Source organism: Hyaena hyaena, unplaced genomic scaffold (assembly GCF_003009895.1).
Source record: "Hyaena hyaena isolate Hyena2069 unplaced genomic scaffold, ASM300989v1 scaffold_215, whole genome shotgun sequence".
Lineage (NCBI taxonomy): Eukaryota > Metazoa > Chordata > Mammalia > Carnivora > Hyaenidae > Hyaena > Hyaena hyaena.
Window position 1 is genome coordinate 620,305 of NW_024080846.1, and position 288,358 is coordinate 908,662.

The 288,358-nt window shown below is 43.4% G+C and overlaps 3 protein-coding genes, 1 non-coding gene and 2 pseudogenes across 14 annotated transcripts in view; 2 read left to right on the plus strand and 4 right to left on the minus strand.

The window, feature by feature from the left end:
• The window catches only part of PLEKHA2 (pleckstrin homology domain containing A2), a 74,720-nt gene extending 53,423 nt beyond the window's left edge, over positions 1 to 21,297 (minus strand). Inside the window, exons 1-2 of one of the 6 annotated variants that reach the window (XM_039242509.1) lie at positions 21,181 to 21,297; positions 5,097 to 5,191 (exon numbers count right to left, since the gene is read on the minus strand). The gene's annotated coding sequence lies outside the window, so the exon portion shown is untranslated. Of the gene's footprint in view, positions 1 to 5,096; positions 5,192 to 5,541; positions 5,805 to 9,558; positions 9,607 to 21,123 lie in introns of those variants that run through there. The other 5 variants (XM_039242507.1, XM_039242508.1, XM_039242511.1 and 2 more) reach the window with 5 other exon arrangements.
• Positions 21,298 to 54,541: 33,244 nt separating this feature from the next.
• On the minus strand, positions 54,542 to 178,951 carry TACC1 (transforming acidic coiled-coil containing protein 1). Of its 6 annotated transcripts, none has more exons than XM_039242561.1 (15): positions 178,852 to 178,951; positions 114,319 to 114,505; positions 113,247 to 113,362; positions 85,669 to 86,770; positions 82,080 to 82,140; positions 79,982 to 80,189; positions 77,421 to 77,473; positions 68,994 to 69,119; positions 67,219 to 67,295; positions 66,076 to 66,119; positions 64,526 to 64,686; positions 63,593 to 63,699; positions 60,381 to 60,501; positions 59,243 to 59,335; positions 54,542 to 54,904 (listed from the first exon to the last, which is right to left on the minus strand). In XM_039242561.1, exons 2-14 carry the CDS (start codon positions 114,477 to 114,479, stop codon positions 59,267 to 59,269), a joined length of 2,406 nt encoding a protein of 801 aa, XP_039098492.1. In that variant the 5' UTR covers positions 114,480 to 114,505; positions 178,852 to 178,951; the 3' UTR covers positions 54,542 to 54,904; positions 59,243 to 59,266. The 6 variants fall into 6 exon arrangements, with proteins under 6 accessions (XP_039098492.1, XP_039098494.1, XP_039098495.1 ...); XM_039242563.1 differs by lacking the exon at positions 178,852 to 178,951 and adding an exon at positions 147,849 to 148,023; XM_039242564.1 differs by lacking the exon at positions 178,852 to 178,951 and adding an exon at positions 147,849 to 148,022 and having other exon boundaries at positions 80,069 to 80,189.
• On the plus strand, positions 120,639 to 120,745 carry LOC120238689. Its single transcript, XR_005530289.1, has one exon. It is a non-coding gene; the product is annotated as a U6 spliceosomal RNA (small nuclear RNA).
• LOC120238674 lies at positions 135,696 to 136,153 on the plus strand (annotated as a pseudogene).
• Positions 178,952 to 284,010: 105,059 nt separating the features above from the next.
• On the minus strand, positions 284,011 to 284,542 carry LOC120238649 (annotated as a pseudogene).
• A 1,255-nt stretch (positions 284,543 to 285,797) lies between these two features.
• LOC120238654 (40S ribosomal protein S28-like) lies at positions 285,798 to 285,989 on the minus strand. Its single transcript, XM_039242506.1, has one exon. The coding sequence runs from the start codon at positions 285,987 to 285,989 to the stop codon at positions 285,798 to 285,800; it is 192 nt and encodes a 63-aa protein (XP_039098437.1).
• Positions 285,990 to 288,358: the final 2,369 nt, after the last annotated feature.

The following is a 288,358-nucleotide window of genomic DNA, read 5'->3' on the forward strand; positions in this document are numbered from 1 at the left end:
ACATTAAATATGAAAACAAAATTCGTTTTTAAATTCGGAGATTTTTCGTTCACGTTACTTTGCGTGGTAGAACAGCGAAATTTCAGGGATTTTCTTCCCGAAACGTCAGGACGGTGTTTCTCGACATGTGGAGGAGCATATGCAGGAGAACATCTCTTGTCTGGTTACCCTGTGCGGGCGGAAGCTGGAGACGGCAGCGTCCGAGGTGAGTGAGAGGGATACCAACAGGAAATTGCTAAACTTGGACAGGAGAAAGTTTATCAGGAAATGACATCAGAGGCCTCAGAGGACTGTAATACGGCAGACAGGAACCAGGATGTGGAGGTTAAGAGCAGTCACTCCGCTATCGCTAGAGTGGGCATGGGCCGTCAGAACAGAGCTCACCTACGTTCAAATCTGCAGCACACACGAGCATGTCCTGCACAGCTGCACCAATGCCAAGGGCTGGGTAAAAACCACGATAACAGCAAGGCACAAGCAGGCCTATTTCAAAACCCCTCTTTGGGAAAGGACCAAAGATTATAACTTAGGAAGTGTGGGAGCATCTATGTGCTCTTGTTATACTATTGCTGCATTTTAACATGTCCTCGGAACAAATTCCAAATAGTCTGAAGGCAGGAGAGTAATGTGAGAGAGAAGGGAATGTACTGAGAGCATGTTCCCAGCGGAAGTGCTGAGTGAGAAATGCAAACATCCACAGCAACAGCGGGGGCTAAGAAAATGTGCCCATGTGACACAGTCAGCCCAAACCCTCCTGGACCCTTTAACTTTGAGAGCCAAAGACACTCAAGAAGGAATTTTTAAGGGAGAAATTTTCAGAGAAAAGGCCAGAGAAACTGAACATTGATACATGGTGATCAAGATGCCAAAAGCAACAAAAGTATTTTAAACAGCCATGATGCCTTTTAACAGCAGCTTCATCTATGGTCAGAGAAAATGTGGCTGTTGTAGCCCGTAGAAAGTCAAGGCCTTCCTGTGGCCCAAGGCTACACCAGAGATCACAGGCACAGGTAGGTGAGCAGCCACACCTGGTTGATACATTAGCCAATAAAAAACGGAGATCTCCAAATTTCAGAACTGTGGCAGTTCCCTCCACCACCCCCCCTTAAAAAACAAAATTAATTCAGTTTTCACTGCAGGGTTTCCTAACAGGAATCCAGAGCTAAAATCTTCATTTAAAACTTGACCCACTAGGGGCACCTGGGTGGCTCAATGGATTGAGCGTCCAACTTCAGCTCAGGTCATGATCTCACGGGTCGTGGGTACAAGCCCCATGTGGGGCTTTGTGCTAACAGCTCAGAGCCTGTAGCCTGCTTCATGAAGATCCTGCCTCTCCCCCCCCCCTCTCTCTCTCCTCCTCCTCCTCCCCAGCTCATGCTCTGTCTCTGTCTCTCAAAAATAAATAAATGTCAAAAAATTTTTAACAAAAAACAACTTGACCCGCTAAAACACGGGCAGTAGAAAAATGAAAAGCTATCATTACTTCTATCTAGTAGCCTTTTTGCAAAGTGCCAGGGGAAACCATATGGCCTCAGCCTGTCCGTCTAAAGAGAAGGTGGGGAGAAGGAGGGGCTGGGTGTGGCAAAGAGGATGTGCAGGTGACAGCCACCAGTACAAGTGCATTTGACTAAACTCTTGCATGAAGGTGACCATTAAAAAGGGCGTGCTGATTTCAGGTACTCACCGATGTGGGAGAGTCAAGTGAAATAGCATATATTTTAGAGTCAGACAGACTCTGCTGAACTCCTCTGCAAAATGGAGAGAATCACATTACCTACTTCAAAGGTGGCCGTGAAGATTAAATAAAATAACGTGTGAAAAGTGCTTAACAGGAATTCTGGTAAAGAGTAAGCACTACATAAATGTTATGATGCGCGCGCACGTGTGTATGTGTGTGTGTGTGTGTATGTGTGTGTGTGAAGTGCCTAACAAGTAGTATATGGTTACCATTACTACCGCAAAGCTGCTCATTACAGGGCAGGCAGCTGCATGGGCTGTCTCTATCCCTCCAATATCAACAAGCAAATGTCAAGAGAAAGGCTGTAACACTGGGAACCCCCACAGAGAAAGGCATAAACCTCCCTTACTTTTCCCTTTACTCCGAAAACCACTGTATTTTACGTCTCTCAAATTCTCCAGGAGAATTTGAAAAACAATCCAAGAGACCCACAGACTCCATCTTGGCCAGGCTACCCTGGGAGTTAACAGAACCCAAGCACGAAGATCAGGTTCCAGGGAAGGGACTCGGGCCTGTCTCCCGCTCCGCCCACAGAAGCACCACAATGGGGGAGAGAGAGCCCCTTTGCAAGTGGATGGCCAATTTTAAGTCCTAGCTGAGGGGACAGCAAATCCTGGCCTTCGCCCTTTAACTAGTGTTTCTCAAGAGCGTGAGGACAAGAGGACCTAGCTTCCCACCCTCTGTATCTCAGCTGCCAGCCTCTGTGGGCAGAAAGGCACACCACAGGCCCAACGCTGAAAGCCTTTTGCCCACACTGGGCAGTGTTAGAGGAGCTCCTGCCTCAGCAGGCTTTGACCTCCACAGTGAAAGAGCTCGATTCAGCTTTTAATCCTCTGCAAGTCACTTCAGTCAACAGAGAAGAGGCTTTCACAAAGCAGATAAATTATAAAGCCTAAAAGGTTGGATGGGCTTCACGGCAGGGGCCAGGGGAGGGGAAAGCAGAGCAACCCAAGATTCGGAATAAAGGCCAACGGAAGTCTTCCAGTTATAGTCCCGCTGCACCAACCACAGGCCTCCTGAGAACAGGAAGGAAGGGACTCCATCCCTCCCACCTCTCAGCTGCCCTATCTCCCCACCCTGTCCAATTCCCGGGCTCAGTGATGGGCTTCTACTGGGCAGGGCTAGAATTCTTCTCTCCCCATAGGCTGTCACACTATAATATTTGCTCTGCTTCCTTCCTTTCCAACGCCTAACAGATTAGATTGCAGGCGTCCTATCCAGCTCACTAAGACAGATGGAAAACTGAAAGCCAGGCAACCCGGACTGCTCACGGTAGGAAGACAGAAGAGGTGAGGAAGTCCAGTGTGCCAGCACCCAGGCCCTCTTTTCCAAGCGCTGGGACTATACGGGCCAGAGTAAGCCACAGTAACTTCAGTGAATCAGGAGTATCTACTGTGAGTATCTCTGTGGCGCACAGCAAGATCTAACTTGAGACACTCCAGCCTTTTGACTGGGGCATCCCCCACCTGTCCACCGGCCTCCTGAAGACAGGAAATCAATGAAGTGCCAGCTGGATGCACACAATGAAGACCATGCTCCTGCTGTTCGGAGCTACTTCACAGCGTTCCAGCACTTTCAGCAAACACCCAGCAGGCAAGCAGGAGGGCTGGCTGTTCGGGAGGATATGACTGATAGGACTAATACTTCTCCCGTCCCACTTTTGCAGAATCTCTCTATAGGTAGGCACCAACCAAAACCTGCATGCCTCCAGGATTTTTTTTAATGTTGCTAAAATACCAAGCGCAATATGGTTCAGCTCACGAGGATGACATGATGGGACACGCAGGCCCTACTTCCTTATACAAAAGAGAGAAGAAAGCACCGACAAGGGAAAAGACAGGCTTGCAAACTCTACCAAGGAGCAGCTGGTTTACAAATCAATACCTAGGTGATTACCCCCATCTGTGAGGTAAGCAAGGCTCCCATCGTTAACTGGCTGGAACACCACCTGGGGCGCGACAGGCACCCTGTAGAAAGTGAGGCTCACAAACAGGAGACAAGTTCGAAAGGCAACATCCAGAGGAAACCCTCACGCACTAGCTTGGTGAACCAAATCTCTACAGGATTGAGGTACTACCACACTGTTCTTTTCCCTTCCAACTGGACAGGGGCAAGCAATTCATGTACCTGCAGCCATTCATTCATTCATTCATTCATTCAACAAACACTTTGCTTAGCACCTAGGAGATGTTATACATAGTGTCTAGATTACAAACTAGACTTTGCTGTGGCAAAAGTCATTGTGCGTTCAACGGGCACACATGGAGAGGACTAGTATCTGAAATGAGGAGGCTTTTTGAAAAGCCTCGTTCCTTAAAGCACGACGGATCTCTATTTTAGGAACTCATGTACAGCGAGGGCCTCCGTCAGACTGTAAGCTCCCTGAAGACAGAGGCTGTGTTTAGTTCCTCACTGCCTTTCATATCCTTACTATCCATTAAATGTCAATGGAATGCAACCGTGAAACAGAACACAAACACTTCTATTCTTTCAAGACTTTTGGCTTTACGGTTTCTGAAGGCTTTGACACCGAACAAAGAAAAACGATGAAGCTCCAAAAAGGAGGTTTAAAGGGGGCTGACTTAGATATATTAAGAACATGAGTACAATTTTGGAGCTTCAGCTCCAGTGCAAACCACCTCTCAGCGGGCCGAGGTGCCTTCAAGAGCCGCAGCTGGCGACCCCATAAAATGCTTTCTCTCCCCTCCCTCTTTTCTGCTGTTCACTCTTCTCTGAAAAACCCCATTTGGAGTCCGAAAGAAAGAAAGAGGAGGAACAGGAGACGGAGTTAGAAGGGGAAGATTCGGCTTGAACCCAAACTCACTAAGAAGGAAGGAAACTCTCTGGCAAAAGGCTGGGGGTGTGGGGGAGGACCGGCCTGGGGGAGGAGACGCCTAAGGCCCAAGTGGAGGTGGCCCTGGCGCGCCACTTCTATGTCTGGAGATGCCTGTACAATTTTCCTTCCTGCACCGCTTTTTCCCCCCTCCTTTTTCTGTTATTGGGGAGGGGGGAGGGGTATGTATGTATTTTTTGTTGTTGTTGTTAATTTGATGAAGTAACAGTCTTCAGAACTAGAGCAGAAAAGGGAAGCGTGTAAGGTGAGGAAGAAGTTAGTGGGAGCCAGAGACAGCTCTCTGGAGGGTGCTTTCCCAATCTGGCACCGAACTTGTATCTTAGGACAGTTTTCCTTCAAGTCTCCCCCACAGCCTGGAGTTCCAGAAGCCCGAGGGCCCGAGCTGGACCCGGTGGAAAGGAAGGGATCTCCTTAGGGGAGCACCCTAGGCCTGTCACGTAATAAGGTAATAGGGGAAGAGAAAAAATGAGGCTCCTTGGCCCAGTCCGAGCCCACGGGACTTGCCTGGGACGTTCTCCGCTCTCCTCCCCTACCCGCAGCCCGGGTAGTCGTTGCGAGGCCGGTGCTCCAGCGCCAGAACCCGCAGAGAAGTTTCGCCGCTGCAAACGTGAGAAAATGCAGCTCAGCAGAACACCCGCCCCCCCTTCCCGCGGCCCCACCCCCGCAGCCCGACCCCTGGTGGTGGCGACCTTGGCCACCCCGGACGCTCCAGAAAAATGGAGGAGGGGCCGCCATCCGGGATTTCCCGGGGGCTACCGGAGGTGCCCACGGGCCACGGCGACCTTTCCCTTCGCCGTCAGCCACCAGGGCAGGCGCACCCAGCCCCCGCCTGCGCGCCCTCTGCGCCCCCGCCCGCGTTCCCCTGCGCCCCCTGCCTCCCAGCCTCGCCGGCCCCCGCGCGCCCCTCTGCGCCTCTCTGCTCCCCGGCCCGCCAGGGCGCCGCACTTACCCCGCCGTGCGGCGGCCGGGGCTCGGGCAGGGTGGGTTACATCGGGTGGAACGCGTCTCTCCGGCCGGCCCGGCCGTCGCTCTCGGGGGATTTCTTTATCTCGCTGCCAAACTCTCGGTGCTTTTCGCTCCTCTCGCTCTTCTACCCCCCACCCCCACCCCTCCTTCTCTCTTGTCTCTCGCGTCTCTTTTTTCCGGGTTAATTACGTTTCGCATTAAAGCAAAACCCAGCCCCGGATGTGAGTACAATGCTCCGCCGAGCCCGCCGGGGGAGGAGAGGGGTGCCGGGGCGCCGTGGGGTGGGAGGGGGCGCGGCCGCGCGCCGCGGGCTGCGCGGAGGAGGCGGGGGCGGGGCGTCCCGGAGACGGCCCCGGTGGCGGCGGGCCAGGCGCGGGCCGGGACCCCCTCGCCGGGGTCGGCTGCCGCGCAGGTGGGACGCGGGCCGCGGAGACTGCCGCGCGGAGGAGGCCTGCCTCGGAAGCCAAGCCCGGGGCAGCAGGTGTCCGGAGCCGGAAAGGGGCCCCGGAGCTGAGGGCATCCTTGAAGCAGGGAGGCGAGGCGGAACGCGGGCTCTCTCTGGAACCCCATTTCTTCTTCCTAGAGCCCCACCCCTCGACTTCAGCCGGGTCTCCCTCGGATGGGGAGCCCTTAGCCTTTCTGGGGCCTCAGGGTGAAAGTTTAGGGTTGGGACCAGGAGAAGCAGCGATTCTCCTGGGTTGTCATGAATGTGCCAGAAGAGCCCACTGGCACCGGACGTTGTAACGAGGGGTATGGGGACTTTCTTTGAGTGTGACGACGCAAAGACGCCTTTCCTGCCCTCAGAGCGGGAGGGTGCTCTGGAAAGAAAAAAAAAAAAAAAAGGGAAACAGACAAGCATGCATTAAGTAAATAATGCCAAAGGGAACCTAAGAAAATTACTGTGTGCCGGTGCAGCCCCTGCATTATCTCATTTAATCCACACGGCAACCCTACGGATAGCAATCCCGTTCACGATGAGGAAACCGAGACTCAGTTAAGTAATCTGCCCTGGGTCCCACAGTTAATCAATGGCAGGTCTGTCAGGTTCTGACGCCGGCCTCCCACGTGGGGAAGTCATTTACATACACAGAAAGTGAGGCGCAAAACGCCGGAAAGACGGACACCTAGTGGATTCACCCTCGGGATGGAGGACGGAGAGATGCTGTCTCTGGCGTGTTGAGGCTTTGAGGGAGAAGCGGACAACGGAAGAGCCTCAGGAGGCTTGGGCGCAGGGGACTGGCTGTGCGGGAGGAACGGAAAGGCTGGTCCACACCCCCCTGTTCTGGGGGAAAGTCATGCTAAAAGGTCTCCAGGAGCTGAGGCAACAAAGCCTGGGAGCAGGGGACCTGGAGCCGGAGGCAGGTAGCAGCACACACCCCGAAAGCACCAGTGATGAAACCACACAAGTTTCCTCTTCCATTTTGATTGCCAAAGCAAAAATGAGCCACCCGCTCTCTCAGGTGTGAAAAAAAAAAAAAAAAAAGCTTGATGCTTTAGAGCATTTTGCTTCGAATGAGGAAGGAAAGGGGGACACAAGAAAAAAAAAACATTTCCTTTGAAATAAATACATCAACGTCAAATTTTTTCTGCTCCTGAAAGTTTTTGCTAGTCATAAGTTTCAGGCAGCATAACGTCTTAAGGAGCATGTTCTCTGGAACCAGATGGACTGGGTTTGAATCCCAGCTCTGCCTGCCATTTATTAGCTTTGATCCCTGGGCAAATGACATTTCTGTACCCCAGTTCCTGTCTGGGTCGTTACGAAAAGTAAACAGAGTTAACTTTTACACTGTTTAGATCACTGAGGTACGTGAAGTAGGTGCTATGTAAATGTTTTTTTATTATTTAAAAATTAGATTATGGTTTTCATTGTGAAAAGGAATAAAATCCCACCCGGCTCCAAGCAAATCTGACTGGAACTGACAGTTTCCAGTATGAGCAATGAGGTAAAAGTCTCAGATTCCATGGTATGGTTCATATTAAAACCCATAAAACTCTACTCCCCATGGAGCCTGCCTGAGTCACTCAATCACAGAGCCACAAATATTTTCTGCGCACTACTGTGTTGGATGCCTGGGAAGCAAAGGGAGCCAAAGGCCTTGGGTCTCATTAGGAGGAGACAAGTGTCACTGGAAAGCTGAGGTAGCCTTGTACCCCTCCTGGAAGCGCCATGAAAATGGCACAGAGAATAAGGACCGTGTCTTTAGAGGAACAAGACATCTAGGGGGAAAGGTAAGAAGGGGACTTGTATCAAAAAGGAGATGGACTTGGGGCGCCTGGGTGGCTTAGTCGGTTACACGTCCGACTTTCGCTTAGGTCGTGATCTCGCGGTTTGTGGGTTCGAGCCCTGCGTCGGGCTCTGTGCTGACTGCCAGCTCAGAGCCTGGAGCCTGTTTCAGAGTCTGTGACTCCCTCTCTCTCTGACCCTCCCCTGCTCACGCTGTCTCTCTCTCTCTCCTAGAAATAAATAAAACATTAAAAAAAAAAAGAAAAGAAAAGGAGATCGACTTTGAAATGAGCCTGGAAAGATGGGTACAATTTTCCTGGATGGGAGCAAGAATACACTGACCTAGAACGAGGGTCATCGGTGCACTTTGGGTGATGCTCATGTTTCACTGGGAGCCCCATTTACCACATTTGCCCCTGGCCAGGACCTAGCCCCAGTTAGGCTACAATTTCTGCCCTGATTCCACTCCCTTATACCTAGGTGTCTGGGTGCTTCCTCAGCGGACTCCCTCCACCTCCTCCGTAGTGGGCACCACAAAGCAGGTGTCAGTTGAATCTGTGCCCTCCTGTAGCCCCTTTGCCATCTCTTGACCTGGACATTTAAAAAATACTTCCATTACCTGATTTTATTCTTTTTTATTTTTTTTTCAGTGCAATAAATAGTCCTGATGTCTAAAATATAACTGCCTGTGGGGAAAGGAATGTCAAGAAAGGACCTTTCACATCAGCTGTTTCAGTCCCCTCATGGTGTTTGCAAGATGAGAGTCAACAATTTGCTCAAGGTTTTTCAGCTAATTAGTAGCACAGTTGGTTCTAGAACCCAGGGTTGACCACCACCAGAATCTTCTATTATTAGTATAGGAACCTTTCCATGAAGATGGAGACTTCTGGCCCAGAACCCAAGAATCTGTAAACAGTACCCTTATACTCTAGCCATTTATTTATGTATTTTCTATTTATTTTCAATCTTAATGTCTGGGTAACTAGACGGCCTAATAACCTTCAGTGGTGCACCAGTACACCCCCTGGGCAAATGCACTATTCTCTGTCCTTAAAGATACACATCATATAAGGTACCAGACTGCAGCCAGGGCCCATTAGTTCCTTTGGGGAATGTGTGAGACTCAAAGAGCCAAGGACATTGGTTGATCCTGGTTCAGGCCAGTTAATTTTGCACGGAGATAAATTTCTTCAAGGCCATAACACCTCTAATGCTAGTTGGTCATTTCATAAATAGTTACTATTTGTTTCCATAGAGAAGTATCACCCATTTCCGGAAAGATTACTCAAACTAACTGTTGTTCTATTCAGTCCTAATCATTCAACAAACAATTATCTGAACCTATTACCATTTTTACTCCCACCGTGTATATTGCATTTACTTATTATCCAGGTACTTGCTAAATGCTAATTGTTTCACCTGGATTATCTCACTTGAGTCTTAACTGGGAGCAAGGTTCTATTATGTTCTCATAGATAAGATGACTAAGGCATAGAGACCCAGCCTAGATACAAACCTGTGCAGCCTGAACCCAGAGCCGGCCCTCTTAATCACAGAGTTTGTGAAGGACAGAAAGACATAACACAAAACTCTTTCCTATCCACATTGTCGATAACTGGCATCATTTAGAACCTCCGTTCCATTTCACCTAGTAATTTCGTATCCAAGGATATGCGGTACAGAAAGTCATCTGGAGATATATACAGTATATATGGAGTATATGTGTATGTGTACATATGTCATGTATCCATATGAAATATATACATAAATACTCACTGCAATATTGTTCATAATGTTGAAAATTGGAAATCACCCTCATGCACATCAACATGGATTGAACAGGTAAATACTGGTACATCCATACGATCCAATGCTATGTAGCTGTTAAAAAAGAATGAGATGTGGGGTACCTGGATGGCTCAGTCGGTTAAGTGACTGACTTTGGCTCAGGTCATGATCTCACAGTTTGTGAGTTCGAGCCCTGCATTGGGCTTTGTGCTGACAGCTCAGAGCCTGGAGCCTCCTTCAGGCTCTGTGTCTCTCCCCCTCTCTGCCCCTCCCATGCTCATGCTCTGTCTCTCCCTGTCTCTCAATAATAAAAATGTTTAAAAAAAATTTTTTTAAATAATGAGACGTAACTCTTTATTAAAAAAATTAAAAATACTAAATATTTCAAGTGGAAAAAAGGTACAGAGCTGTCTGTATGATATAGTCCTATTTCTGTAAATAAAAATTACATATTTATTATATGAAAAATGTGTAGAAGACTACATTCCAAACTGTTAACCACAGTTCTCTTAGGGTGGGAGAGGAGGGATTATAATAGTTTATTTCACTTTCTAAAAGATATATTTCTGTAATGGTTAATTTTTTGCAATAAGCATGCATACATTTATTTGGTTGTCCAAAAAACAACCAAATAGTGATTTAAGTTTTTAATAAAAAAAATTTTTAAGCTCTATGAGAAAGCATATTGTAGCACTCAAGGAACCCATCCTTGAGGTTGGGAGGAAATATAGAGAAATCTTTATTTCTAAGGAGGGGATGAATATACAGGGAGACAGTATAACATGTACAGAAATAACTATTATAAAAGCCAGAAACTCATAGGCAGAGATTGATGAGGAGAGAGAAAATTCTGTGGGAAAAATCACTGCCAGCTGGGGTTGAGAGATGCAGGAGGAAATGTGTAGAGGAGATGGCACTATGGAAGGACCTTGAAAGAAAAGCAAGATGTAGAAGGCGGAGAGGGGGTGAGAACAGGTGGACCCTAGATAAAGAATGCATCAAGGGCAAGGCCCAGAGGCCAGAATGCATGGGATCCATTTGGGGAAATACGGGCAGTCTAGTTCAGCTGGAACACAGTAGGGAGATGAAGGATTTTCATGGGGAACAAAGTGGGAAATAAAGGTGTCTGGAGGGTCTTTATTGATAAACTAATGAGTTGTATTTATTATTTTAGGCTTCAAGAGCCCCTGAAGGTTTTTGAGCCAGGACGTGACAGAATTAGCAGTGAATAAGCAGCAATTTCATAGTGACTGCGTAGTAACTGGACTCTAGCGCCAGGATTTGCCTCCTGTCACTAATTAGCTGCAAAGGCATGGGCAGGTTATTTTACTTCTCTCTGTTTCCATAAAATGGGGAAGGTGGTCATAATAGATAACCTATCTCCTACCATTGTTGTTGAGATTGAGTGAGTTAATGTTTCTAAGGAACATGGCAAGCCCTGAGTTTGTATGTTAAACTTAAAAAATCAGTATGGTACCTTTGGATTAAGATCTTTGCATTTCATTTTGAAGCTTTTATTACAAAGAGCTAACATTACATGGTGAATTATTAACTATTCCTTCTTTTCCCTTTCACAGGGTTGGAGATTATTAATGTCATTTTACAGATGGAAAAATTTAGGTTTTAAGGAGAGAGATGAAATGGCCCGGCCCAGCACCCAGGGTTATTTCTAAGCTCAAACTCTCAGAACCTGGAGAATAGGAAAAATGGGGAGTGGAAGAAACTTTGGCAATTTCTCTTTATAGGTTAAGGGAAACAGCAGTGAAGGGCAGTAATAAAGTAAATTCAAAAAAGATAAAACTTTGGTGGGACACTTGAAAGTTTGTATATAAAATTAAACTTGTAATATATATATGTATATACTTGTAATATATATAAATATAAACATATATGTATATACTTGTAATATATATATAAATATAAACATATATATGTATATACTTGTAATATATATATAAATATAAACATATATATGTATATACTTGTAATATATATATATATATATAAACTTGTAATATATGTATATACATCCTGGATTATGGGCCCCCCACCAAAAAAAACATATGTTGAAGACCTGACAATGTGACTTCATTTGGAGACAGGGCTTCTAGGAGGTAATTAAGGTTAAATGAGGTCATTAGGACAAGGTCACCTTATAAGAAGAGGAAGAGGTCTCTCCCTCTCTCTGTGTGCACCAAGGAAAGACCATGTGAACACACAGCATGATAAGGACCATCTTCAAGCCAGGAGGAGAGCTCTCCCCAGAACCCAACCATGCTGGCCAGCTGACTCAGACTTCAGCCTCCAGAGCTAGGAGAAAATACATTTCTGTTGAGTAAGCTGCCCAGTCTGTAGTATTTTGGATTCACATATGTACACATACATATAAACATGCAATGCATACATACACAGGCCAAAAGGGTTATTTCCTAGTAATAAAGTTTGGAAAATATTGCTATATAGATAAATCTGACACTAATAAACCTCAAAACTGAGTGCACATCCTCTCCCCAGAAATAACAGCCTGCTGGCCAAATGCACCATTCCTATTGATTCATGCTGATGGCATTGTTTTCCCGTCAGTTTGAATAAGGGCAGTGCTCTGCTAGAATTTCTGCATCCCCAGCAATGCCCTGTGATTATATGGGAAGAAATGGGCCCATAGAATCAGAGAGAGAGAATGAATAGATGTGTTAGCTTTGTATCTTAACACTACAGTTAAGTTTTTTTTATATAACTTTATATTTGCGTAGACTAGTTACATAATTCATTTTCTTGACAATGAACCTACAGAGGGGCTGCTATTAGCGAAGTCTTATGGGTGAATATAGTCAAAATCGTTAAGTGGAATAAACTCTGTCCAGTTTAATCCAGGAGATCCCTATGGTAGTCAGTGAAGCGGGTGGACTTTTATATCAGTGCTTCTTAACACAAGCTCACAAGCTGATTATTACAACACAACAAAAAAAGCACAAAGTATATTTGAACATGAATTTATGTCCTTCCATTATTTTGATAGGAAATACATACACACAGTACAAAGTTCAGAAGGTGCAAAAGAGTAAGAATGAACAAATATTTCTTCCGCTCATGTCCCCCAAACACTGTTCTCCTCTCCAGAGATAACTAATGTGTGTGTGTGTGTGTTTAACAAATAAATAAATAAATAAATAAATAAAACATTCAGTTTTGTGAGGGTATACTAAAAGTGTTAAAAGTAATTATCTGAGTTAGATTTACAGGTGATTTTTAAAAATTTTTGTATTTGTGAATTTCCAAGTATTCTTTAATAAACCCATAGTATTTTGTTGTCAGAAAAAAATTATTAGTTTTAAAGGTAAATAAATACATTTTAATTTAAAAGTACCTTAGAGGGGTGCCTTGGTGGCTCAGTTGGTTAAGTGTCCATCTCTCGATTTTGCTCAGGTCATGATCTCAAGGTTCTTGAGTTCAAGCCCCACATCAGGCTCTGCGCTAACAGCACAGAGCCTGCTTGCTTGCTCTCTCTCAAATATTTTCAAAAAACGAATAAATAAATGTATCTCAGAGATTTCATAGCTGCTTTGTGATTTGAAAACCACATAACTGAGGTGCCTGGGTAGCTTAGTTTGTTGAGCATCTGACTTTTGATTTCAGATCAGATCATAATCTCACTGTTGGTGAGATTGAGATCGAGCCCAAGTCCAGCTCCACACTGATAGCACGCAGCCCGCTTGGGAGTCTCTCTCTCCCTCTTTCTCTGCCTCACCCCTCCTTGCACTCTCTCATTTTCTCTCAAAATAAATGAATAAACTTAAAAAAATAGTAAATTACAAATAAAACATACATAGAACTAACTTTATCCTCAAATTAAAAATACTTGTCAGTCTGTGGATACATTTTTCAAAAAAATTTAGCCAATTTTGTTCCATTCACATTAAAATTCCTGCCACTGGAAAAGATATACAGAACCTGATTTACCAATCTGAACCCTGAGACCTAGTGAAACTCATTATGATTCACTGGAAACAGGTAATTTGCTCAGGGATATTCTTTGAAATTTCATCATAGTTTCTATGATGACTCCACATGTCTATCAAACTATATTAAAACTAAGTATAACACTAGGCTGGAGAATTAAGCCCAGTCCAGCCTAACTTCTTTATTTAGTAATTAAACAATAACAAGCTAAATTTATCCTTACACTTAATACTTAATGATGCTGTGAATGTTCTAATTGGATAAACAGCCAAATGCACCCTCCAGCAACTGATGTCAAAAGATGTCATAGTCTTGCTGAAAAGACATATAGGGAATGTGGCACTGATCTGGAGGTCACCCTTCTGGCAACTTGAGTCTCCAGAATGGAATTCCAAACACAGAAAGCAAGAGGGAAAGGGCGTCTTTGTAGCCAAAGTCCCTGCATTAAGGAGAGCCTTTCTTAGCCTTGCTTACTAAAGGTCCAGTTATGTGGTTTCACAGTCCTCAGAAGATTAGAAACAGCAGGAGAATGGAGACAATATTAGAGATGAAGGAGGGGCAGGATGGAGGAGGAAATTATTTTATTTGGTTCATTCCTATGTCTGTAAATGGATTAGCTGACAACAAAGGACGGGAAAGAAAAGTTAAGAATTCTCAGAAGCTGGGGTGACTGGGTGGCTCAGTCAGTTAAGCGTCTGACTTCAGCTCACGTCATGATTTCACAGTTCGTGAGTTTGAGCCCATGTGGGGCTCTGTGCTGACAGCTCAGAGCTTGGAGTCTGCTTCGGATTCTGTATCTCCCTCTCTCTCGGATTCTGTGTCTCCCTCTCTCTCTGCCCCTCCCCCGCTCATTCTCTCTCTCTCTCTCTCTCTCTCTCTCTCTCTCTCTCTCTCCCTCTCAAAAATGAATAGACATTAAAAAAAAAAAAAAAAGAACTCCCAGAAGTTATATGTGCTCAAGACAATCTTTGTCATTCCTGGTGATGACCTTGGGTTAGGAAAAGGTGGTTGAACTGTGATTAGTGCCTTTATTTTAGGTGGAGAGTTTGGAGAGTTCCATGTAGTTTTGCTGGTAGGAGTGGTGGCCTGTGGGAAGCAGACCATCTCTGAGGGAGGTGGTTAAGAGAAAGCAGAATTCACTCATGCTCTTTTACTTTTTTAAAATGTTGTTTCATGTGCATTATGTATCTTTTGCTTAATAATACAAAAATTTTAAAAATATTCAATGCCCATACAAATGACTTTACAAATAAACAGTTGGTGAAAATGAAATTGCAAAAATTAAAAATATTGAAGACTTTAAACTATAAAACTCCTAGAAGAAAACATAATAGGTAAGCTCTTTGGCACTACTCTTGGCAATGATGTTTTCAGATTTGACACCAAAAGAAAAAAAAAGCGGACTACATCAAACTAAAAAGCTTCTGCACAGCAAAAAATACAATCAACAAAATGAAAAACCAACCTACTGAATGTGAGAACATATTTGCTAATCATGCATTTTTTAAATGTTTATTTATTTTGAGAGAAAGAGAGAGAGAGCGTGGGCATGAGCAACATGAGCAGGGGAGGGGCAGAGAGAAAGGGAGAGTGAGAATCCCAAGCAGGCTCCACGTTGTCAGGGCAGAGCCCGATGCAGGGTTCAATGCCATGAACCTGACCTAAAATCAAGAATCAGAAGACTCTTAACCAATTAAGTCACCCACAGGCCACAACTAATCATGTATTTGATAAGGAGTTAATATCCAAAATATAAAAAGAACTCACACAACTCAATAATAAAACCAAAAGTCTGATTAAAACTTAGACATTTTGGGGGCACCGGGGTGGCTCAGTCAGTTGAAGGTCTGACTTCAGCTCAGGTCATGATTTCACGGTTTATGAGTTCAAGCCCCCCACATTGGGCTCTCTGCTAATAGCCTGCCAGGATCTGAGCCCACTTCAGATCCTCTGTCCCCCTTTCTCTGCCCCTCCCCCACTTGTGCTCTCCTAAAACTAAATAAAAATTTTTTAAATTAGACATTTTTATAAAAACAACATACCAAAAAAACAAGAGGTATATGAAAAGATGCTCAATATCATTCATCAGCAGGGAAATGCAAATCAAAACCACAATGAGATACCACCTCACATCTGTCAGAATGGCTATTATCAAAAAGACAAAAGATAACAACTGCTGGTAAGGATGTGGAGAAAAGGGAAACTTGGTGCACTCTTAGTGGAAATGTAAATTAGGGCAGCCACTATGTAAAACAGTATGGAGGTTCCTCAAAAAATTAAAAATAGAAGTACCATATGATCCAGTAATTCCATTTCTGGGTATATATTCAAAGGAAGCAAAATCACTACCTCAGAGAGTTATCTTCATGAGCTAGCCCATGTTCATTGTAACACTGTTCACAATAGCCAAGACATGGAAATAACCTGAGTGTCCAATGGTGAATAAATAGATGAAAAAAATGTGATATATATAGATACACTTAAATATTATAATACATATATGTATACATACACACACACACACACACACATATGTGTATGGTGGTTGCCAGAGGCAGAGTAGTTGGGGTGGGAGGAAATAGGTGAAGATGGTCATAAGGTATAGAAACTTCCAGTTATAAGATAAATAAGTTCTGGGAATATAATGTATAGCATGGTGACTAGAGCTAACTAACAACACTGTATTGTATATTTGAAACTCACCAAAAGAGTAGATCTTAAAAGTTCTCATCACAGAAAAATTTGTAGCTATACGAGGTGATAAATGTTAACTAAATTTAATGTGGTGGCCATTTTGATATATATCAAATCATCATAGTGTATACCTTACTATCATGTTATATGTCAGTCATATCTCAATAAAAATGGAAACAATCTCAAAAGATACAAAAAAACTGAACCACAACAAGATAACACTACACACCTACAAGAATGGCTAAAATAAAAAATAGGGGCAATGCCATATGCTGCTGAGGACAAAGAGAAACTGGATCACAATACATTACTGGTAGGAAAGTAAAATGGTACAGATCCTCTGGAAAACAGTCTGGCAGTTTCTTAAAACAGTAAACATGCAACTCTCATATGACCCAGTAATTGCACTCCCAGGCATTTGCCCTAGAGAAATGAAGACATGTTTACACAAAAACCTGTACATGAATGATTATAGCCACTTTAATTAATAATAGCCAAAACCTGGAAGCAACCTGGATGGCCTTCAACTGGTGAAGAGTTAATTGTGGTAGATCCCTACAATGGAATACTATTCAGCAATAAAATGGAACAAGCTGCTGACCTACACAGCAAAAGGGTGAATATTCAGAAAAGTACGCTGAGAGAAGAAAAGCCAGTCCCCCAAAGATTACATACTGTGTATTGATTCCATTTATATCACATTTTAAAAATGACATGATAGAAATGGGAAACGGACAACTGATTGCAAGGTCAAGAAAGGCGTGGAGTACGAGGGGCGTGGGTGGGGCTATAAAAGGGTAACTAGGGGCCCCTTGTGCTTATGGAAAGGTTCTTTCTCTTGGCTGTATCGGTGTCAATATTCTCGTTGTATTGTATCGTGGTTTACAAGATGCCACCCCTGGGGGAAACTGGATAAAGGGTACATAGGCTCTCTCTGAACTATTCCTTACAACTGCATGTGAATCTACAATTATCTCAAAATAAAACATTTAATTAAAGAGAAAAATCATAAGCTAAAAACAGGAGAGTTTTGTGCTTAAATAGATATTATCTATTTTTAAAAATCGCTTGTGATGCAACATATCCCCCTTGACCCTAGATTAACAAGGCACCACGACTCACAGAGCCCACACCCTGGTTAAGCACACTTTCACGTATTGTGGCTGGCAGTACTTCATTTGTGGTGAACTAACATTTAGTTTTTAGTTCTGATATGAAAAGCTGGGCTCCATTGCCCTCCTACTTCAACTGCTGCCATTCTTATCACACAGCTTCCCACATGTGCATTTCCTCTGCCATCGGGGCACATGGCTGCTCCCATTCAGTTTTCTGTCTTCCTTCTAAAAAGCAAGGTTTTATTACTTGGAGGAACTCTAGAACCTCAGCTCGTGTTGGAGAAAGTCACTCTCCTATGACAGAGTGCACAGAAGGTTTGGTTAGATCATTTCAATTAGTCACCATAAAATGCTGCTGTGGCTCCCCTATATCCAGAAGGTGAGAAGCAAGAAGTGCAGATGTCTGTGGAAGGCAACTTGTAATTATATGTTAGTGAGTACGCCGTGAGTCAAATCATGGCCACTGAAATGTAACTGCGTATTCTTGAAATAGTTCAGCCATGAGGTCGAGGGGCTGATTTATTTCTGGTTTCTCCAATTTAAGCCCGTGTGCATGACCCTGTGACTACCGCTCCGTTCAGGGTTAGATGAGCAGCATAGTCAGGTACACAGAACTTGGGACAAGGGTACCCCTAAAACAGCAGGTAGAATGGTGCCTATGATTTCTGTTCAAAGCTGTAAAGGATCTAGAAATGTAACTACTATATTTTGAGCGGAAGTGTTAGTAACAGAGTGATATAAAGCAGATGCCCTCAAACTTTTCTTCCCTTACACCCCTTAAAAAATGCTGATAACTACCTATCCCTTCACACATTTTAAGTTGATATCTATAGCTTTCCACTGGCAGAGGATGTAGTCTGTAGACTGTTTTCATCGAATGTTTTAAAATAAAACTGTTATATCACTCTTTTTAATGCACCCAATAGAATCTAAGTATGATAGTAATTTGACATCATCATTATTTTTTCAAAATGAACACAAAGTCCTTTAACAGAAATGTTAAATCATTCCCTTTCCTCCACAAACTGTATCTTCATTCCACTTCCCTTAAAGATTTGCATCCAAATGTCATATTTTTGTGACATCTTTTATTACTTGAACATCTATCCTTTGGACATCTTTTACTGATTGCCCTATCATCTTTTTTGAAACACGTATGCATGTGTAAATTGATTTTACAACTTCAGAAAATACCCTGTGATCATAAGGTATTAAAACATTTCCTGAGACTAAGCCATTGTTACAATTATTAGTAACATGATAAATATGTACTTTATTGTTCATGAAACATAAAATAGTAAAATATTGAAAATTATTTTCCTAGTGAGAATTATTTCTCCTAATGAATGAGGATGGATTTTTATATATACGCATTTGTATATATTTACATATATATGTAATTAGTTCAATATCCATCAATTAATGTTACTTATTGCAAGAATGAACAGGTTTAGCATCAATATTATCCTACATCTCATTTTTATGAATGTAAACATTGAGAAACCTTGCTCACTTTACTAAGGAGATGGGGCCACAAGGAGCTTTGTTATGACAATGTCCAGGGCTGACAAGAAGGAAGGAAAACAGGGACATATTTCTAGGCTTATGGCTTCAGAGATAACACCTGGAATGATCCACTTGCTCATGAATACAAACCCTGTAGGAAGAATCGTGGCCAGTTCACCTTTGCCAGAGAACTTGAGATTTGTTGTTCAGCAGGGCCAAATTTGGCAATGTCATTCAATTCTTTGGACTCCTTCACATTATAGGTCAGATATCACTTAGAGACTTTCCTTCAATAATTATCCTATGGGGGGAGGTTGTGCCTGTGTGGGGCAAGGGCTATGTGGGAGCTCTCTGTACTTTCTGCTTAATTTTGCTGTGAACCCAAAACCTGCTTTAAAAATTGAAGACAGTTTAAAAAAAACTATTCTAGGGGCGTCTGGGTGGCTCAGTCGGTTAAGTGTCTGACTTCGTCTCAGGTCATGATCTCACATTTCGTGGGCTGGAGTCAGGCTCCGTGCTGACGGCTAGCCTGGAGCCTGGAGCCTGGAGCCAGTTTTGGATTCTGTGTTTCCCTCACTCTCTGATCCTCCCCTCCTCATGCTGTCTCTATCTCTCTCTCAAAAAATAAATAAAACATTAAAAAGAATTTAAAAAAAATAAAAAAATTATTCTAATGATCTATCAGTGGTCAACTCTAGTAGGTTTTTCTCCAAGTTTTATGGAAAACAATACATTGGAAACCACCTAATTTGTGAAATGATTGGTATCTCAGTGATAAAGCCTTTTGCTTTCTCAACACAAACACAAATATTTCTAATTGTTCCTTGTCTGGGCCCTGGAGGTTTTTACAATCTAGGGCAAATGCCTTCCTTTCCTTTTTTAGAAGTGAGGAAGGGCTAGTGTTCCAGGGTGTGGGAGCAAAGAAGACCCAGTGTGACACCACCCCCCTCACTTCACCTCAGCCTGATCCGGAAACTGATTCCCTTAAAACCTTCTATCCTGGGGGCACCCACCATTTAAACGCCAGTGGAGTAAGGTGGTTTAAGAACCTCTTCAAATACATAGAACTGTAAAGTCGGCTTTTGGGGGTATTTATCTGCTGGCTCTCTGAAATTCAAATTTCACTGGGTGTCCCGTACCTCTTTCTCTGGCAATCCTGTCTCATTCAAATCATTCTCTTTAAGACATGGCAAAACCCGGGGCGCCTGGGTGGCTTAGTCGGTTAAGCATCCGACTTTCGCTTAGGTCATGATCTCGCGGTTCGCGGGTTCGAGCCCCGCGTCGGGCTCTGTGCTGACTGCCAGCTCAGAGCCTGGAGCCTGTTTCAGTCTGTGACTCCCTCTCTCTCTGACCCTCCCCTGCTCATGCTGTCTCTCTCTCTCCTAGAAATAAATAAAAACATTTAAAAAAAATGGCAAAACCCAAGGCCAGGCAAGACTGAAGTCCTCGACCAGGGAGTAGGGTCTTTTATTTCTCCCGCCACCCAGTTCTCAAATGTAATTTCTGTTTTCTCACTTCTCATCAGTGGTATCCATCTTTCTCCCCAACATTGTTTCCACGCTTCTAACCCAAAGCAAGGGAGTAGGAAGAAACCAGAGCACGACAACATTCATGAGAGAAGGGAAGCTTCTGGAGGAAAACAGGGCAGTGAAACGCATTTGAGAGGAACAGAGCGCGTGTGGGTACAGTGTGGGCAAAACATCTCTGTCCTGTCATCTCAAAAACAGAGGCTAAAAAAAGGAGAGGCGGGAGCAGCCGTTTCTTTCAGGGCAGAAACCACATGTATCAAATTTGTGCCTATTCTCCTTTACAGTCTAAAAATAATTGAAAAAATAATTAAAAAAATATTACTCAAGTCCAGCTACATTTCCTCTAATATTTGGTGCTCTCCTGAGCTGTTTCTTAGGAAAGATCCTGACAAGAACTTCCCGTTTTTTCCGCCCTCCTCTGTTCCTATTTACTACCATTGCCTTCTCTCACTCCTCTCTCATCTCCCAAGCACCAAAAATAATTTGAATTTCAAGCTTTTTTTTTTTTTTTTTTTTTTTTGGCCTTCCTGTGGGTGTGGGAGGACCTCCTTTGGGAATTGTTCTGGATCTAGTCGGCTCCATCTGTATTTTGGCAAAATCTGTCTGCACCCCACCCCCACTTCCTTTTCTCAATACATGGGAGTCCGGGTGCCCCCACCCCACAAAGAACCTCCTTTATCTAATCCTTAGGTAGCCAAGCTGAGAGGAGACCCCCAGGGGGGCCCTAGGGGTCTGCAGCCTCCACTTACCCCGACCCTGGTTTCCGAAGAACAAGAACTCTCTGCACAAAGGAGTCAGCTTCTTACCAGTCAGAGGAAGCCACCTCCTGCAAGCAAAGGCTCCAAAGGACAAGGTGACTTCCAGGAGGAAGGCAAGAGCTGTGCTTTTCGGTTTCAGGAGACCCAAGGCAAGTTCCTGTTTCAAAGATGGAGTTTTAAAAACTGATTAAGTTCAGAGGTGTGTGTGTGTGTGTGTGTGTGTGTGTGTGTGTGTGTGTGTGTCTAGACCTCCCCTCCCCTCCCCTCCTCCTCCCCCTTCCCCGCGGGCTGTCACCATGGCCATTCCTTAGCTAGTGTCTCAATGCTCTGGTACATTTTTGTTATTGACAAAAAAAGAAAAGGGGAAAAAAATGAGAAAAACAAAAAGGACTGCACATCTAAGAATTTCCTGTGGTTTGGGACAGTTTTAGTTCAAGGCTTTCATGACTTATTTTCCCCTCGTTTTTTCCACACTGAAGACAGTGCTCAGAAACACTGCTGCCGACCTGTGGACCTTGTTTTCTTCCTCAGGTCCTGGAGAAGCCACTCTCCTTAGATCTGGAGTGGGAAGGGGTGATGCCCAAGGCTGAAGAGCTAACTTCAGGCAGACGTTCTGTGCTTACCAGAGTCTCTGTCTTCAGTTCTGGGGTCGGTGGGCTGCAGAGCTGAGGGAGAACGTACCCCTGGGTGCCTGGCCAGAGAGGCACCAAAGAGCGGTCTCACATCTCTGTTTTCATAATATTTGTATATTCCCCTATTTTAGCAGTTTCCTTATAGTAAAATAGGTATTAGAATGCCTAACACAACGGTATGAGGAGGAATTAATAAAATGAAAGTGCTTGTATAGTACCTGGCATACAGTAGACACAAAACTAACGTTTGCTAAGCAGGAAGTGCACTTAATCACATTATGTTCTCTGTGCTCTCCTGTCTGTCTCACCACTAGACTCTGAAAGTCTTACTCATTGGTATATCCCCTCTACCTACGACAGTGCCTGTAATAAAGTAGACACCCAAAACATACTTTTAATGTGTTTAATCAAATAATTAATACCTGTTTCCACCCTCATCCTGGCTCCATTTTCCTTGCTGGTCAAGAGTATGCTCTTTGCCCTCTCCTGTGTTCCCTGGACAAGGTTCTAGAACTCAAACTATGAATAAAACTGCCAGACTTGAAATGGATAAAATGATCGTTCTCCACTTCCTAGAAATACCAGAAGGAATTTTCTCAGCAAGCACACAGAAAGGAAGAGATTAGGAAGCACAAAGTCTGTGGGATGTTGTTATTTCTAAGTCTGTTGCAGAAATGTGATGTGTTCAAACTAAAGCCAGAGTCCAGGGTGATATTTATAGTCAAAGTATTTCAAGGAGCAGAAAGCATGAGACTCCCCAAGGCCCTTCAAGGAGGGAAGGCCAACATTCTAAAAGAAATAAGAAGAGGAAGGAAGGTAGGAATGAAGGAAGGGAGAGAAGGAGAGAGGGAAGTAAGAGGGAAGGAAGGGAAGGAAAGGGAAGGAGGAAGGAAGAGAGGAGAAGAGAAAGAGGGAGAGAAAATGGAACAGGGAGAAAAGAAAGAAAGCTAGAAGAGTGGATTTAAACATAGTCACATAAGGGGCACCTGGGTGGCTGAGTCGATTAAGCGTCTAACTTCAGCTCAGGCCATGATCTCACAGTTCCTGAGTTCAAACCCCACACTGGGGTCTGTGCTGACAATTCAGAGCCTGGATCCTGCTTTGGATCTGTGTCTCCCTCTCTCTCTGCCCCTCCCCCACTCATAGTCTCTCTCTGTCTCTCAAAAGTAAATAAACATTAAAACAATAATAATAAATAAAAGGAGGCACATGAAAATCACAGTTAGGCATGGTCTACTGAACACATCATTTCATTAAACTTTCACTAAATTGACAATAAATGGAGTAAAGGAGTATAAACCCCTCAAGGACAAAGGGAACATGAAAGCATCCACAACCCACTCTAAATTTTACAATTGACAGAAGCACAAAACCATAAGTGGAAACTCAGCTACCAAACCAGGAAAACCTAGACCTGCAAGAGTTGGAAGCCAACAAGAAACCAGCTCTTTGACATGTCCAGGCCCTAGAGAGGCTGAGGGAAATTAGAGGATCAGAAACCTCTGAAAGGGGTAGGTTTGGGTGGGGCTGACAACAGAAAGGTTGATTGAAAGCTTGTATGAGGAAGAAGACGGAGAGGTTGAACAAGATAGACTCAAGGCTTAAGAGCTAGGATCCATCAAGGACAGAAAGAAGACAATTTACTAATGGAGGTGGGTTCATTGAAAGCTTGTACCGAACAGTAATGCCACCACTCATGCCCCATCTCCCTTACCCAACTTGGCTGGAGGAATGCTGAAAAAGGCTTCCACCTCCTCAATTCCCACCTCCACCCCCAGGCAGAAGTGTGGAGGAGTCATCTCATTGGGAAACTGTCCAGCTCAAGAGAAAAACTCTACAGAATCAGTTTTTTCCCAGTGTAATGGTTTTGGTGCAGCCCCCCTGTCTTCAAACCTCCCACACATGCCCAACGCTTTCAAAGAGATTTTTTTCACTTATAACTGTGAACCAATCATCAAGGACCATCAAATATTTGAGGGAAACCTCCAACATCAAAGATAGACTAAAATAAACGCATGAGGGGAAAATGGAGGAAAACTTGGAAGAAACAGAGACAATGCAGGGAGAGAAAAAAAAAATACTTCCATATTGAAGTAAAAAGAGATACTATGTTCATTCTTAAAATAATGATATTTATTTTAAAATACTAGGATGATTAAAGAGAGAGAGGGCAGTCAGAGAATAAGAAACACTGATGAAGATTACAAACATGACAGAAAAAAATTCAATAAGAGAGTTGAAAGATAAAGTTGAGGAAATCTACTGAGGAAAGTAAAACAGAAAGACAAATTAGAAAGTAGGAAAGATGAAAACAGGTACTAATCCAGGAAGCTCAATATCTGCTTATTAAGAATTACAAAAAGAAAAAACAGCCTGGGTGGCTCAGTCGGTTAAGCGTCCGACTTCGGCTCAGGTCATGATCTCACGGTTTGTGGGTTCGAGCCCCATGTCGGGCTCTGTGCTGACAGCTCAGAGCCTGGAGCTGCTTCAGATTCTGTGTCTCCCTCTCTCTCTGACCCTCCCCTGCTCACGCTGTCTCTCTTTCTCTCTCTCTCAGAAATAAATAAAACATTAAAAAAAAACTTTAAAAAAAAAAGAAATAAAAAAACAGAGAAATGAATTCATGATAGAATCCCAGAACTGAAGTACATTCGTTTCCAAATTAAAAGGGCCAATGGGTACTCAACACAGTGAATGAAAACAGACCTACACCAAGACACGTCACTGTGAACTCTCAGAAACTTCAGGGATAAAGAGAACCCAAAAACTTCCAGAGAGAAAGAAACAGGTCATACTCAGAAAAGTCAAGGAATCAGAATGTTACCAGACTTCTGAATAGCAGTCCTGGACAGTAAGGGACAAAGACATCAGGGCCTTCAAAATGCCTTAAAAAGGAAAAATGATTTTTGACTGTGACTTCTATATTCAACCAAAGTGTAAACTAATCATGAGGATAGAATAAAGGTATTTTTCAGGCATACACTGTTTCAAAAATTCACTTCCCATTCACCCATTTTCTAGAAGATACAAACTAAGATCCCTTGAAAAAGGGAGGTCTAACACATGAGGGAGGTAGGGGTAATTCCTAGGATGAAGATGAAGGGAAGTTTCAGAATAATCATTATGCACCAATCCTAAGGAAAATATAGTCCACATCAGAGCTGGCAGACAAAGAAATGCAAGATTCTGGATACTGGAGACCTCCGAAAGAAAGAAAGAAAGAAAGAAAGAAAGAAAGAAAGAAAGAAAGAAAGAAAGAAAGAAAGAAAGAGGAAGGAAGGAAGGAAGGAAGGAAGGAAGGAAGGAAGGAAGGAAGGAAGGAAGGAAAAAAGAAAAGAAACTGGGATATCATCTGATGTGTTTGAATGGATTTGGAAAAATTTTATAATTCTATCAGAAAATTAGAAGATGAGTTAATGACAGAAACATAGAATAACAAACAATAACAACAATGAAAGTCAATTACTAATTCCATGAAAAACAAAAAGTTATACAGGAAAGAAAAAGTAATCATAATGTACAATGTGGCTCTTCTTTGAAAAAAGTTTACATAAATACTAATGTAAACATTAATATTCAAGTGACAAAAATTGTTATATAACTAGAAGGGAGAGGCATAAGAAAGCTAAAATCTCATATTCCATAGTAAGATGTCCATAGAAGGAAAAATCAAGAACTAGCCACTTAAGCATGATAAATGAAACTAAGATGGTAAAAAAGCATAAGAAATGGTTAAAAGTTTAAGTGATTGCCTCCCAGGAAAGGGCAAAAAGTGAAGGAAGGAGCTGTTTTTTGTTATAAGCCTTGTAGTACTCTGATTTTTTAAAAAATGTTTTTAATGTTTTATTTATTTCTGAGAGAGAGAGACAGCGTGAGCAGGGGAGGGTCAGAGAGAGAGATAGACACAGAATCCAAAGAAGGCTCCAGGCTCTGAGCTAATGGTCAGCACAGAGCCCGACATGGGGCTCGAACTCATAAGCTTTGAGATCATGACCTGAGCCGAAGTCAGCCGCTTAACCGACTGAGCCACCCAGGCGCCCCCTCTTTGATTTTTTAAATGGTGGCATCTCTTACTTTCATATTGGTGATTTGAAAGTTGACAAATCAGGCATTCTGAGTTCTGGTTCTCATTCCCTCCCATGCTATAGGATCTCAGTTTCTTGTATGTCAAATGAGGGGCTGATGATGTCTGTCTCCTCCTTTCTCAAAATGGGGGAATAATCATAGCCCATTCATTGGAGTCTCCCCAAACAGTCTTATCGTCTGAACTCTTGGCACTTGATGTCCATTCCTTTTTCACAATAATTATAATAGTTACCCGCTAGAGTAAACTGGAGATTTAGGGGCACCTTTATGGAGCTTGGAGGAACTTTTTAATATATTTTCTTTTATACAAGATGATCGTAAGATGCAAAGAGTAAGGGCAGTATTGGGAGCCTTGCCTCTTTTCTTTCATGACATCATGTTCTGCTCTCTGACAGTCCTTGTATCCTAAATCCGATCAAATATTTTTGGCCCGGGGCGTGTGGGTGGCTCAGCCAGTTAAGCATCCGACTTCAACCTGGGTCATGATCTCACAGTTCCTGAGTTTGAGCCCCACCTTGGGCTCTGTGCCTACAGCTCAGAGCCTGGAGCCTGCTTCAGGTTCTGTGTCTCCCTCTCTCTCTGCGCCTCCCCCACTCACACTCTGTCTCTCTCCCTCTTCAAAAATAAATAAACATTGAAAAAGTTTTTTTAATAAAAAAATATATTTTTGGTCTTTCCAAACCAGTTGAAAACTTTCAGATGGTATGGACCATAATTAATGGGCTTTTTGTTTATTTGGTTGGTTGGTTGGGATTTGTTCTGTTTTTTGTTTTTGAATTTCACATTGAACATAATAGTGGTTTGATAACTATCTGCTGAGCAAGCAGGGGGAGGCCTGTCCTGTCTTGGTGAGAGGTCCTGCAGTGCACATGACTGTAAAGGGACATATTTGTTTTAAAAGAGAATAAGTAGAGCAGGATGATGGTGGGGGACTGTGGTCAAAGAGCCTGAGACACTGCTTGAGTGGTTTTTCTGTACTACCCCTGTTTCTATGTTTTGCTGGTTGCTTTGTCCAATTCCTGGATGCATCACTGGGTTAGGAACCAGAAAACACCAAAACTTTAGCTATGCTTTGCCACTAATATATTGGGTGACCTTGAGAAAGTCAGATATGGTCATTCAGCCTCATTTCTTCTTCCATAGGATAAAAGGATTGGGCCAGATGCCACAGGCCCTACTCATGCTAACATTGTAGAAATCATGATTGTTTACAAATAAGTGGACACACTGATGGGTTGCTGGGGGGGGGGGGGGGGGGGGGGGGGGGGGGGGGGGGGGGGGGGGGGGGGGGCATGAGGCCCTGCAGAAAGAGAATGGCCTGAATGGCAATAGCATTGTTAAATATATAGAAAGAAGGAATAATAGCACCAGGTGGCAGAGGGCTGAGCCAGGCAACAGATGTGAAAAGGGAAGTAAAATGCTGTGAGAGTAAACTGCAGGTGGAAAAATTCATGAAGCGAAGAGCATCTCCACCCATTTCACTTCAGGTGACTTTGGAAGGAAGGTGTCATTCACCTGTACAGTCTGTGCCCACCTTGGAGCTCAGTAATTCCAGAAAATAATGGTGATATTATTTCCATCAAAGTCACTGAGTTTCAAGAGGCTCACTGGTAACTATGTGGGGGGAAAAAGCTAGGGAGCATTTGATGTGCGGGTTGGGAGGGGCTGAGGTGGGGGGAGGGGAAATCTGGAAAGCAGCTGTATAATCACAAGTCATGGAGAACTAGTTACAGCGCTGAGTCGGCCCGGGACACTTGTACACACCTCACCTTTGGAGAAGGCCCCCTCCCCATACCACAGCTCTCCTGAGAAACTTCTCCCCAACTCTGGTGTCAAAGGGGAGTTCCCATGTTCTTCCATAACTCTGCCTCCCTGGTATGGTCATTTGGTTGCCAATGGATACTTATGCTCGCTTGAACTCATCATGGTTTTCCACCCACCTGGCTCAGTTGATTGGGCCAGGGAATAAATCTGTGACCCAAGTCTGACCCATTAGTCAACTTAATTAGGATATTTCAAGTTGCAGCTGGGTAAAAAAAATCCAGACCCTCTTGTGCGTGTCAAAGCTTGGTGTGAGCCAACATATGGCTGGTGGAGAAAGTTTCTCTGAGCAAATGAAGCTCTCAGGCAGAAAAAACAGAATAGTAAGAGTTCTAGGAGCTACTGAGCAATTGGCTCCCTGTAGCCCTATGGTAGCTAACATCTGAAAAAGTAAAGCCCCCATCTGAGGTTCTGGAAACCTCTCATGGAATTCCCCTTTCCCTTAAGCTATGTTGAGTTGTTTGTTACTTTAAACCAAGAGTCCCACCTAATACTCCAAATATAATTGAATATTTAAAAAGCCAGGATTTCTCATGTATTGGACTGCTGCAATTTTCAATTTTGAATCAACTCCTAGAGTTGGTAAAAAAAAAAAAAATCATGATTTGAAATTGATTTCTACCAATTTTGGATCCAATCAAATAATTTTGCTTAAAAATAAATTAATACTTAAGATTTTTCTGAACATTTGATCTAGACTCTTCAACAATGAACCTTCTAGTGATAAAATAACACTTTTTCAAGTTCATTCTTCAAAGTGAACACTTGACTCAGAATGCTTTTGCTATGGCTGTTGGGTTTTTTTTATTATTTATTTATTTTTAAGAGAATAAAGAGTGAGGGAGGGCCAGAGAGAGAGGGAGAGAGAATCCCAAGCAGGGTGACACGGGGCCCAAACCCACGAACCACAGGATTATGACCTGAGCCAAAATCAAGAAGAGCCAGACATTTAACTGATCGAGCCATCCAGAAGCCCCTACTGTTTCTTTAGCTAAGGCTGCCAGATAACCAAGTTGCTGTTGTAGGACATATGTGCCATTATAGCCCTCCTGTGCCCATGGTGGACACTGCAAAGAGACCACAGGGCTCTCATCACCTGAGGTAGAGTCTCCGAGCTGTCTCAATACAGCTTTCCAAGCATCTCCATGAGTTGACCAGAAGTGGTAAATGAATGAAACCTATTTGCCTTTCCTGAACTAGGAAGCTTCAATGCTAGCTTGCAGTCAGCTCCTCAATGGAATTCACTCATGTACTTATTAATTCACTCAGAAAATATTCACTTAGTGTTTTTATTGTTGTTGTTTTTTGTTTTTGTTTTTGTTTTTTTGTGGCAAGCCTATTCTAGGTGCTCAGGACACAATGGTAAAGAAAGCAGGGACTGTTTGGGGGGAGCTTATATGAACATGGAAACACATAAGTGACATAAGCATGGCAAGCACTGTGAGTAAAAACCGAACGAGAAGAGCAGAGAACAAGAAAGATCCAAGGTGCATTTAAAATACAGGAGGTGAGGGGCGCCGGGGTGGCTCAGTCGGTTAAGCATCCAACTTCAGCTCAGGTCATGATCCCGCAGTTTGTGAGTTCGAGCCCTGTGTCGGGCTCTGTGCTGACAGCTCAGAGGCTGGAGCCTGCTTTGGAATCTGTGTCTCCCCCTTTCTCTCTCTCTGCCCCTCCCCTGCTCATGGTCTATCTCTCTGTCTCTCAAAAATAAATAAACATTTAAAAACATTAAAAAAATAAAATATAGGAGGTGACATTTGAGCAAACACCTGAATGAGGTTGAGGCATGAGCCATGCAAAGATTCTAGGGCAGAGGCATCCAGGTCAAGGGAACACAAGTCAAAGGCCCTGTGTAGCACTGAGTTCTGCAGAGAGTACAGGTGAGATGTGTAGGAGACAAGGTCAGAAAGTTGGGCGGGGCTGCATCATGTGGGGCCGTGGTAGGGTGTAGGATTGGTACACCGCACATCTGAGACAATGAGTGGTTCATACTCGGGGCAATGCATCGACATTAAGAGTTTGTTTCTTCTGTTGATTTTATCTTTTTTGCAACCATTTTCAAAAGTACAATTGGGTTTCATGGAGACTCGTCACCTTCCACTTCTGCCCCCAGCCCCTTATTTCTCCTCCCTACAATCACCCTTGATATCTTGTGTGTCCTTCTAGGGATATGTTGCACATCTGCAAGAACATTCCAATACATTTTTTAAAACCTCCTGTGGTTACATCAGTGTTAACATACTATGCATATCATCCTTTACCTTATAAGGAATTTTAGGAGAGTTGGCTCAGGATTAGTCAGGAATTGAATAAAGGTGGCAGAACAAACACATACTTTAGTCTCTCCCTTCTATCTCTCTACAAATGTCAGAAAATATACTAAAGGATTTGGAAATATTATACTGCTGACTTTAAGAGATGGCCTAGTCAGCCACGTTCTGTTTCAACAGCTTTGTGAAATCTAAAGTCAACCAGCAATCTGTATGTATTAACCTATCAGTCATATTTTTCACAGTCGATGACATTCTTGAGGAATGATGGAAAGAGCAGAAAGCCCAAGAAACTAGGGTTTAGTTGGCTCCATTGCCATCTTCCTGGATGACCTTGGGTAAGCCATTACAGAAGCTGAAAGAAGGAAGGGAGGGAGGAAGAGAGAGGGGAAAAAAAGAAGGAAGGAGTGTTGGTTTGGGCTAAGTCTTTCCCTGAGAACAGAACTGTGTGTACGTGTGTGTGTGTGTGTGTGTGTGTAAAGAACAAAAGAGACAAACTCCATGCCCGTAGGGAGTTTATATTCTAGTGGATAAAAAGGAGACAACATAAATAATTGAAATATGTAATATATTAAATAACAGTAAATGCTAAGAAAGAAAAATAAAGCAGGAAACGGGGCAGGGAAGTAGAGGGGAGGTTAGATAAGAGTGTCCAGCCAGTGTCTGGTTGAGAAGGTGATGCTGGAATGAGAATCTGAAGGGAGTGAAGGAGCCCGCATGGGAGATTTGGGTTAAGAGGCAGGCAGGGCAGTAAGAACAAAGGCCACAGATGCGAAAGCTGCATGGCAAAGACAGGAGAGAACGGAAGTGCAGAAACAAAGAAGGTATCCAGGACATTGGTGGTATCGTAGAGCTGCTCCTAGACTTCTCTTTCAGTCACAAAAGAAACACGTATAGGGGCACCTGGGTGCCTCAGTCAGTTAAGCATCTGACTCTTGATTTTGTTTCAGGTCATGATCTCACAGTTCATGGGTTCAAGCCCCACATCGGGCTCTGTGCTGTCATCACAGAGCCCACTTTGGATCCTCTGTTCCCCCCGCCCCCGCTCCTCTCCCATTCTCTCTCTTTCTCTCTCAAAAGTAAACATTAAAAAAAAATAAAAGAAAAAGCAAGATACAATTATATATACACACATACATATATATCTTTCTCTGAAGGAGGTGAATACGTACACACACACATATACGTGACAAATACATATATTTTAACTATGCTTTGTAAAGCCTGTGGAGAAAAGAAACTAGAAAAAGAAAAGCTAATTGTGGCATAACATTTGGAAGATTATAATTTATATTTTCCTTTCTTTGTTAATGAGTTTTAAACTATGGTTATTTGAGGGGCACCTGGGCGGCTCAGTCGGTTGAGTGCCTGACTTCAGCTCAGGTTACGATCTCACAGTTCGTGGGTTTGAACCCTACATCAGGCTCTGTGTTGACAGCTCAGAGCCTGGAGCCTGCTTCCATTTCTGTATCTCCCTCTGTCTCTGCCCCTCCCTCACTCATGCTCTGTCTCTCTCTCTCTCTCTCTCTCTCTCAAAAACAAATAAACATTAAAGAAAATTTTTAGGTATGATTCTTGAAACATACCTTATTCAAATAAACAATAAAATAGGGAATGGGGTAAGTGAGCCTACACGCACTCATAGAATGTACCCCCGCAGAGAATTCAGAAAGAAGGTATAGTGTTTAGACTGAGGAATTGGTTCTTCATCTCAGCTGCACTTACTGTATTGATAAAATTCCTGCTCAAATGTTCAGAATAGCAGGTTAAACACCTTTTTGTCCTTCATTCCTTGGCTGGACCCCTGGGTGACTGAATCCTTTGTTGTTAGAAAGCCTGTGCATGGATGCCTCTCGTGTGGGCCTTTGCAAACTCCTCCTTGAGTTCTGGCATCATGGGCACCTGCCTAGCCAGCAGTGGGGACAGCTATCCCATAAAAGTTTGGAGAAGGCCCTTCCCTTGTATCCACAGGGGGGATCTGTTCTCAGAAAGAACCAGTCATCATCTTCTATTTCTGCCATCCACAGCCAGAGTCTTTCCTTCCCCAGTTTAACCGATGTCTTTCCTTTGACTTCAAGTACTTCTGTGTTGCCAGCTCTTAAATATGTATCTCTGGTTTGGACTTTTCTCCTTAATTCGAAATTCCTGTATCAATTGCTTTGAGACCCTGAATGTCCCAAAGTTCATACCCCTAAGACTGAGCTCACAGATTGCCTCATAAATATTTCTCTTCTACATTCCCTGTCTCTGTCAAGGATGGCACAAGCCAGAGATCTCAATATCATTCTTACCCCTCCTCTCTCTCCACCACATCCATTTAGTCACCACGCTGTATCAGTTCTCATGCCTTACATCTCTTTATTCCACTGCCCTTCCCTAATCCTTGGCAGAGTTCAGGTCCTTATCATCTCTTGTTTGACATGTCATTCATTCATTCAGGACCTAGGACATGTTGGTGAACAGGACAAGGAGGACTCCTTCCCTCATGAAGGATATTTGAGAGGGTGAAAGACAAGAATTAAAAAACCACAAGAATCACACTAAAGTAAAAGAAGGTGGGGGGCGCCTGGGCGGCTCAGTCGGTTAAGCGTCCGACTTTCGCTCGGGTCATGATCTCGCGGTTCATGGGTTCGAGCCCCGCGTCGGGCTCTGTGCTGACTGCCAGCTCAGAGCCTGGAGCCTGTTTCGGAATCTGTGTCTCCCTCTCTCTCTGACCCTCCCCTGCTCACGCTGTCTCTCTCTCTCGTAGAAATAAATAAAAATATTAAAAAAAAAAAACACACAACAATAAAGTAAAAGAAGGTGAGACTAAAACTGAGACTTCATGGTTGAGAAGGTAGCGTTATGGGGAGACCCACAGGACAAGGACAAGAGCTTACGAGAGAAACAGGAAATAAATGCAAAGGTCCTGAGGTAGAAAGAGCTTGCCACCTCTGAGAAGGATACTGATAAAAGGCCCTGAAGCTGTAGTTTCCTTGAGAAGGAAGTGGTTCAAGATAGCATGGAGAAGTAGACAGGCCCTTCTGGGCACTAAGGAGAAGACTGGCTTTTTAATCTTTCTGAAAATTTTAAGCAGGAGAGTACGATGTCTTCCTGGCTCTACTTCGCTAATTCTTCCTCAATAAGGCTTCCAAGTTGCTCTTTCCGTAACAAAACTCTGTGTATCTCCGTGGTTTCACATCTTTCAATGGCTTGGGGTGCCCGGGTGGCCCAGTTAGGTAAGCGTCAGACCCTTGATTTTGACTCAGGTCGTGATCTCACGTTTTGTGAGTTCAAGCCCCAAGTCAGGCTCCCCACTGTCAGTGGGGATTCTCTCTCAGAGCTTCGGATTCTCTCTCTCTCTGCCCCTCCCCCACCGTGTGTGTGCATGCGTGCTCTTTTTGTCTTTCTCTCCCTCAAAAACAAATAATAAACTTTAAAAAAAGAAAAAGAACTTCAAATCTTTCAAAGGCTTTCATTTGTCTACAGTTCAAACTCCTGAGCCAGGCCCACGAGCCCTTCCATGATCGTGCCCATGTTTCTCCCATTCTTACTGCTATGGCCATGCAGTGTGACTACCAGATCCCCTGATGGGTTCTGTATTTCACCACTGTATCTTCACTCATGACTCATCTCTTCTGAGCACAGGGTTCCTTACCACATTATCTGCTCATCTTTTAAGGCAAAGCTCAAATGTCACTTTATTTGTGTAATCTCTCTTGATTACCACCTCTAAGCAGAAGGTACCATTCCCTCCCTTGGGTCCTCAGTGTGCCCTGGATGAACTTCTAGCATAAACCCTGTATCACTTAATGGCACTTCTTAGTTTGTACTCATCTTTCTCCGTTTACACATGAGCCTCTTTTACTTCTGTTCATTTCCTACTACTTAGCCTAGATCTTGGAATACTTTATTGTAGAAAGAGAATGAGTTTCCCTCCGTTGTGCATATTTAGGGTACACATGACAGTTCTGCCAAAGTAGGAACAGCCCAGATGCATGGGGCTCAGTAAGAATTTTAACGATAACGTCAGATGAGACTTACAGCAGACCTTCCTGTCTTTGAGTTGTGAGTGTCCCCACCATTAGCTTCAGCATGTTGATTCACTGGCAAGGATGGAACTGGGAAGAGGTTTGAGCAGGTAAAAATACCTAGGTTTTGAAACCTATTTCCTTGCTGAGCACCTCTCAGTGTACTGCAGCGGCCACATCATCAAACATGTCTGCAGTGCTCACTCAGTAACAGGTGGCGCGAGGGATCCATTAGCTGGTGGGTGTGAGACTGTTGGAGACGAAGCTCATCATTTTGTACTTTCCTGCTATGTGGTCAGCACTGTGGGGTGTGGGTCACAGAGAATAGAGGCAAATAACTTTGTCCCTATACTTGGGGAAGGGAGAACATGGTTCTATCTATAGAAGACATTAATTGATATTCATCAATTGATGCATTAGAGTCGCAACCAGAAAATAACCTAGGACCGCGTCACCGAGAGCTGGATGAAGTGTCCTAGGAGGTAACCGCTGCGGATTTTTCCAGGGTCTCTCGACCTTGATGTTGAAGGCCAATATGTAGCTTCTACCAGCTTATCTGCTTCTCGTGGGCTGGGCCACAAAGAGAATCAGGAAATGACTGTGCCAAGTGCTCGGAGCAGTTTCTCAGATTCAGAATGCTTTCCGTGTACTGAGAAACACATCTGGGATGTATGCCTGTCCTCCTTTGCAGCAGCTGCATCTCAGAAGGTGATTCAAAATTGACCCGGGGAAGTGATGAGGTGGCAAGGTTTGCTGAGCCCTGGAAAATATATATGGGACGAGTGTGGTCTGTATATGCTGCTGTCCGGGGTCAAAAGAACTGTTGTCACGGATTCCTTTTTTTATGAGTTCTCACTGAAAAAACTCATAATTGGACCCCAAAAGCAAATGCGCTCCTTGTGAAGAGGATCAGTGGTAATAAATTCTCTTGCTCCCCAAACAGCAGTAGCTGTAGGAGCTTATCCAGAGGCTTTGCCAAGAAGACTTCATTGCCTGAGCTGGGATCACAAGTAGCCATACTTGGGAGAGAGCAGCTGGCTGGATCTCAGATGAGATGCAATCATTACCAATTTCTGAAGAAAGATTTGAAAACTTAAATCCAACTACAAATTATGATGGCTCATCCTTCCATAAATCCTAATTGTGGTGACTTCATTCTTTTTTTAAAGTTTTTTATTTATTTTTGAGAGGGACAGAGAGAGCACGAGCAGGGGAGGGACAGAGAGAGAGGGAGACACAGAATTCAAAGCAGGATCCAGGCTCTGAGCTGTCAGCACAGAGGCCAACATGGGGCTCAAACCCACGAACCGTGAGATCGTGACTTGAGTGGAAGTCAGACCCTTAATCAACTGAGCTACCCAAACAGCATGCAGCTTCTTGGTGAAGTGTTAAGTCAGTGTATCTCCTCACTTAATGGTACAAAATTTCAGTTGACTTAAAAAAATTTTTGTTTAAGCTTTCCATACATTTATTTCTAAACTCACCAATCTAATTTGATACATAAGAAGACATGGTGTCTTCAGAGCAGGGGCCCACACTCTGGGCAGTTCATGGCACATAAAAAACTGATACTGAATATCTATTGCTTGGTTGACATACTGAGTCTTTGCCTTTTAGATCACTGCAAGACATTTCATACGGGCTAAATAACACCTAACATCGAGTCCACATTCACAAAACTTCCGTTGCACACAAAAGATCCTTTCCAGATACTGTCAGCTAGCTTTTGCCCTCTGAACCTCTTAAGACAAGAGTTTTTTTATATTCCCATTTGCTTGATCATAATCTTCTTTATTTTCTGCACAGGTAGAGCCTGCGCCCTCAGAGGGGGAATTTAACCCTGTCTCTCTCTCTCGTCTGCAGAGAACGGGCACAATATATGAAACCTATGTGTACTCAGGGCAACACCCTGTCTCCCCAGGCTCCAAGTGCAGTGTGGAGAGGGGCACCCTGCATTCCTAAGCTCTCCTCTCCTACAGAATATCAGCTGTAAACGCAAACTCACTGGGGAACGAAGGACCTAAAGCTTGGTTTGAAAAAGGAAAACAAAAAAAGTGCATAGCATTTGATGTTGATAAAATGTGTGACCACGTCCCAGTTAGTTAATCTGTCTTTTGATTAGCGGCTTATATTAACCACGTCACCCTGCGTAACGTGGGTCTTTGCCTTCTATCGTAAGCTTACCAGTAGTCTGTCTTTAGGTCAGTCACTCAAAAGGTTCACCTGAGGGGCGTCTGGGTGGCTCAGTCGGTTGGGCGTCTGACTTCGGCTCAGGTCATGATCTCATGGTTCATGGGTTCGAGCCCCGCATCGGGCTCTGTGCTGACAGCTAGCTCAGAGCCTGGATCCTGCTTCAGATTCTGTGTCTCCCTCTCTCTCTGACCCTCCCCTGCTCATGCTGTCTCTCTCTCTCTCTCAGAAATAAATAGAAAACATTTTCAAAAAAAAGAAAAAAAAGGTTCACTTGATAAGGGACCAAAGCCTCATTAACTGAAGAAAGAATTCGACACACCTGGTATAAAAATCATGTACCCAAATTTCATCTCTTCTTCGTTAGCATCTCCCCACCCCCATCGTCCAGATTTAAAAATGTTGAGTGTGCGTGTGCACCAGATGATTCCTGCAAGCTGCTCTGGAAGTTGTCTCTGCTGGTGACAGTATAGCTGATCCACCCTCTGCCCTCCCCTCTATCTGGTGAAAATGCAGAACGTCGATCTGTGGGACTACTACCTGTGCACTGTGGCCCTTCTTTATTTAGCTATGATGCAATTGAGGCAACTTGCTCACACACGGAGCTCTCCGTCTCCCGATCGCACTTCCCCCTGGCTCCCACCTGCCTGTGCCACCCAGAACTGTAGTGTAGGAGCCCTAAAAGAGGGGAAGGACCCACAGATCCCTAGGTCCTCCGAACCCTCAGCCTTGTGCGATGGCTGCATATCCATGGAGACTAGATCCTAACCTATTTCCCAGCTTTATCAGCGTAGGAGTCTTGTTCTGTCTTCCTGCATCTCTGAGATTCTCCGCGGCAAAGGTGCCAAAACACGATTTTCTTTAAACTTTCAGTAATTGTGACGCGCCGACTCTATTAATGGAGATTCCGAAATCTCTGGTAGCACCAGCTCTTGGGGTTCTTTTTACAATATTTGGGGGACAGATCTGTGTTCCGAGGTTCAGGCTCACCATCCTAAAACCATGAGTACTTTGTGGGAACTGCCCTTTCCCCCTCCCTGCTCTACGCCCTCTATAGATTCTCACATTCTGGAGGAAAGCCAGGCTTTTTTTAAACTGTAGATTTTCAAGCTAGCCTTAGCAGGTTTCCAGCTCTCTCTCCCTCCTCCCTCTTCTTTCTTTCCCCTCCTGGCCCTTATTCAATGACTAATGCTCTCCAGGAGTATTTATGGACCAGGGTATCTATTGTGACCTTGTGATTGCACTAATCCTTTGGCTTGAGGCTGCCCTGCTCTGACAGTCACAAGGGTGATTGCGGGTGGGAGCAGGGAGGAGGACCGTGCATCATCCAGGAGCGGCATTTATTTATAGAACAGGCCTTTGCCTTTCCCTCTTTGAATTGTCTGCAAAGGCAGCAGTTGACACAGCCTAAAAAACTCCCTCCGGGAGATAGGTGATGGGGGCCCGCGCCAAGGTAAAGGCCAGAGTTCTTGGAGTCAGCACCACCTCCATGGGTCAAATCCAAGGAGGCCCGAGTTCCTAGGAATGGCTGACCACCGAGCATTATAACTTTCTCACAGCCCCAGAGTGGGGGGCAGCCAGATGCTCCTGGCTGGGCCACCTGACCCAGGGCCTCAGGGAGCGTGAGTCAAAATTCCTGAAAACCTCCGGTCTCATTCTCGTGGTATTTGAGGGGCGGTAGGCCTGACGATCCCTTTGGGGTCTTTGAGGAGCAGGCTGGGAAGTTGCTGTTAGAGTAAGGGAGACGATAAAAAGGGACTGACTTTGTATGTCTGGTGGAATGGAATCGCTCCTATCTGGATTAAGGGAAAAGAGGAAAACCAGGACTCTGGGAAAAGAGTGAGAATGAAGGCTACCTGCCTAAACAGGCAAGGCCTACCTAGCCTCACCCCAATTTAGCGCGTGATTGTATGCTACCGTGGGTGACTGTGATCGCTCCTTGAGTTCAAGTTCTAACTCAACTGGACAGCAAAGCATTTGAGGGCAGGAACCTTAGGGCACAGAGCTGGGTGCAAAACTAGTGCTAAGTAAGCCTTGTGGATTCTCATACATCGATTCTAATCAGTGACTCTTACTAGCACTAAGAAAGTGCTTATTGTTACTGCTGTTGTTTTTAGGGAGCCAAATGTGAGGCTTGAACTCACAACCCTGAGAGCAAGACCTGAGCTGAGATTAAGAGTTGAACACTTAACCAACTGAGCCACCCAGGCGCCCCTCAGAAAGGGTTTTTGACGATGAGGAGGAGGATGGAAGAATTGTACTGTGGGCAGGACCCCTGCACCTTTTCTATTTCTCTCTTCCCTCTATCCAGAGAATACAGTGCACATAGTAGGCTTTCAAAGCTATTTGCTAAATTTTTATTAATAAATGATGATTATAAGAGTTCCATGTCTGTCACCTAGAACTTCTAACCTGCTTGGTAGTGAGTGAACTAGGCTTGAAAGCATTTCTCTCTCTGAAAAAACCAAACAGGGGGGCACCTGGGTGGCTCAGTCGGTTAAGCCTCTGACTTCGGCTCAGGTCATGATCTCACGGTTCGTGGGTTTGAGCCCTGCATCCGGCTCTGTGCTGACTGCCAGCTCATAGCCTGGAGCCTGTTTCAGATTCTGTGTCTCCCTCTCTCTCTGACCCTCCCCTGCTCACGCTCTCTCTCTCTCTCTCAGAAATAAATAAAACATTTTAAAAAATTAAAAAAAAAAAAAAAAAACAGGGACACCTAGGTGGCTCAGTCAGTTAAGTGTCTGACTCTGGATGTTGGATGGGGTCATGATCTCACAGTTCATGCTTCCGAGCCCACATCCGGCTCTATGCTGACAGCACAGAGCCTGCCTGGGATTCTCTCTCTCTCTCTGCCCCTCCCATGTGTGTGCACGTACATGCTTGCTGTCTTGCACTCTCTCTCTCTCTCTCAAAATAAATAAATAAACATTAAAAAACAAACACACAGAGAATTTGCTGAGTCTGGTGGTCGGGTGTCCCACATAGCCCCTTGAAGGGTGTGATACCATATGGTAGTGGTTAGCATTAGCCTTGCCTCAGCCACTCGGAGAGCTTATACCACACGGAAGCTGGGCCCCACGGTTTCTGATTTGGTAGCTGATTCAGTAGCTATGGGGTGGGGCTCAGGAATGCACATTCCACAATTCTCACGCGCCCGTGATGCTGGTGTGGGGAGCACACTCTGAGAAACGCTGCCATCAGGGTGTGTAAGAAATGTCTCAGGTTCTCTCACCTGGAGCTTGAGGATTTAAGAAAAGGCCTAGGAGTCTGTGGAGAGAATTGTGGAGAGGCCCTCAGCAGATTTCTCAGCACAGCATTCTCTAGAATTTAGAAATTGCCAACATGGGACGAAAGGTTGACGGGAAACCATTTGGGGATCCCAATTGAACTTGCCTCCGGCCTCACCTCTCCCCCAGTCTGTCATCCTCCCTCCAGCCCAGGTGATTTTTCTAAATCAGAAATCAGTCATCTCTGTCTCCTGCTTGAACGCCTTCAACGGCTCCCTAATTCCTCCAGCAAAAAGTCCAAGCTCAGGGGTGCCTCAGCCTGGTTGACAAAGCCTTCATGTTTTTAACCCCAGCATATCTCTTCCCCGACTACCTCTCTCACCCCACTCCTCTGCACAAGCTTTCCCCTGGGCTTTCCCTGTCTCCTCTCAGCTGCATCCGACTACCCACGGGGCTCACCCCTGCTAGACCTCGAAGCAAAGCACGCCTCCCTTGTTCTTCCTCCCTTGTTCTTGCTCCTGTGTAGGCACCCCTCCCTACAGGGCCCTCAGGGCCAGGACTGCGGTCCTAGTGCCCTGCTCTCTGACTCACCCCACCAGGCTGTGGAGGGCCCCGGACTGGCCTTTGAATCCCTAACATAGAGCATACAGCCCGGGATCGCTGGAGTTTGCAGCGGCTTTGTTGAATGAATGGAAATTGCTAAGGACTCAGCAGCAGCAGACCACACCCTGTAGGGTAATCCCTTTACCTTGGACACTTTTTGATACAATATGGGGTGGGGGGTGTTTACAGGTAAAAAGGAGGGGAGGGAATGGAGATGGGGCGGGCACAATTACCAGCGGTCCCTTTAAGTCACCCACAGTAAGGTGAACTCCTCCAGCCTTTGCTTTCCTAAAGCACAGTGAGGAAGGTGTGTTCAGAAGCAAACAAAGGAAGTTTTAGAGGTAGAACTGCAGGCACTGGCCCCCCCAGGGGGAGGAAGTCGGAGGTTTTGCAGAAAGGGAAGTAGGAGCCTGCTGTGATTACAGTGGCCGGTGAGAGGGGCCTACCCTCCTTGAGCGCCCCTTTCTCTCAGGCTGGGAGGCAACTTCTTTCTCATCCCGTTTAGTTGGGTGGCCTTAGATGGTGACAAGTCGCTTCGAGAGGTCTGGATTCTGTGTGGCTTCTGAGGACATTAGGCTTTTCTTAGTGCACTTAGCGTATCAGTCAACTCCATTTTTGAAGCAGTTGTTATACTTACAAGGTTGGCTTATATGCCGTCGGGTCACATCTGTAATAAAAGAGGTAGTCTGGGAGCCAGAAAGCCTGGATCCGCCTTCTCCTTCCGTGACCAGTTAGCTGCCTGCATTTGGGCAATTGTATCTGCAGGCTCCATCACTGTCAGGCGGTGCTCATTCAGACTGCCCACTCGGGTTTATTTATGACCCTTTCGGGCTGACCACATAGCTGTTTTCCATTCCGAAGACTGTGCCTTAGAAAACTTGGACCCACTTTGCAAGTCCTCCCAGCGACATTATTCTTTGTGAACTCTGATGGCCAGGGAAGTATGATAAACAAAAGCAACCCCAGAGGGATTTTCTCAAGTTCCAAATGTTTGATCTCAAAATCTGGTGGAATTTATCGGCTGAAACCACCATTGACAGAATATTTCTGGCTGACCTTTCTGCCCTCCGCGCCAGCCACCCCCATTCTGAACGCTGAGCTTCTCAGCCCTTCTATTAGCATCCGCACAGATACCTCCCTTGGGATCAGAGCCTATGTTCTTCCTGGAACCAATTTAAACCCAACAGAGACTTTAAAAAATACATTTAATAGTTGGAGAGGCTCCCTTCTCCTTTTAACTTCTGAGCTCATTCCCTCTGGGAACCAAGTGACATTTAGATTCCGGTGTGTAAGTTGTTTTTTCTTTAGATCAGTTATTGTGTAAACATTCCTCTGCAAATTATTTTCACATTTTAAGGCAACTTCTTTCAAGCGTCCAGTCAGACTGATTCCTACTCTGTTCCCTTCGCTACCCTCAACTCGACTCTCTCACCAACTTCCCTATTTCTCAACAGCTCAGATTCAAACCAATTCTACTGTTCGTTAAAATATCTCCCCAACTTTCTGGAATTTCCATTTCTCAAGGTTATCTCCCATGGGCTGCAGCCAAGGCTAGGCCCACTAAGACAGACGAAGGCAGCATGGGTCGGGAAGGGCGAGCCATCACTGTTCTGCCCACGGGCGGTCAGCGGGAGGCCAGAGCTGCCCTGAGAAGGCCACCCAGAACCAACAAGAGAGGCTTAGAGTGACATAGAGCACTAGCACTGAGACCAAGCAAATGGAGGAGCAGCTAATTGTGACACTTAGGGCAGCCTAGCATTCAGAAACAGAAAAGCAGGCAAATGGCATCCTCTTCTGTTAAGAACCCACCCAATTGCTCCTTGTAACAGGCCCACAAGAGTATCTTCTCATGCATTTGCTTCTAAACATTGCCATTGAAAGTTTTGTCTAATTTGGTGCAGTTTTCCTTATACCCATTCTTCCTCTCTCAGTTTTATTTATTTTTTTTTCAGGTTTGTTTATTTTGGGGGCACCTGGGGGGCTCAGTCGGTTAAGTGTCTAACTTCGGCTCAGGTCATGGTCTTATGGTTCGTGGGTTCGAGCCCCGCGTCGGGCTCTGTGCTGACAGCTTCTGTGTCTCCCTCTCTCTCTGACCCTCCCCTGCTCACACTGCCTCTCTCTCTCTCTCTTTCTCTCTCTCTCTCTCAGAAATAAATAAAACATTAAAAATAAATAAATAAAGTTTATTTATTTTTAAGAGAGAGAGACACACACAAGAGTGTGATTGAGGGAGGGGCAGAGAGAGAGAGGGAGACACAGAATCCCAGGCAGGCTCCAGGCTCTGAGCTGTCAGCACACAGCCCAAGGTGGGGCTCGAACCCACGGACTGTGAGATCATGACCTGAGCAGAAATCAGATGCTTAACTGACTGAGCCCCCCAGGTGCCCCCATCTCTGAGTTTTAAAACATGTCCACTCATCGGGGGGCGGGCAGCCGCATGGGCTGGTCACGACTCCAGCGAACACCAGTCACATATACTACAATATAATTTTCAATAGAACAAGCCACATCTCCTCTTTGAAGCTTAGAGATATCTTTTATCTTTCTTCTATACATTAAGAAAGGTGAAGTGGTTGCGTGGAAGGAATCCCTAAGTAGTCCTACCAGTGGCACAAAGTTACTGCATGGCCTTGGACACGTCACTGTGCTAACCACACCTCTCAGCTGTAAAATAAGGGAGGGGGATGGGATCATCTCTAAGGTCTTGCCCTCAGGCACTAATCTTTTCGGATCAGCAGAAAGTGACATTGTTCTGATCAGCAAGGTACAGGACGGGGAGCTTTGGAATAATCATTTTCTTGTGTTGCCACTCTGACATTTCAAGTTGCTCTGCTTGACTCTGACATGAGCACTCTCCTTGTAACGCCGAGGAGTCTGAAGTCCAATGAATGTGGACTCACTGTGCCAATCCCCTTCCTTGATTTTCTGAACTTGGATCTTTTCTGCACCATTAAAACCAGAGGCACTAATTTGAGGAATTAACTGAGCCGGTCACTTGAGGTCATATAGCAGCTGTGGCCCTTCAGGGTCTCACTTTTGCAAAGAAGTCAAAACAAAAGAGGCAAGAAGGTTGACCAGATAACTTCGGAAGTTTAGGAAACAAAGCATTCCATTCTAAGTTTTTTGCTGCGGGGGCTGAATCACAGCTCCTCCTGGGTTTTGTTTCCTATCAAATCATAACTTGGCCAACATTTTCTGGCAAAGGTCAGAATCCAGTGCCTTGGAGAACAGTGGAGAAACACTCGACCAATCCCGGAGTAGGTCTGCGATGCAAGTCCCAGAAAGGAGGTTCAGAAGAGAAGGCTCTTTTCAGTTGACTGCATCCAACCAACAAGGCTTTGTCAGGGGCTCTGGTTGTGAGGAGACAGGAGTGGAACAGTACTCCTGAACCTTGAAGTCAATTTGTAATTTAACACTTGTGAAAAATTAGAAAATGAGACCAGTGCTTCTCAGTCACTCGGGGCTCTATTGCAAGTAATTCACTATTAATACATAGGCCACTGAAGTTTGAAACTGATTGTCCTGAAAATATAACTTAGAGTGGATTCAAGGTCATCTTTCAATACTGAACGTCTTAAAAAAAAAAAAAAGGGGGTGCCTGGGTGGCTTAGTCGGTTAAGCGTCCGACTTTCGCTTAGGTCATGATCTCGCGGTTCGTGGGTTCGGGCCCCGCGTCGGGCTCTGTGCTGACTGCCAGCTCAGAGCCTGGAGCCTGTTTCAGTCTGTGACTCCTTCTCTCTCTGACCCTCCCCTGCTCACGCTGTCTCTCTCTCTCTCTCCTAGAAATAAAATTAAAAAAACATTTAAAAAAATCTTAAAAAAAAAAAAAGCCTCTGCAGGACTGCTAATTCCCCTCTGAAAGAGAGAATTATTTTTGTTTAGGAAAATACCCTGTAGGGACATTTAGATTTTATTTTATTTATTTATTTATTTAATGAATATAATTTATTGTTAAATTGCCTTGCATACAACACCCAGTGCTCATCCTGACAAGTGCCCTCCTCAGACATTTAGATTTTAAAAGATGGGATGGGGCACCTGGGAGCCTCAATCAGTTAAGTGTCCTACTCTTTTATTTCAGTTCAGGTCATGATCTCATGGTTGGTGAGACTGAGCCCCGCATCAGGCTCTGTGCTGACAGTGCAGAACCTGCTTGGGATTCTCTCTCTCTCTGTCTCTGTCTCTGTCTCTCTCTCTTTCTCTTTCAAAATAAATAAATAAACATAAAAAAAAAAAAAAAAGATGGGACACAGAGCAGAGCCTGAACAGACAGATCCAATGGAGGAATTTATTGAATTGTTCTGTATAATAAAGAGGATGCACTTGCTGTTCTTGAAAATAGGTAAACCAAGAGGCGGAATGGTAATGTGGTCTAGATAATGTGACTGGAAATGGGAACTCCAGAGTTAGGTCACTTAGGTTCACATCTATGAGACCCACCATGGTGCACCTTGCAACAAAGCAAATTTAGAGAGAAGAGATTGGCTTTTACCCTCTGCCCATCTCCCATTCTCAGCCAGGATTGGGTTAAGGCTCTTTTTTTTTTTTAATTGTGGTAAAATACACATAACACAGAATTTACGACTTTAATCATTTTTAAGTGCACAGTTCAGTGGAATTGAGAACATTCACATGATTGTGGTGGCCTAAGGTTCTTATTTTTTCTGGGGGAGGGGAGTGTGTGAAGGAAGGGTGACCCAACCCCAAAAGACAGAAAGGAATGTGTGGCATCCCTGGTGTTCACCCAGCCCATCTCCCTGGCACCATCTAACCAGGAGATTCCTGAAATTGCCATTCTGGAAGTCCAGCTAACCACAGGACCAGAGACTGACCCTATCGGTATTTAATCCAGAGTGGTCAGTCACCAGTAGGTGGTTGGTGCCAGCCTCCAGGATGGAATCCGAAAGCACAGCTGGACGTCTGGAATGCCAGGCCAGCAACTAGCACAGGCTCACCCCAATCCTACCATTAAACCTCCCAAGAATGCAATCCTGCCTTTTTGGGATTGCAAAATTTGGGCCCCAAGTATTTCTTATGGAGGGGTTTACTGTGTATGTAAACATATAGGTATACCTAGCACATAACAAGCACTCCATAAGTACTAGGTATTACTGGGCATGTCTAATAAAAATGTAAGTTGCTGCATTTCTGTGACGTTAACTTGTTGTTTTGCAGTAGTTCTATGTCCACAAGATTTCTTTATTATCGTTGTCATTGTTTTTACTTTGGTGAAGATTAAAAAAGATGCTAAGTGGGGACGCCTGGGTGGCTCAGTCGGTTAAGTGTCTGACTTCAGCTCTGGTCATGATCTCGCAGTTGGTGGACTGGCGCTCCATATTGTGCTGTCTGCTGTCAGATCAGAGCCCCCTTCAGATCCTCTCTTTCCCTCTCTCTGCCCCTCCTCCACTTGTGCTCTCTTTTCTCTCTGTCCCTCAAAACATAAAAAACATTAAAAATAAATAAATAAGGTGCTAAGGTACATTTTTGAGCCAACGCAAGTATAAAGAAATAGAAATAGCCATTAGATTCAAGATGAAGAATAAGAATTCACTGGAGAAAGGAGGCTAGATCCAAAGTTCAGCCTCTAGAATTCTCAGCAATTTGGGGAAGAGCATTGGATTTTGGACATAAGGCAGGGAATGCAGATTCAAATCCATCCTAGCTATATTACCAAGGAGACCCCTCGTAGTAATGAAGTCACTCCCATTAAATCTTTAATGGAAGAGAAGGGAGTGCCCAGTGGGGACTGTGCAGATTCTAGGTGTCCTGCACAAGGGAGTATATGTACAGATGAGCATCACTCATGACATGCATAGAATGTAGACATGCTAAGCCGGCCTGTCTGAATTTTAACTCTGATTCTGCCACATGCTACCTTGGGTCATTGGACAAGTTTACTTGCTCTAGATTCCTCATCTACAAAAATGGGGATAATACAAGGTGTCCATGAAGTCTGGAAACAGAGGAAATATACATGACATCATGAAGGACATCTTCCATCTATAAAAAATATATTTTATGGACACTGTAATACTGAATTCTGTTGAAAAAAACTGCCACTTTGAAATAGGCAAAGGAAAGCTTAGGGATCTGTCTGTTACCTCCATCTTTTGTCCTTGAGCTTCTTTTCAAATCTATAAATTGTAGGAAACTGATACCAATGAGGAGCACCTGGGTGGCTCAGTCGGTTAAACGTCTGACTTTGGCTCAGGTCATGATCTCACAGCTCAGCTCAGGAGTTCGAGGCCTGCGTCGGGCTCTGTGCTGACAGCCAGCTCAGAGCCTGGAGCCTGCTTCAGATTCTGTGTCTCCCTCTCTCTCTCTCCTTCTCTCTCTCTCTCTTTCTCTCTTTCGGCCTCTCCCCCTGCTCATGCTCTGTCTCTCTCTCTCTCAACAATGAATAAGCATTAAAAAAAGAAAGGAAACTGATACCAATGAAAACAATTTTTGTCAATTGAAATGCAAATGAACTCTGTCAGATAGAATGCAATTGGTTATTGCCTTGAGGATAGACCCCTTTTTGTATCTATACATTTATTTCAGAATTCCCTGTGGTCTTTATATGTTTAGGCTCTTTGGCTTCCCTTCTGAGCCACTTAAAACATTTTATAGGTTCCCTCATTAATTCATGAGTTTAATAAAATCTCTGATGTGTGTTCATTTTTTATATCTGAACAAAAGTCATGATTATACACTCTTCTAAAACTTTTAACACTTCATAGGGCTACTATGAAGACCAAGTGGGTTAACGCCTGTACAGTCTTGAGAGTTGGTGCTTGGCATGCAGAAGCACGAAGTGTTCATGAGGATTGTTACTATCTATAATATGCACGCAGATCACTGTGATGTCACTATTAAGGACATCACTGCGTTAGACTCCACTTCTTTTTAAAGTGTGAGGCCTGCTAGGACAGGCTCTTTGTAACTCCAGCGCGGAGAACAACAGAACCAAATAAACACCAAGAAAGAACAGAGTAGGGGCGCCTGGGTGGCTCCATTAGTTAAGCATCCGACTTTGGCTCAGGTTGTGATTTCGAGATCAGTGAGTTCGAGTCCCGCATCAGGTTCTGTGCTGACAGCTCAGAGCCTGGAGCCTGCTTGGGATTCTGTGTCTCCCTTTCTCACTGCCCCTTCCTGCCTCACGCTCTTTCTCTCTCAAAACTAAGTAAACATTAAAAAATTTAAAAAAGAAAAAGAAGGAACACAGTAGACAGTCAATAGATTAGTTGAATATAACAGGGGCTGGCTTTTTTTTTTTTTTTTTGTAAAGGAGTAGATGTTAATATCGTAGACTCTACGGGTCAGTCTCTGTCACACCTCCTCCACAACTCTGCTGCTGTGACGTGAAAGCGCCACAGACATTACCTAAACAAATGAATGTGGCTGTGCTACAATCAAACTTTATCCACAGACACTGAAATTTGAATTTAATAGAATTTTCACATTACATGAAATATTCTTCTTCTGATTTTTTTGACCGTTTAGAAACGTAAAAAGCATTCTTAGCTTGAGGGCCATACAAAAGCAGGCAGGGGGCCAGGTTTGGCCTTGGGCCATTGTTTGCGGACCACTGGATTAGACAACAGGTACATGAAGGGCAAGAATTATGCCTTATTCATATCACCTTTAATCTGGTCCTTCTCATGTAATAGATGTCCAAAAAATGTTGAATTAAGTAGCAAATGGTTAAAGGCAAAAGGGAGACATTTTAGGAGAGTAACTTGCTAAATCGTTTCAGAAATATTCAATCTGTAGTGATGACAAGCTGATGGCTGGCTTGGCCAAGCCTGTCTTGTGGGTGGGGTGGCAGTGACTAGTCCCAACTGCACTAACCAAGTCCTTTATCATAATCAGTCTTAACTGAAATCTTAAGTGACGCCAATGGTTTTATACCCTGCCTGTAAACTGCCTTAAATCCTTCTTTAGAACAAAATAGAAATAGAAACGTCTAAATAATATCTACTGATCAAAAAAAATGGGACCAGAATCACATTACAGGATGCCTTCTCCAGAGAAGCTAGAAAAACTGTCAGATGATCTTACACGGGCAGTGGTCAATTCCATAGACCAGAATTAGGAATTTTCCAGAATTAGGAAAATGGCAGATCGGGGGCCCAAAGCACAGATAGGCCCAGAGTTTGATCCACCTACAGAACTGAAATGGACCCAGCTGGAATCTACGCATGCTGCCTGGTTTGCCTCCCAGTGCACACGCCTTCCTCCCCCTCACTCATATCATCTCCCACACAGAACAAAAGCATTTGCCTCCAGCCAAGTGAACCCTGTCCTCCCTGAAGACCATGAGTCCATGAACACCGAGGTACTAAAGGTATACACACATAGGCACAGCTCTATTTCTGTTTATGATTTGATCTCCTCTAGGGCTCAGGCAAATGTTAATTTGGATGGTGGACTTTCAAACGAGAATTCCATAAAAAGCATTTTTCAATGCAGAACTGTGACCAAATGAATTAAGAGAAGTGCTGTGTCAGGAGAACAGATCTGCAATAGGAAGGAAATCTGAACAGAAATTGGAAAAGAGCTCAAGTTTAAACGGCACATTTAAAGTGTTAGTATCCCTACACATATACGCAGTTTTAAAAAAGAACACAGAGTCACAGAGTGAGTCTGAACTCCTGGTATCTTACAGGTGAGAAAAGGGGTCCGCGACATTGCAGCGACTGTCAGAGCCCCAGCACGGAGGCCAGGTCTGACACCCAGCTCTCTTCTCAACCAGATTCGGGTGCTTTGCAAAGAAGATGCAGGGAAGAAAAGGAAAGCGGCCTTTCTTTCATCTATGGCAAATCATCATACATCAATTTGTGGCTTTAAAAAATGTATTAAAGTAATATATCTTATTGGAAAAGAGGGGGCCCACGATGCTACCACTCAGCTATAACCACAGGAGTGCTTGTTTCTAAGACGGGGTGAAGAGCTCATAGTGCCTCCTCGTCCCTTTGTGGAACATACCACAAAAATCCAATAATGCTTGAAAAAAGAAAGGGGAAGCCCTGGGGAAGAAAAGGGAGAAAGAAATGGATAAAGAAAAGAAAGAAAGAAAGAAAGAAAGAAAGAAAGAAAGAAAGAAAGAAGGAAGGAAGGAAGGAAGGAAGGAAGGAAGGAAGGAAGGAAGGAAGGAAGGAAAGAAAGAAAGAAAGAAAGGAAGGAAGGAAGGAAAGAAGGAAAAGAAGGAAGGAAGGAAGGAAAGAAAGAAAGAAAGAAAGAAAAGAAAGAAAGAAAGAAAGAAAGAAAGAAAGAAAGAAAGAAAAGAAAGAAAGAAAGAAAGAAACGAATAAAGCTTCCCCCATCAGCACCTACCCAGGACTTGGCACATAGTAAATGCTCAGTAAACACTCAGACCCTCTTGGAACAGTGGGATAAGAAATAGGGAAGGGTAGAAGCAGAGAGCTAACCACACGAGAAGGAAGAAAAGTCTAGAGAATCCTTGCAACTTGCCTGTGAATCTAAAATTATTCCAAACTGGGTTTAAAATGTCTAGAGAAGCTGGTGGTTATTTCAATAAATATTCCAGCGGATCCATTATTTCACCAGACCTCTGGAATTCTCTGATTTCCACCTGTGACATTGTGCTGAGACTTCTTGGTTTTTTCTTTAGGTCTCTTTCACTAACTCAGACTCCCAGATTCAACTTCCAATTTTATCACACTTCTAAAAAAACCTGTGGTAACCTCATTAGTCACTTATTCGCTTAGGTGCAATTAGGATGCTTGTGTTATTTACTTGAAGAATGGTGTTCAAGGTAACAGAAAATCACCCAAATCTGATTAAGATTTTAGTCACTTACTACGTATGCACACATTTATAACTTAGAATTAGGGTGCCTGGGTGGCTCAGTCAGTCAAGTGACTCAGGTCATGATCTCATGGTTCCTGAGTTCAAGCCCAGCATCCGGCTCTCTGCTGACAGCTCAGAGCCTGGAGCCTGCTTGGGATTCTGTATCTCTCTCTCTCTCTCCCCCTCCCCTCTCCTCTCTCTCTCTCTCTCAAAAGTAAACATTTAAAAAAATTTTAAGTATAATTTAGAATTGAACTGTGCAAATGGAGTTTAGGATAAGAACTTGTAATCAGGGAGAGGTCTTGTTTCTAACAGAAGAGGTTCGTTTTTTAGGATGTGAGTCAGGTTAGCTTTTAGTACTGGTAGCAAAACAGAAATGGAGCTTTGAACCTAAGGAGCCCGCCCTCTGCTGCCACAGAGGAGGGAGCGTTCAGGATGGTGGGGATTGGGGAAAGGAGAGAATTTTGCTTTCATTCTTTTTCAAAATAGATTTTACTTTTTAGAGCACTTTTGAGCTCGCAGGCTTTTATTCTTTATCTGCTCTCCCCCAACTTCCTCTTTTCTTTCCCTCTCAACTGAGCATTAGGAAGGAATTTTTATTATGTCCTCTTTTCTGAACGCAGCTTTGTGTTCCTGTTCTAAAGTTTTGATTTCAAGTTACTATAAACCATGGCTGTTGGTTACTAAGTGTTCTAACCCCGTAGCTTGCTTTTAAGAGATGGACATTGCAACTATAAGCTCTTTTTGGCTCCCACAAAACACATGACTGATTCCACAGCCCCCTTCCCCATAACCTGCAGTTAGTTAGTGGCTTTCAAAATTCCAAGTTGTCTTTGTTTTTTGTTTTGTTTCAACTTTTCAGACCGTCTAACTCATTAAAAATCGCAACCTAGTACACACACGTATGTGTAGGTGAAATTCAAGTTCCACAGCTCGGTGCTTCCCTTCACTGTTAATTCTTACAGCGAGCATTCTTTTCTGGCTTCTATTTCACACCCTCCCAAATGGGTTTTGACTCGCAGTTTGAGTGGAGCCCCCCAGTGGCCATTCACACACATTTGCACTCGAAGCTGCTGCAGGAAATATATTTCAGACCTCTGTTTTTTGCCGAAAGCTGGTAATGTTACAAAGATCAATTGAAGGGGCGAAAGAAAAAAAGTATCTGGAAAAACCAGAACTTCATAAATGACAAATTACAGTAACCACCACCCTTTTCGGAGGAATCTCGGGTACGTTCTTCACTGCACGACACCTCGACAACTCTAAGATTTTAGTAAAATATGGTGATTTTTGTCTGAATGCACCAAACTAGCCAACTGCGCTGTCATTTTTGATGTCTGGGACAAAAAAAATCCTGTTTATAGAGTGTCTTACGGTTGAATACTTGTGATTATGAGTGTGCACATCTTGAGAACTCAACACATTTTGGCAATGGACTTTATTTCCAGAAAGGCATGGCGATCCGGGCTGGCTGTCTCCGCAGGGTGCGCAAACGAACGCCTGAGTGTGTGGGCATAGTGCCCGGGGACTGTTCAGCACGGGTCCGCTTGAGTCATGGGCGTGTTGGGGACAGGGGCTATGACACTCTTGGGAGAGGCTTGGAGGATAAAGCCTGACTTCATCCTGCGGACAAAACCGAGGCCTAGATTGGAGCAGGTGGCCCGAGAAAATGAGCACAAACCTGGATGTTGGCTTGGGGCTTGGGCCCAGGCCTTTTCCCTTCCTGGGTGGCGTGGGGCTGGCGCTTACCTCTCTGAACGCTGCGGCCATAGTGGACGCTGCAAACAGCCCCTGGGACCCACCACCTTGTGGCAAGTCAGCTATTGTCAGTACATCTGAAGATAGGCCTTTCTAGAATGGTTTTGAAAGGGAAACCGGGAGCCCTTTTGCCTTACAGTCAGCACTCTGGGCAGACCTGTGAAATCAGAAATCAGAGGAAGGGACCTTCTAGCATTCTCAGTCCACAAGAAGGGGTTGAGGCCTGACTAAACGCAGCTGACAAAAGCTGGGACTAGGACCCGGGGCTCCGTCTCCCGTGCCAAGCTCTTTCTGCAAAGCCAGGAAGCCAAAGGTAGACCTGGAGTTTTGTTCTCCCTTAACTGCGCCATTCCGATATGGGAACTGATAATGCATCCCTGAGGTTTCCTGGTCTTACATGCCTGAACTGTGGGGACGCTCTGCAATGGCTTCTCTGATTTCCACTGAAATAGTCCCACTGGGGATGAGGAAGGAGGGAGAAAATTCGTTGGCTGAATAAAAAAATCATCCTCTGCCTTCTTGAAGGGTATGTTCCAAACTGTCCCTCAACATGGAGTTGGCTTTAAGGAGGATGGGATTTGAGATCAGAGACCTGGGTTCTATGCCGGCTCCACCTTTCAGTTAACCCCTTCATGGTGTTTTTCAACCTTATTTTCCCCATCAGTTAAAAAAAAAATTCCAACCACATGGAATTGTTGATGTGATGTATTTGTAAAGGCACCTATCTCGTGTACAGAGGACACAAACATCATTTACCTTTTCCTTTAAATTAGCTAAAAAGTGAAGTTGTGTTAACTGAATTATATCTTCGGTCTGTTCTTGCATAATATATATTCCCATGAGACCTACATATTCTGGTGAAGGAAAACTAGATCAGAGATCTGTGATTTCACAGCTAGTACAGGTGTGTGTGGGCGGGGGCGGGGGGGGAGGGCTTAGAACAGTCTGTGGCACAAACAGGGCCTCCCATTTCCATTTAACTGCTCAATCACCCTAACTCTGGGACGTGTCTTCGGCAAATCCTCCACACTTCCGCTTCCTATTAATCTCTAATAAAAGAACAAAGTTAGGGAACGCTGAAGTTTCTGAAGCTCTGTTAGACATGTCTCCTAGCAAAATCAATTGGCTCTAAGGGAGAGTCTCCATTTGAAACTTTCAATTCCAAGCGTTAGGTGATGATAATCACTACCCCTTAAGGACCCAAGGGTCAGGCACTATGCATCCATTCCTGCAGAGCCCTCACCTCCACTTGGGGAGGTGGGAACTATTATCCCTAGTTGGGAAAACTGACGCTCAGGCAGGTGACATCACAGAGACGCTGGATCTAAAGCCAGTCTGAGCCAAGTGTTGGTATACATGGCCTGGTGCTCTACTCGATTTGTGTGTCCTTCCCAATACATGGTCTCTCCTCCCAGACTCATTCAGCACTGGGCCCTTGCCACAGCACATAACAACAGTTCCAAGCCCTCCTGTCCTGTTTTGGGGGGTTAGATTTATCTGTAAGCGCCACTGTGTCCCCATCCTCAGGCACAATAACTTGGATAAAATAACCTACAAATCACAACCGGGCAAAGAAGTGTAGGCTAGGAATGGCCTTCTGCTGGGAAAGAAGTTGTAATTAACGTTCTCACTTATATTTCAATTACATTTCAGTCAAACGTGAAAACAACTTCTCTTCTGCTAACCAGCCTTGGAAACTTGGCATGGTTCACTGTGAACTCTGTAGAGGCAGGAAGTATTTATTTGATAAATGAACAAATGCATGCAGAAAAAAAGGCATTCTGTTTGGTCCTCAAATGCCTACAAACTTAGAAAATGCCTACTTTATCCAAACAGGAGAGGTCTTGGATTTGAAGAGCTTGAAAAGGACGAAGTGACCATTTTGTTGCCCGCTTTGAGTGCTGCACAATCTTGGCCACATTTCTCCCCAGGCCTCAGTTTCTATCAGTGCAGAAGGCCTTGAGTTGTTGACTGTTTTTTCACACTTTGACCACCAGCCGTAGCAAGAAATGAGTTTTTCATCATGCCCTAGTCCAAACACACTTCTACCTAAAAGAGCTTTCATGAAACACTGCTTATCCTTGTGTGATACCTGACTTCCTGTCATGGGTTCTCTTACAAAACAAGGGCTGCCACTAACTAAAATGATCCCATGATCCCCTATTCGCAAAAGTGTGAAAAACACTTTTGGTCTCATATTGTCTAAGAATAAAATTCTGTGATAGTAGAAAGGTACTTTCCATCTTCTCAAGAATTCTTAGAAGATGAGATTTCTCCTGTCGTCAGCGCTTAGTGAAAGGCTGTGTCCCCTCCTGCTGGTTCAGGAGCACACGAGTGAGAGACCTTCCTTTTAGGACGGAACTTTCTAGGCTGTGATGTGTTACGATGTGGCCAGTGGTAAGAAAGCGAAAGTGCTCTGACCCTCCTCAGGGGTTCCCCACCAGGTTGTGAAGTGGAGCCCTGAGCAGCCTTTTCATTGACCTTTTCCTACAATCAAACTCATGAAATGTCCTGCCCTGTCCCCTAACCCTGTAAGCAGAAAGTCAGTCTAGCCGGGACTGAAAATGTTTTTCCTGGTGTTAACCTAGAAGAAACCTAAATCGCCCACTATTTTCTGTGGGCCCTCCTGCAATGTTTGCACAGTTCTGGCTTTATCCTGTGTCCTCCGAGGAGCCAGAGAGCTGGAGCTGACTTAGGTTCGTAGGGCTTGAAAAATGCCAGGGCCGACAGGCAGTCTCTAAGCAAAACCAAGAAGCACTCAATTAAAAACTTTGTTTGCACAGATGCGAAGGCATGGAAATTTATGCGGCAAGGTCTGAATTCCGAAATTTGTTTGTTTTAATTACGCACCCAACCAAATACATAAAATTTCACGAAAATGAGTGCAGTGAAAATGTCATCTTCTCTATTTTTAGGCTGAAATACGGAGTTCTCAAAAAAGCGAGGCTGACAAAAATTTTCACACTCGGGGAGAAGATGACTTATAACCAGGGGAAAAACATTCACACACCCAGCTCTAACAGTGGTAAACAGTTTTTATTCAGGCAATGAAACATGGAAAAAATATATTAGTAATCATTATAATCATTTCATTTGTGTGAGTATAACTTTTACAAATATTTACCTGACATATAAAAGGGGAAGTACTGTGCATATAAAATTTATGTAGATGATTATTCCACACGACACGATCCTGACAGCGGTAGTCAGTGGAGTGTTCACGCCTCCTGACGAGAGGTTCCTCACACACTTCCCGGCACCCGCGGGGACGCAGCGGAAGCAGATGGGCAGCTGACGTTTACTTGTTGGCACGTGAGTACAAATGGGCATCTACTGGCAAACACGCTTGCTAATGGCGACACCGACAAGCTGACTGCTACCTGTGAGGTTTAAAAGGAACGCCTGGATCCTGTCCACTGGTGTGAGAGGGGGCTGGGCAGAGGCTGTGGGTGTGGCTGGGAACTTGCAGGCTGCCCTGTATCCGGACGGAGGGTGGGGTCTGGGGTTCAAATGTTCACATGTCCACGTGGAAGTTCTTCACAGAGCATCGGCTTAACAATGTGACTGGGGCAGACTTTTGTGTATTTCAGATACCACTAAAAGGCAGAGGGGGACAAAGTGACACCTTCAGGGCTCTAGAGTGAAGAATGGATACAGGGAAGGTTCAAGCCACACTTCAGCTCTGTGCCTGGCCGCCTCCAGATGGGTTAAAGCGTTATTCAGACTGCCACAGGCCGGCGTCAAGTGCGCCGTCTCCATATTAGAACTATAACCAGGATCTATATATCTATGTATCTATAGGTAACAGCTGTAACCATATTATAGTTAATAAAGTCATTCCTTAGGAATCTTGTTTGTCCAAATCTAACTGCATGCTAAGAGGCACAGAAATGGGATTGCATTTGGACAAAGAACTACGGAAAGTGCAATCTTTAGTCTCCAGAATGCTAGCTCTGGGCACGAGGGAGTGGGTCTTCCCTGGAAGTGCTGCCGTTTACAGTATCTTCCAGAGGAGACCCTCAGAGAGAAGTTGCCTAGTGTATCAGTCCTTTTTTACGTTTACTATGCGGGAGACTCAAGGTTTGAGAGACACCCTGCTTTTCCAAAACCACTGGAATCTGGAGGCCAGTCAAACCTTTTTGGACAGAAGTCTCCTCGCAATACTACTTTATTAAAATCTTTAAAGAAGATGACTTCTTAGACCTTTGGCTTGGCATTCTGGGATTCCCAGACTATATTTACTCTTCAATAAGCAAAGAATAATCTATCTTTTAAAATCTTCAGAATATATACATCTTTACTTTAAAATCCTTTGCCTGAAACATTTAATCTTTCAACATCTAGTTTCTCTCTTCCCAACAAGAGGCTAAAGTAAGAAACCCAAGTCCGAGAGCAAGCTCGTACGGTCACACCACGACGACAGGGACGGCAGTCACGCACAGGTCAGGACGTGGCTGCCAGTCGGAGTGAAGAACCACAGGAAATTAAAACGGAGCATCAGAGCTTTTATCCACTAAAAAAGGATGTGCGGAATCACCTCCAACCACAGCACACAAGACTTACTGACGCTTGCTCTTTAAAACTCCATTCTGAGCCAGGAGAGCCACCAATGGGCCTCCTGTTACCTTTATTTAAAACGAGCGCTTTGGTCTGGCTGCTCAGTCAGCCCAGGAACGTTCGGGGCACTTTATGGTCCCCGTTTATAAACAGTGCTGATTCGGGGCTGTCTCATAAATATCTAAGTATCTGTGTGAGTATCGCACACGGTGTGGGACAGGTAGAAAGGGTGACTGGCTGCACAGAGAATTCAACTTGAGCTAGTCTCCAAGACGTACCACGAATCTCCCCTTGGATTCCATATCATTCTGGAAGGCCGCCAGATCCTCAGAGGTTTTCACCATCATGTGCTTCTGCACTTCCTAATTTGGGGTGGGTCTGAAGAAGCTAGAAACCACGTGAGAAAACTGGGCTTCTCAGTATTTCCAGAACAACTTTTACAGAACAAAAGGTTTGGGCAGGTCACTGGCTTCCAGGAGCTTCTCCAAATAAAGTAAATCTCAGGAAGTCTGACTCTGACTAGCCAACCAAGTGACAAACTGTTCAGTCTGTCTTACACTAAATCTCGCCGTTAAAACACTCTTAGGTGAAGACCATCTATCCACATTTTGCCAGAATCAAAAACTTAAGAATTGGCTCTGGGTCCACAGTCTCAACAAAGTCGATCACCTACTGCTCCCAAAGCTATCTGGGACCGCGGCTTCCCTTCACTTCTGCTTCTCACTCTGCTGACAGAATTTACTACTTCCTACCCCACAAGTAATGGCCCTCACATGCTTTGAAGCAAAGCTGTAGGCTAAACTCTTACTCTCCAAAATTTTGAAAGTTTTTGTTTGTTTGTTTTGCTTTTGCTTATTTTTTCAAGAGAAACAAACATAACTTCTTTCTGCCCTGGATATTCTCTTGATTTGCCAGTTAAACAAGCTCCATTTTTATTCTTGTCAGAGAATATCCATCTATTAGATGAGGAGGAAGGACACGCCCTTGTACTGCCTGTGGTCGAGAGGCCAGAGGCCCACGTTCCTCGACCAGGGCCCTTCGTAATCCTTGTGCAGCAACTTCATTTGCTGGGGTTTCTTTAGGAGGTCTCTCCCACCAGCACGCTAGGGAAGGATTGTCATCACCTTGGTTTTAACACACAGCTACTTTTTTAATATACACACGAAGCCTGAATGGAGGACCGTGGATTTAGAATGGAGACCACTATAAGCCTTCTGTGCTTAAAACAGATCAATATAAAACAAACAAAACATAGATATCTCACCAAAACACAGCAGCAGAAAGGCTGAGCAACGTTTCTTCCTGCAAAACGCACAGTTAATTCCCCTCGGGGCGGAGGGCCGGCAACAGAAACCAGCTCCAGCAACTGGAGACACATGCAGTCCACGGGCACTCTGACTGCGTGCAGCGACCACGCAGGACTGTGGCAGCTGCTTTCAGAGCCAACATGATTGTCAGGTCACTTCTCCAACCACAGATCATTTCTGTTCTTTTTTTGTACAAAATATTAAGACAATAGGCTTTAAAATACAGCCTAAGCACCAATTACGATAAATGCATATCGGTAAGACATGACTTCTAGCTTCAAAGGACACTACTGACCTCCCTGGGGCTGAAGATTGCACCCCTGTGAACAGTACACGGCTACAGGAAAAAAAAACCCATGTTTACAGATCTACAGAGGTTCTCCACGAGGCACAATTCATTGCGGAAGTTGGATCATGCAAGAGTTTTACAAGAAAGGTACGAAAACTTACTTGTATGGAATAGAGTGCATATCACCGTGAAGAGGGTGTAAGATTAAGACAACGGGAGTGCTTTAAAACACTGCATGGATTTGGTTTTGTCTACCACACGGAGGGGAGTTTACTGGCATTACATGGAAAATTTCCATCTTGGGGTTAAAGGCCCCCACCCTGTGACTCCTCACGCAGCACGAGCGTGAGGAGTTAGGCTTTGAGGGCGGCTCTGCTCCTGCACTCCTCTGCTCTGGGACTCGGCGCTCTTTGTTCAACAATATTCCAAATGCGCTGATTTTTGGAGCGGTTCACATGATTTTTTTTATGGCCCATTTTGTTAAAAATTCTACCATCTAAGTTTGAAAGGAATTTTTTGCCTTAATAAAGTTTTTGAAGAACGACACGTCACACTTGTAAAACACTGCTTCTTCACCTTCTAACTGCTACCACGGCCACAGTTGCCTTTTCACTAAAGGAGATCACCTAAGCCTTTTACAAGCAGATTTTCATTGCATATTTCAAATAGCAAGATGATAAATAAAGAGTAAATGGTGATTTTGTAGCAACAAACAGAAGCAGAGGAGACTGAACTGCTCTGGGACCGACTTGCCGCACCCCGGCTTTGAGGGGGTCCTGCCTGCCAGGGCCGCTCGGCATGCGGTCTGAGGACTGACCCCAAGGGGACCACACCTGTCAAGGCCGAGGAGGGTCTCAATACAGGACAATGAAACACTGTGGCAAAAAGTCTCCCCCAGATGTAAAACCTGAGTCTGGGGTCTTCACACCTTCCATTCCCTAAATTCTGAGCCACATTTCTACTTCAAGATAGGGGTATACACTTATGGAAGTATGGTCTTCCGTGGAGAAGCTCTTAGTTGACTATACTTCAGAGAAAAAACAGCAGCAAATAGAAACGTGCACGCGCATGTGTATAAACGGGTACTCAGAGTCCCTTCTGTTTACAAACCAGAAGTAACAAGAGGCCAAATAATTTCTCCCAAATAAAACCACTAATGTTGAACACTAAATTTAAAAGATGGAATAAACCGGTCACCAAAAAACTCAGGTGGTGGACAGAGATGAGCCCAAATAGTAGGCACAAAATCCCAAATTTAACGTGTTTGGAAAAGGAAAGAGGACTTTTAAACGGACTGAAGACTGAGAAATCATGACCCCAAACGTAGCAGCCCGTCTGACCGGACCCGTCAGTGGATGGTAGCCCGACACCGCTCCTTCTGGGCCTGTGCGATGCTCCAGGGGTACTTCCAGGGCTGTTGTGTCAGCAGCAAAGCGGGACAGGCAGCAGTAGGCATGTGCTTTTTTAAAGTTTTTTGTTGTTGTTGTTTTTTCTCTGCAAAGGGGCAATTTTTCCTGGATAAGGCAAGATAATTGTGGTTAAGAGAGAAGCAGCCAAATGCAGACCTGCTGAGCTAACGAGGGGGAGACTCAGTCGGTCTTTCCCAGCTTCGCAATCAACTCATCGCAGATTTTCGTTAGTTCTTCAATTTCTTGGTTCTGAAAGACAAATGACATGGTGATTCAGGCCACTCTGCATCCTGAGATCCAGGTCATTCACCCAAGTGGTCCCGAGACTGGCCACTCTCTGCCTAGACATCCTGACTCAGTGGTTCGTAACTTTTCTATGTCACCCTTTAAAGAAAGGGAATCTTGTCCCCTGAAAAATGTTCCTGTGTCCATAAAGTCATGCTTCAGTTGAGTAGGGCATGAGAGTGACCACGGGCCCTCTGCAGCTTGTCCCTGAACATCTCAGTTCCCAAATTCTCTCACTATCACGAGAATGACCTGCAATACTTGTTAAAAACACAGGTATTCTGGAATCTGAGTATCCCAGAGACCACTGTCTAGGGGTTAGCAGGCCTCGAGATAGAATCCCTTCCCCTAGTGAAGGGATGCCACCGGTGCGAGCACACAGCTGGGGACACACAAAGCAAACCACTAAAGGCACACACAAAAATGAAATCTAAGAATCACTGGGTAGCAAGAAATAGGGGCCTGATTTCTATTTACCTACAGCAGAATTTCTCAACCGCAGCACCACTGGCATTTTGGGCCGGGTCAGTCTTTGTTGCAGGGACTGTCCTGTGCATGGTTAGATGTTTAGTAGCACTTCTGGCTTCTACCCACGAGACGCCAATAGCGTCTCCCAGTCGTGACAACTAAATGCACCTCCAGATGTTGCCAAGGTCCCTGGGAGGGCAAAGCTGCAATCAAGGGGGAAGATGGCTTCATATATTACATAAAAACCAAAAAGAAAGAAAAAAAAAGGTAGCCTCGGAGCCTAAGAAGCGTCTGGTCCCCTGAACTGGTTAATGCAATTTCCTCTCTGCGTCTGCCTGGGGATGGTTCCCACTCAGAGGCTTGGGAGTTCACGGTCTGCCTTGTTTGTGTCCACCTGAGTCACTTCCCAGGGCAGCTGGATCCAAGTGCCCAGGAAAAAACATGACACTTCTCTTTCATCCCAATCCATGACAAGCTAGCCATGGCCACAGAGGAAAACCACGTGTCTCGCAGGTCGTCAGCCCACGTCCCCTCTGTGTACCTTCTGCTGAAGGGCTCTTTCCAAGGACTCCACCTTCATCTGCTCCTTCCGGAGTCCAGCATGGAGAGCCGCGCTCTCGGCCTTCGCTTTTGTTCGAACCTGAGCAATCTCTTCATTGGCTCTGTTTGTGGTGTTTTGTTTGTGGAGTAAAGGGACAAAAAGCACATAGTTAGTTCAAGGTCACAGCTAAGGAGTCAAGACACTAACTGCTGACATCTGTGAGATGAAGAATAACAGTGCAGACTTCATGATAAAACTGGTGACCCAGATCATTCCATTTAAATTTATAAAACTTCAGTGGATACACAACTGCTAACGAAATTTCCAAGGTGCAAACCAGCGGTAGAATTAATCTCATAGGCCACTTCAAAATTCCTATGTCACTAGAAAATGGAATCATGTGACACTTTCTACAGCAATCTTGGATTTTTTTTTTTAACCCAATACAATAGCAGGCAGGGTCATCTGTGGGATTATCACAGCTAAAGAGTCAGGATGCTAACCACTGGCACCTAGGAAGCTAGAACTAAAAGTGACTTCATTAATGAGATACAAAAGAAAATTCTAAAACTATAAATGTCAATTGATAAATGACCAATTAATTGATGAAAGGAGGCTAAAAGCTCATTAGTAGTCAGAGGCATGCAAATTTAAATGATAAACTTTAGAACTTTATCAGATTGGCAAATATGAACCAAAACGATCTTAGCCCATTATGGCCGAGATGTAAGGAAACAGGCTTACAAGCTGATGGGGGAAGTGAAAGCTGGCACCGTCTTCGTGGAGGGCGATAGACAGGGTTGTAACGATCAGGATTTAAAATGCATACACCTGGGGCCCCTGGGGGCTCAGTCAGTTGAGCATCCAATTCCAGCCAAAAGCTCAGGTCATGATCTCACAGTTTGTGAGTTTGAGACCCACACTGGGGTCAGCACTGAGAGTGTAGAGCCTGTTTGGGATTCTCTCTCTCCTTCCCTCTCTCTCTCAAAATAAATAAATGTTTTTAAAATAAACAAATAAAATAAAATGCATACATCTTCTGACCTAGCAACTCTGTTAAGTAACCTTAAGTATCCATGGCAATACTTCCACTTTGTACAATCACTGTGCACAAGGATGTTCACTGCAGCAGTGTTTACAACTGAAAAGCTGCGAAACTATCTAAGTGCCCATCAGTAAAGGGATGGAATAGTCCTATAACCTAATACAAATAATTAGACTGAGCTATGTGTTTGACATCAAGAAGGGCCATGATATACTATTAAGTAAAAAAGTAAATTTGTATTCCATGACAAATATATTTTTATATTTTTAAATATATATATATATTTTATATATATATATATTTAAAGCGGCTACCAAAGCCGCTTTAGGTAGTATTTGTAAAGGTGTCAAGAAAAAACTGGAAGGATACACAACAAAATTTTTTCTTTTTTCTGAGAGAGCATCCACACATACACCAGCCGAGGAGGGGGGCAGAAGGAGAGAGAATCTTTCATTTATTTGAGAGAGACAGAAACAGCCAAGCGGAAAAGGGGCAGAGAGAGAGGGAGACAGAAAATTCTAAGCAGGCTCCGTGATGCCAGCGCAGAGCCTGACATGGAGCTTGAACCCACAAACCATGAGATCATGACCTGAAATGCAAACCAAGAGTCAGACACCTAAGCAACTGAGCCACCTAATGCCCCGAGGGAGTGAGAATCTTAAGCAGGCTCCTGATATGGGGCTCAATCCCACAACCATGGGACCATGACCTGAGCCAAAATCAAGAGTCAGATGCTCAACCAACTGAGTCACCCAGGTGCCCCTGTTAATAAACCTTTAATAGTAGTACCTCTGGGGGTGGGGATGAGACAGGGGAACTTAAAACGTTTTATAAATATGAAGAGAGACAGAAAAACGTACAAGTATTACTTTTTAGTTAAAAAATAAAGTTGGACGCATTCTTCAGACCGTTCCCCAGGATAAATTCCAAACATGTTGGATTTAAGGATTAAAAATAAAGCCATAAAAGTACTAGAATGAAAACATGGGAGAATATTTTATATACAGCGCAGAGAAGATCTTTGTTACCATGACAGAAGATCCTGAAGCCCTAAAACAAAGGACTGATAAATTTCACTACATAAAAACAAATTTCTGCATATCAAAAAACACTAGAAGCCAAAAGACAAACTAGGAAAATTATACAGGGCTCCTATCACAAATGGCCGGCATCCTTAGTACATAAATATAATAACGTATTTATAATGTATAATATATAAACTGACAATAGAAAACCAGGCAAAGAAGAGTCATTCAAGGCAAAGAAAGCGTATATACAGACAGCTGCTAAAATAGGTTCAATTTCGTAAGATAAACGCAATAAAAACTACATTGAATAAAATAAATGCTCTATTTGCTTGTCAAAAAAAGAAAACTCTAACCAAAATACCATCTTTTATCTATTGGGTTTACAGAAAACCAAAAATCTGATCCATGGGCAAAGCTGTAGGGAGAAGAGATGTTCGCACACCTAGTGCAGGGATAAACTGACGAACGTCAGGTGAGGGCAATTTGACAATGGTTATTACAAAGGATTCTTTGGCCCAGCAATCCTTCTTCTAGCATATAGATAACTCACATGTGCACCAAATGAGAACCATACCAGGTCACCTTCCGCAGCAGCACTGTGTACAGTACCCCGAGTGCCTAGGAGGAGGGGGCTGGTTAAATACATGACATTTCAACACTGGAACTACCGTATGGAGGCTAAGAAAAACACGGACCCCCTTCATGGATTGACATGGAAAGGTCTCCAAAATATAGCACTAAATGAACAATGCAAAGTATGGTGTTATCTCCATAAAAAAGAAGGTTCTCATCACATTAAAAAAAAGGTGATCCTGTGGTGTGATGGAGCTGTTCTCTGGGACAGGGGAGAAGGGAAAAAGTGTCTGCAGGGATGGAAGAAAGCAAACAAGTGATGACCTGGGGTGAGGAAAGCAGGGGAGCAAGGGACACGGGAAAGGGTGGGAGAGAGATCCTGTAGATCTTTCTATGCTTTTTAATGTTTAATGTGAAGATACTACCTATTCAAAAAATTAATAAAACACACACACACGCACCAATGCAAGCTAGGATTGCAAAACAACCTTGGGTGGTTTTTTGGCCTTTCTCAATCTCCCCACAACATCACGAAACATGAAACAGATCTTATTGTGAGCTCTCACTTGTCTAGTTTTTCCTCCGCGTGGATTTTCAGGGCCTGATATCGCTGTTCCTCTTGTTTAACTCTGGCTAAATAATCCTGAGCACACTTTTTCAAGGCTTCTTCATTCTGTTCCAAAATGACAATTAAAAACAACAATAACAACCTTGTCATTTCATTTTTCTTCAACTAGTGACATCCCATGTATCAGAATTTTCATTTAAAAAAAAAAAATGAGAAAACCTCACTACTTCAGATGCCTTTAAATTCTACTCTTTAACGGCACAATAAGTCTTACTGAAGAAATTCTAGATACTTTCTTCATGTATACATTTTCAAAACACAGTAAGGGTCAGTGACACTGATAAACCTGGTTTAGGGAGACCATCCTTCAAAAGTGAATGGGATTCTGAGTCTCCCTGTAGGGAAACTAGCCAGTCTCATTTTCGTTTTACTATGGAAACAAAAAGAATGTTCACTGCTATAAATGGGTCTTATTGATGATGTGCAACTAAGTTGAACCAATATGCCCACTTACCATCTGAATCTGAAACATTATACTTATTTTCTTCTAGAATATGTAGCCTGAATTTTTCAATGCTAAATTTACCTTTTACTAATATTAAATTGGGGAATTATCAAAAACAATTTCTAGAATTCTCCTTTGGTCTGAAGATTCGACACTTCTTCTACTCCATACCACAGTCTGGCTGTAGCCTGACCCAGGAGAGGAGTGACCAAGACATGCTACCCGGTGGGCCAGACGCCTGAACGGCCACGGAAAGAAAAAAGGGGAAAGAAAATCTCCACCTTCACCGGAACAGAAGATATAAGACCAATGATATATGGGCCCCGAAATCTTTAGAAGGCTACCCACACCTCTGGCATATATGTTTAAAAATTCATTACCAAGGAAACACACTACTAAGCAGACAAAAGGAAAAGGACATGCTACCTTCTTGAACCCTTCCAGAACACCCTTCAGGTTCTCGTATCTCCTGAAGAGATCAGAAAGGGACCTTTCCACAGAATTAAGGTCGGCCAGGGCCTGCTCCTTCTCCATGGTCAGCTGCTGGAAGCTTTTCTGAGAGGTCATATTTGTCCTCTGTTCATCCTCTGTGAACCACAATCAAAAGTAATGGCATATTCACTCAACAGATAGTTAGCGGCTGCCCTCTTGGTGGGGGGGCGGGGGGGGGGGGGGGGGCCAGCAGCAGACATAGCAGTGTTCCTCTCAAGGACTTGCATCAGTGGGAGAGACAGCTGCCGATGAGCGATGAGGGAAAAACAAAGCAGAGCAAAAGGGGTCAGGGTTCCATTTCATATAGAGTGAGTGACCCCTCTCAGAGGAAAGATTTGACAGGGACCCAAAATGGCTGAAGGATGGAGGGAGCCATGCAGCTACCCAGGAGGAGAATATTCTAGCAGAGGAATAGTGTTGGCAAAGGTCCTATACTGGGAAGGCAGGAGGTGATGTGGACCATAAAATGTATTATTTTAGTACTTACGAAGTGCTTTAAGTAGAGAAAGACCCAGGCAGTCAATCCTGATGATATTGGCTACCAAGTTATTCCAAACTCAGTGCAAGAGAACCAACCACTGTCGTTTTGTAAAAGGTACCAGTGGTTCTAAGAGGGAAATATGACTTGCAGCAGAGTTAAGGACACAGTGCCGAAACAAAGACCCCACCTGGGGGCACAAATGATGTGACCAAGCCATCAAGGCTCTGGGGGCCAGGTAGAGGGCTGTTCACACAATCCAAGCATTTGCTGGGCTCTAAAATGAACCTGACAACAGCTGATCTTCATTATTTGTGGATTGTGAATTCATCCACTTGCTAAAATTTATTTGCAACCCCAAAATCAATACTTGTGGCACATTCCTGGTCACGTGCAGAGTGGCAAAAGATTTGAGTCACCTGACACGCACATTCCCAGCTGAGGCTGATCAGGGCGACACTCTGCCTTCTTGTTTCCTACTGCAAACAAGTGTCCTTTTCAGTCTACTCTAGTACCATGATATTTTTTTTGCATTTTTGTGCTTTCTGTTGGCAGTTTTTGCTGTTTAAAATGGCCCCTGGGTGGGGGGCTGAAGTGCCGTCTAGTGCTTCTAAGGCTGTAAAGTGCCTTATGAAGAAAATGCCTTCATCCTACAATCTTCATTCAGGCATGAACAACAGTACTGGGGCCAGGAGTTCAATGGTAATGAGTCAACGTTAAATGAGATGTCTTTAAACAGACAAAAACGTAAGACAAGGTTACGTACTGACAAAAATGTTGTGACCAGAGGCCCGCAGCAACCTCACCCTGTACTTTCCCTAAAGCAACGGTTCAGCATTCAATATTCGGCATTTACTGTGTTTGTGGCAACCCTGTAGAACACAACCACTGCCAACAGTGAGCATCATCTGGATCTAGGTGACAGACAAACGCGGGCTTGTGTTCGGATCTGAAAACCATCCATGAAACCTATGGCTCACACCAGAAAAAAAAAAAAAGTCCTTACCAATCATTTGGGCAATGGTCTTTTCATATTCAGCCACAATTTTCCTTGAAAAAAAAAATTATCAGAAGAGATTTTGCAACAGACATTGCAGAAATGCTGCCCCCAAACAATTAAACGCGCTAACAAATGGAACATTTGAACAAAGAAATATTTGAACGATGTTCAAGTGAACAAATCTACCCGTTTGGGCAGTCTGTCCTCTCCAATTTAGTCATAAACTTTATTTTACCGTCCTAGCTCCAAAAGCATTTCAGTTTTTCAAAGACTTTAAAGACTACCCTGTCATGTTGACCTTTCTTTTCAGGGAAGTGCCATCAAGTTTCCCTGACCCCGCCGACCCTGTCCAGGGACGGGCAGTCTTCCCTGTGTGCTTCCCTGCAGCCACTGGCAGTGCCCATCACTGCGACCCTGCATCCAAGTCCTCTATCGTGGCTACCGTAAACTCCCTAGGGGCAGGGGCCGTCCCTTCCTCCCCACCACACCTGGCACGGGACCTCACACCCAGGAAATGGCCAAAACACAAGTAATACAAGAGCGATAAGTTAGAGGGGGCATATTTAAAATACGTCTTAATCATTCGAGTGCTGACTGTACAAATGCATAAATTATGCTTTTCTCTTCTTTGATCCTATCTTCAGTTATTTCACAGCCTCTAACTCTCCATTCTAGGGAATGAGCCGCAAAGATAAAAAAGATTTGAATGTGAGGTCAATCAATTTTGTTTCCTGTTAATATGCTTTTTATAACCTACTTGATGGTTATGAAAGTTGAAGCCATCATGCATAATTAATTTGAGAAAAGTATTACGGATTATAATGCCTCCAGAATCGAATGTCAATAAATCTTACTCTTTAGTTGAACTGGGTATTTTTGCACAAATTGATGTCTTTTCAAAAGACAAGAATCATGTGGGTTCTGCTTACTTCTCAGCATCCCACAAGAAGCTACTGTATGTGAATAACTGGTCAGCAATCCTCATGGAAAGATGCTGTCACAGTCACAAATTAAGGTGCAAATATCAATGCCCCCAAGTTCTCAACAGTAGGTTCTGTGATAAGCAAATACTTTCATCACTTCATTTATATGAAATCTAATAATAATGCATAAGGGTCTCCAATCCCTCCCCCAAACTTCCAGTCTAACCTCATCTCCAACACTTCTTGTCGGGTTTCTTCGTATTTTTTCTTCCATTCATTTGCTTCGATTTCCTTAGTGATTATCTAAATTATAATAAAGATAGAGCTTATTTTACCTACTGAATCTATTACAGTTTGAATTTAAGATTGGAAACTGAAAATGACACACAACCAGGTGCACCCCAAGACGTTCGAGCCGCAGGAGGAATATAAAGCCTCAACATCTGTGTATAATGCTCACAAGCATCTGGAAAAATGTCCTCTCTGCCACACAGGATGGCAGAAATGGAGCCACCAAGGTAGAAGTGAACAGAACATCCCCTGGGGAAGATTCCAAGTGATAATCACAATATCTGTGAATTTTACCCGGGCCCAGGGTCTGGCTCTCAGCTCTGCAGGGCCAGAACCGTGACAGGGACAGGACTCCAAAAGAGCCACCTGCCTGGCAGAGACACATCTTAACCAAAGCACTAATTTTACTTAGGATAAGAAAAATGAGAGCATTAGCAGGACCAGCACATTCTCTTCCTCTGGACATCTCTGCTTGATAAGAATGGACTCACAACTTGGGGCTCAGAAGTTCAAATCCTCTAGCCAGATGTACCGATTCACCAGATGCACCCATTCGCCGTAGGCAGGATCTTGCTTGTCAGAGTGGAACCCATCTCCCCATTTGGTGTGCTCTTGCTAACTGGGAAGAAATACTCTAAACTCATTACCTCAAACTCTGTGTGCCTGGGCAGAGCTTATAAGGGCACCACTGCCCTCCTTTTACTATACTTCTCTAGGCTGCTCTCTATTTGGTACATTCTTTATTCTGGTGCCTTTAATCAGGATCTCAAGAACCCTGCAGCCAGCCCATCTGCCTGAGGTGATGAGGCACATTCTTATTCTGTTCCACTAGGGCATCACCGCATCCTTTCGCTCTCAGGAGGAAGATGAGGTCATTTTTCTCATTGACAAGACTTTGGGGAGGCCTCCTTATCATTGCTCCCGAGTTCTGACAACGGGACCAGCTGACATCCCTCATTATCAACTTAATGCTATTTTCTGAAGCTTTAAAAGAACTTGATATCAATGGTTCTTAACTACTCTCATTATTATGAAAACAAAATTGCTACACGAAGGGAATTCCCTTCTTTAAAAAAAAAAAAAAAGTGGAATCATCAAGAGATGCACAACCAAACCCAAAAAATACAGCCTTGAAACACAATGGGACAGAAAGAGTGGTAACTGGGGAACAGTACCACCAGGTAACCCTGGGTAACAGTACCACTGGGTAACAGCATCTTTCATATTTTTCAGACTACCCAGGAAAGGCCTAGCAGTAATCTATTTGAACAGAGGCTGTTCAAGAGACACAGCAGATGGATTTAAGAATTGAACTGTTTAGTTAAAGAAGGGATGAAAGAAACAATTTTATATTATTGCAAGTCTAGAATTTAAGAAATTTTTAAGCATGAACATACATCTTCTGTTAAAGGAAGGCACTGATTCAGTTACAAATGTGGGTAGAGTTGGCAGAATTCGCTATTTAAAAACTTCAAGGCTGAAAGATAAAGAAGTGTTGTCAGCTTTGTTCCCAGGAAACCAGGATGTGAGGACTCCAGCACCAAGGCGGAGTTTTACAGGGAGCCCTTTATATGAGCTCAACAAGCTGCAGGAAATAGGAACTTCCAGCCAGGGATGACTCAGGCCGCACAGAGATGGAATCTACCTGCTGGCACACGGGCTTGACAAAGACACGGGGGTGATAAGTGGACAGAACACGACGGCCTTTACCTCTTCTCTTATGAGGGTGAGCACGGCTGTTTTATCAGATTCGCTGAGGCAGATGCCATCCAAGGGGCTCTCCCCGCCACAGGCCACAGACACGGGGGCCTTCTCCACAGAAGACTCCAACAGTCCCTAAGGGGGGAAGAAGTTACATTTAATGTGTTCAGCCTTCAGCTTCTTAACCCCAAATATCCTTCAAGAGTTTCCTCATTAGCAAAAAAATTACAATCTTTAAAAACATGTTTGAAGAAAAAAAAAACACGGCAGGGGAAACTTAACAAAAAAAAAAAAAAAAGTCAGGGGTGCCTGGGTGGTTGGTTAAGCGTCCGACTTTGGCTCAGGTCATGATCTCACGGTTCATGGGTTTAAGCCCCACGTCGGGCTCTGTGCTGACAGCTAGCTCAGAGCATGGGGCCTGTTTCAGAGTCTGTATCTCCCTCTCTCTCTGACCCTCCCCTGCTCACGCTGTGTCTTTCTCTCTCAGAAATAAATTTAAAAAACATTAAAAATAATTTCAAAAAGATCAAATCTCGTTAAAGTAGTTATTTAAAGGAAAAACTGGGGGCGCCTGGGTGGCTCAGTCAGTTGAGTGTCCGACTTTGGTTCGGCTCATGATCTCACAGTTCATGGGTTTGAGCTCCATGTCGAGCTCTGTGCTGACAGCTCAGAGCCTGCAGTCTGCTTCGGATTCTGTATCTCCCTCTCTCTCTACCCCTCTTCCAGTCTCTCTCTCTGTCTCTCAAAATTAAATATTAAAAAAATGTTTTTAAATAAAGAAAAAAACTGAATATGGGGTGGGGGGGGGGCATGGGTTTCCATTTAACAGAGAGCCTAGTGAAGTTTTCTTATCCAAAAAGGAGAAACTCTTATGATAATCAGTGACCAGTGACCAGTCACCAATGATCACATGCACCAAAGAGTGTCTTTATATAAAGTGGAAAATGTCTCATTTTTTCAGGGGGTTTCTGGTTTGGGGGGATGATGTGTTCCATGTAACTTTTCCAAAAAAAGGTATCAACTCTTTAACATAGTGATATTCTGTGTACCACTTTAGCCACTTTGGGTAGAAATGTTTCCAAATTGGACTACTAAGTTTGAAGCCTAAGGAAGTAGAAATGGCAAACACATCGTGGACTCCCCCCCAGAATGAGTCAGGGTCATCAGGAACTGCAGCTGCTCTGCAGTGGCATCCAGGCCCTGCCCGGGTGGGGTGTCAGGTGTACAGCACTAATGGTCCCTGTACAAAGTGGCTGTGTGTAAAGTCAAGGTCTGTGCCTGTGCTTTCATTTTTTTGCTTCTTCCTTGCTATTAAGTTTCCAGTTCCCTTCTGATGTGACCAACTTATGCTTTTATCAGACACTCAGGTTCCAGAAAGCCGCAGTGGTTAGTATTTTTTCACAAGAACATGGACGTCATCCTATTATCCTTCCTAAAAGGCATTTTGGGGGCTATTTCATCCCACCATATGTAAGTAAACTTTGTGTAAATAGGAAAAAAGCCAATCTAATGACATGACATTGAAATGCCAGCCCAAGTGATCTGGCAATAATCTTAACAATCCTAAGTATCTGTATAATCAATCAGGTGGTTAGTGATCATAATCAATCAGTTCTCTGGTATCTTGTTTGAACCAAGACTGAACACAAAGTCCAAAGTCAACTTAGACCAGTGGTTTTTAAACTTTTCATGGTCATTATAACTTGCTCTTTCTCTAAAAAATGTTCAAAAACACACACACCATTTTCACATTTAGCTTCACAAAGAAGGGCCTGACACAGAAAGCCCTGGTTGAGGCCACAGAAAAGGGAAATGGAAAAACCACAAGCTGGCAGTGCTCACTTCAAGCAGCCTTTGGGGGAAGGTGCCCACCATGTTGACAGGAGTCTGAGGTCCCCCTAGAAACACTATCTTGGGATAGATCTATCACTAGGAGCCAGAAGCACCTGTGGTGGGCAGTCTCAAAAATGGCGCCCAATGACCCCTATCCTCCTGGTACCTCCTGGTATCCTCTCGTGTAATCTCTCCTGGGGTACAGGCTGGCCCTGGTGACTCACTTTTTTTTTTTTTTTTTTAATTTTTTAAATGTTTTTATTTATTTCTGAGAGAGACAGACAGACAGCATGAGCAGGGGAGGGTCGTAGAGAGAGGGAGACACAGAATCTGAAACAGGCTCCAGGATCTGAGCTGTCAGCACAGAGCCCAACGCAGGACTCGAACCTACAAACCATGAGATCATGACCTGAGCCGAAGTGGGACGTTCCCCCGACTGAGCCACCCAGGTGCCCCAGGTGACTCACTTCTAAAGAGACTCTGGTAAAAGGCATGGGATATCACTTTTGATACTAGTTTACAAAAAGACTCTGGCTTCTGCACTGTGAGAAACTCTCTATGGAGAAGTCCACGTGGCAAGGAATCAAGGTCTCTGCCAACAGCTAGTGAGGACCTGAGACGTGCCAACAGCTACGTGAGTGAGCTTGGAAATGCATCCACCCCTGATTGACCCTATAGATGGCCACAGCTCTGGTCAATACATAGATCACAGCCTGTGAGAGGTCAGAGGCACCCAGCAAAGCTGTTCCAGGATTCCAGAGCCAGAAATGATAAGTGTTTCTTGTGGATAATGAATAAACCTCTGGACATCTGAGTCATCCCATTAACTTCCTGTGCCCTGCTTCTTCTCAAGAGACTTTCTCATAATCTTGCTTCCTGTGTAACTTGCCTAGAGGGAGAACACCCTAGGTCAAGCTGACACACTTAGTTCACTTTGTTGTTGGATTTGATTCTAAATTAATACACTTTAAAATCAGCCTTTTGTGTTTTTATTATTTGAAGCCAGAATCCCCAAACTAATTCTAGGAAACAGCTTCTCTGTGCCTCCCCTGACCCTTAAGTTAGCAAGAATTTGGGAAATAAGCCAAAAGAGTTTTCCTAGTAAGGAAAATATCAATGTCTATTCTCAAGCTCAGCATCTCAATCATTTGCTGAGGGGACGAATGAGCTGTCTGCCACTTGTTCAACAGCTTAATGTGTCTGGAAGAGGCAGCGTTCTGTTGGAGGTGGGAGATCAGACCTCAGATGGTGGCAGAAACATCCAGATGACTAGGCTCTGTGGCCTGCAGCCTGCCTCCCCTGGCCATTCCGCTCCACCGGGCTGCATGCCTCTCGGATCACGGCTCAAACCTCAACAGCTCTTAGTAATTTATGGCTATGGCCTATTTTAACTGCTTTTTCAAGACCCCCAGGATTTAGCTTCTCACATTCTTCCATCCTTTATGCTTATCAAACAGCACAGAAAGCCTACAGAATCTACCAGAACTGACGTGGATCTCTTCCTAGCCTGGGCAATCTAATGTGTTTAACAAAGATGCTAACCCAATCGATCAATTGTGGCCTTCCAAAAGGGTCCTTTCTCATGTCCCCTAATACTTTTCCCTGTCCCCAAAGCATTTACAGTTAGGGGCCAAGAAACATCCTTCTACAGATAGTGGAACCCAACACAGTCCTGGTCGCAGATTTGCAGTGAGCATAGATGCCACAATGGAAACCTCTTTGCCCAGCTCCCTGCAGTGGGAGAATCAGCATCATTAATCTCTCACAGCATGCTGGGTTCATCTCATCTTTTGACCTTGAACCCACTGGACTATACCACCCCAGGTACTTCACTCTAACTGAGACATGCCTATAAAATCCAAATGAACTCAACTTTTAAGAAGTTTAAGACTTCCTTAAAAATAGCAATAAGTTATTATTATTATTGACTCCTAATTGAAAAATGCTGAAGACCAATGGCTGATAAACAAGATGAGACTGGCTGCCCACCGCTGACTGTCCTCTGGCTTCAGGTATTTTGCCCTGGCCGCCACCATCCACTGGCAACGAGATTGCAATGGGAGTGCACTTGCAAGCAGCACAGAGAGGCTTAAAACAGTGAATGCTAAACCAACCAGATTTCTTCACTGAGCCTTCTGAATACTGCAATTACTTTATGCAATGCCTATTCCACATTCTAGAAGTGGAAATACATCCACTTTAGGAAGTTCAACTGGGGTTACTTTTTTTTTTTTTTTTAATATTTTATTTATTTCTAGGAGAGAGAGAGAGAGAGAGAGACAGCGTGAGCAGGGGAGGGCCAGAGAGAGAGGGAGTCACAGACAGAAACAGGCTCCAGGCTCTGAGCTGGCAGCCAGCACAGAGCCCGACGCGGGGCTCGAACCCACAAACCGCGAGATCATGACCTAAGCGAAAGTCGGACGCTTAACCGACTAAGCCACCCAGGCGCCCCATGGGGTTACTTTTTAACAGATCGCAACATAGGATATGTTCAGCCGCTGGCTCCGAAGATAATTATGCCCCATTTTTATTTCTCGCTCACTTTCCCACCCTTTTCCTTCCCACCTCATAGTGGCCCAGCTCTTTGCAGCTGCCGTCTTTTATGCTACCACTTCCCTCATCTGTGCCACTGACGGGGCAGACAGGTGCTCTTGTCCTATGGCTGAGGAAGATGGGAATCCAGACGTGGAACCAGTCTGTAGTTGAACCAGTCTGTTTCAAAAACTGGATAAGCCAACGAAATCTGCAGCTGCGCAGACCAATGCTTGGTCCCCTCGACATGACCTTCTTCAGTCATCCCTTTGCTATTATCACACACTGAAAATACAAGGACGCGCCCCCGCAGTACTTGGACAACTTCAAAGGAACTAGCTTCCCCAAGTGCACAAGCAGGCTCTTCTGCTGGAGCGTGTAGTTTCACCCTCTCACGGGTGCAGATGGCAGGCATCCCTCCCTCTCACAGATGACAAATGACGGGCCGAAGCCCAGGAGTGGCTGTGCTGCAATTAGGTGGCCCGGCTCCCCAAACAGTGATTTTGCCCAGATGTCACTAATGCATGAGGCCCTTGTGAGGGGACAACGCTTATGCGACCCTGTGCGCTCTGTGCACATCCTCCTTTTGTTCGGGCTTCCACAGGCTCCTCCTCCACCCATCTACCTTCACACCTACTGTTCACTGTGTCCTCTAGGGAACACCACGGGTGATGGCCCAAGAGTGAGTCCTGAAAACAATTTACTGGGACACACAGTCTGCATTAAAAAAATGAAACAGAGTATCAGAGTGAATCACATAAAGAAAGGTAGATATTGGTTTATCTGTGTGTTTTAATTTGAGAGAGAGCATGTGCAAGCAGGGGAGAGGGAAAGAAGGAGAGGGTGAAAGAATCCCAAGCAGGCTCCACGCTCAGCATGGAGCCCAATAGGGGGCTTGAGCCCACAACCCTGGGATCATGACCTGAGCTGAAGTCAAGAGTCAGATGCCAATCAATTGAGTCACCCAGGTGCCCTGACAGATACAATTCTGTGCAACTTTTTTTTTCTAAATTTTCTTTCTCTTTTTTAAGGTTTACTTATTTTTGAGAGAGAGAGAGAGAGAAGAGAGGGTATGAGTGGGGGAGAGAGCATGAGCAGACAGAAGGCTGCAGGGGTGGGGGAGAGTAGGGGGGACAGAGGATCCAAAGCAGGCTCTGTGCCAACAGCAGACAGCCTGACGTGGGGCTCAAACTCACGAACTGTGAGATCAAGACCTGAGCCAAAGTCAGGTGCTTAACGAACTGAGCCACCCAGGTGCCTCTTGTACAATTTGTTTTATAAATATACAAATGCATATGCTGTGATGTGTCATCCGCACATATATGTTAGTGAAGATACAAAATGTTTTTTTTTTTTTCCAACTATCCTGTGTCCCAAAGGCCCTCAAATCTATTAAAGCCAACCCAGAATTTTCCTAAACTCATGCTATATACTTATTAGAACTGTTTCCTGGAACTATGAACTTAGAAACTGGTCCCACAGATGTCTCAGAGCCACAGATCTAAAAATTCCTACAATTCTGCTTTTCTTTCTGTATTCTTTTTTTTAAATATTTTTTATTTTTTTAATCTCTATACCCAACATGGGACTCAAACTTACAACCACAAGATCAAGAGTCGTGTGCTTCATGAACTGAGCCGGGCAGTGGCCAGCTGTATTCTTAATTTACTGATTCCTGTGTTTAGCAGTATTTATTGTGGTAGGTGCTAAGGTACCAGCAAACAATCATGGTCCCTACCTGCACCAAGCTTAAAGGGTCAGAAGGAAAGAAGGGAAAACAGGAAGTGACTCAAAGGGGTAGGTTCACAGAACTAAAAGAAATTCCATATGTTAAGGCAAGTCAGATGTGCGAGGGAGAGGGGCGGCAGCAGATGCTGGAGAGAGAGAGGCAGAATCCCACTGCAGAAAGCCACATCGGCCACAGGAAGAGTCTGAACTTATTCTAAAGACAAGGGAAGCCAACCTAGAGGTTTAGGCAAAGAGTAACAAGATCAGTTCTGAGTTTCAAACATCACCCTGGCTTACGTAAAGGGATAAGAGAATGAGCCTGGGAATAGAGAGATTGGTTAGAAAATTACTCCTTCCTCCATTTCTTTTTTTTAATTTTAGAGAGACAAAGCGAGCACATGAGCAAGGGAGAGAGGTAGAGGGGAAGAGAGAGAGAGAATCTTAAGGAGGCTCTATGTTTAGTACGTAGCCCAACATGGTGCTCAATCTCACACCTGGGATCATGACCTGAGCCGAAATCAAATCAGACGCTCAACTGACTGAACCACCCAGGCGCCCCTTACCATCATACTGAAGAAGACTGGTGGTGGCCACGGGTTGGAGAAAAGTAGATTTGCAATATATGGTTTCTGGACATAGAAACCACAGATCTTGCTTGTGGGAATAAGAGGGAGGGAGGAGACCAAGGTGATATCAGGTTTGTGGGGTGGATTATCAGTAACACTGACCACTCGGACGTTCAAGGAAGAAACCCTGGGTGGCTTTTGCTAACCTTCCCTCACCGCCACCTCCACTCTATAGCTGCAATGCATGCCTCCCAAGTCTCTCACCAAGCAGTCATGGTTCTAGCTGATAAATCTCTCAGCCGCCACCCCATCCTTTGAACTATTACTGATCATGATGCTCCTTACTTAAAATCCCCCAATAGTTCCCAACTGCTTCTGCCATGAATTCTAAGCCTCCTGGCAGCATGTCGATGGCCCCTAGTGACCTGGCCCTCACCTACCTATGTAGCGTACCCTATGATCACATGAGATTACCAACACTTCCACTTGCTTATAAAGGCCATGCTTCTCACTCCCTCCCTTTGTGCAGACCACCTCTGCTGCCCGGAACGCCCTTCACTGTCTTACCAGCCTCACAAACCCTATTCTTTCTTTACAACTAAGTTCAAATGGAGGAACCTCAAACACCACCACCTTGACCATGTGATCAAAGTTAATTCCACCATTAACGGGACACATTGAGATCCACAGCGTCACTTCTGATGGATTCATGCCCAAAATGCATAAACTGCATTTAATCACAAAGAAACACTGGACAAACCCAAATTGAAAGATATCATACAAAATTGACCTGTATTCTTCAAAAGTGTCAAGGTCAGGAAAGATAAAATACTAACATGCAAGATTTGGGCTCGCTTCGGCAGCACATATGCTAAAAAAAAAATTCAAGATTTATAGGAATTCTTTGTACTACTTTTGTAAGTCTAAAAAGTTTTAAATAATTTTCTTTTAATGAGCTCAAATTCAACCTCCCAGATACCTGCTCCACAGGCAGTCAGCCCTGGCTCCCACAGGCCTGGGAACACGTTCTATTATAACATTCACATATCATTAATTTCCACTTTCTATCTACTACCAGTACTGTTCAAAAAAAAAAAAAAGTACAATGAAAAGCATACATAATTTAAAATTTTTCAGTAGCCATTTAAAAAGTAAAAAGATATAAGTGAAATTAATTTTAATAATATAGTTCCGTTAACCCAATATATCTATGATCACCTCAACATGTAATTAATATAAAAAGTTCGAGACATTTTTTCTTTTTGTTTTTTTGTACTAAGTCTTCAAAGACTAGTTGTATTTTACACTAACAAGACACTGCAAATCAGGCTAGCTACAGGTCAGGTGCTCAGTGGCCACTGGATAGGAGATCTCAGGATAGTCTTATGAGCTCTTCAAGCAAACAAACTTATATTTACATTTCACCCCCACCACCAAACAATGACTAGAGTTTATTTAATGAATTAACATTAACATGGGCTTTAAAATGAATACTGAGGGGCACCTGGGTAGCTCAGCTGAGCGTCCAACTTCAACTCAGGTCTTGATCTCACAGTTCAGGAGTTCAAGCCCCTTGTCCGGCTCAGTGCTGACAGCTCAGAGCCTGGAGCCTGCTTTGGATTCTGTCTCTCCCTCCCTCCCTGCTCCTCCCCCACTTGTGCTCTCTCAAAAATAAACAAACATTAAAAAATAATAATAAATAAAATAAATACTGAAGAAAAAAACTGATGTGTACTTCTCTACACCTCTCCCTCCCTCCAGAAATTTAGGAACTTACAGTCATGGTAGATCCATCTTTTTCCATCTTCTGGCACATCTCTTTCTCTATGCCTAAAACACAGAGAGTCATTTTTATAGTTATCCTAAGAAGTCAGTTCCTTTCTTTCCTAGTGAAAGACTCTGGAAACCTCAGCGCAGGCCCAGACTGACATATATGAACACATGAACAGCATTTCAAGATTTTCAAAGGAGCACTGGCATTTTGTTGATGGCTGTGCTGTCTGTGTTAAATGTCCAAAATATTCAGAAGAAAGGGGAGTGTATGGTTAGGCAGGCAAACAGGATCACCGTCTTCAGGTGGAAAGAACAGCAAGGCTGCCACCTTGTGTCCATGGAAAGTTCTGTAAGTTGTGCCAACCACGGGACTATTTCACAAAGAGGAAGCAACAAGAATGCTATTTTATTACTACCAAGTCGGAGTCCATTCAAATTCCAGCCCAGAAGAGTATCCTCAGACTAGTTAACAGAGCAGATAAAACAATAAACTCTAAATGTCAATGCCTGAAAATCTAAATTCATTCTCCTCCCCACACCCTTCAAACTTGTCTCCAGTCTACCTTACACCCTACCACCACCAAAGGCAATATTAAAATAAAAAACACTATGCTTTTTCTAATTAAAGGAATGTATACTCATTGAAGAAATTTTTTAAATTATGAAACAGCACATAATTTTCGAGCTACAATCCTCCACGTGGCAACAACACATTACCATCTTAGTGCACTGTCTGTTAATAGTGGATTACTGAAAACACAAATGTGACCATCGCTGTTCTGCTTAGACCTTCAATGACTCCCCTACACCTGAAGGGCCAGGTCCAGATTCCTCAGTACAACCTCGTTTTCCCACTTGTCCTAGACTCACAGAGAACTACTGGGCATTCAACATGGCAGGTTCCTTCCCATTCCTGCGAGAGATCCTTGTTCCCTGGCGCACACCTATGTACGCCTCTATCAATACCTAGCGCAAAGGTGACTCTCCCCAGGAAATAGACTCTGCCTGATTCACCTGACAGAGCCCGTATTCACTTCCCACCTCCACACGCCTACCGCCCCCACCTGATCCCAGTCTCTGCCTGCTCCCAGGACATGGCTGATCAGTTACACACAGCATAGCACTAGCTATTCACTACCTCTGAGGACAGCACTGTAGCTAACAGAACCCCTGCTCTAGAAATTTCTGTTGAGGGAACTGCCTCCTAATGAGGAAGAATAGAATTCAAATTATCTACATGCTTCTCTACGGGAGGAAGTTCAAAGAGGAATCACCCATAGTCCTTAACCTCAACAAGTTTATTGAAGACAACTTTTATAATAAATACACGGGGAACAGGAACAGAAAGAAGAAATGTGAGGGGAACATAAAGTGTACTGGAAGCCAAGAGATAGTTTTGAGAGAAACCAGAAAGAATGGGCAGAATTTTTACAGGAGATGGCAAAGAAAGGTATTTCAAATGTAAGAAATAAGCACAGGTGCAGGAGTACTCAGGGTTATCCTGCGTAACTGGGGTAAAGGGGTACAGATGGGAAAGCGGCCTGGGAAGAAAGCTGGAACAGTGCCCGGCATGTGTCCTTTACAGATGGGAAGCTGCGACCTGGGCAGCGGGGAGAGGCCAAGGGGGTAACTCCTGCGAAGTCTGGACTTCCACCTACTTCCCTGGTTTGATTGTGATCTTTAAAGTTCTATGTATAAAAGTCCCCAAATCCAATTACATTGCTGAAAACATAAGATGTTTATAACATTTAAGGTGGTCAGGGACATGGCTCTAAACATTGCACAAGTCAGGTTTAAGGCCACAGAAATAATGTGGGGCCTGGAAAGAGGCCTCAGCTCTACAATGTTCTAATGAGTTCAACAGTAAGAAGCTTCAGCATAGGTTAGTCTAGTTAGTTCTTATTAGAACATTAAGGATTCTTTAGGATATTGGTCATTTTCAATCTACCACATCCCTAAAAAGGAAAATGTGTAGCATTCTAGTAACAAAAGCAATCTCTCTCACATCAATACTGTGGCTAAAATACCATGAACCAGACGGTCAAGGTTCGAACCCTACTTCTTTCCATTTCCTAGTCAAGTGACCTTGGCTGACTTACTTAACTTCTATGTCTCACCTTCCTTCTCTGAAAATTGGGGGGGGGGGGGGGGGGGGGGGGCAATACCCACCAAGGAATAACTGGCTAAGACATGTAAAGCACTTAGAACTATGCCTGCACATGGTAAGGTACTATACATGTTAAAGATTATTTCTGTAAGTTGAACAATCACAACATGGCTACAGTCCACTGTATTTGGAGATATGGCTTCCTTAAAATAAATTATTACAAAATTCAAGTCGTCTCATACGTCAGTGTCTCTTGTGCCTTGTGCCACACTCATCCCTATGTCTCTGGTTCTTTGATAAGACTCCCTTCTGTGCCTCTTTTCTAGGCAGAAAAGAAAAGCATAGATCAGCATCCTACCTCTATCCTCCAAGTGACCCAATTCTCTAATCTCTTTACAGCGGCTTTCAGGCATTTCTAGGCTTATGTATATTATAAAGATGAACATATGCTTCCATACCTGCTTCTGAGGATGAAAACGCATGATTTATGGCAGACACGGGAACATTGGAACATTCAAAGTACTCCAGGTCTTCCTCTGGCTCACCTTTCACCTCGGCCCCAGCTGGTTTCTGACCAGATGAAGTGGACGCCAGTTTCTCCTCATCAGTAGCATGGCCATCCCTATTAGAAATGTCTGAGATCTGGGAGATCACTGCTCCTTCATCCTGGGAAATGCAACACACCAGATGCTATCGTTTAGGAAAACCGACAGTGGGGAAAGCGACATCTCAGGTATGGGGCAAGCCAGCTACCATTCCACATGGATATCCAACAAGGACTCAGTGACAAATTATGGTGCTAATCAAAAAGGAAGCTGGGGTCTCTCAATCAGAGAATGTTATGTTTTCTAGAACTTACCTTCACATCTGAGGTTTGAAAAATTAATCTTTTCTAGCCTAGGTTTATAAGCATGAAGTTGAAGTGGTCCAAGGCAATGGTTTTCAAATATTTTGCTCATCTACACCCTGAACTGTTTTTGGAAAACCTAGGGACCCCACTATATTTTCAGGTGACATCCAAAAACATCTCAGTATAAATACAAATAAGTGCAAAGGATACAATATCTGGTACCCTTTAAAAATTGACCTTGCCTAATTCAATCTAGTTACCCTAGTGATGTGATGATACTCTATCGTCTATTTAAAATCAAGCACAAACACATTCCTCAATAGTTTTAATAGTCAGAAATTTGCATCATTCCCTTTCTCCTCTGAGTTTGTACTTCCACCAAGAAATTATCCTTTAAAAAAGCATCTGTATGCTTGGAAGTCTTTTAAAGTTCTCTCTACCATCTTTCTCAGTTAAAAAAAGATAAAAATGAAAAAAAAATTCTATGACCATAAGTCTTGGAAGTATTAACATTTTTGCTTCTGGAGAACTAATCAGTATAACTAACTAATGCACAATTTATCCCCAAAATATTACAACTTTTGATGTACTATCAAATGCAAAAGTTTTGACTTTTGTATTGATTGCATTTTGTTGAGTCAATTATTTGACCCTTTTGCAGTATGATACACGCAACTTTTCTGAATCAGATCAAAAGGTACATTTTTCATGGTTCTTGTTGCCTGCTTTAGCAGCATTTGAAAGTGGATAATTTACACACTTGTAAGAGATGAAAAATAAATCAGAGGACAAATCATTTTTTGTTTATTTTTAATCTTAAGCCATGTACCCAAGTTTTTGGTCCAAACTGTGTAAAATAAGTTAAACCTAAGATGCATTCTGTTAACCAATGAATACATGTTTCTGTAATCATGGTTATGCTGAAATAGTTTTAAAAAGCATCTCATCACAACCAGAGGGGTCTGGGTGCTTGGTTTTCTGTTTCTCAATTCATACGGTCAGGGATAAATATTTATTGCTAGAAGGAAATAAGGGTCTGCATGAATTTTATTCCTGCTTTTCATTTTTAAATTATAAATCAATGCAGAGATTTATATATTTAAGCCTATTTATATAAATAAGTGAAACAGAAAAAAGTTTTGTAATGGAAATGTCTCTTAATTCTTTGAAACTCTTTCCAAGTTATATACCAAAGAAATCTATAATCAAATATTAGTTTTTAAATTGATATGTAAGTGACATATAACATGGTGTCGAAGGTAATTTTCAATAATCTATCAGGTGACATCTCAGGTTCTCCTACCTTGTTGAAAGCAAGGAACTGGAAAACCATTTGACTTTTAAAAGAAGTTCTTATACTCCTTCACTTTCTTAAAATATACACCAATATTTCAAATCTGCCCTTTGGTGTCCCAGACATTTCACACCCAGTGAAAATGCACCTTAGTAAGGTTTAGAATGAGAGAAAACTTTACCCAAAAGAAGTGGGAAAAGGGTAATATGAGGGAGGTTCCTCTGTTCTCAGAAGCTTTCTCAGGTCACTGTGGGAAGTTAAGGTTCTGGCAATTGGTTTCCTCAAAGCTAGATACTCAGACACCCACTGGAAACTCTTCATCAACCTGCCCCCCACTCCCCCTGAAGGATACAAACAACCACTTTGGGGACCACTGGTCTAAGAGACATCCTGGTGATAGGCACGGACTCACCTGAGAACACCCATCCAAAGCAAGAGTCTGTGTTTCATATTTCTTCACCTTACAGCCACTCCTGGAAAGGAGAAACAAAAACAAAAAACAAAAACAGGCCATTTTGGAATCACATTGGCAACTTCCAAGCTATGAGATGGAGCAAAGACAGCAATGTGTGCGGAGAGAAGCGAAAGCATACAGCACCACACGAGTTCTACATCTACACATGTGAGAGGAGGACCCCTTTTTATGTCTCTGAATTTTTCTCCCAAGAGACAAGGCAAGCAATGAAGTATAGCTCAGCTCACTCTCTGAAAAGACCTCCTCACGTGCTTCTGTGGATGTTAAACACCAGGACTCTAACCCCTACAGGTTCTGATTACATGCTACCAAGCCTTTCGGAGGTAGCCTTAGCACTAGAGATATTCAATTCATCTGATCCCTACTCACTCGGCTTTGACATTCATTAGAAAAATTACCACGCTGGACCAGATTCTTTAAAAAAGTTCTTTATTGCACTAGAAGCCACATAGGTCTGATATGACAGTTCCACACCTGTGAGCTGACAGAGAAGAACTGTGGTCAACAGAAAGTACAAAAATAAAACTATTTGCGTGCATTGTTACCATTCCTATGAAGCAGTAAGAGGGAAAGCAAATGTCAAGTATTTGTGCTAAGACAGGAACTGGGGAAAACTCAAACCACCTGTTAGTTTTTAACTAGCACATAATTTATGATCCAAAGATTAGTTCAGATTCTGTTCTGTTTTAATCAACTTAAAATTTCCAGTAAAAATGCCACTCTGACAAAGTAAAGTTACAACTTTTTCTTCTTCTGCAGAGGGGACAGGGCTGGGGGGGAGGAGGGGAAGACGAGCATATGAAGTTCCCAGAATGTGCACGACCATTATTTAGTTTCTGGTTTTCTTTCCTAATGCTCTTACTAAACGCCACCCCCTGCCACCAAAGCACCAAATTTGAGTTGCCTCTGAAATTTACCCCCTGCTCCGAGCCAGCAACCTTATCCGAGCAAAGAAGTCCATTATTTCCAACAATAGCAGAGCAGTCAGTCCCTGCGACCACTGTCGGGATGACGTGGGGGCCAAGCCAGCACGCATTACCAAAGCGCCACATGAGGCGTGCCGAGCCAGGGAGCGCAAGCTCTCGCACCTAAGGTGGAAGGCTGGTCTCCACTCCGTTAGGTACAGACGTTTGCAAGGCTAAGCTGACTCATGAAGTGGCAAATGAAATGCAAAAAAAAAAGTCATCAGAAGGTCAAACTCAGAAACAGAAGCCAACATGCTATGGAGAGATGGTCCAGGGAGGGGACGTGCCAACGGTCCTAGGGACGAACAGAAACGGCAGGGGTACTTACAACAGAAAACAGAGAAATTTCACTTGTTCAGTAGTCCTGATGCACCAACAAAATTAGAGACAGGAAAGAGACAGACAGATGGAGAAAAAAATCATGTAAAGCCTGGAATATTTATCTGTAGTCTGACAGATGTAAAGGCTGCAAAATTCTTTCTATGAGGTGAGACACAAATAAAAATGTCATATTCATGAATGTTACCGCTGGTGAGCAAATGATTATCAGGAACCTCTCTCTCTAAAGCAGTAAGAGTGGTAGAAACACTCAGAAATGCCTCATATTCAAATTTATAGAGGAAAAGTAAATTTTCAAATATTTGTGACTATATAAAACCAACATTTCACTACTGAGAACATTTAAATGTCTCGTCACCCAGATTAAAGGCAATGCATGAATACAATAATAGGGGACACTGTATCCACTCGTAACCACTGTAGGTATGTATCACCAAAGAAGCCTAAAATGGTTTTATGTTAACTTATCTTATTTGATTCACAAAGTACCAATCGTAGATAGTATGATATCTCCACTTCACAAGAGGAGAATCTGAGATGCCAATTACACGCATCTTTTAAAAAAATCACACAAAGGGACCTGTTAACAGAACTTCTAACTCCCCACTCGCTTCTCCTTCCAGTCCTTCCTCACCAAGGAAGGCATTTTCTAAACAAAGCCCGAGTTACAGAAGAGGTCATGCACCCTCTCGTTTGGAAAGAACAAGGAGAGAAGAGGTTTGGCTGTGTAAGAGTCAAAAAAAAAATCCATAAGGTATATTAAATCAGGAAGTTGACTCACTAAGAACAACAGGAAGAAAATGCTACTGGGTGAAGGCGGAAGGACTGAGAGAGTACTTTCTGCTACTGAAAATTAGGTGTATGATAAACTTGCCTCCCTCTGGTCCAGATTTAGTCTTCTCTAACATGAATGTGCTGGCTACACAGCTTCAACATGCAACTGAAAGGCTCCCAGGACGCCTTACTAATTTTGCTAGCCAGAAGCACCCCACAGGAAGCACCAAGGCAACAAGGTGGCCAACGCATACCCCGAGCACTGTCTAGACAGGCAACTAACCTTAGCCACAGAAGAGCACTTGGAGGGCCCCCGACCAATAGTATTTTTCAGCAACCATTTAACTGCTCATATATAACCAAAGAACAAAGCAAGAGCTACTGATGACATTTCATTCACCTTAGGCATTCTAGGGTTGCTGAAGAAAGGATTTCTCATGGTTTGAGCTTCTTGGTCCTGATACTTTCTGCTCTTTAAACGTTTCTCTCTAGTATAATTCATCACGCCACACTAGCATACTCCCTTAGGTCACAGTAAAGCTGAACATTATTTCCCTGACTCATCTATGGTGACAACTGAAAATAATAGTACTTCTTCTCATCCTCCCTTTTCACATTGCATCCTCCATGTCATTGGTCCTACTTATTTTTGGTAAAATGTCACAGGGTCACAAAAGGATGTATTGTCATCAACTCAAGGACTATGAAAAAGTAACCCTGTAACAAATTTAAACTGAAACTTTACATGGAATACGGCTCAATCACTCTGGGAACTCCAAGGATCTTGCAAAAGTGGTTATGGAGTTCCCAGGAAAAAAGGGGGCAGGGGGAGACAACACACAACCAAAGACTAATTTAGTGAGATTTACAAGAATGTTTGAAATATTCTTGCTTCTTACTGGAAATTTACCTCCTTACTGATGGGGGCCAGAAGCTAAACATGGAGGCATAAGAATTCTTAGCAACTTTTCGTGGTATGTTTGTTTCCAACAAAAGTCACAGCTTTCTGTTTTAAGTGAAAGACTTCATTTTCCTTTTATCCACAGAGAATCTGAAGATGGTGGCTAGCACTGACACTTGAATTCTGTATATAAAGCCATTCCTGACAGCCCGGATAGGATTCTGAAAACCATCAAATCTCTGTGTGTTGTACACTTTTTTCTTTTTAATAGGAAAAATGTACCCAAGGTGTGGAGGTGGAAGAGGTCAGCTTAATAAGCTGAGGATTCAGAAACAAAGCAGACACCTGCAGAGGGAAAACTCTGGCACGTCTAATTGTACCCCAGAGTTAAGCAAAACAGTGAGGGCTACAGCATAAGGCTATATATAAGCTGTGTGTCTGCCCTGATGCACCTCAAAGGTCACTTCAGTTCACCAAAACCAAAAGCAGCCAGCTGTCAAACTCAGAGAGTACACAGAACACAACACCCACACCCGTCATCACTCACGTTATTAAACGCGACTTTGCCTTCTTGGGTGATTCTAAGATTTCATTAATATGATTACCGGCGGGAGAACAAAAGTCACTGCTCACTAAAGCTGTAGTTGGTTTAAAGGGATCCATGGATTCGTCAAGGTGGTAGGAGCCCTTAGAGGAGAGAGGGGGGGCGTTCTGCAGAGCGGAGTGGCCCCCAAAGGGACTGAAGTTGGGGTTATCCCACTGGCTGGGAGCCAGCTTAGTGGATGCCTGGGAGGGAGGAGTGGTGTCTGCAGCTGGGTCAGCAGGCTGGTCCCCACCTTTGGCGCCTACTGGCTTACTGACGCTATCTTTCTGTACCTTGGGAGGCAGTTTGCTACCCAGTTTCCTGCCAAGTTTCCTCGGAAGGCCTTTCCTGGACTCTACATTGTCTACATCTTCTGTGAAATCAAACTCGAGTTTCAGAGGTGAGTTTCTGGACTCCTCCAGCAGCTCAACTCCTGAGTCGTTGGTGTCACTGCCCAGAGCGCTCGAGGTCTCCTTAGTGTCAGGGGGAGGTTTCTGGATCCTGGCGCCTCCTAGCAAAGGATTTGTGTTCCCATCCATGTCATCAGCGCAGAACTGACAGGATGCCTGGGAGAGAGGGGAGACCTCCGGGACAGTATCGGCTTCTAAGAATTCGCCAATTGTCTTCTTCCTCAGAGAGACAGGTTTGGGCTTTGGTAGCTTGCTTCTGCTGGGAACGGGCTCTGGACAGGAGGTGCCAGCCTGCAGGTCAGCTTCTGTGGAGGCCTCCAGGGTCACCCCCATGGTGCCTTCTGTCATTGCCTTGTCCGGGATGGCTTCCGGTGTGCTGGAGGGCAAAGCCTCGCCCGAGACCACAGTTAGACAGCCATAAGCTACCTTTGTTCCTCGAGCTGCCAGGGCGTCCGGGGAATTCTTGGTTTCTATCGAAAATGGCCTCACTACTGAAATTTTGCTACTCTCGTGTTCAGGTTCTTCTTTGAAATCCTTGACCGAGTGCGAAGCAATAGCCTGCTTTGATACTTCATTTTCTGGGGGTCTAGAACAAGTCTCAGATGAACATTTTTCAACCACTTCTGCTACTAGCTGTTCATCAAGTTCTTGTGATTCTAAAACAAAACACAAAAGCCATCTATTAAAGACTTATCTTTTTAGCACTGGTAATTACTCTCTACTAGCTGAATCCATCCAGACAAGCAGCAAATTCCTCCCTCTTTAAGAGCTTCTCTTAAGAATCTCTAAGGGTCAGCAAGGTCACCAGAGCAGCCTGGACAGTTGGTATTATACTCTAAAATCAATCTCCCTACCCCAAAACATATACGTGTTTTACCCAAGTTATACACATAATAATTATACCGAATAGAGCTATTGAGGAAAAGGTTAAATAGAATGTGAGACTATTGCAAAGCGTGGTAATATGATGTCAACATTCTACAGGTTAAAGTAACAGGTCTGGAAAAAGCTTGAGACCCTGCCAGCTAGAAAGAGGGGTCAGGTCTGGCATCCACACAGTTCCCAGGGCCTGCCTGACAGCTTCAGGGTCTAAATGCTACACAGTTCGCAGATTTTAATCTTTGGATGTTAAAAACAAGTATTCTTTCTTCCCCAGATTACAGTTTAAATACTTGAACTGTTTCAAAGTTAAATGAAAAACCCGTCATGGCCTGCTCAGAGTAACTTCTCTGTAGACTTAAAAAACTGAAAGAACCAAATAAAAAACCTAATTTGAAAAAGCAGATACAGGGGCACCTGGGTGGCTCAGTCATTATCGATCTGACTTCGGCTCAGGTCATTATCTCACGGTTTGTGAGTTTGAGACCCACATTGGGCTTTGTGCTGACAGCTCAGAACCTGCTTCAGCTCTTCTGTCTCCCTCTCTCTCTGTACCTGCTGGCTCACGCTCTCAATCTCTTTCAAAAATAAATAAACGTTAACCAAAAAAAAAAAAAAAGAAAAAAAGAAAGAAAGAAAAAGCAGATACGGAAATGGCTTTAAAAAAAAAAAACAGCCCTAGGGTGGCTGGCTGGTTCAATCTATAGAGCATGCAAATACTGATCTTGGGGTCATGAGTTCAAGCCCCACGTTAGGTACAGAGATTACTTGAAAAAAGAAAAACCAACTGGATTTAATAAAACTTAAAAAAAAATTGATGTTATTTAAAAGCAACAACAACCACCAAATAGTCCTTACTTTACTAAGACATAAGTCATACAATAATAAAGTTATTTTTTCTTTAGAAGCTCTGTCTGTAAGCTGGGCCAGGTATTTTCTCCAAGCACCTGTGAAAACTAAAGGTCCCTTATAATCTGGGTCTTAATAGAAGAAATGTTACAATTAGGAAGGTGTAAGTGAGGGTACTAAGACAGTACTTTCCTCACTAGTTATCTGAAATAGCAATCAAATAGCAGCAGCAAAAATCAAATAAATTGGTATTATCACAGTATCATGGTGATTTTAAAGGAAACTCAGAGGGGCACCAGGTTGGCTCAGCTGGTCAAGATGGTTAACCAACCTTGGCTCAGGTCATGATCTCATGGGTTCCTGAGTTCAAGCCCTATAGCAGGCTCCCCATTGACAGTGCAGAACATGCTTGGGATTCTCTCTCTCCCTCTCTCCCTCTCTGGCCCTCCCCTGCTAGAACTCTCAAGGTCACTCTCTCTCTCTCTCTCTCTCTCTCTCAAAAGAAACAAACTCAGAGACAACCCTCTAATCCTACTTCCTAACCCTAATTCTAATCCAGTATCAAAAAAGTGAGCACCACAGCAAGAATTTTTTTAAACCACTCACACATATTTTCCCACGACTCCTTTATGACTAGAATTAGGTAGGCAGTGGCTTACAAACTGTATTCTGCACAGATGCTTCAGATATTCTACCAACATCCAATGTAAGTTTTGTTTTCAAGTACACATTTAACTATTATTAATACTGTAATTTTGAAAAAGCTCTCAACATATGGTATCTGGGATTTGCTTTAACATATTTCAAAAGAGTTTCTTTTTAAAAACAGTAAATGTGGCAGAATTGTGATAACTGTTGAATCTGGGGATGGGTATATGGGAGTTTTCACTGTGCTACTTTCTCTGCTGTACAGTCATGAAAAGCTTCAAAATGAAAAGATTTTAAACTCAACTGCATTACACACAAAATTTTAACAAGAATGTTTTAAAGTGTACCAAAAATGTAACGTGCATGTGTGTGCAGATTTTTCTATTTATATATCTGAACTGTTATATATTACAGTTATATGTTATTATATAAATACAGATATTTAGATATCTGAACTGTTATGAATTCTGTGCTGATGGGGAAAGGGTAGATGAGCAGCAATGAAAACATACCACCAGAAACCCAGGGCTGAAGAGATTTACGTGTGTCCAGATGCTGTGGGGTCAGGGAGAAGCCAGGCCAGGTCTGAACACTGCTGCTCATACCCTAGCATCCAGTCAGTTATAGAAAATGGAATCCTGACTCTTATCTAAGTACAGACAGTTATCACTTAAGTTTTGGTGCTTACTGTGAGCTTTTTAGATTCAACATGTATGGTACAATAAAAATATGCATTTGTTCTTTGTCCTTGGTTCCTAACACAGATCTAAACTCTTAGAATCTTGGGAGTGATTTTGTATGTTCCTGAGCTGACTAGTGGCCCCTAGGTAGCTTCAGGATGGGGGCTTTCACCAGAAAGGCCAAGTGGTGGACAGTGTTAGAACTTTCAGCCCCACCCCACCCTCACCTCAGGGGAGCAGGGAAGCAGGAAGTGAAGTCAAATCACCAATAGCCAGTGGTTTAATCAACCATGCCAACGTATGGGTAAAATCCCCTAAACTATGGTGTTCGGGAGCTTACAGGTTGATGACCTTCTCAAAGTGCTGGAAAGGTGTATACCCAGGGAGAAGAGGGCATGGACTCTCTGCACCTTCACCTCACTTTGTCCTTCGTACCCTGAGTTCTATGAGTTGTTAAAGCAAATTATCAAGCCTGAAGGAGGGCTGTGGGAGCTCCCAAAATTAGAGCCAGTTGGTCAGCAGTACTGAACTATCTATACTTGCAGCTGGCATCTGAATGAAGGGGAGGGGCAGTGTTCGGGGAACAAGCACTTAATTTGTGGGGTCTGCAGAAACCATGGATAGTTAGTGTCAGAATTAACTGAATTACTGATGCCAAGTTGGTGTGAGAGAATCTATCTGAGAACACATGAAACAAGAAATTTGCCTTAAATCAATGAATATTCAATTGAGACAGCCACAAAGGCGTCTGAGAGTTTTTAAAATATTATTACACACTGCAATATACTTTCCACCAAGAAAATTTAAACTCATGAGGAACAGCTTCACTTACTCTCTAAATTTTACATCAGCAAAATTAAGAAGTTAGACAAATTGTTGGATGTTGTTAGTAACTCAACTTTGAAACACAAATTTCCTCCTGCTCCTCTTTCTGGCTTCTGGGACAGTTTAACAAAAGCATATTTTCAGGTACTAAGTATTTCAAATTATCATTTGTCACTACTGACTTGCGTAAATCAAGGTTTCCTCAATAACACAGAATCCAGACACTACTGAAATGCAAGGAGTTAGACTCCAATTTAGTTATTTTGTATGTTTCCATTTCATAAATTGGGAGGGGAAGGGGAGTGATGGGCATGGAGGAAGGCACTTGTGGGGATGAGTACTGGGTGTTATATGGAAACCAACTTGACAATCAACTATTTAAAAAATAAAAAAATAAAAACAAAGTTTTTTTTAAATATTTTTTACTATTTATTTCTAGGAGAGAGAGAGAGAGAGACAGCGTGAGCAGGGGAGGGTCAGAGAGAGGGAGTCACAGACTGAAACAGCCTCCAGGCTCTGAGCTGGCAGTTAGCACAGAGCCCGACGCGGGGCTCGAACCCACGAACCGCGAGATCATGACCTAAGTGAAAGTCGGATGCTTAACCGACTAAGCCACCCAGGCGCCCCAATAAAAACAAAGTTTATGGAAAAAAAAAGTTCTCATCAGGGGCGCCTGGGTGTCTCAGACGGTTAAGCGACCAACTTCGGCTCAGGTCATGATCTCACGGTTTGTGGGTTCGAGCCCCACATCGGGCTCTGTGCTGACAGCTAGCTCAGAGCCCGGAGACTGCTTCAGATTATGTATCTCCCTCTCTCTCTGACCCTCCCCTGCTCACACTGTCTCTCTCTCTCTCTTTCAGAAATAAAAGCATTTAAAAATATTTTTAAAAAGTTCTCATCATAAGAAAAAAAACTTGAGGGGTGCCTGGGTGGCTCAGTTGGTTGAACGTCCGGCTCTTGATTTCAGCTCAGTTCATGATTCCAGGGTCAAGGGGTTGAGCCCTGAGACAGGCGCTGTGAGCTGAGTGTGGAGCCTGCTTGGGATTCTCTCTCTCTCTCTCTGTCTCTCTCTCTCTCTCTCTCTCAAGAAGAAAAAAAAAACCCGAAAGCACGAATAACAAAATCTTGAAACTATGTGTGGTGACAGATGTTAACTGGACTTACTGTGGTGATCATTTTGCAAAATATACAGATACTGAATTGTTACATTATACACCTGAAGCTAATGTATCAGTTATACCTCAATTAAAAGAAACCTGAATTTTAACCATCTCTGTAAATGAGATATTATTAATAATGACATCATAGTTATATATAAGTGTCCAAATATTTTAGGGATGCATATCGATGCATTTATGACACGATACCTGGAATTTGCTTCTTTTAAGCAACAAAAGAAAAAAAGGGGGAATGTTGGTAATTGTTTAATCTCAGCAGTGGGCATATGGAGGTTTACTTTCCTGTGTGGTGTTGGGAGCAGATCACAATAAAAATCTGTTACCTAATTTCTCTCCCGATGTCTTCTCCTTGCCACTGACTTAGCAGCCACCTCCAGTCTCCCTTCTGGGATCCCTGAGCCCCACACCCCAGTCCTCTGTCCTTTCCCACAAACTTGAGAGAATGTGAGGGTGTGAGGGGAGGGCGAGATTATATACAGGAGAGTACAGTGTGACCCCCACCTACCCACTTCTTGGAACCTCTTCTCGCTGTTTCACAGATGCCTCACCATCAACCCCACGCCTCCCAAAGGCCAAGGCAAAAGCTTTAAGAGTCACCTTTCACTGACTTCTGTCCTCACTCTTGGTTTCAGCCCTAATCTTCTCTGTGAGAAAAGGGCAGGCAGGGCCTTCCCCTGTTCCCCCACACCCGTGTGCTCCTTTTAGATCCTCCCCCCTCACCCCCATCTCCAGGTTGAGAACTAGAGAGAGGGAGAGCACCTCACAGTGTGCAGGGACAGGGCAGGCAGCCTGCAACCAGGGAGGGAAGAACAAAGAAGCAGCATATCAGTGTTCACACAGAAGTTCTATGGCTGCCCAGCCCAGCCCACAGCTCTGAGGATTAAGGACTTTCATCAGCTGCATCCTGAAGCCAGCCAGCCACCCATTGGTGGAATGAGGAAGGAGGACGTTAGCCTGAGCAGACAGCTGATGGAGCCCCGCCTGGGAGACACCACCCGGGTGCAGGCGAATCAACATGCCCAGGGGTGCACCTAGTCCCTGAGGACCCCACCTGGGGCCAGTATCTTCAGTCACCACTAGAGACCACTGCCGGGTGGAACAGAGTGGGTGGGAGAGGACTGCTCATTGTCTTAAACCAGTTTTGGGAGCTGTCAGGATGTGAAACAAGAAAAACAAACCACGAAACTCAAAAAGGTAGGTTTGGGTAAGATCTGATTTGCATTTACACTGAATCAGCCCAGTCTCCCAGTGCCCGCTGAGCCTGCACAGCCAGTGCGGCCCTAGGAGAGAAGGCACACTCCCGGTGCCACAGAGCGAAAGTTCACCGCCCTTCCCGGCAGGCTCTGCTTCTCAATCTTCCATCAGTTAAGAGCTCAAGCCACAGCAGCCAGTGCTGGCTTTTCATCTGCAAACACTGTTATGTAACTGCCCTACCTCTATTCGTCCCTCTATTTTTACAAATTTCCTGTATTCCTCTAAAAGCCTTCCTCCAGGGTGTGCTGAGATGCTCTCTCCCTGAAACGAGTTTGAGGAGTCGGGATGAGTCTGACAAGCACTGCGTCCGCCTGGCGGCTTCGATAAGAGATTAGATCAGTAGGATGAATTCAAAGCAAACACAGAGGAAATCCAAAAATAGACCAACATTTCCACTTCTGCCACATTTGTTGCTGTTAACAAACCTCTTCCTTTCAATTATCAGCCTCCCCTAAATCTAGAAGGTTGTGTAAACTGCCCAGGGGTGCTTTAAAACATAGATGCTTTTTATGCTTACTTAGGATATAGGCTATTCTCATGTAAAATGGTTTTCCCTCCACTATATCATGTTTTCAGAAGAAAAGGCACAGAATACCAACATTCTGAAGACTGGGGAAGCAGCCTAACATTGCGTGTGTGTATGTGTAATAAACCGTCAACATACTCTAGTATGCTGATGGTATATTAAGTTGGAAGACAGGTTTACAAAAAAGCTTAAAAACCTCAGTTGGGGTGGGGGTAATGCTATTAACCCACAATATTTTTGAGGCTGAGAATCGTATTCCACTAACATACATGGAGAACCTGCTTGGCTAGCTGCTTTCATACGTACAATCTCATTTAAGAGGAGACAAGACAGAACCACTTGGAAAACAACGTATATGAACGCTTCAGATGTGGCATTACAAACATGCTTGTCTTTTCCCTCTCAGATTTTAATTTACAGGCGAAACACTGTCTGGAAGCTCCTTTTAGGTCTGTCCATCAGCCCCTCTCCTTTAGCTACAGAAGGTCCCTTTAGTGGATTCCTAAATACCTGACATGTAATGTAAGAAAGCTGCCCAAGTTGGAACAGGCCTCCTGCACCACACAGACACACACACTGGCCTCTTCCTAACCTCAAACCCAGTCTTCCAGATCCAAGTCCAAGACACAGGTCTGACTCTAAGGCCTTACAACAGAATCTGAGAACCAACACATGAAAATGAATGACCTTTATAGTAATTCAGGAAGGGTTTGCAGATAAATTTTCAGAGGGTCCACAAAGCCCCTGAAACTCAAAGAACATGTCTCCCCAACAGAGAAAATCCAAAGGCCTTCTTTATAGCCTGGCATTTAGGAATCACTGCTCTTGAAGACTGTATTTCTGGACCACTTTTTGGGATCCTCAAAAGAGCTCCTTTTACTACTTTATAGTTATAACCTCAATCCCCCTTCAATCACTACACTCACTGAAGTTTAAAAACTCTTCAGCTCCGGTGGGGAAAAAAAAAATCTTAACATTTAAGAATAAAGCTTGTCACCTCTGAGAATGCTCAAAAAAAAAAAAAAAAAAAAAAAAGTGTTGCAAGTGCAGTTTTAAGCACTTTTTAAAGTGTGGACTAAAGCTCTGAGAGGGAGCATTCACTAAACATAAATTCAAGCAGGTTTCATTTAAACACAGGTCAGCCTCCCTACGTCATTCCTGTTGACATCCAGACTGAACTGAAGGGACATTGAACACCCAGGGGGAGTGGGCGGGGGAAATGATCTCACCGGCACCCGGGTGTGGCAGGACCGGACACTAGACAGACCACCCTGCGGAGAGAATCAAGCCCCAGGAACACAGTGGAGTAAACAGTTTCCTTCTCTGGACAGTGGTTCAGGTTTTGCTGTGCAGAGCGCAGCAGCAGGTCAAGGGCGGCCAAAATCTGGCCTGAGTCTGCAGGCCTTTCTTCACAACCTCCTTACAAGGCATGGCGTTTTTCTCTAATAATTGCTGGATATTTAAAGAACATTGATTTGAAGGGAGATGCAAACTGCTGGCCTGCCTGGTGACCTTGGCCTTAGGCTGGCCCCAATCGGGGCCAGATAAACTGCCACCCACAAGGGCTGGGGTAAAGCAGAGAACAATGAGAGGGAAGAAAAGGGAGGATGTAGCACTGACTACAGTGTCAGGCACGGTGACTGAGCATTTTACAAACAAAAACTCATACAATCAAAAGGAAGATTAAAAAGAACACACAGACAGAAACTCCATTTTAAGGAACCTACGGAATCGGAGGCAGCAAGTAATTTTAGTGAGCAACCAGACCGTAAATCCTCCTCCTCATTTCCCATTAAAAAAAAAAAAAAAAAAAAAAAGCCATCCCTGGTCCTTTCTCCCAAACAACTGAAATTAAGAATAAGTTCAATGTGATAAAGGGTATGAACAAACAAGAAAGTTGGTTTTGTTTGTTTGTTTGTTTTTAATGGCCAGGGGTGCCTAGGTGCCTCAGTCAATGAAAAGCATTCAACTCTTGATTTTGTCTCAGGTCATGATCTCACACTTTGTGGGTTCAAGCCTGCTTGGGATTCCCTCTCCCCCCCCCCCCCCCCGTCCCTCCCCTGCTCATGCATGTATGCACTCACTCAACAGTCTCTCAAAATAAATAAACTGCAAAAAAAAAAAAAAAAAAAAAAAAAAGAACAGATTCTTTAATTCATCAATGCCACTGCTAGGAATTTTTTTAATTATGCTCATAAAGAGGGCCATATACGCTATGCACAAGGATGAGGATGTTCACTGAAGTGCTGGTTCCTACACGCTGATTTGGGGTAATTAGAAAGTATGAGAGATCACTGAATGTGCAACATCACACTGGAATACTATCCGGAGGTTATACCATCACCTAGATCTCTAACGGGGTAGGATCTCCTAAGACATGCTCCATGCAGAAAGCAAGGGTTAGTCAATTGAAACCCACAGTGACGTAAAACATATTCTGACTTCCAGAATCCTTCTTATTAATAAGCACAAACATCTCTTCTTACCCAAACTTACTTACTTCTCTTTTACCAATTTCTCTTTTGTCTCCATTCCACCACAAGATTCCTATTTCTATCCCCAACTCAGCTACCCCTCTCTTCCTCCCAAGACAGAGGGGTGGGATTCATTGTAAAAGGCTATTTTTGAAGTGTCTCCCGAAAATGTTTTCTTCATTACAATATTGTTGTAACTACCTGACACTCTGGATACTTATTCAATCCTCAAAACAATCCTGTGAGGTATTTTTTTTAACTCCTTTTCACAAATGAAGAAACCGTGGCTCAGAATGGTTAACACACACAGACACACAAGGGGAGGAGGAGGGAGAGAGAGGAAGGCAGTTGGGAGTCTAATTTGGGGCACAGGCAGGCCACGGCTCAACCATGCTAGACAGTCCCCTAATTAGTTCGAGTTATCTTCATTCATCTAATTTCTCTTCATTCACGGGAAAACCCAAGTGTGATCACAAGCCAAGGAAGAAGGGGTCTGGAGTAGGGGTTCAGTGCTATGGTACGACATAAATATCCTGATCTATGCTGTCACATCCACTGAGGGGCGGCCCTCTGAGAGACAGGAAGCAGAGGGACAGTCTCTACGAACAAAGTGCCAGTGCCATACTTCTGAATGCTCAGAAGATGAAGAACCCATAGGACCATGTTGGGCTACACATCTCAAACAGATGGAATTACCCCTATCTACTGCTCTATTCTGTCCTCACTGGTGGGGATAATCCTACAATTGTACGATCCCCATGTTGTGATATATCTTATCATCAGGCAACCTCCATCTATACAACTATAGAAAAGGACCCCAAGTTACCAAGATACTGGCCTGCACTTCTGAACTCAAGCCCAAAATGTAGTGGGTGTCTGTTATTCAGGGCCACATAAAAGATATGGAGAAAGAGTAACACAAACTTGGAAGGCTCAGCAACCACAGTGAAGTTTTATTTTTATTTTATTAGAGAGAGGGCACGTGCGTGCAAGGGGAGGAGGGGGCGAGTGGGGGGGGAGGGAGGAAGAGAGAGAAAGAAAGAGAGAGATCTCAAGCAGGCTTCATGCTCAGCATGGAGGTCAACATGGGACTCAATTCTATGATTCTGGGATCATGACCTGAGCTGAAACCAAGTTGGAAACTCAACTAACCAAGCCACCCAGGAGCCCCAACAGTGAAGTTTTATAAATGTGTAACAGCAATGGACTATAAGCCATAGTATTAAGTAAGGATCCAAACCAGATGTGCAATATGTCAACACTCCCTAATTAATTTAAACTGTTAGCTTCATTAGGACTGGAAGCCCTAAAATAATTTCTAAGATAATCATCTAACCAACCAGGCACAGGCCCTTACAACCTGCAGCATACACTGTACAAGGCATGAAGAGACCACAAGATAAGTGCATGGGGCTTATAATGCAGTTAAGGAAACAAAAGCCACACTCAAAGCCCCTTCAGAGAACAACCAAATGCAACAGTGAGGGAAAAAACTACCACCTTCTCATATGGGTGCCACCTCACATGTTTTTATATGAAAAACACCAGCACTGATGGACTTTTAAAATTTTAAGGAGTCAGTTTCTTATGTCACCAACTTCTGTTCCCTTTCTAAAGGAGTGATTCCTTCCTTGAATTTGCCTTCATATTCAGCAAATGAAGAGAACTGTCTAGAGCATTATATGAAATAATAATTTTTTTAATGTTTACTTATTTTGAGAGAGCGAGCACAACCTGAGGAAGAGCAGAGAGGGGGGGGAGTGAGAGAATTCCCAAGCAAGCTCTGAGCTGTCAGCAACAGAGCCCAATGTGAGGCCCAATCTTATGAACCATGAGTTCAAGACCTGAGCTGAAATGAAGAATTGGACACTTAACCAACTGAGCCACCCAGTCACCCTAGCCAAGCTGTATTTTAAGAGAACCTTTATTACTGACTTGGACGCAAGCTGGGTGGAGATGGGATGAATGAATACAGTGCATCTAAGGTATGGATTACAGGAGAGCTTAGGAAATCAGTGACTGGATCAAGCTCAGCATTTGCTCAGAGAGGAAAGGAAACAACTTTCCTCAGTGCTAGCTGAGAGCAGAATGAATCAGAGCCCACAACTGATTTCCTAATGGGGCACTGATATCCTCTGATCCTTAGTGTATGGCATCTATAAATTCTGCTACTCTTTAGGAAGTAGGCAGAAATAGGCCCCAAAATCACTTCAATTCCCCTTTGAACCCAGTCTCGGTTCATACTCCTTTGGGAACAAGGACAGCAATCTCTCCCCTGATATGTAATTGACAAAGGAGGAACACAGTAGAAATGGTAAAATGCATAAATTGTAGACAGTGGTAAAACATGGTTATGTTTTCCTAGGACTAATTAGAACAAGTGAAATATTTTACTTATTTGATTGTCAAAGCATTACCTAACTTGATTCTCAAATCAATCCTGTGAAAAATGCAAAGCAGGACTTATTTACTCCATTTAAAAATGACACATCGTATGGGGCGCCTGGGTGGCTTAGTCGGTTAAGCGTCCGACTTTCGCTTGGGTCATGATCTCGCGGTTCGTGGGTTCGGGCCCCGCGTCGGGCTCTGTGCTGACTGTCAGCTCAGAGCCTGGAGCCTGTTTCAGTCTGTGACTCCCTCTCTCTCTCTGACCCTCCCCTGCTCACGCTCTCTCTCTCTCTCTCTCTCTCCTAGAAATAAAACATTAAAAAAAAAAAACTTTAAAAAAAAAATGACACATTGTATGTTAACAAGTTAGATAACCTAGAAATTGTAGACAAATTCCTAGAAAGATGCAAACTACTTAATCTGACTCAAGAGGAAATGGAAAATCTGAATAGATCTGAAACAAGGATAGATACTGAATTGGTAAATTAAAAACTCCTCCTGCCCCTCAAAAAACCTGTATTAGACTGGTGAATTCTACCAAGTATTTAAAGAACTAATATCAATTATTCACAAGCTCTTACAAAAAATATGAGGGAAACAGTTCCCAACTCATTCTATCAGCCAATATTACCCTGATAACAAATCCAAAGTTATCACAACAAAGAAAAAAACTACAGGGGCGCCTGGGTGGCTTAGTCGGTTAAGCGTCCGACTTTCGCTTAGGTCATGATCTCGCGGTTCGTGGGTTCGAGCCCCGTGTCGGGCTCTGTGCTGACTGCCAGCTCAGAGCCTGGAGCCTGTTTCAGTCTGTCACTCCCTCTCTCTCTGACCCTCCCCTGCTCACGCTGTCTCTCTCTCCTAGAAATAAATAAAACATTTAAAAAAAAAAAAAAAAGAAAAGAAAAAAACTACAGACCAGTATCTCCTATTGAAAGTAAAAATCCTTGGCCAAATACTGTCAAACTGAATCCACCAACACATAAAAAGATAATTTATGCATCATAAACAGTGGGATTTATCTGAGGAATGCAAGGTTGGTTTAACATCTGAAAATCAATTAGTATATATAAATAGAATGGAAGACAAAACCCACATGATCATCTCAGTATATGCAGAGAAAGAATTTGAAAAAATCCAACATCCTTTCACGACAGAAAACTAACAAACTAGGCACAGAAGGGAACTTCCCCAACTTCACGAAGGACAGCTAATGTCATACTTAATGATAAAAGATGGATGCTTTTACCCTAAAATCAAGAACAAGAATATCAGCTTTTGCTACTTCTATTCAGAATTGTACTAGAAGTCCTAGCCAGGTCAGTTAAGCAAGGGGAAAAAAAAACATTTCAATTGGAAAGGAAAAAGTAAAAACTATCTCTATTTACAGATGAAATGATCTTATATATAAGAAAGTCCTAAGGAGTAGACCAAAAGGACTATTAAAACTAACAAATGAATTCAGTACATTTGCAGAATATAAAATCAATTGTATTTCTATACACATGCAATGAAAAATCCAAAAAAGAAATTTAAAAAATAATTTCATTTAACACTGTTATCAAAAAGAATACTTAAAAATAAACTTAACAAAAGGGCAAGGTACTCTAAAACTGTTTGAAGAAATTAAAAATCTAAATAAATGGAAAAGACATCCTATATTCATGGATTTAATATTGTTAACATGACAATACTCCCCAAACTTATCTACAGACTGAACACAACATGTTATCAAAATTCCAGCTAGCTTCTTCGCAAAAATTAATAAGCTGATCCTAACGTTCATAAGGACATGTAAAGAACCCAGAATAGCTAAAACAACCAAAAAACAAAGTTGGAAGACTCTTATTTCCTGATTTCAAAACCCACTACAAAGCTACCACAAAGCAGTGTAGGACAAACATAAGGAAAGACATATAGATCAATAAAACAGAATTAAAAGTGTAGAGACACCTGAGTGGCTTAGTTGGCTAAGCATCCAGCTTTGGCTCAGGTCATGATCTCATGGTTTTTGAGTTCAAACCCATCAATAGGCTCTATGCTGACAGTGTGGAGACTGCTTGGGATTCTCTCTGTGCCTCCCCACTCATGTTTTCTGTCTCTCTCAAGATAAATAAACTTAAAAAAAAAACAAAAAACCCAAAGGTTCAGAAATGAACCCTTACATCTAGGATCAATTGATTTTGACAAAGGTACAAAATTAATTCAATAGAGAAAAGGACAATTGTTTCAAAAATGGTGCCCGCGGGGCACCTGGGTGGCTCAGTCGGTTGAGCTTCTGACTTCAGCTCATGTCATGATCTCACGGTTCATGGGTTCGAGCCCCGCGTCGGGCTCTGTGCTGACAGCCAGCTCGGAGACTGGAGCCTGTTTCAGATTCTGTGTCTCCCTCTCTCTCTATGACCCTCCCCTGCTCACGCTGTCTCTCTCTCTCTCTCTCTTTCAGAAATAAATAAAAACATTTAAAAAAATGGTGCTCAGACAACTGCACAGCTACATGCAAAAAGACAGACATTGTACCACTTCCCCACAACCTACACAAAAATTAACTCGAAATGAATCACAGACCTAAATGTAAGGGCTCAAACTATGAAACTCTTAGAAGAAAACCCAGGAGTAAATCTTTGTGACTGTAGGTTGGACAAAGCCTTCTTAGATATGACACAAGGGACAAAAGAAAAAGTAGGAAACTGAAGTTCATCAAAATCAAAAACTTTTACACATCAAATGATGCCATCAAAAAAGTAAAAAAGACCACCTCCTGAATGGGAAGAACTATTTACAATCACATCTCTAATAAAGGACTTGTATGTAGAAAACAAAGTATTCTTACAACTCAATATGAAAAGACACATAACCCACTTAAAAAGTAGGCAAAGAATCTGAATAAACATTTTGCTAAGGAAGATACACAAACAGCCAGCAAGTACATGAAAAGATGCTCAATATCATTAGATATGAGGGAAATGCAGATCAGAACCAGGAGATGCCACTTCACACCTATTAAGATGGCTACGAAGAGATGGAGGCAAGTGCTGGTAAGAATGTGGAGAAACTGAAACCTTCAAACTACATTCCTTGGTAGGAATGTAAAATGGTGCAGCCTCCTTGGAAAACATTTTTACAGTTCCTCAAAACGTTAGAAATAGAGTTAATCTTTCACCCAACAATTCTACTACTAGGTACCCACTCAAGAGAAATGAAAACATATCCACATAAAAATGTGAACAGGAAGTACTCATAGCAGCATTAATCATAATAGCCCCAAAGTGGAACTAACGTATACGTCCGTCAACTGAACAAAATACAGCACATCCATGTAGTGTAGTGCTAATCAACAATAAAACAGACTGAAGTACTCATACATACTACAACATGGATGTGAACAGAGGTAGTCACAAAAGACTATAGACTGTATAGTTCTATTTGTATAAAATGTTCACAATAAGCAAATCTACCGAGATGTAATTTAGATTCTCAGTTGTCCAGGACTAGGGGGCAGAATGGGAAAGGAATGGGAGGTGATTCCAAATGGGTATAGTTTCTTTTGGGGGTAATAAAATGTTCTAAACATTGGATGAAGGCAATAGTTGCACAACTCTGTTAATATACTAAAATTTGTTGCATTGCAGGCCCTTAAAATAGGTGAACTGTAAGGTATGTGAATTATGTCTAATAAAACTTTTTAAAAATATTTTTAAGTGTTTATTTATTTTGAGGGGGAGGACAGGCAGAGAGAGAGAGGGAGAGAGAGAACCCCAAGCAGGCTCCCCACTGTCATCGCAGAGCCTGTTGCGGGGCTCAAGCTCACAAACTGTGAGACCATGACGGGAGCCAAAATCAAGAGTTGGACACTTAACCAACTGAGCCACCCAGACGCCCGTCAATAAAATTGTTAACAAAGGAAAAAAAGGACAAGGCTTAAAGGCTGGGCAGGAGGAGGTTCCTGCAATTCCTAATAAAATGTTCTAGTACACCACAGACTTACATTTCAGAAAACGCTGTAAATTGTCTCTTACGTGTATCACCTGTAGGGACACACTCTTCAGAGAGGTGGTAGGTCTCACCAGCACATCACTTTGGGATTTAAAATTTCTCTTGAGGAAGCCTACAGTGTGCTAGATAAATTCTATTTACAGAAAAAGGTGAGAAAATGACATCACTCCTCTCTCCTACAGCACATACAGCCAAGCACAGAAGCCATCCGAGAGATAGAACAACTGTTAAGCTCAAAATGTTTTTTTGACTTTGTTGTTTCTTTTTTTTGGGGGGGGGGGGATCGTTTCTTTGCAATTCTGATTTTTAACATTTGACTTCTTCCAAGACCTCCCTCATACGTTCCCTTGTAAAACTATCTATCTGCTGCTAAAACTTCTGGAGAAGCCAAGGAGGCTAAGAAGCCTGGTAAGAGAAGCCGGCAAGCTTCCTCCAGACTGCGTTCTGTGAGGGCCTTATACCCTGGTCCCTTTTGTATCACCAAAGCTGAAGCGAAGCACCCAAACCAGAGGTGATCCTCAACCAGTGCCCACTGCTGAGTGAACGTCTGACACATAAAAGACTTCTTTTTCAAGAGATTATCGTTTATATACAGAGAAAGTACATAGAAGTAGTGGGAAAGCTGTTCAGCTCTACACCAACAGCTGTAAAGGATTAACATTTGTTCTTCATCTGACCCCTTTCCCTTTGAAGAGCTGTCCTCCCTTAAATGTATGGCTTGGTCTTGCCTCCCACCCCCTGCTCTCCTGGGTTGGAATCAAGGGCTTCAGAAGGGAAGTGTGATTCTGGCACTTGTGCCACCCCTTCCTGTTAAAGTGGTCTGACCTGACTAGACTGTTAATAAGGTACAGATTAGCATTTAGGCAAGTGTCCAAAATTTGAGGGTTTGTTTTTTTTTCAGTTTCATGTATCTGAATTCCCAGTCCCTCTGATTATCCCAAAGTTGAAATATATTTTACATCTGTACATTCTCGGCCATTTAGTCAAGGACACGGCCTGAAAGTGGTGTAGACGTGGACACGATGTGGTGTCCAGGGGCAGAATAACAGGACACGCAGGTCTCTTCCAGGAATGCTGGCTGGGTAGAACCTCAGGATACAGGCTGCAGGGCTCATGTTCCCCTGACAACCCCTGGGGCCCCAGGTCATCCAGAAGCAAGAGAGTAAGGAGGGGATTCCAAGTAGGTGAGTCAAGGTTGGAAAATGCAGAACATCCTCTTCGGTGGCCAGAACTTCAAGATATCACTACTTAAAGCAGAAAAACAGCAACACCCAACACCTCCCCTCACATACCCGCCCTGAGCAAACCCAGACAACAACAAACAAACTGTCCAGACCTCCTCCTCCCTGCCCTGCAAAAGAAAATGTACAAACAAACAAACAAGAACACCACGAAATAAAACACTACTCAGGAGCTGGTAGGGGCTAGGGCAAGTTTAATTCCTTTCTGTAAGAGACAGGCTGCCATGTTCTCCTGAGATAAGCTTCTAACTCCTGACAGGGGCTCACTCTAAAATATAAGACTCTACAGGTAAAGAATAATCTGGAAAGCCACTTGATAGGCTGAAAAAGCTTGTACTAAGGATAAAGAAAATATTGCAAATCTCCAAACCAGCATGTTATGCTATTTTATTTAAAAGAGAGGCCCAAGCCCCATCCTCTGAAGGCCAAGATCACAATACAGGAAGATGGAGGGGCCCACTAATCAAGATTGTCCGCTCACCAGGCAGCCAAACCTTCTCCACAGAAACCCATCCAACAATGAGTAAGTCTTCTCACTCATGAGATGTCCCGGAGTTTCGGAACCATCTGGATTTGTTTGAGGTTACATTTCAAATACATTAGAAATCCTCCACCAGAGACAGAAGTTGTAGAAGGCTCTCCCTGTAGGACTATTCCTCCATCCCCAACGACTGCAGCAGGAGGCGCAGAGAGAAAGAGCACGTGCTAACAGATGGGACTCCTCTGCAGAGATGTGAAATTGTGTAACTTCACTCCGTTGCTGCCAAACAACCATAATGTGCATCTCTTCAGAAATAATTACTGGAGAATTCAAAATACCAACTGCCTTTCTCACAAAGTAGCAACCGCCCACACAGGAGCTGGGGGCTGATGCAGGTTAAAGGAAAAGACAGAGGAGCCTCCAGCCAGAGCAACAGCAACCAATTCACCAGGCACATGAGATGCTTCCACAACAGGACAGGGACCCTGGCTGAAGACGACATTATTTCTCCTGTCTCTCCTGCTCGTGTACTCTAAGAAGAGGGGCCAAAAGAAGGGGTGGATAAAGCAGTCAGGAGGCCCCAGAGGAAGAGAATAATAAAAAAGGCTGAAGTCTTTTAACATCATACCCTTTGGTATAAGTTTTTTTGTTTTTTTAAAGTAGAAAATGGTCTTGTGTTAGCCTCCAAGATGGCACCAAACGAGGAGGTCACTTATCAGGTGAGATGAATCCCACCTCCCAGCATTCATGCCCCTGGACTGACCCATTTAACCAAAAGATATTATGGAAATAACAATGTGACTTCTGAAGCTAAGTCACAAAAGACATTACAATTCCCATCTTGTTCTTGGATCACTCACTCTATGGCCACTCAGCTGCCATGCTGGAAGAACACTCAAGCCACCCAAGAGAGAGAGGTCCATCCACAGAGTAAAGAACTGAGGCTTCCCACTAACAGCCAGCACTTGCCAGGCAGGAGTGAGCTACTTGAGAGGAGAAGGTCCTTGAGCCCCAGTCAAGCTTTCAGATGACTACAGTCCCAGCCAACACTGTGACTGCATTCTCACAAGTAACCCTCAGCCAGACCACCAGCTAAGCTGCTCCCAAATGCCAGGCCTATGAAAGCTATGTGATGCAATGAATATTGTTCTAAGCTGCTAATAAGTTTTGGAGTAACTTGTTATGCAGCAATAGATAACTAATAACAGGCCTCTTAGAAACTCTTCTTTCTATCCCAAAATAGGTACAGAGTCCTAGGAGGCTGCATACATCTCCAGGCACCTGCCTCTCCTCCCCCACACAACTCACAGGTGGAGAGAGAAAGCAAAAGCTAGTACTCAATATGTCCCCTCCCTCTTTATCTCTCATTGATAAGCTGAAGCTAGGCATTAAGGAAGCAAAATGTTTTCAACAAAGCTAAATACCCAGTAATGCTTTTTTTTCTTTCCTGCTTCTGGCTCTATATCTAAATTGTGCTGCAAACTTCTAATATTCAAAATTCCTAAACTACATTTTATACTTCACATATGTGCAAGGTTAATAAACATGGAATATATATCCCCTATTGAACTTTTTCTTAAAATCTCTATCACTTAACAGGATACCTTAAAGAATGCTTTCCTCCACCACACATTCTGTCCTGGAAACATTTTAAGAACCTTTATTTCCTCTGAAAAGTTTTCTCTTCAATCAGTGAAGAGAATCACAGATTCCCTGGGGAGAGAAGCTATATAGTATGTTCCAAAAAGCTCTGGATGTGCGATCTTAAAAGCTAAATTTAAGAGCCCATTCGGGGCGCCTGAGTGGCTCAGTCGGTTAAGCGTCTGACTTTGGCTCAGGTCATGATCTCACGGTTAGTGGGTTCGAGCCCCACATCAGGCTCTGCGCTGAATGCTTGCTCAGGGCCTGGAGCCTGTTTCAGATTCTGTGTCTCTTTCTCTCTCTGTCCCTCCCCCACTCACACTCTGTCTTACTCTGTCTCTCAAAAATAAATAAAATGTAAAAAAAAATTAAAAGAAAAAAAAAGAGCCCATGCTACTCGTAGCAGTAAAGACTCTGGCCTTGATTTCCCAATCTGTGGAATGGAGATCACACGTGTCCCATCTCACAGCATCACTGTTCTAAAAATCAAGTAAGATGCTGAAAAGGAGGAAGGGGGGAAGCCTACTTGCTCCCAAGAAGTTTAATAAACTCAACTGAAGGGCACCTGAGTGGCTCTGTTGGTTAAGTGTCTGAATCTTGGTTTCAGCTCAAGTCATGATCTCAAGGTTCGTGGGTTCAACCTCCACATCGGGCTCTGCACTGACAGGGCACAGTCGGCTTGGGATTCTCGCTCTCTCCTTCTCTCTTTGCCCCTCCCCCCACTCTTATTCTCTCCCCCTCTCAAATAAACTTTATAAATAAATAAACAAACAAACAAACAAACAGACAAACTCAGCTGAAACAGAAAGCTGATGGTCTGCTAGGTGGCAGTCTTCCGGTGGGAAAGCTGGAGATCAAGAATTTGTTGTTTTATTTCCAGCAAGGCCATGGGAAAGAGGGTACCTGGAATGGCTAGAAAAATAGCTGTATCTGTCATACAGAACTGTCAAATTACAGTTTTTTGTTTGTGAAATAATGAAATATCCATTCAGCCATTATCAGTCTAACCCCTGGGGATCCAATCATGATAGTGGAAACTCATAAAATAAGGTTCATGTACAAGCAAAGGAGAGGGTGAGATCTTGAACTTACAAGACCCTTTGCAGGTCCAATGCTAACAGTTTTCAGCAACCCTCATTTATCACAGCGCCACCAAGCTGTTTTGTGTTGGGTAGATAAACCAGTGGCTTCCATGTCACTAACCTGAGTTTAGGAGATTGTGACAAAATGGCTTATGCTGTCAGGACTTCCTATAAACAGTGCTATTGCTCACCTGAAAAAGACACTACGAGTACTTTTTAACCTAAATGTTTAAATGATTTTAGACCACATCCATTTTTTTAAGTGGAGCATTAAATGGCAGCAACATAATTTTGGAAGGGCTGCTCCTCCCTTCTTACCCCCCCACCCCCCACCCCATGCACCAAATGCCTCCACCACCAGAAACTATCACAGTAAGCTGTACCGCTTTATTTGCTACTCAGGTAAGCCCCAAACTGTCAAATACGAGTCTAAAGTGAGTTTAACCATTACAGCATTTACTGCTTTACAGTTATTAAAAAGTTTTACCTCCTTTTTAAAAAAAATTTTTTTAACGTTTATTTATTTTGAGAGAGAGAGAGAAAGCATGAGCAGGGGAGGGGCAGAGAGAGAGAGACAGAATCCCAATCAGGCTCTATATTATCAGCACAGAGCCTGATGTGGAGCTCGAACTCATGAACTGCAAGATCATCATGACCTGAACCAAAATCAAGAGTTGGACGTTTAACCGACTGAGCCACCCAGATGCCCCTAAAATGTTTACTTTCAGCATGCAGACTTTACCCCTGCTTCTGAGTTTTTTACTCAAATATTGTGGTTCTGTACTTCCTGAGGCATCTGCTAGAAAAACTATACTTTTTCCCCAAGAAGACTTTCTTTTTTGAGTGGAACACCATATAGAAGCTCTCTATAAGGCTCATTTACACTGTTATAAATTAAGCAACAAAGAAACATGGCTCTGATCCCATTTACTAACTAGTAGGAATCTCCCAAGTTGAGAGCTAAAAATGTAAAACCCAGAATTGTACCATGCTGCTGAGGTTTTCAAGCCTTAAACATCTTATAATAATGTAATATAAAAATTTTAACTGAACTATGAAAGAACCAATTACATCAAAAACTTAAAAATAAAAGTATTGGTTTAAGATACTGTCGAAGGAGCCACATGGGTTAAACTGTTGGGCTAGATAACATCAAGCGTCCTTATTAGGTCCCATAATTTCTAGGAAATTCTTTTTTTTTTTTTTAATTTTTTTTTTAATGTTTTATTTATTCCTAGGAGAGAGAGAGAGAGACAGCGTGAGCAGGGGAGGGTCCGAGAGAGAGGGAGATACAGACTCTGAAACAGGCTCCAGGCTCTGAGCTGGCAGTCAGCACAGAGCCCGACGCGGGGCTCCAACCCACGAACCGTGAGATCATGACCTAAGCAAAAGTCGGACGCTTAACCGACTAAGCCACCCGGGCGCCCCCATTTCTAGGAAATTCTAATAAAGCAATCCCTGTGGTAGGGAGAGGATGTTAAACTAAATCCTTAGGAGAACCATACTCATGAATTTGACTGGAACACTTCAATAAATACCTAATAAAAACTGTGTAGCATTTTCTTTTTTTTCTTTTAAGTTTATTTTGAGAGAGAGTGGGCACACATGAGCGGGGGAAGGGCAGAGAGAACCCCAAGCAGGCTCTGCCAAGGCTAGCACAGAGCCTGTTTGGGGGCCCAAACCCACAAACCCTTGAGATCATGACCTAAGCCCAAGTCAACAGCTGGATGCTTAATCGACTGAGCCACCCGGGTGCCCACGCGTATTTTCTTGTATATGTAACCCCAAAGCCTCAGAATTGAAAAGCGAAGGCTTATATTTTAACAAGATCTGAATTCTAGGTCTTATATACACACAGTCTAAACCAATCCAATAAATATACCATTTCAACCATACAGCATATACCAACAATATGCCATATCAACCGTCAAGTAAATTCTAACACATCCAACTAAAATCATTAAATTAAATTAAAACTACTAAAAAACGCTTAATGGGCGAATGTCAAAAAGTTTCTAAAGTTCTCTTCATTCTTCCCTAATTTCCAGTCTCATAACTCCTTGGATCTCACAGTCAATTAAAAATCAAGAACACTGACAGACCAAGACAGCTGTGTTTTGTAAGGGAGACAAACAGCCAGCCCAAATCAGCCTTTCCCTAGAGTCTCCCCTAACCATACAGGCCTGCACTAAAGGCACCAGGTGCCACAATTCACTGTTAATTAACCATGTATATAGCCTTGCCACTTTCTTTAAGGTTATGCCAAATTACTTAAGCTTTATATTTTTATCAAAATTGTCCTAAGTGTGGATCCAGGTCAGCAAACTTTTCTGTCAAGAGCCAAACAGTAAACATTTTAGGCTTTTGCCAGCCATTCAGTCCCTGTTCCAAGTAATCAACCTTGCTGTTTTAGTGTGAGAGCAGCCACAGACAACACGTAAGTCAATAAGTATGACTGCATTCCCACAAAACTTTATTTATGGGCCCTAAAATTTGAACTTCGTATAATTTTTACACATCACAATTTTTTTCAAGCACTTAAAAATATAAAAACAATTCTTAGCTCCCAGACAAAACAATAATCGGCCAGAGCAAGAGGCAGGGCCACATTTGGTCTTATGAGGCACAGTCTGCTGATTCCTGACTGAGACTAGGGACTATCAAAACTGTGTCAACACAGAACTCTGCATTCCCCCCCAGGCCTCTAGCAGTAAACATCTGTGGATTGATCCTATTTATCTCTTTCCTTCTATTCTGGAGGATTACAGTTTGTCTTTGAAAAGGCACCTAATTAACATATCAAACAGGGTAGATTTAACTAGTTGTTCCAAGGGCATATGTGACAGCTTCAGCATGAATTAAGACTTTCTTTCTCAAAGAAAGGTAACAATCTATAAATGAAGGTGTATGTGGCAGGGAGGCTTCTAGTAGCACTAGACATCCACTCACTGCAGGTTTTATAGTCTAAAACAATGGACAAAACCATAGTCCATAAGCACCCAAAAAGGGAGGGGGGATGAACTTGAGACTGTACCTCTTTCAAGAAGTCCTCTGTAGGTGATGTCTCCCGACTGACACAACCCCCAGCTAAGAGAAAGAACAGTAACTGCAGCAGCTTAAACACTCTTTGTTGGGGGAGGCAGACAGAGAGCAAACAGAACTACCAGCCCCAATATTATAGGCACCACTCTGGTATTTTGAAGGAACCTCTTTGGCTCAAGTTTTATTTTGCCAGTCCAAAGCCAGCTTGTCTGTGGCTTAAAAAAAAATACCCATAACCTCATCCATTGTTTCATTCCTAGAATGGCATACAATTCTGTCTTAAGGAGTGTTATTACAGAGTTCAGATACTGTAAGTCCCCAAAAACTTCCAATAAAAAGAAAATTACCTTCAAAGAGGTATAGATGTTTCCCTGCATTCAAAGAATTAGATGGAGGTTGGGTTGGGATACAGCCCATACACTGGGGGAGCCATAATACACCAGGAAGCCAGGATCTTTTATTATGTTAACTCTAACCCCTGACTAATTCATAAATCACCCCCCAAGATGATATAGTCTTACATAATTTCTACCTGCTATCCCACTATGTCTTGGAACCACAGATATATGAAAGACTAACTTTATCAGGAGCCAAAAAATCAACAATTTTGGGAGAAAAAGGATCACCCAAGTCCAGAAATTAAGACTTCAACAAGAAATGCATCTCTAGGAATTTTGGTCCACTAAACTCTTCCCTGGTCAGACCCGTGTTTGGCTGTATTTTTAGATTTACTCTGTATGTATAACAAGGTCATCAACAAGACTCTGGGCTAACTCTATATGTTGGGCAGAAGGAGCTCTCAAAGGCAGACTACTACCAGGCTGATATGCAATCATCCTATTATTTAAAGACTCCATGAGCGCCTGGGTGGCTCAGGTCATCATCTGACAGTTTGTGAGTTCAAGCCTGGCATCAGGTTCTCTGCTATCAGCATAGAGTCTGCTTTAGATCCTCTGTCTTCCTCTCTCTGCCCCTCCCCCACCTGCCCTTTCTCTCTCTAAAATAAATAAACATTTAAAAACAAAAAAAAACCCCAAATATAAAGACTTCTTAATATGTAGTGGTAGTTTCCTAGATTGTACACCTTACCCCCATTCTCCCGCCAAATACATGGTTTCCAATCATGATCTACTCCACACAGCTTTCCTGGTCCATGACTCTCCAAAAAGAAATCTTTCAGAAGGAGAGAGAAAGAGTGTGAGCTAGAAGTTACCAAAACTTGTAAAAAAGAGTGGCACAGGAAGGACCAAACAATTGGGTCTCTATGGCTCTGGGGGCCTGAGCCACAGGAGCCTCTATGCAATTAGCAAAGAATATGTCAAGATGAATCAGACTAGAAACTGACAGAATGGTAAGGAAAGGGGCTGCCCAAGCTGAGGGCCATTCAAAAGGGCCATTCAAAAAGACGTTCAAATAGCTGCTTAATGTGTCTCGTGAGCATTACTTAAGTTTGATGGGAAAACTTCAAAACAGTTCTTTCTGGCTTTCAAATCTCCCTTCTGATATGACAATCTTGAGAGAGGAAAAAGGAAGCTGTGAAAAACAAGTGCATCTTGCGAGCTGCAAACCTAAGTGCCACACGCAGCTCTCCAACATATGAACCTGCCTGTTCCCATGCGGTCTCTGCCTAAAACAATGGTGAAAAGCAGCCCAGGGTGAAAGGAAAAAAAAAAAAAAAAAAAAAAAAAGGACGACTACCCAGGGTCTATTGAAAGTATGGCTGAATTCTGAGCAGGGGAAGTGCATTAGAGAACTCCCAAGTCAAAGCAAAATCAAACCACAAAAATTACTATGATTGGTGAACCAATAATTCCAGCTCCATCATGAAGTCTATCACAGAGAACCTGACTTCCCTAAGCAACCTCTGAGGAAGTTACGAAGCAATAAAACATAACAACTGTTAGGAGAAAAAAGTCATAATCAAGTCAAAAACTAGTTAATAGGATAACTGAAAGCTGGCTCTATTGAAGGATGACCCTGGCAGACACTGGGAAAGAGAAAGCATGCAAAAAACGACATCCATGCTACAGTCTCCTTCTCCAGACAGCAGCGAGGTAACCGTTTTTTTTTTTTTAATGTTTATTTATTTTGAGATAGAGAGCACAAGGAGTGGGGAGGGCAGAGACAGCGAGAGAGAAACCGAAGCAGGCTCCAAGCTTTCAGCGCAGAACCCGACACGGGGCTCAGTCTCACAAACCTTAAGATCATGACCTGAGCTGAAATCAAGGGTTGGATGATTAAGCAACTGAGCTACCCAGGCACCCCATGTCTTTTTAAAAGTATATCAAAACATGATCTCTCTGTTCAAAGCTCTGTTGTGGATTAAATAGTGTCCCTCAAAAAAATATGTTGAAGCTCTAATTCTCCATACTCGTGAATGTGACATTATTTGGAAATAGTACCTTTGCAGATGTAATCAAGTTAAGATGTGGTCATACTGGATTAGGAGGGTCCCTATACCTAATGACCGGTGTCCTTAAAAGAATGTCATGTGAAGGCAAAAGACACATAAGAAGATGGTCTTCTTGTAATGAAGGAGACAGAGATTGGAGTAATGCTGCCACAAGCTAAGGAACACTGAGAATTATTAGCGACCACCAGAAACTAGAGAAGACAAGAAAGGATTTTTCCCTAGAACCTTAGGATAGTACGTGGCTCTGTGGCTCTGCTGACACCTCAGTTTCGACTTCTACCCTCCAAATCTATGAAAGAATACATTTCTGTTGTTTTAACCAGCCCAGTTTGTCAGTTTGTACTTTGTCAAAGCAGCCCTGGGAAAATAACACACTCTCCAATGGCTTCCTATCTTACTCAGAAAATCCGAGCATCATTACAAAATGTTCCAGACTTCCCTTTATCTAGCTAACTTCAGCTCCTACTGTTCCCTCCCAAGTCACTCCACTCTAGCCACACTGGCCTCTTCACTGGTCCTCAAAACCCTCCCACCATGAGGCCTCACCCCATCCCAGGCTGGTCTTGTTTCAGGCCTTTGCAGATGCCATTCCCCCTGCTGGAAGGGTTCTCTCCCCAAGAATCTGCAAGGCTGTTCCCTGAATCTTTTTTTCAGGGCTCTGCTCCAGTTCCCTTATTGGCAAGGCTGCGCCTAATAACCCTTCAGCATCTCTTATCCCCACCCCATACACCCTATACCTCCTTCCCCTGCTTTATTTTTTTCCGTAATATTTAAAACAAGCTGACATATGTATCTTGCTTAACCTTTAAAAGATCCATTTCCCTCCATAGCAGTAGCTTAGCGGGAGCAAGACTTTTTCACTGCTGAATCACAGCACGCTCTATTGAATGGATAAACAGATTCTATCAGGACAGGTGAAATTTTACTCAAAACTGGCTGTGTGACAAAAAAGGTTTCTACTAATTAAATGGAACAGAAGCGTTTGTAGATGAAGGGAAGGCTCAAGGTTGAGCTCTGAGGGGCTCGGAGACCATCTCTGTGCCAGGTTTCCTTAGGTAGACTGAGAGGCTCACCACCATTCCTATGTAGATGAAGAAGAGGTAAACAATTTTGAAACAGCTTAAGTTTCCTTCTTATCTAAAAAGGTCCACTCTTACTTATAGTTTTTGTCTCCAGGCAAACCCCTGAAGAAAGTGACTTAGGCTGAGAAATAGCTGAAGCCAAATCTAAACGTACTTCCACCTCTGCATTACTACACACGTTTTTTATTTTTAGGGGCTGAGAGGAGGGCCCAGCAGGAATGTTTGATAATGATAATCCCATACTGCAAATGTACAAACCACTTGGGAAGAAAACTACATTCCTAAAACACAAACAAAAATATTTCAAATAAGCCAGGAGCCTTAAAACAACTCTTTCTTAGTAAATACTCAATCCAACGCTTTTTAAATGGCTCTTAAGTTAACACTCTTCCTTCGCTCATTTATATTTTCAAAACTTTAAAACAAAAGAGGCAGAAAATGAAAATCTTTCTTTACCTTGGGTTTTGGCCCCCGGTCCTGCCAATCCTAGTGATGAATCACAGGATTCCTTGAGAGGTGACCTGATTGGTGTTTCAGCTTCAGGGGTCTCAAAATTACCTTCAGAATCCGAGCTGCCAAGGGGGAAAAATGAGGAATTACCACTTTCAACGGTATTTCCGACACCCTTTACAACCTATAGATCCGAAAAGGCTAAAGTCCAGCATTTTTGCCTAACTTTAGAACCCACTAGTCCTCGGCAGGGACTGGCCTGTGGGAGCTGCTGCGGGTTTTCTCGCAGGGCCCTCCTCCGCCTTCTGTCTGGCATCCTGTCTCCCTGAATATCTCCTCCATCCTCCGGAGCTTTTCTCATCATCATTTATTTCTGAGGTCATCCTTTCTTCTGACATTCCCCCAAAAAGCGCTTTCCAACAGACTCCTTTTCTACTAAGAATCCTTTCTCATAGGCTTAAAAATTAAGATTGCCCCCTCCCCCTAAAATTAAGTCAGCGCTCGCCATGATGCCTTTTTCTTTGGCAGGCCTCTACCTGTTTGGAACTCGCTCGGCCTGAGGCTGGGAATGCTGTCACCTGCCTTCCTCAATCACTTGGTGGCAGCTCAGCAAAGACCACCATTTCTCACCAGCTGCCATGGGCCTGTCATCACGCGACCTTCTTTACCAAGGCTGCATTTTCGGGCCCCAGGGGGACACCAGGAGGGCCTGGGAGCGACTTCTTCCCCACAGGGAGGGCCCCAAGTTCTACCGGGTGTGATCAATGACACTCCTGTGTGTAGGGGCGGGTGCTAGCGGATCTCAGCTTAGAGAAAGTGACTGAAGCAGACCGGGATGCGGGAAGACTGCAGATTCCGGGTTAGGTTCTGAAAGCTCGTACGGAAACGGGCGAAAGGGAATACCGCACAGAACATCCTCAACTTTGGAAGGCACAGCGGGGACCCGGTTACGGGCAGGGACGCAGCATTGCCATGATAATGGTTACGCGGGTGAGCGACCACACACACGCACACAGAATGAGCCGCAGATGGATGGGTGGCAGCACGTCTGCATCTCGGCAGGGATGCGTGTACTTGCCTGAAACTCAAGGATTTGGTCTCGGCTTGCGAGTCCTCCTCCTCGGGATCGCCCTCGGGCCCTTCGGCCGCGTCCTCTCCGGCGCCCCCGCCGCGCACCGCGGACCAGGTCCATTTCGCCCACTGCACTGGGGACAGGATCTGCCAAGGGCTGAACGCCATGAGCGCGGCTCCTCCGGCTCCAGCTCCTATGAGTAGGGGAAGGGGGAGAGCCTTTTTTCCCTTTCAAAATGGAGGGAACGGGTGACAGGCGCCTGTAAGCGTTTCCAGCGGAGGCGCGGATGTGGTTAAACGAGCGCCGTCGGGGGCCCGGGTGGAGCGCTTCCTCTCGGCCGGCAGGCAGCGCCGCTTCCTCCTCGTCCTCCTTCCCAAACGGTGCGGCCGCGGCCACCCCCGCGCCGGGCGACTCCCGCCGGGAAGATGCCTCTCCTGGGGCCTCCTCAGGGCCCGGCCCGCAGCGCCGGGCGGCTAGGGTCTTGAGGTCTCGGGGTCTCGGGCTCCCGCCTCCCGGCCGGCGGGGCGCGCATCAGCTGCCGCGGGAGCCGCGCCCCAGGAGCCGCCCCCTTGGACCGTACTATTCGCGCTCGCGGGCGGGGGCGGCCGCGGCGCCGAGGCTTTGAAGTCCGCGGAGAGCCCGCCCGATCCCCCCGCCGCGGCGCCGCGCTGGTCGCGCCCGGACTGCGGGCAGGGGGCTGCCCCGCTGCGACTCCGGCGGACAGAGCACCCAGGCGTCCCCAACAGCTCTGTGAGCGGCGGGAGCTGGGAGGATCCATCTTCTGGGTCCGTGGACACTGGGCTTTTCCTCTTTCCCTTATGTTTTCATCTTGCTACTGTGACTTAATGGCGTTGTGACATTAGATTGCATAGAAGTGAAGCCCCTTATTAAAAAAAAACAAAACTTTGAGGCAGCAGTTGCCTATTCTTTTCCCCCCTCCCTGACATTTACAGCGTGGAAGATTTCAGCCCGTTCACCTCCGACCCTATCACTCCCAGGATTTGGAATTCCTCGGCAACGTTACACGCAAGAGGAGCCAAGGACTGGAATTGTAGATGCTTTCTCCCTCCCCAAGGCGCACTCGTGGACGCTCTGGGGCCGGGTCTCCGGTAAAGGGTGCTAAATTACCCTGTGAAATTACAGCCTGATCGGTTTCCCATTCTCCTTTTTGAGGCTTTCTCCTTCTCCTTTTTGAGGATTTCTCTTCATAACTTCGTCTAAGTCTCTGATTTCTGACTTCGTTTACCGCTTCAGAAGTATGCCAACAGGCCTGGTGAAGGCAGCCTTGAAAATAAAAACCCTCTTTATGTTTGAAGGCAGAGGGAAATAGCAGAGCTTTCCACGGATTTTCTTCATTTTCCGTTTAGGGACTGCTGGCCTGAGAATCACCAATGCACCGAGGAAGCCAGTCGGCCACAAACCACAAACCCCAGGTTTCAGGATCTCCTTGCCTGGATAAGGCATCTCCTGTACTATTGTAATTTCCCAGAGTTGCCATGGATCTGTAGGGAGGTGGTTGCAGGCTCTCACAGAGACAGCAGCTTCAGAATTTGGAACAAAGTCATGATGAAACCGCAAGAGACAGTCTCCCCTGAAACGGGAGTCATGTTGAGGAGTCATGACTGTCTTACACATTCGATAGTAAACACCAAAGCAAAAATAATGTAAGATAAGGCAGGGTAGTTATCTCACCGTAACTTAGTCTCACCGTAACATAAAGGCAGAGATTTGCCTGAAGTCTAGATTAAAGGGTTAGGGTGTCAGGAGGCTTTTAGAATTCAACCAGCTCCTTCCCAGAGATAAACACAATTGTTATGACTGTTCTGGAGACTACAACAGTTAGGAAGTAAGGAGGAGTCATTTTTTTTTTTTTTTAGGTCCACATGAAATATACCCCAACATTATCCAGTTCTTTATATTTTTAGGCTTATTGGCTCACCTTATAAATCTTTAGGTTATAAAGTCTCCCAGATTCCTGGATATGACACCAGTGTTTTGTTGCCTGGAAAGAATATTACTAGCCCCCATGTAAATTAGTAACTGGCACCTAGATCCTGTTCATTCTTTCTCCTCAGTAGTTCTCGAATCCTTATTCCTCTGGATCGCCACTGTCACTGACATACTTCCCACACTGTCCATGTCTTATAGCTCTACTGCAAATGTCTTCCAACTAGTTCTACCTCAGGGATTTCGTACGTGGGGTCATCCCACCTGGCTGATACGTGACTTGTGCTCTATAGTCTTACTGCTCTTGCTCCTCTTTACTCCCAGCGCTTTGGATTCCTAGCCATAATCCATAGAGAATTGGGTCTGAACTTTCAGTATGTTTCAGAATCATCTGGGGTGCTTCTTTAAAAATACTAACCCCGACCACCAACAGGGCCTGGAAATCTGTATTTTTACCAAGTATCTTGCAGAACTTTTCTCACAGGATAAATATGGGGAACAATGACTAGCCTGGACTAACCGCTGCTCGTAAAACAATTTCCCTTTTTCCTGTAGAGTTCTGCACATTCCCTCCCTTACCCCCACCTTGAGCTCCCAGACCTTGACTTCCCAAACTTCCTTCATCACCCAACTCAAGTGTTTACTCCAAGAAAGCAGGCTGATTTCTCCTGTTTCTACCATCTCTATACCCCATCCTTTTATAGAAACTTTTACTGTGGCCCTTAGATAGTTTTGAAAGGGGACACTGTTAATAGTTATGCCAGACAGCAAGCACAAACCAGGATGTCCCCAGTATATAAGGTCACCCTACAATTAGCATATGATATATAATATATTTGTTTACCTATCTGTCCAACTTCTAGACCATAAGCTTCTAAATGGCAGGGACCGCATCATATTTGTGATTTATTTTTGTTTTTCCAGAGATTAGGACAGGGCCATACACTCAGTAGGTGTTCAGTAAATAAACAGAAAAGGAATATTGTAGTTTATAGATAGATCTTATGAGTTTGACTAGGATGACATAAATTCTTAAGCCTTACTCCTCCTGGGGAAATCAAGTTTTGGAACCAGCACAGAATGGAACCTGAAGCAAGTAATGCCCCCCAGTAAGATAAAGCCCAACCAATACAGACATTTCTTGAAACTAGAGACGCAAATGCCCAGTTTTCTGAACAACATTCAGCTGCAAGCTCCTGGACTTCATGTGAACAGCGATAAAGGAAGTAATTACTCAATAGCTTGAACTTATTTTATTGTCTAGAAGTTCAAGTAATGAGGCTAACTGACATCAATTTTCCTGCAATTCTGGGAAAGAATGGGCAATGTTTGAAGACAGATATCCGAACCAAGGTAAGCCATTTTGCTGCTATGTCCTCAGCTTCGGAGAGCAGAATGTCTGCAAATACATGACCAAGTAACCTAATGCAATGGATTTGTTTTGGAAAGGATGGAAACCACAGAAAGGGCCCCATCTGTTCCTTCCTCTGCTTCTTGCCCTTCACTGAAGCTTTGGATCAATAGGCCATGAAAATCCAAAATGTAACTTCCTTGAAACACTCCACAATCGTGGTGTGGCCAAGCCAGGCACACCCCTTGCCTATAAAGGATGCTCCAGAGGAATCTGCAAGATGGGTCTCTTCATTTAAAAAAAAAAAATAACAAAATAGGGGCGCCTGGGTGGCTTAGTCGGTTAAGCGTCCGACTTTCGCTTAGGTCATGATCTCGCGGTTCGTGGGTTCGAGCCCCGCGTCGGGCTCTGTGCTGACTGCCAGCTCAGAGCCTGGAGCCTGTTTCAGAGTCTGTGACTCCCTCTCTCTCTGACCCTCCCCTGCTCACGCTGTCTCTCTCTCTCTCCTAGAAAGAAATAAAACATTAAAAAAAAAAATTAAAAACCTGTCTTTAAAAAAAATAAAAATAAATAAAAATAAATTAAAAAAATAAAAAAATAAAATGTATGGTTAAGCAAACTCAAACAGGCAAACAACTAATCATTTCATAGCATTTCTAGCAGAGCCATTCTGGAGAAGCCGAGGATAGGGCAGGAGGTGGGGGCAGATATAGTTGGGGCTTAAGGTAATTGGCATGGATCCAGTATACTTCGTAAGAGTTGATCTTAACTCAAGTACGCAAGTTGAATTCGATCCGGTAGTAGGGGAGCAAACACCAGAACCTCCCTAGGTAACATAAGGGAATGGCAAGGCCAGAGTGGCAGCTGTGTCACCTGGAGAACACTGCTGTGGCTGAAGGGCAGCGCCACCAAGTTCCTGGTGCCCAGCATTGCCATCTACCAGTCTTCCAAGAGAAACCCAAATCAGGGGTTTTATAACCCCTCTTTCGATCTTCAGTGCTCTTACTAATTTAAATCGTCTTAGACCTTGTGGAGGCCAACGTGGTACTGGACAATGTGTGTCTGGGTGGCCTGCCGAGCCTGGATGGGCAGAGGGGAGTCATCAGGCTTTAAGCAATTAAATAATATTTCCATTTAGAAAGATCATTCTGGTAACAACCTGGGAGATGAGAGGGAAGGCGTCAAGACTGGGAGACCGTGCAACTGCATTTCCCTGCCCCAAACTACCTAGAGAAAGTGGACAGCCTCTCCCCCAGAGGGTAAAGAAGCAGAACTGGAATTTGCATCCTTAGCTGTCACTGTACTTGTTCAGTGAGCATCAGAGCCATAAGCAGCTCAAGCATGATGTAAACACTATTACAGTGGAAGGACCAGAAAACTACTGCTAAGAAAACCGAGCTTGTGACAGCCAGTGAAATGAGAAAGCATCTGTTGTGAGATGATGTTGAGGGAGTGGAGGGGCAAGGCGGGAGGGTCAGGATGGCACAAGGGAATCAGGGATGAAGTAGGCACCGAGAAAACCAAAAGGTCAGGCAGACAAACCCGTCAACAGATCTGTATTTTCTCACAATTTAGGAAACTGGTGAGCAAGAGACACATCCCATGCAACTAAGATTAGATGCCAGGTTGATGATGTAACCAAAGTGGCTGGGCAGCTCTAAAGCACTTAGGAAAAGCACCAGCCTGGGTGAAACTGAAATGGCAAACAGCGCTAGGCTGACATGCCTCAGTGGAACCTCCAGAGAACGTCTCCCACTCCCCAGCCCTGCTTCTTGAGAGCTGTCTGTTCACTGGACGAGGTTTCCAAAATGTGGCAGAAAATCCCCCTGCACGTGGTTGCTCCACCAACCTGATCACTGAATGTTCTCGCCTCGCTCACCAAGCTCAACATCCTAAGGAGGTCTCTATGGTGTAATGATTTAAAGGTACCTTAGATCAATCTGATCCCCGTAATCCTTCTCCCCAGTAGCGGGGCAGATTTTCTTATTCTCAGTTTGCAGATGACGTAACTGAAGCAGAAAAGGCAACCACCTGCCTTAAGTCATACAGCTAATTGGTGCCAGAACTGAATCTAGAACACCAGTCCCCTAGCTGTCAGTACTCCCGGAGCTGTATCAGGCTGGAAGAAAGCAGAATGTCTTCGCAGTCACTCGGTAGCTTGCCATTCCGTCGGCTAGACACTCCTCTCAATATACTGCGGCCACAGTCCTGGCTTCCTGCTTACCTGGCACGAAAGGCACAACTAAGAATACCTCGCTCTGCCACAGGGAAGTACCACTGCCAGCAAGAGGCCTGCTTTCCTGACCCACCTCGGTCTAACCAGGCAACAGCATGCTGATGTCTGCACGAGGCAGCATTGCGGATAAGGGCATCTGCCATATGCAAATACTGTTAGTGTTACAGTCTCAGCCCTGCAAGATGAGATGTTCTTCCTACCTATAGGCTATCACCACCCGTAGAATAACAATCTTCCCTCCACTGCCCAAATACTCTCAAATCAGAATTCATATTACATATTTACACTGAACATTCTATCATAAAGTAAATCTGCTTTCTTTTTTTTTTTAATTTTTAATATTTATTTTATTTTTGAGACAGAGAGAGACAGAATGTGAGTAGGGGAGGGTCAGAGAGAGAGGGAGACACAAAATCTGAAGCAGGCTCCAGGCTCTGAGCTGTCGGCACAGAGCCCAACGCGGGGCTCGAACCCACAGACTGAGAGATCATGACCTGAGCCGAAGTCGGCTGCTTAACCAACTGAACCACCCAGGTGCCCCACCTTTCTTTATTAATGCATTTTTTGAGAGAGAGAGAGAAAACGGAAGCAGGACGGGGCAAAAAGAGAGGGAGACACAGAATCTGAAGCAGGCTCCAGGCTCTAAGCTGTCAGCACAGAGCCCAGTGCAGGGCTTGAACTCATGAACTGTGAGATCATGACCTGAACTGAAGTCAGATGCTTAACCAACTGAGCCACCCAGATGCCCCAAGAGAACCTCCTTTCTAATTTTTTAAGAGAAAAGCCAGACTTGTGCTCGCTTCGGCAGCACATATACTAAAATTGGAACGATACAGAGAAGATTAGCATGGCCCCTGCGCAAGGATGACATGCAAATTCGCGAAGCGTTCCATATTTTTGAACATATGTTTGCACGTATAGGAGGATTAGGAGGAACTTGACGGAGGACCAAGGGGGAGAAGAAGGGGGGAAATGGTGGGGGAAAGGGAGAGAGGCAAACCATGAGAGACTCTTGAATGCTGACAAAAACTGAGGACTGATGGATGTGGGGGGGAGGGGGGGAGGGGGAAGGGAGGAGGGCACTTTGGGGATGAGCACTGAGTGTTACGTGGAAACTAATTTGACAATAAACTATTTGTAAAAAAAATAAAATAAATAAAAAAAATAAAAAAAAAGAGAAAAGCCAGACTTATGTCCATAGTTAATTCTTTTTCAGAGCTCTACAAAGATTAAAAGGGATCTAAATTGTATCCATTAAATACTTGGCCACGCTCCCCACCAAGGGCCTGCTCAGAGACTCTTATCCAGGCTTTCTGCTGGTAAACAACTCTTTTTTTTTTAATGTCTTATTTATTTCTGAGAGACAGAGAGAGAGAGTGCAGGGGACGGTCAGAGAGAAGGAGATACAGAATCTGAAGCAGGCCCCAGGCTCTGAGCAGGCTGTCATCACAGAGCCCAACGTGGGGCTCGAACCCAAGAACCGTGGGATCATGACCTGAACCAAAGTCAGACACTCAACCGACTGAGCCACCCAGGCGCCCCTCTGCTGGTAAACAACTCTTGTCAGGTCCACCCTCTTATCTATTTTGTTCCATATCACGAAAGTAAAGTTTGACTTTCCCAGAAAGTATGCCTTTCAACCTAGGTCAGGATCAATTGGACTGATGGCAGAATTGCGACATGACAGAGTTAAATACGGTGTCAGCCTTCAGTGGGAAGTTGGGGTGGGGGAAGAATAAATATAGTTTATAGTGTTTACACTGAACTAGTGTCATTTAAGAGCCAGTTCTATGAGGTTCTCTCTCATCCTTATCAGACAGTATGACCATATGTTTATTGACTTTATGAGAAAGCTCACCTTAGCTCCACCTTGGGATGTAAGAGTGTTAGAGAAACAGTTGTTGAGTATGAAAGACAGAAGCAGAATTAGGTCAGTCTGTTCATTCCAAGTGAGGTAAATAACCCCAATATTATCCCAAATTCTTCCCACCAACTACCACAAACCCCAAGTTGAAAACAAGCCAAAAATAAACACAAAAGACCCAATTAAAGCAGTGAACTATCTTTAAATTTAGAACTATCTTCCATTTAGGAGATAGAAGTGGTTTTTCCTGCTAAACAACATTATTACAATTACAGAGTCTGCTAAACAGGTAGGCAATCTTGTAAAATTACTGTTATTGATTTAGCACTTTTTGTGTTCCTCTGTCAAACTTCTATTCCTTTTCCGGCAGATGAGGAATACAGAAAAGTGGGCCCTCTGAGTCAGGCAGCTCTACATGTTAAGGCTCAGAGAAGAAAACCATCTGAAACCCTTTCTAAGTTGTTTATGAATTTAAGTTTCTGCTAATGAACATCACTCCAAATGTGAGAGATCTACTTTACTTCATTTACCTTGGTTAGGCAGAGGTTGAAATCTAAGGCTTGAGTTAAAGAGGCTGAAGGAATTTAGGAAATTGAAAGAGAATAATATTCCTTCCCCTGAAGCCAATTTATTCCCTCCCCTCTCCTCTACCCAACCTCCAAAGTAAATCTCCCAGATAATACACCTGGAACACTAGAAGAACACTGATCACATGACCCGGGTTTTCTGAGATCATCCTGGTATCAAATATTCTACCCGCTCTCTTTGTAAATACATGTCCCCATTTTCAATTTATGAAACACTGTCCCTAAGAAGTTGAAAGGTAACAGAGTACGAGGACAACTGAAGGGACAGCAGAGATTCATGGGGGGGGTGGGGGGAGGGGGGTATCCAAAATAATTGGGATACGCTCTCCACGTAAATCCTCACTCTGGGACTTGGGAGGATTTCATGATAGTAAATCTTTGCGACTGATAATCTTCCTGTGTTTCTAAGGGGAAAAGGTAGAAAAGGAAGAAGCAAACTCCATAACGTGATATACCGCCTTGTGTTACTTCCAACCTTCATCTTTTGTTATTTTAGTTTACTTATTTATTTTGAGAGAGTATGTGTACAAGTGTGGAGGGGCAGAGAGAGAGGGAGAGAAAGTATCCCAACCAGGCTCCATGCTGTCAGCACAGAGCCCCATGCGGGGTTCAAACCCATGAACCAAGAAATCATGACCTGTGCCGAAACCAAGAGTCAGATGCTTAACCAACTGAGCTGCCCAGGTGCCCCTGACCTTTATCTTTTTAAAGCAAAAATTTACCTGCCATATTTGAGTTCTGAAACTGTATGTGTGTGAAAATTGAAAGAAAATATGTCCTTTTATAGGTCTTATTATAGCACAAAGTGGGGAGAAGGGAAACCTGTCCTTTTTGTATTAAAATTTTTTAAAACTCCAAATGTTTTAATACATCACTCATTTTCTTCACTAATAAGTGTAAGCTAACTAACTAGCTGAATAAATAGAAAGATGTTACAATGTCTCAAGTGTGTAAAACTAAATATTTAAAGGTGCCAACATTACCCAATTAATGTATAGGTCTAATGCAATTGCAATAAAAATTCTTAGTGTTTTTTTCTTAGGATCAATGTTTTCCAAGAGTTTATTTAGAAACAAGTGAGCATACTTTAGATTCTTTTTAAAAAATGTTTTTGTTTTTATTTATTTTTGAGAGAGAGAGAGACGGCATGAGTGAGGGAGGAACAGAGAGAGAGAGAGAGAGAGAGAGAGAATCCGAAGCAGGCATCAGGCTCCATGCTGTCAGCATAGAGCCCCATGCGGGATTGAACTCACGAACTGTGAGATCATGACCTGAGCCTAAGTCAGACGCTTAACTGACTGAGCCACCCAGGCACCCCATTTTAGATTCTTAAAAAGCAAAACAAAACAAAACAAAACAAAACAACAACAAAAAAAACCACAACAACCCAGAGTCAAGCAGGGGATTAGGTCTACAAGATATTAAGACACATTTATGCCAAAACAGGCATACCCTTGTTCTGTGAAACAGAATAGAAAGTCCAGAAAAAGAGACTACAAAATAGGGGGATGTATTATGTGATAAAGAAGATATTATAATACAGTGGGTAGGGGAAGGATTATTTAATTAGTGGTTGAAGAATAAGTGGTTGGCAATGGGGAAAAAGATCAAGTTAAAACCTTACCCCAGAGCATATACCAAGACGAATTCCAGATGGATTACATGTCTAAATAACAAAAATCAAACCATGGGGAGAAAATAACCCAGAAGCAACAGAATCTGTCAAGCTCTGTCAGAGGGATGACTGTCCCATCTTCCAAGTAATTAATGAAATCACACACAAAATAAAGATTGCAGATTTGGCCACATAAGAAGAATAAAGCTTCTAAATGTTTGCCTTCGAATTAAAAGGCACATGACCGGCTGGAGAAAATAATAGCAACCCAAAGCTAGTATTATTATTACCTAAGGATCTCATGAAAATCATTAAGATCATCCAAGCCTCACCAGAGAAATGAGCAATTATAACTGCTTGCTATGTGTCAGACACTATGCTAAGCACTCTTTACATGAACTATCTCCTCTAATCCCTGCCCTCTGGCCCTACAGTATTGGAGGATATTATTATGAGGAAGGTATTAGTATGGCTTAAAAAAAGACCAGGTCAAGTTGACTACATTTTTAACTTCTAGAGTGGGGGCTCTGTATCTGAGCTTAGCAAGAAGGGTTTCAGAAGATTGTGATCTCCCTGAAATTACATGCAAAATTGTGTGTGCGTGCGTGTGTGTGTGTGTGTGTGTATGTATTTACACCCATCTCTCCCTGCCTCGTCCCTGTATCCAGTAAAGCTCTAATCCAGGAACAATGCTTTAAGCTGATTAAAGATTAATTTCTGAATCTGAAAGTAGAAGCAAAAAATTTTCTTCCTCCAATGGGTACAGGGAAGTTCTAAACCAAAAGGGCCCTTACACAGAGAACCCAGACCTGCCAGAGATTAATACAAGAAGCAAGCTTGGATGACATGCGGAAGGGTGGAGCCACGGGTACCAGTGGGCAGCCTATGAGTCTAAGCTCAGTGACGCCCTCATTACAAGGAGGCATTTGCCTGGGGGGCCAAGGCACCATCAAAAAGGAGATTTTCCCAAGGACTTCCTACCGATACATATGAGTGTTCTCAGGGACACAGAAAATTGGGTCAGATATCAAAGGTGCACTCTTTGTGGGAGATGCAAAAGAATCAGTTTTAACATCTCTGTCTTTGGGGTGCTCTCCTTTTAGGATACTTCCCTTAGAGTGGTATCTTCCAAGAAGCCATGATGCTGGGGTACACCGGACTCCGGTAGTCCCCCCTTATCTGCCATGTCCCTTTTCATAATTTCAGTTACCCGTGATCAACCACAGTCTGGAAGAGGATAAGTCTCCTTCTTAAGCACTGTCAGAAGGTCAACAGCAGCCTAACGCTAGGTCTCAATGCCTACGTCATTCACCTTGCTTCATCTTATCACGGAGGCATTTTATCATCTCACATCGAAAGTACGATGAGTGTGGTACGATAAGATATTTGAGGGAAAGACCACATTCACATAACTTTATTACAGTATGGTGTTATAATAGTTCCATTGTTGTTAATCTCTTACTGTACCTAACTGATAATACAAATTATAGGTATGCAGAGGCAAAAACATAGTGTATATAGGGCTTGGTACTATCTGTGGTTGAGGTACCCAAGGTATCTCCCATGAGTAAAAGGGGCCAACTGTACTAGGTAGGAGCCTCTTCCCATCTGGGAAAAATTGGGCTCAGTGGGGGAAGGAGGCATGGGGCAGAATTCCAAGGCCCGGTTACAGGGAGCAGGAAGCTTACAAATCTGGGGAGCTCTCTTTAAGAAAAATACAAAAGGACCTTGTGAACACAATGCTAGGGCCCCTCTGGAGACCTCAGAGGGCGCCTACCCAAGTGAGGGGTCCTGAAGTTTAAGCTTCATTAGCTTCGTGGTAAATTCAACCCTGCCCAGGGGGCAAAAGTGATCCTTGTGGCGCTGAAGTGTCCCGCAAAACTTCAACCTGGTGGGTGAAAACACTGACATCCTGAGGGAAGGGGTCTCACTGACCTCCTCTGTCTTCCAGAAGGCAATGAAACGTTTTAACTGTTGGAAGCTGGATAAAACCGTCCAAAGTTCTCTCCTATATGAAGTGTGATATATAACTCATGGTTCTATTGCTTCTGTACAAATACACACACATACACATATATCATTCTAATTAAGGTAAAATTAATTAAGGGTGGCTCGGTCAGTTAAGCATCTGACTTCAGCTCAGGTCATGATATCACAGCTTTGGGTTTGAGCCCCGCATCAGGCTCTAGGCTGACAGCTCAGAGCCTGGAGACTGCCTTGGATTCTGTCTTCCCTTCTCTCTCTGCCCCTCCCCTGTTCATACTCTCTCTCTCAAAAATGAATAAACATTAAAAATTTTTAATTAAAATAAAAAATAAAACATAATCCTTCTTTGCTGTTGTGTGCCTTATCCTTTGAACTTCCACAACCACCGTAGCAGAGCCTAACTTCCCCCCACAGCCATTATTTCCTTATTTCTTCTGGTAAAAGATCCCCCTGCATTTCCACGGGGCACATGCCCACCCAGGAGAGACCACATTTCTCTGCCTTCTCTGCAGCCATGTGTGGTCTTGTGAGTTCTTTCTGGCCTGTGGGATATGAGCCAGGTGGCAGATACAACTTTGGAGCAATGTCTTTAAAGGGAAAAGTGCTTGCCCTTGCCCGGTATTGTGGGATGGTGCTGAGCCAACTTCTACTGGGTGGACCAGGACACACTCGGGAGATGGTGGAACAAGATGGACCAAGGCACGCCAGGCTGACCTCTGGAGCACGGCGGCCTGCTACCCTAGACTAACACACCTGAGGACTGTTACATAAGAGAGAAATAAAAGTCCGTCTTTGTGCTACTGGACGGTTGAGTCTCCTGGTGCTTGCAGCCTCTCCTCCCCCTTCACAATACAGCATCTTAGCATCTCAAACTCCCTCAGGTGGCTATATGGGAAGAACCTGCCTTAAATTTCATTCCAGATCATTTTGAGAAGAACTACATTTTGGTTCTTTCAAAAATTCATCTTATATCACAGTGGTATCTTTTTCTTTTTTTTTTAAGTAGGCTCCATACCTAGCACAGAGCCCAACGTGGGGCTTGAATCCACAGCCCTGAATCAAGACCTCAGCTAAGATCAAGAGTCAGATGCTTAACCGACTGAGCCACCCAAGTGCCCCTTCAGTGTTGTCTTTTCCTTAAGGCCAGAGAATTCCCCAGCTGTGAGACTCAAGCCTGCCATATAGATGAGGTGGTCTACCTATCCTAGAAACAGAACTGAGCCCACCTTTCTCCCTACTGTAATGACTTGAGTCATAATACTTCCTTTCTGGAAAATTAGGCAGCAGTATCTTTTTTTTTTAAACATTTATTCATTTTTCTAAGAGACAGAGAGAGTGACCAGGAGAGGGGCAGAGAGGAGAGGGAGACACAGATCTGAAGCAGGATCCAGGCTCTGAGCTGTCAGCACAGTCTGATGCAGGGCTTGAATTCAGGAACCGTGAGATCATGATGCAAGCGGAAGTCAGATGCTTAACCAACTGAGCCACCCAGGTGCCTCAGGCAGCAGTATCTTTAAAGATGACGGGTATAGATAAAACAGCTGAAGGGAAGACAGAGTCAATGCTTAGTTTCCTGCAAAGGCCAGATCTTACAGGCAGAATGGATTTGAATACTGTCCAAAGGATATAATCTTCTTTGAAGAGGTTTTCTTGAAAATTGTATGATTTTACAAATCCAGAAATCCTATATAACAAATGTGAGCATTTTGCCAATTCAACGGCTCAAATCATAATTGGCCCTGGACACCTGGTTAAGTGTGAAGCATCCAACTCTTGACTTCAGCTCAGGTCATGATCTTGGAGTTCATGGGATGGAGCCCCACCTTGGGCTCTCTGCTGGCATCATGGAACCTGCTTGGGATTCTCTCTCTCCTTCTCTCTCAGCCCCTCCCCCGCTTGCTCTCTCACTCTCAAAATAAATAGACACTTAAAATTTAAAAAAAATAATTGACCCACATTCTATAAATAATTATTGTTGTTCTTTGGCTTCAATACCACCTGGTGTTAATAATAATTTCTGGTACTCACCCATAAAATTTTTTTTAGAAACTGTTTTCTTATGGACTCAGTTAGTCCATTATTTTGTTGTGTTATCTTTCAGAACTACCATAAGTGACATTAACCTTAACTGCTCTTAGTACCTCATCATGTAAGATACAGCAATACCTAATGGATTTTCTATTTCCTTTCACCAAGGCATAGATAACTACTGAGTAAAATGTATTTGCTTTAAATCATTTGCTGAACAAATGATAAGTCAGTGGCTCCAAACCTAAGCATCCACCCTTGATCTCACAGAACCACAGGAATTTTTAGACAGAAAGGATCTTTGCCAAAGATCACTGGGCTGAATATCTTTGTTTTCGGATGATCGGACGAGTCCCTGAGACATTAAGGATTGCTGAAGGGGCAGTCAGACACCAAAGTTTGTATGACTAGGACTCACACCTTTTGGTGGAGAAGTATGAGTTCTAAGCTTTCTCCCCAACCCTAAAGCATATGCACACTTCATATGTGTCATAGAGGTACAACTCCCTGCCCCCCAACATTCACCTTATTTTAAAAGACAACTTGAATTAATTTATAAATCATTTTTTAAAAACAAATAACGTTGTGTTTTGTTTTTAAAGTACTTCAAATGCCTTTATTAAGGGAAAATAATACAGATGTTCATTCTTTCATTCAATCATTCCACAGATTTTAACAAATGACAAAACGGATCTAGTTCTTGTCCACATGGAGCTTGCGCATTAGTGAGTTTAGGAAGCAGAAAAGTAACGATGTAACTTACAAACTATTGCGCATGCTGTATCCATAAAGCACAGGGACTATAACAAAGGCCGGAGGCGATGGGGGGTTAGTGGAGATAAATCAGGGAGGTGACATGCCGAGGCTTGAGGAATGGATGTGGTAAGCATAGGGGTAATAGTGTCCTGGCAGAGGGAACAGGAGGCTCTGCTTTGGAGCAAGTATGGCTAAAGCTAAGCAAGTAAGGGGCGGAATCATCCAGGTTTGGGGGAAGGAGTCAGAAGGGCACACACAGGTTGTCCAGGGGGCCTGCTGGATCATGGTATTCAAAAAGGTTCATTTTCAATGACATAAAAAAGAACAAAGAAGAAAAAGGAAAACTCACCTACAGTTGTGCTTTTGATAAACAGCTACTGCTAAAGTGCTGGTGAGCAATATACCCTGTTTTTATCTTTTTCAAAGCACTTTTTACATCTGAAATCAAACTATTTCTATTTTTCTACTTATCTGTCTTTCCCAGTTAGAAGTGGCTCCATGAACACAAAGTACCTTGTCTGTCTTGTTCTGTCTGCTGATATCTGATGACCAATGAATAGATGAAAACTTGCAAACACTCCTGGTAAATATATACAAGCATGTACTTATGAGCATGGGCAGATAGTCAGGCAGACAGCTAGATACTTTGTATACAAACAGGATTTAAATACCATACTGTCCTCTGCTACATACAGGTGAGGATTTCATCCCTGTTTCTCCTATTTTCATCAGGATCTCTGCTCCGGGGTAAGGGGTGGAGGAGAGGAAGTGGGAACCAGGATGTGAAATCAACGCCCTTCCTGACCTCAGAGCCCAAGTGTCCTGCTCTGTCTCTTTGCTACAGAAATAAGCCTCTCTGTGTCTATAACATTCACATGATTTGTTCCCCATGGAGGGATATTTAGGGGTTCATTGTCCCTTCTTATAAATGAAACTGCGATGAATAACCCTATGCATGCATCTTTTCACACACATACAATCATTGCTTAGACTTAAAACTCTAGAAATGGGATTGTAGTATCACGACAAACACATTTTAGTATCTGGATGCATATAACAAAACTGCCCTCCAGGAAAGTTGTACTAATTTAGCTTTAAAAATTTTTTTTAACGTTTATTATTTTTGAGAGAGACAGAGTGAGAGAGGGAGGGGCAGACAGAGAGAGCCACACACAATTCAGAGCAGGCTCCAGACTCTGAGCTGTCAGCACAGAGCCAGATCTGGGGGTTGAACTTGTGCCTTGAGGTCATGATCTGATCCGAAGTCAAATGCTTAACTGATTGAGCCACTCAGGCGCCCCTAATTTACCTCTTTAAGTGACAGTGTATGAGATAGCCTTTTCCCTAAACCTTAATCAACAGTGAGTTCAGTTATTCTAAACTATGGCAATTGGTGGTCTTATTTGAACACATACATCTGAATGTATTTATTTATTTGAATATATTTACTGAACCACTGGCTGACTTCCTTTCTTCCTTCCCACTCTCCCTTCCTTTCCTTCTTTCTCTGGTAAATGGAGTGCTTAAGTCCTTTGCTTTAAACCAGTAGTTCTGTGTGGTCCCTGGACAAACAACATCAGCATTGCCTGGGAATAAGAAATGAAATTCTCAAGCCCCACCCTGAACTTACTGAATTAGAAACTCTGGGGGTAGGCCCAGCATGTGCGCCCTCCAGTGAGAAGCAGCCATACGGGAGGCCCTCCTTCTCTACACAGGAAATGTATCTTTAACCTCCAAACTAGAGACAAAAAGCTTTTTCAATTTTTTTAAAATTTTTAATGTTTATTTTTGAGAGAGAGTGAGAGCAAGCAGGGAAGGGGCAGAGAGAAAGACAGAGACAGAGAGACAGAGGATCTGAAGCAGGCTCTGCACTGACAGCAGACAGCCTGATGTGGGGCTCAAACTCACCAACCATGAGATTGTGCCGTAAGCCAAAGTTGGACGCTTAACTGGCTGAGCCACCCAGGTGCCCGCAACAAAAAGCTTTTTGATCAATAGCAAGTTCAATATTTCCTCCTCAAAATGACATCTGGGGGCTGAATTTCATTTACTTTTTTCTTGTATTCAAAGTATTCTGAATTACCTCAACAAGACTCATGAGTCCATTGTATCACCAGCACCTAATTCATAATGGGCCCAAGAGAGCTGTACGAAGTATTCCCTAGTCTTGTCTGCCTCGCATCACCACCCTTTCTCTGAGCAAAACTCCACATTTTCTTTGAGGAGACACCCCCTCCCACCTCCAGGGCCTGTGGTTTGGGTATCCGGCTCCAGATGCAGGGGTGGGAGAGTGAGTCAGGCTTGACTAAATGCCACATTCTACAACCTGCCCCCCTAACCCTCCCCTGCTTCGTTCTGCAAAGGGCACACGACCCAAGCCCATCCACCTCAGGTCTCCTGACAACCTCTCTAAACCTGGTCACCACTACCTCTCCTATTTCCTGTTTCAAACCTGGGCCCTCTGACAGGATTCTGAAGAAAATCCAGCTCCTAAGGGAGCGAGACCTGCTAAAAGCTGCCCACAGGAGTCACCTGTAGGAGAAGCGGCCTCTACCATGGTAACTACAGTGTGTTCAGCAGGCATCCCGGGACCAGGCTGGTGTCAGCAGACGGTATATGCACAAATGTGACTCCGCACTGGGATTAGCCAACATGATGGGCATTTTCATTAGTCACTGGCCTCTTGGTTCAATAATCCCTTTATTTAAGCAGCTCTATAAGCCTCAAGTAATGACAGCAGCTCTGTAAGCCTCAAGTAATGACAGCTGGTAGACACATTTCCCAGGTTGGTGGGTGCCAGGAATGGATCTGTGGAGTTTGTGTGGTAACATTCTTCAGCCTCATTCCAGGGCTCCTGATACATCTGTTTGGTAAAAAGTGGCCTCAAATGTTCCCAGAATTCACTCTCCCTCGCCAACACCACTAACAGCCAAATTTAAAGAAATGCCCTAACTCTTAGATACTTAGTTCTTGTGCTGGAGTCTTTCTTTTCTCCTTTTGGTTGTTGATTTCCCCCCTCAAAAAAGATACGCAGAATTGTTTTATCTTCAGCACATATACTTTAATTAAATTCTCTCATTCAAAAACATCTATTGAGTGGCTCTCAGTACAAGCAAGAGCAAGGCAGGGCGGGGGGAGGGGGGAGGGGGTTGGCAAGGGAACTTGGCCTCTCTGAAATCGACAAACAAAACAGGCACATTTCAGACAGCATAATGCAAGGAACTGATTTGTTTCACACATCCCCAGCCTCTGCCTGATGAAAGTGGAGGAAAGCTCAAGTATGACCAAAAAAGGAAACAACATGATTCAGCTTCCATAGACGGTTTTCAAATGCATGAAGGGAAAAAGTATGGGGGAGAGGAAGAAAAGAGGGAGGGAGGGAAACCCAAGAGTGGTGACGTTATCAACTGCAAAAGAGAAATGTGAGCCCAACCCCATGCTCCTCTCGAGATTATTCTGCTCCTGGAGAGCTATTTTCATGCTGATAAATAATGTAGCATCAAAAAATCTCTCTGCTTTGTAAAGAACATGGGAAATCTGGGATTTGATACTGTCAGCTGGAGTATTCATACTGTATTCTAGACACACAGACAGCTCTGAAGACAGCTCTCCAGCTCAGCAGGGGAATCCATAGCCATCTGACATCTCTATGTATGCAACTGTCACAGCTTTGTGAGGAAGGATGTGTGGGAAAATTGGGACTGGCAACACAGTGCATATTCATACACGTACACCCCCTCCCATACACACACCTCACACACATGCGTGCACAGCGCACACAGTCACACACAGAGACCCACATACATCCCCCACACCTCTACAGTCACATGCACACCATACACACATATACACATCACACACACACACACACCTCACATACATGTGTGCACCACATGAGTCACACACATACACATAGCTCCCCAGTCTCTCTCTTTCTCTCTCTCTCTCTCACACACACACACACACACACAACTACACAGTCATAAACACCCCTCAAACACTTCAGTCCCAACACAAGCTTCAGCCCCACTGACCATTCGTACAGGACTATGGAATCAATCAAACAAGACAGACAATTATCAGGGGTTATAAAAACAACTTCTACTTAAACGAAAAAGACCATAAAACTGGGAAAGGTCTGCCAAATGAGAAACACAAGGAGAAATTAAAACGTGTAAGATTGAGAAAAAGAGATGTTGGAAATACCAGTCAAGTTTGGATCTAGTTTTGGTCTCTGAAGAGCATTCCTCAAAATCTGGGCTAACCCACTCTTGTTAAGGAAGAAATGGCATCCTGCTGGAGTTGGGGAAACACCGGTGTCCCCCTTTCTCCGTGTGACTAAAAGCTTTTACTGTACAGATTTGCCAGCCAGCAGCCGCCAGAGGGCACCAGAAAGTTCTGTCACACATTCAATCAACAAATATTTTTTAAGGAGAATTTCTTCAAGATTCATATTTCTATAAATACAAAAAGTCACCACGAGCCCCCTCTGCATCCAACACAGGTGTTTACCCTGCAACTCAACCCTTGCACACCAATAAACAGCACACGAAGGAGGGGGAAGACTTCCACCTTCTCAGAAGTCACAAAAAGTATGCTCTGAATCATGTGATTTGAAGTGAAGTGAAACAACACACCCATGAGAAGTTCCTTCCTAGCCAGCAGGAGACAGAAATATCAAAAAATTTAATTTCGTTCCCCCTTGTTCCCTATTTTCCTTTCTTCTACGTGTGCTATAAGTTAGTATCAGATGACTCTCTTTTTTATCCCATCCAACAATGGAGTCCACAGAAGACACCGCCTCACCTCACACCAACCTCTGCCAGGAACTAAGCAGATGGTGACTGGCGCCCCCTGGTGGGAGGACTGGAGAATAGCGCCTTCTACTTGGCAAGAAGCAGGTCATCGAGGCCCACTCTGCACCATGCTACTGCTATCTCTTTCTTCCCCACTGTGGTCAGCTACTTTTGAAATATGGGCACATCTCTTTGTCCTAATCCTATCCTCAAGGGAACCTTCCAACAAACACTTCAGGTATCAACTATTAAGGTGGCCCATATTCTTCAGAACCTGACTTGTGTTCCCAAATGTCATCACTAGGGGCTACTGGACTCATACTAGAAGCCATGGCTTCACACATGGGGAACCAGCGGACGCACAGGTTTGCAAAGGCAAAGGAAGCAATGCGCGGAAGGGACCGTTCTTGGAGAATGCTTATAAGGTGATGCCTGGCAGATAAAATGTCATTCATCTTCCCACCATTATTTCATGACCAAGCCTTCTTAGTTTGTTTTCTCAAACCCTTATTTAAGAACAATTTGGATGTAGCCATAGAAACATAACATCTTGCAGTTGTTAGGAAAGCAAGACTCACAGACAAAAATAATTCAGCAAAGAAACCCAGGAGAGGCATTCTAGCTGCTCTGTGTAAATGTGAAACAGTATATGGGTATTTATCTATAGAATGAGCTGGACAATGTTCCCCAAACATTTACTTTCCTGAAACCATGTTATCACTAGGGAAAGAGCCATAAAACTTACTTTCTAGCAGATAAACAGAAGCCTCTGCTAGTTAATGAGTTGCTTACCTGGCAGACCCACTCTGGAAATGACTGGTAATTTTGTTTCTTCTGCTTCAGCCAGGTTCATTAGGCTTGAATCCCAGCTCTCCTATTTACTAGCTCTGTGGCCTTAGTTTCTTAACTTTCTCCAGGCCTCAGTTTATTTATCTGTACAATGGAGCTAATAATATCTACCTCATGGGGTCTAGGAAAGGATTAAATGAGATAATTTTCATTGGCTTCAGGATCTCTGACCCTCCTAACTTTAATATGTTGTATATACGTGTATTTTCAGTAGGAAAAAGTCTACAAACATTTGATCATATAATCAAGGAAGATGTTATCCAAAGGAGTTTTAAGAGTTGTTGCCCTCAAAGCAGAGCATCTTTAATAAGATTCCTAGGGCTCCCGTCCTTACCAGTGACATACCATGCTGTCAGGCTTCTATGGGGACATGCAGTATGAGACAAGTGTATGGGTTATATTAGAAACAGAACTGGCCTGCTTTCAGAAAATAGCTACGACTCTAAAGTTTCTATGTAATACTCCTAAATTTAAACAAGCCAAATATAATTTCTTTTGCCCACAACTGCTATTAATAGCATTTGCAGCAGACATACTATAACATCGGTCAAATCAAAACTGTACTATGTACAGGCCAAAAAAAAAAATGTATATCCACAGTATCCTTAACAGTGAGAATATGAGAATGAAGACGTGTAGGAGTAAGGAATTCTTTTTCTCTCCAAGGTTACCGAGTCTCTACAGTAGAAGAGCGAGCAGATAAAGGCCAAGTCGAGAATAGTGGCAGTTTGCCATTCCTTACAGAAATCTACAAGGGCTTTATATCATATCACCATAAAAAAGAAAGTCTAGACGGTCCGTGAAACGTGTATGAGTTACAAAGCATGCAGATGACCTGAGAGTATTTGAAGGCACCACTGTTTCCGTAACAGGAAGCTAAAGGGTTTAAAATGAAACCTTCAGGGGCGCCAGGGCGGTTTAGTTGGTTAAGCGTCCGACTTTCGCTTAGGTCATGATCTCACGGTTCGTGGGTTCAAGCCCCGCGTCGGGCTCTGTGCTGACTGCCAGCTCAGAGCCTGGAGCCTGTTTTGGTCTGTGACTCCCTCTCTCTCTGACCCTCCCCTGCTCACGCTGTCTCTCTCTCTCTCCTAGAAATAAATAAAAAACATTAAAAAAAAATGGGAATAAAATGAAACCTTTAAGTGGACCCTAGATTGACCTGTTCCCGTGTAAAATCTATGAGATAAGCTCTAGTATGAATGTTCTCTTTTTTCCAAGCTCCACACCGCCCCCTCCATTCCCGAAGTCACCTCCACCTGTCTGACTCTTCAGCAAATGTCCTGCCCCCGAATACTCAGATTTTAAACATTTAAAATAAGAATGGAAAGGCCTGTTCACCATGTTTCCTGCTTGCCAGCTGCTGCAGTCATGAACATCGAGCTGTGAGGTTTCAGTGGGTGCAAGATTTACGCCAAACATAGTAGGCACCACACCAAGACTGAGGGGAAGGTTTTCATATTTCTTAATGCAAAATGTGAGCCGGCATTCCTTTCCACAGCACATAAACAGGTCTGGGCTCCACAAGCACAAAAAGGGACACTTGTTAGAAACTAAAAAGAAAAGAACTCACTGAGCGAATTTCAGAAGGCCATCACTGGCACATGGCCAAGAGGAATCAGAAACCCGAAATTAGGAAGGCTCAACGAGAACAGACCATTAGGGCTGCCAAGGAAGCAAGCAAGGCTAAGCAAGCACCTAAAAAGGCAGCACTGGCTGCTGCTAAGACTCCCGTGAAGGCAGCACCTCAGTAAAAGTCCGTGAAGCCTGTGAAGCTTTGTGCACCTTTAGTTGGTGGAAAATGCAAAGTTGGCGGATCAGATTTTTAAATAAACATCTATTAAAAAAATGAAGAGAGCAAAAGCACTAAGTGTTAAATAGAAGGAAAGAGAGGTTATATTCTAATACTCAATATTTTATTTATTTATTTGGCCAATGTGGAGCCCAATGCAGGGCTTGAACGCACAACCCTGAGAGCAACACCTGAGCTGAGATCAAGAGTTAGATACCAAATGACTGAGCCACTCAGGCACCCTTAATACTCAATTTTTAAAATGCTATTACAACCTGCAGGAAGAGAAAGGATTAATGCAGGTTTTCCTCAATTTACAAAGTGTTTATATCCTGATAAAGCCATTATAAATTGAAAATATCGTAAGTCAAAAATGTATTTAGGAGCTCCTGGGTGGCCCAGTTGGTTAAGCATCTGACTCTTGATTTTGGCTCAGGTCATGATCTCACAGTTCGTAGGATCGAGCCCAAGTCAAGCGCAGAGCTTGCTTGGGATTCTCTCTCTCCCTCTCTCTGCCCCTCCCCTGCTCTCTCTCTCAAAATAAACATTTAAAAAAGAATGAAGAAAATTCATTTAATACACTTAACCTACCAAACACCACAGCTTAACCTAGCCAACCTTAAATGTGCGAAAACACTTACAACAGCCTCCAACTGGGCAAAATCCTCTAACACAAAGCCTATTTTATAATAAAGCATTGAATGTCTCAAATGGCTCAGTTGGTTAAGTGTCCAACTCTTGTTCTCAGCTTGGTTCTTGATCTCAGGGTAATGAGTTCAAGCCCCATACTGGGCTCTCCACTGCGTGTGGAGCCTACTTTTAAAAGGGAAAGAAGATGAAAGAAAGAAAGAAAGAAAGAAAGAAAGAAAGAAAGAAAGAAAGAAAGAGAGAGAGAGAAAGAGAGAGAGAGAGAGAGAGAGAGAGAGAGAGAAAGAAAGAAAGAAAGAAAGAAAGAAAGAAAGAAAGAAAGAAAGAAAGAAAGAAACAAGATCACTAAATGTAGTATGTATGGTATTCTGGATGGAATTCTGTAATTGAAAAAGGACAGCAGATAAGAGCTAAGGAAATCTGAATAAAGTATGGACTTTAGTTAATATACCAGCAATAGTTTCATTAACATAACAAATGTACCATACAAATATGAGACGGTAAATAATAGGGGATACTGTGTGTGGCATCTACAGGAATTCTCAGTAAGTCAGCTGAATTTTTCTGTAAACCTAAAACCATCCTAAAATAAAAAGTTAATTTAAAAAATACCTCTCCCAGGGCACCTGGGTGGCTTAGTCGGTTAAGCATCCGACTTTCGCTTAGGTCATGATCTCGCGGTTCGTGGGTTCGAGCCCCGGGTCGGGCTCTGTGCTGACTGCCAGCTCAGAGCCTGGAGCCTGTTTTGGTCTGTGACTCCCTCTCTCTCTGACCCTCCCCTGCTCACGCTCTCTCTCTCTCTCCTAGAAGTAAATTAAACATTTAAAAAAAAATTAAAAAAAAATACCTCTCCCTCAAAACAAAACAAAAAAATGGTGGAAGAGGGTTATCAGATTTGTGTGACACAAGTTTGTCACTCATTAGCTGTGAGACCATGTGCATGTTGTTTAATCTCTCTGCACCCATTTCCTTATGTATAAAATACAAATTTAAAATTATACCTGCCTAACAGGGTTACTTTGAGAATCATTTAAGTTAACACTTATAAGGTATTAACATTTTCCTAGCATATAGCAAGTGCTCAACAAATGTTAGCCGGCCTCATCATAAAAAGAAAACTCACAAATCAATATGAAAAAATTAGTATCTCATTACAAAATTGACAAATAGAAACAAAAAAATTATAAATGGCATATGGGGGGAAGTTCACTCTCATTGATAAGGACAAAAAAAATAAATAAATCAAAAGTACGTATTTTTTCTTACCAACTGGCAAAGATTCAAAATGACAGTGCCCAGCACTGCTATAAGCATCTGGAAAGGACATTATACTGCTGTGGGGAGTGAAGTCAGTACTAGTATTTTTTTTTAATTTTTAAAAATTTATTTCTTTATTTTTGAGGGAGGGGGTATGAGCAGGGGAGGGGCAGAGAGAGAGGGAGAGACAGAATCCCAAGCAGGCTCCGCGCTGTCAGCACACAGCCTAACTCGAGGCTTGATCACACAAACTGTGAAATCAAGATCTGAGCTGAAATCATCAGTCTGACGCTTAACCAACTGAGCCACCCAGGCACCCCTACTTGATACTACTTTTGAGGAATAATTTGACAATATGTGGTAATATATAACAAAACATTTATAATGTTCACATTCTTTGATCCTGTGATTAAACTTCTAGGAATGTATCCTAAGTTACTAATCAGAGACATAGAAAGAATTATAAGGATGTTTATTAATTGTGTTATTTGCATGAGCAAGAACAGTTACCAAACTAAACGTCAACCACTTAGGAAAAAACTGAATAAACTCTGGTACATGTAGATACTGTACCATCTCAGTACAATGATAGAGAAATGTTAGTAACATTAAGTCAAAAAATCAGAATGTAAAACACAGTATAACCTCACTTTTGAAAAATATATTTACTGGGGGAGCATCTGGGTGGCTCAGTCAGTTAAGTGTCCGACTTCGGCTCAGGTCATGATCTCACAGTTCGTGGGTTCAAGTCCCACGTCGGGCTCTGTGCTGACAGCCAGCTCAGAGCCTGGAGCCTGTCTTCAGATTCTGTGTCTCCCTCTCTCTCTGACTCTCCCCTGTTCATGCTGTCTCTCTCTCTCTCTCAGAAATAAATTAAAAAACATTAAAAAAAAAAAAAAGAAAAATATATTTACTGCAGAAAAAGAGACAGTAATAAAGCATACCAAGATATTAACAGTCATCTCTGGGTAATGATACTATGAGTGACTTCTTTTCTTTATAGTTTTCTGTGTTTTCTAAATTTTCATATTTGTAAAAATATACTTTATGATTATAAAAGAATCATAGAAAGCTTCTCATAGAAAATCAGAAAAATGGAAATGATTTTATATGCTACTGATTAGCTAATAAACAAAAATGAAGACAAGGTAAGGGGTTGAAAACAGAAACTCTAGTCCCCTGGATGTGCTGACTGGGATGGGCAGTGAGGTGCTGGGGAGAATCATAGGAAGTTATGGTTACCTGGAACCCCCACTGTTTGGTTGAGCCCCTCTGCGGTTTCATCCAGGGCTTCCACGGTGGTTTGGCCTACCCCTCAGCTGAAAACTTCCATCTACGTCTCCTGAAATTAAGTCCAAACTCCCACAAAGCCACAAAGACCCCATACCCAGACTTTATCCACTTTTCCAGACTCACCGCTTCCCAATCCACAATTCCCTTCCACATTCACCTCATCACTCCCAAACACGGTAGGCTCCCCACACCACCCGGCCATGCTGCACACAGGCTCTCCTTGCACCTGGACTGCCATCCCCTGACCCCCTCACCTGGCAACTCATTCATCCTTCAAGACTCCTTCCAGGGTCAGTTTTTTCCCTGAGAACAGGGTTCCCAGATGCTCAGCTCTCAGGATGTCTGACCCTCACAGTGATTCCACTTCCCTGCCTGCTTCTATGGGGCTCCAGTCCACATCTAGGTCCTCTTTGGCTACTCCGTGCCTGAGTGTCTGGCTCAGGACAGGTTATTAGCAGACATCTTGGGGTGAAAAGTCTAGCTGGAGATGGGGAAGGTAGGGGAGGAGAATTTCTGGGGCAGCATACTGTCACTAGAAGGCAATCTAGCATTCTCTCATGCAAGGCTGGCTGTCACAAGCCAAGAAGAAAAAGCCAGAGAAAGAGAGAGGGAGAGATTAAAACACACACACACACACACACACACACACCACCTCAAGAAACCCCAAGCAGCCAAGACAATCTTGAAAAAGAAAAAAGTTGAAGGACTCATACTTCCTGTTTCAAACATACTACAAAGTTACAGTAATATAAACAGTGTGCTACTCCATAAGGACAGCCATATGAAAGCCCAGAAATATAAACCTCATATATATGGTCAACTGATTTTCAACAAGGGCGCCTAAACCATTCAACGAGGAAAAGGATACTCTTTTCAACAAATAGTGCCAGAAAAACGGGACCCACATTCACCCAAAAGAATGAAGGAGCCCTTACCTTACACTAGATGCAAACCTTACTCTCAATATGGATATAAGACCTAAACTTAAGAGCTAAAACTATAAAACTCTTAGAATCGATTTAAAAATCCTCATGACACTGGATTTGACAATGATTTCTTGGATATGACACCAAAAGCACACACAACACAAGAAAGAGTAGATAAGGTGGACATCCTTAAAATTAAGAACTTTTGTGCATCAAAGGATACTATCAACACAGTAAAAAGGCAACCCACAGAAAGGGAGATAATGTTTGAAATGACTATCTCATAAGGAATTAATATCCATGATATCCAAAGAATGCTTCTAACTCAAGAATAAGAAAAAAAAAACAACAGGGGCGCCTGGGTGGCTCAGTCGGTTAAGCGTCCGACTTCAGCTCAGGTCATGATCTCACAGTCAGTGAGTTCAAGTCCTGTGTCGGGCTCTGTGCTGACAGCTCAGAGCCTGGAGCCTGTTTCGGATTCTGTGTCTCCCTGTCTCTGCCCCTCGCCTACTCATGCTCTGTCTCTCTCTCAAACATGAAAATAAAACATTAAAAAAAACCTAATTCAAAACTGGACAAAGGCCTTGAATAGACATTTCTCCAAAGAAGACATAAAGATGGTCCATAAGCACATGAAAAGATGATCAACATCACTAATCACTAGGGAAATGCAAAACAAAACAAAATGAGATGCCACTTCACACTCATTAGGCTAGATATTAATTTAAAAAAAAGAAGCAAAAAGAAAGTGTTGGAAGGATATGGAGAAACTGGAACCCTCATGCATTGCTGGTAAGAATGTAAATGGGAACGTACTGGGGAAAACCATTTGATGGTTCCTCAAAAAGTTAAACACAGAGGTACCATGGGCCGATCAATTCTGCTCCTGGGCATATACCCCAGAGAACTGAATGGAGAGACTCAAACAGGTATCTGCACATGGACCTGCATGGCAGAATTATTCACAACAGTCAAAAGGTGGAAGTAACCCAAGTGCCCATCAACAGACGAATGGATGGATAAAGAGAATGTGGAGTATACATACCATGGAATATTATTCAGCCATAAAAAGGGAATGAAACTCTGCCTCGCCATATGACAGGGATGAACCTTGAGGGCATTATACTAAGTAAGCCAGACACCAAAAGACAAAGGACAAATAGAGTACGCTTCCAGTTACAGAAGGGACCTAGAATAGGCAGATAGAGACAGAAAGTGGAATAAAGGTTAGCAGGGGCTAGGGGAGGGGAGGTTGAGGAGTTAGTGTTTAATGGGAGCAGAGTTTCTGTTTGGGATGATGAACAAGTCCTGGAAATGGATAGTCGTGATAGTTACACAACATTGTGAAGGTACTTAATGCCACTGAGTTGTATGCTTATAAATGATTCAAATGGTGAATTTTATGTTATGTATATTTTACTACAATTTGAAAAATGCAAAAAAAAAAAAAAATCACCAAGAAACAAAAAACACAGCTCACAATAGCCAGAGTGAGCTTTCTCAGAAGATGAGCCTCCATGTTCCATGGCCATTTGGGATGCAACCAGCTCATTTCCTTGACGTTGGGTTAACAAATTCATGCACCCTGTGGCCCACTCAGCCTATGAGCCACCTCAGACATTAGATAATCTGCTTGCAAGCCCAGGACACCAGCAACTGAGCCTTCCCTGTTTTCCTTTCTCTTCTTGATTTTTAATTTTTTTAATTTATTTTTTTAAATTTTTGTTTGTTAGAGAGCAAGAGAGAGCATACACATGAGCAGGGGAGAGGGAGAGACGGAATCTCGAGCAGGCTCCATACTCAGTGTGAGCCCAACGCGGGGCTCAATCTCACGACTGTGAGATCTTGACTTGAGCTGAAATCGAGTCAGCTGCTCAACTGACTGAGGCACCCAGGGTCCCCTCTTTTTAATTTTTAATAATGAAACATGAACCAGCTGGGAGAAGCCGCAGGGTGGAAGCAGGGGTAGGGCACAGTTGGTCATGGAATGAAAAAGCGGGAAGAACTTGTGGAACAAAACTACACCTGAGCCCCCTCAGAGTTTCAGTCCTTAACAGACCAACTATCTTACCTTTTAATGACTTTCAGAGAGAGATTTTTCTTCCCTTACTAGCTTTTTACTATTTGAATTACCCCTATGGTCTAGAAGTGGTGATAGCTAAGCTCAACACAAACATGCAAACATGCAAATAATCCCCTTGTCATGCAATTCAAATCATTTCCTTTTTTTAAATAATTTTTTTAATTGTTTATTTTTGAGACAGAGAAAGACAAAGCATGAGCAGGGGAGGGACAGAGAAAGAGGAAAACATAGAATCTGAAACAGGCTCCATGCTCTGAGCTGTCAGCACAGAGCCCGACATAGGGCTCATTGACCATAAGATCAGGACCTGAGCCAAAGTCAGACACTTAACCGACTGAGCCACCCAGGTGTCTTGTCAAACCATTTCCTCTTGTGCTCACTTCATTGGAGACGGAGCCATTCAAACATGGATATTTTAAAAAATTTCTATAGCAACTGGGAATTTAAGTGTTTTTAAGGACAATATAAATTGCACTGGGTTTCAGATATATAATTCTCAAAGTCCACTTACTCTGAGTCATGTTTTCCAGTGTCTAAAGCTTCAAAGTCGGTGCTTCTCTTTTCATGTCAGGGGCATCTATCCCACAGTAATTCGCCCATCAAGAGGCACTTCAGTTTAATTGCTGCTGATTTCGCAGTTCACTAGAACCTTGTAGAAACCACATCTAATTCACATGACCAGAAAGGTGCGCGGGAAAAACACTCAAAACCTCAAACTCGTCTTAACTTTGCCACTGTCCTATTCCATTATGATATATTCCAAATGCAAACAAACACTGTCTAGAAATTTAATAAAAATTGACAGCAGGTGCATATCTTACATTCCAGGCAGACAAGCTCAACAAGCAGTAGATGAATTAGTTACGCACCATATTCCCTAATGAATAAGAGGCTTTGTTTATGTCATTCTTCAAATCTCTCCACAAATTACTTTTTGTTCTTGGAAAGCCCACCCTGGCCACATTAAAAAAAAAAAAAAATCACCTAAGGAATCACTGATTTCAAACACTTCTCCAAACTACCATATTCCCAAACACATGTCCATCTGCTTGATAGTGCATCCTTCTAGAAAATGGAAATTAACTGAGGAAAAAAATTAACTTGAAAAAGTTATTGCCTTGCTGAATCAGGACAAAAGTCAATCTTCACTTCAGAAAAGACCCTGCTTTTTTCAAAAATATACATCCCAAAGAACCTAACATAGCATCTGGTTTATAGGTACATCTAAATGTATTTATAATAACTCAGGTATTGGTCCTCAGTAAGTACCGGGCCATGCACTAATAATACACCACTTCAAAAAGTAGTTATGTAGGGGGCCTGGGTGGCTCTGTCCCTTAAGTGCCCGACTCTTGATTTCAGTTCAGGTCATGATCTCAATGTTGTGGGATCAAGCCTGGCACTGGGTTCCACTCCATGCTGGCTGTGCAGCCTTCTTGACATTTTCTTCCCTCTTTCCCTGCCCCTCGCCTGTTCTCTGTCTCTCTCTCTCAAAAAAAAAAAAAAAAAAAAAAAAAGCAGTTAGCTTCCTGAACTAAGTAAGTAAGTGATCTAGCTGGAATCCTAAGCCGAGTCTCCCTTACTCCACAGCTTCTGTTCCTAATCACCATATTGTGCAGCCTCCTTGAATAAATGAAGTGACATTTCCCCTACCTTTTACCAAAGCCAGCAATTTTGTTTCCTTGGGTTTGGGGAAGGTAGACAACTACAATTTTCAACAATAATGAGTATTGGGGCGCCTGGGTGGCTCAGTTAAATGTCTGACTTTTGGTTTCCACTCAGGTCATGATCTCTTGGCTTCATGCGTTCAAGCTCCATGGAGTTCAAGCTCCAGCAGCTCAGAGCCTGCTTGAGATTCTGTCTCTCTCCCTCTCTCTCTGCCTCTCCCCCACTCAGGCCATCTCTGTCTCTCTCAAAATAAATAAGCTTTAAAAAAAATGTTCTTTAATGTTCTGTTTATTTTTCAGAGAGCACAAGCAGGGGAGAGGCAAGAGAGAGAGGGACAGAGGATCTGAAGCAGGCTCTGTGATGACAGCAGCAGCCTGATATGGGGCTTGAACTCACGAACCAGGAGATCATGACCCGAGCTAAAGTCAGATGTTCAACCAACTGAGCCACCCAGGTGCCCCCCAAAAATGTTCTTAATGATTAAAATAATAATAATAATAAGTATTATCTTGGGGCACCTGGGTGGCTCAGTCAGTTGAGTGTCCGATTCTTAATTTCAGCTCAGATCATGATCTCACAGTTGTGGGATCAAGCCCTGTGTGGGGCTCCACACTGAACATGGAACCTGGTTGGGATACTCTCTCTCCCTCTCTCTCTGCTCCTCCCCTACTCACTCTCTCTCTCTCTCAAAACAAATAAACATTAAAAATGGGTATTATCTTAAAATCAGATATTTCTTTTCATGTACATCCATATTTATTTATATTTCACAATAGAGCTCTGTTCATGAGAGATTTATCTGGTTAATTTTAGCTCTTGGTTAAGTTACTCTGAAATACAAATTGTGAACATCCTGAAACATAATTTCTCCCTCAAAAGACAAATGCCAGCAGTAATGCTTTCCTTGTGAGATTTTCAAGCATTTACTTAGTTGTTTTGAAAAGGAACAATAGATTTTGAAAACACAACTGAAAAGGCTTGAGTAGGAGAATTTCCTTGAGGTCAGTGTTATCCATGACAGCAATACATCCGGCAGGAAATCTGCAGCCGAGTGACATTAACAATGAATCCCCCATTTTCTCAGACCCTAGAGACACTCGTGGCTTGTACATCTAAATAAGGGAGGGCTTGGACAAAGGACATACTTTTAGCTTTTCATATTACAGCCATGAAATCTCATATTTCTAGTCTTTGACCTGATGCGTGCCAAGTAGTTTGTGGGGCTGACTCCTTAATCTGCACACTCTGATGAGACCAAGTAATCCTACCACTGTCTACATGAGTTTATGTGCTTTTTTAAAAATTTTTTTGATGTTTTCATTTATTTTTGAGAGAGAGACAGACAAACAGAGCATGACCGGGAGTGGGGCAGACAGAAAGGGAGACACAGAATCCAAAGCAGGCTCCAGGCTCCAAACTGTCAGCACAAAGCACAACTCAAGTCTCCAACCCATGAACCATGAGATCATGACCTGAACTGAAGTCACACACTTAAATGACTGAGCCACCCAGGCGCCCCTATGTGCTTCTTAATGTATTAAATTGGGCTGTATTCCCAGTTGAAGATCAAAGATGGGCTTCTATGTTGATCATATTTAGGCAAGCTTTGCTAAATATCTAAGATACATGTAAGAACCTCATTGAAGAGGGAGGTTATCTATCGCCAAGCCACTGGATAATCTAACAACTGAGAATCAAATTCCTCACCGTAACAACTGAAACTTACACATGAAGTACTGAGTTCAGCATGCTACCAGTGAATGATCCCAATATTTACTTTCAAATTACACAGTAAACCCTGCTAAATGTTCACAAAGATTAGCCCATTTTTATCCTTAAGTGAAACAATACACTGCTCAGAGATAAAACTACAACTTGTATTTTGTACATACTTGATTTTATATCTCCTTTAGACCAGCCTATGAAGCGGACATGGTTTTCATTACCATTTTACAAACAAGGAAACAGACACAGAGAGGTTTAAGAACAGATAAAGGATCTCCAGCTGTTAAGGAGCAGAGCCTAGAATTAAAAGCAGGATCATGTGCTTCCAAAACTCTTAACTTCATCTCACTGTCACACTGCACCTCATGTTTGTTTTTGAAAAAGCTTAAATCAACTTTGGCAATTTCCTTTTAGTAGGTACCAAGGATTGCTAATTCAGATTTCTCTCTTATGCAGAAAGAATTAAATTTTTTTTAAAAAGTGGGATGTAATCTGCCAGCTGGGACAAAAGTTTGCTTCCTAAGCCCTTACTCTCCCGTGGGAGGCAGCTGCAAGACAAGGGAGTCAGACAAGGGAGTCCACCGCTTTCTAGCTGTGTGACCTTGGATAAATCACTTAATCTCTCTGTCCTTCAGGTTTCTCATCAGTAAAACAAGGGCAGTAATAGAAACGAACTCGGTGTTCTTGGGGGCTAAATAACAGAGTACTTAAAACAGTGCTTTTGCACATTTTATATGTTTGTACTTAAAAGAGTGTTTCTGCACATTTTACATGCTTCATAATTCTCAGCTATTCATATGATTAATAAGCTGCCTGAACTAAGTTTAGTGTTCAAATGTAAACATCAGGAGGCACAAATAACATGCTTACTATTTAGATATTCAGAAAGCTACTTTGCCTTGAGAAGATAATAAAGGGGAGCCCGAGTGGCCCAGTCCTTAAGCCTCTGACTTCAGCTCAGGTCATGATTTCACTGCTTGTGGGTTCGAGCCTGACGTCAGGCTTTGTGCGGGACAGCACCCAGTCTGGAGTCGGCTTCGGATTCTGTGTCTTCCTCTCTCTGCCCCTCCCCCCTGTGCATTCTCTCTCTCAAAAATAAACATGAAAGAAAGAAAGGAAGGAAGAAAAGAAAGAAAGAAAGAAAGAAAGAAAGAAAGAAAGAAAGAAAGAAAGAAAGAAAGAAAGAAAGAAAGAAAGAAAGAAAGAAAGAAAGAAAAGAAAGAATGGCACAGGCTGTTGTATGTCAAGGCCAAGCCTATCCTTCCTTCTCAAACGAAATAGCTTTGTCACTGACTGAATTAAAATACAGTATGAGTTCCTCGACATTACCTCACCTCCAAGATACACACACACGCTCCAAAATTAATTTTAAATTAAAGGTTGCCTATTATTTGGGTTCTCAAGTAGTTATCAACGTTAACTATTATTTGGGTTCTCAAGCAGTTATCAACGCATCCACTCTGGCGAGAAGCATGGCCACCTTTCAAACCGTGCAACTGATTTGCTCTAAATCACGTTCCCAAAAAGTGTTCCTTCGCAGCTTGCATTTCAGTTACTTGGTGTCCCCAATTGTTGCTGTCCCAGAACAAAAGCCTAATTGCTGCCGCTACAATACAGCCCTTTTTCTGAGATCATCATGAAGCCCTCGGAGCAAACAAGAGGGAGTTCTCATGAGCAGCAAGCACTGCATCCAAATTCCTGCACTCCAAAGGCCACCACGAGCCAAATTATTGGAGACTCGAGCCACTTTCTAATACCTACACTTCCCTGCAAAAAGCTGTCTCGCGAATATTTCAGGGCCCTTTAGGTCACATGTGTTTTCCTGCCTGGACGAGTTCGGCAAAACTCGGGGTCTCCTTCTCCTACCCGCGCAGCGTGGACAGGGGCAGGGCAGCAGCCCCGCCTGGGCGCGATTTTGTCGCGGTGGGGTCGTGGCCGGGCGCCCCCGGGCCCCGCAGGGCGAGGCTCGGGGCGGAGCGACCCGCCAGGCCCATCCCGGAGCCCCCGGCCCCCCGCGGGCGCGGGCGGGAGCCCCACCTTCCCGGCCCCTGAGGGACCGGAGCCGTGCGCTCGCATCCCCGGCTGGCACGCAAACCCCCGAACGGCGGCCCCGCGGAGGGCTCGGGACTCACGCGCTCTCTCGGGCTGTCGGGGGCCTCTCCCCGGCCGGCTCCCGGCCCCGCGGGCTCTGAGAGTGCGAGGCTCCCATGGCTCGGAGCTCTGCGCCCCGGCAGCGCCGGCCCCTGCTCCGCGGCGCGCCGGCTCGACCCGGACCCCGGCTGGGGAGGAGGCGGCGAGGCGGGGGAGGAAGGGTGGGGCGGAGGGGCGGGCGGGCGGTGCGGAGCGCTGCCTCGGGCTCCCGGCCGCCGGGAAAGCCGGCTAAAGGGCGTTGCTCGACACGCCGCCAACTTCGCCGCCAATTGCAGGACTCGGCCTGCGCCGCGGCCCGGGACGCACGCCCCGCGACGCCGCTGCCGCCGGGAGATGCTGAGCGCCCCGCGGCGCTGCCGGAGGGGCTCGAGCCGCGGGCGCCGCACTCCCAGCCGGGGAGGCCCTCGGCGGCGGAGGAAAACAGGTGGAGTGGGTGGGGGCCTGGGCGCGCCCCCGGGTCCCCGCGGACGGGGAGATGTCGCTGTTTCTGCCTTCCCGGCCCGGGGCGGTCGGCGGCGCCTGGGGAGCCCCTGCTCGAGGCTAACAGGGAAGAGGCTCTGCGGGGAAGCACCGATAGGGGGCGGTGTGTTTCGGGATCCCGAGACCGAGGCTGCTTTTCCGCACAGCACCGCTTCCCGCCCCTCCATCCCCAACCCAGCCGCTTCTTCCCGGGCTGGGGCTGAGCTGTGCAGAAAAATGGGTTCATTCTGGTTGTGCCCCCGAATAGTTGGGTGACTTGGGACAAATAACTTTACCCTCTGCGAGTCACCTGTAAAATGAGGTGGTATGTTCATTTTGACCTCTAATGCCCCATCTGGTTCTGACATTCAGTTTGGAATGAATTATCCTCCAAACTCTCTCAGGGAAAAATGCACCCTATCCCTCCCATTGCGCCTGTGATCCACCTAATGATCCACCTAATAACTCCCTTTGCATAATATTTCATGCCCGTTCTCACCCATTCCCAACCTCCTACATCCCTCCTCTCCAGCCATCTCTCCATCCCTGCGTTTTGTTTTGTTTTAAAATAAAGATTCGAAAGCCGTTTTGTGCTAACACCTATTTATCCTGCCAGACCATCTCATACCTCCCTTCTATAACTCCACCCTGTATCGGATAGTACAGCTTCTTGTTGTTGTTGCCAATCTCTTTCGTTAGAATGTAAACTCTGTGAAGACAGGGAATTTTTTTTCATTGTTCCCCCAACACTGCCTGGTGCATAGTAGACATTAATAATTGTCGATAAATGCATTTATCCTACACTCAGGTTATCGTTTTCCTCCCCAGTCTTCCTACGCCGTGTGTTAATTCCTCTAACATAGCACTTATCAATCTTATTTTGTAATTATTTCTTTGTCTTTCCACTAGAATATGAGTTCCGTAATGACAAGAACCTTTTCTTATCTCTGTATGCAAGCTTAGTGCCTGGCACAGTGCCTGTATCCTGGCTTATATACGGTAAGTATTTACTGAATGAATGAATGAATGAATGAATGAATGAGTCAGTGGCATTGCACACAGAATGGTGTCCAATATCAACTTCATTCTTGATTCAAAGCTTTAGGCAGTAAAGATGTATGTGCCTACATTTTTTTTTTTTTACAAATAGTTTATTGTCAAATTAGTTTCTACATAACACTCAGTGCTCATCCCCAAAGTGCCCTCTTCCATGCCCCTCCCCCCCCACATCCATCAGTCCTCAGTTTTTGTCAGCATTCAAGAGTCTCTCATGGTTTGCCTCTCTCCCTTTCCCCCACCATTTCCGCCCTTCTTCTCCCCCTTGTTCCTCCATCAAGTTCCTCCTAATCCTCCTATACGTGCAAACATATGATATTTGTCCTTCTCTGCCTGACTTATTTCGCTCAGCATAACACCCTCAAGGTCCATCCATGTTGCTACACATGGCCAGATTTCATTGTTTCTCATTGCCATGTAGTATTCCATGGTATAGATAAACCACATCTTCTTGATCCATTCATCTGTTGATGGACACTTAGGCTCTTTCCATGTTTTAGCTATTGTGGAGAGTGCTGCTATGAACATTGGGGTACATGTGCTCCTATGCCTCAGCATTTCTGTATCCCTTGGGTAAATTCCTAGCAGTGCTATTGCTGGGTCCTAGGGGAGTTCTATTGTTAGTTTCCTGAGGAACCTCCACACTGTTTTCCAGAGGGGCTGTACCAGTTTACATTCCCACCAACAGTGTAGGAGGGTGCCCGTTTCTCCACATCCTCACCAGCATCTAGAGTTCTCTGATTTGCTCATTTTAGCCACTCTGACTGGCGTGAGGTGGTATCTCAGAGTGGTTTTGATTTGTATTTCCCTGATGAGGAGGGATGCTGAGCATCGTTTCATGTGTCTGTTTGTATGTGCCTACATTTTAATGTTTCCAGAAAGGGTTAGAAAACTCATACTAGAGACAATATTTACAACAGATTTCTCTCTCTCTCTCTCTCTTTTTTTTATGTCAAATCTTAACTTCCTGTTTATACATTATCTACACTCTACTATAGCCAGAGATTTCTAGAGTTCAGGATGCTGCCACATTGTAGGCATATACAAGCAGAGCCCTTGGGAGTGGGAAAATAAACGTTGATTAGTAAAAGTGTAGTGAGACTAGGAATTAGATGGTGTGGGAAGGATTTCAAGCTGAAGAAAAGTTGACTTTTGGCAGATGATTTTTAAAACGCTCACATTTCTTCACACATTCTGTCTGGAATACCCTGGCACTGTGATTGAAGTGCCATTGATAACACAGACATAACCCTATCAGAGCTGTGGTCCCTTTCAGAGGGACACTCAGCCTCTCCTGGTGAGAAAGGTCTTTATTCCCAGTGGATCATTCCAAGGGAAAACTGGGGGAGGGAAGCAGCAGGAGGGGAGGGGAAGGAGGAGAAGGCTTTCTACTGGGTAGACAAGATGGGCTGTTGGGAAAGTTTTATTATTATCAGTGGAGAAAGGCACAGGACAGCATCACTAAAATGGTTTAAAAGAAAAGGGAAAAAGTGAGGTCCACACCCTATTGTGATGCAGAGAAACTGAGACAATGAGGAGAAACAGTGTCTGCCAAATAATGTGAAAGTTTGGGGGGGGGGGGCTCGGGTTGCAAAGGGCCTCTGCACAGATACTTGTGTTTACTGGTTTTGCTGCCCTGACCAGTACAGAGACACGGGCAGCTGGGGCTCCAGACCCAGGGAGTGAAGACAGTGAAGGGAAGTCTTATCTTTGGGAAAGAAACTTATGAAAGCTTTCCAGGGAAAATGCCCGGGATAGACATGAGAGATCCAAACACTCCTCTTCCCCCTAGTGATTGGCCCTTCTCACAGAAGCAGAGCCAAGGTCTGTTTCCTCATCTCAGAGGCTGGCTACAGATCTCTAACGAAGGAATAGGCTATGGGATAGGTACAAATCCTCTGCTTCATGTCTCTTGGTTTAAAATCCTTCTTGCTTTTTATATTTCAATGAGAACACAAAATTTAAGAGCTCAGCATCCCTGGGGCGCCCGCCTGGCTCAGTCAGTTAAGCGTCTGACTTCAGCTCAGGTCATGATCTCACTGTCCGTGGGTTCCAGCCTCACATGAGGCTTTGTGCTGACAACTCAGAGCCTGGAGCCTGCTTAAGATTCTGTGTCTTTCTCTTTCTTTCCCCGCTCTCTCTCTCTCAAAAAATAAATAAACATTAAAAGCTCACTATCCCTCATGAAGACATAGAATTGTTACCATGCAGTCAAGAGTTCTTCTCTGAGGAAAATTAGTAAAGAAGTGGAACTACCTCCTCCTCAGTGTGGTTCTGAAGTTGTAAGCTCAAAGGCCACTCATACGTTGTGAACAACCCTGCTGTCATCTGACCCACTGACCCAGCAAGTAACCGCAGTTCTGGGGCTCCCAACTATTCACACAGCTGAGGGGTTGTTCTTCAAGGGGAGGGCAGGACGATAACAGCTGAACACCACTTGCCATTGCATTTGATAGAGAATAAAGGAAGAATAGAACCTTCTCACTGTTTTATGGTGTCCGTAGTTTCTGCCTAAAGTGACCAAAGAAGGAGAAGAAAGGGAAGGGAAGAAGAGGGAGGTAGCCTGCATTTTGTGGTCCCTGGGTCAGCAGGCTGCTGAATGTGAGGCCAGCTGGGATCAAAGGAGATAAACGGCCTGTGATGGAGTCTTGGAGGGATAGTATTTGATATCCAGTGTTGAAGTTTCCATTTTGTGCTATGATTCTGTCAGTTAGGCATTTTTTAAACATTGGGAAAGTAGCAAAGAAAGAAAAATTACGAAACTGAAATTTATGATTGCCACTTAGATTACAAAATACACTCTTCAGTGTCAAATCCTACCGCCAGAATGCTACTTATGCTCAGTAGAAGGACGAGAGCTAACATTTATTGGAAACCTGGGACTTTGCTTGGTAGTTGATGAAAGTAAGCACATTTAGTCCTCATAACACAGGGAAATGATAACAATAGTAGGTAATAATGTCTGTGAGTACTTTTTATGTGCCAGTCTGTTCTAAGTGCTTTAGTTTTTTAATTCATTTAATATTCATTACATTTATAGGCACTTTTAGTATCCTCAATATACAAATGAGTAAAGTGATGCATGGACACTTTAATATGCCACACAGCTACAAAATGTCAGAGCTAGGAGTAGAACACAGGTAGGTTAACTCCAGAGTTATGACATAGAGCTTAGCCTCTATGCTGTATTTCCTTAATTTTTACACTGTGCACCCCATTTTATTTTATTTTATTTTAAAGTTTATTTATTTATTTTGAGAGAGAGAAACGGAGCATGAGAGCAGGGGAGGGGCAGAGGGCGAGAGAGAGAACCCCAAGTAGGCTCCATTCACACTGTCAGCGCAGAGCCCGATGCGGGTCTTGATCACCTGAACCGTGAGTTCATGACCTGAACCAAAATCAAGAGTCAGACGCTGAACGTACTGAGCCACCCAGGTGGCCCTGTGCACCCCATTTTAAGATGAAGAAACTGAGGCTTAGAGAGGTAAGTACTGTATCTAGTATTTAAACCCAGTTCCGTCTTGATCACAAAGCTTATGTTCAACATGGATTTGTCTTCCCAGTAATCATCCCAAATGAGTATTACCTTTCACAGTAGCCATCTTGAGAAGTTACATGCTTATCTCAGAGCTGCACTACCTTTCCATTTTTGGAAGTTATTGAAATGTTCATTAATAAGCCAAAGGATAAAGTTAGGTTTACTACATATTGTTTGTTAGTAAGAGCCACATATTGTTACACAATATATTATTGTGTGTAGCCATATATTGTTACATATATTGTTCTTGAAATCAGGTAGTGTAAGTGCTCCAACACTATTCTCCTTTTTCAAAATAGTTTTAGCTATTCTAGGTTCTTTGTCTTCCCATATAAAAAAATTTTTTTATTTGAGGGGGAGGGGCAGAGAAAGATAGGGAGAGAGAGAGAGAGAGAGAGAGAGAATCCCAAGCAGGCTTCATACTCAGCATGGATCATGCTGACCTTGGGATCATGACCTGAGCTGAAATCAAGAGTCAGACTCTCAACCAACTGAGCCACCCAGGTGCCCCTTTCCATATAAAATTTAAAATAAACTGCTAAATTGTTTTAAACAACCTTGTCTGAATTTCCACAGGGATTACACTGAATCTATTGACCAATTTAAGGAAGATTGCTAGTTTAACAGCATTGAGACTTCTAATCCATGAACATGGTATAGCTCTATTTGTGTACATCTTCTTGAATTTCCGAGAATGTTTTATAGTTTTCAGCCTATAGGTCCTGCATATCTTTTGCTAAATTTATTCCTAAATGTTTTTATGCTATTTTAGATGGAGAAATAAAATTGATTATTATATATTGTATCCTGCAATCTTGCTAAGTCCATTATTACTATTTTTTTTAAGATTAAAAAAATTTTAATGTTTATTTATTTTTGAGAGAGGGAGACAGAGAGGCAGAGGCAGAACATGAACAGGAGAGCTGCAGAGAGAGGGAGACACAAAATCTGAGCAGGCTCCAGGCTCCAAGCTGTCAGACCAGAGTCTGATGTGGGGCTTGAACTCATGAACCATGAGATCATGACCTGAGCTGAAGTTGGACAGTTAACTGACTGAGCCACCCAGGTGCCCCTCTTCTTTAAATGTTTGATAGCATTCACCAGTAGGGAGTCATCTGAGCCAAAAGTTTTGTCAGAATGTTTTTAAATTCCAGATTTCCTTTCTTTAATTGTCATAGGGCTATTGAAGCAGTCTGTTTCTTCTTGGCTCAGCTTTCTAATTTATGTCTTTCCCAGAATGTGTCCATCTCACCTAAAGGGTCACATTTAATGGCATAAAATGGCATACTCATACTAATAATAATGGAATGTTCTTTTAATGTCTGAAGGATCTGTAATGGAGTCCTCTCTTTCATTACTGGTATGGCAATTTCTTTTCTTTTTTGGTCAGTCAGGATTGAGATTTATCAATCTTAATAATTTTTCAAATGACTGGCTTTTGGTTTTATTAATTTTCCCTCTTATTCCCTGTTCTCTATTTCATTTATTTTTGTTTTATTTGTCTTTATTATTTCCTTCCTCCTGACTGCTTTGGGTTTACTTTGCTTCTTTTTCTAGTTTTTTTAATTAAAAAAAATTTTTTAATGTTCATTTGTTTTGATTTGAGGGAGAGACAGAGTGTGAGAGGGGGAAGGGCAGAGAGAGAGGGAGACAGAATCTGAAGCAGGCTCCAGGCTCTGAGCTGTTAGCACAGAGCCTGGTGCAGGGCTCAAACTCAGGAACTGCAATTTCATGACCTGAGCCAAAGCCAGATGCTTAACTGACTGAGCCACACAGGTGCCCTTCTTTTTCTAGTTTTTTAAGGTGGAAACTTATGTAGAAAGGTAGGAAACTGATTTAAGAGCTTTCTTCTTTTATCTTAGAGGCATTCAAAGCTATAATTTATTTCCCTCTGGGTGCTACTTAGCACATCCCACAAAGTTTGATATGTTGTAGTTTCATTATCGTTCAGTACCAAATATTTTCTAGTCTCTTCTGATTTCTTCTTCAAACCCATTGAATATTTATAGTATACTGTTTAGTTTCCAAATATTTATTATTTTCCTAGTTACCTTAGCTTCTAATTTAATTTTATTGTGGTCAGAGAACAGACTTTTAAAATTTACTGAGACTTGTTTATGGTCCAGAATATGATCTATCCTGGTAAACATATCATGTATATTTGAAAAGAATGTGTATTTTGCTGTTGTTGGATGAAGTGTTCTATAAATATCAATTAGGTCAAGGTAGTTGATAGTGTTGTTAACATTTTCTTCTTTGCTGATTTTTTGTTTGTTTATCAATTTCTGAGAAACACTATAATCTCCAGTTATGATTATATATTTCTTTCTTTAATTCTGTCAACTTTTGCTTCATATATTTTGAAGGTGTTACTGAACACAGGCCAAGTTTGCAATTTTTCTTTTCCTTTTTTTTGAGAGGGAGAGAGTGCAAGTGCACACACATACTGAGAAAAGACAGAGGGAGAGAGAGAGAGAGAGAGAGAGAGAGAGAGAATCTTAAGCCTTAAGCAGAATCCACTCCAAGTGCAGAGCCCAACATAGGCTTCATCTCACGAGTCTTCAGACCGTGACCTGTACCAAAATTAAGAGTCAGACACATAACTGACTGAGTCACCCAGGCACCTGAGTGGTTTTTATGTCACCTTGACTAAAACTTTCATTATTCTTTTTTTAACAATTTTTTTAACGTTTATTCAATTTTGAGAGACAGAGGGAGACAGAGTATGAGGGGGGGAGGGACACACAGAATCTAAAGCAGGCTCCAGGCTCCGAGCTGTCTGCACAGAGCTCAACGTGGGGCTCAAACTCACCAACCGCGAGATCATGACCCAAGCTGAAGTCGGACACTTAACCAACTGAGCCACTCAGGCACCCCTAAAACTTCTATTATTCTGACGTGCTCTTTATCTTTGGCCATACATTTTGTTTAGAAATCTATTTTGTTTGACGCTAATATAGCCACTCCAGGCTTCTCCTGCTTACTGTTTACATGATATATCATTTTCTATCCATCTATGTTTGATCCATCTCTGTCTTTGTATTTAAAATATGTGTAGGGGCGCCTGAATGGCTCAGTCAGTTAAGCGTCTGACTTCAGCTCCAGTCATGATCTCACGGTTTGTGAGTTTGAGCCCTGTGTTGGGCTCTGTGCTGACAGCTCAGAGCCTGGGGCCTGCTTTAGATTCTGTGTCTCCCTCTCTCTGCCCCTCCCCCACTCATGCTCTGTCTCTGTCTCTCAAAAATAAATAAATGTTGAAAATTTTTAAGTAAAAGTATCTCTATTCATTTTTTTAATAGACTTTTCTTTTTAGAGCAGTTTTAGGCCCGCAGTTAAATTGAGCGGAAAGTATAGAGAGTTCCCATGTACCCCCTGCCCCCAGACACACACATCCTCCCCAATATCAACATCCCCCACCACCGTGGTACATGTTACAACCAACACTGACATCATTGTCCCCCAAAGTCCACAGTTTGCTTTAGGATTCACACTTGGTATGGTACATTCTATGAGTTTTAACAAACATAATAACAAGAATCCACCGTTCTAGTATCATACAGAATAGCCACATTCTAAAAACCTGCTGTGCTCTGCCTATTCATCCTTCCCCCCACCCCATTCCCTCGCAACTAGATATTTTTACTGTTTTTATAGTTTTGCCTCTTCCAGAATGTCATAATGGAATCATACAGTCTGTAGCCATTTTAGCCTGACTTGTATCACTTAGTAAAATGCATGTAAGTTTCCTGTGTGTCTTCTTTGAGGCTTGATAACTCATTTCCTTTCAGCCCTGAATAATATTCCTTGTCTGGATGTCTCCATTCACACACTAAGGACATTTTGGTTACTTTGAGAATTTTTAGCAATTAAGAATAAAGCTGCTATGAACATCATGTGAAGACTTTTGTACGAAAGTTTTCATCTAATTTGGGTAAATGCCAAGGAATCTAATCACTGGATCATATGGTGAGCGTATATTTAGTTTTGTAAGAAACCACCAGACTATCTTCCAAAGTGGCTGTACTACTTTGCACTCCTACCAGCGATGAATGAGACTTCCTATTGGTCCACATCCTCACCAGTATTGGGTGTCACCAGTGTTCTGAATTTTTGCCATTCTAACAGGTGTGCAATGGTATCCCCTTGTTTTAATCTGTATTCTCCTAATTACATACCATGTGGCGTATCTTTCATATGTGTGTTTGCCATCTTATATATCCTTTTCAGTGAGGTGCTGTGTTTGGCTTTCTTAATTCATTTAAAAATAATCATCAATTTTAGTTTTTTTGAATGGAGTGTTTAGGTTATCAACATTTAATGTAATTATTGATATGATTGGGTGAGGTCTATCATTTTTTATATTTTTGTTTTCTATTTTTCTCTTAATGACATTTGCTTCTCCATTTCCCGACTTTTTAAAATTTCTTTAATATTTTATAAATTACTCCATTTTTTAGTTTTATTGATGGCTTTTAAGTTACAGTGTTCGCATTCTTATTTTAGTGGCTGACCTATAAATTACAAAATACATCCTTAACTTTTCATAGCCCATTTAAAGTTAACAATGTACTGGGGCACCTGGGTGGCTCAGTCGGTTAATCATCTGACTTCAGCTCAGGTCATGATCTTGCAGTTCATGGGTTAGAGCCACGCATCAGGCTCTGTGCTGACAACTTAGAGCCTGGAGCCTGTTTGGATTCTGTGTCTTCCTCTCTGCCCCTCCCCTGCTTGCCCTCTGTCTCTATCTCTCTATCAAAAATAAACAAATAAACTTATTAAAACATCCTTTAAAAAATAAAGTTAATAGTGTACTTTTTCACATACGTTCTAGAGATGAAAAGTGCAATTTCTAAAAAAAAAAAAAAATTGAGTAAATGGATTTAACATCCAAATAGACATATTAAATGAGAGAAGAAGTAAACTTTAAGATAGACCAACCAGAATTACTCAAGATGAGTAACAGGAAAAAGATCAAAAATAAAATGAACAAAATCTTAGGGACTTGTTACATGTTACTTGTTAGTAGATATACGTCTCTAATTGAATTCCCAGGTGAGAAGAGAATGGAGTGGAAAAAACATTTGAAGAAATGATAACCAAACACTTCCCAACTGTAATAAAAGTCAGAATTTTGCAGACACAAGATGCTGGAAAAACACCAAGTAAAATAAACATAAAGTAAAAGTAAAATAAAAGTCTACTGTAATGCACAACCTAGTCAAAATGTTATAAACCTCAAAAGGAGAATGAGAGCAACACATAAAAAGGGATTTCCATTTGGTTCTTTTTTTATTACTTCAATTTCTCTGCTGAAACATTCCATTTCTCCCCTGAGATTTTGATTCACTGAAAACAAGCATTTTTCCTTAATTTGCTTCATGGAAGATAACTATAAAGTCTTTTAAAACTGTAATAACACTTACAAATCCTTGCCTTCAAAATTCCAACATCATATTCATCTCCAGGTTAGGTGTGATTGACTTTTAAGAGTGTGTTTTGTGTTCCTGACTCTTCATGTGTCAGGTAACTCTGGACTGCATCTTGGACATCATAAATGCTAAGTGGCAGGGATTTCAGATTCCATTCATTTTCTTTGATCAGAGTTGTTTGTCCTTTGTTTTAGCAAATGATTTTCTTGCTGGGCTTGCACGGCAGACTGTTTCTCAGGTGACAGCTCCAGTCCGAGTGTACATCTTTTTGTCTGGCTGAGCTGTTTTGAGTGTGTTCTGTGCATGTGTGGTTCAGGAGTTAATCAGAAATTTGGTTTGGGGAATCTCCTTGTTGATGGTTTCCTGTCTGGATTCCCCCACTTTTTCAACATTCATGATTTTCTAACTTGACTTTTCTTATTCCCTAAAACGTCAAGACTGTAGAGTTTTTCATGTATGCCACTCTATTACACAAGCCACTATGCGAACTACGCTGAGCCCCAGACTAAAAAGCCTGGGTGGTAGAGGACTTACTCGGATGGCTCCTCATCTCCCCTTCCCCAAGCTGACGTGCAACACCAGAACCTATTTACTTCTGTTTCCTCTTCAGTACCTCCAGGTAGTCACATTATATATCATGTCCAGGTTTTAGAGTTCTTTTCTTTTAAAAAAAAATTTTTTTTTACATTTATTTATTATTGAGAGACAGAGAGAGACAGAGCACGAACGAGGGAGGGGCAGAGAGAGAGGGAGACACAGAATCCGAAGCAGACTCCCAGCTCTGAGCAAGCTACCAGCACAGAGCCCGATGCGGGCCGGAACCCACGAACTGTGAGATCATGACCGAGCTGAAGTCAGATGCTCAACGAACTGAACCACCCAGGCGCCCCCTAGAGTTATTTTCTGCAAGCATACCCAGAATGGTCCATAATATCTGGAGGCAGGAACCCATATATTGTTCTTATGAAATGCTAATACTTGGCTTTATCACCCTTTTTACTCATCACAGTTGTCCGGAGTGACCCCAGTTTCAAAAGCCAAATGTATCTCCACAGGTTGAAGCTTCATTTAGAATAGGGGTGCCTGGGTGGCTCAGTCAGCTGAGTGTCCAACTCCGCTCAAGTCATGATCTCACAGTTCATGGGATTGAGTCCCACATCGGGCTTGCTGCTGTCAGCGATGCAGAGCCCACTTCGGATCCTCTGCCCCTCCATCACTTGTGCTCTTGCTTTGTCTCTCTCTCTGAAAAATAAATAAAACATTTAAAAAAAAAGAATACGGAAGATAATTTGCTACGTGCCCTGAAGACAGTTTTAAAGGATAGGACCAAAGGAGTTGAGCAATGGAAGTATCAGTGCATAATTGCGGTAAGTCTGTAATATCTTAAGGTGACAGAGACCAATATTCCCTAATATCTGTTCTTCTCTTTTAGTAAAACAAACAAACAAACAAACAGAAAACAACCTTGGTTTTTAGCTATTATGAATAAAAGCTACATTTCCCAGCCTCTATTACATGTAGGTATGGCCATGTAACTAAGTTTTGGTCAACGGGATAAAAATAGAAGTGTCAAGTTCAGCTTCCGTGAAGCATCATTGATGGGAAATGTAAAGGTACTATGGTCTGAATGCTTGTGTCCCCCTCAGACTCATGTGTTAAATAACCACCAAGAGTGACAGTATTAGGGCATGGAGCCTGTGGGTGGTGCTTAAATCATGAGGGTGGAGCTCTCATGAATGACACTGGTGCCCTTACAATGACATTGCCTCCAGAGAGATCCTTTGCCCCTTCTGCAGGTGGAGAACACTGGCTATGAACCAGGAAGAGGGCCATCACCAGAGTGCAACTATGCCAGCACCCTGATCTTAGACTTCCAGCCTCCAAAACTACGAGAAATAAATGTATAAGGTACAGTGTCTGCGGTATTTTGTGATAACAGCCCAGATAGACTCTTTCTTTACCCTGCTGGCTGGGATGTTGATGGGACAGCTGAATTCATATGGCCATACTTCATCTTGAGGTTGAAGGAGGCTGAATCCATAATATCAGGGAGCCTCTAAGCCTGCTCTACAGATTTTTTTTATGTGAGAAAAAAAACTTACATATTGCTTACCTACTATTATTTTGGATACCTATAAACCTCAGCCAAAGGAAATCCTAATTAATATTCTGGTCCTTAAATTGCAGAGGAAAAAATAGTCCTGTTATCTTGTACTCAAACCATCTGTACTGGAAGAGATGTATTACTTAGTGGTCCTGTCAGCAGTCATTCCACCTACTCTTTAGATAAAGAGTGTGGACAGGGGCACCTGAGTGGCTCAGTTGGTTGAGTGTCCAACTCTTGATTTCGGCTCAGGTCATGATCCCAGAGTCATGGGATCTGTGCTCAGCATGGAATCTACTTAAGATTCTCTCTCTCTCCCTCTGCCCCTCTCCCCTGCTCTCTCTCTCTCTCTCCAAAAAAAAAAAAAAATGTGTATAAAATTAGCCCCCAACCCTACTACTTCCCAGGCCTGAAGTTCGGCTCCTGCTGAATATGTCCATAAAACCTACCCCCAGCCATCGTCGCCACCCATGCAAATCTATGCCCTATCCCAAATAAACTTCCTCCAACTGAAGGTTTCCATTCTCTTCTCTCTCAGTCTTGCCCTGAGTGATTCATTCATTCATGCATTCATTCATTCACTCATTCATTCACCAAATACATACAAACACCTACCTTGATGTCCATCTCAATCTGAATTCATCTTCCTGAAAATGTTGCACAAGGTGACAGTTGTCTGAGGCCTGCTACCAGCCTCACAGTGACCCTCCTTCCACCCCACATCATTGTGATGGCACTGCCTAAACATAACAAAAAAGTCCAAACTAAGAGACTGATTCCTGGAACAGAGCTGGAAAGGACTGTAGAGGTCATGTAGCTCCACCTTCTTAAATTAATGCACGTGAGCCAAAGCCGGGACACCCTTGAGACTTGCCCAAGGTCACAGAGACCATGCCAGAGAGGCAGCCAGGACTCAGAGTTCCCCACCTGACCCAGGCCTTTTGTTTTTCTCCCTTCTCATTTCCTTCATGCACACTTAATCTAAATATGAAGATTACATATCTGTTACTTTGATTAGAAAACATAAAAATGTTACTTTAAAAACCATCCCGGTTATGCTCAGTGTCAAAGAAATTACCTTTGGTGACTTGTCTCTGAATTTATTCTCAGCTTTCTCTGGAGAGTGAATATGCCAGCAACCCAGACCAGGACCTTTGCTCTGGCTGGAACCCTTAGGAGGGATGAAAATTAAGTCAGGTGAAAGTCACATGCTTCCTTACAAGGTAGGTTTTCAGTTCAGGTTTCCAGCCAAATACTTTTGGCCTAAGGCTAATTCTCAGAAATTCTTCCACAATTCCACCACTCTGTGTATGACTGTTCTCTTACACTTTGTGCTAGCAAAGCTGAATTCTGGTGAATTCTGCACGCGCACACACACACACACACACACACACAGTCTTTGTTCCCCCGATTCAAGGTGATACAACTGTCATCTATAATAAGTGGGCAGTTCCCAGAAGAAAGCTTGTGCTTCAGACCTGTGACACTGCCCTCCTCCTGTGGAAACAGCTGCCAAGTTCACAATTCCAATCTGTATTCTCTGGGAGAGTAATGAAAGCACTTTAAAAAAAAACAACAAAAAAACCTACTTGTCAATTCTATACCTACATAATGGTTCAGAGACTATATACCTTTTGTGTGCTTTCTATTGATTTTGTTTTTGGAGCAGGATATTTTTTGTGCCCTGGCATTGTCTTCAGAGACAGAACCTGCCTCGCCCATAATTCAAACATCCTGGGCTCAGTAACGTCAAGTGTCTTCTTGGAACATTAACCCTTGGTACTTTTTTGGATCTCATCTAACTCTGGGGAAGAAACCTGGAGCAACCTTTGGGTATTTATTTACTTTTTTAAAAAATGTTTATTTATTTATTTTGGGAGAGATAGGGACAATGTGAGTAGGGGAGGGGCAGAGAGAGAGAGGGAGAGAATCTCAAGCAGTCTCCTGACTGCCAGCTCAGAGCCCATTGCAGGACTCAAACCCACAAAACCATGTGATCATGACCTGAGCTGAAACTTAAGAGCCGCATGCTCAACCAACTAAGCCACCCAGGCATCCCTGTGTATTTATTTTTAAGCAATCTCTGCACCCAACATAGTGCTTGAACTCACAACCCCAAGATCAACAGTTGCATGCTCTACCAACTAAGCCAGCCAAGTGCCCCAACCTTTGGATATTTAAAGATGGACTCCAACCCCACTGTCTGGCCCTGAGGGTTGTAGAGGAGGGAAAGTGTACTGTATTTCTATTCTCTGACCCGGCAGTTTCCAGCTTTAGTCATCGCACCAGAATGACTTTCTACCCCATGAAAAAGTGGGTAGAAAAAACCAGAAGGTTGGCAAGAGTCCCGAGGGCCTGGGTTCAAGGAAGTGCTTTAATTTGTGAGCATTAAATTTGAAACTAAAAATCAGTATGATAGTTTGTTGTACAAAATTAGCAGCATGAATATTTTTAAAAATGCTACTGTTTTCTGGCTGAGCAAGCCAACAGGAGGTATGGAGCCCAAAAATGCTTCAAAGCAGAAGCAAACATTCAAAAGAAATCTCTAAAGAGAGACAAAGTAAATATAAAATGTTCTTTGGCTTAGAAGTCAAGAGTGTCCTTAGAGGTCATGTCAGGACCTTAATTATTTATCTTAGGATATTTGTGAGCCAAACAGAGCTGCCAAGTTACAAGAATAAAACAGGCTTTTACCCATAAGCAGGTTAAATGAAAGGAAGATTAAGTGCACGTACAACAAAACATCAGAGCCACTCTTTCCTCAAGAAGTCTGAAAGTGTTCCACCTTGCTACAGAGGAAGACCAGAATTGCACTTGCATTATTCTGAACCTGCAGGTGAAAAAGTCAGCTGTCCCCATGCAAGTTAGGATGGAAGAAAATAAAAAGATCACACCTTGCCAGATGTAGTATATGCGCTGATCAGTAGGGAGTGCTGTTGTTTACCTTTTACCATGTTCCAGGGAAGGGTGGATGGTAATCAGATCACGATTTGATGTGCGTAGTCTTAGCTTTGAATTTTTCAACTTTCTTGCCTGTGCTCACAAGTTTTCTTTTCCTCCATTCCACTCAGTGACCCACATTGCTATTGATACTATAACCATTTTCTTCAGCATCTGGGATTCAAAAAGGTGTGGGCAACACAAGTGAAAGCTATAGACTCCATCATTTGGCTCCTTAGCCCCTCCATGAATAGTCCCTGGGAGAAAGGGACTGGTCCTACTTCTAGGACAGAGAAGGGCATAAGATGATCAGTGCAAGACAGGAAACAGAGGTGTGAGCAAGATGGAATGAACATGAGAAACATAACATCTGGATTGCCTGGATCAAAGCATGCTGAAGAATAGTCCCAGGGCCCAACAGCTGAAAGGGGCCAATATGATCATCCAATTCCAAATTCCACCTGATTCACGAATCTTCTGCTTGAGAATCCTGACCAATGGCTGGCCAACTTCTGCTTGGAATTTTCAAAGATATTTCTGTCAGGCACAGAATTAGAGCACTCAGATCCCTTTCCAAGAAAGGACTTAGCAACCCAGCTTCAAGGAATGTGGTTAGCTGATAACCTCCAGCTGTTAGTGCTTTCAGGGCCTGCCTCAGTTTTGGAGCTGAGATCAGTTTTCTCTGGAAGTCCCCAGCCAATGGCTGAGCAAGGTGGTAGTATAAAGGCCTGGCCATTTCTACCCAACATGGCACTCCTCTAGTGGACAGTGTTTGCTTTAGAACCCCTCACTGGCCTGGTAGAGACTTAGTCAAAACTGTACAACAGTCTGAAGGCTCTCCTGCCCAATCTTGCTTTCTCTCCTTTTCCTTTCCACGTGTTACTCCTCAATAAGCCTTAATATGTGAAGCATATGAAGGGGACTTGAACTCATGACCCCGAGATTAAGAGTTATATGCTCTACAGACACAGCCAGCCAGATGCCCCAGGCATAAGCTATTTTTTACCATCCCGTAATGGTGGAAATGTGACACTACACATCTGTCAAAACCCATAGAATTTTACAGCACAAGAAGTGAACCTTAATGTATATACATTAAAGAAAAATCACTCGGGAGGTCAGGGGATCCCAGAATGGCATGCCGACTGATAGAACAATCTAACTGTATAACAAATATATGAAACATCTTTACTTGAAGACGTTGAAGGGGGAAAGGTGCTGACCTAAGTAACTTTGAAAACGAGTGGAGTAAGACTAACAGCCAAATGAACTATACATAAGCACTGTATTCTGACTGATAAAGTTGTTTCCCATGAGAGCACATGTTAACAATTCTAATACCACTCTACATGTATATTACAATTGAACAATGAGGCAAGTGGATGGCAGATGGTGGGAGCCAGTCTTTTCTGTTGAAGTAGGAAGTTACAGGTAAGCAAAGGGAGGTCTACAAAGAGCCATGTAATAATAGATTAGAATTGGAGACTTCAGTATGAATCCATGTTTTGTTCCATATAGATTTAGATGGTTACATACAGAAATATTAATAACTATATTTACATACACAAGTTAGTATACACACACATATCTTCTTGTTCTATCAGCCGAGAGGGCATGAAAGCAATGTCACCTCTGTAGTGACAAGCATACACAGCACCCAGATCTTGGTTTTCAATTCCATTCTCTAATAAAAGGAACCTATTGGGCTATTTGGAGAAATGGTTGATTCCAGGACAAGATGATCCTGGAACACGTTATAGTGCCAGAAAGTAAAGAAGTGCTCAAGAAACAAACAAACACAACACCAAAACCCATGTTGACAGAGCTGTACCAAATGGACACAGAACCCAACTGAAAGAGTTCCCAATGGCCAAAGCTGGAACAGGTTGAGAAATGAAATTAAGAAATGAGTGTTGGATTATAATGTTAAGTATGAAATAATTATGTGTAAGTTTCTGCAATATAAATAAATGATTTAACAAATAAATAAGTAAAGAGACAAATGTTCCATGAAGAAAAATTCCAAATAACTTATTTTTTTAAAATATTTTTAATGTTTTATTTATTTCTAGGAGAGAGAGAGACAGCGTGAGCAGGGGAGGGTCAGAGAGAGAGGGAGTCACAGACTGAAACAGGCTCCAGGTTCTGAGCTGGCAGTCAGTACAGAGTCCGACGCGGGGCTCGAACCCACGAACCGCGAGATCGTGACCTAAGCGAAAGTCGGACGCTTAACCGACTAAGCCACCCAGGCGCCCCCCAAATAACTTATGTAGATACTCCAGTCTCAATGAAGTAATGCTTAACTCCCCACTCCTGAAGCATGGACTGCACATAATGACTTCCTTCCAAAGAGTACAATATAGAAAGAGGAAAAAAAGAGCAACTTTACAGTGGAGAAATCTGACAAACACTGCTTCAGCCACGTGATCAAAATTAACATCAATAGTGATAAGTCATGTTAACAGTATGTACCCATGATATGATGCAAGGAAATGGTGCTTTACTTCTGGTGTCTTCCTTCTAAAAACCCACAACCACAGTGTAATCATGAGAACAACATAAGACAAATTCCAGTTGAGATATTCTACAAAATACTGGATCAGTGGTCCTCAAAGCGTTCTGGGTTGTCAAAAACAAGGAAAGTCGGAGAAACTGTCAAACCAAAAGTAACCAGAGGAGTTATAACTATAACTACTGAATCCAATATGGCACCTGGATGGGACCTTGGAACAGAAAGTGGACATTGAGCAAGAAGTAAAGAAATCTAAATAAAACATGAACTTGAATTAATAATTATGTATCAATGCTGGTTCCTTAATTGTGTCATGTGTTCCACACAAATGTTAAATGTTAATTACAGGGGATTCTGGATGTGAATTATATTGGAATATTCTATACTCTCTGCACAATTCTTTTGTAAATCTAAAGCTGTTGTAAAATGAAAAGGTTATTTTCAAAAATACTCCCTTATATTGTTAAAATCAACTTTCTTATAGTTAGCTGATGTCTCCCTGCCGAGAATCTTTACCATCTTGAGTGATATTTGATGATCCTCTGCCTAGATCCCTCCTGCCCTAGACCTTCATGTGACTGCCTTTGTTATCATTCAGGAGTCATCTCAAGCATCACCACCTCCATGAGGGTGCTCCTAATTACCCAGTCTGAAGAAACATCTCCCAGTCTCCACCCCTATCACCTTGTCTTGGTTTTCTTCCTCCTTTTTTTTTTTTTTTTTTTACTTTTTTAACATTTATTTGTGTGAGAGAGAGAGATAGAGACACAGAGAGACAGAGTGTGAGTGGGGAGGGGCAGAGAGAGAGGGAGACACAGAACCTGAGGTAGTGTCCAGGCTCTTGAGTTGTCAGCACAGAGCCTGGTGTGGGGCTCAAACTCACGAATTGGGAGATCGTGTCCTGAGCCAAAGTCAGGTGCTTAACCAACTGAGCCACCTAGGTGCCCCGACTTGTTTTTCTTATGAGGTTATTTTTATTTTATGTATTTTCTCATAACCACCTTTACCCATGAGACCCAAGACCTCATTATTTTTGCCCACAGCAACCTTAGCAAATATCTAGAAAAAAGTCCGGGAGTGCAGTGAACACTCAAAAAGATTTATTAGTTGAATAAACAAATAGAAAAATTAGTCTACTTTCTTCTGCATGATCATTCTTCAAACATATGGACTCGTATCCCTCCAAGTTTTCATTACTTCAAGCTGGAAACCTCTAGATCCTTCACTTGGTTTTCACTTGACATAGGCACCTGGTACTGGTAATGGATGATGATACAGTAGTAATAAAATTATTTATTTATTTATTTAGTACTTTATCATATGCTGTGCACTATGGTAAGTAAGCACTTTTAAAACAGCTTCTCTTTTAGCCACACAAAATTTATGCTCTCTAAGTCAGGCATTGTTGGATGCTTTCTGGAATGTCATTATCCCCCTTAAAGAATGGCCCTACATGGAGGAGGGCACTTGTGGGGATGAGCGCTGGGTGTTATATGGAAACCAACTTGACAAAAAACTATTGAAAAAAAAAGAATGGCCCTAGATCTGGACTCTACTGACTAGGTGCATTGTGGAGAGAGGAGCTATCATCCTCTCCGATGTCTTTGTCTATCAACATGACCTATTTGGGGGATAGGTTTGCTTAAGCAGCGGTGAAGCCATGCTTTTACTGTTGTCCTCTAGCCAGTGATCATCACGCTGGTCTGTGATGAGTGAAGGAGCTCATAGCAGACTGTAAACCAAGCACATCGTTCAAGTACACCGTTTAGTTCAGCTGGCTTGTTTTCACAGCAAGGTCTTCTCGATGCAGGAAGCTGTTTGTTAGTTTATATTCTAATATCAGCTCTTCATCTTGTTGTGGACTGGCACTCTGAGAAGCACTGATCTAAGCATTGTTTTCTTATTCTGTGTTGTAACAGACTCAATATCTAGTGCATTCCTGCTGCCTACCAACTTCTAGCAAATGGAACTACTCAAGGTAGAAATCCCACAAAGAATACTCAAAGATTGTCCAAAAGGAGAGCATTTGGTGAGAAGGTGTGAGAAGGGTGGGAAGAATATGAAAGGGTGGCATAGTGGAGAAGTCCTTAGACTGAGTCTATTTTAGTCCTGGATCTGCCATTCGCCAGCTGTGGGTAGGGAAATTCCCCTCTCCAGGTCTCATTTTCCTCATCTGTAACAGAATGTGATGGAGTCAGGTAATTTCTTTCCGTTTTTGTGCTCTAGGTTTTAACTGCTTGAGCCAAATGATTTCCACACATGAAATGTCCCTAGGCTATGCCTTTCCACAACTTTTGTGTCACCGTCACATCTACCACCATTTTGTTTCCCCACAATGTTTGCCTGGTGACTGAACAACTGGCTTCAGAAAGGGAATGTCACAATAATATCCAGGCCCAAAGATAAGAGATTGCGAGTCTAGAGGCTGAAAGACATCTTCAGCAATATGTGTCTCCCAATGACTGAGCAATGCTTTTGTCAAACAGGGGTATCAATAAATGTGTGCCATTAAAATTGTTCCGGAGTTTTCTAGTACTGCATGAGGGCTTGGAAGTTACCACTCTGTCCTAACAACAAGTAAAAAGCTGAACAGACTGAAAAACCAACAGTTCTTTGATCTGTAAGAAAGGGAAGGACATAGGACAAACCACTGCACCCAAGATTGGAGAGGAAGACAGGCGAGTACAGAAAGTCATTGCTTACCAGAGCAGACATTCATAAGCAGAACCACTATGGAAACCACTTGGATATTGACAAATTGATTCTAAAATGTATATGGAGAGGCAAAAGACCCAGAATAGCCAACAGGATTTTGAAGAAAAGGAACAAAGTTGTATGACTGGCACTATTCGACTTCAAGACTTACTGTAAAGCTACAGTACTCAAAGACAGTGTGGTATTGGTGAAAGAAAAGACAAATAAATTAATGGAACAGAAGAGAGTGCACAGAAATAGACCCACACACATATAGTCAAAGAAGCAAAGGTAAGACAATGGGCAAAGATAGTTTTTCCAACAAATGGTGTTGGGACAACTGGACTTTACACCCTTAATAAAACTAACTCAAAATGGATCACAGACCTAAATGTGAAATGCAAAACTATAAAACTTCTCAAAAATAATACAGGAGAAAATATGGATGACTTTGAGTGTGGAGATAACTTTTTTAAAAAAATTTTAATGTTTTATTTATTTCTGAGAGAGAGAGAGACAGGATGAGCAGGGGAGGGTCAGAGAGAGAGGGAGACACAGAATCTGAAACAGGCTTCAGACTCTGAGCTGTCAGCACAGAGCCCGACACTGAGCTCCAACCCACGAACCGTGAGACCATGACCTGAGCTGAAGTTGGACACTTAATCAACTGAGCCACCCAGGCGCCCCTGGAGATAACTTTTTGATACAACAACACCAAAGACACAATGAATGAAAGAAATTATTAATAACCTGGACTCATTAAAAGTAAAAATTTTCTGCTCCATTGAAAGACACTGTCAAGAGGATGAGAAGATAAGCCACAGACTGAGACAAAATATATGCAAAGGACAGAGCTGATAAAGTTCATTATCTAAAATTTATGAAAAAACTCTTAAAACTCAACAATAAAGAAACAAGTTGATTAAAAAAATGGGCCAAAGACCATAACAAACATTTCAATAAAGAAGCTACACAGATGGCAAGTAAGCATTTGAAAAGTTGCTCCACAGATAAATGTCATATGCTTTCACTCATATGTGGAATTTAAGAAACAAACATGAGAACATGTTCATTCAAGATGAACATAGGGGGAGGGAAGCAAATATAAGATAAAAACCAAATAAGATATGGTTGGAGACAAACCACAAGAGACTCTTAAATACAGGGAACAAACTGAGGGTTGCTGAAGGGGTGTTGGGCTAAATGGGGGATGGACATTAAGGAGCTCACTTGCTGGGATGAGCCCTGGGTATTATATGTAAGTGATGAATCACTAAATTCTATTCCTGAAATCATTATTACTATATATTAACTAACTTGGATTTACATTAAAAAAAATAGAATAGAAAAAAAAAGATACTCCACCTCATATGTCACCAGAGAAATGCAAATTGAAACAGTGAGATACCACTACACACCTTTTAGAATGGTCAAAATCTGGAATACTGACCACACCAAATGCTAGTGAAGATGTGGAGCAAAAGGAACTCTCATACGTTGCTGGAGGGAATGCAATATAGTATAGTGCAAGACAGTTTGGCAATTTCTTATAAAACTAAGCACACCTTTACCATACAATCCAGCAATTTCAGTCCTTGGTATTAATCCAATGGAGTGGAAAACTTATGTCCATACAAAAATGCACACAGATGTTTACAGCCTTTTTATTCATAATTGCCAAAGCCTGGAAGCAACCAAGATGTCCTTCAGTGGGTGAAAGAATAAATACATTGTGGTAATCCAGATAATGGAATATTATTCATTATTCAAATTATTCAATATTATTCAAAATTATTCAACATTATTCAAAAATAAATGAGCTATCACACCCTGAAAAGACACAGAGGGAACTTAAATGCATATTACTAAGTGAAAGAAGCCAATGACAAGGCTACATACTGTGTAATCCTAACTACGGGACATTCTGGAATAGGCAAAACTATGGAGACAGTAAAAAGATCAGTGATTGGTTGCCAGTGTAGGGGGATGTGGACAAGACGAACAGGCATAGCACAGAGGATTTTTAGGGCAGTGAACACACCCTCTATGAGATTATAATGATGGGTACAGATCATTATACATTTGTCCAAATCCCCAGAATGTACAACACCAAGAGGGAACCATGAGGTAAACTATGGGCTTCATGTGATTATGATGTGTTATTGTAAGTTCATCTTTGGTAAAAATGGACCATTCTGGTGAATGTTGTTGATAATGGGGGAGACTATGCATGTGTGGGGGCAGGAGGCATATAGGAAATCTCTGTTCCTTCCCCTCGATTTTTTTGTAACCTAAAATTGCTCTAAAATAATAAAATCTTTAAAAAATTGTTCTGAAGGACTTCATCTGTGCCTCTATCACTCTCTGTAGTAAGCAGAATAATGACCTAATATAAAGATATCAGGTCCCACTCCCTGGAACCTGTAAATGGGACCTTATTTAGAAAAATGTTATTTTATTTGCAAGTATAATTAAGGATTTTGAAATGGACAGACTACCTTGGATTATCTGGGTGGGCCCTAAATGCAATCACAAGAGTCCTTCTAAAAAAGGGAAGCAGAGGAAGATTTCACACACAGAAGAGGAATAGGACATATGATCATGGAGGAAGATACTGAAGTGATGTGGCCACAAGCTAATGATGAACGGCAGTCACCAGAAACTACTGAAGGAGCGTGGCCCTTCTGATACTTCAGTTTCTGCCCAGGGATACTGATTTTGGACTTCTGGCCTCCAGAACGGTCAAAGAATAAATTTCTGCTGTTTGAAGCCACCACGTATGTGGCCACCTTTTACAGCAGCCATGGGGAACTTCTATACCCTCTTCATAAATTTTACCTTCCTTTCATATAGATTTTTCTTTCTGTAATAAACAAAGCCACCCGCATGTATCAGTCAAGAACCTGGCAGGTAACACTCCCCAATTTGAGAGTTTAATAAGGGACCGTAGGAGCTCCTGGGTGTCTCAGTCGGTTAAGTGTCCGACTCTTGATTTCGGTTCAGGTCATGATCTCATGGTTCAGGAGTTCGAGCCCCATGTTGGGCTCTGCACTGACAGTGCCGAGCCTGCTTGGGATCCTCTCTCTCTCTTCTCTCTCTCTCTCTGCCCCTCCCCTGCTCGTGCACACTCGCACGCTCTCTCTCTCAAAATAAATAAACTAAAAAAAAAAAAAGGACTGTATACAAAGGTCTGAGTAGAGTGTGAGAGATCTCAAGAGAGTATAGTTTCACAGAACAAAACAATGAGGGAGACGCCAGTACCACCCCAAGCCTAAAGGACTAGGGGGACAGAGCTGAGGGCTGATAGGGGCTGTGGCCTTTGGTGAGGGGACACAGTTGACCCGCAGCGATGCAGCAGCAAACAGGCAGAGGAATAAGCACCTCATATCACTCTCTTTTCTTCCTCTGATCTCATACCAGTGGCCTCTGTTGCCTGCACCTAACTGGAAGGGAGCTAGTCACGTCAGCCCTCTGCACACAGAGAAGAGTGGAGAAGAGTGGAGAGTGGATTTATAAGGGCAAATGGAAATATCTGGCACCCCCATAACGTTCATGCCTTCTCAAGACCATCCCCTTAACAGACTGGTTCTGTGAGGGGCCTGTGGGCTCTAGCTCTGTGGCTTTGGGCAAGTCACTACTTCCCCAGGCTTCCTTCTCTTCATCCACAAAATGAAGGATTTAGACTAGTAGGTCTCTAAGATCCCTTTCAGCTCCGATGCTCTGGATTCTAGAAGCAGACTAAACCCTTAGCAGGCTAACGCTGACACGTGCCTAGAGTCCTGACAGCTGTTTACTTCCTCGGATATAAGCAGGCCCCTCTTTTCCATGACGCAGCTCCGCATCTATGCAAGCACGTGCGGGGCACGCCGGTTACAGAGCCGCTCGGAGGAAAGGAGCAGGCTGTGCTCAATTGCCATGAGCACAGGTCCCGGGCCGGAAGAGGACAGCCAACTGCACGCGGTCAGGAGGCAGGGCAGACGGGCAAGCCACTCACCCGATGGCCGGGACACGGTCAGCAGGCACGTGTGCTTGTTCTTCCAGAAAACTCCAGGGGGCCTCGGCAGCTGGTGCAGCCCTCGGCCGGCCCGGCAATTCCCCTGGCAGCCCCAGCACGGGGCGGCTGCCAGCAACCGCACACATGGTAATAATTAGCCAGAGAGTCAAACTACGGAAAGTTCCAAGGGTCCAGGAGGCCCCACGTTGAACAAGGAACGTACACCACGCTCTCCCGGCTGCCTTGAGATGTTTTGTTCTCTATTATGTCTGCTTTGCCAACTACCCCTGTCTGCTTCCGTCTCTTTGGAACCTTTTGGAAAAGGAGGATGAGGCCAAGGAAGAGAACATCTTCGTTAGCCTTCCAGGCCAGCAAGTGTAGGAAGTGTAAACTACCCTCCCGCCCCCAGCCCCATGCACCTTGGGTGGCCTGGGACAAAGGGCACCTTTCCTGCCTTCCCCTAACCCCACCCATAGTCATTAACTAGAACCTTCCATGACTCCTGATGGTCCCCACATGAGCACTGGTTTATAGTGTGTGATTTGGGGGTGGAGGGCCTAACAAGGACCTATATCCCCAAATCCTTTTTCTTTAATGTTTATTTTTGAGAGAGAGCAAGCATGCATGAGCGGGGGAGGGGCAGAGAGAGACGCACACAGAATCTGAAACAGGCTCCAGGCTCTGAGCTGTCAGCATAGAGCCTGACACGGGGCTAGAACCCGTGAACTGCAAGATCATGCCCTGAGCCAAGGGCAGACGCTTAATCAACTGAGCCACCCAGACACCCCTATATCCCCAAATCCTTAAAAATCCTCCCCAAACTGCTAACTCCTGAATTCCATTATCACCTTGTTTCCAGCAAAACAATCTGATTCTTCCTGCACACGCGCCCACACTCGGGAAGTGTGTGCTTTAATGTTGTCTGGTGAGTTAAGGGCCGGAAGGGCTTACTGGAGGTGAGGAAGGAAGAGGAGTCTGTGTGTGAGAGATGTTAAGTGGCAGTGGGGCCGCCAGGAAAGATGAAAGGACACAGAGAGAGAGGGACCTGGGCACTGGGGAGCGGCATCACCATGTCACCCTGCGTCTAGAGCTGTCTGCGTTGGGCTGGTGCTATAGATGTTTTGTGAGAATTCGGATAAGCAGCTTCTCTATCAAGAACACATGAGGGGAGCCTGGGTGGCTCAGTTGGTTAGGCATCCGACTTCGGCTCAGGGCATGATCTCCTGGTTTGCGGCTTCGAGCCCCACGTCGGGTTCTGTGCTGACAGCTCAGACCCTGGAGCCTGTTTCCGATTCTGTGTCTCCCTCTCTCTCTGCCCCTCCCCCACTCATACTCTGTCTCTCTCTGTCTCAAAATTAAATAATGCCCCCCCCCCCCAAATTAAGGAACACACGAGAAGCTTGCACTGTGGCCCTCAGACCCTCAGAAAGGAGCCGCCTTTCTAGTGATGGAGCAGATAACCATCATGGAATGTGGTTGGAGGTGCCTGGGGGTCTCCCTCCTCCAAAATGTTTCTCCTCCTCACTGCCAGGTGAGATCTAAGTCTCCCTCTAGAGCTGAACCTGCATATCAATTCATTTGTTAATCACTTTCCAGTGGTTTGCTGAAAGTCAAGCACTGGTCAAAGGGGGTTCTGACGGACAAGGAAAAGGATTAATTTTAGATACAGGATCCTGAGGGTATGAGGTGCAAAGCAGGGCTCAAAGGGAGGCTGCAGCTGGGACCTTCTCTGTCTTGCAGAAAGTGACAGAGATCCTTGCAAAAAAGGAGGGAGGAGGGGCACCTGGGTGGCTCAGTCAGTTAAATGTCCAACTCTTGATTTCTGCTCAGGTCATGATCTCATGGGTTTGTGGGTTCAAACCCCGCATCAGGGTCTGCACAGTGCAGAGCCTGTCTGGGATTCTCCCTCTCCTTCTCTCTGCCCCTCCCTCGCTCGCTTGCCCCCCTCCCTCTCAAAATAAATTAATTAATTAACTTAAAAAATTGAAAAGAAAAGGAAGGAGGAATCCCTGGGCACAGGGTCTCTGGGAGAGCATGGAGGCAGGTTCAGGTAGCATCCTGTTTGCCGCGCGCTGCCTGACAGTGTGCTTGCTTAGATGCAACTACTAATTAGTAGTTGGAATTACTCAGTGCACCCACCTCCCCATCCCCTCCTGCCTTTGCACCTTCTGACCCCTGTTCCCAAAATGCCTAAATGCCGTGGGTGTAACTGCTCCCTCCATCCTCTTCCTAACAGCACTCTTCAAGCAGACAGAAATGGTCTAAATCAGGGAAGGTTAGATCCACTAGAACCAAGCTGTAAGATTTAAGCACCCATGAGCAAACCAGACAATCCTGAGTTAGTGCCAACCCTAACACTTACCAGCTGTGTGTGTGTTTATGCATGTTGTTTCCTCCTCTAAACTTTGCATTCCTCATTTGTAAACTGAGGACAACACAAGTAGTACCTTGATACGCAGTTCTGAGGATTAAGCAAATGAGAAAATGCATATGAAACACTTGGCACGATGCCTGGCTCATAGTAAGTGCTCAATAAATATCAATTATTAATTCATATCTTGCCTACTTTTCCTTCCAGTAAAGGTTGGCAAACTGAGGCACATAGCTTTCAAAATCATTGCAAATTTAATCTAGACTAAGGCTCTGCGCTGATTTGCTCTTTGAAAAAGCCACAAAATTCTTTTGTAATTCATGATCTCTTTACTGGGTTTTCTATCTGCTATATTTAGCTCTTAAATTTTATATCTCAGCTTGTAATCCTGAAGCCATTCTTCTAAAAATACAAGTGGTTCAGCCATTGGCATTTGCTCACTGAAAACACAAGCAATTTTTTTTTTCAAAATAACAATAGGTCAGGGGTGGGCCTAATTACCATTACTTCAAAGATAAATAAATTATACTTATTTAATCAAAGTATCCAATTTGGAAAGGCCAACCCTAAAGACTAGTTACTTTAGTTCTATCTCTTTAATCTCTGGGAGAACATCTTGGTTCTTTCTCATAAATCCTAAACTGGGACGCTGCTCCTTTCTGGCTGGGGTCCAGAAATAACCCTCTCCCCCCAGCTCACAGTTGAAATTGTTAGTGTCCATTTTATAGCCTCAAATACCAGATACTTATTTCCAGATGGCCACCCAGCTACCTAAAGTTAATCCAACAACCTCTTTTATACATAATAACATATTTACTGAGTGCTTCCTCTGTGCCAGACACAGTGCTAAATACTTTACGTGGACTAAATCATTTAGTCATAATAATATCTCTATGGAATTGATACTGGTATTATCGTCCCTCTGCATGGGATATCATTATTTTGATAATTTGTCTAAGATGACTTAACTAAAAATGGTTGTACTGGGATTTGAACCCAAGGAGTCTGGGTCCAGAGCTGCTCTTTCCCACTAAACCACACCACCTCCGAGGGAAGAAGTCAAGTTTATCAGGGATAGAGCTTAAACAAAAATCCTGATTCTGCTTTTTCACAGAAGCACCCTTCCTTCCATGGAACATTCTGTCCTGGCCCTGTCACTCTGTTCCTCCCAGCATATTTTCTGGGGCATCCTTTGCCAAAAATATGAACAAAACAAACAACAATATCCCTCTTACTTCTATCAAACAGGCTGCAAAAATATTCAAGGCAGCGTGGCTCAGACTTGGAAGATGGGGCTCCAAATCCACCATCAGCATTAACTGGCTGGGTGCCCTTGTGCAAGTCACTTTATGTCTCTACCTTTAGATCCCCCATCAAGAGAGTGAGGAACATCCCCAACTGCCTAACTGGGGGGGCTTTTGTGGGGATTACCTGAGCTGATCTGTGTAACGTGCTTAGGATAGTACTGGGCTCAGTAAGTAAGCTGTCATCACTAAGAGAGATTAAGAACACTATTATCATTATTGATCATGAAGTCCATAACTGCGAAGAGTTGAGAAGGACACATTCAGAAAAAGAGAGGCCAGGCTGTAATATAAGCTTGCCTGTCCCTGCACACGAGCATGGGCGCCTGAGACGGAAGAGCTCACCTCCAGACCTGGCTGGCACATTCCTCCACTGGGTGCCCCGGGGCAGGAGATGATCACTAAGTCAGAGGCAGAGGGGAGGGCCAAGTGAGAGCTTGGACAGGGAAGCTAGAAATTCTTCCGTGAATCAACTCCATCCCACAAGCAGTCATTTTCAGCCCAGACATATTACTTGTTCCAGGTTAACAGTTCTGAAAATTGTTCTCGAAACTTTACTTCAGCTGGGCACCCCAACACACAAGTCCATAATGGTGGAGGTGCTTTGTTGGAAGTCAGAAGAGGAAACTCCTGAACTCCTCCCCCAAAGGGACCCTGGGGCCCTTCTAAAAGGCAATCATATCCTCAGACCACAGTTTGAGAGGCATTAAAAAAATTTTTTTTGGTGTTTTGTTTTTATTTTTGAGAGACAGAGACAGAGTGTGAGTGGGCAAAGGGCAGAGAGCAAGGGAGACACAGAACCCAAAGTAGGCTCCAGGCTCTGAGCTGTCAGCACAAAGCCTGACGCGGGGCTCGAACTCATGAATCATGAGATCATGAGCTGAGATGGAGTTGGACGCTTAACCAACTGAGCCACCCAGATGCCCCGAGAAGCTTTTTTAAAGAGAACCAAATAGACATACTACATGAACCCTGCCCTTACAGAGCTTGGAGTCCAGGGAGCTGGCAGCTACAGTCTATACTGGCTGGCAAGTAAAGTCCAGTGTCCCTCATGGAAGGTACAAAGCCTCACAAGACACCCTTGGTGTCTCCTACAGAATCCTGAGGCTTTTCAGTTGCAAGAGATTCTTCTACATTTATACCGCACACTACAGGGGCTGGGAAGGGCTCGCTTGCATTGTTCACTTGCTTCAGTAAAATCATCTTTTAAATCTATTTTACCCCTCACAACACCCCTGTGAGGTGGGGGTTATTACTATACCATTTTACAGATGAGGGACCTGAGGCTGAGGGCAGTGAACTTGTCCAAAGCCACCCAGCAAGGCAACGCGGGAACCAAGATTCAATTCCCCACCTTCCTGGTTTCAGAGCACGGGCCGGTACCCCAGTGCAGATCCCACCTCTGCCATGGACTGCTTGCTCTCCAAGCTTCAGTGTCCTCATCTGTACGTTAGGATGACTGCAGTGACACCTACCACCCTTAGAATGGTGCCTGGCACATAACCAGCGCTCAGCAACAGTTAGTTGCTGTCTTTGGATCCCCAGCTGATCAGTTACGACTAGTCTGTTCAATTCTCGCTCTCATTTATGCAGCCTGTCAGGGAAGAGTGCAAGGCAGTGTGTGTGGGTCAGCAGCAATGCGTGCGGGACAGAGAAGTAAAAGCCATACGAGTTCAAAGAAAGGGCATTGGAAATGCTTCATTTATGACTGCTTCATACATTTTTGAGTACGCCTTGTGCAGAAGCCATGCTGAGCTCTCCCTGTCAGTCCCATGTCGGCACGTGTGGGGCCAAGGCTAGCTTTCGGCGACTGACCGCCAGGAGCATGTCCCTGACAGAGCCAAGGGCCCCACGCAGCCTTCCAGGTGGACAGGTGACCTCTGCCATGGTCATCTGGGTCTCATACCACACCTGGGTGACCCATAAACGCACAGCACTGGTGCTCAAAGGACCCTAGGGGCCTGTGCCACATCCCCACGCCTGGAGAAACAGCTGTGGAGTGCACCCATGGTGGGGGTTGGGGAAGAGGAAGGAGACAGCACTGGCAGAGCACAGGGTCAAGGTCATGGGTGCCGGCTGTGCCCCCGTTCACCACAGTGAAAATGCCTCTCAATCTATTCAGAGCTGAAGGTATGTATGAATGTTCCTTGACATTCCAGGGACAGGAAGGAAGGAAGGAAGGAAGGAAGGAAGGAAGGAAGGAAGGAAGGAAGGAAGGAGGGAGGGAGGGAGAGAGACAGAGAGAGAGAGAGAGAGAGAGAGGAGAAGGGAAAAGGAAGGGAAGGGAAGAGAAGGGACGGAAAACTGCAAAACCAGAGAAATCAAGGGAGCCTCAGAATTCTGCCACAGTGCGTTCCATACCAGAAATCAAGCAAAACGTGTGCTTCTAGAAACCCAATAATTGAAGTTCAACTTGGAAAGAGAGGGAAAGACACGTCTGACCTTATGCTTGTGCGTCCCCCCACCCACCACACACACCCACCAGCAAGAGAACGCCCTCGGCCCAAGACTTAAAGGACAAGCGCCTCTTTGGCTCAATAAATGTCAAAGGATCGCAAGAATGCCCGGTGCCCCCATTCCTACCTCTCCAGCTGGGGTCCCCACGGGCCGTTTCTCTCTCCCTGTTGCACCACCTGCTACTGGGGATCCATCATCCCTGCTTGGGAAGCCGGCGCTGCTGCTCAGGGAGGGGTTCCGCGGAAGGAAGGGGAGGGCAGGCACTGAGATCACCGACGTGGGGAGGGGATGGTCTCCGAACCGACCGAGCACTTGGTCAGAGGGAAAAGGATGTTTTGTAATTTTTGGCTTGAATTTCCAGAGGCAGAACAGGAAATGTCCACTGGGGCTGGGAGGTCCAGGGAGAAATGGGCTGAGTCTCCTTTCGGAGGGGGATTTTCCGTGGGCTCTCAACTGTGCCCTGTCTGGAATTTAAAGCTCCGTCTGAATTCTGGTGCCGTTTCCCCCTTACTCTTTTCTCTAGCACATTTTTTTTTCTTAATGGAACGTCAGCTTCGTTCCTGACATGCTGGAAAAATTTTCCTCTGCCTAAACTTGGCTCAGGAACACTCTCTCCTTGTGAGAGAATTTCTCCTGCTACAAAGTTCAATTCAAAAAAAGAGGGCTATTTGTTTTGCCAACTTTTGTACTAGGGACATTTTTGATGGATTTTTTCCCCCTCTGAACGTCTGGATTTCAAGAAATATACACACCCATATTCCTCTTGACTATTTCCTGCTCCCTTCTAATGGAAAAACAACAACAATAATAACTGGTAAAAGAGTGCGTGGAAAACGTCCTTAAATTGTGGATCTAGGTCAGCCTTTCCTCATCCTCCCACATCTCCACCCACAGTGCAGGGTGCCTGGACTGTGTAAGGAGGGGTAATGCTGGTCTTCAAGGCCCTCTCTTAGTTCTAGATCTTCCTGTGATAGTTACACAGGAATTGGCTACTTTTCCCAAATGGGGTTCAGTTCCAAGTAATAAACTTGCCTCAGAGATGGGGCAAGATTATGGGTGGTGATTCCTGGAGATGGTGGGTGGGGTAATTTAGCTATTGGTAATCGCCTGGAGGGTGGCATGTCTGTGAATTGTCAGATGCCACCGCAAATTGGGAACCTTTACGGTACTTATTGACCCTTGCAATAAAACTCAGTAGTTCTCACCGTGCTAATTGGGGATTTGTTCACAAACAGGAAATGAGAAAGTCCCCTCTGTTCTATTTATTAAAAGGAGGTGAGTAATAAACCAATTAATAGTATAAGCAAGATAAGAACAAATTTTTTTGCCAATTCGTGAAGTTAGAAAATGTCAGATGTTTTAGAAGTCTTCATTTACAAAAACAGTACTGCATACATAATAGGCTGATGCTAACAGAGTTTAGATTTTTGAATTGATATATTGATAACGTATTTGTACCTAGTCAGGAAAGCAAGACTGACATAAGTCATACTTTTTTGTTTCCAGCTTGAGTTTTGTACCTAAACTTGAAAGTAATTGAAATGCATTCATATTCTGAAGTTTACAGATTCTATCTTTTCAGTCTTGGTTTAGTGTGGAAATAATCCCAATCAACAAAATTTAGCCCATCATTAAAAGTATTTAATGAGATGCCCATTTTACTTTTTAACATATTTTAACATAATAGTATGTGTAATAAAAATAGAACTCCCACACTTGGTCTGTGTCCCCAAATGCTCTCAAGAATCACACTCTGAAAAGAGGCAGACAAATTGAGTCTGTTTGATATCTCAGAAATAGATAAGCTATGTTCTAAAAAGATTGATCATGCCCACAAATGAGGGCAAAAGTCTAATTCTACGGACGGGAAGAGTGTGCAGCTTGCTGGGCGCGGCTCACCACAGGGATGGGGAGATGTTGCCAGACAGAATTGGTGGGATGGTATTGCTAATTCTCATCCTGAGAGCACAAGTCACTAGATTAGTCATCTCTTTCCACTTGCTAAACTAACTGCTTTGATACCATGAATATGGACAGAGGCATAACAATCTCATGGGCAGCACAAGACAGAGGTTGAAGCTGAGAAGAAAATCCAGTCTCTTCTAGGTTAAAGCTAGACAATATTTCACAAAATGCCCAGGTTTGGATTGGTTTGTGGGTGAGGGGCCACACTGAATTTAACGAGGTTTAAAGCACTGGCGGAGTGCTTAGTGTGTGTGCCAGCTCTACCAGCGGCCTCCTCAAATGGAAAACAGCTTTCACACAACACCTCTGTAAGGTATTGTTGCTTTCATTTTACAGAAGAGGTGCTGGGGTTCTGGGAAGTGTATTTTGCAATTTTACTTGTCAGTGTCAAGATTGTCCATGATCTGGGGGTTTTTATTTTTGCTTTTGAGAGTGCAAGCACGGAAGAGGGGCAGAGAAAGAGAGAGAGAGAGAGAAACAGAGAGAATCCCAAGCAAGCTTCATGTTCAGCATAGAGCCCAATGCAGGGCTTCATCCCACAACTCTGGGATCATGACCTGAGCCTAGATCAAAAGTCGGACACTTAACCAACTGAACCACCCAGATGCCTCATGATTTGAGTTTTTTTGAAAAGATTCGTTTTATTCATGCTGTCTGTCTAGCCCTCAACTCCCTACCATACCATGTTCCATGTTAGAATTGTGAATATCATCCATTTATTCATTCCAGGCAATAAACATGTAATGGACATCTATGTACACAGTACTTGGCCAGGAGAAGAATACCTCAAACTTTGCCCTGGGCATATTTTTAATCTAGTAGGGAGAGAAAATATATGTTTATCACTGGATGCAGCAATTCTACTAGGTATATACCCAAGAGAACTGAAAATATATGTTCACACAAAAACCTGTACACAGATATTTGCAGTAGTGTAGCTGCCAATGAAAACAACTCAAATGTTCATTAACTGATGTGCAGATAAACAAAAGTGATATAGCCATATGATAGAATATTACCCAGTCATGAAAAGAAATAAATACTAACACGTGCTACAACATGGATGCACCTTGAATACACTATCCTAAGTGAAGTAATTCAGACATAAAACACCACATACTGTATGATTTTATTTATATGAAATATCCCAAATGGGAAAATCTGTAGAGACAGAAAGTAAATTAGTGGTTGCTAAAGTGGTGGTGAAGTGGGGGGTCTTTGGGGTTGATGGTTAAAGGTCTGGGGTTTCTTGGAGGGATGATAAAGATGTTCTAAAATTCATGATGCCAATGGCTGCACAACTCTGTGAATATACTAAAAACCACTGAACTGTACATTGTAATAGGTGGATTAACAAGACACGATACATGTACCTGAAAAAATAATAGCTGTATCTGTTTATTTTGCAACTTACCCCAACTTGCCAAGTGCCATATTCCATGTCCATTTCTTGTTTCTTTGGCTAATTCATTTTGACGTTTTATTTTGAGAAATTCAAGACACTAAGAAAAGATGATGTGGGAGGTTCAAAGAAAGAATCCTTTCTTGTAGGAGCAAATTATTCTGCATATTGTGATTCTTTGACAATCTTCTCTTTTCAGGGAAACCAATATCCCCAAGGCGATCCCATTCTGTCCTCTTCCAAAATTCATATTCAATAAAGTATTTTGAAAGTGTAATTACCCTAAGATTTAGGAACCTGTTACTGTATGATTAGTATGTGTGTGTTTAATTAATAAGCAATTGTTTGATTTTCTTAAGCTATTGAGATAAATTCACTCTACTTTTTCATCTGTCAAAAATGATCAAACTCCTGCTTATTCTGGATACCTTGAAAGGTGCAGGAACCAAGACTCTGGCAGAGGAAACAAGCAAACAAGAATGTAGTAGGCACTTCAGGTTCTATAATGGGAAACACAGGTACAATAAGGGCTCCATGAGGCAAGGGGTGTATGTGTGGGGTATGGGCTAGGGTGGCAGGTGTCGTAACAAGGAGTCCTGTGGAATCACTTCTGTAATCGATGGGAGCCACCAAAAAGTCTGAAGCAAGAGAGTATCATGTTTTAGAAAAGGTGTTCTGGAGGTCCTGAGAACGGACACTGGTACTTTCACTCTATAATTCACGGCAATTGGGTGAATGAGGTTTCATTATTGTTGTTGTTGTTTTATTTTAAAGGATGTAGTATGTAGGGATAAGGTAGTAGCAGCTTTCTAGCCCCGTGAAATATCATTTGCACCAATACAGAAGGGAAAGACAATTCAGCTGCTCTTCTGTAGAATCCACCACCAGCAGCATGAACTTCGTTTCTCCTTGTGGGTCAGATGTCATTCTTGCATCTGTCCAGTAGATGGAGGCATTGCTGTTCCAGAAAGGAAACTTTCCAAACTTTGTCTTCAGTGGCCACACCAGCTCAGCACTAGCAGTGGCTGCCATTTACTCCTTTCCATTGGGCAGCACACAGACAAGTAACCCAGAATTATGCACTAGAAAGAGCGGCTGTATTCTAGTCTCGACAGTGACCTTGGGCATGTTACTTCATCTCACTGAACCTCAATTGCCTCATCCAAAAAGTAAAGGTTTCAGGGCGCCTGGGTGGCTCAGTCGGTTAAGCGTCCGACTTCGGCTCAGATCATGATCTCACGGTTTGAGGGTTCAAGCCCGTCATCGGGCTCTGTGCCGACAGCCAGCTCAGAGCCTGGAGCCTGTTTCAGATTCTGTGTCTCCCTCTCTCTGACCCTCCCCTGCTCATGCTGTCTCTCTCCCAGAAGTAAATAAAACATTTTAAAAAATTAAAAATAAATAAAAATTTAAAAAAATTTAAAAAAAAAACACTTAAAAAGTTAAAATGAACAAACAAAACCCCAAAAAGTAAATGTTTCCCAGGTCCAGAGTTTCCTGTCTGGAAACTACATTTCCAAACTACTACATGCAGAAAACTAAAAACATTTCATAACTCACTTGGCAGCAAGACCTGACTTGAAGTCATGTATTTTCCTTCTTAGTGTGGATATTCTTACATTTTGTTGCAAAAGAGTTTATATGTTTGATTACAAGGTGTTCCGCCTGCTCGCTGGGGGTTTGATATAATAAAAGATAGAATATGTGGGATTAGCTTCCTAAAATCTGCAAACAATCAGATTCTTGAAGCACACCTGGATTTTGAGTAAGAGCTTGTAGACCTGCAATACTGACTGCAAGGGTGCTTTGGGTATGCAACCAGGTGTCTGAAGCACTAAAGCACAACATTGCAGAGAGCCCTTCAGGGTTCTTCTCCCTCATACCTGAGCCAATCAGATTTGGGGGCTGGCAAAGAATCCCGATTGATGCATTCATATCACTCATTCACACGACAAAGACACATTAAGCACCTCCTACGCGCTAGTTCTAAAAACAGGACATAGATGTGAAAGTGCAGCCGAGTATGTATGGAGACAAGGATCTTGGATAAGGATGCCAGCAAGGTGGGCGGTGGCCAATTGGAACACTGCCATGCAAATATTTCAACCACTGCACACTGATTCCTCTGCAGTCTTTAAAAAGTCTTCCTTTAAAATGCAAATACTTCTGGGTCCCACTTTGTGCCACCTAAAAATCATAGAATTTCGAGGCCAGAAAGGAATTCAGTTGTAACAGCCCAGCTATCCCATTAAAACCTTGCAGGGATGGTTGATGGGCAACTGGAATGGGACATTGCTGATGGCATAAGCCCCAGTGGGACCTGCAAGCTGTTGACAGGGTGTAAGAAGGTACGCTAGTAAATTTCTCCAAGTTGATTAGTTTCTCCACTCTCCTTTATCAGTAGTGCAAGCATTTGTGCAAAATACTTCCATTCCAAATACTAGCTATTCTCCACCTCTCACACCCTTCTCTAGGCTTCCCCTAACCATATATCCGTTGCTCAAACCAAAGACCTGGAAATCATTCTCTCCCTCCCCATCTCGAACACTCGATCCACCTGTAAATCTTGTCCTCTCTTCCTTCAGTTATATCCTTGGTCTGATCCGCTTCTCACTGTGAGAACTCAGGTCAAAGTCACTGTCATCCTGCTGGAACTAAAGCTGCAGCTTTCTAATTGGATGCCTGCCTTTATTCTTGTGTCCTTGGACATCATTCTCTCTCTCTCTCTCTCTTTTTTAATGTTTTTATTTATTTCTAGGAGAGAGAGAGAGACAGCGTGAGCAGGGGAGGGTCAGAGAGAGAGGGAGTGACAGACTCTGAAACAGGCTCCAGGCTCTGAGCTGGCAGTCAGCACAGAGCCCGACGTGGGGCTCGAACCCACGAACCGCGAGATCACGACCTAAGCGAAAGTCGGACGCCTAACCGACTAAGCCACGCAGGCGCCCAAGACATCATTCTCTCTAAGAACAGCCAGAAAAATCATCTCCCGTGTAAAACCCTTGAATGGCTTCCCACTCTGCTAGAGAGGATACAGACTCATCAACCAGACTGCAGGGCCCCCGCCTGCCTCTCCAACCTCATCTTCCAGGCTGTGGCCACACTGGCCTTTCGGTCCCTCCAACATGTCAAACATTCTGCTGTTTCAAGGTCTTTTAAAGTGTTATTACCTCTTCCCCCAGATCTTCAGACACAGGCCCAGCCCTGGCATTAGTGGGGCCCAGGCAAGGGTACAAATGGGGCCCACAGACCACTAAGAATTGTTACGTACGATATGTTCTCTCTTCTTACCGTGACAAATGCCCTCCTAACAACACAGTTGAAAAATATGTGTAAACGTATGGTTTTTATGACTATAAATTAGCAAACTATAAAAGACAATTGAATTTAATTATTATTCTCATATTTGAGCGTTCTGTTGGCTGGTTGGTGATATTTAAATGAGTAACAAAATAGAGACATACATTATTCATAATTACATATTTATTCCACAAAAAGTCACTTTTTGCTTTCACTTTGAGTGAAATCATTGATGGAATCATTTTCAAATAATTTTGTTCTATTGAGATGAATGATAGAAAAAAAATTTTTTAATGTTATTATTCTCAAAACATAGGAAGCTTGAGTATATTATTATTAAAAACACAGCTGAAGGTGAATATAAGCAACAAAAAATTTTTTCAAATGTTCAAATTATTTAAAAGTAAACAAATGCATGATATAATTAGAAAGCATGAAAATTTAAAAGTAGAATTATTTACATAGAGTTGAAGAACTTTATTTGGAAAATTTAGCCAAATTAATATTAAATATTCTTGTTAAAAATATGATTCTCATTGTTAGTGTTCAATGTCCATGTGGTTGTCAGGGTAAAGAATTGGCATGCTTCCAGCATCCTGCATCTAGACAAACATACATAAGAATTTAAGAGAAATGTGAATTATTTAACATTGCAAAATGTTCCTCCCTAACCATGTGCAAATGTCGCAAATACAACTCCAAGCCACCAGCAACTCCCAGACACAAAGATGAGCAAACAAATACACAAACAAACAAGGAAACAACAGACATTCAATTCTTTCGGCAACAATCTGTTGCACTGATGCTATCTGAGAAGAAGTGTTTCACAAATTAGTTAATTTATCCTTTCTCTTACCTAAGCATTTCTGCCTTGCTCTCCCTCTCTCTACTCATTTGCATGTGGGGGCAGAGGTGAAACTGCATGTCCCTGGGGTCCAGTGTTGAGTAATGACAGTGTTGAGAGTGCTCAGGCAGGGGGCCTTTAGCAGAGGCCCCTGCTGCCTCGTTCCAAGGCCAGTCCTGTTCATAAGGTCACTTCCTTCTGTATTTCAGACATAGAAAGGCCTTCCCTGGCCATCCTGGCTCACTGCAGTGATGCCCACCTCCTCACCCCAGTCATTCTTTACCGCATTGTCTTGGATGCTTTTCTTCATAGCAATGAATACTCTCTGAGATTACATTGTATCTAATTTGTTGATTGTTTATTATCTCTTTCCCCCCATCATGGAGCCTGTCAAATGCCTACTTTATATGTTCAGAAGTTACAAGACAGTGTGGCAAATGACAGGCCCTCCATCACTATTTGTTAATTGAACATTTCTGACTTTATAATTGTAGGGGTACAACAGCAGTGTACATTTATTTATGTGATGTTTTAACGCTTACCCTTTTGACCATGCCCATAACCTTGGGAAGTCTGAAGGGCGTGCCTGGGACTGAGAGGTCAGCGTGAGAGCTGGGGCTTGAAACCATAACTCCTCACCATACAATTAAGGTTCTTTCCCGTATACCGCTAGAGCGAAGGAGGGGTCTTGAGGGCTTGTCACACACTGCCTTCAAACATAAACTCAGGGCCACCTGCGTGACTTCGTGGGTTAAGCGTCCCACTCTTGGTTTGGCTCAGGTCATGATTTCCTGGTTCGGAAGTTAGAGCTCTGCATCAGACTCGATGCTGACACAATAGCCCCTGCTTGGGATTCTCTCTATCTCCCTTTCTGCCCCCTCTTCCTTTCTCTCTCTCTGTCTCTCTCTCTCTCAAAATAAATAAACTTTAAAACAAAAACAAAAACATAAACCCACAGTAAACAGCCTTGTGCATTTCTTCCCCTAGGGGGCAGTGGCTGCACACACATGGACATCTGACTCCTTTTGGTCGACTAGAAGGTAGTAATAAGTGATCACATCTTCATCTTCACACCTAGCTAGATTTTAGAAGCTCTGCAAGACTTTCTGATTACTCCAGACCGCAGTACCAATTCCTTAGATATCAGCTCTGTGTGTTTCCAGAAAGGATGGATTTCCTGCCTTTACCCCATCTTTTTCCAAGTAGCAAGTTAGAAGTTAAAGCCAATACATCTCTGTTCCTTCTTTGCTTTTCAGATACTTTATTGCCGGTATTTCTCAATCTCCGCAATCCTGACATTTTGGACTGGAGGATGTTTTGTTGCGGAGGGGCTGTTCTGGGCACTGCAGGATGTTTAACAGCATCCCTGACCTCTGCACCCACTGCCAGTAGCACTCACAACCCTCTCCCCGCCACCACACGGCACAGTTGTGACAACAATGTCTACAAACCTCACCAAATGGCCCAGGGGAAGGGAGGGGTGAAATCACCCTCTCACCCTGGTTTGAGAACCCCTGCCTCATTGTAAACGACAAAATGCAAACTGCCGGTGGAAGAGATGTCACGGAGTCCAGTTGGGAGTTGTGCTTTGGGGGAGTGCTGAGGAGGAACTCACAAATGTTCTCAGTGTAGGATCTCGAGATTTCCACGTAAACTTTTCTTCCAGCGACATTTAGTCTTATCATCTCCAAATGGCAATCGTTTGCAAATTAAGTGGTGTTTAACCTCCTCGCTGTGAACTCTAAAAGGAGTGCAGGGGATTTGGGTTGCTGCCCTTGTTGTTGTTGTTGTTGTTGTTTTGTCTGCACTGTTCTCAGTCCCTGGGAGTCATTTCTCTCCTTTTATTGTAGTCGACCGCCCCCTCCACCAGACAGGCTTAATAACTGGCAATCATCACAGCGCGGGGCAAAGCGGTCGGCAGCCACCCCCGCAACGGGGAAATCAGACGTTCCGCAGAACCGGAGTTTTCTGCAGCCATCGCTTTTGTTTTCGCAGGCAGACTGCAGTTTTGTCTCTTGGCTCTCCCTGAATGAAGAGAATCTTAAAACATCATGTGGCTGCAAATGGCTTCTATAAGCTGGAAGGAGCGGTAAACAGGAAGTCAACAGCAAAGGAGGAATAAAAGTGATCAATTAGGCTGTTGGAACGACTGAAACCCCCCCTAGGCATCTTTGGGGGAAGCCGGGCTGCATTAATCAGGCTCGGGACTACAGGGCCCAAGCAGAGCTACAGGGAGGCCTGCGGGGAGCCAGCGAGGGCTGTGAGTGCCAAACCACTCCCAGAGCCAAAGATCTGCCAGAACAATGCGGCCCACATTGCATGCGTGGAAATCGTCACAGCCAAGTTGCAGAACTTACATGACAATTTTTTATCCTTTCCTGGACTCGGATGAAAGGCTGCTCTGTGAGTGGAGAATTCAATGGCCCTGGCATTCCGTCTCACATCTGGCCACTCTTGTACTCCAGACTCTTGCATTCAGAGAGAGACAACCCATGGTGTTCTTGAGACATGAAGGCACCAAGGCTCCAAACTGTGCCTTGGAGTCTGCTTCTTGGGACCCTGGCTGCCCCCCCTCAGCTGCCACCCACCGTCTTTGGCTTCTGTGCCTGGTATCCTGACCCAGCGGGGCCCTTCCAGAACCGAGTCACTGCCACACTGGCTTAGACACTGATCTGCCCTCCCTAGGACTCTTTCCTGAGAACAGCATCGGAGAATTGGGGGATGATACAGTGACGTTTGATGTCAGTGTTAAAGAGAAATGATGCCTCCCATACTGGGAGAGAAAAAGAGAGATGGAGAGATCTAGTTTTGGTGTCTTATTTCACAAGGAAGATCAGATTGTGCAGATAAGGAGTTTAAGGGGAAAAGGGGATATAGGAGGTGGCAAACGGGTTTGAAGTCAAAGGTTAAGAAACATACTTCTGTTTTTTTTTTAAGTTTATTTATTTTGGGGGGGGTGGAGAGAGACCCTGGATCCACTTTTTCTGTCACAGGCTAGGCTGCAAATGTGAACATGGAAGGGGCCTGGGTTGCCCCCCTACCAGAGGTTCCGTTGTGGAGAGTGGGGACGTTTTCAAGGAGGCCCCTGAGAAGACTCACGTTATGCATGATGTAAAACAACGTGGCGGAGCTCTGCCCCCGTTGTTTCTGAACTAGAGTCCTAAGCAAGTTGTTTATTCAACAGTTGACACTCTTGTGACTAGAGCAGAGAATAGAGATCCTGACCAGCTGTGGGAGGTGGTGGGTCTCCAGCTTCTGGTTCCGCAAAGGTCCCCCCCTTCCTGGGAACACTCTTGCTGTCCGTCTCTGGGCTGCTGTATATGAACCATTTGAGAAAGGACAAGACCCAAGGAGGAGCTCATGAAACCTCCCACCCGGGCTCAGCCTTCTCAGTTGTATCACTTGTCGAGTGACTGTCCATCTTCTCCTTAAGCTGACGCAACAAGAATCAAGCAATCACAAATATACAACTTTGCAACAGCTTGGATACCATATATGGTAAGCAGGACACACATTCTGCTGGGGTGGGGAGGGCCTCTCAGCAAAACTTCCCTTTTCCCAGATAAACTCAGTGCCACGATCAGACCAGCAGTCATCACAGACAACAGATAAATCAGTGGACAAGGGCCACAGCCGTGTGCCCGGGCTGTGTTCCGTCCTGTGGATCATACTAAAGATGCCCAAACAGTCCTGGCTTCTGTGAGGCTGCATTCTAGTTCAACACATGAGGCTAACAGGCATACAAGGCCAAGACCACAATAGAAGGCCACGTGATCATTCCGGCCCTCAGTGAGCTCAAGCCTGAACATTTGTGTAGAGGTGGATATTTCGTTAATCGATATCTCACATTGTTATTTAATTTGTCCTGTATCACCCTGTGACTTATAGACCCCTCTGTAGGAAGCACAACTTACCCTTCTTAGGGTCTCATCACGTATACATGCTTAAGTGCATACACACACACACACACACACACACAGCTTCTAGAACAGTGCTGTACACAGTTAGGTGCTCATTATGCTATTACTGAATGCCCCAGTCAGTATGATTGCATAGAACAGAATATGATTGCAGCAGGGGCTTGTGTAAGGGAGCAATCTGGGTGGGGGCGCTTGGGTGGCTTGGTCAGTTAAACATCCGACTGGGGGGGGTCAGGTCATGATCTCATGGTTCGTGAATTTGAGCCCCACTTTGGGCTCCAGGGGGCCAACTTAAGATCCTCTTTGCCCCTGCCCGCTCACACACATGCTCTTTCTCTCTCTCTCAAAAATAAATAAACATTAAAAAAAGGTGGGGGAAGCAATCTGGGTGGGCAAGAAGAGCTAGAGGAGGGAGGCTTCACTGCAGATGCAAGAGGCAATTGCAGAAAGTATGCTGCGGTTCTTTTTTTTCCTATGGAAAGTAGTGATTAAAGATAAAATTTTTTAAATTATAAAAATATACATATTCATTATGGAAAATTTGTAAAATAAAGAAAAATATGGGGCGCCTGGGTGGCTCGGTCAGTGAAGCATACGACTTCGGCCCAGGTCATGATATCACAGTTCGGGGGTTCGATCCTTGTGCTGGGCTCTGTGCTGACAGCTCAGAGCCTGGAGCCTGCTTCAGATTCTGCGTCTCCCTCTCTCTCTCTGTCCCTCCCCCATTCGCGTTCTGTGTCTCTCTCAAAAATAACTAAACATTAAAAAATGTAAGGAAAATATAAGCAAGAAAATTTAAATCCAGATAGTTTGACTCCCAGACATTTGTAAGTGTACAGAATTTGTAATTATGACCTTGTAACAAGCACTAAGAAGGAACAGATATGTAAGAGAATAATAATGGAAGACCCAATCTAGAAGAGAGGAGCCTCTCTGTGGATGTGACATTTACACTGAGGCTGAAGGATGGGCGGAGGTTGGACGGGTGAAGAGACAAGAGAGAGTATAAAAGAGGCAGGTGTGTGTTAGAGAATACAATTTTTAAAAAGATAAATCATACAAATATAAAATGAACTTGTGCCAAAGATTTTTTAACTCATTAATCATTGAGGGAACCATTAAGATGTCACCATGTTTCATTTTTTTTTAAGTTCATTTATTTATTTTGAGAGGGAGAGAGTGCACACACATGCACATGGGGCGAAGGGAGGGGCAGAGAGAGAAAGAGAAACCCAAGCCCAGCATGGAGCCCAAAGCGGGGTTCCATCCCACAAACTGTGAGATCATGACCTAAGCCTACACCAAGAGTCAGATGCTTAACTGGCTGAGCCACCCAGGCGCCCTCGTTATAACTGTTTCAAAGGAGAATTCAAAGGACCATCTTATCAATCAGGAATGCTGAATTGAATTTTTTCCTTTTATTTTATTTGTTATTTTATTTTATTTTAATTTTTATTTTAGAGAGAGAGTGTTCGAGTCAAAGGCCAGAGAGAGAGGGAGGGACAATCTTAAGCAGGCTCTACGCTCAGCATGGAGCCTGACGTGGGGGTCGATCCCATGACCCTGGGATCATGACCTGAGCTGAAATCAAGAGTTGGACGCTCAACTGACTGAGCCACCCAGGCACCCCTGAAATGAAATATAAATAGATGCCAACGTGGGTAGAGGAAAAATCCAACCCACCCTTGGACAGAATGTACTGGCACATTTGTGCACATTTGTACAACTTCCCAAAGTTGTAAACTAGCTCACAGAAAATGAAAGATGGAAATAACCAGGATGGGTAAGCTAGTCAGGACATCCATGAATTTTTTTTCTCTCCTTTCAAAGTCTTTTACAGTTTTTCCTGACACGTGCAAATGCCCTGGGGAAGGAAAGAGCTTACTAGAACTGAAAGAAGAGAATGTTACTGGGATGTAATGAGCAAGGAGGAGAGTAGGGTGAGATGGGGTCATGGTGTACATTCCAGTTGGTAGCCTGCTTCTTTCATTAAACCACAGAGGATGAACATTTCCCTATGTCATCCAATATCCTTTTGAAGCATGATTCTTTTTTTTTTTTTAAGTTTATTTATTTATCTAAGTAACCTTTACACCCCATGTGGGGCTTGAATTCATGACCCTGAGGTCAGGAGCAGCATGCTCTTTGGACCCGCCAGGTGCCCATGAGCCATGCTTCTTTTTTGTTATTGTTGTTGATTTATTTATTTAAAAAAAATTTTTTTTAATGTTTTATTTATTTCTAGGAGAGAGAGAGAGAGACAGCGTGAGCAGGGGAGGGTCAGAGAGAGAGAGGGAGACACAGACTCTGAAATAGGCTCCAGGCTCCGAGCTGGCAGTCAGCACAGAGCCCGACGCGGGGCTCCAACCCACGAACCGCGAGATCATGACCTAAGTGAAAGTTGGATGCTTAACCGACTAAGCCACCCAGGCGCCCCGTTGTTGATTTATTTTTAAGAGAGACAGAGAGAGGGAGGGAAAGAACCAGCAGGGGAGGGGTAGAGAAAGAATGTGACAGGGGATCCAAAGCAGGCTCTGCACTGACAGCAGCGAGTCGATTGTGGGCTGGAACTCACAAACTGTGAGATGATGACCTGAGCCAAGTCTGAAGCTCAACCAACTGAGCCACCCAGGCGCCCTATGAAGCGGCAGCACCATGTCCCTGGAAGAAGACTCGTCATAATTACCCAGCCATCTCCCTTGTTCATTTAAGTTGTTCTCACTTCATTCTTGGGTGTGAATCTTTGTTCTCACATATCTCTGATTACTTCCTTAGGATAGATTTCTATAAGTAGAATCTCTAGATCAAAGAGATTTTAAAAGTGTTGATGAACAAAAACTGCTTCTTAAAAAAGTAATCTCTACACCCAACGTGGGGAGATCAAGCGTTGCATGCTCTGCTGACTGAGCCAGGCACAGCACAAAAACGGCTTTTCAATGAAATGTTTTAGGAAAATAACGGGGCGAGGAGAGGTGGAAGCCCTGAGATTAGCTAGAAGGCCAATGTAACAAGGGGGCGTGAGGTGGGAGGGGTCTGAACTAGGGTGAGAGGAGCGGGGGTGTGGGGGGAGAGGCTCAGAGGAAGAAGCATTTAGGGTCAGCAGCAGTATGGGGGTCTGGGTGTGCAGAGTGAAAATGGGGCAGAAGTAGGCTTTGGGCTTTCTTTTGTCTCAGACACACTTTGGAAATGGGCATTTTGGAAGAGGAAATAATTTGAGGGACATAGAGCATCTAGGAGCGTGGAGCAGGGTCTGGACTAGGAAGGTAAATTTGGGAGACAGAGAGATGTACCAGTTGAAACCAGGAGCTAGGGGATGCCTAAGTGAAAGGAGCCCTCACAGAACCCTCACTCACAATCAGGGGTGTACTTGGGGAATGCAGCAAATAAGCAAGCAGGAAAGAAGGTAGAGAAGCCAGTCCGGGAGGTAGGTATTTAACAATGTTAAATATTGCTGTGAGGTCAGAAAGGATGAGGGCTAAGGACGAAAACCATTGTGTTTGGCCAGAAGAAAGTCATAGTGACCTTGACAAGAGAACTTGAATTGTGGGGGCGGAAGTCAGTGGTTATGGGAATAGGAGATGGAGGCATTGAGTGTCGGCCACAACGTGGAGGATTTTGGCAGCAAAAGGAATAAGAAAATCTGGAAATTAGTTAGAAAGGAGGGGAGTCCAGCCTTATTGTGTATGAGTATGTGTCTTGTTCATATTCCAACCTAGCAACTTCCGTCTGCCTTTCCACATCCCTTACCACTGTTTCCTCTGCTTATTTTCCAATCCTAAGTATTTTTTCAACCTCAGAGGATGTTATGTGGCTTCATATGACAAGCACTTAACATAGAGCTGGCACATAGTAAGTGCTTAATAAGTGTTAGCTATTTGTATTAATTCAGAGTCCTTAGGAACAAAATCTACAAACAGAAAGGAAGACCGGCAGAGGGATAGAAGAGTGGAGATGAGGTTAGGGAGACAGTACTGTCCTTAGCAGGGAACCACTAGAAACACAAAAGACCCTTTACTTTTCCTGGCCTTAATTTTAGATCTATTGTTGGCTTAATTCTAGATAGACTGCTTCTATATGAGATGTCCTAAAGGAGCCTGCCGTTTGTCAGTTTGCACGTAGCTTTGAGACTCTTCTCAAGGGTTTCTTTCTGTCTCCACGTTCGCTGCTTTGGGGTCAATCTGAGTCGAGGGCCTGGCCCTGCCCCTTGGAACAGTGGAAGAGAACAAAGAACTCCCCAAGGGACAAGATTTGGGAAGAGAATGTGCAGAGGGGAAACCAGAAAACACCAAATGTGTGGTCAGGGCGAATAAGTGAGGGATAGAAGAACCCAAGAGCCCACATCTTCAGCAGTGGACGGAGTGAAATCCCAGCCAGTCATCAACAGGGAGGATCTGGGTCAGAGCAGAAGCCCAGAGGATTCTGTTTCGAGGTGAAGGTGCAGGGACAGTGCGAGCTGAGGAGCAGAGATGGGGGGACCGTCCTGCGTTTCCTGTCCTAGGATGACAGAATCAATCCACATTGCAGCAGGGCTTGGGGAGAAGGTACAATCAGTTTATTTTCTCTGTGGCTTTGCTGGCCTTCCTCCTCAGTCCTCCTCACCCACTGGTTAGAAGGCAGAAAAAGTAACTAACTGTCCAACTTAGTTTAAACCTTCAATAATCAAATAGTCCCGTTGAGTAGAGAGGTCAGTCTTTCATGGATAGAAATGCTCCTCCTTCCCCATTTCACCCTGTGATAGCGTCTGGGTTGCAGAGGAAAAGCCTTGTGTGACTTACTAGAAAGAGGGCTTCAGATGGGTCCTCAGCATCCCGGAAGGTCCAGCAAACTTTCCTATGACAGCTCACTTGCCACTTGCTCTGATGGGCTTCTCCGGTGATGTGGGGGCTGTTGAATACGTGATGTGCCCTCTCTTTGCTTGACCAGGGCTCAAAGCACTCCCAGATAAGTTGACTTGGCTCTCCCATTGCTGCATGGCCCTCAGAGGACAGTGTGTGACTGTCATTAGGTCCTAGTGCCAAGGTTTTACACTGCTGCCCTGGCCACAGAGACACCCACTGCAATGATAATTCTTGTCTTTTCTCTCAGCAACATCTCCGTTGCCATTTCTTTTCAGACACAGAGGCCCTACTGTGACAAAAGCTGACCGTCTCGTTGCTTGATTTTATAACTGGGCTGAATGTCAGCCCGGGGGCTGGGATCTGCTATTAAGGCGACCCACGTAATGAGACAGGAGCCCCTTCAATTCCTCTGCCTTGAATGATGCTTCGGACCAAATCGTTTGAACTGACCAGTTAGTTATATTGGCATCTGGTGGACATGGCTGGTTTTGGCCGGACCTGAAAACCCGAGAGTTTTTTATTTCAAACCCTCTAAGCTCTGTGCTCAATGAGTATGGAAAGTGTTGCATGTGGAAATTGCTTGGGCGACTGGGGGAAACATTTGCCAAAAGAGAAGCTTTCCAGTTCTTAGCTTTCAAAGTGTGCACTGTGCCATATGTCATGAAGTAATGCGGATTCTCTGAATGGGGGCGCCACAGCCGATGAAAGCAGTGACCGGACAGTCAGCAAAGAGACTTCTAGTCACTAATCACAGGCAAAAGAACTGCCCAGAAAGAGCAAAAGAACAGGCCCCGAAGAATCTAAGCAGCACAAAATGGAGGGAAACTGCCAGTGGGCCCAGAACTTCATTTTGTTTAGGAAGAGAGAAATATGCTTGAGAGTGTTCCTGTGGCAGCAACGTTAACGTTAACAGATACCATCTGGAAATCAACAAAACGCAGATTTTGTTTTTACAGATTTGTACTGAAAACCAGTTCCAGCCAGGGAATCTCAAATCTCAGAAGTCTCCAACAGGGCACTAAGATATAAACAATCATTTAGCAAAATCCGCAGTCAAAATGACAGACGAAGGCTGCTGTCTTGTCCTCTTTATTTAAATCAAGACATGAGGTCAGAGATGACCAAGTGGGTGGAGGTGTGATAGTCTGCGGTGATACATTTTAAATACTTTTTAATACACAGAGCCCAGCCTCTGAGACAGGCAAAATTTATCTTCAAGACTTTCACCCCACCTCAAATACTTAGTACCCTACTTCTGGCCCCCACAGATTACTGTTCTTGGAAGACAGTGATTTAATGGATTTGTTAGTCTTTTTCCTCAGCTACCCTACTGTCTCCCCATATTTACATTTAAGAGGGTTTTTTGGGGATACGGGTATCCCCTACTTTTAGGAAGTTTGCCTTAGGGGCGTCTGGGTGGCTTAGTTGTTTAAGCATCGGACTCTTGATTTCTGCTCAGGCCATGATCCCGCAGTCTGTGGAATCGAGCCCCACATCGGGCTTGTGCTAACAGTGCAGAGCCTGCTTGGGATCCTCTCTCTCTGCTCTTTTTCTTGCCCATGTCCTGCTCTCTCTTTCTCTCAAAATAAATAAACTTTTTTTAAAAATTTGCCTTATGCCACTTCGCTTTTATGAAGACCCATTTTTGCTAACTGAAAGAAATTCAAAGAGTATTTTCGCTCTTGTGAGTAAAAGCGGGAAGTGAAATAAAAAATAGCATTCAGCATTTATTTCACAGTAAGTCGTTAGAGAGGCCGTGTGGTGCCCTGAGCAGTGAGAGCGACCCCACCAAACTCCTTCCCCAAGAACTACACTCAGCGTCTCAAGATCAAGCCATCGTAGCTTGAGCTATGAGCATCTGTGCTTATCTTCACATATTTTGTGCATTCATTAGCTAAATGTGTCCTGAGGTATCAGAACAGCCTAAGACAGGTCATTTTGGGGGTCTGGGAATGTTCAAAATTACTAACGGTAATCATTTTTTGCTTTACCCCACTTCAGCTTATAAAAGTTTTCGTAGGAACATTCCACTTCGGCTATTAGGGGAATACCTGTAATATCTCTAAAAGAATTGTCAGGATTGTGGGAATTTTAGACAGCAATCTGGTGGTCTTATAGGGGAGGGGGTTGCCTTTGGGGGTTGGGCATTTCTCAAACCACCCTTCTGCAAACAGTTGCCTGCACAGGAGCATTCCCTGGTTTGAACTGTAACTTCCTTTGGCCGAGCTTTGCATCTCCTTCCATATCCTGGCAAGCGTGAGCAGGGATATCCGTGAATGTCTTACATTCCTGTTCAGTGCAGAGCACGAACTACTCTGTGCTGTTGGTGGAGAACAATTAGTGCAGGTTTCGGTGGGTAACTAGGTGGAAAACAGGCCTCATGCATAATTCCCTGCATGCATGTAGCTATTTCCAAACAGAAGTTTCAAGCAGAAGACCTCAGCTTCTTACAGAGCCTCCATGCCTGGCTTCTCTCTCTGGCTCTGCCCTGAACTGGGATTCTGCAGGATCGCTGCCCATGGCTGCCCAGATGCACGTTGGCGCTTCCTGCTGCTTCACATTGGACTGTGGGTCATTCCTGTGCTGGGGAAGGTCACGGGCTTGTTAATTAGATGGAAAGCAAAAACAGGATACAAATTTTCCTAGAAGGACAGTAGCATGTGTGATGTCAGTACCATTTTCAACTTTTAGTGGTGATTATGGCCACCACCCTTTCCTGCTTCCTGACGACAGCAGTTCAATATGACTTCCAGTACAATTAAAGTGGACAGTTTAGATGGAGCCAAGGTTAAGGAGGGTGTAGGCCTCAGACCCACAACATACTGATTTTTCCATTTGACTACTGAAGGGGGTGCTCATGCAAAACTGCAATTGAGAACACACACGAATTCTTAGTTTTATTTTTTATTTGTATGCAGGGTATATTTGCATGATGTTTTATTTTTGGTGAGCACTGTTACAATAATAATTTCATTTGAGCCTTACCAGAATCATCAGAGGTAGGTAAGGTGGGGATTAATCTTTCTCTTTGATCTATAAAGATATCTGAAGTTCAGAGAGCTCCCACAAGTAGCAGTGAAAGATAGGATTAATCCCAGGTTTTCTGGCTCCTTGACCTTATTTCTGTCCTATTAAATCACAATCACCATTCATTACAGCCCAGAGAGAGCTGTGGGTTGGTCAAACCCCATCAAATCTGCTCAAATGGACATGTGCTTTTTTTTTTTTTTTTTTTTCTGCCCAGTATCCCTTCTTTTGGGAATCACCCAGCCCAAATTCTAGTTTTCATCTAGTTTAATCTAGTTTCTAGTATTCATCTTGTTTAGCTGTGGTAGAACCCACCATATCCCTAACTGAAGATAGGGAACTATAAAGCCTGGCCAATCAGAGAATTCTATTATCCTAGTCACATGATTGGCTTGGGTATGAGCACATGACCCAAGATGACCAATCACAATCTTCTCTGGGCCTTTCACTGAAGCTCTTGGGAAAGATGCATTCTCTTTCTCTGGGTCCTTGCTGATATGAAGCAAGAGTCTGACTGACAATGAAGGCAAGCAGAGGCTACCAGAGCTGAGAGATGGTGAGAATGCTGATACCATTTGAACTGCTGAGTCTGGCTGTGCCTGAAACTCCTCAGTGAGCCAGTCATTCCTATTTTGCCTAAGCCAATTGGAGTTGTTTTATGACACTTGCAAATGAAAGGAGTTATTGACTAATAAAACTTCCATTTCTGTCTCTCCCAGAATTATAAAATTACCTCTTTATAAAACTATTTATAGTATGCTTTATTCCTTTCTACAAAAAAAAAAATTCTGAGGCATCTTAGTAGAATAAATAGGCCAAATAGGCAAAAAGCTAAAAATCAAAGTATAAGTTTAATGCATAAAATACATATTATACGTATACATATAGCACAATCTTTATATTAAATTTAGAAAACTATTTTTAAAATTAGATTACCAAGTATTGTTGAAGGTGCTAGAAAATGGACACTGTCAGATAAAGTATAAATTGGTGCAAATTTTCTGGAGAGAAACCTGACAATGTCTATTCATAACCAACACTTGCCCATAATCAATAATTCCACCTTTAAAAATGCATCTAAAGGAAATTGTTAAATAAAAAAGGATTATGCAAAGATTTAGCTATAGAAATGACTGTTATAATCACCAAAAGTTAGAAAACAGCCTGGATATCAAATGACAAGTTATGGGTCAAAATAGTACGTCCACCCATTGCAATACTATGTATTAAAACAATGATACTGACTTTTATTTACTGTCCTGGAATAGTGTTCCATATTGTGGCATGGCCTCGGACTAGTACACCTAAATTCTCCTGAGGCCCCAGCAAGATACATATAAATTGTTCACTCTTAACCCCATGTTTTTAACAATGCAAAAAAAAAAAAATCTATTTATTGGTTGTGGTTATTAAAACGGGAAAAATAGAGAAGGGGAAAAAATTGCCTCTTTATTTTTACAGTTTGGGTGTTCTTGTTTGGGTCAAATTTGGTTCTCTATAGATGTGTGGTTAATTATCCCCTCTTGGACCATGTTTGTTTTCAAACACTTCATTAGTATTACAAGGTTATTTACTGGCAGTGACTTGAATCTCAACCATCATCTATTCTAGAACATTGATCACCAAAATGTGTATATGCTCAAAACAGAACACTAGGTTGTAAGAAGAAAATTGTAGAATTTCTTCTTACAGATAATTCTTTTTTATTTTCTATTTCTGATATGTTTTATAACATATATAATACAACCGGATAATATATAACAAATAAGTATACAAAGATTGCTAAATGTTTTTGATGATAAAGTTGTATTCTGGTTATCTATTGCTGTGTAACAAACTGGAAACTGAGTGGCTTATAACCCCATTTTATTTTGTTCAGTCTTGCAGATAGATATTAGTCCTTGTGTGAAGGACTCACCTAGGCCATTTATTTTTGCGAGAAGCAGCATCAGTTAGAACAGATCAACTGGATCTAGAGGACCTATTTCCAAGATGGCTTCCAAGATGATTGGCAAGCTGGTGCTGGCTATCGGTTGGGTGTTGAGCCAGGGTCATTGGCTAGAGGAGAAAGACATCTCAGTTCTTTTCCATGCAGCATCTGTAGTGGGCTGCTTGGGCCTCCTCACAGAATAGGAGCTGGCTTCTAAGAGGGAATATTTCAAGAGGTGGGATGTAGAAGCTGATAGTCTTTTAAGGCCTGGAGCAAGAAAATCCCACAGTGTCATTTCCATCATATTCTACTGGTAAAATGGAGCTATTCAGGAGTCCATTCAAGATTCAAGGGGAAGAGGCATAGAACTTATCTCTCAGGGAATGGTATGTCAAAGAATTTGTGGCCATTCTAATTTAAATTTTTTCTTTTCGTTTGTGTGTGTGTGTGTGTGTGTGTGTGTGTGTGTGTGTGTGTGACTGGCTTTATAAACAAGTATTTGTCACCCAAGAATGGAAAGCTTAACACGTTCAATTTCATAGCAAAAAAAAAATATGTTTTTAAAATTAGATGCCTTTTTAAAAATGTTTGTTTGAGAGAGAGAGACAGAGAGAGAGAGAAAGACAGTGAATCCAAAGCAGGCTCTGGGCTCTGAGCTGTTAGCACAGAGCCTGACACAGGGCTTGCATACATGAACTGTGAGATCATGACCTGAGCCACAGTCAGATGCTCAACCTACTGAATCACCCAGGTGCCCCTTAGATGCCATTTTTAAATGAAGTATCAGTTTAGCCTACTTTTTAAAACTTTTTATTGAAGCATAGTTGACATACAATGTTACATTAGTTTCAGCCATATATGCATTATGAAATGCTTACTATAAGTATAGTTACCATCTGTTACCTTAATTAATTATTATATTATTGGCTATGTTTTCTATGCTGCCCTTTCATCCCTTGACTTATTTGTAATTGGAGATTTGTACCTTTTAATAATCTTCACTTATTTTGCCCATCTCCCACCTCACCTCCCTTTTGACAACCACCAGCTTATTTTCTGTATTTATGAGTTGATTTCAGTTTTTATTGTTTGTTTGTTCAATTGATTCATATAGATTCCATGTATAAGTGAAATCATGGGGTATTTGTCTTTTTATGTCTGATTTATTTCACTTAGCATAATAACCTGTAAGGCCATCCATGTTGTCACAAATGGCAAGATTTCATTCTTTTCTATAGCTGAGTAATATTCCTGTCTGTCTGTGTGTGTGTGCGTGTGTGTGTGTGTGTGTGTGTGTGTATCTTCTTTATCCTTTATCCATTCATCTATGGATGGACACTTAGGTTGCTTCCATAGTTTGGCTATTATATAAACAATGCTGCAATAAACATAGGGGTGCATACAATCTTTTCAAGTTAATGTTTTTGTTTTTGTTTCCACTACTCAGAAGTGGAATTACTGAGTCATGTGATATTTCTATTTTCAGGTTTGTGAGAGACCTCCATACAGTTTTCCACAGTGGTAGCACTAATTTATATTCCTACCAATAGTGTACAATTTCCCATTTTTCTACATCCTTCCCAACAACATGTGTTATTTCTTGTCTTTTTTGGTACTAGCAATTTCTGTCAAGTGTGAGGTGATATCTCATTGTGGGTTTTTTTTTAATGTTTTTTATTAATTTCTGAGAGAGAGAGAGAGACAGTGTGAGCAGGGGAGGGTCAGAGAGAGAGGGAGACACAGAATCTAAAGGAGGCTCCAGGCTCTGAGCTGGCTGTCAGCACAGAGCACAACGTGGGGCTCCAACCCACAAACTGTGAGATCATGACCTGAGCCGAAGCCAGACGTTTAACCAACTGAGCCACCCCGGTGCCCCTCATTGTAGTTTTGATTTGCATTTCTTTGATGACTGGTGATGAGCATCTTTTCACGTACCCATTGGCCATCTGCATGCCTTCTTTGGAAAAATGTTTATTCAGTTCCACTGAATAAGTGGAATAAGTGATGCTGAGTTGTATGAATTCTTTATATATTTTGGATATTAGCCCCTTACCAGATTGTCATTTGCAAATATTTTCTCCCATTCAGGAGGTTGTCTTTTCATTTTGTTGGTGATTTCCTTTGCCGTGCAAAAGCTTTTCAGTTTGATGAAGTCTCAATAGTTTACTATTGCTTTTGTTTCTCTTGCCTGAGAAGACAGATCCATAAGCATGTTTACTAAGGCTGATGTCCAAGGGAACACTGCCTATGTTTTCTTTTAGGAGTTTTATGGTTTCAGGTCTCACACTTAGGTCTTTAATCCATTATAAGTTTATTTTTGTGTATGGCGTAAGAAAGTGGTCCAGTTTCATTCTTCTGCATTAGCTGTCCAGTTTTCCCAGTACCGTTTATAGAAGAGACTGTCTTTTCCTCACTGTATGTTTTGTTTCCTTTGTCACAGGTTAATTCACCATATAAGTGTGGATTTATTTCTGGACTCTCCATTCTGTTCCACTGATCTATGTATCTATTTTTGTATCAGTACCATGCTGTTTTGATTACTGTAGCTTTGTAGCACAGTTTGAAATCTGGTTCTGTGGTACCTCCAGCTTTGTTCTTCTTTTTCAATGTTGATTTGGCTATTTTGGGGTCTTTTGTGGTTCCATACAAATTTCAGAACTATTTGTTCTAGTTTTGTGAAAACTACTATTGATATTTTGTAAGGATTATATTGAATCTGTAGATTACTTTTAGTAGAATGGACATTTTAACAATGTTAATTTTTCCAATCTACGCACAGTATATCTTTCTGTTTATCTGTGTCATCTTCAATTTCTTTCATTAATGTCTTGTAGTTTCAGTACAAGTCTTTCATCTCCTTGGTTAAATTTATCCCTAGGTATTTGTGTGGCCATCTTTAACTCATCACCTAGTATGTGATAAAAAAAATGTCTGAAGATGACTAATTTTGGTAAACAGAATGTGTACCAGCAGCTCCACCCCCAGACTGGGGCTCTGCTCTCTTACATGAGGAATTCTTGGCCATCAGAAGCTTGTCTGCTCCCACTGGTATATCTCCTTAAAGCTGTTTCATCAGAAACGAGGCTCAGGCTTTTCTCTTAATGATTTTTTTTTTCTAATCCAAAGGCATAGACAGAAGAATATATGCAGGACAATGTGGAGAAAAATAGAGTTTAACTCTTTATTGGCAATACTGCTTTATCTTGTTTAATAAAATGTTTTGTCTAATGGCAGAAACAAAACATTTATCTGGTCAGATCTTGATGATCTTTTATCTTTTATTGATTTTTGAAAAATTTTAAACGTTTATTTATTTTTTGAGAGACAGAGCGTGGGTGGGGGAGGGGCAGAAAGAGAGAGAGTCACAGACTCTGAAGCAGGCTCCCAGCTCTGAGCTGTGAGTACAGAGCCTGACGTGGGGCTAGAACTCACAAACTGTGAGATCATGACCTGAGCCAAAGTTGGACGCTTAACCGACTGAGTTACCCAGGTGCCCCTTGATGATCTTTTAAAAAATTTCTCCATTATGGGGCACTTGGGTGGGTCAGTTGGTTGACGGTCTAACTTCAGCTCAGGTCATGATCTCAGTTTGTGACTCTGAGCCCTGAGTCAGGCTTTCTGCTGTGAGCATGGAGCCTTCTTGGGATCCTCTGTCTCCCTCTCTCTCTGGCCCTCCCCCACTTGTTTTCTCTCTTTCTTTCTCTCTCTCTCTCTCAAAAATAAACATGATTAAAAAGTACAGAAGTTTTTAAAAAATTCTCTATTACAACAGTATACTCTAAAGCAAAATATACTAAAACTTTAAATACAGTCAGAATGACTCAAAAGATATGATTGTAGCAGTATTCTACCAGAAATTTCCCAGCTCATAGGTTGACACCTGCTTTTCCTTTCACATCAGTCAAGTAAAATAATCCCAAACAGGAGTTTAAGATTTCTTCCCTAACACCTACTTAAGGTAGGTGTTTCTTAAGGAAAGCAAAGTGGGTTACTAAACATTATAAACCCATTTTTGTAAGAAAATATGTGTGAGAAAGACAAGAGCAAAATTTTTCACTATTTACAATCCTAACCTCTACCATTAAGAGGATCCTGAGAAGAATGTGTTGTTTTCCTGAGCAGAGCAATGGGTAAGGGAGCGAATTAGAAAAAGTGAGATAATGAAAAATTATTTCTCAAGAGAAAAGGAAGAGTTGTCTCAAGGTAGCAGAAGCAGATAGGGTGAGTATTTTAAAAGAGTGAGTCAGGGGCACCTGGGTGGCTCAGTCAGTTCAGCGACTCTTGATTTCAGCTCAGGTCCTGATCTCACGGTTTGTGGGCTTGAGCCCCACATTGGACTTTGGCTCTGTGTTGACAGTATGGTGCCTGCTTGGGATGCTCTCTCTCCCTCTTTCTCTCTGCCCCTCCCCAACTCTGTCTCACTAGCTCTCCCTCTAAATAAATAAATAAATATTTAAAAAGTGTGAATTGGGGATAATATTGCTATTTGGGCTGTGAGAACTCCCCTCTAGGATGTCACAAGCCCTTTGGTAAAATCTGCACTGTTTGACAATTCTTTTCGGTATTGGATAGTGTTCTTTGGGTGATGATTCTGGGTAATGTTGACATAAACATGTTGAAGGTAAACACAGGCCAATAACAAGGGTAGCCTAAGCAAGTTCGAGTCGCTTGTAGGTAACATCTGAATAAGAAAAGTCCAAGATATGCATACCCTCAATTGGGTCAGTGAATACCTCTGGGTAGCAGAGTAAAAGGACATTTCTTTCATTCTCTCTTCATTTTTGTATTTTTACATTTTGTTATTAGTTGTGTTGTTAAAAAGAAATTACTTTGAAACACACATGGACTTTGCGAGCAGACAGATCTATCTTCAAACCTAGTTCCACTTCTTCAATTTATGTTTTGGACAAGTTCTTTAATTTTTGTAAGCCTCACTTTCCTCATTTGAATAAAAAGGATAATGACTGTATGTTTACTCATGGGTGGTTGATATGATGTATGTAGTTACGTGTATAAAGTTCTTCAGAAGGGGCTTAGAGCTGAGCAAGCATACAATAAATGGTATAAATTGTTGTTGTCACCAACAGCGAAAGTTCGTTGGTGGTTCTCAGATCCTGAAAATAATCAGCTTTTCCTGCTCGTTGCCAAGAAGGCAGCACCTGACTATCCTTGAAAGAACCAGCTGAGTAAATTCAACAGTTTTATCCCTTCTACCATAAGTCACACAACATATTATCATCATAAAGAAAAGTCTTTTTTAAAAATTTTTTAATGTTTTATTTATTTCTGAGAGAGAGAGAGAGAGAGAGAGACAGCGTGAACAGGGGAGGGTCAGAGATAGAGGGAGACACAGAATCCAAAGCAGGCTCCAGGTTAGCTGTCAGCACAGAGCCGGACGCGGGGCTTGAACCCACGAACTGTGAGATCATGACCTGAGCCGAAGTCGGATGCTTAACTGACTGAGCCTCCCAGGTGCCCCAAAGAAAAGTCTTTTTGAGTACCTACTGTCTGCAGGTCACTTAAGTTCTCTAGAAGACAATACAATGTTGCCTTCATTTCATAGCCAGGTCTCTTTGGCCACGAACGCCCAAGTGTCTCAATTCCTAATTAAAAACACTTTAAGGGTAGGCTATACTTAGGACTGGGCCCACATGTTCTTAATTCCCAGTGAAGAATACACATTACGTTTCAGGACTTCTGCAATAGCCAAGGCGTTCTGATGTGGAGTTTGAGTTCCTTGGCGCTGTCATGTGACTGGCTTTTTGATGTGGTTTCTGTTCCAGTAAGTTAAACTCTGGCATCTCAGAACTGGCCCTGCCTACCATGCTACAGATGGATCCCGGGTGCAGAGGGAGGCTGAATCTGCATGACCACGGGTTGATGAAACCACGAACTGCCACAGGATTAATTAGCTGGAGGCTTTTCAATGTGGCACGATCCCACTATTCGGGGTTTCCTGGTTGCTGTCATGGGGCCTGGCTATCTAAAACAGCGGTTTCCAAAATATTTTTGGTCTTTGACCTCTTCAATGGAGGGAAAAAAATCTTCCGAACTTGGCATATTCCTGCTCGAAGCTACAGAGGCACACTTATTGGGATTTATGAAACATCACACTACTCTGTGGTGCCTGGCGTTTATTCATTACATTAAGTAAATAAATAATTCATGCCTGAAAAAAGTATGAGCATTATGATAAATATCCCTAGTGTGCTCACCAGTATCTGGCTCTCCCTCTGTAGGCACATAGACGACCAGACTGTCTGGTCCTCTGTGGTTAGACAGAGCCATGCGACTGGTTTAAGGTCAATAGGATGCTAGCTGCAGTGACATCTATCACTTCTTGGCTGAAGTGTGAAAGCTTGGGAGCCGGTGAGAGGTCCAGTCTCTTTCTCCCTGCTGAGGAGACATAAGGAGTCATGTGTGCTACATGGTGCAGCTACAGATGGTAAAGCCTCCATCAGCCTGGATCCTTGAGTGACTGCTGGGGTAGAGTTTTCCCAAAACATATCCCTCCACCCTTGACTTGCAATGGACATATGCAATGGACATGTGCAAGAAATAAATCTTGTTTGTGTACAACTTTGGGATCTGGAGGTTAGTTTGTTATCACAGCACAACCTAGCCTATTCTAATAATGCAATTATCTTGTGAACATTAGTAACACAGAGAGAGGGGTGCAGTTCACTTGTAGGACCTGTCGCCGGGAGCAGGTCAAGGAAGCCTATAGTGAAAGAAAGAGGACAACAGGCGTGCAGCAGTTCAAATGACCAAGTTCAAGGGGCCTGGACTCACGGCAGTGTACTGTGGGATGCCTGGAGGCAGGGCAGAACTCACAGGTGACACTCTGTCTCTGCAGGTGCTCATCCCAGGCAGCCAGACTCCAGACCCAGGTGAGCCGGGCATGGCAGCCAACCCCTATGGATATAAAGCGTTCCCAGTTGACTGCATACCTTGGCCCCATTGGTTCGGAGGCTGTGTCAGTTGGTAGCATGTGTTTAGCTACCTAGAAAGTGAAAGATGCTTCATAGGCCGCTCCAGACGCACAGGATGTTAGACTAGGGATAAGAACCGATTGGGGCGCCTGGGTGGCTTAGTCGGTTAAGTGTCCGACTTTCGCTTAGGTCATGATCTCGCGGTTCGTGGGTTTGAGCCCCGTGTCGGGCTCTGTGCTGACTGCCAGCTCAGAGCCTGGAGCCTGTTTCAGTCTGTGACTCCCTCTCTCTCTGACCCTCCCCTGCTCACGCNCTGACTGCCAGCTCAGAGCCTGGAGCCTGTTTCAGAGTCTGTGTCTCCCTCTCTCTCTGACCCTCCCCTGCTCACGCTGTCTCTCTCTCTCTCTCCTAGAAATAAATAAAACATTGAAAAAAAATTAAAAAAACAAAAAGAACCGATTTACTGGTCTGTATTGGGTTTGTTTTTGTTTTTTGTTTTGTGGTTTTCTTTAAATATTTTTATTACTATTTATTTCTAGGAGAGAGAGAGAGAGACAGCGTGAGCAGGGGAGGGTCAGAGAGAGAGGGAGACACAGAATCTAAAACAGGTTCCAGGCTCTGAGCTAACTGTCAGCACAGAGCCCGACACGGGGCTCGAACCCACGAACCGCGAGATCATGACCTAAGCGAAAGTCGGACGCTTAACCGACTAAGCCACCCAGGCGCCCCTGTTTTTTGTTTTTTAAGGGCTTTTGTTTGTGTTTGTTGTTATTGTTTTACATAGACCCTGAGTGTTTCTGGGTTCTACGCAAAATTCTCCAGGTGGGAGTGAAGACATACTCACATAGCCACCATGTAAGGCTCACTGAAATGTACCATAAATGGTACGTTAACAACCATGGTATGAGTGGAATCGGTGCTACACTTTCCATTTCTAAACCTGAAACTACAGCTGCTCCATCTAAATCCATGGACAGTTGAGCACACAGGACAGAGAAGAGCCTGGAAAGGGAGTGAGGAGGACCTTCTTTGCTTGTCATCACTGATGATGGAAAGTCAAAGTTACCATCTATCTTTTGCCTGACGAGCCTGAAGTGAGGTGGCATTCAGTTGATCCCAGCAGAATGATGCACGTAGACTAATTCCTCATGCTGCCAAAGTGCCTTCTTATTAGAACTGGAAGCAAGAAGGAAGGATGTTGGGTTAATCTTCTCATGATCCCCTCGGCTGGAATTGCTAAGTGTTTATACTTCTGTATAAAGTTGTCTTTGCAGAAACCTACCTCTCTGAATTCATTGGGAATGCAGGGCCAGGAGTCTGGCAAAACTGAGACGAAAGTGTTCCCTAGAACCCAGATTTTTTTGGCTACTTGGCTACTTAGCAGAACTTTTATGCTAAAGTCTCTCAGGGTTTCTAATTTTTACAAAGTAATTATTTTCAAAGTCAAAAAGGTGCAGTTTCCCTTACTGAAAGCCTCCTGATGCAAGAGAAATGGGATCTTGTTACAAATTACTTAAGTCACTCTGCTTCCTCTGTCTAAATCCACTCTGCCGGGAAGGCTAGCTGGAAGACTGAAAAACACAGCTTCGTTCCCAGGTACACTGCTGTAAAATAATTACATTAGATGTTTATGTGGCGAGTTTAAATGAGGATAAATGCAAATATATTTTTACTTTGAATATAATGCACTTAAAAAAAGAAGGTGCCTGTACAGCTACATGCAAAAGGATGACACTGGACCACTTTCCTACACCATACACAAAAATAAAATGGACGAAGGACCTAAATGTGAGACTTGAAACCATAAATATTCTAGAAGAGAGCACAGGCAGGAATCTCTCTGACATTGACCATAGCAGCATGTTTCTAGATATGTCTCCTGAGGCAAGGGAAACAAAAGCAAAAATAAAACACTGGGATTAGATGAAAATAAAAAGCTTCCGCACAGCAAAAGAAATAATCAACAAAACTAAAAGACAACCTACAGAATGGGAGAAAAGATTTGCAAATGACATATATGATTAAGGGTTAGTATCCAAAATACATAAAGAACTCACATAACTCAACACCAAAAAACCCCAATTATAATCCAATTAAAAAATGGGCAGAAGACATGAACAGACATTTCTTCAAAGAAGACATCCAGGTGGCTAACAGACACAGGAAAAAAAGCCCAACATCACTAATCATCAGGGAAATGCAAATCAAAACCACAATGAGGTATCACCTCACACCTGTCAGAATGGCTATTATCAAAAAGACAAGGAACAACAAATGTTGATGAGGATGTGGAGAAAAAGGAAAGCTTGTGCACTGTTGGTGGGAATGCAAACTGGTACAGCCACTCTGGAAACAGTATGGAGATTCTTCAAAAACTTAAAAATAGACCTCCCATACGATCCAGTAATTCTACTACCATTTCCCCCCAAAGGATATGATAACACTAATTTGAGAAGACATAATCACCCCTATGTTTATTGCAGCATTATTTACGATAACCAAACTATGGAAGTGGCCTCGGTGTCCATCAATTGATGATCGATAAGAAGAGGTGGTCTATATATACAGCATTCTATTACTCAGCCATAAAAAGAATGAAATCTTGCCATTTGTAACAACATGGATGGAACTAGAGAGTATTATGCTAAGTGAAATAAGTAAGTTAGAGACAAATATCATATGACTTCATTCATATGTGGAATTTAAGAAAGGAAACAAATGAATGAAGTAAAAGATAAACCAAAATAACAGACTCTTAACTTATAGAGAACAAACTGATGGTTACCAAAGGGGAAGTGGAGGTGGGTAGGTGAAGTAGATAAAGAGGATTAAGGGTACACTTATCATGATGAGCCATGATTAATGTATAGAATTATTGAATCACTATATTGTACACCTGAAACTAATATAACACTGCGTGCTAACTATACTGGATTTTTTTAAAAAACTGGATAAGACACTTACATATGATAGCATGTGAACCACAAGAATGAACAGATTGTTTGTTTATAATTATATGCGGATAATATACATAAAATTCACTTAGAATAAAAAAAAAGAAAGAACGTGCCTGTGCTTTTAGAATAGAAGCCAGGTTTCTTACCTCCCACTCCGCCTAAATAAAGGATTGGGAAAGGGTGAATAGCATCACTTGAAAAAAATTGGCAAGAACATATCTAGTGGTTCCCTACCTTATAAATCCATATCAGCAGTACTAAACATGTATAATTCTGATTTCCAAATCTCACCTCAATACTCTGTGAAGTGAAAGAAAAAGTCCTACATTCTGAGATACACCACAGTTACTTATTTTTCAGGGACTCAAAGTGCTTTATTCACAAAGGCTGCTAATATAAAGATTTCTGGGGGGCGCCTGAGTGGCTCCAGCAGGTTGAGCATCTGACTTCAGCTCAGGTCATGATCTCACAGTTCATGAATTCAAGCCCCTTGGAGCCTGGAGTCTGCTCCGGATTCTGTGTCCTCCCCTCCCCCCCCCCCCCCCCCCGGCCAGGTCTCTCTGCCTTTCCCCTACTTGTGTGTGCACTTTCTCTCTCTCTTTCTTTCTCTCAAAAATAAATAAAAATTTTAAAAAAGATTTATGGGAGCTGAGTGGGTGGCAGGCAAAGCCCCTTGCTCAGTGCCTCAAAGCCTAAGTCAGAACTGGGGCCAGTTCCCTCTAGTATTATTGCCACACACTGGGATGAATGAAGCCATGAACAGTCTCCCATTTATGGAGCTGTAAGTCGTACCCTGTGTGTAGAAAACATAACCTATACTTCAGGATTGGTCCCATGACCGAGGCAGAGCACAATGGCTCTGCCAGATGGACATTCACGGCAGAAGTTGGGAGGCTTGTGCCATTTTTCGCAAGCAACAATTAGGGTTTTCAATCCCTAAAAAGAACTTAGAAGTAAAGGAATACAGTCTCCAAAAAATTAAAATGGCACAAATAAACAATGAAAGGAAAGGAGAGAGGAGGTTGTCTTTCTCCTATGCCAGAGGAAGGTGATGTCGACTTCAAATCTCTGCTTCATTCTGGTCCAAGGCCACCGTTAGAACTAAGTTCTGTGAAGGAACACAAACACACTCTAGCTGAGCTCACATGAATGGCTGTCCTTGCTGCCGAAAGCATCTCATCTGATTGAAGGGCCCGAGAACTCTGCTCCCGCCCAGCCAGCCCCCACCCCCCACCCCGGGAGCTGAGATTGACTGTGCATGGGAATGTGAACCTGGGCTTGGTGAGCAGTTGAGGTCGAGTCAGAATTTGTTTCTGTCCTGCCTTTCAGAGCTTTGTTTTTTATATGAGCCATCCATATGAATGACTCAGCATTGCTGGGCTGGGGAAAGTGGGGGGTGGGGAGCCCCCGAGGAGACTGCAATTCAGAGTAGACATTCATCAGAAATGAGGGAGGCTGAGGCTTTCCCTAAAAGGATTGATTAGAACTGAAAATTCTGTTTACCCACTTATCAGGCTGGTCTCTTTCCCTCCACCCCATCAAATCCCGCCCTCCCTTACCCCAGCTGACTGTTGCCCTAACCAAAATAAATAATAAATGTGTAAAGCTCAACAGGGATTCTATTCAGTTACTGCCACCCATTTCCAAAGCACAGGCCAATGTAAAGTAACCCAAGATTTCACTTCTCTTCAGGAGGCTCCTGAACATCCTCTGAGGCAATTAAATCATGGAACCTGTGCAAATAAGATTTTAATAGAATGCGTTTCCAGACGTGGTGAAAGCATTTGCAATGAATTGAGTATTCATTCTGACTATTACACGTAAATGAAGCATAGTTCTTTGATATACTAATGATGATAGCAACCAATTAATGGCTTTCCTTGTAAAACATTTGTAGCTTACAAAAAAACTTCACACGAGTCATCTCTTTTATTTTCAGAATGGTATGGTAGGTAGGATGTGCATTATTATTTACTTTAAGTGAACAAGGAAACTGAGACTCAGAGGTTAAGACGCTTGCCTGGAGTAACACAATTAATTGATGTTGGATGTAGGATCAGAACAAAGATTCTAGGTCCAATACTTTTTCCAAACCATCCCACTCTCTCTCTCAAAAAAAAAAAAAAAACCTTCCTCTTTTTTGAAAGCTTAGAAATGTATAAATTGTTTGGCACTTATTACTTTGTTTGATGGAAATGAGAAATAGCTAGTGTTTGGTGACTCATTACTAAGTTGAGTCATTGTATTGAGTATGAAGTTCTAAACATATTTTTTCCCTCATTTAGAGGTAGGTATTCTCATGCCCATTGCTGTAGATGGGCATGCTATAGAAGAAACTGAGCACAGAGAGGGTTTTGTAATTTGTCCAAACCACAGAGCTACTAAGTAGTGGAGCAAGGATGTGAAAGCAGTCAGCATGACTTTAAAGCCTTAACTGCAGTGTTGTGCAGTCTCCCATCCCCACATCCATCTGGTGAGGTGGGCAGGTTGTGGCTTCTTTAACTGATGATGAAAGAACCATAGGTCTAGTTGCTAGTTCACAGAACTACCCACATTACTAAGATGTTGGCATTCTTTGAGTCTTTGCCGATTGTCACAGCTGAGGGGCCAAGCTGGAACCAATAGACATAACCAATAACCCAGAGAAAGAAAACAAATAGCCAATCACTCTACTTTTAGTTGAGGTTCAATCAAGTCAATCACTCTACTTTTAGTTAGGTTTCTTCGCCTGCCACGCTCCTACCCATGAAAGCCCTCCTTTCCCATCAGCTATTTTTTCTTCACAATGGCACCACCTCCCTCCTCTTATTTCTGATCCCGAAAACCATAAAGTGCCTTCTCCCTCAGTTCTCATATCCAGTCAGTTATTAGGGATTCCTATTACTGAATGTGTCTATATCTAGAACTTTCTTTGCCCTCTCCTGTCCTACTGCCACTACCATAGTCCAATTGAATGACCAAACAATGGCCTCCCCAGTTTCAGACACTTTCTACAATACAGTCGAACCCTGGGGCGCCTGGGTGGCTTAGTCGGTTAAGCGTCCGACTTTCGCTTAGGTCATGATCTCGCGGTTCGTGGGTTTGGGCCCCGCGTCGGGCTCTGTGCTGACTGCCAGCTCAGAGCCTGGAGCCTGTTTCAGAGTCTGTGACTCCCTCTCTCTCTGACCCTTCCCTGCTCACGCTGTCTCTCTCTCTCTCTCTCTCCTGGAAATAAATAAAACATTATAAAAAAAAAAAAAATAGAGTCGAACCCATCTCCCATCATCCTAAAAGCACAACTGTCCTGGTCACGTTGAATGCTACGAAAACCACAATGGCACCCTGTTGTCTATCATAAGCTCTGTTTTTCAGATCCTCCCCAGTCTGGTCTATTTTTCCTACAAATCCATTCTCTATCCTTTCTCTTCTTATCAAGCAGGTCTCCTCAAAGTCCTAAACACATGTCCTTATCATCCCTGTGCCATCGTTGCTCTTTTCCTCGGTCTGTTATTTCTCTTTCCCCCATGCTTATTCCAGCACAGGTGCCCCTCCAGTCTTCCGGGAAATCTCTTCGGCGTACTCTTCCGTCTTGGCCTTCCTATTGTTCCTACAGAAGTGCCCCAGCATTTAGAGTTTAATGTTGTTTTCTAATTGTCTCAGTACTAATTTCATCTTTTCCAGTCAGTTTCCAAGGTCAAGTAACTTCTCAGCTTTTTTCATGACCCTTGTTAGGCATGACAGAGTACTGACCTCCGAGACAGAACTTGTTTGGTTGGCCAATTTCATTCAGTGGAGCCATTGGCATCAGACCAAAAAGCAAACTAACACAGGTTGATTTTATGGTTTTGATGAACAACCCAGTGGCCAATATCAGGTTACTAGGATGGTTACTTCTCCAATACTTGATGCCAATATCAAATTCATTTGAAGGTCAGGAGATTACAAAAAGGCCAATTCACCTTCTGTCGTAGAGCTATCTTTTTGTCTACCTTCTCAAATAGCTGAGGAACCCACCTTCTTTGATTCCTTTCCCAGGTGGCAGTAGTGTTCTCTCAGGGGGTATGATAATGGAGGGGTGGGAGTCAGGGTAAAATGAGTTATCCAAATGAAAGACCACAGCAGGTGGAAGGTGATTTATAATCTCCAAAGTAATACATTAGAGAGTGGAAAGTCACTCAAGGCAGATGTTTTCAAATAATGCATGAGACAGTTTTTTACCAGAAGAGAAGTTGCTGGATGCTGCTAAGCATTGTTCAGAATCAGCATGTTACATGGCCATTCATCAAAGTTAAAGTTGCCCGGGGCAGATCTGTGAGACTAGTACTTTGGAAATATAATAATGATAATAATAAAGTTAGTGTATATGTACACATTTGAAAAGTGTGTCATACTTTCCAAACTGTGTTCTCCAGCACCATTAGGAATTAAATCCTTTTCGGTTGGAAGGAGCTCTGAAGGTTATCTGGGTGAAATAGGGCTAACATGTTTTGACTACTATTTACATACTTTTATTTTGTCAGAGACCTAGTTTATCTTTAGATTTCTACAGCATGAATGAAAAAAAAAAACAAAAAAAAACCAAAACCCAACAAAACGTGAATATTCAGGTTCTCCCAACCCAAAATGGGATTTTTGTAGGAATGATAGTTGTGAAAACCAGGCTTTGTTGAGAGAGAAATGAGATTTTCTAAATTTCTTTAGGTCACATGTAGCATAGCAAGAACCAAGTCGGTCAATGCGACTCAGATCTTAGAACTGCTTCCACGTATCCAAGTACTGATTCTGTCTGTAACGAGGAGGCCATGAAGCTAGGTGGTTTAGGGTAGGAGGAGAATGATGAACTATAGAGGTAGGAACCTTGCCTATTTCTGGTCTCAAAGGACTGTGAAAAGGAGGAGAGAGACAGATGCTGGAGAGACACATTGGTCTTGATTTTCTGTCTCTGGGCGGCCCAGAGGAAAGGTGTGTTAGATAAGTTAAAACCAACACAAGGCCTGTCCCCTATTTAAGACTGCATGGAAACACAGGCTCCCCACACCAATCTGGGAGTGGCCACATCAGAGTAAACTCAGCAGTGCAGTGTGGTTAAGCAGCGGGAGGGCTAGAATCTAGCTTTCCCAGGCTACCCTCAGCTCCTGTGAGGTGTGGAAGGAACTCAGAATCTCCTATGCCCCTTGGGGAGTGTGCAGCAGAAATGCTGGTTGGAATCTGGTTAGCAAACATACCAGATAGGGATGACCATGGTGGGGGCAAGATGGCCATGTGGCCGAGGGATGTGAAACAGGCTGCCTAGGCCCTGACCTCACAACCAGATCCAATGGCCCAAAGCACAGGGTTGGGATGTGGGCTCTGACTCAGCTAAGACAGAAGATGAACCAGAAGCTACCTGACCATAGTCTTCAGCAGCAAACCCTGGCCAAATGCAAGAATTAGCACAAGCTGCACATCAGTGGTCACCCGTCCAGGGGGCAGCCCAGAAAAGCTGCAGATCCAAAGAACACCATGTGGATTCATGCCTGCCCCCTCCACCCATGAGAATATGGTAACTCCCCTCATACACCCAGGCACCTTCTCGGTGAGAGAAGGGAAGGAGCGAGACATCGGAAACTCTGGGCATTTTGCCAGAAACAAAACAAAAACTGTGCAATCTAAAGAAGGCTGCTCTAGGGCATGGGATTGGGCGGAGATCGGAAGGTTTGGAGTAACTTGGTTTCCCACATCACAGTGGGATGGGGGCTCGATGAAAAAATGAGAGCATTTCCACGGTCTTCTGTGCTCTACCCTGAGGGTAGGGTGAGTGTTTTGGCGACTCTGCTGCCTAGCACGAGTTTCTCCTTTAGCAGGAAAAGGCTCCTACGGACCATGGGATCAGGGGAGGCAGATGTTGCTATATCTAATTTGCACATGTAGAAACCAAGGCCAGTGATGAAATGTCTCATCCGTAGTCAAAAGGCAACTGGGTAGCGAAACCACAGCAAGAGTTAGACCTCCTGACCCCAGCCCCACGCTCCTCCTTTCCCATGATCCTGCAGGAGATGCCCAAGTAAATGAGCCAATGGAACAATGGTGAAAGGGATTTATGCTCGGAAGCTTTATATGTGGGGGTGGCATGATTCTATGTCCCTTTCATTATGCCAATGTTTGAAATGGAACGGAGCTGATAGGACATTGATTGAACAGAGTGCTTCTTTTTCTTTCTTTCTTGTTTGTCCTCCCAAGTATCACCTAAAATTGAAACCTTTATTGGCTGCAGTTTTTATCCATCTGCAAAAACATATTAGAAAGAGAAAGAGGTTGGCAACTGACTTCAGGCTTTTTCCCCCCAGAGTGTTACTTACCTGACTTTAACCAGATGCTGTGTATCAGCCTGTCTCTCTCCTCCATGCTCAGCGGGTAAAAGACAAAAATATAAGGAATGCTTGTTATGCTGTGGACTCTCTCCCCCTCTCTTTCTCTTTCTCTCTTTCCTTTTTTTTTTTTTTTATCCCAGGACCGGATATACAAGTTCCAGAAGAGGAATATACATCCCCAGAGTCTGAAATCAAATCTGGAATTCATATCCTCTGTAAATGTGCTTTATTAAAAGCAGGAATCAAGAAAGGTTTTGGAATTATTATATTGGAGAGGTTGATTGTGTAGAGAGGACTTGGAATTAGGGATAATTTTAGACATGTTTTGTAGGCAGCCAACTCCGTCAACGAATGGAAAAACTGGGCACTTTGGCATCGGTCCTATCCCAAAGACTTTAAAACCAGCCCTCAGACTGCATTACCAAGTCAGAAGAGAAAGAAGGAGACTGCAATGGAGCCCAGTCATTTATCTTTATTGCAATCAGGTGAATTGAAATTTCTACAGGAATGTATAGGTAAAAATTCCAGGCATCACGCTGTCAGCTTGGGGTTAATCTCTGTAAAATCTGTTTGCTGCCAAGTAATGATGTTTAGTGCAACCCCAGAAGGCTTTCCCAGTGGCAGAAAGCATGAGGTTTGGTGTGTGTGCGTAATGTGCCTGTGTGTGCAAGCGTGTGAAGCAGCTGAAAGTCTTGGTTGAGCTCCAGAATAGGAACCGATTGAGGCTGTAAGGGGAGGAAGCAGAGCGAGTCACTTGAACTGCACTAGAACATGCCTGCAGCCTGCACTGCTGGCTGTCCTGTGGGCCGGGAACCAGGAACTTGACCACTGTTCCCATAAGGCCCAGACAGTTTTATATCAGTAAATTCTCTCGGAACAATCTTCTCCCCTCGGCTTGGCAGCGCATCCTTCTGAATACCATTGCAGCTCACGGTATTTCTCTGATGAAAACCATCATTTCACAGAGGTCAGCCAACTCAACAGCGGGAGCAAAGTGATTATGGGATTCACATTCCAGTCATAAAGGAGGACCGAAGCCCTTTCACCGGCCAGAGAAAGGCGGGAGCCCTTTGTGAACCAGAAGAAGCCCCTAGGTTCTGAGAGGTCCTGGAAAGACAGAGGGGTGGTGGTATTTCTGGGCTAATTTAAAGGAGAGCTATTGCTCAGAGAGAAAAGGTCAGAACTGTGGCACATGAGGCTCCTGATGGGGCCACTGCTGGCTTCGCGCCACTCCCGAGGTCACCTTTATCACCACCCCCACCCCCCAGCTGCTCTGAATTCACATCCAGTATCTCTCCTGTTGCTCTATTTGAAAAGTTCCCTTTCTCAGAACACATGGGGAAGTACTGTGAACATTTGGATGGCTAAGGTCCTTGACTTTTCATGTTGGCTGCCTTTCTAAAACTTTTGAGTTATTGTCTTAATTGTAGCAGCCATAAAGGAGAAATTGAAATTACCCCTACAGTGGCTCCCAGGAGAAGCAGCGGTGGGATCATTTTCTTGGGTTCCCATCTTCTGGAGAGAGCTGGAATCCTCCCCTCCCCTCCCCACCTCTTTCTCCCCTCCGCAGGGTTCTGTCCTCCGGAGATGAGTGTGGGTCTGGAGTCTCTGTCCCCAGGGTTCTCTGCAGGAAGGGTGGCTGCTCAGATTCCTAGCTTCCTGCCTGGACCAGTGACGGTTCCAACACCCCCTCAGGGAGGCGGTTTGTAATGTTTGTCCTGTAAACTCTTAGGTAACTGTTCTGTTCCACCAGAGGAGGTCATGTGGCTTAGAGAGAAGAGATGTGTTTTTCTGTGGGTAGCTAAGGACACTGAGACGCGGCCAGGCAACCATGTGGACAGAAAACCCCCGCTCTGAGCAGAGAGCACTGTTCAGGGAGCCAAGGGGAACAATGTGCTATAAACAGCCCCAGGCACTAGGCTTGTGGCACTTCCACATCCGCCTTCAGAAACTTCACTAAAGAATAAGTCTCCTTTCGGAAGGCACAAATCAGCGAATTGATGCACCTTTCATGAGCGACTTTCCAGAATTCTAGGCCCCTGTGCCAGAATGTTCCAGGGCATTTGTTCTTCTACTAGTTAGCTTATGGCTGTGTTTTTCATTATTACTTCAGCTGGAGTTCTGAATCTCCCCCTCCCTTCAGTTCAGGCCATCTTGTTCGTCTTCAAAAGCCAAAAACTTTCCCAAGATGCATCGAGACCAGCAGGTTCTAAGCAACTAGAAATTACTGATGGATGTAAGAAGGCGGCTCTGGCCCTGACCCTTTGTGGGCCTCAGGCTGTGGCCTTGCCTGCTGCCGCACCTCAGATAGAAACAGAGCCAACCACTGTCTGCTCAATGTTTTTATCTTCTTGGGTTTTATTTTGTTTTGTGTTTTGTTTTGTGTTTTTTACTCTTTATTTATTTTGGGAGAGAGTTGTAAGCAGGGGAGGGGCAGATAAAGGGCGATAGATGATCTGAAGTGGGCTCTGCGCTGACAGCAGTGAGCCTGACGTGGGGCTCGAACTCAGAAACTGCGAGATCAAAGCCTGAGCCCAAGTCGTACGCTTAACCGACTGAACCACCAAGGCACCCCAGTTTTTTTTTAATTGAAGTATAATTTACATTCAGTAAAATGTGCAAATCCTAAGCACTTATTTATATCTATATTTATCAAACTATTCCTTATTTAACTACCACCCACATCAAGAATATAGACCTTTCCCAAGACCCCAGGAAATCTCCTCATGCCCATCCAGTTACTGCATGTTTAAAGTCCTCTTATGAGTATCTTATACTGCTATGAACTCTCACCCCACTTGGAGTTTCTTGCCCTCATTGCCTATCTTGCTCTCTACAGCTCAGACTACAATCTTTCCCTCCTCAGATACCCTCCCAACAACCAGACAACCCACAGTCAGACAGCTGGGTGAGGGAGCTGGGGTGGTCTTCTTTTGAAAAGTTATCAGCAGAGGGGCCCCAGGGTGGCTCAGTCAGTTAAATGTCTGACCTCGGCTTAGGTCGACTTCGGTTCAGGCCATGATCTCAGGGTTTGTGGGTTCGAGCCCCATGTCGGGCTCTGTGCTAACAGCTCAGAGACTGGAGACTGCTTCAGAGTCTGTATCTCCCTCTCTCTCTTGTTCCTCCCCCGCTCAGCTCTGTCTCTCCCTCTCTCTCAAAAATAAATAAACATTTAACAATTTAGAAAAAAAAGAAAAGAAAAGAAAAAGAGTTATCAGCAGAGGGGCTCCTGGGCAGTTCAGCTGGTTAAGCATCCAACTTCAGCTGAGGTAATGATCTCAGTGTTTGAGAGTTTGAGCCCCTCCTCGGGCTTTGCATTGACAGCTCAGAGCCTGGAGCCTGCTTTGATTTCTCTGTCTCTCTCTGCCCCTCCCCCACTTGCATGTGCACACTCTCCCTCTCAAAAATAAAATAAATAATTTTTAAAAATTTAAAAAGAAAACTTATCAGCTGAAAGTTCAGAGAAGTCAAGCAATTTGTTCCGGGCCACACAGTCAGTAAGGAACGGTGTGATGGCTGGAATCCAGCTCCCGCAGGTTTGCTCTCGGCTCTCTTTCTCTGCCTGGGCTTTGCTCATCACACACACGTGGCCATTTTCAGAAGAGTACAAGCTATGCCCCACAGAAGCGAGAACTCATCAGGACGCAGACCATACACAGGCCACAGGAGCAGGTGCGTGGGGCCCAGCTTTGTCCAGGTGAGACAATGTCCCGGCAGCCTCTTGCCTGAGTGTCAGCCCTGCCTGGCAAGCTGGTGGTGTGCGTCCCCCATTCACGGTCCCTCCCTCCTCTTCATGGCCCTGACGCAAATGAGTGCTGGTCTTCAAGCTTTAGTATGCCCGAGGATCGCCTGCAAAGTGGGGTGCGCATGCCAATTTTCTGGGCATCTGCGTTTGTACCAGGCTTGCTCTCCCCCTCCCCAACTCACCCCAGGGAATCTGTGGGACCAAAAGCAGCTCTATCTCCTCTGCCTCCGTGGCATTCAGCAGTATCCGGGTCCGCCCCCTCACACCTGTCCCTCCCTTCCTGGGAGATTCCCCCCTTCCCCCCCCCCCCCCCCGCCCCCTCCACCGTGCTTCACTTCTTCCTTCCTGGTCTTTGCCATCTGCTGAGTCCCTAGATTATCGAGTTATTATTATGATTCTATTATTCAGCCCATTCACCTAATCTCCAGTTCTTCCCGGAATTGTCCCCTAATCTCTAGATAGCCTTAATGTTTATGGTGATTTAGCCCAGTGCACGCACACCAAAGACACGTGCAAACACACCCTCTGCTGAAAAGCCTCCCCCGCAGCTCCACTGAGTAAAGCCCAGACCCCTCCAAGTAGTGCCTGAGACGCTCCCGGATCTACTGCAGCTCCTCTAGGCTCATCTCTGCCTTGCGTCCCTGAAAAATGCCCTTCCCTCCTGCCACTGTTTCCCAGCTTTCCCTAGGAAAGTTCTCCTCCCTTTGCCTGGAAAAGCCCTCCCTTGGGCCCCTCTGGTGAACACCCACTCTCTTTTCAGGACAGAGACTGAAGGAAGGTTTGTTCCTTCAGGAAACAGCTCAGGCTCTCCCACCACCCCCGCCCTCCCAGCAATGGATTGTCCCTTCTTTATAGGCAATGCCTTCCCCCTCTGACTGGACCAGGAGCCATGTATCCTCAGAACTCGCATGGGGTCTGGGCCCACAGAGTGCGGACTGAGGGCAGAGCCAGAATCCAACACTTTCCTGGACAAAGTACTGTGGCCATTTTTATGTCGTGGCCGTGTGCTAAAATAGTATGCCAGTAAAAATGTTTATTGAGTGTTTCCTAAATGCCAGGCACTGTTTTAAGTGCCCCCCACCCCCACCCCACGCCAATTAGGCTTATTTGTAGAAGCTGTTTTTCTTGGATGTTGATTATTTAAAATGATCTCATGTCTGTATAGCATAATGTTTCAGGTTTCAGAGGATACAATGTAACTTTTAATTGTAGCATCTATAGGCGTCAATAAAAGCAACTGTGTCCTGTTGATCTGAGGGTGCTACCCCTATGGCAGGCAAGCTATAAGCTGGACATCCATGGTTCATTCATCCGAGTGGGATTTTTTTTTCTTGCAGGCTTTAAAAATGCTAAAGGAATAATTTGAAGGGTGATTTTATTATGTCAGCTCCATCCCCAATATATTGGAAAATTAGAATAGAAGTCAACGTGGGAGAAAAAGATTTAAACTATACAAATGATTCAATGCAAAGAAATGTATTTTAAAAGCCACCTCTCTGGACTACGTCTGTGCCTTTCCAGGCATTTAAAATGCCACAAAGAAGAGCACCATTTCTCTAGACAGAGACTTTGCACTCCCTGAGATTTATGATGCAGGATATTGTTGAGGTGTCTCCGTGCAGTAGAGAGAGAGCAGGAACCGAAGCCTCCAGACTCCTAGTGATCACTAGAATGTGCTGGCATTTCCCAGGAGACCAGCAGTTTAAAGCCACCAAAATGTACTTCTTGATTCATTAATCTCTTCGTTAGGGTGGGAGTGGAGACAGGGAAATCTGTTTGAGATAAGCATGAAGTACAATATGACTTTGCCTTCTTATAAAGAGCCATCATTCACATAAATTGCATCCTTCAAACTTTCAAGGGATTAAATGCTACAAGACAGACAGCATCTGGTTCAAACAGCAGCAAATCAAAGGGGGTAACAATACACCACACAGTGAATAACAGGCAGGCTCCTGTATCCATAGGAGGCCAAGAGCGTGGGGGGGGGGGGGGAAGAGTCACCCTCAGAAAGGGTACACCTGTAGATGTGTCGGGGAAGATAGTGGTGACTGCGGGGATAATAAGGCCATTCTTCCAAGGTGACCCAAAGCGGCAGGCGGCCACCCTCCCGCAGGGGTGGAACACAGCTCTCCTTGACCCAGGGACCAGAAAAGAGAATAGAGGACAGAGATTCTCCCTTCAGAAAGCCACCAGTCAGGGCCATTTATTAACGTGGAGACTCAAACTGGCTTCTTGCGTGGTTTCTTATGAGAGCAGAGGGAGACATTGTTCGTCTGGAATTAGATAAAAAGTCGTGGAAGTTTGACGGCGGCTTTGTCTCTAGGGCCCCACTTTCCTCCCCTCCCCCACCCTAAGCCTCCTCCCCTTCATCTCCATCTCAGGCTCTCATTACTCTCATGACCTCTGCCCTTTGACCCTTCAGAGGAAGGATCAGATGCATGCCATTCACACCTCCGTGTAAAGTTAATCTTCTGGCATCTCCCAGGTACTCTGTTTTAGCCTTACTCGGAATGAAAGGCTCTTCTCTGCTAAAGAATTTCAGGTTGAGGACTCTTTTCTGTGCTTTTCTGACTGGTAAGAATCAAATTCTGGCTGTTTTGAGTGTGGCCTGCCCTGAGCATTTCAGGCCACCCTTTTCTGGAACTTTTCCCGAGTCCTATGAGAAATATTAATATTTAAGTATAGAGTGCCCAGAACTATCCTAGGTGCTATATTTACACAGTAATCTCTCTTAAGTTAGTTTTAATTTATATATTTAAGTTGTATATGCACCTTCTCAAATATGCCTGAGATTTGGACTCATCTGGAGAAAAGTGTTTTTAAAATCTTGAAGCCCAGACTTCACACCATCTGAGTAAAAATCTGTTGAAGATATGGCCCAAGTGTGGGCTTCGGAAGAAGCCCAGGTGAGGGAGCAGGGATGTGAGCCAGTGACAGATCTGTCATTCTACAAGGCATATTTCAAACCACACCAAACCAAACAGCACCTCCCCCCCACCGCAAGCTTCACCTTCCTTATTCCCCACTTCCCAGAAATAAGAAATTCAATGATCTGAGCTAGTTCAGATGACATTTATGCTCATATTTCTAAATTACATGATTATATTTCTTCTCCTTCACCTTCCAGCTTTAATTATTTCATTTTTTAAAAAATATTTATTAATTTTGAGAGAGAGAATGCACACCCATGCACAAGAGGGGCAGAGAGAGAGAGAAGATGTGCCCTGTGCTGACAGCAGAGAGCTCCGGATGTGGGGCTTGAACTCACAAACTGTAAGATCGTGACCTGAGCCAAAGTCAGACACTCAATCAATGGAGCCACCCAGGCGCTCCTAGCTTTAATCATTTCTGGACTTCCCACCATGGAAAATAGGATTTAGCTCTTTCATACCACCAGCCACTCCGCAAAAACTCACACTGTCCAGCCCCCCCGGCGTCATCTGAATGCTGTTATAATTTGGTTATATCAATAGTCACATTATGATGATCTTCTCTGTTTCCTTAATTTTGTAGGTATTTATCTAGTACTTAGTACTTTCTAGGTACTCTCCCCACATTGTTCTCTTCCCAATCGGTTGCAATGTTTTGAGGAAATTACTCTCACTGCCTTGGGACCTTCAATCTGGACTGCCACTTTGTGGGGCCGTGTCAGGGTGGCCCCCTCACCATCAGCCTGGGGACTGCAACCTTTCCTTGTGTTGGATCCTCTGTTTTATTTGTCTTCTTTTTTGGTTTTCTTTCTTATTTTTGTGGAGTCTATCCCCCAGGAGTTTCTGGGGAAAGAGTACATATAAGCAAAGCTTTTGAGATCTTGACTGTCTGAAAATTCATTATTCTCTCCTGGAGTTTGGCTGGAGATAGAATTTTAGGCTGGAAACAATTTTCCCTCAGAATTTGGAAGGCATCATTCCATTGTCTTCTGACTTTCTGGTTGCTTTTGAGAAATCCAGTGCCATTTTGATACTTCGTAATTTGCATGAAATTTTTTTTCTTTCTCTCTGAAAGTTTGTTGGACCTTTTCCTTGATCCCAACATTCTGAACTTTCATGGTGATGTACTTGGTGTAGCTTTATTTTCACCCACTCTGCCAGGCACTCAGGGAGCCCTTTCAATCAAGAAACTCAAGCCCTAGGGTCTGAGAAATGCAATAATTTCATTAACAATTCCCTCTTCCCACTACTCTGCTCATTCCCTCTGTCTTTTAAAATTTTTTGTTATAGTCACCCTGCTATACATTGTATCCCCAGTATATATTATTTTAGAGAGAGAGAGAAAAAGAGTGAGAGAGCGAGCAGGGATTGGGGCAGAGGGAGAGAGAGAAATTTTTAAGCAGCCTCTATGCTGAATGTGGAGCCTGACGCAGGGCTCAGTGCAGGGCTTGATGCAGGACTTGATCCCACAACCCTGGGCTCATGACCTGAGCCAAAATTAAGAGTCAGACACTCAACCAACTGAGCCACCCAGGTATCCCTGGCCTCGTTTATCTTATAACCGGAAGTCTATACCTTTTGACCACCTTTGGCCATTTTGCCCCTCTCTCATCCTCACTTCTGGTGACCAGCAATCTCTTTTTAGATTCCACATGTAAGTGAGATCATACAGTAGTTGTCTTTCCCTGTCTGACTTATCACATCATAATGGCCTCAGGGTCTATCCATGTTGTAATAAATGACAGGATTTCCTTCTTTCCCATGGCTGAAAAATATTGCACTGGATGTGTATACCACATCTTCCTTATCCGTTTGCCCATCTATGGATGCTTAGTTGTTTCCATGTCTTGGCTATTGTACATAATGTTGCAGTGAACACAGGAGTGCAGATATCTTTTTGAAATAGTGATTTCATTTCTTTTGGATAAATATCCGGAAATGGAATTGCTGGATCATAAGTATTTCTATTTTTAATTTTTAAATTTTTTTTAATGTTTATTGGTTTTTGAGAGAGAGAGAGGGAGAATGAGCAGGGGAGGGACAGACAGAGAGAGAGGGAGACACGGAATCTGAAGCAGGCTCCAGGCTCTGAGCTGTCAGCACAGAGCCCGATGTGGGCTCGAACTCACAAACTGTGACATCATGACCTGAGTTGAAGTTGGATGCCCAACCGACTGAGCCACCCAGGCATCCCTCTTTTTTTTTTTTTTTTTTTTTTTTTGAGGAATCTCCATATTGTTTTCCAAAGTAGCTGCACCAATTTACATTCTTACTGACAGCACACACAGGTTCCCTGTTCTCCACATCCTCACCAACACTTGTCTTTCCTTCTATTTTTGATAGTAACCATTCTGACAGGTGTGAGGTGATATCTCATTGTATTTTTTTTTAATTAAAAATTTTTTAATTAAAAGTTTTAAAAGTTTATTTATTTTTGAAAGAGAGAGAGACAGACTGTGAATGGGGGAGGAACATAGAGACAGACACACACACACAGAATCTGAAGCAGGCTCTAGGCTCTGAGCTGTCAGCACAGAGACCAACGCATGACTTGAACTCACTGATCTTGAGATCATGACCTGAGCTGAAGTCGGATGCTTAACCAGTTGAGCCACCCAGGCGCCCCTCACTATGGTTTTGATTTGCATTTCCTCTTCTCTCCTTTTGGACTTCTTGTTCAGACAGTGAATCCCAAGGATTTGTCTTGTCATTTTCTTAGTGGGTTTTTTTTTTCCCTCTTCTCTTTTCCAGTCCTTTGTCTTTTTGTCTTACTTTCTGCGTGATTTCTTCATCTCTAACTTCCAACTCTTTCATTAAATCTTTCATCTCTGTTATCGTATTTTTAACTTCTAAGGTCTTGTCCTGTTTACAGAATGTCCCTTGTATAGAGCCTTCTGTTGTTGTTTCAAGAGTGCAATATCTTATGTCATCAAGGACTTGGGAAATCCACAGTTAGGAGGGCAGGTCGTGGCTCTGCTGACCACACTGATGTGTATCTCTAGGGCTCACACTGTTACCCACCTGGGTGAAGTAAATAGTGGACCATCTTCAAGAGACAGAGGACAGGTTATATGTAATATGATATATGAACATATATATGCCAGCATAATATATGGACAAAAATAGTGCACAAATCCAGAAAAGCAGTGTCTCCTAACGATGCAAGGAACCTCTCATCTATGACTCATTGTCCTTGAGGGTCTGCAAATAAAGGATAAATTCTGTTTTGATTGCTTTAAATAATACAGAAGCATTTGTTCTAATCTACAATCCAGTTGTTAAACATGAAAGCTGTAGTGAACTACATGTTTATAACAATTCCTTTTTTCTATTTGCAACTTCTCATTTTACCAAGACTGTGCACAAGCATTGCCGCATTCGGGCCTCATAAAGACTGAGCAAACAAACAGATAATTCTTGCATTTAACAAATGAGGAGAGTGCTCTTTCCTCCATACACGCTGCCTTGCGAAGATACTGTGGTTGTGCGATTGCACTTTGCCACATACAATGGTGTCGCAAAATGGGAAAAACAGTGGAGTGGAAATCTAGAAACCTGGATTTTAATCTAGACTCCATGACCAGTTAAGTGAACGTGGACCATTTATTTCTGTTTCACTAACATTTTGAGAGCCCTTCCTATGTACTAGGTATTATGCTGGGTTTCTGGAGGTACTAAGCTGGATAGGACACAGTTCCTGTCTTCAAATTGCTTACAGTTTGGCTGATGAGACAGAATAGAATAACAACCAAAAAAAAAATGATTCTAGTTTTCTAGAATCATTTATGAAAGTAATATACGAACACGTGCCTTGAAAGACTATCAGAGAGCATAATGAATTCTATCTGGAGGAGAAAAGCAGGGAAGTTTTCAAAGAGAAGGAAAGTCTTAAAAAAAAAACAGTAATACATTGATTCAAGAAAACTCAAGCAAAATATGCTACATACAAAGTGAAAAGTCACCATAACTCCCTTCCCACCAAAAGATGAATGATACTAGTTTGATGTTGATTAGGAGATGACATTTGATTGATGTTTTAAATGACTAGTAGAGGTTTGCCTGATACAAACAGTGGCAAAGGTTGCAAAGAATTCAAGGCATAGGAAATATGCAAAGGGGGGAAGGTAAAATCACATGGTGGGTTCAGGGTACAAGCTATAGTCAATTGTGTGTGTTCAGGGGAAAAAGCAGGCAATAAGGCAGGAGAACAAAGCAGCTATCAGAACGTGAAGAATCTTCTCTACCACGCTAAGGGTTTGGGACTGCATTCTGCAACAACTGGGGAAGCATTAGAGTATTTTAGGTTGGGAGGTAGACAGCATCGTGTCTGTATTTGTATACCATTCAGCGGCATTGTGAGGGTGCCCTAGGATGGGATAATGAGGCAGGACTGAAGTCAGAGAGGCCAGTAAGGAAGTCTAGGTGAAAATGATGAGTCTGGACTAAGGCGGGAGAATGAAGAGAGAAAGGAAGGGATAGATTTGAGAGACTTTTGGGAGGATGTAGTATTAATACGAAGCTGGAAGTGAGGATAAATGAAAAGAGGGGTCTAGGATGGCTCTTTGATTTCTGGCTTGAATGACTGTGTCAATAATGACATTATTAACAAAGAGAAAGGATATTGGATGGGGAGTCGGCTTTTGGAGGGAGAGAATAATGCCTGGAATACATCTTGGGGATGTACCCAGGAGGCACTGGTCACAGGAGCTTGGCAATGTCCAGATCCCATATGTCAACAATAGGTGACTCCCAGCAGGGGTAGTGGCCAAGGGAGGGTTAGCTAGATCAGGGGAAAATGATTACTTGGTACAGAAGAAAACATTGCGTATTAGTATTAGCACTAGAGGAATAATATTAAGCTTCTTATCTAAGCAGTGAATATGGAGTCATAAAAAGAAAGAAGTCCTGGAGTCAAAAGTTAAGGGATGAGAAATGGCATGGAAGGCAGAGTGTAAATGTATAAAGGAAAAGTACAGGATGTGGGCTGGAAGGGACATGTGAATGTCCTTTTTTCATTATGGTTCTGACGAAGGATCTTGGAGCCCACCTTCTGGCTTAAAGTGCCATTCCTGGGTCCAGGTGTGGCAGGTGAGAGCATACTCAGGTTTGCCTGATAGAAACTCCAAGCCCATCTAAGGAGGGTCATCTTTCTACGGTCCTTTCCCTTCCTCTGCACCAAATGCTAGAGCAAGCTTCAGCTCCAGCTTGCATGATGAAAGGAATAGGGAAGATGGAAGAAGAAGGGGCATGGGTTCTGAGTCCATGAAAAGACCTACAAATTGAACTGAGGTTTCTATCAGGGTTGTACCTCATTATCACAGGACACTGGGCCCTCCTTGGGATGTGTCTCTAGGCTTCAAAAGCAATCATTCTTACTTTGAACCCAAGTGGATGGCCTCAATAAGTACTCGCCTGGGCCTAAATCCTTATCAGTCTTCTTTCGGCCAGAGAAATGGTCGTACTTACTGTATGTATGCTGGCTGGGGCATGGGCCAGAAACAGAGGCAGATGTAATAAGGGATGTGAGCCTTTAAAAGAATCTTGCTGCCCCAAAAGTTCAGAAAAAATGTTACCCTTGTCAACTGGACTATACTATTGCTTCAGGAGACTGAAAAGAGTCCAACAGGCTCATATTGGTCCAGATCCATGAAGAGTCAAAGGTGAACACTCCAGTCTCTACTTCCAAGGGTGTGTGGAGGTTCTATTCATTAGGCCAAAGGACTTCAATGTATAACCTAGATTATTATTATGTTTTTGACTACTTAAATTGTCCTGAGTGGATCAGAAATGCAGGATTCCTCCCTGTGCACCCTCTGAGATATTTAATCAGGTTAGAAGACATCCAGAAAAATCCAAGCACCTGTTAGAAAAAAGATTGGTCTTCAGCACCATCTGCTCTTTGGAGTCAGTCTCCCCGGTTTTAGTGGGTGATGGCTTCCCATCCTCATGCCCAGCAGCAAGAACTTGACCATCATATTCTCCCAGGTTGGCTCTAACTCAGGCCAGTTTGATGGTTCTGTTGGCTAAACCAAGGCAAACCAACCAACATATTCCCAGATGTTTTAGAGCCTACCAGCAACCAGGTCTGTAGTTGGGACCCCCTTCATTTCTCTTCCACTCATCCCATCCCCCCAAACACAGTCTTCACTCCAAAGTAGAGAGAAAGACTAATAAAGAGAAGGAGGGAGGAGAATAAGGAGGAAGAGGGTAGGGAAATAACATTCACTACTTTAGAAGAAAGAGAAAAGAGTTAAGAGAGCTCCTACCTGACAGCTTCTGTCAATATGGGTGGATTAGAAGGACTAAGGTGGCAGAAGGCCAAAGCAGTGGGGTCTCTGAAGGTTCTGGGGAAAATGTGATGGAAATGACCAACAATGGGGCACAGTTGTGAAGGAGGGGGTGTGAAGAGAAAGGGAGTAAATCTAGAAGGCCAATGATAAATTATAAGTATAGGACATGAATAAGGACTAGACAATGGGATGTGGTTGAAAAGCAGGTTCAAGAGGAGTAGGTAAGAGAGGTGGCAGAGCAGCTGTGGTAGGCTAAATGGTAACGCCTCCCCCCAACCCATCTCCACAACCTAATCCCTGGAACCTGTGATTGTTACCTTACATGGCTAAAAAGGGACTTTGTGGATGTGATTAAGTGAAGGGTCCTAAGGCGGGGAGACTATCCTGGGTTATCCAGGTGGGCTAAATGCAGTCATGTACCCTTGCAGAGGGAGATTTGGCACACAGGAGGGGAGAAGTTACTGTAACCACAGAGGCAGAGACTGGAGTGATGTGACCACAGGCCAAGGATGCTGGCAACCCCCAGAAGCTAGAAAAAGTGAGATTTCTCCCCAGCCTCCAGAGGGATGGAAATGTGGCCTTGCCAACACCCAGTGACACTGATTTTGGACTTCTGACCTCTACGTTTTTTATTTGTTTTTGTTTTGGTTTGGTTTTTGGTTTTCAAATTTATGTTTTTTAATGTTTATTTTTTCATTTAAAATTTTGTTAAGTTTATTTTTGAGAGAGAGAGAGAAAGAGAGAGAGAGAGAGGAGAGCATGAGTTGGGGAGGGGCAGGAGAGAGGGAGACACAGAATCTGAAGCAAGCCCCAAGCTCTGAGCTGTCAGCACAGAGCTCGACACGGGGCTCAAACTGACAACCCAACTCATCATGACCTGAGCCAAAGTTGGACACTTAACTGATGGAGCCACCCAGGCATCCTGTTTGTTTCTGTTTTTTAATGTTTTATTTATTTTTGAGAGAGAGAGAGGGAGAAAGAGTCCAAGAGTAGGGGAGGGGCAGAGAGAGAGAGAGAGAGAGAGAGGACAGAGGATCTGAAGCAGATTCCATGTTGACAGCAGTGAGCCTGATGCAGGGCTAGAACTCATGAACCTGAATCGAAGTCAGATGCTCAACCAACTGAGCCACCCAGCTGCTCCCTGGCCTCTAGAACTTTGAAAGAATAAGTTTCTGTTGTTTAAACCCAGGAGGTTGGTGTTAATTTGTTATAGCAGCCACAGGAAACTGATACAACTGGTTATGAAGATAAGATCACAGAGTTTCACAACACAAGAGGAAAGTTGTTTGGGGCAAGAATAAAAACCAACTTGTAGCCACATAGTTGCTAAAAGTAGATTGGAAGCTAAGTGAAATTGAAATAAACTTCCTAATGATGGTTAAAAAAATAATAAAAAACTTCATAAGGGCAGACATGTGCTAGGACTGGCTAGGCATCTGAAGTACATTATCTGATTTAATTCTTACAGCCACCTCTTAAGGGAGGCTTCTTTACCCCATCTTTTTTTGTTGGAAAGAAGATAAAGTGCAGAGTGATTAGAAACCATGGTGATCATGGAAATGGAAGTTTGAAGTCCCATCTCTGTCTCCAAAGTTGCATTTATATCGATACCACGTTAAGGCTGAGGCCCCTGTGGTTTCTGGGTGCCTACCAGATGCGGAAGGGGATATAGAACTTCAAGTGGGGAGGAAGACTAAATGTCTTTAATAAATGCTCAATTCTACCCCCGATCCTGAGATCCGTGTATGCTTTGAAAGGGTGGGAGGGGAGCGTTGGGTCAGTTCTTCACATGAGGGGTTTCATAGACAGTGGTATCATTAGGGCAAAGTCAGGCCTATTAGGACAAGGAAGCAGAGAAGGCACGTTCCAGAAAAGGGAGATTTCTTGGCTGTGGAACTGGAAATTGCAGAGGACACAGTGAAAGGCACAAAAAGGGAAACTTAGTGACTCTCTGATACAGCAAAAGAGCCTAGGATAGCATAGAAATCCTCTCATATAAACACTTAGAAATGTCTTATAAAATAAAAGCCTTTGTAAATGTATGACAACAATAACACAGCAACCTGATTTTAAAAAATGGGCAATGACTTCAATGGATATTTCTCCAAAGAAGGTATGCAAATGGTCAGTAAACCCATGAAAAAATGCTCAACTAGTCATTAGGGAAATGCAAACCAAAACCGCAGTGGGGTACCACACCCATTAGGATGCCTGTATAGGGTGACATTGGATGGCTGCTATAAAAACAAAAAAAGGGGCGCCTGCGTGGCTCAGTTGGTTAAGCGTCCAACTTCAGCTCAGGTCACGATCTCGTGGTTTGTGGGTTCGAGCCCCGCATTGGGCTCTGTGCTGACAGCTAGCTCAGAGCCTGGAGCCTGTTTTAGATTCTGTATCTCCCTCTCTCTCTCTGATCCTCCCCTGCTCACGCTGTCTGTCTTTCTCTCTTTCTCAGAAATAAATACAACATTTAAAAAATTTAAAAACCAAACAAAAAGAAAAACAAAACAACAGAAAATAACAAGTGTTAGCAGGGATGTGGAGAAATTGGAACCCTTGGGTGCTGTCGGTGGGAACATAAAATGGTACAGCCACTGTGGGAAACATATGACAGCTTCTCAAAAAATTAAAAATAGAATTACCATATGACCAGCAATTCCACTTCTGTGTATATACCCAAAAGACTTTAAAGCGGAGTCTTGAAAAGGTATTTGCACACCCACATTCCTAGCAGCACTATTCACAATAATCTAAATATGGGGGCAACCCACTGTCCATTGAGGGATGAATGGATAAACAAAATGCTATAGGCATACAAGGGAATATTAATCTGTTAAAAATGAAGAAAATTCTAACATATGCTACAAGATGGATAAACCTTGAAGACATGCTAAACAAAGTAAGCCAGTTACAAAAGGACAAATATCGGATGATTTCACTTACGTGAGGCAAATTCATACAGACAGAAGGTAAAATGGTTGTTACCCTGGATTAGCAGGGGAGGAATAATGAGCAACACTATCTAGCGGATACAGAGTTTCAGTTTTGCAAGATAAAAAGAGTTCTGCAGTTGGATGGTGGTGGTGGTTGTGGGATGTGAACGTACTTAACGCCACTGAACTGTAGTACACTTAAAACAGGTTAAGATGGTAAATTTTATGTGTACTTTACCACAATTTTTAAACAACTAAAATTAAAACAAAGGAAGCATGGATGAGCTCGGCAGGTAGAAAAGAAAATCTCCAGGTGCTGAAGTGAAAAAGGAATAGCTCGGGCAGCAGATTCTGGAACTTACGCAGCAGCTGTCCCAGGCAGATGATCTGACCCAGCAAAGGAGAAGGGCTTGGCCTTTAACACCTGTGCAAGACAGATGACGTCTCATGCCTGGGTGAAGTGAGGGTTAGACTGAATCCCCTACATAAAGCTCGGATGCTCTCAGGAAAGCTGGCAACCCAGAAAGATACCAAGGAAGCTCATCTCTGCCCTGACTCTAAATGGGAAAAAACAGTCCCCTATGAAAAACCAAAACCCCAGCCATGTGCCTGGCACAAATTTAGAGCCCCAATATCTACTACCTGCATCAGAAGGAAACCTCAAGCCAAGAAATTAACATAAAATTGGTCTTTAGCCAGTGGTACCCCTAGGATACCTGGCAGTAGCAAATATTAAACCACTGGAATTAATCTTCAACACTCCAGGCCACAGAGCATTCCCACAGGAAAAATAAAGCCCTGCCTACAATAAAGATTTATAAAAACAGGAATAGCCTACCATGTACAAGAGTCAGCAGTCAAAATAAACAGGAGGGATTAAGCTCCTCAATACTCTAGATAGTAGGCAAACTATTGTATAGAGACTATAAAACTAGTATTTTAAAAATGGTCTTAAAGAAGAATATTCTTAAGAACAAGATGCTATTTTAAAAAGAATAGAAAGACCTCAGATTAGTCAGAGGAAGCTCCTAGAAATGAAAAATATGGTCACTGAATCTAAAAGTGCAAGGGGTGCATTAAGTAGTAGATTAGACATACAGAAGAGAGAATTAGTGACATGGAGGAGGGGTCTGAGGAAATACTCCAGAGTGCTCCAGAGAGAGATGAAGAGATTATATTTATATATATACAGGTTGAAAGGATGAATGAAAAGAGCCAATATATGCCTCATAAGAGTACCAGAAGAAGACTGGTAGAAGCCTTGCTTTTCTTACTGTGGGCAAATAATTTAATCTCTTTTGACTCAGTTTCCCTGATTGTACTACGGTTGGTTATAGGACCCTGTTTGAGAATTAAATGAGATAACATATGGAGAGCACAGCACATCAGAAATGTATAATGCATGTGGCTGTTATTTTTTTAAACATTTAAAAATTTTATTTACCTATTTATTTGTTTATTTTTGAGAGAATGAGGGTGAGAGTGAGCAAGGGGCAGAGAGAGAGAGAGAATTAGACTCGGGGCTAGAACTCATGAACCATGAGATCATGACTTGAGTCAAAGTTGGATGCTTAATCCACCAAGCCACCCAGGTGCCTCTATGTTTCTATTAAAGTTGTTAATGGGAATTATCCCATGTTGGTAAAAGATTCAAACAACTGTTGAAAGAATCACATAGAAGATAAATAAAAATAAATCCATACCTAGACATTCTATGCTAAACTGCAGAACATCTGAGATTAAAATCTTATTGTAACCAGAAGATAGACATATTGACCTACAAAGCGACAATAATTAGACTCACAGCAAGGATCCTCCTCAATAGCAATAAAAAGAGACCAGAAAAGAAAGGGAAATGTCCGCAATGTGCTGAGGGAAAATAACTGTCAACCTAAAATTCAGTAGCCAGATAAACTGCCATTTACGGTGAAATAAAGGTATTTTTCAAAGTAAAAAAAAAAAAAGAAGAAGGAAACCGACTCCAGAAGGAAGACGTGGTATGCAAGAAGCAGCAGTGAGGGGCGCCTGGATGGCTCAGTCGCTTAAGCGTCCTGACTCGGTTTCAGCCGAGGTCATGATATCACCGTTCGTGGAATCAGGCCTGGCATTGGGGCTTGCTTGTGATTCTCTCTTTCCCTGTCTCTGCCCCTCCCCTACTCGCACTGTCTCAAAATAAACAGTGGAGAGAGAGTCAGGGAAATGGGTCTGTGGGAGAGGAAAGGCAGCCCAGGAATGTCTGTGGTGGACAACCATGGTGAACCGCAGAGGAGAATGAGGTAAGGATTACGGGATTATGGAGGAGAGACGTGAATGCGAAGCTAATTAGAATGTTGGTCAGGGGACATAAGGGCCCGCCCAGGGGTTTTGAAGGAGTTGAGTCGCTTTCTGGGCCTCAGTTTCCTTGTCTGCAGTGCAGAGTTGGAGAGTATTGGTCTCTGATGCCCCTTCCGCTGGGACATTCTACAGTGTTGGATAAAGTACAGGAGACATAAGGCCAGGGTGCTTGAGAATAGCAGGGCTAAGTGTATGGAGACTTCTGGAACTCTGAGGGCGATCTCAATCTGGCACTGAAAGCAATGCAGCGACTGATATTGGACGTGGAAAGTCCCTCCCAGAAGAAGGGGAGAGAACAGGCCTGAGTGTGGCATAGACATAAATGCAAGAGGCAGCTGACAGGCAGTCCTAAAAAAGCCACATCCTGCCTTCCCAGCTGCTTTCCAAAGGCTCTGAGTTCGACAGAAATCCAAACATGTCTTGTCTTGGGCACTTTCCCCTTTAATTTTCAAACTGATGTATACTTTAAGGGAAATTTAATCCATGTGTCTCTGAGTTATGTACAACAAACTCCTCTAAGAGGCGCTTAGTGCTGGGAGCTTTTTGTGAATTTGGAAGAACTTGCTACAAGATGCTGTTTCTGTTTGTTTGTTTGTTTGTTTGTTGTTTGTTTTAACTGATTCTGCTTCCATCTCCCTCTACCCCAAGTCCAAGAGTTCGGTCAGATGCTAGGAATCTGCGGGATAATGCCTCTGCACTTACTCTTCCTCCTCTTCCCTGGCGGTCAAAGAGAACTTATATCCAAGCAAGGAGGGGGGCGGGGGGCATTGGGTTTAGCTCGGTCAACGGACGGTTGTCCTTGATGCCAGAACGAACAGGGCCTCACTCTGCTTCTCCGGCACAACAGCTGCATTTGAGGCAGGGCTGGCACACGGGACTCCACTTTCCAAACCATGTTTCCTTAGGCGGCCATAGGCACCCCACCCAACCTTCTTATCCAGCGGCGAACCTCACAGCAGCATGTTGGTGGCTCCCACTCTTCTGCTAACCAGAGCCCAGTCCCACAAGCCGCAGGAGAGGAAGGTATGCAGCCTGGATGAGCAGAACTTCCATTGCTCTCCGGTTCTGCTGGCCGAGAGCGCACGGTCCCAGCTGACTGCACGGCTTCGGCAGTTCCGTGGTCTACCTCGCTTCCGGGAGTCTTACCCAGCCCGGGGTGGAGAGCCTCGGCACGTCCTGACCCACAGACTGGTTCCAAGATGCAGAATCATGCCACTGGAAAGAATTTCCAGTCAGTGACTTTGTCCCCTACAGTTTCTACATTTCCTTGGCAACTGGTAATGATCTGGATGTTTAAAGCACATCTTCTCTCATGCTTTCACATTCTTACTCATTTGATTTAGCGAACTTCGAGCAAGGGCTGCAAAGACCAATCAAATGGAAGAGTCAAATCTTGCCACTTAAGCATTATGAGAGCTGAAAACTACCTCAGGGCTGCTTTTCTACATTATCCCTGCCCCCCCACTCCCCCGGGCCTTTAAGGTTGGAAGTACTCAAAGGAACTGTTTATGTGGCTTCATTTTAAGGGAGACCCTCCCTCAGTAATATCCCTGTGACGTCTATTTCAGTCCTAATGGTTATTAGGCATCTCGTCTGTGTTAAGATTGCTGGAGGAAGAAAAGAGTGGAATTTGGAACCCACTTGTAAAATGCATATACTCTTGGAAATCAAAGCACACCGAGTCCAAAACACTTGATGTAAATCAGTTAATTAGAACAGGAAGCCCAGTGAGACAATGTGGTTTAGCAGAAAGAGTGCTGTGCTCAGAGTCCAAAAACAGAGATTGAATTCTGTCTCTACTCTCGATCTCTGCCTTAATTTCCTCATCTGTAAATTGGCGATAACCATCCTTCTTTCATTACAAGACAGTGATTAAGATTTAAATGTGTGTGTGTGTGTGTGTGTGTGTGTGTGTGTGTGTCCAGGAACATCTTCTGTAATGACTCTGTGAATGTCAGCACACTTTTTTTAAAAAAAAAAAAACAAACTTTTTTTTTGAAAGAGAGAGAACAAGCAGGGGAGGGGAAGAGAGAGGGGGGACAGAGGATCTGAAGCAGGCTCTTTGCTGACAGCACAGAGCCCGATGTGGAGCTTGAACTCACAAACTGCAAGATCATGACTTGAGCCGAAGTCGGATGCTCAACTGACTGAGTCCCCCAGGTGCCCCAATGTCAGCACATGTTGAGGGCAGAGGCCATGAGAAAGGAGGGAGGAGAGAAGATGGGGCTCCAGGATTTGCCACAGGCTGATGTAGCACTGAGTCCCTAAGAACTCTCCAATGGCTAGCCTCTGAGCCCACCAGGCAGCCTTCCCCATGATGATGCTTAGGAATTAAAAAAAGTCTAAGGCGCCTGGGTGGCTCAGTCAGTTAAGCCACCTACTTCAGCTCAGGTCATATCTCACAGTTTGGGAGTTTGGGTGTGAAACCTGCTTGGGATTCTCTCTCTCTCTCTCTCTCTGCACATCCCCAACTTGTGTGAACTTATGCATGTGCTCTCGCTCTCTCTCTCTCTCTCAAAATAAGTAAATAAACTTAAAAGCAAAAAAAAAAAAAAGCAAAAGGTCTGAGTGTCTGTTGTCCATAGGGCTTCACCTAACATACCCGGACACAGCGGTCAGCTCCGGGTGCCTCCACCGGTGTGAGCTGGTCTGCCCCCCTCCTTGGCTCTTCAGTGGAAGGCGAGACCCCATTGGACAGTTGGGAGCTCCTGGTGGCATTTTAATGAAGACTGTTATGCCTCAGGTGTAACTTTTACTGACTCCTAGGGAAGCCTGCTCACCTCTGCTTGGGGGCACCTTTATTCTGGCTTCATAAAATATTGTTTATAAGGCCAGGCTCAAATAAAGTTAAAGCAGTGTAATGGGGTATAAGACTCCAGCCCATTACACAAGCAGATTCCCTGTAGCCCCTGTATCCACAGACTGGTGGTTCATCCCTGAGAGTTATTTTTCTCTTCATTTGGGCAGATCCCCCCCTCCCCCAAAGCAGGCTCTGGAGCTGCCTGCCAGGCCTTGGGAATGGGGAGAAACGTGGGGCTGACATGTGAGCCCTGAGCTGCAGAGGGTGGGGGTGGGGGGCTGCTGTTTTACCTCTGGGCTTAAAAAGCAGCCTGACTTTTGGGAGGGAGCCTAATGGATTCTCCCGGTGGCGGCACGCTGGTGGAGACCCCTGGAAAGAATGATGTTTGGGGCCAGGGTACCAGTGCCGAAGGCACACACACTTCCTTTAATTAACGGGAGCACGATGCCAACACACACACCGGCATCTGGGAAGTGAGGGCGGCTAACAGGCAAGCCTCCTGACTTCCTCAGGGAGCGCCTTGCCAGCCAGGATTATTCGCTGTTCTTGTTCCCTCGCACATAAAAAAACCCCCGTGTGCTTGGCTGGGAGGCCTGCTCTGTGCTGGCAGAGCCCCAGCCCAACGGCACTGCCTGAGCTTGTCTTCTAGCCTCTCTGGCAGGGATGTGGCTCTTTTGAAGCATTCAGAAAAGCCAGGGGACCTTTCTACCTCCTGACCTTAAATGGTCATCTTAGCCTCCCTTTTTCTCTTGTTTGGTATTTCAGGGCTCTGGCTATTTCTACCACTAAACTTCATCTTCTTCTCTCTCCAGATCTCCCGCAAAGGCCACCTACCCCCACCCTCCAAGGTCTGAAATTGTCTCTAGCACGTGCAAAACCCACCCAAGCAAGGAGCGGGGATGCCCAGTCTGTGACTTTTCCCACGCTCTGCATCAGTGCCTCTCATTTCTAGAGCAGTCTTTCCTAAGATATGCACTATGAGTCTCTTTGATTCTTGGCAATTGCAAACATGGCTTGAGAGCCAGTGATTCATTCAGGAAGTGTTATACACCAAGTTATGTGCCAGGCACTGGGTACTGAGGACTCCAGGCACCTGAGGTCAGACTCCTCTCCCGGTAAAGAACCAGAGGTAAGGGCTCTAGCACTATGTCCAGTGGGCTATCGGGACACAGTGGAAGGACCATCATAGCTGTGCACAGACTATCTGAATCAAATGCAGATGTGTCATAAATGCAGATTCCCAGGTCTCATTCCAGGACCTTCCAAATCGTAATCTCAGGGAGGGAGGCCGAGGAAGATGTATTTTTTAGGAGTTTCTTAGATGATTCTTATTCACACTAAATTTTGAGAACCACTGTCCAGTTTGAGAGCCTCTGTTCTAGAAGTAGTTAGGCAGAGTGCACAGACGTGATGACATTTGAGGTTTTTAGAAAAGTAATAATGTGTATTTAACTTTTGATTTTCCTTGAAAGAAATTATCAAAGGATTCTTTAATACTTGCAGATCTCAAGGTTAGTGAGGTAGTAGCTTATCAAACTTGGGTGACTCTTTTTAAAAATTAAAAAGAGGAGCACCTGGGTGGCTCAGTTGGTTAAGTGTCCAACTCTTGATTTCACCTCAAGTCACGATCTCACGATTCATGAGTTTGAGCCTCACATTGGGCTGTGTACTGACAGTGCAAAGCTTCTTGAGATCCTCTCTCTTCCTCTCTCTGTGCTCCTCCCCTGCTCTCTCTCTCAAAAATAAACTTATAAAAAATAAAAATTAAATTAAAATTAAAAACAATTAAAAATTTTTTTATTATAGTCACCACACTGCACATTAATCCCCAAGTCTTATCTACCTGATTAACTGGAAGTCTGTGCCTTTTGATAATCTTCATCCATTTTTCCTTCCCCCCCCCCTTCCTTTGGCAACCACCTGTCAATTCTCTGTATCTTTTTTTTAATGTTTCTTTTTGAGAGAGACAGAGAGAGAGCAGGGGAAGTGCAGAGAGAAGGAGACACAGAATCCAAAGTAGGCTCCAGGTTCTGAGTCTGACCCAGGGCTCAAACTCAGGACCATTAGATCATGACCTGAGCTGAAGTTGGATGCCCAACCAACTGAGCCACCCAGGTGCCCCTGTTGTCTGTATCTTAAAAATTCAATTTTGTTTTTTCAGATTCTACATATAAGTGAGATCATATAGTGTTTGTCTGTTTCTGTCTGAGTTATTTCACTTAGCACAATGCCTTTAAGGTCCATCCATGTTGTTGCAAATAGCAAGATTTCCTTCTTCTTATGGCTGAACAATATTCCATTGTGTATAAACACCACATATTCTTTATCCATTCATCTGTTGATGGACTCTTGGGTTTTTTCCATGTCTTTTCTATTGTAAATACTGCTGCAATGAGCATGAAGATACAGATATCTTTTTGAAATGGCAATTTTGTTTCCTTTGGATAAATACCCAAAAGTGAAATTGCTGGATCATATCGTGATTCTATTCTTAATATGGTAGTTCTATTCTTAATTTTGTGAGGAAACTCCATCCAGTTTTACATCCACTGGCTGCACCAGTTTACATTCCCACCAACAGGGCACACAGGTTCCTTTTTCTCCACATCCTCACCAACACTTGTTATTTCTTATCTTTTTGTCATCAACAATGACATTTGTGTTCTGAAGGATGAATAAGACCTCTAAAGTGAGGGATGAGGAAGAAGATAACACATAGAAAACGAAAGCCCGAGAGGGGTATGAAAGAGTGAATAAGAGAGACCAGAGCACATGTGAGCAGGAGGGCAGATTGAGGTCAGGCTGGGAAGGCTCTGACATGTCATTGTAGTACATGTGTGTTGACTTTCTGGCTACCTAGCGTCCACTCGCCACTCCTAATAACACCCACAGGTTGGGCACTTGTCACAGGCTAGACCATGCTAGAAATGCCAAAATTCTTTCTCCTGGAACTTTGAAGATAGAATGGGGGAAGTAGGGGAGGGGGAAGTTTAGAGAACATTCATTCAAGTGCAGTGTCCGGGCAAAATCTCTCTGATTCATTCCGTTTTACTTGGGTTAGTTAAATTGGTCTTATTGTTTGTGACCCAAAAACATTGTCTGGCATAAACATGAAAGGAATAAAGTGGGAGGTGGAGGCCTTAATATTTCTTCAGTGCCAGGAACTTAACTTACATACATTAATCTATCTTCTTTTGCTTTCGACTCTTTTGCAGATATAAAATTTGTCTTGGGTGGGGCTGTCTTCACGAATAGTTCTCTCTGCTCTTGATCTTGGGGTTTCTGGAGTCAGAGGAGAGAGAGGTTCTATTCACCCAAGGCTTTGTAAATTGCTTTTGCTTGACCCATGACTAACAGAAGATGTGGAAAGCTTCCTTGCTGAGGACCTTGATACAATGGAGAAGTATCTAAAAAAATGACCTGTAGGGATGGACCCAGATGTTTCTTCAAATCATGAGGGCATGAAAAGTGTGTTCATTAATGTTGTGAGAAGAAGAGAAGGTTAGAGAGCTCTGACTGGTATCCAGGGGGATACACTTACTTCTCACAAGGATTTTGGTAAACATATAGGAAAAAAATAAAACAATAACAACAAAAAAGTTCACAAGGAGGAGGAAGAAAATTTTACCACATGAAGAGAAAGCGAATCAATCAAGGACAAGTTGGAAGAATGACTGTGGTGCATGAATACAGATGGAAAAATAGAGGTCAGAGAATAGAAGATGTTATTCAATAACTGGTATTGACACACACACACACGCACACACACACGCACACACACACGCAGTGACAGTAAGATGGTTACAATTAGGAAAGAGGGTAATTTAATACATAAATTCACTCTCTTCAACACCACTATCACATATAAGATAATTATATATTTATATAGAATATACACTCCCATTCAGCAATTATTTGTGGCATGCCTACTATGTGCTGGGCTCTGTAGAAGCAAACATTATTATCTCATTCTACAAAAGAGATAATTTAGCCTTAGAAAACTTGATAAATGGTGGAAATGAATTCAAGCCAGGCTATTCATACTACATGCAGAAAGCCTATTTTGATCTGTTTCAATGTTCAGTAATGGAACTAAAACTTTGCCCCTTCATGTGCTCTAGAGTTTAGATTACATCCTGTAGGCAACAGACACTGAATATTTTTAAGCAAAGATATTATACTGGCAGATCTTTGGATAGATAACTCCATGAAGATTATCTTGGAGAAATAACTCTGATCACCAAATATAAAAAGCAACTATGACAATCCGGGTAAGAAATGACAATGATCCAAACTAAAGCTATTGCAGGGGGAATGGAGGATAGGAGAAGGGCTGGACAAATAAAAGGTCGTCTAGAAGACATGATAACTGGAAAAGGGGATGGAGATGTATTGGTGCTCCGAAACAATTCTGTCTCATGGCTTTAGAAAACTGAGTGTATACTCCCACCACTGGCCAAGGCACAGAAAGCTAGAAAACAGTAACTTCCATAAGACAAAGTGTCTCCTCCCTCCCCTATAACCAATTGGCTTTCCCAACTTGGTTTTTGCTGTCCTCCCAATAGTATGGCAAGCCCTGACATAGTCCAGCTACCCTGAGGACATCAGCAGCTCTCAGCTTTGACCAAGAGAAAACAGTGGGTTCATTAAGTGCTTTGCCTACAATAGGATTTCACTATATTGTCTGTGAGCAGCTTCATGATTCCCGATTCAGACTATTCTCTCAACTGCAAAAGCACTGAAATGTCTCTGGATGAGCATCTCACACTCTCATGTCCACTACCGTGGAAACTGGAGGAATACTGTTCCTTTGCTGATTTTTTTCCAACTGTGCATTCACAAGCCACATGGAAGGCTGCAAGTCACATCCGATCAGCAAGCTGAAGACTCGAGCTTGAACAGTGCTTACTCCGTGACACTGTTTGATGTATCCACAGCCAGGAGACTGACGCTTTGGCTACTCCTCGAAACCCAGAGCAGTGAGCAGAGGCCAATTCAATTATTAAGAGGAGTTTTTACAGCCTTGAATTTGAAAGAGCTGGTACAGATTTGGTCGCAGGAAGAACATTGCAACCAGATTTCCTGGTTCTACTGAGCTTGAACAAAGCACAGCCTGAACTGAAGATGAGTACAGAGCTGGGATTGGCCCAGAAGGTGATAGTCTCAGTGAGATAGTGGCTTAAAACAGGCAATATATATATCTTTTTCACATAGCTCCTGTGAGTCAGGAAGGTAGGAGCAGCTTATCTGGGTAGTTCTGGCTCTATGCCTCTTATGAGGTTGCAGTCAAGCCATTAGCAGGGGCGACAGTCATCTGAAGACTTGAATGAGGCTTCCACTTTCAAGCTCATTCATATGACTTTGTAAAAAGTGCTAGTTCCTTGCTATGTGGACCTCTCCATAAGGCTGCTTGTGACATGGAAGCTGGCTTTGCACATGAGAGAGACAGGCAGACAGAGAGACAAAATGGAAGCCACAGTGTCTTTTAAATCCTGATCTCAGAAGTGGTATATCATTATTTCTGCCATATTCTTTTGGTCACACAGACCAACCCTGGTACAATGGAGAGAACCACACAAGAGTGAATGTCAGAAGGCAGGGGGCATTAGGGCAGTCTTGGAGGATGGCTCCCACACTGAAGGTTCCCATAGTGCACCTGTTAAACAGCTAGAAGGAAAGACAACGCAACCCTTGATACTTTCTCTACATTTGGGTTTGGCTACCTTATTACAGTATAGGAAAGTGTGTGAACTTTGTTGCCTGCATTTTGACCTCCATCCCATTCCATTAACATACAGCAGCAGCCCTCTAAACTTCCATTGCATTTAGACATAACATTGTACAGTTCATCAGAGTTCATCATTTTCCTTATTGTTTTATGTGTGCTTAGATGGTTTCCTCAACTAGATAGTAGGCTCCTTATGAGAAGGAAACATAGGTCTTCTTTTTATTCATAAACATTTGTAGCAGCAAGCCTGATCCTGGACACAGTGTAGTTGTTCAAATCAAGAGTTATTCACTGAACTGATGGATTTGCCCTTCTCAAATCCTCCTTTTTATAGTCTGGGAAGTTGAGGAGTCAGCAAGGAAAAAACTTGGTCAGATGAGTCATCAGTCAAGTCCAGAGCAGAACTCCATAGACAGCTGCTCATCCCAGCTGGAAGAGGAAGACTGGCTCTTAATCCGAGGCTCAGGGGCTGCCGGCTGCATCTAGCTGGGGCTCATGATCACGCCTCTCTTGCACTGAGCTGTTCAATAACTCATGAAGCTGTTGGAAGCCTCATTTCTGCACAGCCTGAGCCGGTTGTGTGCAGTTTGCCAGGCAAGCACTAATGCTTCCATAGGAAAAGGTCACTAACAAGCAGAACTTCCTTTTAAATCTCTCTGTGATTTGTGACATGGCTCTGAAATGGGATGTCTGTTCTACAGAGCAGAAGGGCCACTTGCCCCACACAATGTCATCAGCACACACCAGTGAGTCATATGGATCTGATTCTACCTTGCTCCTTAGCACTAGATCATACAACAGTTGGTGATTTGGAAAGGAATCTGTATTCAGCCCGGTGCTGGTGAAATACATGCAGTGATGCCAAACAAATGCATTTTGCGGTTGACATAACTAAGTGGCAACACCAGTATCTCAGATTGGCATCACAGTGAGGAGAACTTCCTACCATCTGCTTTTCACTTGCCTTGGCTTTACCTGGGGTTAATGGGTCCCTACTAAACGTTTCATTATTCAAAATGGTCTTTAGAAATGGGTGCCTTTTGTTCTTTCAGTGAATTCACCTTATTTCTTGTGTTGTCCACACCTCAGCTTTTCCTATCAGTGGTTTTGCATTTGTGGTAACTATAGGAGAAAGCCTGTGAAAAATGCTTTGCTATATTACATTGCCCCCTGGCTCCAATGAATTGCTCCGTAAATCACGATATTGTTAAAGTATCCTAGCAAAACTAAACCACTTTCAGGGTCTCAGAGAGCACAAGGGTATTAATCAGAGGCAAACATTGCAGAAGGGACATTTTAAAAAAGAAAAAGAAAGAAAAAACACAGTTTTTAATGTGCAGAGTCTAGAGAAGAGCGTACATTGGGACTGCAGCCAAACCAGAATATCTTTACTCTTTCATAAATACTCTGATATGGGAATGCATTATCTCTGAACACTTTAAGCCCATTTAGTTTCATAGCAAAACAATATTGAACACCTGCTGCATCTTAATGATGTAGTTCAAGCAGCACAGGGTGAGGACAGTAGTGGAGGGGGTGGGGGCCCCATGCGTCAGGAAGAACCGTTAATCAGCTTCAGCTGGGCCCCATGGCTTTTGCACATGGAGAGGATGACAGGCACGGGCATCTTACAAATATACCTGAGTGCACCTGTCCTTGACTAGAGTGCAACAAAGGCCGTAAACCTTGCTCCTTGAGTCCTAGGCTGTAGGTGCAAACCTCAGGGAGGGGAAGCGGTAACAGCAGCATTGATTTCTCAGATTACTGCCTAGGATAACTAGTCAGCAGGCCAACAGCCTTTATTGAGAGCCTATAAACCACTCCGCACTAGGTATGGTGGAAAAACACAAGCAAAAAAAAAAGACCAAATTCTACTATTCTGAAGCTTCAGTCAACAGAATGTTGGTCAAAATAAGTGACACTTGCTCATCTTCTTGTTGCTTGGATTTCTTGCGACAGCAATTAGTTTCTTCTTTTTCTTTTTCCAGTTTTAAGGAGATATAATGGACCTATCACATTGTGGAAGTATAAGGTGTACAGTGTGATGATTTGAAACACGTGTATAACATGAAGTGTTTACCACAATAAGGTGAGCTAACACACAACCTTCACACCACAGATTTAGCATTTTGGTGGTGGTGTTATGATGAGAACATTAAGGCTCTACTATCAGAGCAACAAGTATCCAGCACCAGACTAGGAACTATAGTCACCATGCTGTTGGACCTGAGATGCCCAGAACTTCTTCATTTTCTAACTGAAAATTTGTACTCTTGGACCAACATCTCCTCCCTTACCTCACCCTTCAGCCTCTGGAAACTACCATTCGACTCTCTGCTTCTGTGAGTTTGGGGTTTTTTAGACTCTACACGTGAGTGAGATTATACAGTATGTGCCTTCTCTCTGATTTATTCCATTCAGCATCATGCCTTCCTGGTCCATCCATGTTGTCGCGAATGGCAGGATTTCCTGTTTTTTTATCGCTGAATTATATTCCATTATCACATATTCACACTGCCACATAGTCTTTATCCATTCATCTGGTGGCGGATGCTTAGGTTGCCTCTGACACAGGAGGCATTATTGTGAATAATGCTGCAATGACCCTGGGGGTGCCAAAGTTTCTTCAAGATAGTGATTTCATTTCCTTTGGATTTATACCCAGAAGTGGGAGTGTTGGATCATAGGGTAGTTCTAGTTATATTTTTTTAAGGCGCCTCTATACTGTTTTCCATGGTGGCTGCAGTGATTTACATTCCCAGCACCAGTGCACAAGGCTTCCCTTTTCCTCATATCTTTATTAACACTTATCTCTTGTCTTTTTGATGATGGCCGTTTTAATAGGTATGAGATGATATTTCTTTTGTGGTTTTGATTTGCACTTCAGGGTTTGGTTTCTAATGGAATCTGACTTAAAGTAGATGGCTTGGGTCCTGAAGTGATTTATCATCTAATGATAAGTGACAAGCACACAAAAAAAGTACTGTCTCTAAACAGATACTAGAGACAAACTTTTTAAATCCCAGACCTCCAAAATAGTATCTAACAAATGGAGAAAGGGGCAGTTTCCCACCAACTAATTGCAAAGAAAGCATTGCAACAAATGCTTTTCAAATCCCATCTTATCTCTTTACCCTCGTCCTCATTCCCCAAACACAAAATGAAAATAAAAGTCACTTGAAATGTGACCGACCTTTTAATATTTTGGCATATAATGATTATGATTAAGCAGACGGAATTTGGGGTCAGCAGGCCTGAGTGTGTATCATGGCTCTATGTGCTCCTGGTCAATTACATTAACTCTCTAAGCCTCAGTTTCTTCACCTATAAAATGAAAATAATAATAGTATTAACCTTATATACTTGTAAAATGAACTAAGACAATTCACATAAGGGCTCAGAACATTACTAAGTAGTAAGTGTTCAATAATGCTATTAATATAAACACTATTATATATACATATGTCATAACCATATTATTTATGTATATATACTATCACACATACTCCACTCTTGTGTGCTTGTGTGTGTGTGTCTGTATGTGTGGAGTTTCAAACATTTATTTCTTAGATCCTCCATTTTTCAATATGTTTAGATACAGCCATAAAGTGTAATACACAATCAAGTTATTTATAAGTTCCAGCAGCTTTCAAATCCATCTGCTTACTGATGTCCTCTGACTCTATGAATCATTTTTCCTAACCTAGGAAAAACAAGATTCACCAGCTACAACACACTTTAAAAAAAAAGGGGGTGGGCATTCTTTATATACTGTTTTCATCATCTTTTTTAAATCATAAAATGTATTATGAACATTTTAACACATCATTAGCCTCCCAGAACATCATTTTTAAAGGCTGCCATGTATGCCATCACATGCATGTACCCTAAAATAGTTCACCAATCTCCTATTGCTGGACAATTAGGTTGTTTCCAATATTCGATATTATAAATACCCAGCATGGAATGCCCTGTAGAGCTTTCCTGGTTGTTGACTTAGGATGAATTCCCAGAATTAGAACCACTGAATCAAAAGAAATGCAATTAAAAACATTTAAAAAGAATATAAACACATTACAGAAAATAGGGCAAAGGAAAAAAAATACAATTCCACCACACTAATACAATTACTAATATAATTTGGGTGATTAAGATATTCTGACGTTTTCATTTTTACTTAGAAGAATAGAAGCTTCAGGTAAAACATGGGCAGATGTTTATTATTTCTGCTCTCTTCTGAAACCCACTAAAATGACAATAAAGAACTAAAAGAGAATCATAAACCCACAATGAAAAAGAGAATGGAAGAGGAGATGACAGAAAACAACCAAAAGATGTGGTAAAAATTTTGAGAACTGAAAAGCAGACCAGATGAGTGATAAGCGACTTAGTAGATCAGAGGAAATGAAAACTCATGCCATGACTTAAAATCCATGACTAGCTTTAAAAGAAGCAGCTAGACCCTCTAGATCCTTCTCTGACCTTGAAAGAAGACAGAAGGTTTACCCTCTAGAGAGGCTGGACCAGATAGGTTCTGGCTCAGGAACATCAGACACTGCAGAGGGTAGGGTGAGGCACCTTAATGAAAGGAGCGTATTTTAGTGAAAGTTGACATACCAACTAAAAGGTGAGACTCCCAGCCCCCTTCCCCAGGCTCACACACTCTCTGTCCTTCTCCCCAACCCCAGCCAGGAGACTGGAGAATTCTTCTACAAGCAATTTATAGATCCAAGAGAAATGATTAGGAAGAGACAATAAGGAAAGGGAAGCTCTCTGAACAAGCTATGGTGAAATTCAACAACTGACAAGAATCTCTCGCCTCCATGCAGAAAAGCATCTCTAGACATTTGAGAAAACCCATGAAACACACCAAAACAAAACAAACTATCCAAAAAGAGGAACTCTGCAGAGCCTGGGTGGTTGTCAGTTGAACATCCAACTTCAACTAAGGTCATGATCTCGTGATTCACCAATTCGAGCCCTGCATCAGGCTCTGTGCTAATAGCTCAGAGCCTGGAGCCTGCTTCAGATACTTTTTCCTCACTCTCTGCCCCTCCCCCACTCATGCTCCATCTCTCTCTCAAAAATAAATAAAAACATTTAAAAAATTTTTAAACAACAAACAAAAACAAAAAGAGAAACTGAAGAAACAGGGCAGGAAGCAGAAGAAAATCTCTAAAAAGGAAAAGAGAGAGAAGGAGAGAGAGAGATAATATTACATTCATGAAATAAGAACATGAGGCTATAAAAAATTTAGAAAACAGGAAAATGCTGAGTCATTAAATATGAGAAAAAATATCAACTTTTCTTTTGAAAGACAAAGTTGAGGAAATCTCCCAGAAAATAGAACAATAAAGTTATAGAGGATGCAAAGGATAGGAAATTTTGAGACAGAGTTTCTAGAAAAAGAGAACCAAGAAAATGGATGAGAGGAAATCATTCAGGAATTAATATTGTGCCTGACCTGAAGGAGAGAGACACACAATACAGTGAATGAGAAAAGGCATACCCAACACATGTCAATTTGATATCATCAGGAATAAAAAAAAAAAGCATAAAAGTTTCTAAAAAGAAAAATAAGTCACTTAAGACTGAGAATTAGACCAGTTGAAAACAATGGAGAAATTCTGAGGGAATGATTTTTAACACATAATTCTATACCCAACCAAACTATAAATAAAATGCACTAATACAAAAACACATTTTCAGGGGCACCTAGATGGCTCAGTTGATTGAGCGTCCAACTCTTGATTTTGGCTCAGGTCATGATCCCAGAGTCGGGGACTGAGTCCCACGTTGAGCTCTGTGCTGAGCATGGAGACTGTTTGGGATTCTCTCTCTCTCTCTCTCTCTCTCTCTCTCTCTGCCCTTCTCCTGTGTTCATGCATGCACTCTCTCTCCCTCTCTCAAATAAATTTTTTTTTTAAAAAACCCACAGTTTCAGACATTTGAAGTCTCAGGAAATATATCCTCTTTGCTCAGGAAGCTACTGGTGGATGTGCTTTGCTAAAATTAGGAGAGTAAAGAAGAGGAAAAGAAGAAATGGTGATGAAAACGCTTACTGATACAATCTGAAGATCCAAAATAATTTAGTTGCTAATGAAGATATAACCTTATTTTTTTCTCTCACATAAGGTTGTCGGAGGCCGCGCAGGCTCCAACAGGTCCAGGGGTCCCTGAAGGATGGACGGTGTCGGCGAAAGAGAGTGAGAGAGCCCCGAGATTCTTTCTGATCACCAGGCAAGCATCTCTGTCCTGTCGGTTTTGGTGTCTTTATTTAAAGGTTCAACAACCATATAAGATCAGAGAAAAGAAATTTCTTACAATGAGAGGTCTTTTGTGATATCAATTACAGAATTATCCCAGTCATGGTGAATTTACAACCAAGAAAATAACAGGATGCTCTTAGTGAAAGACAGGATAACGTATAGGTTAGGTTGTATATAGATAAGCTAGGAGTCATTCTGTCTGGCTCTCAAGAGGATGAATGTTTCTGAATTGGCTTGTGTGTGGAAGTCCTCATGGGGGCCCTAAATGTGTCCATCTTGGCACCTGGGTTTATGTTTTAGCTACTCTTCTCAATCCTCATCCCAGTTGCCAGTGTAAGGGAGGGTGTTTGTGGAATGTAGGCCTTGAGGAAGGGACTGCCATACATCACCAATTAGTAAGTTATGTTCTGTACTTATCTGTACTTTAACTATAAATTAGGCTCTTCTGATATGGGACCAGGCTCAATAGTAACTCTTGTGTTCTTAACCCCCTTTATTATCTAAGTCTTGGATCTGCAAGGCCCATAGGAAGAGCCTTTTGACAATCACCCATAGAGCTTTCATCTAAAGTCTCTTTTGTGAAGGCAGGAAATATATGCTTTTCCTTATGAGGTATCTGTATTCAGAATATGGGTCTGATATGGAATATTGGGAGGCCTAATCAATACCAGCAGGCTCATTTCCAACATGAACCAGTAGTAGCAGAAGGAGATATTAGTCTTCATTTCTCATGGCAGAAGCTGTGCAAACATTGCCATCTCCTTGCTGTGACTGCCATCCAGAGAGGCCGGTGCGGCTCCCGGCATAAGGTAAATACTCTGGGTCTTTGGGGCAACTCTGCTCCATTTAGTCATTCAGAGAACCAGATTCCTTCTATCTTGGTTCTCTACTCCCTTTAGAACAAAGGTTCTCAAAGAGTAATCTCCTGACCAGCATCACTTGAGAACTTGTTAAAAAAAATTTTTTATAGTTTTTATTTTTGAGACAGAGACAGAGGATGAGTGGGGGAGGAGCAGAGAGAGAGGGAGACACAGAATGTCAAACAGGCTCCTGGCTCTGAGATGCCAGCACAGAACCCGATGCAGGACTCAAACCCACGAACCGTGAGATTGTGACCTGAGCGGAAGTCGGACACTTAACCGACTGAGCCACCCAGGTGCCCTGAGAACTTGTTAGAAACGCAAATTCTCAGTCCCCAACACCAGGTCTAATAGATCATAAACTCTGAGGGTAGAGCCCAGAAATCTGTTTTAACAAGCCTTCCAGGTAATTCTGATGAAGTTTGAAAACAACTATTTTAGGGCATTATCCTTTTCTGAATCATCAAAGTTTGACTGTAGGTACTTCCATATTCTAAGTCACCAGAGGGAAAAGATGTGGAGGGTTTTGTGTTTTTTTTAAATGTTTTTACTTATTTTTGAGAGAGAGAGGCAGAGGATCCAAAGCAGGCTCTACTGATAGCAGAGAGCCTGATGTGGGGCTCGAGCTCATAAACTGTGAGATGAACCATGAGATCATGAGCCAAAGTGGGACGCTTAACCAAATGAGCCACCCAGGTGCCCCAAAGATAGGGAGGTTTTTATAGGAAGGCCTGGACGGCCTGAATGGCTTTCACTTGTGTTCACTTGGCAAAACGTGGTCATGTGGTAACCCTTAGCTTCAGAGGTGAGTTGGGAAATGTAGTTTTCAGCTGGGCAGCTACCTATTACTATGGAAGAAGGCAGGCATGAATTGGAGAAGATAACCAGCAGTTTCTACCATATATAAAATCCCAGCAACAGGGACTCCAATACCGAAGAGCAGCAAAGATAGATTCCAGGACATCCCAGATGGCTCACTCAGACTCGAACTGTGAGTCAGGCCACAGAGCGAATATCCCAGACGGGAACAGGAGCACTGCAGAAGTTCCAGAAGAGCTGCCAAGGAAAATAACGAAACCAAGAGAATACCAATATTTGAATGTATTGATGGGAGATTTTGCAGATAAATTAATAATAAGTACATAGAAAACTAAACAGAATACAAAAAAAAAAAAAAGAAAGAAAAGTATTAATTCCAGGGAAAACAAAAGGCTGAATGAGAAAGGAAACATAATTATAGGGTTCTATGTGGCTTAGCTGGGAATAATATTTATGTAGTCATAATGTAAATACTTAATATTGATTTAACCAAAATGGTGATCTAACTATATTGAGAGAATGGGCAGAGAGAAAGTGTGGGCAGACCAGTTTAATCATGGTAAACATTTATATAGCTGTGTATGTTATACTGTGTGCCAGAAATTATTCTAACTCATTATATATTCACATTTTAATCTTCATAATCACTTTATGAGGTAGATTCTATCATCATCCATCTTACACACAAGGAAACTAAGGCACATAGCAGTTAAGCAACTTGCATAAGATCACACAATTAGTAAGTATTAGACTTAAGATTTATTTATTTATTTGTTTTTAACGTTTGTTTTTGAGAGAGAGGCAGAATGAGAATGGGTGAGGGGCAGAGAGAGGGGGAGACAGGGAGAGAGGGGGAGACAGGGAGAGAGGGAGAATCTGAAGCAGGCTCCAGGCTCTGAGCTCTCAGCATAGAGCCTGATGCGGTGCTCAAACCCACAAACCATGAGATCATCGATCTGAGCTGAAGTTGGACACTTAACCAACTGAGCCACCTGGTTGCCCCTGGACTTGAGATTTAAACTCAGTAATTTCTGCCCAAAGTCCATGCTCTCAGTTACTACAATATGTGGTCTCACTTTCTGTGGTAGAAGTCAAAAGACAATACTTAAAATCAATAAACAGAAAAATCCAGAATTAGCATGTTATTTATAAATAAAGACTGAGTACCTAGATGAAACGTATAATCATTTAAGGTGATTGCCTCTGGTCCGGAGGTAACTAGGAATGGCCAAGGAATCACTGTTTTTCTTGTTTTATTGTTATTATAGACCCAGTAGTAATGTTGGACTTTTAAAATCTTTTAAACATTACTTTGATCAAAATAAATTTGGGGGGCACTTGGGTGGCTCAGTGGGTTAGACGTCTGACTCTTGGTTTCAGCTTGGGTCATGATCTCATGGTTTTGTGGGTTCAAGCCCTAAGTCTGTGCTGGCATCACGGAGCCTGCTTGGAATTCTCTCTCTCTCCCTCTCTCTCTCTCTCTTTGCCCCTTCCCTGCTCACACTGTCTCTGTCTCTTTCAAAATAAACAAATAAAAAATAAAATAAATTTTCAAAAAAGTGAGATGACAGCAAGAATGTGCCTGGCTAAGTAAACTTAAAAAATGGAGAGAGACCCAGAAGATAAGGTCAAGAGGACCCTACTGGGTAATTATGCAAGGGAAGCAACTAGGAAAATTATAGAAAAGAGAGAGAGAAAATTTTCCACAAGAAATGGAAAGAAAAGGATGGTATTCTTGGAGAAAGGACAAACCAAAAGTTAAGAGAGCCAAGGAGAATGAGAAGGGAAGAGATTGAATAAGACAGGGCAGGGACCTCACTCCTGAACACTGTCCATGGAAATTGTGTGGGCTGCGTCCAGGGAAGCTACTGAATTAGCACTCCGTGGCTTTACACACTGGGCTCCAATTGGAGACTCCTTCCTCGGCTGCAAGAAACACCTCTGGCCTTAAAACTGAAGGTGGAAGGAAGGATGACCTGGAAAGCCCGACTGAGATGACTGATTAAAATATAATTGTGTGTCAACCTAAGCCAAACAAAAGTAAGTAATAAAATAAAACTTCACTTGTTTATCTACGATGTGGCCTTGGGGCAAGTCACTTAATTTCTCTGAGCCCCGGTTTATCCTGTTGCAAAAACTTAAAGTATACAAATCCTGCACATGAATGGTTCACACCTTTCAGAGCTGCTTTCCATTTTCCATTTCCCCAAGCAAGTTTTTTTTTAGGAGATAAAATTGAGGCTCAGGAAAATGAAGTGAGTAACATATAATTACGCTAGTTAACAGTGGAACCTATAGTTCACTTTTGTTTGTAAACGGTCTCAATTAAGAGTCACAGAAACTCTATGGGAGAAAAAAAAACACACCCCAATTTATAAAGGAGAAAGCAAGGCACATCTCCCGTCACTCGGCTGGTTGGCGTCAGAACCAGGAGGGAAACCCAAGAGCAGGGGTAGAGAGAAGCAGCTCCAGGCTTCCTCCTCCCCGGACTGCCTGCGGACACGGCGCCGTCTTTCCCAGGAAGCCCAGATCCAAACTCTGCCCTGCTTTCAGAACGTCCATTTGCCCCATGTTTTCATTTGGAAAATGCGATCACAGAAATAATAACGGCTGAGATGTGCGCTGATGCACCGTTCCTGTGGGGGGTCCAGTTCGCGGGTTCAGGAGAGGGGGAGACGGGCCAGGAGGAGGCGAAGCCGGGTAAAGGGATCTCTGGTCACAGCTCCCCGCCCCCGCCCGCAGCAGCCCCGGGCTCCACTCCCATCCCTGCCATCCGTGCTCCCGGTCCCTGGCCTCCTGCCCTCCCAGCCGGGCGAGGCACCTAGGCTCCCGGCTTCCTTGGATATGAGGACCCCGTTGGGCTCACTTTGGATATGTTCAAAGTCGCGCCAAGTTTTTCCAACACCTCCCTCCAGGTCGGCGCTCCGGCCTCAGGCCCCGGCCCCCAGCAACTGCGCAAGGAGAGAGCCTGGCTCCAGCTGGCCCAGAGGCTGAGGAGGCCCCAGAGGCTTGGGAGGCCAGGAAGGTCGGGGAGGCCTGGGAGCCAGGGAAGCGGGGGAGGTCGGGGAGGCCGGGGAGGCCCCATGGGCTTGGGAGGCAGGGAGGCCAGAGAGGCCTGGGAGGTCAGGGAGGCCCCAGAGACTTGGAGCAGGGAGACCTGTGAGCCCGCGAGGCCAGGGAGGTCGGGGAGGTCAGGGAGGCCAAGAAGGCCCCAGAGGTTTGGGAGGCCAGAGAGGCCAACGAGGCCTGGGAGGCTGAGGAGGCCCCAGAGGCTTGAGAGGCAGGGAGGCCTGGGAGGCAGGGAGGCCGAGGAGGTTAGGGGGGCTCAGGAGGCCCAGGAAGACTGGTCTTGGCCACCACTGAGCAGGCGACCCCAAGCAGGGCAGCTCCTGCAGGGGCATGCTCTGCGGAGGTCCACCCTTCTGGAGGCTGCCCGGCCGGACACCCTCCTCAAAGGAAGGAAAAGCTACACCTCCATGGCCACCACCTTCCTTCTTGGGGCTCCTCGTCCAAGGCCAGCAAAGCAAATATTTAGCCTGGCTGCACGGGGTTCGGGGACGCCCGGCGGTGCCGGGGCCCTGCGCCCCTTCCCGGGCCGGCCTAGCCACGTCGCTCCCTGAAGCCCATCCGTCCCCGCCCCCACTGCTTCCCCCCCCCCCCCCCCCACCGCCTTTTAACGGGGAATGCTGACAAGCTGAATACAGCGGGAATAACAGCCATTTGTTCTGGTTATCGCTGCCGGTATTGAAGCCAGATGTGTGTGTTGCTGACATTGACATGGTACATCTGGCTGGGTTTTTGGTTTCCATCGTGGAGTTTACCACATCCACCCTAGTCTGCTAGAAGAGAAGAGGCGAACATCTGGAAGTCATTGCAGCTGTCACGCTTCAAGGGGATCCTGTACCACAGAGAAGAGAATTCAATACGTAACTGAGCAAAATTATCCAGCTCGTCTTGTCAGTCCAGATTTCAAACACATGCAGGAAAATGGCAACCGCGTCTTGGCACCTACCCTCCCTCCCTCTGTGATGCCCATGGGCACCGAGAGCCCTAGGGTCCTTTACCCACCACCCCAGGCAGGGGGTTGTCCCTATTGTAAGACTTGGTCACGTTCATCACTGCGTGCAAGAATCTTTTGTTCATCCTGGATAAGCTGGGCTAAGATGGCTCTTTCTTTTTCCTTTTGATCTCAGTTTGCTGGACGTTTTAAATTAAACATTGCTTAGTCCTTCCTCCACTTCCGCTCATAATCCTCCTTTTCATGGCATTCAATGCTCTAGCCCTACCCTGCCTACTCGATTTTATCTCCATTCCTTTCCCAAAGCAAATTCACCTTCTAGTCGGGGCTGAAATAAAATTATGCTTTTTCTGACCCCAACCTTTCCTTTTGCCTGGAACCCTCTTTCTTTCCCTGTTCCCTTCATACCAATCCAAAACTTTTTAACCTTTTAAGATCTGCCTCAAGTTTATTTTCATCAATGAATCCCTTCCTGACCACTCAAGGCTCCAGTTTATCTTTCCTTCTGTGTGTTTTAATTAAGTATAAGCCTATGGAGAGGAGATACTGGTTTGCATTTTTCTTGTATCTCCTTCAGCAGCCAGCACTGGGTGCTGAAGAATAGCAAGCCCTCCATAAACATCTGTGAATAAAAGCACAAATTAGTGTTTTCTTTTTTTAAAGTTTATTTATTTATTTTAAGAGAGAGAGAACACAAGTAGGGTGGAGGTCAAGGGAGAGGGAGAGAGGGAGAATTCTAAGCAGACTTGGCACTTGGTGTAGCCAGATGCAGGGCTTGAACTCATGAACCATGAGATAATGACCTGAGCTGAAGTTGGAGGCTTAACCAACTGAGCCACCCAGATGCCCCTGAGTTAGTATTTTCTTATCGCCTGTTCTTTGCACTTAATTTCCTTGCCTTCTATTTACCTTTCCTGACAAGAGTCAATGTCTGTGTATAATGTGTCTTGGAAAGCAGACTGCATAAATCTGGTAAATAAGAAATAATAATACCTGAAGAAATCTATCAAGTGGAGATTCCACTAATGTGGAGTTCTGCCTGCTACTGTGCATTGATAATTGATTTTTAAAAGTGAAGTGCATTAGAAAGAGAGAACAAAGATTACAAGTCAGGGGATGTGAATTCTATTCCCAAGACTGCCCCAGACTTGCTTAGTGAGCTTGAGCAGTCACTTACCTTCCTTATCTCCCCAATCTCTCTCTGGAAAAAGAGTGGGTTGTGGCCAGTGTCCTCTTCCCGGTAATGGACAGAGGGGGGCCGCTTTCCTGAGAAGAGAGAGATTTCCTATCAGAACAGCTTTTCTCTACCACTTTTGGATCTCTTCTGGAGGTAGAAGGCAGCAGTCTCCATCATTCAGTGTTTCACCTGCCCAGCACCAAAACAACATTGATGCATAAAAGAAAGAAAGCAGGCAAGCGTAGGAGCAAGATTTAGCCCTTGTGAATATCCAGCATTTTCTAAATCAAAACAAGTCATAGTGGCAAGTGTTGGGAAAGGCTAGGTATCCCAGCTATAGATGAAGTCTCTTGAGTTGTTTCCTTCTTTGTGCATTGCTAACAATACAAAGTACCCTGCTCAAGCCTTGTTATCTGACATGCATAAGAATTTAGGAGAATAAGTAGGATCTAGAAATAAAGGAGATGGATGGAAGGAGGGGATCTACCAAAGAAGAAAGAAAGTGTGCTTCCCTGAGAGAACTACCCAGCCGAGGAGTATGTTTAACTTCCATATTAAGGAGGGCCATGTTCCAAGATAAGAAGAGAATAGGAATCAGCACACCCAGGGTTTCAGTGGATTTGGGCTGGTCTGCTCTGGTGAGCAGGTGCATTTCGTCTCTGACTCTCATCTGTAGAATGAAGCACTTAGGTTAATTGATCTCTAAGGTCTGTTAGCTCGTACACCATATAAGTCATTCAGAAACCACCTTGGAGCCCAAAGCAACATATCACTTCTGACTAACCTCTAAATCCTAGCCCTACTTTGTCCTGAATTCATGGGGCTCTAAGACACCCTCATAGAAGGGAACTCTCGGCATTAAATGCCTGAAATGCTTTTGCTCCATTCCGTCAAGTGGAAGAAAAAATGTTCTCCCCTTCTCCCAGAGAGGAATCTGTTGCAATAGGAAGATTGCGGATTAATGACCTAGAAAATCTTCCTCAAATGGAAATGATACTTAATTAAGTTTCATTAAATCATAACTCCTGGCTTCTGCTTTTGGCCTCTTGCTAGCGAGTCTAGAATTGAATAATTCTCCCATCCCTGGGGCTGTTGAATTAAAAGTACATCAGCTCTAGGGGATAATCTTCTCACCTCCACTATATCTTCAGCCACTCTCCTTCTGTCTGAATACTCAAAAAAAAAAAAAAATCATCACCAGGCATGTCTGACTCCTTCATGAGGGAGGATGGCCACTTCTAATTTGTCTTGGTTTATGGGCAACTTGACAATTTGACTAACTACTAAAGATCCAGGACTATATCATCCTCTCATAAAAAGCTAATAAAAAGGACTCTTAATGCAGCCCATTAGTTGGCTGAAAATGAAAGGTTATGCAATCATTGTCTTAGCTGAAAGGAACTAAGCTTTCCAGGAAGAGTTCCCTCTACACCCAGAGAGGCATCAAGAGGAAAGTTCACATCCCTCTGCTCCCATTTACCGGCCTTGGATATTTAAGCCTCTTGCCCCTTTCTTCCCTCCCTGAAGTCTTCTGTCTCGACTAGACCTCTTGCTTTTTGTATGCCCCTCTCCAAATGCACTCTCTCCATGGACACTTGCTCTCACATTGCTCTGCTGTCCTCTCCTATGGATGAAGCCCCAGTAACCTCCAATCTCATGGGAAACAAAATGCTCAGCACTGCAGGTTAACTACTCAGGTGGCCTTATATCATCAAGCAATTTGAGAGGTTCCAGGAAGACCTTCCCTTCTCAAAAAAATATGCTCTTGCTATGCTAAAAATATGCTGTTAGATTCCTCTGGAGCCTTGAAAGATCTTTGAATGGGATTGTGGGTGCCATATCCTCTTATCCTGTGCAAATCCTCCCTTCTCTAAAGTCCTAAACATCTGCATGATTTCTCTGGTGCTTTTCATACAGTGACTTCCTCTGTGACCTTGGGCAGATCATATTTCCTCTCTAGACTGCAGTTTCCCCTTTTGTAGGATGAGTTATTGAAGAGAATCCCGAACTCGGAGTAGGAAAATCTGTCTAGGCCCAAGGATAAGCTCGTGGAAGGACTCGTAGAAGAGTGATGTCTGAACTATCTTTCATTTGGTTCCAGCTCTGACCACATAGGGTCAAACCACCTTGAGATGCAGCTCTCGTCTATGTGCATCTGGTCTTCCTACATGTGTGTATTGAAGGGACAATGCCGGGAACATGTTCTCTGTTGGTCCCATCCACTTGCCGAGCATTGTCCAGAGCATGAAAACTAATATGTAATGGACTTAATCTTGTAGTCAACCTACTTTTGATATGACCCAAGGTACTTCTAAAGAAGGATGTGGTTCAGGATCAGTTTGAATGGACTTCATCTGAAGGAATCAGGAGCTACTGGTTTCCAGCACAGAAATGTCTGCTTCTGATATTTTAGCAACAAGTTTGGCCTTTTTTCCTGGCAGCCAAGGCATAAGGAACCCCACAAGTGGACTGTTCATGCTTGTTGGACAAATAGTGGGTTCAATAAATATTCTTTCCATTCACTCAACCATCCCTTAGTTGGGGAGGCAAAATACTGATAAAGAAGTCCTAGAAGAAAGAACGGGGTAGGTGGCTAGAAAAGCTTTCTGCAAAGTGAGAACTCCCAAAACAAGCTTTCAAACTTGTTGCCAAGAGTGGACCCTTCTGAGAAATTCCTATGCTGCGTGCAGGCCACCAGCATGACTCCAGGATGTGAAGCATGCCCCTAACTCCACAGGCTACTGGGTGCATGCCCAGCTGCTTCCTTCTGGTGCTTTCATTTCAAGAAAGATGCTCCATGTTGATCTGTAGGCCAGACATTTCTTTGAGAAAAATGTAGTATTTTCTCTTTTACCCAATCACACACCTTTGGAAGAGAAGAAAAACAACCCTTTACCTGTAGATCCTTTTTTTTTTTTTTTTTTTTTTTTTAAGTAGGCTTCATGCCCAGTGTAGAGCCCAATTCGGGACTTGAACCCATAACCCTGAGATCAAGAGATCAAGACCTGAGCGGAGATTAAAAGTCTGATGCTCAACTGACTGAGCAACCAGGCACCCCTACCTGTAGATCCTTGAGCCTGAGTGTTCACCAGGCACAGAGCTGTCGCAGAGAACCCCTCATTTACATAAAGCTCTGCACCTGACTCGGAGATGAACTCAGCACTGCCTGTCTGGCAGTTACCCCTCAGAATCCCCAAGTCTGCTCTTAGGATTCATTGTCAAGCCCACATTCAGTCCCAGTTGTACTTGCATGAAAGATTACTCGGTTTGATCTCTGAAGTTCTCTGGGCTTCCCCACAAATGGGAAGTTCTCTTTATCCTTACTCCTCCTCAGCCTGCCCACCTACTCCTTTAAAAAGCATCTTCTCTGCTGTTGCTTTCCTTTCTCAGATTCAGCCTTTTTCCCACTACAGGATCCTCAGAGTTATTTCTTTTTTTTTATTTTTTTTTTAAATTTATTTCTGAGAGAGAGAGAGAGACAGTGTGAACAGGGGAGGGTCAGAGAGAGAGGGAGACTCAGAATCTGAAACAGGCTCCAGGCTCTGAGCTGGCTGTCAGCACAGAGCCTGATGCGGGGCTCGAACCCACGAACCATGAGATCATGACCTGAGCTGAAGCCGGATGCTTAACCGACTAAGCCACCCAGGCGCCCCTCCTCGGAGTTATTTCTGCTTGCTCCACTAGAGAAGGTAGGCAGGTAAGTCCCCTCCTCCGCCCCCCCCCCCCAACCCCGCAGCTGATACCCTTACTGCTCTCCACCAATCCTGTCCCATTTGGAAACCAAATTTGCCTTGCTCTTAAGACCAACAAAACTTTTGATGTCATTGGGTCCCCTCTCTTGCTTCTGGACAGGTGACTGTCTGAATCTTACAAAGACAGTTATTCTGTCTTCTGATGGTCTTGCTGCTCCTGCTTAATCACTCCTGTAGGTGAGGAGTTCTTCCTTTCAACCTGGGTTTTGCCTGCCCTTAGGCCCCAATTCTCATCCAATCCACTGTGTCGGGGACAAATGGCTGATGAGAGCTTTCTTTCTGTCCCTAGCCTTCTCTTCAGCAGAGAAAGTTTCCCCAGAAATAAAACTCCGATTGTTCTACTCCTTCCTTCCCGCCTGCCTCCTCTAAGCACCCTCTAAATCAGACCTCAGGCTCCAGAGGGAGTAATATCCTTTCTCTCGCAGCTGGTCTGAGTTTTGCCGTCTGGGAGACTGGGCTTAGAGCAGCTTGAAGTTAGCACAGAGGCGAATGAAGCTTTAAATCTCCAGCACTTAACAGCTTCTCCGCAGCCTCAGAGGTAACCGCATTTTCTTGCTTGCTTCCTCTCATCTCTATATATATCTATGTAATCTCTGTTCACTGGAGCCTGACTCCAGCCCTCTGTCTGCACTGCTCTGGCCGTGCTGAAAGAGGAAAGGTTGGGGAAGAAAAATTAATAGACACAGACCCATAAAAATAACAGGCTCTCTAGAGCACACATGAAGAAACAATTAAACAGATTAAACTTGGGGAGTGGGAAGAGAGGGGCAGAGGGCTTAGCAAGCTGATACCGATGCCTCTGGCTTCTACATCCAAAGGGGCTAGGGCTCAGTGGAGAGAGATCTCCACTGGATGCCTTTTTCTTCATTCTGGTGGGTTGGATTCATAGCTGAATGTCGCTACACTCTTTAAAGACTGGGTCAGTGCCTTGTATTTCTTTGTGTTCCCCCACTGGAGCCTCAAACAGTGCCGTGCCCTAGTGAGAAAAGGAAATTTGATACTTATTGAGGGTTCTTTGTATGTGAGGTACCATGTCAGATAGTTTACGTACTGGCTGATGGTCAGTCGAATGTATTTCAAAATTCAGAAGTGAGTGCATTCTCTTTGCTATGACCAAGAAGCGATTCCAAATAACTACCACCACAAAAGCTTGTGATTCTGCGGCCAAAAAATAGATTCCTGCCCTTTACCCTGACTGCCTCTGATCATTTCCTCCCTTCAAAGGTAGAAGCTTCTGCTGAGACAGCAAGGGAAGGAGGGAGGCTGGCATGTGGAGATCATTTAAATATCTGAAAGTGTATAGGTCAGTGAGCAGCAATGGCCTAAGACAGGGGGAGGGCTGGGGATGCAGGGGCCTCCCTCCCTGGCCATTCCTTCCACCTCATTCCTTTGGGCTCAAATGAAAATCCCCTGAAGAGGAACAGCCTTCAACTGCTATTTCTTTTCATCAAAACTCTCACTGCTTTCTAATTTTTCAACATTCTGAGGATAAATATGTATGATGTTGTGACTTATAATAGGAATTATATATTTGGTTTTCTCTGTCCCTGGCACAGAGTTCTCAAACCCTTGGAATTGCCTAAGTGATGAGAGCTGAAAGGTGTCTTTTGTTATATTAAAGAAGTAATGTTTGAAAAGACCCCAGGTCACCTAAGAATGGGGCTGTAGCTAAAGGAGCCAATCATGGGATTAGAGGATTGGAACTTTCAGTCTCCTCTTGCGCACATACACCAGGAGAAGGGAGGGACTAGAGGCTAAGCACAATTACTGATGGTCAATGATTGAATCAATCATGTCTAATGATGAAGCCTGTATAAAAACTCAAAAGAATGGCGTTCAGAGCTTTTCTGAGTTGATGAGCAGCTGGCCATGGCAGGAGAGTAGCCAGCCCAGAGAAGGCAGGGAAGCTGTGGGACCATTTCCCCATACCTTCCCTATACGTCTCTTCCATCTGGCTCTTCCTGAGTTATATCCTTTTATAATAAACTGGTAACCTAGTAAGTAAAATGTTTTTTTGGGTTCTGGACTTGCAACTGGCATCTGAAGGGGGACATTGGAGGAGAAGGCCAGTCTTGTAGGATTGGGCCCATAAACTGTGAGATAGATAATGTCGGAATTAAGTTACATTGTAGGATGCCAGCTGGTGACTGAGAGTTTCTTGGTGTGGGGAAAAGAACCTCACACACTGGAACTGAATGTAGAATCGTAGTGTCAAAAGAGAAGGCTCAGAATACAGGTACCTTCCCTAGGGAAGGCAGACTGGGTAAGAACCCAGAATAGTGACCGGTAGCAAGAACACAGAGCATGGAAATGAGATAGATTGGATTCAAATCCATAGTCTACCATTTCCTATGAGTGGAAAATTAAGCATTCCTTTACTTCTTTGGGCTTCTCACTCTTTTATTTTTTTTTTAATTAATAGATTTTTTTTTTTTTTTTGCCAGTTTGGGGTTTACAGAAAAGTTGAACAGACAGTACAGAGTTCCCTAAGACATTTTTATCCACTGCATCCAATTTTCCCTATGATTAACATCTTCACTCTTGGTATTATATAGCTCCTTCAGTTTTAACAAATGTATAATGATGTGTATTGACCATTGCAGTGCCACAAATAGTTGTTTCTTTTTTTTTAATGTTTATTTATTTTTGAAAGAGAAAGAGAGAGACAGAGCAAGTGAGTAGAGAGGGGCAGAGAGAGAGGGAGACACAGAATCTAAGGCAGGCTCCAGGCTCTGAGCTGTCAGCACAGAGCCCAACACAGGGCTTGAACTCACAAACTATGAGGTCAAAACTGAGCCAAGTCGGACCCTTAACCAACTGAGCCACCCAGGCAACACCAGAATTGTATCACTGCCCTAAAAAGTCTTCTGTTTGCCACCTCTTCATCCCTCCTCTTGCCCCAACCCCTGGCAACCACTGATCTACTTACTGTCTCCAGTTTTGCCTTTTCTAGAATGTCATAGCGTTGGAATCATGCAGTCTATAGCCTTTTCAGATTGGCTCTTTTCACTTAGCAATATGCATTTAAGTTTCTTTTCTGTCTTGCTGTGGCTTAATAGCCAATTTCTCCTTATCACTAAATCGCTGTAATTTTTTAAATCAGATCATGACACATATACATTAAAACCCAATGAATTTTTACAGAGTACCCAAAGTGTTATGAAAATGACCAGCAGACCAGCATCCTTGTTCCCCCCACTGCGTTATTACCACAACCCCAAAAAATTACTACTATTCTGACCTCTAACATCATAAATTAATTTAGCCAGTCTTTGAAGTTCATATAAATGGAATCATCCAGCACGTACTCTTTTGTGTCTGTTTTTTATTTTTGATACTTAATTTCATCTGATATCATAGTAATTTGTTCTTTTTTTATTGCATTGCATAAATATACCACAGTTCATTTGTCCGTTTTATTGTTGGTGACCACTGTGTTATTTCCAGTTTGGGGCTATTACAAATATTGCTGCTATGAACAGTCTTCTATAGGTCTTTTTGGTGAACATATGCTCATATTTCATTTGGGTATATACCCAAGAGTGGAGTTTATGGGCTATAGGGTATCTGTATTTTTAACTCTAGTAATAATGCCAGTTTTCCCAAGTACTTGTATCAATTAACATTCCCACATCTCTCGCCCTCCCCAATACCTTGTATTGTCAATATTTTAATTCTAGCCATTTTAGCCACCTGGTGGTTTGAATTTGCATTTCCCTGATGACTAATGAGGTTGAGGACTGTCTCAGGTCAGGTTCTTGAGAAAGACCAAGATGGAGATTTATATGCAGGAAGTTTATTAGAGAACACCTTGATGGAGAGTGACATCCTACTGCCATAGGGGTCAGCTGGTCCTGTGGGGCATGACCCTTCCAAGCAGTCCTGCCTTGAGGCGAGGGGCCAGGTCTTTATACCCCATACTGACCAATCACTGGATGTGGGCTCTCTGGTAAGGAGTATGACTTTGGGTAAAAAGCTCTCTTTCGCCAAAGGCAGTTCCCAGAGAGGGTCACGGCTGAGGGCAATGCTCTCAGAGGCCAGGGAATGAGAGGATCTGGGCTGCATACCTTAGCCTCACCTGTAAGCACCTTTTCACAGCCTTATTGGCTACTTAGAGATCCTCTCTTGTCAAGTAGCCATACTGGTTATTTGCCAAATTCTTTTTTATTGAGTCTTATTTTTCTTATTGTAGCAATTCTTTGTATGTTTTGAAGATGAATCCCTTATCAGGTATATGTAATACAAAAACATATTAACTTGTCACTATTTAAATGGTGTTTTTTAATGAATGGAAATTCTTAATGTTAACCAAGCTTCTTCCTTTTTTTTTTTTCAAATAGTTTATTGTCAAATTAGTTTCCACATAACACTCAGTGCTCATCCCCACAAGCGCCCTCCTCCATGCCCATCCCCCCCTACCCCCCACATCCATCAGTCCTCAGTTTTTGTCAGCATTCAAGAGTCTCTCATGGTTTGCCTCTCTCCCTTTCCCCCACCATTTCCCCCCTCTTCTCCCCCTTGTTCCTCAGCTAAGTTCCTCCTAATCCTCCTATACGTGCAAACATATGATATTTGTCCTTCTCTGCCTGACTTATTTCGCTCAGCATAACACCCTCAAGGTCCATCCATGTTGCTACACATGGCCAGATTTCATTGTTTCTCATTGCCATGTAGTATTCCATGGTATAGATAAACCACATCTTCTTGATCCATTCATCTGTTGATGGACACTTAGGCTCTTTCCATGTTTTAGCTATTGTGGAGAGTGCTGCTATGAACATTGGGGTACATGTGCTCCTATGCCTCAGCATTTCTGTATCCCTTGGGTAAATTCCTAGCAGTGCTATTGCTGGGTCATAAGGGAGTTCTATTGTTAGTTTCCTGAGGAACCTCCACACTGTTTTCCAGAGGGGCTGTACCAGTTTACATTCCCACCAACAGTGTAGGAGGGTGCCCGTTTCTCCACATCCTCGCCAGCATCTAGAGTTCTCTGATTTGCTCATTTTAGCCACTCTGACTGGCGTGAGGTGGTATCTCAGTGTGGTTTTGATTTGTATTTCCCTGATGAGGAGGGATGCTGAGCATCGTTTCATGTGTCTGTTGGCCATCTGGATGTCCTCTTTGGAGAAGTGTCTGTTCATGTCTTCTGCCCATTTCTTCACTGGGTTGTTTGTTTTTCGGGCGTGTAGTTTGGTGAGTTCCTTATAGATTCTGGATATTAACCCTTTATCTGATATGTCATTTGCAACTATCTTTTCCCATTCCGTTGGTTGCCTATTAATTTTCTGGGTTGTTTCCTTGGCTGTGCAGAAGCTTTTAATCTTGATGAGGTCCCAACAGTTTATTTTTGCTCTTGATTCCCTTGCTTTTGGGGATGTGTCAAGTAAGAAGTTGCTGCGGTGGAAGTCAAGGAGGTTGTTTCCTGCTTTCTCCTCTAGGGTGTTGATAGTTTCCTGTCTCACGTTCAGATCCTTTATCCATTTTGAGTTTATTTTTGTGCATGGTGTGAGAAAATGATCTAGTTTCATTCTTCTGCATGTTGCTGTCCAGTTCTCCCAACACCATCTGTTAAAAAGGCAGTCTTTTTTCCATTGGATATTCTTTCCTGCTTTGTCAAAGATTAGCTGGCTGTATACTTTTGGGTCCACTTCTGAGTTCCATTGGTCTATGTGTCTGTTTTTGTACCAATACCATACTGTTTTGATGATGACAGCTTTGTAGTAGAGGCTAAAGTCTGGGATGGTGATACCTCCCGTTTTGGTTTTATTTTTCAGTATTACTTTGGCTATTCGGGGTCTTTTGTGGTTCCATACAAATTTTAGGATAGTTTGTTCTAGTTTTGAGAAGTATGCCAGTGAGTTTCTTCCTTTTTGACAAGTGTTTTTTTTTTTTCTTTTTGTGCTCTGTTTATAAAATCTTTCCATAGCCTAAGGTCATAAAAATGTTTATATATATTATCTTCTAGAAGCTTTATTGTATTACTCTTCATATTTGCGTATGATCCGCCCAGAATTGATTTTTATACATAATGTGTGGTAGGAATCAAATTTATTTTTTCCAGCTGGACATGTAATTAATCTAGTACCATTTATTACAAAGATCATCATTATCTCACTACATTTCAGTGATACCTTCACCAAAAGCCAAAGCCAGGTGACTGCATATATTTGGGTCTACGTCTGAATTCTCTTCTGTTCTATTGGTCTGTGTCTATCTTTAAATAATTTGATTATTATAGATCTATAAGTCTTTATCTCTGATAATACAACTTGTCCAACCTTGCTTTTTTTCTTTGAGAGTATTTTTGCTTCGCAAAGCCCCTTCCGTTTCCATGGAGATTTTAATTCTTTTTTTTCTTAATCTCTAGTTATTTGAGAGAGAGTGCGAGCGCAGGGAGGGGCAGAGAGAGGAGAGAGAGGGAGTCCCAAACAGGCTCTGAGCTCCCAGGGCAGAGCTGGATCCACTAACCATGAGATCATGACCTGCGCTGAAATCAAGAGTCAGAGCTCAACTGACTGAGTACCCTGGGTGTAGAGATTACTTGTAAAAAGTTAAAAATAAATAAATAAATAAATAAATAAATAGGCAAGATGGAAGGCCATACCAATCATTCACTTAAACAAATATTTATTAACTACCTAGTGTTGAACTTCATTCTTAGACAGAATTTGCCTCTCATGAAATTTACATGTGACCAATTAAAAAATGAAAAATAAAATACTTTAATTTTATGATTTGTCTTTGAAGGAAAGGGGAAATCCCAGATCTCGAGCACTTCTGTGCACTTTAACAGGGTTTGACTACCTCAGGAGTCAGTGGGGCACTGGCCCCAAGGCATTCAGGAGCACTGGGCCTTGAGATTGACCTAGCTTTATATACATGTTTTGAAATTCTACCTCTTTGGAATTTGTTGGAATGTCAGTAAAGGTTGCTCCAACCCCCAGATGTGAGCTCTCTTTTTTCTGCTTCCAGTGACTCTGGAGGCTGGAGCTCAGGAGTTGACCCACCCAAAACAGACCTTAGGTGCTCGAATAAGTGTTATACCAGAAAAGTGGAGGCCCCTGGAATGGAAGGAGTTAAAAATCAAACCCTGGACAGTCTCTTCTTCCTGTGTTGACACATCTTCTAACTCTGAGTGAGCTCTCTGAGGTCCTAGGTCCTACCAATCTGACCAGGAGACAGTCCTACTCTCCAGCCCAGACCTAACCACTAGCCTCAGAGATGTCTTCTTCATTTCTGACTCCTGCAATATTCCTTGTAGCCAGACTTGATTTATCAGATTTTATGAGGCCTCCACTATGACACTCATTAACTTTGAACTCTACAGACATTTATGAATTCCTTACTTATTGATTCATTATTTATAAATCACTTTCATTCACATGACCTCATAAAATCCCAATCCCAAAATAAAGATGAGGACACTGACTTTCAGAAAGGCCAGGTGGCCTTCCTAAGGTCACACTTCTGGTAAATAGGCATAACAGGACTTCTGACTCTAAATGCAGAGCTCTTTACAGTGGGAAGGTAGAATGACCAGAAAATCAACCTGGCAGGCATGTTTGAAAATGGCAAGGCTTCCCAGACCCCCATGGAGATCTCCTCCAGCTATGAATAAAGCCATTCTCTGAGGCTCTTGTTTTTCTCTTAGGGGACAGGATCTCAACCTCCAGCCAGGGCTCTTACGCTTTCTATTTCTTCTGTGTTTCCACCAGATAGTTGGAAGCTAAGAGTGTGAAAACTGGAGGCATTTCAGTGCTGAGGTGCCCATCATCCTGATGAATGGCCGTATACTTCATCTCCTAGGCTGGATAAGAAGCCATCTGCCAAGGCAAGCCCATATGTAGGCACCCCTTCCCAGTTGGCAGCAGAAATCAAGGCACCCTTTGCCCAGGGTGCAAGGCAGACTGTCTGCACTGAAGCATCTGGCTTGAGCTAATGAGCTGTTGGCATGGATGACCAATTATTTTAGCTCTTTAAAAACTTGCCAAACTCTCTTTATTTGCCATGGCATTCCCTTAATGGCTCAGGCTTGAAATCGAATCCTCTGTGTAGAAGGCAGGGCCCTGCCCTAAGACATTCCCCAGCCCTTTCCCTGCCTTAGGCTATGGGCCCAGGGGTAGAGTGGAGCCAGGATGTTTTCCCCTGGAGCCTAACTCTGACAAACATTGGCCACCTCAACTCCCCACACCATAGAGTCCAGAGTCCAGAGGAGGGGCTTGGATGGCCTATTTCAGGAGGCCCCTGGGTATTCCTGGGCCAGAAAAAGAGGCCAAGGCCTTCCATCTGAGTCCTGGAGCACTCAGAGCTCCTGTATCCAGAGTAACTGGAGCTGTCCACGGAGCTGGAGCCGGAGGCCTTCAGGATGGGTGTGCTCCTGACTCAACTCCAGCTCCTTCTAGATTTACTCTCTGTACTGTTCCCCTTCTCATCATCTGGTACCCTTCTCCCTCTTTCCCCAGCCCTAAACTGCTCTTAGGAAAGAGCGTGAGAAGCCAATGTAGCCACCCTAAAGTACTTCTATCAAAAGGGATGTCACTCCGAGTGGGATGCCAGGGAGAAACAATTGTTCCAGAACAGCACATTCTCCATTCTCCACAGTGGCATCAATTCATAATTTTTAAAGGTAGCTACTAGACATGATGGCTGTTAGGACTACTACAGCACATGCCGGAGGGAGCCGAGAGAAGCAGGGCTGTGTGAGGCAGAGTTTGTCTAAGGCAAGCCCCCACCTTTTATGAGCTTGCCCTCCACAGGCCGGGACACTGGGCTCTGCCTTCTTCCTGGCTCCTAACAGCTTGCGCAGCAGGATCACCCTTGCGAGAGGGAGAAGGCCCCCTTCCACTTCTGCTTCCGGGAAAAGCTACTGTGTGCCTTTTCTTCAGAAGAGGCGATGGGATAGTGAGAGGGAGAGGTTGCCTCTACCAGTGTGAGCGCCTGCTGGAGCTTCCCACCTGGAGCACAGTCAAAGGGCCCAAGGAATTGCCGGTGGTCTCCCCCTGCTCTGCCTCCTCCCTCCCCTCCTCCAGCCCAGCTCGTACCCCACCCTTTCCTTGTTTGCCTCAGCTGCTCTCTCCCCACTTCCCCGTTTCTTCTTTCTCTCCTTCCTTCCCTCATTCTCTTCCTGTCCCCACCCCCTTCCCCCAGCCCCCTTCCTTCTGCTCCCTCTCCCCTTCCGCAGAGAGCATTTCTCTGTCAGGTTTCATCGCCGGGAGTCCTCAGGGCTGAGCCAGGCGGGGTCCCTCCCAGAGTCGCCCCTGCTTCCCCCCACAGCCCCCCACAGCGTGGACAGCCCACACCTTGCACACAGCAGGGCCCCCGGGGGCCACAGTTTCCACAGCTGGCCGAGGCTATGGTGTCCTGTTCTTTCCCTGCTTTGCTGAAAGGGTTCAGACGGGAGGAGTAAGGGACCGGTGTGGAGCCATTCATTCTAGGGCAGCCTTTCTTTCTTTGGCTCTCTCAGTAGATGGAGCCGAGGGGGTTATTGAGCGTTGCTGCGGGCCCTCCAGGGCAGCGGAAATGAGTGAGGAGTGCAGGGGCAGGGCTGAGCCAGGATAAAGAGCACCAGCGCGATCTGGAAGATCCCCCTATGAATCACTCTGTCTCTGTGACTCAGACAGACTATTCCAAGTCTCTGCTGGCTCCTTTGTAAAATTAAATTTCAGTCTCCTGGAGATAGTGCACTTAGCATACTGAGCGCTCCATAGAGTCAGCCATGACAGTGGCAACGGTGATGGTGAAGTATCAGGTGTGAATCTTTCCCTCAGGTAGCGTTCCATCTAGAAGGGGCGATAACACAGCAATTCAGGGTAGAAGCAGAAGTCAGGAAGGCATGAGGAAGAACTCTGGGCGTGAGGGAGAAACTCCCTGTCCTTGGATGATGAGGGGAGCCTTTGAGAGGAAGGTAGCACTTAGCAGAACTTTTGAGGGCAGGCATTAGATGTGCCACAATGAAGGACAATATACCCTGTGGAGGAAACACCATAAGTAAAAGGCCCAGAAACAGGAAAGTTGGTGGCTCATTCAGGGAAGGGTTTTGTGCACTAGATTGCATCCCCCTTGCCTTCTCAAGGACATCCCTCCAGGAATTTCTCCTTCCTCTCCTGTTCATTAATGTCTCTCCTTTACTGTGTCATCCCAGTCAACATATCAACATATTATTATTTCATCTATCTTAAAACAGATAAACCTCCTTCACCCCACTACTCCTCTCCCATTTGGAGCAAAGTCCCTAGAAAGGTAGGTACACTCACTGTCCCCAATTCTCCTCCTCTCAGCCCCTCTCAACCCATTCAGTCAATCTTCTATCCCTAGGTCCCACTGAGACTATTCTTGCCAAGGTCACCAATGACCCCCACATAGTTCTATTCAATGCTTATCTTTCTTGACCCTCAAGAGCATCTGACATAGTCACACCCTTTACCCTGAGGTACTTTCTTTACTTGACTTCCAGATACCACCCTCTCCTGGTTTTCCTCTTACCTCATGAGATGCCCCTTATCATCAGGCTTTTTTACTTCCTCCCCAGCTCCCTGACCTCCCTCTGTTGATGTACCCCAGGGCCCTGACTTGGACCTCCTCACTTTTTCTTTTGAAGCTAGTGTTTGTTTATTATAACATTGAAAACATTTTAACTATGATAAAACATACATAGCATAAAATTTGCCATCTTGGGGCGCCTGGGTGGCTTAGTCGGTTAAGCGTCCGACTTTCGCTTAGGTCATGATCTCACGGTTCGTGGGTTTGAGCCCCGCGTCGGGCTCTGTGCTGACTGCCAGCTCAGAGCCTGGAGCCTGTTTCAGTCTGTGACTCCCTCTCTCTCTGACCCTCCCCTGCTCACGCTGTTTCTCTCTCTCCTAGAAATAAATAAAAATATTTTTTAAAAAAATTTGCCATCTTAATCATTTTTAAGTGAAGAGTTAAGTACATTCACACTTACATTGTTGTATAGGCAATCTCCAGAACTCTCTTCCTTTTGCAAATCTGAAACTCTATACCCTTTAAACAACAAGTGCCCATTCCCATCTCTGCCTCTGGCAACCCATGGTTCCACCTTCTGTCTCTATGGATTGGACGACCTTAGGCACTTCATTTAAGTGGAATTCTACAGTATTTGTCTCTTTATGACTGGCCGATTTCACGTCACATAAAGTCCTGTAGGTTCACCCACCTTGTAGCATGTGACAGGATCTCCTTTCCTTTTTCGGCTGAATAATATTTCACTGTGTGTGTTTTCCACATGTTATTTATCCACTCTTGACTATTGGAAATAATACTGCTGTGAACGTGTATGTGTGGATATCTCTTCCAGACCCTGCTTTCAATTTTGGGGGGTATATACCCAGAAGTGGATTTGCGGATCGTATGGTGGACCTCTTCATTTTTCTCTCTACACCACCATGATCTCATCCAGTCTCATGACTTGAAATATGTTTCCTGATGGCTTCCAAATTTACCATTCCCCTGAACTCTTGACTTAAATACCCAACAGTGTACTTATCTCCCCATCTGGATACCCGGTATGCATGGAGAGCTTATTTCCCCAAACTGACCTTGTAAGTCTCTCCCCTAAACCTGACCTTCCACCAGTCCTCTCCATCTCATTTAATGGCAACTCCATCTTTCAATCTAGTCCATCAAAAAACTTGGAGTCTTCTTGAGTTCTCCCAGCCATCACATATCACATCCTATTGGCTCTCCTTCAAAATAAATTCAGATTCTGACCACTTCCCATTACCTCAACTGCTACTGTCACAGTCCAAGCCATCATCTCTCACCTGGAGTGTTGCAGTGGCCTGCTAACAGGTCTCCCTTCTCTCATGCTTGCCCCTCTTCTAAGTCTATTCTCCAGGCAACAGCCAAAATGACCCTTTTAAGGAGTTTTAACTAAGATTACATCCCTCCCATCCCTCCAATGGCTTCCCACATCCCTCAGGGAGATGCCAAAGGGCTTTAATGACCAACAAATTTGAAATGAGTTCCCATTAGCGATGTGAGCTCATGTCTTACTAGCCTCCCCTTAGGTATTAGTTACCTATGACTGCATAACAAATTACCCCCAAACTTACTGGCTTAAAAAAGGAAACATATATTATCTCTCAGTTTCCAGTCAGAAGGGAGGATGGGGCATAGGTGTGTCTGAGGGCTCTGGGTCTCTCACAGGCTGCAATCAAGGTGTTGCCTGGAACTGTGGTCATCTCAAGGATCAACTGGGTGTGGAATCCACTTCCAAGCTCACTCACCTGGTTGGCAGGACTCAGTTCCTTGTGGGCTTTGAGATTGAGGGCCTCAGCTCCTTACTGGCTGTTGGCCACACGCCTCCCTCTCTTCTGTGTCCCGTGGGCCTCTCCACAAGGCAATTCACAACATGGCAGGTGGCTTCCATCAGAGCAAGCAAATGAGACAGCGAGAGGAAGCAACAAGGTCTTTTGGTAACCTGTTCCCAGAAATGACACCCCGTCGTTTTTGTTGTATTATATTTGTTGGAAGCAAATCACTAGCTCCAGCCCACACTCAAGGGCGGTGGATTATACAAAAGCATGAATCCCAGGAGGCAGAGATCACTGGAAGCCACCATGAAAGCTGCCCACCACACCCTGCTTCATCTGCACGGGTCTTCTTGTTCTTCCACACACGAGGCAGGTCTTTGTCCCAGCTGGTCCTTGGCCTGGAATGCACTTCCCACATGGCTCATTCACCTCCCTCAAGTCTTCGCTCAAATGTCACCTCCTCCCTGGGGCTTTGTCTTACTACCGAATTTAAAATTGCAGTTCTCCACAGCCCCTATTCCCTCCCCCTGCTTTATTTTTCTCCACAGCACTTAGCATCTTCTACCACCCTCTATTTTCCTGTTTGTTCAGCTGCCTCCATTAGAATACAGGCTCCTGAGGGCAGGGATTTTTGTCCATTTGTTTCACTGTCACAATGTACCCATTACCTAGGTCCCCAGTACCTAGAGCAATGTCTGGTACATAGTAGGTACTCAGTAAATGAGTGCATCCCACAGGCCTACAATTTTCAACTTTTCCAGCATGTAGCCTTTTCTTCAAAAACTATTGTAGGAGACTCCAGATATCAGACATAGAAAAGCAAGGTGGCTCAGCTGGAAGTAGGCAGTAGGGACAGCCCTGGTCCATCTGCACCCCTTCCTCTGCCCCTGGCCCATGCTGTTGGTGGTGTTGAGAGGGCTCGCAGAACCCCAGGTCTCTCTCTGAGCACTCTGAGAAGCTCTCTGTTCAAAGCTAAGAAGGAATGAGCTCACTGCTCCAGCCCCTTGTGTGGTTCCTGGGCCTTGCTGGGAACCAGCCTGGTGTTTTCAGCCATAGGAAAGGAACCCAACCTGTTCCTACCACAGCCACCAGTGAGCTCTGAGTGTGGACCTAGCTCTCTCTGGTTCCAAACTTTGTTCTATTTCGGGCCTCTGAAAAGTGAGAAAACGTTCAGAGACTCCCAGAGAGTCATTGGTGGAAAAGACCTTAGATACTGCTTAACACAACTTTCTGTCCTATGGTTTTCAATCCTCAATTCATTCAACAATTATCGAGTACCTGCCAGGTACGTGCCAGGAACTGTATATAGAGATATAAAATAGAGTACCTACCTTCTAGAAGCACGTGGGGAGACAGTGAATACTGAGACACCCACCCATCTCAAAATTCCCTCTGCTTGAACGCCTCCAGGTCTGGAGAACTCACCTCCTCCCCAGGTTGCGTGGTAGCGTGCCCAATGACACCAGGACTAGAATTGTTCTTTTTATTGAGCCCTAACTCAGTTTCCTTATAACTCCCACTTTTGACCTTAATTTTCTCCACACCGAGTAAATCTATCTGTCTTCCAAATGATAGCTTTTAAGTACTCGAAAATAGTAATCAAGTCCCACAGAGAGCTCTCTGAGACTTGCGGCCACTTTGGGGGGACTATGTTTTGTGGCTGCCCCTAAAGAGTCGGATTTTGGAGCCAGGCGGTGCTCTTGATCACGTAGCAAGGGCCTGGTGCTGGGAACTCCCTTTCAGCGTCTGCTGCCCACGCCACCCCACCCCAGCAGGAGGGAATTCCAAAGCGCTTGCTCTGGAGGGGTGAAGGGTGCAGAGTCAAGCCCTGGGCTTGGGTTTTCTGCTCCTGCCAAGCTCCCCTTCCTAGGGGGGCATCTTGTCCCCCAGCTGCGGCATTTTGACCTGCTCATTTGATTTTGAGGCAGCCAAACCCCCAAACCCCACCCCCCTCAGTTCTCTGTGGTGAGAGGGACACAATAAGGAAGGAACCAGTGACTTGGGAAAACGTAGCTGCAGTTGGGGGAGGCAGCAGCAAGGAATTAAACCATTTTTTTAAGTGTCCTTTGTTTCAGCAAAATGTAGTTTTCCAAGCAATTGTTTGCCTGATGCAATAGGGCCTGCTAGGCCCCAGGGTGTAAATCTTCCCAACAAAGGGTCAGTTTTCTGCTTTTTCCTGCAAGGCCGAAGCCTCGCAATTTCTGTGGGCCAGCCGGACAGGTCTTGAATTCATTAGTTTGGGCCACTTGGCTGAGTTGTCTCTAGCACCTCTGCCAGAACTGTGGGCTGCTTGGCACAATCCTGTCTGTCCTTTAACACAGGAGGCCACACTTGCCCAGGAGAGGAGAAGAGGGAGGTCAGGGAGGGTGGGGTGGGAGTGGCGGTGGGGAGGAAAAGGAGCTGGGAGTGCGAATGGGTGGCAGGGAGGAGAGGGAAAGGAAAGGAATAGAAGAGATGAAACGTGAGACAAACTTAACTCTTTGCTGGTGAGCTGCAAAGCCTCAGAAGACAGAGAAGGGGCTTCAGGAAATAGTCTCGGTTTCAGAAAAGGGGCCAGGATATGGGAGTGACATGTGCAATCTACCCGCACAGCTGTACAAGGGAGCACGTTCCTGAAAAAATTAGCTTGATTCTTAGCTGCAGAGAGAGGAGGGAGAATAAAAGGCCCATTTTCCAGGGTCTGCAAAGTCTTTGTATTACATTGGCCCTGCCTCTCTCCCCTTTCTCTCTCTCTTTTTTCTCTATGCACTTATTTCCGTTTAAAATATAAAGGCATAGGGGCTCCTGGGTGGCTCAGTTGGTTGAGCATCCGAATTCAGCTCAGGTCATGATCTCACAATTCATGAGTTGAAGCCCTGAGTTGGGCTCTGCGCTGACACCTCAGGGCCTGGAGCCTGCTTTGGATTCTGTGTCTCCCTCCCTCTCTCTATCTTCCTGCCCCCTCCTCCACTTGTGCTCTCTCTCAAAAGTAAACATTAAAAAAATAATAATAATAAATAGAATATAAAGACATAAGTAAAAAACATTCTCATGCTTCCTTTTGCCTCTTTCTACTTCCTTCGTTCTTCACCCCCCAGTTCCCTGCCCAGCTCAAATCCCATCTCAACCCCACTTCTTTGACACAAGCACCCAAATAAATGTGACTCTTCACGGCCCCCAAACACTGTCATTTTCTCAGTACCACCTTAATCTCCTTCCCCAGAAGTCTCCTGATTAAATGAGGTAGGGTGTCGGCATCCTTAGGGACAGCTAGGCATCTTGAATGAACAGAGAAGACTGAAGGTCTGTCCTTCAAAGTTCAGTAGAATGTCAGCCTGTTGTGGATGGGAATACATCAGGAATCTGTATTAAGCACCCACCATGAGGCATCACCCAGCATCTGTCAATCAATCCATATCTACCCACCACTGACTTTCAATAAAGAAGGGCCATCCTAGTTAATCCATGGACCCTAAGTAAAAGCTTTGGAACAGTCCAGTAGGTACTGGTTCCCATGCAGTCCCAACCTGCCAGCTTTCTAAAACCTAGTACTTTAACCATCTCTTCCCTGCCTAGTAAAACATGCCCTTAGGAAAAATCTTTAGACTCCACCAGTATCTCTTTAAATTTAAGTTTTTGAATTTAAAACCCTGTGTTAGGTCAACCTAGAGATACTTGCCTTTCCATCTTCCCTAATTGTGAGATTAAAGGTTTTAAAATGACTGCAGGCAGCACCCACCCAGGGAAAGGTGTTTAAGGGGGCAAAGTGCTCTTTCCATGTTCCTGATATGTATACTGCTTTCCCTCTGAGGCCAGCCTAGAGCCCAATCCCCTGAAGCCAAATTAAGGGGCTTGTGGTCCACACTTCTGGGGTAGAGAAAGAGCTACAAAATGCCATCAGTGTTGAGGGAGGGCAATTGTGAAATCTCCCCCTCCTTCTCCCCTCTCTCCCCAAAGATCTGGAGAGACAGAACCCCGTGTACTCATTACAGTTAGGTTAACCTAGGCACATTCCTGCCCAGACACACAATCCCGGGCTGGAGCTTCTGGGAGCCCTGTGAGTGTGGGGTTCTCTGTGGGCCCAGCCCATGGTTTCTACTGGTGCTGGAAACAACAAGAAGCCCCACCCCTTCACTCTAGGGCTCCTATCCAGAGGGCGGCATTGCCTGGTTTGTGGTTAGCACAGCAGGAGGACATTTGTCTTTGTCTCTGATGTGCATCTCGCCTGAGAGTTCTTTGGGGAATGATGTTATCGCACCAACATCATCATCAAATGACATTTCCCCCTCCCACCAAGTGACCAGATGTGCATGACACTGTGATAGGCCAATGAAGGTGGCTCGTTCTGCAGCGTCTGAAGCTTTCTCTCCAGCACAAGGGCTGTTGCTTATTATGTGCTCAAAGCATTGTGTTCTACACCCAGCCTCTCTTCCTGTGCCAGTCTAGGGGAAGCAAACTTTTCTCCAAAAAGCTGCAGAGGTCTTTGGGGATCTGTGGAAGCTAAGCCAGAACGCTTATTTGCTTTGGTTGGTGGTCTCTGCCACAGAGCTAATGAGCTGCAAATACTCCCCTTTCAAAAGGAAGGGCTGAGCCTTTGAAGCCTGCAAGGACCCGCCCAGAATACCACAGCCCGCAGCTGCAGGCAGCACTTCCCGGCAGGGCCCCGGAGAGTGTGTCCCACCAGCCTCCCCTCCCTGGCACACCCAGCCTGGGCCTCCCCATTGGAAAAAGGGAAGAGTCTTTGCTTTGCACCCTGCATTCTGGGCATGACACAAAGAGCATAAATAACAAGTACCATTTGTTGAGCAATGAAACGTATGCCAGCCCCTGTGCTAAGCACTGTATGCGTGTCATCTTCTCTGTTTCTCTCGAAGACCTTAAAGGTACAGGAACTGGGGCACAGAGAGGTTTATCATTAGACCAAAGTCACATAGCAAGTAGGTGGCAGATCCAGGACCTGACCCTAAGTCTGGCTCACTTCCAATACCATACCTCTCAACATGGGGTAAATTGGTTTTATTTCTATAAAACCCCGGAAATAAGCCTTGATCTTCATGTGTCTGGGACCCATGTGCTTAGGGCCAAATAGTAATTGGTCTACATCCAAAAGAAACCATGCTTTTGGGCCAATGAGCATCTCTGAGAGAAGATGGGGGAAAAATCTCTCATTTAGATCTCTTCTTCCCCCACCTTCAGCCGGGCATATGTCTGGTGAGAAGACTTCTGAGTATACACACTGTCAAGTTCTAGTGAAATTAGGAACAGTAAGGACAGTGGGTGGCATCTGGGCAGCTAGATAGAATTTCTGCTTCCTGATGATTTCTGAGAACGGCTGCAGTTGCCCTGTTTGGTCCCTGCACAAGAGCAGCCAGCGTTAGACCAGAAGGCAGGCAGGCAATTTAGCAGAAGTGAAGGAAAGCAGGTTGTAGAAGCAGATTGAGAGCAACAGTAACCTAACAAGACAAGATTGTATTGAATACATACCTAATGCTCAACGTTTACAGGAGTGTGTGAGCTTAAGTGTGAGTGTGTGTGTGTGGTATGTGTTCAGCAGGGGGATTGGGAAGGGGAGAACCTGAGAAATAGAAAACCCTCAAGGCTTTGCCAACTGGTTGAGGAGAAAAGACCAATATTCTATATAAAATAACAACCAACATGTGTTACACTGCATGTAAGTGCTGAATTATTCAGAACAGACCATAACTGCAGTAGAAGGGCCGGAGCAGAGGGACTTAGAATAGTAAGAAGGGGTTTCATGGGGTTCGAGGAAAACTTTAGCTGGCCCTTGAAGGCTGAGGAAGATGCAATCAGGTGCCGAGGAAGAGAGGGTATTCCCGCTGAGGAGCGTACATACGAAGACTATAAATAAAAACTCAAATCAAGTCTGCATTGTACTTTAAATCACAAGCTGTTTGGGCTCACGGGGGTATTTAGAAGCCATGTAGATAAGCCCTTCCCTTTGCAGACAAAAAAACAGAGGCCTAGAGAAATCAAGTTGCGATGGATGAACTGCTTAACCTCCTTGGGCTTAGTGGATATTGGTCTCCATGGAAGTGGGATTGCTTTGTAGACAAGATCTCAGTTAACCCAATAACATCCTTGGGAACCGGCCAGAGATGGAGATGGCGGCCAGAGCAGTGGTGGTGATTTGATCCTTCATATCATACATAGTGAGCCAGAAAATAACCAGGTCCCCCAAGTCTGCTCTGTCAGACTCTCCAGCTGCAAAGCAATTGGAAAAGGGTGCTGTTTGAAAGGTGGGGGATAAGGAGACACCTCAGCCCCCCAACTGGCCTCCTGGTATCCACTCTTCCTCCTCTCAATCTGTTGAGCACACTGTAACCAGGTATGGTTTTATACAATGAAATTCACCCATTTTAAGTGTAAAGTTTGATGAAAATTTAGTAACCAGATATAGTCCTGTAAACACGCCCACACTCAAGATGCAGTTGTTTCCATCACAATGAAAACTTTTCTCATGCAACCATCACTGTAGATGCCCTCCCCCCTGACACTCACGATCTGTTTTCTGTCACTGTAGTTTTGCCTTTTCTAGAATTCCACATAAATGGAACAGGGCAGCATGTCGTCTTTTGTTTTGACTTCTTTCAGTTAGCATGGTGTTTTTAAGATTCATTCATATTGCATGTATTCATATTTCATTCTTTTTATTGCTGAGCAGCATATCTGTTTATCCACTCACCAGTAAGTGGATATTTGATTTATTTTTCATTTTTAATTATTTTGAATAAAGCTTCTATGAACATTCAGGTACAAGTTTTTGTGTGGACGTATGTTTTCATTTCTCTTGGGTATATATCCAGGAGTGGGTTTGACAGGTCACAGGATAAGCATGTGTTTAATGTAAGACACTACCAAACTGTTTTCTACAGTGGCTGTACAATCTTGCATTCCCTCTAACACCATGGAAGAGTTCTCCTTGCTCCACATCCTTGCCAATACTTGGTTTTATCAGTCTTTTGAACTTGACCTATTTTAGTGGGTGTGTAGGAATATCTCATAGGAGCTTTACCATAGCATCTGTGTCATAACTAGTGATGCATATTTTCATATATTTGCTGGCCATTCTTATATCTTCTTTTGAAAAGTGTGTGTTCAAACTGCCTATTTTTTACTGGTTGCCTGTCTTCCTCTTATTGAGTTGTAAGAGTTCTCTATATTCCGAGTACAAATCCTAGTTGTAAGTGTGCTTTGCAAATATTTTTTCTCAGAAACCTGCTTCTTGTTTTCTTACTTGTGTCTTTTGCCTCTAAAATGACACATTTTAATTTAATTTTTTAAACTTTATTTTTAAGTCATCTCTACACCCATCGTGAGACTCCACCCCCTAACCCCAAGATCAAGAGTGGCATGCTCTACCAACTGAGTCAGTCAGGTGCCCCAAAAGGGTTTCAATTTTAGTGAAGCTAATTTTATCACCTGATGTATACTTTCTGGATCTTAATGAAATATTTGCTTGACCTAATGTAATGAATATTCCTCTTTTATAGTTTCTTCTAGTCATCACTTCATGTTTAATGCTGTGATTCATTTTGAGTTAATATTTCTGCATAGTTTAAGGTAAGGCACATGATTTAGTTTGTTAAATACAGATATTCGGTGGTCCCAGCACCATGTGTTGAAAATACTATTTTTTCCAAGTGTCTTGCCTTGGCACCTTTGTCAAAAACTCAATTGATGGTCCTTAGGAAAGTGGAACTATTCTTTATGATGCTTAATGCTGGATACTGTTGTGCCCGAATCGCGAGTCCCCTGAGACCTCCAAGGAGCCGAAACTGATGCAAGTACATAAGGGTCTTTATTACAAGCTCAAGCAGGGGCTCGCCCGTCTACTGGCGCAGCGGCAGCAAGGAGAAGCCCCGAACATTAGCGAGCAGGGTTTTTATGGGGTAAGGGACTGGGGTGTTACAGTGCGCACACGATGTACGTATTGCATCATCACATAAGCACCAATCATAATTGTACAGTAACCATAGTAACAGTTTTGACCATTCAGTGTCTGTGAAGCGTCCGTTACTTTTGGCGGGACCCAATCATGACCTTTGAGAATCCTTTGAAAATGACCAATTATGAGGTGAGCTCAAAGGGCCTAGGTGGGGTTTAGGCAAGCGGTGAGTGATTGGCTAGTTTGTACAGAGTAACTACCTGCAGTTCCCAGCCCTGACTCAGACCACAGGAATGTTACACATTTCTTTTGATTGGCTGATCTGAGGGTGGTCTGAGGGTGGCTTTAGCTGACGCTTTTCCTGGAACTGGAGCTACGTCCAGCCCGAGGTTGCTCTTAATGGAGGACTTAATTTCGGGCTCCTCAGTACCTTCCACACATATGTGAAAACCTATAGAATGTATAAAACAAGAGTAAAACCTAATGTAAGTTATGGGTTTTGGATGACAATGATGAGATCAATGTAGGATCATCAGTTAGAACAAATGTACCACTCTTGTGAGGGATGTTGATACTGCATTAGGCTGTGTGTGTATCAGAGTAGGATGTATATGGGAACTTTTTGTACTATCCACTTATTTATGCTATGAACCTAAAACCACTCTAATAAATAAGGTCTATTTTTGAAAAGAGAAAAAAATAATCTTTTTTAAAAACAAATCAATTGACTATATATAAGTATGGATCTACATCTGACTCTTTAGTCTGTTCTATTGATTTATCTATATTTATTTCAATACCATACATCTTGACCACTAAGTTATGACAAGCTTAAAAATCAGATAATAAAAGTGATCCAATTTTTCCTTCTTAATCAAAATTATTTTGGCTCTTCTATGCATTTTGTCTTTTTCACATAAGTTTTAGCAACAACATGTCAATTTCTTCAAAAATACCTTCTAGGATTTTCATTAAGATTGCAGTGAGTCTTTAGGTCAATTTGGGGAGAATTGCCATCTTAATCATATTGAATATTCCAATTCATGAACATGGAATCCATTTAATTAAGTCTTCCTTTGCAATGTTTCTAGATTTCAATGTACAGATCTTACACATCTTTTGTTCAATCTATTCCTAAGTATATTTTATGCTATTGCAAATGGAGATTTAAAAAAATTATTTTCTAAATGTTCATTGCTCAGATATAAGAGTAATTTCTGTTTATTGACCTTATATCCTGAGATCTTGCTGAATTTATTTATTAGTTCTAGAAGTTCTTTTGTAGAATCTTTGGGGTTTTCCTCATGTGCAATTATGTTATCTATAAATAAAGGCAGTTTTACTTCTTCTTGTCCAATACTTATGCATTTTATTTCTTTTCATTGGCATGTTTTACACTGGCTACAACCTCTGAGTACAAATAGTGAGAGAAGACATTTTTGCCTTGTTCCTAATCTAAGGGAGAAATCACTGGGCTTTTCACCTTAGAGTAAAATTTAGGTTTTTAGAAGATCCCTTTTATTAGGTTGAGAAAGTTCCCTTCTATTCCTAATTTGCTGGGTTTTTTTTTTAAATGGAAGAGTATCTAATTTGACAAAAGTTTTTCTGCATCTATTGAAACGATCATATTGTTTTCCTCCTTTATTTTGTTAATTTGTTGAGTTATACTGATTGATTTTGAAATGTTAAGCCAATCTCACATTCCTGGAATAAATCCCACCTGGTGATAATGTCTTACCTTTTTTATGTGTCACTGGTTTCTATTTGCTAATATTTTATTAAGGATTTTTTTATTAAGGATTTTTATGTCTCTATGCATGAGGGATACTCTTCTGTTGTTGTCTTTTTTTTGTTGTGTCTTTATTTGGTTTTGGAATCAGGGTTATATCAGCCTCATAAAATAAGTTGTGAAGTATTCCTTCCTCCTCTATTAAAGAATTTTTGTGAGATTTTTTAGTATTATTTTTTTCCTTAAATGTTTAATAAAATTCACTAGTGAAGCCATCTGAACCTGAAGTTATCTTTGTGGATGAAGTTTTAACTATGAATTCAATTTCTTTATTTTATATAGGCCTATTAAAGTTTTCTACTTCTTTTAAAATCAGTGTTGTTAATTTTTGTCTTTTAAGGAATCTGTCCATTTCATCTAGGTATCACGTATATGGGCATAAAGTTGTCCACAATATTCCCTTATTATTCTTTTCATGACTGTAGGGTCTATAGTATTGTTTTCTCTTTCATTCCTCATGTTATTAATTTTTGTCTTATCTCTTTTTGTCTTGATCAGTCTGATGAGAGCCCTACAAATTTTATTGATCACTTCAGTGAACCAACTTTTCATTTTTCTTTTCTTCATTACTTGTTCATTTTCTCTTTTATTGAGTTCTAGTCTTTATTATTTTCATCCTTCTATTTACGCTGGGTTTAGTTTTTCTTTTTCTAACATCTAAAGTGATAAACTCAGGTAATTGATTTTAAGATTTTTTTTCTTTTCTGATGTAAACAATAAACCTATAAATTTCCCTCTATGTACTGTTCTAGGTCCATCCCATAATTAAAAAAATTTTTTTTTAATGTTTATTTATTTTTGAGAGAGAGAGCACAAGCAGGGGAGGGCAGAGAGAGAGGGAGACACAGAATCTGAAGCAGGCTCCAGGCTGTCAGCCCAGAGCCTGATGGAGGGCTTGAAATCACAAACCATGGGATCACGGCCTGAGCGGAAGCTGAATGCTTAACCGACTGAGCCACCCCGCCACCCCATACCCTAATTTTTTAAATAAAATTTTAATTTTAGAATATTATCAAATTTACAGAAAAGTTGCAAAGATAGCACAGAGTTTCCATATACCCCTCCCTTGTTCCCCTGTTGTTGACACTTTACATTGCTGTGGGACATGTCATAACTAAGGTATCAACATTACTATATTACTATTAATTGAATCAACACATTTTTTGGACTTCACAAGCTTTTCCCTAATATCCTTTTTATTTTCCAGAATCCCATCCAGGATATTCCATTGTATTTAGTCATCAGGTCTCTTTGGTTCCCTTTTGGGCTGTGACAGTTTCTCAGATTTTTATTTTTGATGACCTTGACTGTTTTAAGGAATACTAGTAAGGTATTGCATAGACTCTCTCAGTTTGTCATTCTCATGGTTAGACTGATGTTACGGGTTCAGAGAAGGAAGACTATGAAGGTGAGGTGCCAGTCTTATCACATCATATCAAGGGCATGTATCAGCATGGCTTATCAATGACAACGTTAATTTTGATCATTTGTCTGAGATTGTGTTTGTCAGGTTTCTCTACTGTAAAGTTATTCCCCACCCCACCCCACCCCACCCCCATCTCTTTCCATACTTTACTCTTTAGAAGCAAATCATGAAGTACAGCTCATACTCAAGGAACTGGGGAGTAGTATTTACATAATTTATTTAGAATTCTTCTGTACAGAAGACTTGTCTGTTCTCTCATATTTATATATTCAGTCATTCATTGATATCAATATACATTCATAGATATTTATTTTATATTTTGAGCTATAATCCAATACTGCATCATTGGTTTTGTAGCTCAGAGTGTACCAACTTTGGTCATGGGAGCTTTTTTAGGTTGCTTTTATATCCCTCCAACATGCCCCATCGTTTTGATTTTTGAGCACTTCCTTACTCTCTCTGGCACAAGATGATCCAGGTGCATCTTTTATATGCCCTGTTCCAGTCCTACAGTCAGCACTGCTTTAGCTACATCCCACAATGCTGTTATGTTATATTTTCAATATCATTTAATTCAAAATATCTTCTAATATCCATTATGATTTCTTCTTTAATTGGTGGATTATGTAGAAGTTTGATACTCAGTTGCTAAATATATGGGGCTTTCCTAATTATCTTATTGATTTCTAATTTAATTCCACCATAATCAGAGAACATATTCTATGTGATGTCAATCTGGTTTTTTGTTTTGTTTTGTTTTCAGGGTTTTTTTTGTTGTTGTTGGTAAATGATCCTTTATTGAAATATTTTTCCTTTGTAGTTCTTAACTAGCAGGGCATTCCACTACACCACGATTGATGTCATATGTGATGTCATGAGGGTGATAGCCATCAACCTTGTAGCTCGCAGACTAGGCAGTCCTCAGAATCTCTTTAGTCATTCCAGAGAGTTCTCTAGCTAAAGACTGGTGCCACATCTGTTGGGCAATATTGACAATCTCATCAAAAGTGGTATTTCAACTATGCCTAATATTTTTCTGCTTCTTTCTGTCTCTTGGCAGTTCCTTGAGAGCTTTGATAATCAGAGCAGAGGCAGAGAGTATCACTTCAATCTGGACCTGTCCTGTTCTGAATGGTCATGTCCAATCACTGGTTGCCTTGGTGATGTCATCACCAACCTTTCGTGGAGACAGACCCATGGGGCCGATCTTGGGGGCCGCCAGAGTAGATGTTGGCATCGACTTCCCCACTGGTACACCTCATGTATATAACTTTAATCTCATTAGGGTCAAACTTAGGCTGCATAGTGAAGGCAGCTGGTGTTGGATGAACCTAGATTCCAGACGACCAAAGACAGTTGCACTTCGCCTCCTCCCAGCCAAAAGCCAAAAAGTTATGGTGTCAATCTTTTTTAATTTAAGGCTTGCTTTATGGCCCAGCTTATGATATATCCTGGTAAATACACCATGTCCCCTTGAAAAGAATGTAAAATCTATAAACAGCAATATTTATTTTATAAATAGCAATTCAGTGTAATATTCTATAAATAGCAATTCAATCAAAGTAGTTAACACTGTTGTTTAAATTAAATGCTGAATTTTTTTGGTCTCATTTTATCCATTTCTGGGGAGAGGTGATAAAATCATCAATGACTGTGGAATTGTCTCTTTCTCTTTTTAATTCCATCATTTTGCTTCATATATTTTGAATCTTTGTTATTAAGCATATATATATTTATCATGGTGAAACTATATATATAGTCATGGTGAAATGACCATATTTAATCATTGTGAAATGTTTCGTTTTGATTCTAGTAATACTCTTTGTCTTGAATTCTATTTTTTCTGATATTAATATAGACACTTCAGCTTTCCTATACATACTGTTCACATTGCATTTTTTTCATCCATTTCCTTTCAACATATCTGTGTCTTAACATAATATAACATTAAGTGTGTCTCTTGTAGACAACATATAGTTGGGTCTTGTTTTCTTCAATATGACTATCTCTGCCTTTTAAAAGGAATGTTTTAATCCATTAGTATTTAATGTAATTATTGGTATGGTTGAATTTGGAGCTAACATTTAGATTTGTTTTTTTATATTTTCCCTCTGGTTTTTGTTTTGTTTTCTTTTGTTCCACTGTTCTTCCATTTCTATTTTTTATTGATTCACCTATTTTTAAGACTTAATTTTAATTTTCCTATTGGCTTTTTAGCTTTTCTTCTTTGCATTATTTTTAGTGCTTGCCCTTATAATTATAATACACATCCTTAATTTTTTTATGAAATGCTTCCAGTAAACATAGTTCCATTTCACACAAATTACAAAAACCTCACAACTGTGTTGAATGATATTCCCTCACCCTATCTCATCCTTTGTGTTGTAGTTGATACATAGAAAGAGGTTTCCTTTAGTATTTCTTGTAGTACATGTTTACTTATAGTTAGTTCTCTTTCATCTGAAAATGCCTTTATTTAACCTTGATCCATGTTTGTATCTTTTTTTAACAATATAAACCCTTTATTAACAGACACAGATCATCACTGTGGGCCAAGTGGTTGACCCAGACATCCAGGACACAGCCACAAGTTCAGCTCAGCCACCAAGCCTATCGCTCTGACTCCAATAGGGTGAGCATGTCGTCCTTGCACACAGGGCCTTTCACATTGAAGATGATGGAGTGGTTCATGTCATCCATGAACTCCACACATACCTGCATGCACTGTCCCTGTGAGCTGGTCCTGCCCAGCACAAAAGTGACCCTGGCCAGCTTGATGGACTGCACACAGTTTATGTCCATGAGGGCTGCTCAGCAGCAGTCTCATGGGGAGCTAACCTTGATTCTTGTAGGATATTTTCACTAGAGCAGTGAATTCTGGGTTGATAGTTTTACCCTTCTGTACTTTAAAGATACTCTATTCTTGGGAGCACCTGAGTGGCTCAGTTGGTTAAATATCCAACTTTGGCTCAGGTCATGATCTCACTGTTTCTGAGTTCAAGCCCCATGTCTGACAGCTCAGAGCCTGGAGCCTGTTTCAGAATCTATGCCTCCCTCTCTCTCTCTGCCCCACCCACACTCACACTCTGTCTCTCTCTCAAATATAAATAAACATTTAAAAAAAGTGAAGACACTCTACTCTTCCAACTTCCTTGGTTTTTAATGGGAAATATGTCCTTTTTCTTTTGCTGCCTTCAAGATTTACTCTTTATCTTTGACTTTTAACAGTTTGACTATGATGCCTTTTTTTTTTCTCTGTCCTTCACCTTGAATAATTTCTATTGCTTCATTTTCAAGTTTACTTACTATTTCTTCTGTCATCTCCATTGGATATTAAGTCCATTTGTTTCTAATATTGTATGTTTCAGCACTAAAGTTTCCATGTAGGGTTTTTTTTTTAAAGCAGTTTTCTTTCTCTGCTGAGATTTCTTATCTTTTCATTCATCATGAGAATATTTTCATTGAGCATAATTGTAATTGCCATTTTTAAATTCTTGTGTGCTACTTCCCATATCTGGGTCATCTCATCTCAGTGTCATTTTCAGATTTTCTTTCCTCTCAAGAATATGTTCCACATTCCTGTCTTTATGTATGACATAAATTTGGGTTGTATCCTGGTCATTGTAAATGCTTATGGGATGTTGTAGAAAATCTTGATTCAGTTTTTTTTTTGTCTTTGATAAGAACTACTAACTCTGTTTCTTGGGTGGCAGTTCCTGTATTTGTTCAAGTATTTTTTTCTTTAACTAAATCACTATCAATTTGTTCTGTAAATGTGTGGTTCAAGAGGCCATTAAGAGATATGGGTAGTCAGAATTTGGGATCCTCTTTTTGGCTCTTTTCTTTCCATTATTCTTCCACTCTCTTCAGCAACCACAATTTCTCTGGTTTCAATTTCCTAGTTTCTCAGCCCAGAAAAATTCCAGCATTTCCACAAGCACCCTACCACCTCCAGCATCACATCACTGCACTTGGCCCCAGGGGAAAAAAGCCACAAAAATGAGAAATTATTTTGGAAAAGTCCCCTCCTCTGAGAGTGTATTTCCCTGAAGAGTCTGTCTGCTTCTGTTGACTCTCTGTTGCCTCACATAGCTGCTGCCTCTTTTTTTTTTTTTTTTTTTTTTGCTACTTGTCTAGATTTTATAGGAGATTCGGTCTGGTAAGATCTTACTCTGTCTTACTAGAAGCAGAAACCCCAAGATATTTTAAAGAGCAAATATCATGTCACTCCTTTGCTAAAATCTCATAAACATTTTATCATTGCCATTAGAGCAAAATCCAAAGTCTTTAGTGTGCCCGTCAGTTAGGCTCCAGAGCAGAAAACAGAAGGCACCCCCGAGTGGAATTTTAATGACAGTTTAATAAAAAGACTGGTTACAAAAGTTAAAGGAACCAAAAGGGAGATTGAGGCACTCAGGACTAACAAAAGTGGGAAGTCATTGTGATTGCTAGGGTTTAATGGTCAGAGTGAACAAAGGCTGTTACTAAAATCAATAAAATGGAAGTGGGGCCACCCAACAGGAATTATTGTGATAAGGTACTGCCAGAACTTCAGCACCCAAGCAGGGAGTGAGTAGGAGATGAAATGCCATGCTTCCTCTCCTCTATATTCTCTGATCTTCTGCTCATGCTTCCATTGCCCAGACCCAACTTTAAGTCAGAGGGCCAGGTAGCCAAGTGATGCAGTTTTTAGTGTTTATCCTTTGGGTCTGCAGGGCAGGGCAGGAAAGGACCTACTCTAGCCCGTGCTTACCACTGTTGTTCCCCCCAACACACCCGTACTAGACATCTTTCAGTTCCTCAAATAAGTCTTTTCCACCCTTTATCACATGACGTTCCCTCTCTGAATGTTCTTCCGCCTACCTCTCTTTGCCAACTTCACTGCTATTCAGCCTCTTGTTGTCTGCTTACACCTAAATTCCTCAGAGAGATCTTTTGTGATGCCCCAGACTACACAATGACTTTTTATATATTCCTAAAGCTCCCTGTACTTCTCTCTTACAACACTATGTATGCTCATAGTGACTAATTAGTCATGTGTCACAATTTAATTATTTTCTCTAACATCTTCCTTCCATAAGGAGCTGTGAGCTCAAGGAGAGCAGGAGTGATTTCTATTTTGCTCATCAATCTATATGCAGTGCTTGCACAGGATCTAGCACATGTAGTGC

Bases quoted from the DNA above. Each gene is read 5' to 3' on its own strand.
- LOC120238654 (XM_039242506.1), bottom strand. From the start codon at position 285,989: ATGGACATAAACTGTGTGCAGTCCATCAAGCTGGCCAGGGTCACTTTT.
- TACC1 (XM_039242561.1), bottom strand. From the start codon at position 114,479: ATGGCGTTCAGCCCTTGGCAGATCCTGTCCCCAGTGCAGTGGGCGAAA. The intron at 80,190-82,079 runs GTGAGTCCGTGC...TGCATTTCCCAG, and splicing joins CTTTGGATGGGTGTTCTCAG to GATGAAGGAGCAGTGATCTC. The intron at 64,687-66,075 runs GTAAGGACTTTT...TGTGGTTCACAG, and splicing joins GACCATTGCCCAAATGATTG to AGGATGAACAGAGGACAAAT.